At 39.3% G+C, this 288358-nt stretch overlaps 2 protein-coding genes across 3 annotated transcripts; both read right to left on the bottom strand.

The window, feature by feature from the left end:
- Positions 1-64735: 64735 nt before the first annotated feature.
- On the bottom strand, positions 64736-219165 carry ROR2 (receptor tyrosine kinase like orphan receptor 2). Of its 2 annotated transcripts, none has more exons than XM_055791283.1 (9): positions 218924-219165; positions 115504-115581; positions 103859-104146; positions 102756-102786; positions 77356-77483; positions 73645-73959; positions 71682-71927; positions 69785-69987; positions 64736-68127 (listed from the first exon to the last, which is right to left on the bottom strand). In XM_055791283.1, exons 1-9 carry the CDS (start codon positions 219012-219014, stop codon positions 66685-66687), a joined length of 2823 nt encoding a protein of 940 aa, XP_055647258.1. In that variant the 5' UTR covers positions 219015-219165; the 3' UTR covers positions 64736-66684. The 2 variants fall into 2 exon arrangements, with proteins under 2 accessions (XP_055647258.1, XP_055647259.1); XM_055791284.1 differs by lacking the exon at positions 218924-219165 and adding an exon at positions 152249-152332.
- A 22625-nt stretch (positions 219166-241790) lies between these two features.
- SPTLC1 (serine palmitoyltransferase long chain base subunit 1) lies at positions 241791-275990 on the bottom strand. Its single transcript, XM_055791285.1, has 15 exons — positions 275880-275990; positions 273968-274075; positions 265253-265347; positions 261168-261261; positions 260623-260695; positions 255955-256087; positions 254132-254261; positions 252269-252358; positions 251461-251568; positions 249937-250032; positions 249550-249646; positions 248254-248308; positions 244636-244753; positions 243698-243771; positions 241791-243215 (listed from the first exon to the last, which is right to left on the bottom strand). The coding sequence occupies exons 1-15, from the start codon at positions 275940-275942 to the stop codon at positions 243122-243124; spliced, it is 1428 nt and encodes a 475-aa protein (XP_055647260.1). The 5' UTR covers positions 275943-275990; the 3' UTR covers positions 241791-243121.
- Between the last annotated feature and the right edge of the window lie 12368 nt (positions 275991-288358).

The following is a 288358-nucleotide window of genomic DNA, read 5'->3' as shown; positions in this document are numbered from 1 at the left end:
TCATGAAGCTACATGTAGCTTCAAGGGAAGAGCCTGTAGCCCATCAGGCTGCAGACAGAAAGGGTAAGAGCAGCTGCTTGGGGAGGAGGGGGGCTAGAGGGGCACACATGCTTGGCAGCATGCTTTGGGAAGTTGCATTTGATCTTCCTTCTGGGTCCTGTTGGGAAAGGAAGCCCAGCCAAAAGGAACCAGGACCTTCCTCCATAACCTGGCAGTCAGGGGAGTCCTTGGCTGAAGCGGACCCCATTCCCCTATGTGTTGCTCTGCCCCTTCTCTCTGAGTTCAGACTGGCAATTTTTTCTCCCTTAACAACTAAGCCCCAGCAATGTGAGCTGAGGTTATGCTGTTGGCCCTAGAACTGTATTTCCTTTGTTTGCATCCATTTAAGCAAATTCCTCTCAATCACTTAATGTAATTTAAACATATAGTTGTGGGCCACAGGGATGTAAACAGGCAGGTACAGCCCCAGAAGCGTTTGTGGAACTGCCTTTGCTTACGCTGAAGACTGAATTTGGTCCAGTATTTTTGCACAGAAAGGCAATGTGTGATGTTACTGCAACACATTTTCTGTGGCACTGTCTCACTGCTGCTGGCACAGACACAACTCTTTGATATTGAGTAGGTGAGTGATTTCTCCTGCCAGCTTTCTATCTGTAACTTTGACTCCCAGTAATATTTGCTAGCTGCCATCAGTATGGCAGCTTTTAAGTTTAATTGCAGTCGTAGGCCAGCCGTTAAAACAAAGCTAGAGGCAGTGCCTGTCCTGACAAGTCATGATATTCTGTGGTGATGCATTTCTGTGTCATCTTACCATGACAATATGTGCCATGAGGAAGAAAAGGAGGAGGGAACAGGCTTACAATTTAGCAGAAAGCACAAATAACATTTCTGTCTCTATTCCTGTGAGCAAAATCCATCCACAGCTCTTGAGAAAGAACAGACTGCAACATTGTAAAGCAGTCAATAACATTAGTTGAGGGAGGCTGGTTTTTGGGATGGGAAAGGAAAAAGGTGATCTGTGATGAAATAACAGATTTCACCTCCTACATCTTAAAAATTTTAAGACATTAAAGGAGGGTAGTTTCATACCGACAGCTACCCAATAAGCCACAGGAACTAACTTGCGCTTTAACTGCAGCTTGTCAACTGCAAGGTATTTTCTATCAAAACATCAACAAATGTGATTCAGCCTGTCAGGCTAGCTGTACAAATCCTATGTAATTTTTGCCTCCCTTCTCTATGCTGACGTATTAGTCTACATATGTGCAATACGGTACTGCAAATCACATTGGATAAGGCACTCCTTAAGTGCCTAATAATAGAAATAATATTCTAATAGTATTCAAAAGAAAATTTTAATCAAAACATGGGAGCTGAATTAGAAAGGTGCAGTATTCCCCACCTATGGGGAAGAATGTGCCTCACCAATGGAAACGGTTGCTGCAGGAGAAACAGGGAGGATATTTGGCTCCACATATACACATGCCTTGCTTGACATGCGGTTTCACACCATAGCTAGCTGAATGCAACGGGAAGATTTGTTCAAAGGATGTCCTGCTCCTTGTCCTCCCTCCCCTGTTTGTTCACTTTCTCCTGTGCACATCCCGTCTTAATCTCAGGAGTTGCAGGGCTGGCCAGTGATCAGCTCGGACAGATGGTGGATTAGCCCCTGTGTTGGTTCAGTGAACTGATCCAATGCACCGTTTGGCAGAAAGATCACTGGATCTGATGTACTTCTTATGCCTGTGTGTGTGCCAGAGCTGCAGCCATCTCTGGCTCCACATCAGGGACGTGACAGATGAAGCGCCTTGCAATACTGTTCCACCCCAGGCAGCCGCATGGCTTAGCTGGCTCCTTACAAAGTGCTTTGAAGATACGTGGAGAAACAGAAATATTAGTAAGTGTTGCGAGTATGAAATATAACTTTCATCTTCTCCAAAGTAGCACAAAGGGACCTAGGCTAACCCACCAGCTAGATGCCAAAGGGGGACAGTGCTGAGCCTAGGCTGAAAGGCAGTGGCAGGGCATGCTGAGGAGCCATGGGACAGCTGCAGTTACCCTGAACATCACCTAAAGCCAAAGAGCTGACTTGCATCTGTGGGGTTGACAATCAAGCAGCAATTCCCAGCCCCTGCTAAATTAAGTTAAACAAAGACAGCTAATTTTGTAATTTAAAGTGACGGTGTTGATGTTACACCCAGTGCGGCTTTTCTTTGAATGCTGCCCGTCAGCCTGCCCTACTTTATGAAAGTTGTGAGGATGCTGTAATGAAAGGGATGCAAATGTGTCATAATACTAGCACATCTTCATAAAGGCACTATTTCTGAAAATTGCCGATCATCACTTGGGGCCTGTTATTGTGAGCAGTGCTCAGGGCTGGCAGCCCAAGGAATGTCACTGCTGCTGCTTCTCCTTCACACGACTTGTTTGTCGTGTATGCCCCACGTCCAGAACGTTCTTTGCAGGTCAGATTGTAATCTCAGGTGAATTGAAAGCAGCACCATATACCTGGAAACGTCTGCAGAGATACATGATTATGCATGCTGTGTGCCCAAGATTAGAGCCTGGCGTGGCACCAGGAGTTAGGAAACCAGACCCTACCCAGGGGTGAAGAAACTCGCTTACATTTGTTGTGTACTATTTTAAACATAAGAACAAAGAGGAAAACACTCTGCACTGATCCTTGCTGATGTGGAAAGTCAGACTAAGACACCTATTTATGTTTCACAATGTTGAGGAATATCTATTACTTCAGGATGACAGCCGCACTAAACCTGTTGTGCAATAGGGATTTACAAGAACTTCTGCAAACTTACCCTCTTAGGTACTAAATGAACTTAAGCCTCCCCATGTTTACTACACAAAGTTCATTTTAGCACTAAAATAGTTCATGGCACTGTTTGTCCCATACTTGCTTCACACCCTTCAGCAAGGGGCACGCCAGGCAGAGCTGGAGACTGATCCATGCTGATACAAAGGGGATGGTCTTAGAGCCAAAAGCAGGGTCTCTTTCCGTAGGATTTTTCCACTTTGAAACCCCACCCCACTGCTCCCGCCTTCCCATAGGGAACAGAATAAAGCCAATACAGCCTCAGGGTCTCCAGGAATACTGTTTAAATGGGACGAACACTCTCAAGCTTTCCCTGTCTCACATCAGAGGCTCAGGGGGGCTCTGGGGGTGGTGCCCAGTGGTCCCAGGTCACTCAGAGGCAGCTAATGGGGTCCAGGGAGGGAACTGGGAGCCTGGGAGCAGGCAGCCCTCAGTGCAGCCACCACAGCCTGGCAGAGCCACTGCCTCCGAATCACCAAAAGCAGCTGCACACTGGCAGCCCCAGCTCAGGTGCCTGGCTGAGATGCTTGATGAAGGTAGACAAGGTGAACCCCAGCCTGCCAGAGATAGTTTCCCAGGATGCAAACAGCAGCCAGGGCCTCCACTCGGGTCAGCGGCGAGTGCAAGCCAGATATCCAGCTTTGAAAGGTTTCTGTGCAAAGCGACATTGAGCCCTTGTAAAACTAGGTGCTGAAATTGGGCTCTTACAGCAACAATTAGTTGCTTATATAAGTGACCTGATTTTTCAAATGTGCTGAACATCTGACAGTTCCCATGGACTCCAATTAGGGCTGCTGGCTGCTCAGCAGTTTTGGAAATCAGACCATGTCTTTGGATGCCTAAACATGGGCTTGGGGACACTGGCCCTAGCCACTCCAACTTACAGATTCTGGTCATGCTGTTTCTGCAAGAGAGGCAACCCCAAATTAAGGTGAGCCAAGTTAGAAGTCATTTTAGAAAAAGAACCTGACCACACTTAGAAAATCTGTCTGGTCTGCTGATATTATTAAGAAATTAAATAGAAATTCATATATTACTTATTGATAATCATCTATAAGATAAAAGTGCACATGTACTTTATCCTTTGGTATTTGCCATTCTGCTTGCACTTGGAGAGAAACCACAGAACACTAGAAACTGATTTTGGAAAAATGTCCGTTTAGTATACGTTCCAGTTGCCCATCACGGCACACAATGTACTTTACCATGGGGAAAGACTTTGACTTCCTTTCATAACAAAGAAAAGAGAACAGCGATAAATAAAAGGACTAGCAGGCAGTGGTCAGTGTTGAAAGTTGTTCTCAGGTTGTTCTGCAAGACTTCCTTCCCTCTGCCCCCTCCTCCTCGCCCTCCACAGGGAGAAATGCTCAGGGTGACAGAGAGCAAGAGGCTTCAGAAACATTCTGACAGTTATGAAAAATTCTGCGTTCCCCTTCAAACTTCAGCTGATCCAAAGGAAGTTCTTGTTTGTCATCAGTAACATTTAACAGTTATCTGACAGTCAGGTTAGCCAGGAGTGAAAGTATGCAGTGCAATCAGAGTTTACTCAGGTTCCTTGTAGCACTGGTGTGTGTTAAAGCTCTGCTAGATATGTTTGTACCTCTGTCCCTTCAGTAAGCCTTTTCTAAATACCTCTTGACTTCCCAGAAACTCTGCCAGCTCTCTGACCACTGTCTGTTTAATGTGCCTTCATGAAAAGCTGGAAATGTGAAAACGAGGTTATGAGCCAAAGCAAGTTGTCTGAACAGTGATGGAAAAGTGCTCTTGCTAGAGTATTTGGCTTAAGCTTCTGTAATTGGGACCCCAAAATAGGTATGCTTGGAAGGCTTGATGTTAAATGAATTACTAATACTGGCTTTCAGCAAATTTCCTGTAAAGCTTTTACACTGATTTATTCTCCTGGCAAGATTTTTCTAAGTTCTGAACACATATTATCACTAACTTATGTAACACTTACAGACAGTATGGAACAGGAGCTAATTTTCATTTGTATAGCTGATAGAACCACGTAACTATATGTTTGCCCATGGTCTGTTTGCATGCTGATTCCTGTCCCCATAATTTTAATGTAATTATGTAGAACCTTCACGATGACTCACATAGGAAACTTCAAAGACAATGAAGTTCATTCATTTGTGTGCTATGTATTTCTCAAATTTAAACAGGAAAGTTATCATCACAGCATCCCCCAAGGGGAGGCTAAGTGATAACAGTTGCCTTCCCTTTCCCTGTAAGTACTGCTCAGAGTATTAAGTAACTTTCTCATGGACATTCCAGAGAGGGTAATGTATAACCTATGCCTTCACAGAAGGCAGAGAAATCCCTGCTCGCCTGCTACAATGGATCTCTGCTGAATAAAGACAATTGATTCTTAAACATATTTACTTTGAGGTCACAGGGGCATTTCATAGCCTGTAATAGCAGTTTCATACAAATATCTGTTTGCTCAGGAGAGTTTTCCCTGCGATACAGGAGGTAGTGCTGCTTGTAACACTATTTCTCTTTTTCTTCTGTTTTTGTTCCCCTTAAATGTCTAAACACCAATTTCCCACCTTCTGGTGGGTGTTTCTTTTAAATAAATAGAAGAAGAAATAGTACTCTGGGGTTGGCTGGCTTTATGCTGTGCTCTTTGAGAAAACCTCCATCATTCAGGTTTTTGATCCTCTGGATGAACGGCCCTGGGCATACCACAGAAGAATTGGCTGTACAGGCTGCCTAGCAGCTCTGTTGCAAGGGGTTCAAAGGAAACTCTGGCTGTATGCTCTGGAAAAAGGAAAGATTTTTGTTTCAGCACTGAGTGGATCTTACTATTCAGAATCTGTATTTTTTCTCTTTTGGACCCTGTCCCATCAGTGCACCAAGGCGTTACATTTAGAATTTAATTTATTGTTCCTTATTACTGGTGGGAAGGGGAAATTTTATTTTTTAATCAGAAAATAAGAAAGAATGCCCACTTTCACAAGGTAGCAAGAAATTGGGTTGCAGAACCAGATCCCATCAGTGCTACACATATGCCTGTAACTCACCAACAATGTGATGTTCTCAGGTGGCAAACTTTAGAGACTGAGCCGCTGACGCCTGAATTTAAAAGGCACCTTCACTCCCAGAGCTACCTTCACCTCTTTTCGAGTCGGTCCCTGACTCCACCCTAAGCTCGCTGCTGCTCTCTTGGTTCAAAGGAGGCCACAGGTGGTGTAAATTTCCAGTGAGTGGGTAATGGAGGTGCTGGGGGTGAGTATGGACTATGCTTGAGTACAAGAAAAATCTCAGCTTTGATTGGAGGCCTTGAAAACACATCAATGGAAAAATTACTATTTCTTCAACTCCTGTATAGATCAATGTACTTAATTTTAATAAACATATTAATTAAATATAATTCCAGATAGTGTTTAGAAATAACAAGGTCAACCAAACTCATCCTAATAACATTTTTCTGTCAAACATTTAGCATATATTTTGTCTGTAGTTTATACATATATTACTCACAGAAAGCCCACCTTAGTACTGTTCTTCTAAAAGACAACAAAGTTAAGCCTTCAGGATTTAGGAAATCCCAGAACTGGGGCTCCTTGCACAACCTTAATTCAACCTCTGTCATACATCTGTATTGTCATCATGTATGGTGACACAGTCACAGAGAGGTTTTGTCTCTCAAGACCTCTGCCTCATTCAATTGCTTAGGAAGGACAGTGCCTTGTAGATGTTTAATATTTTATTCTTTCCTTGTTCAATACACTGTTGCCTAATGTGTTATTCATTGAACACTATTCAAGCCTGCTCTGAAAAAAGAATATAAAATTTCCTCAAGGACTTCTCTGTGGTGCTTACCATAATAGTGCTGGAGTGATACGCAAATATTAATGAATCATTTCGCAGATTAAGAGGAGAGGCAGAGATATTCAAAGCTGGTAAGCAATTTCAAATGTCTGTAACCTGTTTCTCATTATTATTTAGCATTGTATTTTCAAAGCTCAGCTTCCATGAACTATAGCTGCAGTTGTGAGCATTCAGCATTTCTGCAACATGGTCCTACAGCCTCAAGTCAGAAACCAAGTAAATATGGGAAAATAAAATAGTGGCCAGGCCTGAGCAGTCACCTGGAAGTTGCCTAGTTAGGGATCCCTCATGAAACAAGCCAGGTTTACAAAACTGGTCTGAACCACTGCTAAATTGAGCTTCTTATGATAAAGATTCCAGTCTGGGCTTGAGAAAAGTTTTGTTAAAACTGGAATGTTTACATGAATGCCTTGATTTTGGTAGACTGGCATTTTGTGACAAAAAAAAAAAAAAAAAATTGTATAGAAAAATCCCCAAACAGAGTTAGTTGCAAAGACACACCAGGAAATCAAATTAAGGTTGCCCCAGCAACGTTCATTTTTTGGTATTTCTTAGCTTTTTGATGCTTTAAAGTGCATCCTTAATAATATTTTACCAGTGTGTGCACACAGTCTAGTTCCATATCAGTGATGCAGACAAGTTCATATTTACGTATGCGCATAGACATAGATGTTGTTGGACACAGTACTACATAGACTGTCAGTATTACTTTCATTTGCATACTGTGATTAAGCAAAATAGAAATAGTATATAAACAAGCAGATAATCTGCTACTTCTGACATTACTTTTTTTAAACAATGACATGAAACTGCCTCAAGCTTTAGCTTACACTGGAGGATCTGGTTGTTGTTGATTTTCACAGCTATAAAAGCTATATAAAGACAATAAATAGATTTCCAAAATATTTCTGTCTTCATCGTTGCTGCTGTATTATTTACATCTCTAGACAGGTTTCTAACTCATTCAGGAAGGATATTATGAGGGGGGGTAGGAGGTGGAGAGGACTTTGTAATGGGAATAGGCTATACTTTTACCATAGATGTTATTCAGAAAGAATTTTAATAAAACCACCAATTGTATTACATCAGTGCATCCTCTTAAATCCCATGGAGATTTTCCTAAACAGAGCTAAGCCATTTGCCTCAAACGTCTTATCTATTTCTGTCACTACACAAATCCCCTAAATATTTCAGTCACTGCAAGGCCAAGTGAAACGGTAAATTACCTCGTATACTAAAGGGAAAACTGTTGAATAGTGCTAGGTTTGGATCCTGCTAAAAATGAGGCTGCTGGGATTGAAGACAACTGCAGGAAAATCAGAATTACAAGCAGTATCATCCCCATCCAACAATTACACTATTGCCTATTAGTAACATTTCTTTATACTTCTCTTTGCTTTTCTTTTGTCTGGTGAGACATTCTGCTATTTTCCTAAGCACATGTTGAAAGAGAACTGACAAAGGATGGCCTCACCTATTATTCTTTGTAATGGAAGTGTTTGCAGACAGGTCACCAGAGGCTACTGCAGCTTTTGGAAAAGCTGACGGTAATATAATGAAAGCATTTCTAAACCTAAGGCTGCCACTACTGTACTTTTACTTCTCCATTTTACAGTGCCAAATGCTTTTCTTAGTGCCCCTTAGGTAATTCTGGAAGCAGGGACTTTTATTAGGTGGATGGTTTAACCTGGGAATAAAGCTAGTGGCACCAGGGGGCAAACCCAAGTGTCTCAGATAAGGTTCAAATTAATTTACAAATTTATTCATAAAATTCTACAATGAAGGACAAATCCAAACAACAATTAGATTCTGCCACCCATGAATTATCTTTCTAACCAAACCACCAGAGCGTTAGCTGTGATCCCAGGAACTGACAATTTATAATGATGACATCAGCCTACAAAGGGAAAGCAGAAAGAAATGCATAGAAAGTATTATTATCCTCCCTTATTCTGTAGGATTATTATTTGTGGTTTGCAGTACCATCATGCTTGTGACAGACATTCAGTTGTAAGCTTTACCACTGGCTTTTTTTTAGGATGTCCTTATTGGGAAGAGACATAAGGATTCTATTTTCAGCAAAAATCCTGCATTTTGTAGTTTTTCCACAACCTTTATAGGGAACTCTGAAATTTAAGGGCAAGTTGGGAAGAAAATGACATCTTTACTGACAGAGAGCACACACCAGAATGCATACCTGTAATTCTCATGTACTTTTAAAGCACCTATGGTTGCATATTATTAAATACAGAAAGGACAATTCAGTCACAGAAAGCTGATTGATCTTTCCAGTTTTACCTTATTTACACTAGTAAACGGCATGCTGGCAACTCTAGTGTAAAGCGGCCTCTGCTCTTAAGTCACGTAGGACACTTTCAGGCAAAGGCTGGGCGTGCACCTTGCAGTACGCCAGCAGGTGTACATTATTAGTGCAGCCCTACCCCAAGGCCTTGGAGGAGGTCCCAATGCTCTGGAATCTTCAGAAATCAAAACTACATTGACACCACACTAGTTCTGGCACGGACATCCCTTGCCCCTGACCACTTTGAGGACAACTCTAAGTCACAGTGGAACCTCTATCATGCTCCCCTTCCATTCCTTTACCCCACCCCTTGCCCCACCAGCACTGGCCCCTGCACTGCCCTGCTCCTGAATAACTCTGGGAATTTGGAGTCTTCCTGTTATGCCTGGGAGGTATCTTCTCCTGACCCAAACAGCTCCGCATCAGCTTGCTGCAGTGCCCTTCCTCAGGACAAATGCATGCCTCGGGGCTGCTCGCCTCACTAGTCTTAATACAAAATTGCTCACTGTTTGCCAGGGACTGGCCTTGAGAGCTTGGAGTTTTGCCATCCTGCTGTCAAACACCCCCCACTGCCACCCCTGTCTTTGTTTTCATTGATGTCTAGTACTTTAAAGCATTAAGTCTGCCCAGATATGATCGGATGTCAAGTGGGATGACGGTGTGGCAGCGCTGTCACAGAGAAACATTAACAGCATATTTCTGTTTTGGCAGAGCCTGGTTTCTCATCTGGGACCGGAATCTCACTGGGTTGTGGCTTGTGCTGTTTGCACCTTAAGCAGGCAGCACAAACAAGATGCCTGGTTAAACACACATGTCTGCTTAGCATCTAGATTTTAAGATGCAGCTACAACTGCACTGGCAGAAATGCATATTTTCCTGTGAACTGACTGTGGTGCATGGATTCAGAAAATTCCCTGCTGGGCTTTTTAAAGAGGCTGTCATATTTACATGCCTCCAAGAAGGAAGTTCAAAAAATTAAAAATAGCTCTCTCTCATACAATGATGACATGATAATATCAGTTTTTTTCCTGTTCTGGATAGAAACTTGTGCTTAGGAGGAAGGGGAAGGGAGCCTTCATCTCTCTTTTTTTGGAACTCTGTTGAAGGCTGACACCAAAATGTAGTTATATGGGTTGGGCACATTTTTTTCCTGAAAGAGGTCATAGGGTTGAAATCCCAATTTCCTCTGCCTTCCCTGTGGAAAGAGGCCACAGCATATTTCTGCTGAGCAGTACTCTGAATGTTTATACTTTTCTTGGGAAATGTCTTTCTTCTTTAAACAATTTATGACATTTTCTGGAAAGCAGGGGCAGCAGCAGTATGTTCAGACCAACTTAAAAAGCCAGAGGTTCACACACACCTCTGGACAACAGTTCTCCAATTTGCCGTTTTGAGCCAAAGTCAAAGAGGGAGGTCTAACCCCAGGTTTGGGTTTTTTTGGTTTATAATTGTTTGGAAAGCAGTGGCAGACTCTCCTCAAGTGAAACCTGAGTAGAAGATGAAGATAAGAAAGGACATAATTTTCATATGATCTGTGTGCACCTGGATGCATGCACACGCACACTGTGTTTTACAGATATGTGGTTCCAACTGCAGCATACCAGGTACAGCACCCGAGGACTGCTCCTGGTCTGTGCAGGCCAAGAGGAGGAAAGAGGCAGGTTTGGTGTTGCAATGAGCACACACTCTCCTAGCTGGCAAGGGCTGCCCCATGACCTCTCTTCTCCTTCTGGCATGACTGGACTCCAGTCTTCCTGCTGTGGGGCTCTTTCTCAATACTGTAGCCGAGCCTCAAGCCTGGAAAGCGATGCTGTGACTATTAGAAAAAGCAAGGGTGTTGTTGCCAGGTACTGCTCAAATCAACTGCAGAAAACATTGATGTTTGTTTGAATGAAAAAGCACACTGTACCTGTATGTAAAAACTAATTGAAGTCAGCAATAAAAGAAGGATTAGCTGATCTGTGAAGTATTTACTGCACTCCCCCAGCTGCAGTGTATAGTTTCCTTGAATTTAGGATCTTCATTGCACCCACAGTTTTTTTGGGCACAAAAAGAGAATGCAAGACTACTGTATACCCTGGTGCACAGACTGCTGTCAGCTGCCATCTCTTCATTTAACCCTCATAGTACACAGCAGTTCTTAGATATGGGAGAAATTTAGAAAGAATTGATTAATACTTGAAGCTGTTCACTAGTTTCCGTCCTCCTGGCAGAGGCTGTAGCAGCAATGATCAGATCAGTGCCAATCTTCCTATGTTGTGGTTTGCGCAATCAAAATCGCCAGAGGTTTGGTGCAATCTGCAAAAATCCTGGAAGGCTGAATTTGAACCATTGGTTTCTGATGTTGCCCATTTCTGATATTGCCGTTGGCTAATCTGTTTATAAATGAAAGCATTCACTTTGGGTTTTGTTTTCAACAGGATCATTAGGAGTTAATTTCTCTCAGTGCAGGCTGTGCAAACACTAGAACCAAAACTCAGCCCAAATAGTTATCATTCTAGTGCCACCTTCTAGTCAAAGATTTCAAACCACTTTGCAAAACACTAGTGAAATAGCCAATACTCACAAGACTCCTTTGAGCTCAACATATTCACTCTTACTTTTTCTGGTGCTTCCTTCCCTCATGAAGAAGACACACCACACATAAGTAATTTGCCCAGATTTTGCAGCTTAGGACAGTGGAATGTTGTCTGTGAAGAAACATTGCCTAAAATGGCAATAGAGCCCTATGCTCCAGATACCATAGCTCATGCTCACTTGTCCATGCATTAATTTTAACTTATTCCTGATAATTATTACTTGCACACAGGTTCTAAACTACAGACCTATAGAACTAGATATGACTCCATCTCAGTTTATTCATGCTGGGTTCCTCTCTACTTCAGAATAAAGTCCATGTTGTTATTTTTAGACACCCAGCAACAACGTGCTTCAAGTATTCTATCACCACCCAGATGTCATTAAAAATGGCTCTTCAACTATTTCATTAGTGACTGATGAGTCTTAAAAAAACCAACCAAACCTCAAAACCAAAAGCAGGGCAAAACTGTTCAGCAATGTCAAAAAAAGACAGCAAGTCTCTCACCCAATTCAAAGAGGGAGATTTCTATGGAAAAATAATAAAGCAGACTTAAAAGCAGACTTGACAGTTTAGAAAGAAACAATTGCAGTTAGGAATTCTGAAATACAACAAAGAAAATACAGCACAAGAACCAATTCAGCTAACGGGCTATCAGACTAAACCTACATGTTGCACAAAACCTGTATTTTTTCCACTGAGACAAATACATCCCTGCATCATTTTTGATGGGGAAAATCCCTCCCAAGTTAGATGTAGCAGCATAAACAGGAGGCAGAAATTCTGTATCAGGAAATTAGCCAGATAATTAAGTATTTGTCAACAGGAAAAAAGCCACAGGCACAGATGGATTCCCAACTGAGATTTTTAAGCTTTTGGAAGTAATATCTTCTCCTAAGCTGTTTAGAATCTTCAATGATGTTTTTAAGTCAAGGGCAGTTAAAACTGAATGATTCTCATGGAAATATTGTCACCTTTAATGAAGACAAACCAGTAGGTCTGTTGCCATTTGCCATGCCATTTCAGTATCAAAACTACCTTCAAATAATTTGGCAAACAGATTGGAAAGCTGCATAAAGCTTTGATTAGCAGAGATCAGGTTGGTTTCAGTACTGGCAGGTGGATAACATCTGGCAGCTTGTGGATTGAGTCATTAAAGGAATGAAAGTGACATCATTAAATGCCATAAAAGTTTTTGTTACAGTCAATTGGGATAATTATTATAAGCATGACAGAAAATGGAGGAGGAGCAGACCTGAACAGCTAAAGCAGTGAGATCAGGCCAACCATTCTGCATGACGGAAGAATTTGTGCACTTTGGAAGAAATGTGTAAGCAACAGTGACCTCTCCCTTACACCTCTGCTGTTCAACCTGTTAGGAGAGGACAAGTATAGCAGATCCAGATAGTGATAAATGAGGAAACAGCAATAATTAGCTAAGCCAGAGGAATGGCTAACTGCATCAATGCAGGCATTATAGGTAGGTTAAATTAAAGTTTTGAAGAATCTACAGACAGATACCTACTAATAGCTGACAGGAAGGTTAACACTGAGGAGTAAGCAAGCTGCCTTTTCTAGAGTACTAGCAAAGGACATGAGTGTGTCCACAGCCCTAACACCTGACATGGCCAAACTGCTCCAAATTGTTTTAGGCTGATGTTATCCAAGATACAAAACCACACTGGTGACTAACTTACTGACTATCTGGCAAGTACATCTTGGCTGGATGCAGCAAATATTGTCTCCATGACCATATATTTTGCCTACTCATATTCCCAAATATTTTTAAGAGACAAAAATAATTTTTAGAAGTGCAGAAGTGGTGAAAGAAAATACCAAACGTTTGCTAAGACACCAAGGACTCTTCAATCACCTTGCTTTAACAAGCAGGAGAATCCACTTGTGGGGTTTTCAGGATGTCTCCAGAATCTGTCAGAGGGAGCCATGTGGGCAATAATGCTGAGATACCAACTTCTACTTACCTCAAACATCTCTGCAGGTGACATGAGTGATACAATTCACCACCGAGATTACACAACACATACCATTACAGAGACCTCAACTTCAGTTCTTCTGAACTCCTACCAAGTCAGATACAGACAGTGCACCTCTGCTATTCGGGTACAGAAAGTCCTAAAATATTTCATGTAGAACAGATGATATTAACGAGCATTTTCTGAGGAGCCCAATGGAGTTAAGTGCCCAGATCCTACGAACATTTCTGCCTAACTGCAATAAGCTCTAAAATTCCAGCCATTTTTGCAGACAGATGAAAATGACTGTTTTCCTAGCTTCATTTAAAATTACATTGCATTTCAAACCCTTCAGCTGAAGTTCCCCTCAAAGTTGAAGAACTTTACAGTCATTCATTCAGCATTCAATTTTCAACAAGATTTAATGTTAAAACACTAACATTACATTAGCTACAGTTCAGTTCTTTCCTGAATAAATTATCAGCACCAATATAATGAGGATATCCAGGATTTTTTATCAAGAACAGTGAAAGAAAATCCTTAGAGTAAAATCTTTTATCTTGGGGTTTTTTTTTTTTTGGGGGGGGGGGGGTTGAGTTTGTTTTTGTTGTTGTTGGTTTTGGTTTTTTGTGGCTTGGGTGTTTTTGTGGTTTGGGGGTTTTTTTTAATACTTTTTGGGGATTCAGATGTATGAAACAACCACAGAAGGACTGTAATCCCAACTCTTCCTTTTTACCTTGACTACAGGGTGCAACAACCTCTTCGGCAACTCCCAGTTCCCAAATTATACTGGGCATTCTTTTTGTCTGTAAATGGAAAAAAAGCAGGCCTCCAGAGCACAAGAGAATTAACTGAAGGAAGGAAAGTCACTGGACTTTGAGATATTACAAAAGCATTCATATAAATTTAATTTGAAAGAGTTATTTCAAACCTCTGAGAAAGGGTAGAATTTGCAGACCACATGCAGCGGCAAAGAGGTGATAATGGATTCTATGAAAGGTCTAAGGGCACAATTTCAAAACACAGCAGTGAACTTAATAAGCCTGATACAGAAGATAAGAGTTAATTATATGAGTAAGCAGGGGAAAGGCTTTTGATAAAGAAATTCCTATTGTGTTTTGGTCACCTAAATTGAAGCATGGTGGCTTTCTCTTCAAGACATTTTGCTAGCAGTAAAAGAAAATCATTAGAAGTTATTAATTCAGAAGTACTGCAACAATTTCTTCTTTCAAGATAACTTACAGAGATGTATCACTGGCCACTGCAGAGAGCATCGGCTCAAAGGTAGCTTCATGCAGATATGGTAAACTCAACCAGAACATATGGACATTAATCAGATGTTTAAAATGATGTAATACTGGGTAAAAGGTGAAATTACCACTTCCTGAGTTAGTACTATAACAAGACTCATGAGTATATGCCATAAAAAGAAATGCCTTTAGCACCAAAATGTGAGTAATAAGCCTAATTTTATTAATTCTGGTCATTTATCATGCATGTTTAAAAGCAGTATACACAGATGGCAACTTCAAAGCTTTCTCTCACAGAAGAAAAAAGATTAGAGCCATACAGACTTCCTCCAATATTTTGCTGAGACAGTAGCAAGTGGAGTTTTGTTGTGGACAGTTTGGATTAACACAAGAAATATATCCAGTATGCTGAGAAGTGATTTATCCTGCCGCTGGAAGAGCAGTGCATGTAAACACATGGAGTATCATAGTGACATCCACACCACCCAAACCTCTAAGCAAATATGAAGACATAGACTGAGCTGACTCAGAAAGAGTAGAGCAAATATAGTAAACTAGGACTATGTTGGAGTATCCTAAACTAGATTGAAAATGGGCTGCCAAGAAGTCACCAAACACCCAAGTAAAATATTAGGATTTGATATATAACAAAAAATCTTTTTTTCTTTTTTTTAAACAGCACAAGCAGTAACATTTTGTTTTGCTTCTTTCTTACGATTTTATTAAAGAAAGTTGAAGATATAAGGAAGATGCAGGAAACAGAAATAAAGAGGTCAAATACTGAACAGACATCCATTTAAAACAATCCTTGGTCTTTTTTCCTCTGTGATATGCAGCTTTGTATTCCAAATAAGATTATTTGTATTTGTTTCCCTTCTGGCTGCCAGTTCTAGAGTGCACTCAAAGAATTCCAGCACATTCATCAGCCATAATGTTTATTTCAGGCTTCTCTATAGCTCGTAATTTCTCCACTGAAATATCTCTAAGTGTTCATAAACCTGGTCTCATTCAATAATTTCACCCTCTTCAGCTCAAAAAATATTTAAAAATGTGGTAGAAGGCAACATGAAAAGCAGAAGCAGATCAGAAGGAATTTTCCTGTCAAAGTCATTCTGTCAACCATGCAGCCTAGTGTGTTACCAAAGGAAGCTCAGAAATGGAGTAAATTGCTAGTAAACGTCCCTGTGATTCACAGATCAAGATTTTCATTTAACTGTTGATTAAACCAGGATTCACAAGCCTCCTTTTGCACAGATCACACTTGAGAGTGATGTACAGGATTTTTTTATATCTTTTTCTTATTTGCAGGATTCATTAGGAAGAGCGGATTGAAAAAACAGGAGCATAACAGGCACAGCTGCTTCAGCCATGCAGGTTCCCTGCCTGTATGCCAGAAATGCTCACGACCAGACATAAACTTTACAGACCACAACACAAACCACGCCAGCTACTTTTTAAAGCTTTTAAATAAGCACTGAGATTCTTTGCCACTGTAGCCCTTGGAGCACAACAAGAGGCCCTGGGACTATTCACTAAGCACCCTCACTATCTTAATTCAGCCCTCCCCTTAAATTTTCCCTTTTCTGTGCTAACACTGCTCAGCTTGTAACAGTAAATACCCCATATCATGCTGCTCAGTGCTACCTTGCACCTCCTTGAGCCCCAGCCCCAAACCACTGCACACCCCTGCAGGCTCCAGCTGCTTTTGGAATCTCAGGTTCAGTTTCAACAGGTCATTCCCAATGGTTAGGGTGACTCCTTCAGCTTGTGGCTGACCCTACAGACCGAGGCTATTTGGCACATTTTATTTTCTCTGGCTTGCTACCAGTTTGTCTAAGAAGCTCCAACAAATGTAGGCACATGTGACAGTGGCCTTGTCTTATGAAGAAAGCTGGCACACAAGGTTGCTTTTCTTCAGCTGATGTATACTGTTTATAGATTAGAAAAGTTTTTGAAGAAGCCACTTTGCCACTTCTTTCTTTCTTTCTCTCTCCCTCTCCTTTCTCTTTCTCCAGTGGATTCCATCCTGGTGGGCACTGCCTTCTTGCTCTCCATAACTTCCAGCAGAAATATGCGAAACAATGTCTTAGTCTTCCAAAGGTAAGTTGCTTCTCCTGTCTCTAAGAGCACTGCCTGACAAATAAGCTTATAAATAACAAAAATCAAGCCGTTTGCCCTGGAAGGATCTGAAGGCCAAGCAGATCTTTCTCTAGGATTCCTGTCTCTTCCCAAACTGCTGAAATCAGTCCTGACAATAGGCACAGGCATGGGGACTTTGTATTTTTCCAGGCCAGAAACATCCCAAGGAAGATCTGAATCTGGAGAGATGCTTCCAGCAGGTGATTTGAGCTCCACAGTTTCTCTGCGTGATCATAAGTGCCAGAAGGGTATTGGCTCACATGCTGGAGGTCAACACATCTTTCCTAATCTTTCCAGCACATGAAGGATGCTGACAGTCAGGGCAACCTGCAAAGACTATCCCCTCCCATCCCCAATTCCTGAACTTGAATGGCAGCTGAGCAGGGAGGAGATACATGTCCAGACAGATGATGAAGCCCCCACAGCATGCAGTCCACATTTAGGCTCTTCACCAAAAAGAGAACCTCACACAGAAAAGATGGAGATGTACCCGGAAAAACAAGCAAGGACCCTAAAAGAAAATCTCATTTCACATAATGCTTAGGTTTTTTCCAACTCCTTTTGTTTCTTTACAGTCTCCGACACATAAACACACAGCATCTGGGATGTGAACAAACTTGGACCTAAATTTGAGGTACTTGTGGAGTGCCTTCACTGTCAAGGTTGTAAAGAAATTCAGTGGGCAGACAGTAACTACCCTTGAAGAGAATTTCTTCTTAACCTCTATGTTATTCACCACTTTTCATATTTGCTTGTAATACCCCAGAATCTATCACTAGTTGTCATAGCTACCAAAGGGGCAGATTTTCAAAGTTAAGTGCATGCCAACATCCATCTAACAGAAAGACAAAGTAGGTCTTAAATCAGTAGTTCTTTCCACCAGGAGTTAATGATGCAGCCAATTTGGGCATCAGAAGCCACACAAACATTTAAAATATAATGATTTAAAAAAAATAAGTTAAGACAAAGCAATTTTTAAAATGTGCTTACAATCACCAATCCAACCCAAAGCAAACAAAACCAATCATTTCACAAAACTGAAGTGTGTACCACAAGAATGTACTGCTGGCTGATGTTTTCAAAAAAATTCTATTGTTCAAAGTAGCTGACACTGCCAAAAGATACAATAATTTTATTACATCGGCTTAATGAACAGTAAACTTCTCTGTGTACCATAAAATGGACAAAAAACTGCAGGATTTTGAAAAGAAGCAAAATCTGCAAACCGAAGCATCTCAGCTGCATGCCTTGGCCATGAATCAGTCCAGAGGAAATATTATATATAGAAATAAACTACCTGAATTTTACCAAATGCCCAACACCTAGCTGTTTGTTTCTACAATTAATTAGCTATAGACAGCTATAACAGCAGAAGTTTGGAGGTATGTGCTTAAGGTAATTGCAAAAGGCATGTAAATTTAGACAGCTAGTCAGTGGAAAAAAGGAAGATGTGATTAATCAACAGGATTAGATAGAAAATTTCTTTACATATAATTGTAAGGAGCAACTGTGCTTTAATTGTAGCATTGAGAGAATATGTCTTTCAAATGCTAAATTATTCATCATGTCAGATACTTGAATGATCTTTTCTTAAATCTTCATGTAGGAGGTAAAAATTCTACAGACAATACTGGAGGGAAACACAGGGAAGATACTGGAGGAAAATTTATATGAAAAATGTAAAAGTCTCTTATTTGCCTAGACTGATAAATAGTAAATATCAAAAGGGGAAAGAGATGAAAAGAAGGAGAAAAAAACCCCCCACAACTAAGGGAGAGCCATCATTTGAGAAGCTTGTTTCTTAGAACAACAAATAGTGAGTCATCATAATAGAGAAAGAATTACTCATTCTTTGCAATGCTACAGTACATCCTCTGCATTAGTTATGCAGAAGATATGCAGAATATGGACTAGACTCTAAATCAGGACATAAATGGCTGATTTTTAACAAAGGTTCAGAGAACAATCAACCAGAGGCTGAAATCCCATGCATTATAGCATTCTGTATACTGCAGCATCAAGCCATCAACAGAATACAAACTGGATTTAGGCAGTAGCTCAGAGATGCAGTTAATTGCAGAGCCTGATCCTTATATCTCACAAAGGCCAAGTTACCCTGGATTATGCCAAGAAATTTTGCCAGAATGAGGATGAGAAGAACAGGATTAGGCATTCCTTGCAGAAACCAGTCGATGAACAGTTGGCAGACATCACATATTAGGATTATACCAGTTATCTGGCTTCCTGACACAACTTTTGTAGGCAAATGGGGCAAGACTGGGCCAAATCATCAACTCTTTTTTTATGTGGGAAGTAGTCCAGATTAAAATACATAAACCAGAATATTTTATTCCACACCAGACTATCATCACACTTGAACTTATGCAATTATCTTTACTTTGGGAATAAATACTCCAGATTTATTCTTCAATTACTTAATATAGAACACTTACCAGTGAAAGAAGACATTTTTTAAAGTCCACTTTTAAAGGCAAGTAAATTAAACTTGAATGAGACATTATTGGGTTTTTTTCTTGCATAAATGCTTAAAATATATTTTATTTTTATTTTAAATTTAAATTTTATTTGAATCTTATATAACTTTCAATGTAATTAGAAATCATGTATTTTTACTTTTTAGCTTAACCTGCTTCTAAAGGAAACTGAATTTTAAAAAAATTTAACAGAGGATATATATGTATTTATAGAATTACATGGAACAGTTACGAGGGAGTATATCATCACATTAATATATTTCTTAATTCCCACATGCAGACAAGACTTTGGTATCTGGAGACTGACAATGCTACCTACATTAGTTCTGTTAATAAGGACACTTGTAATCATTTGTAATAACAGTATCATAAAAGTATGCCAACAAAACACAGGATCAAACGAAAAATAAAACATATTCAAAAGACGGAATGAGAGAAGCAATTCACTGCTCTGTGAGTTAACAAAAACAGGTTTGTCTGGCTGTGGAACACATGTTACATCTTGCATTGCAAGCATGAGCTCAGTAAAATACAATTAAAGAATTAGAAAACGGTTGTGGATCCATAATGAACAAAGTACACCCCAGAGACCCCAGTGTTCTCAGAGGAAGAAAGACGGTTGTCTTGTAGGAACGTATTGAAAGCCTCTTGCCTTACTGCACTTCTACTGCCTCTGAAAGGCCCAGATTATTTCCTCTCATCAGTCTCTGTTAACATGCCAGTGTTTTCTGTTTGTTTCAACTAGAACTGACACAGTCAACAAACGAAAATGCAGCTGACTCAGTCTGACCAGGAGTGCTTTTTCTAAATTACGTTTATATTTATGGCATGCTCAGGTTTATGCTGTGCTCAGTATCTGTTCCAAAACATTTCAGTCATTAAAGAGCCAAGTTAGCCAAAAGAACAGTTTATCTACATAAAGAAGTGATACCTAGAAATCCTGCCAAGTGAGAAAAAGGTCAGCTATTTAAGCAAGCAGTGAATTTAACACGTAGCCTCCCCTCCCCCAAGCCTGTCCAGATCTATCACGTGTGAACTGTAAGTCTGAAGAGCAACAAACTGGCATTACCCTTGTCTTGTTAACCTGACCGCTTCACAGCTGACTTTTTTCTGTTTTCTTTTAAATGAGGGCTCTTTGTATGGTGGGCACATTTTATTCTTACTTCCTGACGTGTTTCATATGCTAACTTAGCTTTTTCTACAAGCAAGATGGTTTGAATCCAAGACGGGATGAAATGCCCCTTCTTTAAAAAATGTGTTTACTTGAATGAATTTATAATCACACAATTTTTAAGAAGAGTTACAGCTAGGTCCATCAGAGAACTGCTGCAGGATTTAGGCAGAACACCTGAGACACTGCTGTTTAGGTTTAGGACTTCACAGTTTTGGATGTCCCAAGGTCAGGTGCCAGCAAAGCCTAGAGCTGCCCAGTGCTTCATCTGATTCACACATTCCCAGGTGCCTACGGCAGCAGCTGTAGATGGTCAGAACCACCCATCTTTTTGGTGCCAAATTTAGCTGCTGAACAAGGTAACAAGGATTCAAGAACAAGCTGTGTCTCTCCTCGAGCCCCCTGGGAGATGCACATTACAGTAGGCACTCTTACAGCTCACCTAACCTTTGGCGACAAGTCACACTAAAGAATTCTCTTTATTTCTCTTGTTCCCGACACTTCTTGTATTTCCTGTTTTGCAGGAGAAAACCTTGCACGGGAAGGGTAGAGATTGCCTCCATCCAGCTTCACAGCTAGCCTGGTGCTGACAGTGCTTTCCTAGGATGGAGAGATGATATGTTTTTTGACAGCCTCAGGCTGAGAAGGGCAAATAATTCCTCTCTCCTGCTTCCCAGGTGAACACTCCAACCACTCAGCTGTTTTACTTAAGGCAAGCTCAGCCACCACCTTCCTCCTCCAGCCCAGCTCTGAAGTCTCTCAGCTCTGGGGACAGCCCCAAAATGTGAAGCTGTGTGGAAGAGAAGAGCTAGGTTCTTGAATAGCCTTAGCTCCATACCTGGGCAGTATCTCCAGCATCTTGCCTTTTGCAAACCTTCCTAATAGTCCTAGGAAGTGACTTGCTCAGCAGGAAGCCTGTGATTTTCTCCATGTGGCTTTTCCAAATGCTTGCTTCTCAGCACGCATCCCATGGAGAGCTCATAAGCGTTACCTAAGGCACTGGGTTGTTTTTCCCAGGCCAGCCAAGCTCTGCTGCTGGGTGGATATGGAGGTCACCATCCTGTGCCTATTCCCTCTCCACCCATTTGCCTGGCTGCTACTGTGCATTTTTCCAAACCATGCCATGCAATTGCAGTTGTGCATCTTTCTCCATTGGAACTGCAGTTGTGTCAACCTCGAAGTTGCTCAGCTAATATGAGGGGTGATACAGAAGCTATCAAGGTATTTGTGGTCTTTTCTTGGATCTCATGATTAGGAAAGTTCAAAATACAATCCTGAATTCAAAGCCAAAAATTACACACATAAATAATCCTTTAAATATTAAGCTTCTCAGCTTGAATTTGACATAGCATGCAGCTAAAACCACCACCCCCAAAACAGCGATTAGGCCAAATTACTGTGACTTGATGGACTTCAGTGGACTCAATACTGGAAAATACTGGTTCAGGTTTTCCCCTAGACAGCATGAAAATATTAGTCAGAGCACTTTGTTGTAAACAGATAAACTTTTTGTGTGTATGCATGAAATAGGAAACATTAATAAGATTTTGAGATCTTGGAGAATTAGATTAAATTAAATCCCTCATAAAAATGTTAGTGCCTGCTATGGTCAGGGTTGTGCTCCAGATTCAGTGTCAAATTCAGTACTACATACTCACTCCCAAAATATGATGGCTGATAACTGAAATCAAAGTAATAATAAAGGAGCTATTCACTTGCTGTCATGATTGGGACTCCAAATTCTCATCAAATCAGGAGAAAATACAAAAACTGATTCTGATCACTTCTATTTTAGGGTGGTTTGTTTTTTGATTTGTATTCAACATGCAGATATGGAAAGATGTTTTCTTTTTAAAAAACATGACTCGATTTTGTTGATTGTTGAAAATTAGCTTCATGAATATTTCAGCAAGGAAAAAGCATTTCATCAAGTATTCACCGACTTCACACAGCTAGTACACAATTGACTTAAAATAAACTATGTTTACAAGACTGTATTACATGGAAAAAGAGCAACTTGGTTGGTCCAAAGCTGGGTATTATTTATCCCAGTTATCAAAGGAAAAGACCTCTGAGCCTTTTGGAGGCAGTGCGTGTGAAAAATATTGCAAAGGACATTCCTTACCAGGCTATGTATTTTTAAGAGTAATGGGTCTGGGTCAGGTCCAGAACTTCTGTACTTAGTGCGTTTATTTTGCCTCCTGAATCCATTTCAGCATTTCAGTGGACGAACCAGACAAATTCAGATAAAATGCTGAGAATTTTTACAAGTTTAACAATATTGAAAATCAAATTCAAATTAGTATTTCTGATGATGCACAGCCTGTATCAAGATTCCCTGGGAAATCACAACTGTGTGACTGAGAACCAGAACAAATTTGGCTACCAGCTATGATAAGTAAGTACAAACATTCCTGCTTGATAAACTGGCTGGAAGCCCTTTTACTGAAAACTGTCACCATCTTTGTGTTGATTCACTGAACACAAGGTTACAAAAATTCTGTTGGGTGGGTTTGAGTTCATAAATCAAACCTAAAAGGCATACAGATTTCAAATACAAAGTGCTGTTGTCATGTATGTACTGCTATTTGAAGACACTTTTAATAAAAATCATCCATAACATATGTTTGCCAGGCTTTCTACAAAAGCAAGACACCATCAAATCTACTGGTGCATTCATGCTATAATGGGATTGCTTTGAACCTTGTTAGAAAAGGTAAGATTCAAAAAAATTAACTTAATCCTATGTATAGTTTCTTAATAACAAATAAAATCTGATGTTCCTTATCTGTACTCTGCATTTTCTGAGTGTTAATAAACAACACAGTTTCTATGAACATCAACAATCGTGTTTTTATCTGCTATGCTTACGGGTTTAACATTTTGGCTTGTTACCTCTTAGATTTGATAGAAGAGAGGATGTTCAAGAAACATTTTGTTTATATACAACACACCATGCAAAGCCAGAGCAAACTCAAGACATCTGAAGAATTAGTGTAGAGTTTTTTCGGTTTGTGGTTTTGGAATTACACTGCTGAAACTAAATGTAAATATACATAATTACATTTTTATCATGTAAATCATATTACCCGAATGTGTGGCCATCTTAGAAAACCAGCTGATCTTACAATTTTTTCCCACCTTTTAAAAAAGATCTGTCTAGAAAGATATTCCACTGCTCTGGGTAAATACAAGTATGCTGGTTCTCACCAGAATCTGCACTAACTTGAGTGGACATTAAAAAACCAATAATCTCCTGTTGGAGTTACAACCCAAACTCTCTGGAGAAGCAAATTCAGCTCAAAACCCAGAATTATATTAATTCTAAGACACTAGTTCTAAGATAACCTTAAGCTACAGATAAATGTAAGTTCTGAATTAGAAGGTTATACTAATATCTATATTGTGTGTCACATTTGTATGATACTTACAAAAACAGTCATGAAGGGCAACTGATCAATTACTAATGTCTCATATAGTGTTTCTGCAATGCTACATTTACCCAGGGGAGTCTGATTCTGCAACTTTTTTTGTGAAGAGTATATCCTGCAGACATTTACACACACTTCTAAGCAAACATGTTACCCCAGTTTATTTCATCTGCTGAGGTTTCAAATGCTTTCCATACTGAAGCCCTGCAAAGGCCTAGTGATTGATTATTGTTGGCATGGCTGCCAATTAATACATTTAAAATCTTACATTTCTGAGACTGTATTGTGTCAAAATTTTTCAGTTTTCATCTTTGACTAAAGTAGATTATTTTTTCTTTTTATAATTGAATTTGAGAGCGATTTTTGAGAAATATCATTATTCCCAGCACGTATTTGGCAGAATGACAAACAAAAACAATACAGTGCTCAAATATACTTCATAACTGGTATTAAATTGTGTAATGTGAGCTCAGATGGACTGCATAACAGAGACAAGTAATTATCTCCCTTCTTGTCCCACTACTCCCCCAAAATGAGGGAAAGTTCACGCAGTCAGCAGTGACGATGTACAACTGAGTGCCAGGTATAAACGCACTCTACCTGAGAAGATCAGACTGCTGCTTTGTGTCAGCATAGATTTGTAATTAATGCTAATGTGAAGGGGTTTTGTACCAAAAGAATGCAATTAAATGCTGAAATAGTGCTGATTTGAGATACCATTGACTAGTTTGTGTCAAAGAACTCCTTAATGAAAATCAGTTTCTTTCATAGCAAGCCCTAAATGTTATCAATCAAAGCCCAGTTCCCTATGGATGTGGACACCCTTTGAAATAATATGCTATCAGGATAAATAAGGACACTTCAATTTCTCAGCGTCAATGGAAAAGTGCTCAAAGCTTTTGGCTGCCTGTTTATGAATTTTAATGAGGCCTGGATTTGTCTCAGAAGGAGGCAGCCTTAGTTTTCAAAGTGATTCAGACAAGTCAGTACAATATTAGAAAACAGTACAAAAGCATGAGCGATAATATAATAAAGCACTTTGATGAAGCTATGTTGAGGAGGGGAAGCCAGCTTATATAAAATCACCCCCGCTGTTTCTCCTCCTAAACTACAAAATTACCAACTTTGGATCTCAGTTTCAAATGTCATTTTCACCTTTGTTGATAAATAGTTTGTGGTGTCGAATGAACAGTAAAAATAGAGGCTTATTGTTACATTTTAGTGTCAGACAGAGTCTGATTTGACACTTCTCAGCCATCAGACAATTACGGGACACATTCAAGTTAATTTTGGCTTTAGAAAATGTTTGCTTACCTGAATTACTTTAGCAGGGTGTTTAAACGCAGAATATTGCTTATCTTTAGCAGAACCTAATCCCTTAACAAGGCCTTTGAGGTTCCCAGTCTAACCTCTCCTATTCAAGTCTCCCAAGATATGCGTGCACGTCCAAGTACTGCAGCAGCCCTTTGATGCCTTTGTCCGGTCTACAGCCATGAATGGAGGGAAAAACTGCCCTGGATGGGCCCAGGATACTATTCCATCCTCTTTCCTCACTGTATTTCTTACATTTCCTATATTTCCTAGCTGAGGGCAGGCCTGTGCATTGTTTTCTTATCTGCAAAATGGACAACATCACTGCCCACTTGAGGCTTGTTTCTGCAGCATCCTTGATTTCTTCCATGAGCCAGCCCTCAAGGCTCTGTGAAAACCTGGGCACTGCTGGCATGGGCTCAAGAAGAAACAACAGGTGAAAAAAAAGTCAGTATTTGCCAAACAGAAAAGGCCAGCTCCTGCATGTTTCCATGGCCTAGTGAGTCATGTGGAGTAAGAAAAGTCATGAACACTGTATTCATTAAAATCTGGTTGCTTCAGGTGAATGCCGTGGAGCCTACAGAAGACCAATGCTTCAAGCAAAAAGCCACCTCCCAGGTGGGCACTTTCTGAGTACTGGATGAGCTACAAAAAGAACAGGAGCTGGGAGGAGGAGGGGTATTTCTCCAGTTGCTGTAAGAAAAAAGGCAGCCCAGGACACCCCAAGTCAGGAGAACAAAACGATTTCTCCCACTTCCCCAGTTCTATCACCTCATCTCTCAGCACGAGTGGCTCCTCTCCATGCTGCCATGTCCCTGTCTCTCCTACTGGAAAATCATGGGGTGGAAGGGTCCCTCATTCAGCCTCCCTTCATTCTTCCTGCTGGAAAAATGACACTTCTGTAAGATCTAGTAGGTGAGCAGAAATGAAATGACATAACAAATCCTGTCTTGATGATAGGGAGAAGAGTATGAGGTTGTTAAAAATCTCTCAGGGAAGACCTTCATTTGCTGTCTTACCTGAGAGTATTTGCTGTACTTACCTTCAGGATCTCCACATTACATTCTGAAGGTAGACCCTTAAATACGACAGCAGATGGAAATCCCAGGCTTGTTGGGAGCCTATGTGAGTTTTCACATGTTCGAACAAAACTCTCTCAGTTCCTCCTTTGACCTTACTGTCAGGAACTTCTAAAACCACTCAGCATTCTGCAGAAATGAATTAGAATTACGTAAACTCGGTGCTGCTGTTCTTCTCATCTCCATGTTGCTGTAATAATTTCCTTCCACCTCCTTGTTTTATTCTCCTCCTTGCTTACTGGATTGGTTTTTTCCTCCAATCTTATTCCACATTCTCATGTTCCTTGGTCATGCCTCTTTCTTATGCAGCTGTTCAAAAACATATCTGTTCTTCTAATTTCTTCTACCTTTCATGTTGATTCTGCTCCCTCTTCCTTCAAACTGCTTACTTATACTGAAGTCCAGCTTTCACATTCTTTTTAATGCCCCTGCATTCATGCTTAGTGCCACATCCCCAGATGATCTTTTTCATCTTTGTTGCGTTTCCCTCATCTCTCCCACACTTTTGCTTGTTGTGAAAGAAAGAGGAGACAGTATTCTCAGCATGACAAAGATAAACACAACTGCACATTTGAATAAATCAGTTCTTTACAACCCAAGAAGACAGACTTTAAGCCGAGTTAAATACTGTCTTAGTATCCTTTAGAAAAGATTGGGAGTAGGTGGGAAAAATGCGGTTCACTCTTAAACTCAGCACTGGTTACTACTGTATGAAAGCACATGATATATTCATCATACTCAGTTAATGATATAAAGCACATTTAGGAAGTGGTAAATTCATGCAACATATAAAATGCTTTATTCTGGCATTTAAACACTGCCACACCCAGAGTAAAAGGTTTTCTGCCTTTCAATACATTAACCATTAGCCCAAGATCAGAGTAGCTGTTAGCTGACTCTGTTTATTGTCTGGGCAGGTGATAACCACACCTATCCATGAGGAAAGTCATCAACATTTTCCTGGAAGGGGCATAAAATAGTTTGGAAGTCTCGAACTTTTACCCAGTTAAGGGCTAGAGCATTGTTACAGGCGCATAGCATACTTTTGGATCATTACCAAAAAAGAGTGATATCCAAAATCCTTTGTACCATCTGTAAATGGAAAATAGATATATAAGGACTAACACCAGAACCAGTCATGCAGGTGTGAAGCATCGTAACCAGCTATGAGCAGGACAACGTCAAGAAAAAGACACTTTGGGAGCTAATCTAGTAGGTAGGTAGATTTTACTCCCTTTTTATTCCTGGTCACTTGTTTCTGTAACCATTGGCACCTCATGACCTGCATTTGGATTGTCTAGAAATTATTTTATATTCTTTTAACTTAGCTTTTCTTAAAGCCATTATAGGGTAACTGGAAAGCATGAAGGCCTTTGTAGGCTTTGCAATGGTAAGTCTTTAAACACATTTTAGTGCACCAGTTTTTCAGACCACAACCCTAGCACATTGCTTCGGGAGATCCAAAGACTAAACCTGAATTTCTTGAATTTGCAGTGTACAGACTATAGCTAATAGCCGCATCTCTTCCACGTTCTTAGTTTCCACTTTTACATTGTCCTCATGCCTAGGAGTCACAGTCATGGATTTGGTTCCCCTGTGTGCTGGCTTGGGAAGCACCCTGCATGATAACCATGATCAGTGCCTCTGTAACCCAAGTATAAGGAAATGTGTTCTGACCCCAGCCTCCCAGTGACACTTTTTGATGTCCAGGAATGTATACTACAAAGCCTCATCTGCCAACAAGAGTATTTATGTTAGGTTAGAAGATCCCCTCCCTAAATGGGTCAGACTGTGGAAATCACCCAGCTGAGCCACATGAAAAGGCTGCAAGATGGTCCAGGGGATAATTAAGAGAATTTCTGTTTATATGAGAGCCTTTTGCTCAGGATTACCAATCTTCTGACAAAAGGGCTGCTTAAGAATGCAGTAAAGATTACAAAACCAGATAAAAGCACACAAAGACTTTAAACAGGGTTGTAAAGATAGCAGTAGTTATTGAGAACCACATCCTCTAGCATCTCAGGGCATCCCATCCAAGGAGAACAACCAAAACATTTAACAAATGTGTGAATGTGGAGCTTGGGTGCACCCAGCAGTCTGGTGCTACATCAACGTAGAAGTAACATTTATTGCCTAGTAGATGAACTAAAAATTTTATATTCAAAATAGCAAATCAGTTCATTGGAATGCTCATGAGCTGCAATGGCTGTTTTGCAAAGAAGGAAACAGAGCGTGTAGAATTTATGTAATGACATAACCTTCCATGCCCACGTCATGGATAGCATTTGTGGTACCTGGGATTAAATGTTATGCATTTCTGGGTCCTGGTCCCATTGCAAGATTTGGAAATTTATTCCCACTCACTGTAGAGTAAGCAGTGACACTAAGCCTTTGCCAGAAAAAAAAGTGCTTGAATATCAAAACAATTGTCAAGCCTTAACCTCATCAGGTGGGAATGAACTTCAAAACAAGAAAGCATAAAGCAGTACAAGTCCTAAAGCCACATTCTGTGTCTTAAGATGGAAGTTATGAACCACAGAAATCCTGCATCAGCAGATCTCAGATCATGGCAGACATGCAGGGAATAAAAAGATTATCAAAACTGGGATGAGCTAAGCCCATGACGTACAATCCTGCATATGATCTGCTATTCAACAGATGCCAGCACAGAGCTTTCAACACTGGGGACAGATGTTTAAAATACTTAATGGAAGCAAGAAACCCTGCCTCTGCATGTTGAACCTGTTCCTGGAGTGTCCACAAATGCTTGGCCAGGCAAGTACGGCAGCAGTTTAATTTTCTGCTCCAGAATTATGGCTTCCTGCACAGGCTGTTAGAGACCCTGTTGCTGATCTTGGTGAAATGCTCAGGGTTTATGTTTTGAAATGAGCAGGTCTCTGGCAACTTCATGAGATTTGTTTGTTTTTCATACACACAAACACAGTCATTCTAAGCATTGCAGCTAAAAGTGAACATGAATATTTGTTACAGAGAATGTGAATTCACAGACTACTAGGTACCCATAAATCCAGTCTTATAGTATATTAGAAGAAAATAATGTGTTTAGTCAAGTGATCTATATCTTAATAAAAATACAGTGATTCATATTTCCAGCCACTGCAAACAAATAATCTTAAAAACATCCTCCTCTTAGGTACTGGAGAATGGTACTCTTTTCATCATCCCATTTTACTGATGAGAAAATCAAGACCACAGCTTCTGGCAAGAGGAATTTGTCATAATTTACATCTGATTGCTGGCACTGAGATGAATCGTATAGAGCCCCTTTCCAGCGTAACTTGAATTAGCTTTACTCCTGCTTTGTGTGCCCATGATTCTTTCACGACTTCAAAATGGGAGCAGGACTATTTGAGCTAAGGCTCAAATGTGATCAAGTAGCATAAATAGGCATACCTTCCTCTGACTAGAACGATGAAAATACAAGCAATTATATGATCCTCCTTTTTTATTTTATGGGAATCTGAAAGTATTAAGCATTTCAGACCTCCCTTTCTTAATAGTTATCATTAGGAGAACTTGTTTAAATGGATAACAACATCAAAACAGTAAACTTAACTTTACTGGCCTATAAAGTCTGTCTTTATTGCCAACTGATACGTTTTTCTTCGTTATATCCATTGCTGAGATATTTTTTTTTTAGGATTAATATTTCTTCAAATGCATATAATTATTCTAGATAAACTCTGGGTTGAGGTTTTATTCTTTGCCTCATAAGTTCTGACCCCACAGATTTTTTCTTTTAATTTGGAAAGGCTTATAGCCTACAATTGGAAATGCAAAGACTGTACAAGCATTGCCCTTCTCTCTAGCTTAGATATTGAGCTGCTTGTTTAGCTGCCCTTGGACACTTTAGTTTATGGTACAGATGCTTGTAGGAGAACAGAGAAACCAGGAAAGATATTCCCCTTTTCAGAAGATTTGTACTCTGTAGTTATGAAAGCTAAACTTACCATGAAAGGAATCTTTGATCACCTTTTCCCCATCATGATGAGTCAGTTCCAGATGAAAATGGCGTAGCATGAAAGAAAAATGAACAGGTTGATATTCTCCATACCTGTATGCTGAACTTCACCTACAGAAAGGCTGTATCAGTGGTTAGGAAGAGAGAACACTATTCCATCTTTTGGGGATTAGCCTCCAAAAAAGATGGGCTGAACTTTGAGAAGTGCTGGATTTTTTCCTACGGAACTTTCTATGGCCTGTCTAGTTTAAAATGTCACAGACTGCCTTAGATATTCATAGAAAAGTCCAAAAAGCCCCCCTCTGGATATTTGAATAGAGGTGCCTGGAGAACTAGGAATTTGTTTAGAGACGATAATATCTGCACAATGAAATAATTTTTCAAGCTCTGAAAGGTTTTTCCTAGTTTTCCACATTTCTCCAGACTTGTGATTTCAAAGTATGGTCATCATTCTTTCTCCACCCCTTAAAAACTAATGTATTAGGCTGCCTCACATTCTTTATTCTCCATTACAGAAAAAATCAACTACAATTGTTCCTGCCTGAAATTTTCATTTTCCCAGTAAGCCACTCTTCTCCCCTGTCCAACAGTTCAATATTTAAATCTGATAAACACGGTGACGAATCTTAGATTTTGTGGGATCCCAAGGCATTAGGGAATTAGCAAATGTTATTTCACAGCAGTGCTAATAAAATACATAATTGCCAGAGATATTTTTTCCTTCTTTGTAATCAAAGGCAATTGAACATTATTTACTATGTGGTCAGTATGAGCCTGAATAATGTGAATTATAATCACAAAAGAGCTTTTAGGTGAGTGGGAAATAACATCCAGGTTCTCCCCTCCCCCCTTAAGAAAAACCAACCACCAAGCCCAGGAACACAATAAACACAATATTATTTTAGTGCATTTCTGGGAATACTATGCAGTACAAGTCAATATTAAAGCTCCATAACAAATTTATACCTTTTAAAAATTCACTGGGATTAAAATCTAAACAATGGCTGCTAAGTGACAGAGAAATAATAGAATTACTGCTGTATGCTAGGAGTGGCTATAACAAATAATCACACGATTCTACGTCACCAGTTCCACAGAGGCCCCAGTAGAAATGATGTCTTTTGTGCTCCAAAAGAGAAAAAAAAATAATAATAATAAATAAAAAAATAAATATATATATTTATTCTCAAACCTGTTCCTTCTGTACAGGTGTTACATACTTCCTAAAGGAAGTGATGGTCAGACAATTAAGAAACACATATCCCATACTGCAAAAGATCAGTGCTTAGAACTAATTTCTCAGATTAGTGATGCTGGCATTACTGTATGAGCAAAGAACCAAAAGTAGGGATAGCAGCAATTCTTGGAGTTCAGATCTGACCTTTTTAAAATTCCATCTGTTTATTTCCTTTGGTCTTATGTTTTTTAGATCTGATGACAATACAGGGTCATGAGAGAGAACTTATGAAAGTCACTGTTGGTATGCCTCATGCTGTAGCAAGTACACTGAGCGTGGTACTTGCATAGTTCTTCCACAGTGACTGGGTGAACAAAGACATGACATACAGTCTATTTTTATAAATGTAACATAACCAAAAATTTTGTTCAAGAAGTTACATGGTGGAAGCATGAAACAGTTTTAATATAAAAGAAAAAACATGACTTTGATTAGTACTTAGAAGTGAAATGTATCCCTAGGCCACCTCTTTGACATGCAGGCATCGGGAGAGCAGAACAGCAGCTTGTTAGTGGAAGACTAGGCAATGAAGGTGCTAAATGAGAAAAAGGATCTTTACAGACCCTTAGTATCTACCGCCTACTAGAAACCCGGTAATTGTCTCATTCAGCATACCTCCATGGACAAACAGTATTTCATAGTCCAATGTTAATTATCCCTTTCTTTATATTACATTCTACCTCAGTGACCTTGCTGCTCTTCAAAGGAAATGTGAATAAGAAAATGTTTTGCATTCCTGCTAGCATTCATATTTCATACACACACTGAAGTCTGAACACAGTTTTAAATATTCAAGTATAACTAAGATGTAGCAAAGCAGATCATACATATTAAAGTGCACTATGGATTGCATATACTGAAGTCCCTGTACCTATCTAGGCACATAGCTAGAAACCAGCCTCTTGTCAGAGATGCTTCAACTAACCACATGCATCCAAGGTGTTTTAATATTTCGTGGTATAGGTTTTCACTCTTTAGGTTTTGGTGTGTGAATTTCATTTTTGAAATAAATGTTTGTGGATTAGTTTTGGTCTGCAGACTACAATTTAGTGCATGGATGAAAATGAGATAGACTCAAATCTAATTCACAGTATAAAATGCAGCTGGATGTATTGAAGTACAGCTGGGATGCACAGGCATGGAGTTCATTGATGGTTACAAATATTCTGAACTATATGAGTATTTCCAAAAGGAGGGAATATAACACATATTAACTTTTCCTTTATGAAATCACATTTTATTTTTTTCAATGTTCCATGTTGAAGAATGAAAGCTAGAAAAATCTTTTTTTAAAATGTAGTTTGTTTTGCCTTGCCCAACAAAACATTTCTTCCCTTTTCTAAACAATTCATGTTGAAAAGAAATGATCAACCTGATTGGATTTACTTTTTTATACACAGCATATATCAAGGCAATCCTGAGCTGAATTTTATGTTCCATAATCCTGTCCAGAAATGTTTTTATCATGAAATAATAATCACCCCTTGAAATTTAAATACATAATTGACACATTAACTCTAGAATGGAAAGAGGATATGTGGAACTATTTTCAGCTGCTATCAATTGTACATGGCTGTGCTTCTGAAGCACTTAGCACACAGGGATTGCTGATACATTTTCTGAAGGGGGTAGGCTTTGTAGAATGATTATTTCTGTAAAGAGATATATCGTAGGTTTTTGCCTTCACTTTCCATAATGCACACAGTAATATCTGGGAAAGTTAAATGCATTGTAAAGAAAGCAGACCATATAAAATAAATTGAAACTGTATTTTAATCCCATTTTACACCAGCAGTGACATTGCTTTATATATCAAGAACATAGGATGCACAAATATTTTCTCATTTGGCTCCTGAGTTGAAGATGACATGACGGGAAAAAATTGCTTATACAACTAAAATTTCATCTGAATAGTTGTGCGTGTGATTCATGCCATTCTATTCGAAGTATAATTTTAGTCTACTTTCATTTGCCCTTGAAAAGCTTTTCAAGAGAATCTTGAGAAAGTCTAAAAGGAAGGGAAAAGATAGGAGGTAGAAAAATACGATCATTTCTGTCCTCACTGTATTTGAAGAGGCACCAAAATAGCTTATTGATGTTGCAGGCCATATCCAGTAAGTGATGGGCTACAATGGAATTTAGCAAGAAATTAGGTGTCTAAATTTTGACCTGAGAGCCTTTGCTATCAAAATCTGTTATGCCTTCCTTAACAACTCTGAGGGTACATCTGCAAAACACTGAGCTCGTTGCTACAGTGGGCAACAGTGCCCTGGCACAGGGTGTGACCTGGCCATGGCAGCAGAGGACATCCTTAGAGTGGCACCAGGCTTGGCAGCTCTTCTCCCAGCAGTAGGCAGCCCTTTTCCACTTGTGGCACCACCAGGCTGTGCAGCCCTGGCCTGAGCTTGAGCGAGGCCCCGAAAGGCCCCTAAAAGGAGACCAAGGCTCAATTTTCTCACAGATGTAAATAGTGGATGTACCCTCAAAAGAATATTCTAAAAGACAAAGAGTCAGCCAGCCCCAGAGCACGGTCACTCAAGGAAGGGAGTTTTCATGGTACGGTGAGAAATAGCCCCATATTTCAGTACAGCTATGCCATGTCTTCTCCGAGGCATATACCTGACACTGCCAGTCCAAAGGCCAAGGAGGTGTCCCATCATGTCACTGGCTCATCAAATTCCCTTGCACACATATGCACACCTCTCATCAGTTGAGCCAGTGACCATTTCAACACATTTCCTTGTCATCTTGATTTATTAAGGAAGGAGAAGTTGGGTATTTCCACCTTCTTTTATGTCAGAAAATAGGGCCTAATCCTAAACAGTGTAAACTTATCACCTGGTCATCCATATGCTCAAAGAATCACTGTGTAAACTTGTGGTGAGCTGTACCCACACTCTGGGTGAGAGCCTGCCTACCTTTCACACAGCACCAGTCCACTCTTCAAGGAAAGGAGTCATTGGTGTTCTGGATAGTATATCTACATTAAAACAGATCTTTCACTAGCAAAAGATGTTTTGAGGGCTATTACTCTGCAAAGTTTGTATTAAAGATTCCATATTCATTCAGCATACTGTTGCAGGTCAGTTTTGTGAGCTTACTTTGTTGAGCAACTGAAATCTGTGTCATGTGGTTTGATGTTTAGAAATCTCACACCTTTGATTTTGTAAAAATACAAAGTCTGTAGCACAGGCACATAGAGCATATGGAACCCAAAACACTCCCGTTATCTTCCCTAAAGCATTTCTGTTGAGATGTTCCACCAGAACTCTCCTGCAGGCTTTCCTTTTCTGACATATGTCTTTTGAGCCTTGGCTCCTCCGCTGATGCTCCTTAAGCGGAAACATAGATATGCTGTTAACATTAATGGCAGATTTGCGTAGTGACCTTTCTTGTGTGTAGTAGGGTAGGACTGGCTGATCCGCTCTAAGCCTGCTCTGCTGATATCTTTAGCAGAGGTTTATTATCTTTTACGTACAATGGTAGGTACCTTGTTGCCTGTGCCATGGGATCCCATTCATAAATGGGTTGGAAACAGACTTTTCAAAATATGACATGTTTTCAAATCCTGGATACTTAAAATATTTGCAATATGAGAAGAAGTTACATCATATAACTAAATCTGCTTTTTCAAAGTCCATTCTGAATAAACCAAGCTTTACTAGAGCATGTAGATGACCAGCATGTGACCTTGGGCTTCCAGTTCCTCTTCAGATACATCCACAGCTATGGAAAAATGCTCCCAAAATCATAAAAGTAAGTATAGGAAGTAGAAAGTACCAGTTCCAAGATGTTCTATAGATTGAAAGAGGTCCATTTAGAAAGAAAATGGCTTCTCATCCATGCAGAAATTAATCTTCTGTGAATATCCCTATATCAAAAGAATGCTAGGTTCATCATTTTAGGAGTTCATTTGAAATCCCACTTATTAGTAGCTTCAGAATATTTTTTGCTTTGATGTTTATTTTGCATTTCTTCTCACTTAGTCTTCTTTCCATGTCTCACCATGATTTTTAGACCATCAGGTAAGACCATTTGGCCATTAAGCTCTTTAAGCAATAGAAGAAACAAAGTCCAGGTTGCCGTGACCAGCTAAACTTTGTACCTATTACAGACTCTCCTTCTACATTGTTTTCTTGAGTCTTCTAACAGGCCAGCGACAGGGTATATCATAACTGCTCATCTGGAGCTAAGTGTATGCTTTTGGTACCAGCCAGTCTACACCTGCACATTGATGGACTGGATGACTTCTCCCAGACACACTGTGTCTTTGCAGAGAGAACTTACCTGTTACAGTAATGCAAGTCTCTCTTTCTTCCCACCCTCCCTCTTTCTTGTTTGTACACTGATTTCAACAGTCTTTCAAAGAAAACGTCTTTGACCTATTCTATTCCTCCAAAGCTGGTGAAAATTGGCCAACAGATTCAAAGTTCTTAAGCAAAAAGGAAGACAGAGAGACAAGTAAAGATTGCATAATCATAATTTCCTCAGGAAATCATGTTAAAAACAGATTCCTGAACCCTTAGATGTAATAATTACAGTAATTACCACATAATATACATTTCCATTAGCATTAACTCACTGAATACAGATAACCTTTGGAATTCAAAGTGGATAACGCCCTTTTTTGGTCATTTAAAGAAGAATAAAATCTGAGGCAATTAAGAGTCATTACAGTAAATGATTCATGGAGACCCAGTTTTCAAATCTGAATGCCTAAGCTAGCAAGATTTCTACATTTAGGTGTTGAACCAATATGCTATGTTATATTTTCACATACCTAAGTATTTTGCTGGAAATTTCAAAAGCCAGGTAAAGTCTTGGTCTCCTTACTTTACACAAAAAAAGTTTGAATAGCAAACTTATAACACATCTGTATTGTTTTTTCTTACTATACAGATTCTCAGCTTGAGGGTCTTGTATTTGTCCAGGTAGGACTAACTACACTGTCTGCTTATGATGAGGCACATAAACAGATCAGACAGGGCAGAATTTTTATATGATTGCAAGCAATGGAGATGTATTGAATAATTATTCCCTGTTCAAAACCTGATGAACTACACATGAAGCTAGTAGGCAGCAATTTCAAAGCAAATAGGAGAAGATACTTCATATAACATGTACAAGCTCAGCTGTTGAATTTCTTGCCACAGGTGGTTAAATATGCTAACAGACAAACTGACAAAGGGACAAAAAACACCAGTGATCTGCAAACCACAAATTACTGGAAACCAAAGGATTATCCTGGAAAAGTAACCCTTTATACCTTGGGCATCTGCTGCTGGCCACCATTTCTTCTGTTTCTTTGTTCTGTGAAGAAACAAGGTTTTATTCAGGGAAGTACTTGTACAGTGACATCTATCTGTCAAGCATCCTGAACCCCTACACACAGCAGCAAAGTCCCCTCTGTGCTGTCATACCCTATGGCTGAGGACCAGGAGATTGCACCCAGGTAGTTACTTACCATTACAGTATGGAAAACATCCACACCATTGCTGTTGTCCAAATGTCAAATTTTAACAAGCAAGCAGAGCTGGGTAAAAAGTGATTTTTAGTCTCAAAAACAATTCTTAGTTGTCAGTCTATGGAAGGCAGGCTCCAGTTTTCCTGCCACACTGGGATCTTGTACATAAAATACTGAGAACAAACCACAGTATGTTTCAACATCACTTTTAGTTAGTTGTTTTATAAGAAAGGAATATTTTGTACTCTTACTTGTTTTTATACTACTTGTTTTTGTATAATTTCTGCTGTTTTCCAAAAGTCTTGCCTCTTAAGATAGTATGTATATTTTCTTTTACAAATTAGCACTTTTATAATTGTCAAAACCACAGCGGTCAGAAGGCATCAAAAGCATTTTTTCATCAGAACATATTTCATTCCTTAAACACGGCTTCACATAGCCTTTTCATACTAATGCTTTATAAATTAATCATTGGAAACAGATGCCAAGTACGTTATACATTTTCTTGGTGAAGGGGAAATGCAAAACGCCAACCTTATATTTGCTGTAAAACAGTGGCCTCCTGTTTCTATCTTGTTGCCTATTTAATAGAAAACCTCACATTTTCAGGAAAGTTCCTATTCTGCTCCTATGTACCTAATATGAGACACTTTCCCAAATTAAATACGCTTACACTGACCTTGTTTTGAAGCCTGTTAGTTAAGAGTGCTTTTACAAATATGAAGAACATCCTATGATGACAGTTTGTTTGCACCAAGTAAATTATATTCAGGCAAACCAAGGTAGCATAATACAATACACTTCACAGGAAGGACCAAGGAACATTCTTCACATGAACTGCACTGAAAAATGCCATTTACATTGATATTGAGTGTGCAAATGTCCTCAAGCATAAGAAAACCCAAATATAACAGATTTTGAAAATTGTAAAGTGAATGAAATTTTTGTGTTTTATCTTGAAATAAAGCTTTTATAATTTCATTTTATTTAGTTTTATACAGAAATTCTTGTCAAAGACATTTCAGTTGAGTAAGAATTAAATTTATTTTATTGTCCAGACACAAAATTCGAACATTCCTTATCTGCAGATCTCTGCTTGTGGGTAAAATCAAAAGGCAATATTGGCCTAAAATTACATAAAACTTACTTCATTAAAACCTGAATATTAGAAAGATAAACTTCTCAGTCCACACTGTCATTAAAATACTTAGAATTCACTTGCGTAAAAGCCTAAATCCTAAAAGTTGGCCTACATGATAAGTACACCCAGGGAAGGTACTTATGTTTGTCAAAATATGTATGCAAATTCATGATTTCATAGACTCATGTAATCATAGAATCATAGAACGATTTGGGTTGGAAGGGACCTTTCCTCACGTCTCTAATTTTGGTTATTTACGCGTGCATGAGATTCGGGGCATATGAAATAATTTTAAGCTCCATCCAATAAAAATGACTCTTAAGTCTAAACCAGACCAAACACAATTAATTTCTTGCATCTCTACATTCAGAAAGGCAGGTTTTATACATTACAAAATCAAAACAATATCAAAAGAACATGAGAACTGTGAGGAGAACACAAAGCCTCTAAGATCACTAAAATCCCTTTTTTGAGGAAGGAACAATACCTATTTGCTGCCAAAGTTTGAAAGACCAAATTGTGGAACCAGGCAGCTCCCCTGATCAGACTGGGATGGTGAGAAACTCTTCTGCCAATACAGAGAAAACACTTTCTTCAGTTTACTCTTCAATCCAATGCATGAAACTACTGATAACCTGAAGGAGCTATGAAAAACCCCTCCCAAAACAACAAATAAACACCACCAAATCCTATAACGTCTTCTGCTCCTATGAAACTAGACTGAGGAGCCCAAGATCTACCAGCAGTAGACAGACTTGGTGCCTAGAAACAATCCTTTCATTTCCTTCTCTGTAGGTAATGCTTTCTTGCTTGACTAGATACATTAATTTAGTGTCTAAAACCTATTTTGACTTTAGAAAATTGATTACATAGCTAACACACTTATGATAGTGCTACTGGTTAATAGAAATATTTTTTAAATACCATTTTCATTTTAATTGAATTCCAGCTCTATTTGAAAGCAATTTGACATCAACTGTAAAGAAAAGAATAATCACAGAGTAACTTAGAATTGCACCATTGACCATTTTTAACATAATAAGCTACAAACTGTTTAAATAAACATGCACAGGTATATTGTAAGTTCTTTGTTAGCCTTACATATAAATCTTAAGGCTAAGTTTATTAATTTGTTAATTAAAATGTTTTGCTTCTTGCCAAACAACAGTCTAATGCTTTTTAAGAAACTAAAATTACTATTACAAACAAATAAAACCATTTATATCAAGTCTGCTTGCTTGTTGATGTAAATCAATCTACTGGAGGGGGGGGGGAGCGGGGAATGCCTTGGACTACCTTAAAGCCTTGTGAGATGATTTTTTTCTTTCTGCAAAGGAAGATACTAATTTTCAGAGAAGCCAGGACCACGCAGATTTGTTGTTCTGTAGATGCAACAAAATTATGTTGAATCTCCTGTGTCTTAGACTGGTCTAAAATAGAGCTGTTATTTGGTAGGTTTTCCGATAACTGACTCTTTATAGATGAATCATAACATGATGCTGGAAACTTGGCAATTACATCAATGACTCTGCACCATGCATTGTACATGACCTGCATACTAAGAGAGAAGAGTACCAGTAGAAAGGAATGCCTTTTGCAGTTGCTGAAACTCACCTCATCTCATTATATCCATTGTGTGCACATACTGACTCACTTAGAAGACAGATGTAAAACCAGCAGTGCCCTGCAAACCACAGTTTACTTGCTGTTACTGCTTGAGTTCCCATGAAATGCTAAAATAACTAAATATCCTGAGATCTGCAGCTGAAAAAAAAAAAAATCCAGAAAAAAATATTCTAAGACAGATTCAGATGTGTAGCAGTGTTCACAAGATATTTAAAATATTCCAGCCAAAGTTTCAATGGTGTGAAAAAATGCAAGTGAAGTACCTAAGCAAAATTGGCCTGATTTTCAGAGACACTCAGCACTTTGAGCTCCCATTTAGTTCACCTCTAAGATTACACAAAATAGTCTGTTTGTATAATCTACAGCCTTGAAAGAAAGGTCTCCTGTGATCTCTCATAAAAGTCTTGGCAGATAAATGTGCGTAACACAAAAGACATTGTCTTTCTTTCCTGAAAGTAAGTGCCATAAGCTCAATAGGTTTTCCAAACACATTGTTATAACCACTTTGTTCTAAGTGAAAGAAACTTTCTGCAAGACTTTTAATTTTCTTTTTTCCTTAAAGCATTTTTCTATTTGGTGGCTTTCATCCAAGTCATTCCAAATTGCTTTCTGAAGTGATGAGGAATACTTGATGGAAATAGCAAATACTACACAGAAAAGGCAACGGTCTCTGGGAACAGAGAAAAGAAGTCCAATCTGTTTCAAAGTGGAATTTGGTTTTCTTTCTAGCTCTAGAGAGAAATGTCCTGCTTCAACATGCTTTGCCTAAGAAGGACCCAGCATTTCTAGGTGTGCAATTATCTGCCTGAAACACACACTATAGAAGTGCATATATATACACATAATATATAAAAAAACCCAAATGCATACATTTCAACATGCACACACACACGTACACTGTATTAGTGTGTATATATCTTGTGTGTGTATATATCTATATCTATATCTATATATATCTATATGTATATATACTCACTTCCCACTGAATGTAATTTATGGTTTACTGCTTCAAAATTTTTTATCTTCACTCTTACTTTGACATTGTAACTTTACAAACGGAAGTCACAGTCTTTGCAGCACAGAGTCTGTTGCAGACCCTAAAACTCAAGAGGGTGTTTCCTCTTGCCATCATTAAAAGACTTGTCATTCATTAAAGGGCTAGAAAATTATGACAATGTCTGCTGGCTACACAGACACAACACAGACTCTAGATACGAGTTCGTTTCTCCACCTTCAAACGCTCTCCCCTTGAACTCTTTCCTGTAAAGGGGAACTGCAAATTGGAAATGGAAGTGTGCAGTGTCTCACCTAGGGAAAACCACGTGTAAATACAAGAGAAGGAGCTTGGGAGGGAGAGACATTACTTATTGTTCCCTCCCACCCCGGCACCGTAGACTCTGCAGGGCTTGTGTAGGGGCAGAGGAGCTGTGGCTGGCTGCTAGAGATCATAGGCTGATGCGTCTGTAATCCACACAATGCTTGGGGCTACGGGTTTACCTCCATCTTCCGATGTGACACAGAGATTAAAGACAGAGGGTGTTAGAGAGTCATCTGGACAGAAATCAGGTCACCTCACAACTTGCCACCACCACAATTAAGGTTCCCTTTTCATAGGATGGGCTAACACTCAAACTGGAGCTCTTCCCAAAGATCTAATCTACCTTTTACCAGTTGATAAAATTAAAAGAGAAGTGTTAAGTAACTTGCCTAACAGTTCTTGAATGTGCTTTAACACAAAGAGCCCATGAATTCTTAACTATTGATTGCTACCTTCCCTGCAGCAGCTGGGGAAAGAAATCGGTTCAGACTAGACGGTGGTTTAGAGTTTCCCACTGGGCTGGGAGAGACACATGTCAGCCTCTGGCTCACAACAGGCCAGAGAGGAACTTGATCCCGGGTGAAGCAGGTCTCAGTACTGCTGTCCTTTATAGTGGAAAGGGAAAGAGCACAACAGAATTCAGTTGTGTTGCGATGCAGGGGGATATAGGCCTGTGGACAACAAACCCGTGCTTCCCTCTGCCCTGGCAAGGACATTCTCATCACTGCAAGCACTACCACCCAGCACCTCCTCCTTGCCAGCTCTGCTCTCACACCTTGGAATGTAATAGTTGTAACTGATTTCAAATTAATCCATACTGGAACACAGTAGAATGTTATGGTCTTATTTACTTTCTGTAAACCCTTAATAAGGGCAGACAGAGAGACTGGATGACAGGTTAATGTTCAGAACTGCCTTGAGCCTGGGATATTCTGCACCCAGCCAAAACAACACCCAGCTTGCATGATCTGCAGCTGTGAAATACAGATGGAATTAATACAGCTAGTATGTTCTTATTCATATAGTCACTTCAGAAGAAAATACTTCTAATGGAATGAATCCCGAGTACTAGATAAGACGAATAAGATTTCCCCAATGACTACTTTCAATCTTTGTTTACAACATCAAAAAAAATCTGAGACTCAATTATTTATCTACCCATTATTTATTCATTCACCTAGTAGTATCTCAGTAAACTAGCATGTGGTTTGGCTGCTCAGTTTTCCCCTAAGGATTCTGGCCAAACACTCCTGCACAAAGGAAAGCTGGAGAGTATTTTCATTTGAAAAAACAAAGAAAGCAGCCATATCTTTTCAAATCTCTTTCATTATGGCTTTAACTGGTGATGGACATATTCCAGACAGTCTAGTTCAAGCTTGGTTAAAGTCTTCAAATGTTTGGAGACTTCTGAAGTACCGTAGTGCTTTATTGTGCCCCTGAAAGTGGCTCCCAGAAAACCTTCTTATCTCTGGAATACACTGAGAAGGTGGATTTGATTACACATTCCAAATACAGAGGAAAAGGAATGAATGTGGGCTTACACACACACACACATACACACACACACAGACACAGACAAAAAACCCCTGCCACTATAAACTGAACTAGTTTATTTGAGGATATTGTTATTCTCAGAAAGTGTAACTCGCAACTCCAGCAGGCTTGTTTGGTCCCACTCTGAGTTCCCCTTTCTTGCGTTTTGCCTGAGAGTCACAGCTCCTACCCTAACTATGCAAAACCTGCTGCTTTCACTTCACATCATTTCCCTGAAATTCATTCCTCTCTATCACTTGGGGGTTTTTTTTGAGTGAAGGAAAAAAAAATATGATCATCCACAACAAACAAAGTGTCAGGTTTTGTCTCTCATCATTATTAAAAAAGGCAAAATCTGTGGGGAAGTAAGGAATTGAACAAAATTTGGTCAGGCTGGTAAAGAAAAGTATTCAGAATGTGATAAAATCCTTCCATAAACCTGGGTCAATCTTCACCATTAAAGTATCTCACATCTCTAGTCTTGACCTACCACCTTGTAAACCATTTATAGCCAGAGTTCAGCATGAATGCACCAAAGCTCAGCCAACAGTGACTACCTATTAAAGTAAACAAAGAGGGGAAAAACAAACAACCCCAGCTCTCAGTGTAATAAACATAGCAGGGAGGGTCTGAGGGGCAGTGACATACCTTCCTTACTAAAGAAGAGAGATGCTAAGAGGTAGGAAAATCTGAATGAACTGAGGTAGCATAGCAAAAAAACCTATTTGGTGAAAGAATGAGATTTGGGGCAGAACTGAGCCATATTCAACCATTCAGGTAATCCATATTTTAAACACAGTTGGTATATTCTGAGAAAAACTATGGGTCACTAAGACTATATTATCTGGATATCTAGAAGCTCTGAAGTGCTAGAAAACCACATCAGTCACTGTAGTCTGTAATAAATTCTATATGTGAAATGGGATATAAAAATCATGATGAAAAGGTTATAAACTGGATTTAGAAATGGAAGTCTTCACAATACTGACATATAAAGCAAGACAGCATACTCTATGATAAAGCAGTTTAACTATGACTGTAGTGTATGGCTAAAAAAATATCTTTTTTTTTTTCAAGTCATCATCTTCTCAAGAGGAGAGAATAAATATTGTGGAAGGTGCACAGAGAAGGTTGTTTTCATTTATAGCAAGACAAATTAATCCATTTGTTATGACCACTGACACTTTATTTCCAGGTCCCAAGGATTATTTGTAAAGTGATCTGAGATCCCAGGAGGTAGGGTAAAGCACCGAGTCCAAAATACTACAGTATTATAACACTGCATTGAGAATTAATTTCATCCTGACTATCATTTAAATCAAAATGAAGGACTAAGTGTTGTTCTTGTGGCAAGAAGATTTTGCCTTGTCTTTGTGTTCAATTGAAATTTACTCTATTGTATATTTATTATAATATGCAATTATAAAGGAGTATGGTTAAAGAATTCAAATAATTACAGTTTTTGTAAGAAAGCAAAACCTCTCTAATGACTCTGTAGTTAATGTACTGTAATTCAGGAATCCAAAAGATCTAGAGATTTCAATAAACTGAAATATTTAATTGCATTTGCTTTGTTTCAGGCATGTCCTGCATTTACTTTCTCAGCAATCCTCTTTAGACAGTCAGTTTACCTAAAACTAACATAATTGAGCATATTTTTAATAATGTATGTTGTGACGTGTCTGACCAGAATGGTTGTATATAACTTAAATTTTCTCATGTCAAAAAAAAAGGACAATAAATGAATTAATGGTACTTCAGGATTCTAGGCCTTTATGTCATATTCATCCACTTCACAGTATGACATCCACCTCACAGTATTATGTCACAGTGGTCAAACATAAGCCATGACAAAATTAATACCTAGAGAGAGACACACACTTTCGCTGAGCTGACTTACTTCCCTAAGAACCCTTGTAAGTCCTGGTAGTATCAATGATGTCAATGACACTTAGAGGGCTCAGTATGCACAACACTTTTAAAACTGGAATATCTGGCTTCTGGAAAAACAAAAACTCTTATGACTCCCAGCTCACATACTTTCTTGTGCTTGCACTACGCTTAGCTGTGCAAAGCAAGCTGATAAAAGCCTCTGTCGTGCCATTGCCCAGTCTTGCTACAGTTGCTCTGGAATGGAACTAAACAAACCACCATAAAGCCTAAGAGCTCTAAATCACAAACCATGAACAACATCCTAAGGGCTCGTGTCCCATTCAAGCTCTGCAATCAAACTAGCAATACCAGCAGGACTGGGAAACAAATAAATAACTTGCTACTGGATCTCATCTAGGCATAGGACAAAAGGGAGGTCGATTTCCTCCACTGCCAGTGTGCCGTTTTAAATAGGAAGAGTAACTGCAATAAAAATATTCATGCTTTGATGTTTTCTGTAAAAGAAGAAAGTCCTCTCACAATCTGGAAAGCTCAGAGGTGGACACCAACATACCAGGTACTGACAGCTGCACGTAGCCTAGTAATGATACATCCCTAAAGACAAGGCTTAAACTGGCTGCTTCACTTCAGAAAGACTGGAGAAAGCTTGATCAAAACCCATTGTTAGTTCTCAGGGATGCCTTTTATGCCATGCTTACATGTTTACTTGTAAACTCTTTACATGTACTCTTGTAAACTGTACTCTTAAATTCTCTACTACTTCTTTGAACAATTCCTTACTGACAAGATAGACAGCGACATTTCATGGTATCCAGTTCTGAAGGTATCTTTCAGTGGAACTTGCAAAAAATTCATTCTGAAACTGCCCCTGCCTATCATCTTCCTTTCCCCACCGCCCCCACACACACCCCCCCCACCCCTGTAAGCTCATTATGCTTAATATTTCAGTGGACTCCACTAGGGATTTATTATAAATTTTTGTATCTTAGCCACATGAAGAGGCATTGGGTTGAGAGGGGGTTTTTAGATGTTGTTTTCCAATTGAGCATTAAGAGCCCATTGTAGCACTAAATCCCTCATGGTGTAACAGATGCCTTTGTAATTTAATTCATGCAAGTTCCATGAATATTTATGTATATTAGTTAAAAACAATTCAGCTACAGTAATACTGTTCTGTGTTCCCTAGTCAACAAATAAGAAGTGCTCCCCTTGCCACATGCTTATCTCTCAGTTATTAATGTACAATAACAAATTCCAAACTCTCAGCTGGAAACATTATATTGTAATTGCTTAGTAGGCTATTAGGGCATACCTGTCTGTCAGAATCAAAAATGTTATGGGAAGAGCATGATTGATTTCTTGTGCCATCTCGTGGAAAAATTACTAATTGCAAGACGATCTCAAACTACTTGATGTTGTTCTGCATAAGCAGAAACGTCAGGAACATGGCTCAAGCCAGCTTTGCTTCCTACGTGAAAAATCTGTTGCCTGTAAAGTAGTAATCAGGTTTGTTAACATTTTGGTCAGTCAACCTAAACTCAGTTGCTTATCTTTCTAGATGACTTGTGGATTGTGCAGTCTCCATCATAAAGCTCTGATTTATTTTCCTTGCTACAAACTATTTTTAGATCTTCCTTCATGTTCAGATTTATACAGAAAGGTAATATGCTGCTTTTAAAATTAATTCCACAACAGAAGTATATATTCTGACCTGGACTGCTGGTTGGAAGCAATTATTTTTTTTTCCCAGTGCTTTCTTGAAAATCACAGACTAATTGTTCTAACAATAAATATTCATTGATTGCTTAATTAAACTTATTAAAATGCAAATTAAAATCCCAAACCAATGACAATAATTAAAAAAGAACACATTATCAAAATGATGAAAGATCAGATTTAACTTTTTCCATTATCCAATATAATGTCAATTAAGTATAATTGGAAAATGAGTGAGCACAAAAGAAGTCTGAAAACAGCTTTTGCCATAGCAACTTAAACAGGACTGTGTTACCTCAACAGAGCTCTGAAGAAGACTACAGAGCACTCTTCTGCAAGGGGTTTAGGTCATCTTTGTGTTCTAGGTCCACTTGCAGTCCATCAAAACTTGAAACGCAAGCTAAATCTTCTGTCTTCCCTCTTCCAGCCATACCGTATTCCATCTGTAGGAAACCTCAACATTTACCTAAATCCTGTATCTTTAATCTATAGACACTTGCTAAACTACATTCACAGAAGAACTTGGATGATAAGCTCTAGGAAACCCCTGCGAGAGTGTGGTGGAATAACAAAAATGCTTGAGGATTTAACCATGCAGCTCTTTTTAGCATTAATGTGAGTCAATAAAGTTAATCTCTATATTCTACTTCAAAACTACATGTGAGAGGGTTTGAATTGTTTCCTTTTATTTACGGTTATCTTTTGATAATGTTTCAGAGTATGGATACTACCAAACAAGATGACAGCAGAACTCAGCACCCTTTGCTCATTGTAAAATGAATTCAGATTGCCCCGGTGCATTTTATTCTGGCAAATATTTCAGGGACTGCTCCATCCCACTTTTTCCTCCCCATATCTCACCTCAGGAGTAACATGCCCTTTTGCCATATTTGTGCTTCTTTGCAGAGCAGATGTTGCGCTTTTATGCTGCACAGACGATGTCAAGATGAACAAACTGAGTGATTATTTAAATAAAAGCCACTTGACATGCCAGGCTATTGTGCTAACATATTGTTGCACTGACCTTCTTCAAATTATACTGTTCAAATTCCTCTGACCTAATAAATGCCTTGAGTGCTTTGCTGTTGCTGCAATACCTTTGTGCTATAAAGCATGCTGGACCTGTCAGAGGGACATCAGTGCTTAGGGGGGAGAGCAGTTATTCTTTTGACCGTGTCAAGATCTCATTACATGGGGGTCGATCACAATATGAAGAAACACAGAAAGCATATACTGTTTGTGGGAAAAAACTATAGCTCCACAGAGCTCATGGCTACAGCTCTGACCCCTGAGTCAGTGGCATAAAGTCTTTGCCTGTCCTTCTTCTTGGCCCCTTTTCTTAACCCACCGCTGTGAGTGGGCTCAGACAAGAAACAAGATGCAGCCCTAGCACCTGTATCACCTTGGTCTCAAGCATGGAGTACACTAGGAAAGAGCACACAGGCTTAAGTTCCAGGCTGGCTGCTCTCAACACCTTTGCTGTGCACCCTTGTTTCCAGCAGCTTTTGCAACCTCAACAGCAAGGCCACAAATAGCAATGTGATGAATTGTGATATCTTTGTACAGGTCTAGTCCAGGTCACACTGATGTGAGAGCTGCCATGAGCTAGTTTTACTCTGACACAAGTAGTTCACTTCTTAACATGGGACACAGCTTATATACCATTCTATGTAACGTAAGCCTATGGAAAGATTTGCTCCAGTACCATCTTTCACATCATTACCAAAACCAGACCTGTGATAGGTAGTTGTTGATGTTTCTTTAATAGGAACAGAAGTGAAGTCACATTTCAGTCACACAGATAATAACAAGACTATAAAATAAAAGCACTGACAAAGTACAAACAATTATGCTCCCTTCCTTTCAGAATGTTTAATGTAGGTTCTTTTGTAACAAGAATTCATGTAGGTTCACTTTCCCACTTGTTTTTTGCTGCTACTGTATACCTGCTGCAAATAACATGGTTTTCTGGTCAAAATCTTCCACTCAGTATTGAATTGTAATAGCATTATTCGATGTCAAAATTTTATCCCTGACACCTCCCCAAGTAACTTTCCTGCCTTGCCTCAGACCTGGTCCCCAGATCTGTATGGGCTGAGGATCCCTCTTCTGCTTCAGTATCACTTCCAGGCCCCAGATCCATTCTCTTGTCCATGTGGATTTGGACAGATTGTAGATGGGTAAGGCAACCGAACATCTGGATTTCTTGTGTTGCCAGCCTTAACATGCAAAAATACTAACTACTGAAAATTACAAGTTCTGAACAAATGAAGTTGAGTCAAAGGAACTTTTCTCTTGTTTTTGAGGCTTCAAAGGCCTGTTGAATCTCATTTTCCAGGTTGTCTTTGAAGGATAAAGTACTGATACAGCTTCCTGCCTCCAGGTGCAGCGTTTCAGGATTCTACCAGATATTATGTGTGAGATTTAGTAATGCTGTAGTTCCTGCAGCCCATTAAAAATTAAATCTAAGTACTCTTGACATAAAGAAGTCAATAAAGATTTCTGAGGTCAGCCCAAGTTGTAGGGCAATTTGGTAACTATGTTAATAGAGCCATATCCAAGGAACCAAAGTACATAATCAGAGTAATAATGATTCTGCAATACAAATTAAATGGTTAATAACATGTAAACAGACCCACAGTTTTCAGATTACATCATCAGTAACAACTGTGCAACTCTGATGCCATCAGAGGGAATGCACATACAGACCTAAATGGAAATTGCCAAACTGTCCTGCTGACAGGGAAGAAAGGGAGGAGAGCTGCATTCACACCCTTCCAGCTGTGTAGCCTCTGCAAGGTTAACAGGAGTGGAAGGTACTACAAACTTAATGTTGCCATTGCAAAACCTGCCAGTTTTCCATGTTCACATTTCACAGTGTTGATAATACTTAACTTTTCTTCTCTACCCTCTTATTTGCTGTCAGGAATTTTCTTTCCAATACATTCCTCCACTGCTTCTTGACATGCTTTGTTTCTGTTATTTAATCTCCTTGTACGTAAAGCAGCAGTGGTGTGCAAAGTGTCATTGCTCGCCTCAGAGAGGACATGGCATGACTTTATAGTTTCCCTAGTCCTACAGGGAACCACAACTCACGTTGGTCCTTTGTATCTAAGCTGTGTGCATAAAGCATAGGGTATGACCACCTATGCCCCATGGGTACAACGTTGGCCACGATGCCCTTATCTTGTATGTTGCAGCTGAAAAGGTGTCAGCTTCAATGTTGAAGACTCTTGTTAATGTAAGTCTATGCAACGTCCGGACAGTGATACGTATTTACAAAGTGTTTTGGTGATTCTTTCTCACACAGTTATAAATTATTTTTTAGATGAGAGCTTTTTACACTTGATGAATAGCAGATGATTGTCACTACTTTACTGTTTAATTTTTAATTTAATTTGAAGTATAATTCTCCATCTATAAAGTGCTCTGAGACTACTAAGAAATTAATCACATTAAATGAACTTCATTATAAATCATCATCTTTACATGACATTCAAAAGTATGCACTGGAAGAAATTAATGCATCAAAGCAGGATTCCTAATGTTTCATTTAAACAGAAAATGTATTTCAGAATTAATTAAAATGAGAAAACACTAACTGAGTTTTGAAATTGTTTGTTTGGAACTCCTGTACCAAAGTTATATAAAAACCAAGCTTATACTTAGTAAGAGTATAAAAATTTGTAAACCCTGTGAAATTTTACACTTACGCATTAGTGTCAACTTCATTCTATTAAAAAACTTGAAAAGGGTTACAAATCTGAGCAGTGACCTGCAGTCTTATACTGCATATGAACTTCCACTAATTACATTAAAGAATATGAAAAGCCAGTAATGCACAATGAAAGCCAACAGAAACTTTGCTTTACACTTTCTACATAAACCCATGACATCTTCATACTGGAAAGAACACCACCAAACAGAGAAAATGTAAATATTAAACATCCTTTTAAATTGCCATTAAACTACACCTCTTGGGGAAAAAGGTAGAAAATTAAAATAAATAGATAAAATATGAAGCATATATTGGAAGCTGCATTTTGTAACCACTGTTTAGTCTCCTGGTAAAATCTAAACCTTTGGAATAAGAAAGGAAAAGAAACAAACTAGCTCTGAACTAATAGGGAAGCTGCCTATTTTCTGTAAACATGGATATTTGCAAGTATTTGGGTGCAGTGAGAGTAACCAAAGGCAATAGGTTGAATATCCAGTCTATTCAGCTGATGCAGCTATGCAGAATATTTGTACTTAAACAGAAACCCACAAATTAAAAAGACATAACTTTTTAGACTAGCCTTCAAATAAAGTTTTAAATTATTTCAAAACAAATCACAGAGTTTGAATTTCAGTAGAAGGCTTCTTGTGTCAGTCTTTCTGCTAAATGGTCAAACATTTAGAGGTACTACATATTTAACTACATTATGTAGCCTACATTAAACTATGGAGGCCACTGTTTTGGTTAGGTTAGGAACAAGAATGAAAAATATAAATCTGAAAGGTTAAGCTTGTCAAAAATTTTCAAAAATCTGTCAAACAACAAATAAGTGCTGAGAATGATATGCTACAGTGAAATGTTGGAAACCAACACAATTTCGATTTTAGACCACTCAGCTCTTCAGAAATATTATAAAGGAAGAGGTATACAAAATACAGATCTAAATCTGTAATTGCAAATACAGTATTAGAGCATTTTTTTACATGGAATTTCAGTGGTTTATTGATAAAAATGTTTGCTAAGGGAAGGGAATTCTACTTTCTGCACATCTACTGAACAAACGGAAGAGAACGCACAATAAAAACTACCTTGAGCCATACTAACTAGATTTAAACTTAATATGCAAGCTAATTCTTAGAATTCAATAAGGTTTTAACAAAAGTTTAAAATTTTCACCCAGCTGTTTTTTGAAATTTTAAGGAAGTCTTAAAATTATCAACAAAGACTTCCTATAATAAAACCAAAGAGCTTTTCTCAGTTGGAGTGGACTCACTTATGTATCCTCATTGTGAAAGGGGAAGAAGGGAGTTTATTTTTCTGCACCCTTATTTTGCTATGCATAGGCAGACATTTCACGGTCAACAACTGAGAGCATGAAATACTAATGTACAGAGTCCAAACAGCACAGACTTAAATGCTTTGTTATTCTTAGCTGGTTTATGCTTACTTGACGAGGCAAAGGTCTACAAAATGAGTATTTTACAACCCTAGACCAAATCCCAAAAAAGGCAACATAGCTGCTCCTGACCCTACACATTAAAAAAAAAAAAAAAAAAGCCGAGTAGAGGGACTGCCTTTATTTTGCTCCAAAATAAATATTTACTTGCTTTTTCAAAAGAGAGAGGGAGGAGGGAAGGAAAACACTGGCTTAATGGAGTGTAAAAGGAAAGAAAGTTTGTAAGTTCCTGCATTTGTCCTTCCCTAGAGATTTATCTCATTTAAATGCAAAACCCAGTCATGGAAAATGGGAAAAATAAAAGCTTTGTGAATGTAGGCATGAAAAATACTTGTAGTAAACAGTGATGAGTCAATATCTACTTATTTGGAAGATTGATTTGGTATAATATAAAACCACAGGGATTTATTCAAGTCTGAATCTCTGGAAGCTGGTAAGCACCGTACCTTTACTGTTCCTCTCCATGATAATCCTCAATGGGAACTTTTCTGTGCAACAGTGAAGTGTCACTAAGGTCATTATGTGGTATTTAATTATTAAGCCAGAAAAATGGAGCATCGCAAACTTATCTCTGATGTAAATGTAGTTCAATAACATGGAGTTATGAGTGACTTTTTCTGAAATTAAAATGATTGTGAGTATATAAGCAGGAGCAGCATATTCTATTTTTGCCCCAGTATTCCAGCAGCAAGGCAGATCTAAACCAAGATTTACAAGTAAATCTGACAATGCTGTTAAGTGTACTACAATTTACACGTAAGAACTACAGACATAGGATGTACGGGCATACAGCTATTGTTTTCTCTGTATATTCCTTTGGATATTGTTTTTATTCTCTTCTAGTTATACTTGCCATCTGTACTGAAACTGCTTAACAGAACAGTCCTTTGTCACTACAGAAAGTATCAGGAAGATGCAGAAACACAAATTATTTACCTAAAAAGAAGTAAATGGTAAACCCAGTATTTTATAAGCAAATCTACTGGAGATACAAGAAAAACTGCAGAAGAAACATCAGGTGTAATAGATTATATGTGGATTATAAAATACATGGATAGGCACAAATGAAATTTATGGGAGTAGGAATGAAAGTGAACATACACCTAAGTGCCACCTGCAATAACAGGAGCACTGTCACCAGCAGGAGAGACAAAGTGCAAAGGTGGAAGCTTGGAAGACTGGTGTCTTGGTAGATGAATATTACTCTCAAATGAATGTATTACCCAAGTAAAGTTTCGATTTAAAGGAAATAAACTAGGCAGGAAATGACCAATTCAATTACCTAATTTTTTATAAGCAACACAAGACGTTTTGTTACATAACAAAGGATTCCAAATAAACTCATAGCTACAGTGCCATCATGGGTAACACATCTTAATACTCTGCTATTGGCAATGCTATGCTCATACAACACTTCAACCAAATCAATAAAAACCTCTGAGGAAGTGTGAAATGAAGCATATGGGCAAATCTGTCTCACTATCACAACTCTCTGGGATATTCCAAAAAGCATCTGCCTCATTCAGTGCCCTTCATTTTATTAAACCATGGAGGTTTTGAATGCCCTTTTTTTAAGATTGTGAAATTAATTGACAACATATAATGATTTTCTTTAACAGCAGTGCCTAGTTTCAGGATTACTGGTAATAGACTCATACTTCTGAGAAAATGCATGAACTTTGGCCTATTAGAAAATTTATTAAGAACCTACTGGTAAATCATATATATATTAGTGATTCTATCCTGTTATGGAGCACAGTACAACACAAGTTTATAAGTTCTCAACTACATGAAAGCATATACACAAACTGAGTTTCAAAAGTACAGCAATGAAACATCTCATTATGTATCTCTTCTGTCCCATCACACACTTGCGGAAAAAGCTGGTATATTTCTTAGAAGTATTTCTGTGATTTATAACTTCTATAAACACATTTTCATTGTTTCTTCAATTACTTAACACTGTCCTATTGCAAGTACAATTGCAGAAATCTACCTGTTACTGACATATAACAATATTCAGAACATCTCTGCATTTCCACAGAAAACAGTTTCAATGAAACTTTTCCCTTGTTCCTCAGCTGAATCTTCACGTTTCAGGAGTAATTATATAAAGACACTCACATATATATCTCACTCGATAGGCAAAATGCCTACCCTCCACCTAGAAATCACAGGTCACAGCTGCACTTATGGCTGGAATACATCTTGTTCACATCCTCTAGTGATTTCAGCAGAAAACCAAAATGTTGTCAGAGGCTGTATACTTCTGTGACCAACGGGCTGTGCTACTATCTATGGCAGGATAAGCAGGGAAGTTCAAGAGAGCATGGCCATTACCTTTAACGAGACATAGTTTCTGCACTGGCAGCAATATTCAGTAATACACATTCAGTAATACTCCAAGGTAATGGAGAAAACTAATTTTTTTTAAAACACGACTCTTAGGACATTGTACTCTGTCATTACAGCTTTCATTTTAGAAGTCTACCTTCGGCATTAGTTGCAATAGCCCTAAGAGTTATATATGTGCCTTATGTTAAAAATATAATTACAAGTTTTATCAGATCTGGACTTACACACAATAGGATAGCAAAGAATAAATGTCAAACATAGAAAGGAATCTCCTTCCATATCCTTTTTCTTGCAAAGTGAGACCTACACGTGGGTTTGGTGGTGCAGCAGGGTTATACTCATTAAACAGAAAACCCTACTCCATTGAAAGAGTATCACATTTATCACATTTCTAGCATTATTTTATTTCTGATATGACAATTCTTTTCCTGTTTAGCATAACTGAAAATCCCTCTTCTGTTACCCAACAAGACTTTTACACAACCTGGACATTTGTAGGCCTGAAATGTAACAAGTCTTAATAATTGTGTTCCCTTAGAAAAGATGTATTTTGAAGTACTACTGTTTAAACCACTTTTTGTTTGTTTTTATAATGATAAGTGATAGTTAAGACAAAGAAGAGACCAAGGTCAGAAACCAAGAGCAAGCCACTTTTACACTGACTTTTATTTGATTTTCACTGCTAGCTGGAACTTGAATTGCAATAAAGTGAATCAGCCTAGTTTCCATCTATTATGTTCTATTCTAAAGGAAATTCTGCTTTCAAAAGTGGAATCTATACCTAGATTGACCAGAAATGCTAAGCCTTCTGACAGCCAAGATTCACTCCAAAGAACTGGTGATATGGCATCCTTCTGAGTTCAGCAAAACCAGCACAGGTATGGCAGAGCTTATCAGTTTGTTCACTGCTGCTTCTCACTTGCTCTTTTGAATGTGGCTGTGGGAATGGGACCATGGCATAAGCAGAACAACATAATAGAAACGAAAAATGTTCTTGAGGTTGGTTCTTAACTGAGCTGGGTGAATTTGTACCTTCTAATCAACATCAGTGCAGAAAAGTACACTGGAGAGAGAGGTTGTTATTTAAAAGCAAAAGATGAAGTTTGTCATTTACAATTTCCTTCATCTACAAGAATTTATAATGCTAGGTGAAATGTCAACCTGCTACTCAAAACACAAGAAATTATTTGCCAGTAGCTTGCTGGCTTCCATCCTTGAAACACTGGGACTTACTGCTCATTCTCTTTTCCTTGACCCTTTTCCTGGGATATTGTTTTATTTTAAAACAAATTTTTGAAAGCATTATTTTAAAAATCCCTTTTAAAAAGGGCTGGAAGTACACCCTTTGCCAAAACAGCATTATATTTGACTGTGTTATGTGAGAAGGAGATTCAGTTTGTTGAATCCAGCTTCTGAAACACTAGGAAATATTGACCAGTTTTGCAAGTGTGTATTCATTCAATAGTCTGCTCAGTTTCTGTGAAAGTATGAAGGTATGCACATGTATGTGTGTACAGCAGGAATATAAACAAATACGAATTTAAAGTACATGCAGTTACCTTCAAGGTCAAGTTTAAAATTATTCTGCCTTCAGTAGAATTTCTGTGAAAACCTCTTGAAGAATCAGGTCTAACATTTCCTTAGAGCAATGCAGACTAAGGACTTTCTTAGGAATATATCACACCTTAATTATGTTGACATGACATTGCAATGTTTAGCAGAAGTATAAAATCTTGACTTGCAACCCAGTATTCACAGAAAAATCTCTCAAAGATAAAAACTAGGTAAAAGTATGTACACAAGAGGACGCACTGATAACAGTGTCATCTCTAAGCATGTGGAGGAAAAGATAGTTATCAGGAGTAGTTGAAATGGATACACCAAGGGGAAATCACGCCTGACCAATCTAACAGCCTTCTATGATGGAATGACTGGCTGGGTAGGTGAGGGGAGAATGGTGGATGCTGTCTACCTTGCCCTCAGCAAGGCTTTTGACACTCCCACAACATACTCCTAGGTAAGCTCAGGCCGTGTGGGTTGGATGAGCGGACAGTGAGGTGGATTCAGAGCTGGCTGGATGGCAGAGCTCAGAGGGCTGTGACCAGCAGCACAGTCCAGCTGGAGGCCTGTAGCTGTGGTGTTCCACAGGGGTCAGTGCTGGCTCCAGTCCTGTTCAACTGACTCATCATTTACCGGGATGAAGGGACAGAGCGCACCCTCAGCAAGCTGCTGATGATACAAAACTGGGAGGAGCAGCTGATTCACCAGCAGGCTGCACTGCCATTCAGCAAGACCTGGGCATGCTGGAGAGTTGGGTGGAGAGGGACCTAGTGAAGTTCAGCAGAGGCAAGTGTAATGTCCTGCACCTGGGGAGGAACAACCCCATGCACCAGTACAGGCTGGGTTGACCAGATACAAGGCAGCTCTGCAGAGAAGGACCTGGAAGTTCTGGTGGACAACAAGCTGACCATGAGCCAGCAGTGTGCTCTTGTGGGCAAGAAGGACAATGAGATCCTGGGGCGAATCAGGAGAAGCATGGCTAGCAGATCCAGGGAGGTGATCCTCCCCCTCTACTCTGCCCTGGTGAGGCCACATGTGGAGTGCTGTGACCAGTGCTGGGCTCCCCAGTTCAAGAGAGACAGGGAGCTACTGGAGCAGAGAGTTTCAAAGATGATTAGGGAACTGCAGCATCTCCCTGATGAGGAAAGGCTGAGAGACTGGGCCTGTTTAGCCTCAAGACTAAGAGGGGATCTTATCAGTGTCTACAAATATCTAAAGGGCAGGTGTCAAGAGGACAGGGCCAGGCTCTTTTCAGCAGTGCCCAGCGACCGGCACGGCAACACAGGCAGTTCCACCTCAATGTGAGGAATAACTGGTTTACCTTGAAGGTGATAGAAAACGGGACCAGGCTGCCCAGAGAGGCTGTGAATTCTCCTTCCCTGGAGATACTCAAAACCTGCCTGGATGTGATCCTGTGCAACCTGCTCTAGATGAACCTGATTTAGTGAAGGGATTGAACTAAATAATCTCCAGAGGTCCCTTTCAACCCCAACCATCCTGTGGTTCTGTGATGTCTTGAAAAACTGCAAGTGAAATCAAAGCAATTAGATAAATGTGAAAGTTACATTATTACAAAACTGGTTACATTAAGGACTAGTTTAATAAATCTTCTGTATTAAATCTACATGTAAATTGATTTTTATAAAAAAATTGATTAATCTAAAACCTGCACTGGACTTAAATGAAATGCCTTTTGGGATTCCAAAAACCTTCTCACCTCACTATGGTGCATCTCCCTGCTTTCAGAAGCCAGTCAGAAGCAGAAGTCCTGGAGTAGCAGGAGAAGGTCTGTAGGGCTGTGCTTCTGTCCTGGAGAAAGCAAGCGCTAATAACCCTGAATGAAAGCCTGTTTTCATTAACTTGCTGAGAGTAGATCCCCGACAAGCTGAAGGTGAGAGCTTTACTGTTGGTGCTTTTGGGCCAGATGAAATCTCACCAGCCTTCAAGATGGGGCCTGTACCCCCCGCTCCCCATGACAGCTCACTGAGGTCCTGGACAGCTGTGAGTGTCCACCACTGCCTTCCCTACAGCCATGTGGAGTTGCCACACTAGCTTTGCTGAACTTAGTGCCCTGGGACAGACCACAAGTATGAACACCCTGGAGGAAGGGAAGAAAGACCCCAGAGCCAGATGCCAACAGGGAAGAGACCAGACTGGCCAAGGGGCACTCAACTGGGATGTGAACCCAGCCTTGTGCCCAAACTCACTGACCCTCCAACTCCCACTGCAATGTTGACATTTTCAATAAATGCCACCATGGGACAGATGAAAATCTTGCTCTGATCCCACTCTCTCCCTTGCTCAGGCACCCACCACAGGTCAGATCTGTGCCTTGGGCTGGAGGTGGACCCCTTCCAAAGCGGTGAGATCCCAACTCTCCATCCCACTTCTTGCAAAAGCTCCTCATATGTTAGCACGCTTAAAAATGAATTAACAAAGTAGGTATACTGACTCCCACTTATTAAAATCAGATTATTGCAAGTATGTACACTGACTTCCAAGCAAAGCCACAAAGGAAAAAAGGAAGTTTTCATGCCCTTCATTTTGGCAAGTATTTTTGCCAAGGGCTAGTGAACAAAATGATACAAGAAATTACAGCATGTACCAAGAGTATTTTTGGTATGCACAGAACAGTTTAAGGTGTTATAATGTTACACCGCCGTATTAAAAAAAAAAAAAAAAAGGAAAGAAAGAAAACATTCACAGGCTTTTTAAGTTATTCAGAAAATAATGTAATGTTCGCTCTGTGTTATAAAAGCTATTAAAGAAAAAAATATTTTCAAACCATGCTTTAATAACACTGTGACTACAAGTTGGGGAGTACTTATCTAAAAGAGCAAGATGAATGTTTCTTAGGCCTTAATTCAAAAGCCTTTGAAGCTGAAGATTTTTTCCCAGTGACTTCAATGGGCTTTCCTTCAGGCCTGAGGGCAATTGTCATTATAAAATGTACCTACTCATTTTAGACCAATGTCCCCCACAGATGTGCTACATCTGCACACAGTGTCTATGGTCAGATAGCCTGCACCAAGCCCAGAGGCCACACAGCCAGTTAATACAACCATCTTATGGGGAGCAGAAGATGCATTTTTTGCGATGCCCTTATGTCCTATCTATCATGAAGTGTAATCTATCACCAAGCTGCTAAGCTTGTCTGTGGTACGTGTTTCCTTGTACCTCATGAGTACACAATACCTGTGTGAAACACTGGCAGTTCTGTTTACAGGAGAAACAACAGAAACCTAAATAACTTATACAGGGTCCCACATGGTGCCAGTGACAGAGGTAGGCACTCAGTCTGGAATTAACTTCACTCCTCAGATGAACACCGTTAGGAAAAATGCTCAGCCTAATTAAGCCCATAGATTTGAGTCTACGTAGGGCAGTTTAGAAGACGACAACCTTCACCAGTTCAGTGCCAGCCTTCAGCATAAGGCCTCTGCCCAGTAAGGGATGCCAGTCCCCTGACCTCCTCTAGCGCTAAGTCACTGCTTAGCACCTCCAGCTCGGAGTCAGCCAGTGACGAGCCACAGAGCTGGGGCAGGTAAGGAGGACTCGCACCGTTCCCTGCGGTGGCCTTCGGCAGCTGTCCCAGAGCTAGGATGAGGCCTGACCTTAGAGCACCCTACCTGTTTTGGGAGTGAATTCTGCATTGGTTTGGGTGGATCTGCTTCTTTTAACATGGAGTAGCTCTTCCCACTAAAGCAGCCTTAACAGGCACCAACAGCAGTGGACTGTTCAGAATTGAACTTCTTACCTCTACTACCTGCATAACACAACAGGTGAATAAATGACAAAAATATTCATAAACCAAGACATTGCAAAATGCTGATGAAAAGCCAGTGCTTAGGTTTTATAGGATGCAAAAGTGCAGGCTACAGCAAAGTTATCACCAAACCTGCACCAAAACCCAAAGACCCTGCTTCCATACACCCTTCAGTTTGGGAATGTTTGGGTTTGCAAGTTAGTGAACAACAAGATCCTCACGGTTTTACAGCTGTGTGCTTTCCCACACATTAAGGCTGAATTTGTTCATAAACATATCTATTTATAAGTATATAGACCTTATCTTTTACTCTGCTTTTAAAGAACAGTATGTTAAGTACAGAAAATACATTAGTGAATGCTCTTGTTGTCCTCTGAGAAATACCTAATGGAGGGCAAGGGCAAGGAATGTATTAAAGGAACAAGGAACAGAGGAAGCAAAGCCAGTAGGAAATACCTTCACTTCATAAAGAAACAGATTCTTTATTCCCAGTTCTCACAGTGTTAACGGTGTATAATTCAAAATGCTTCCTCCGTAATTTGTACTGAAATGATCACATAACTGAGCTGGAAACAGAAAGATACACTGAGGAGACACGCACTTTGTGCGGAACCAAGACAGTGGGAAGAACTGGAACACAATATCCGCTCCCTGGTATGAAAACCACGTGGCTATTAGCTCTTCTACAAGATATTTCTCCCAACATTTCAGGTTACATCTCAGATATGTATTTAATTTAAATCTGATATGAAAGTAATTAAATGGCAAACCACATCAAGTTATGAAAAAACATACTCATAGGATTAACAGTAGAGCAAGACAAAGATCTTTACCATAGCTGTAAAACCTCAGACTACATTTGGGAATAATCAGTCTCAGCTGAAATCAAATTACATCTAAATTAAATTAATGCTATGCACCTGAAATGTTCCTGTTTTTAAATTACTTAGAGACAGTCCCTCTGTGGTCAATTACTTCTTTAGTTTGCTGCCTATTTTCCTACCCACTATTGCATCTGTTAATTACAGCATCTTTTGTGGTTCTGAAAAAACTCCTTTCATTTGTTAATGGTAGTGTATATCAAATAGTTACCTCTAAAGCAGTCTAAGAATTGGAGTTGGATTTCTTCATAAGATCGTTGAAACTGATTGTTATGAATCAAAATTACAGCAGCTCCCAACATCTCCGGTGACTACTTCAGCAGTTTGAAAAAAAAATTGTAAGAAGTCTATGTGAACGGTGGCTCCTACAAAAAATATCTTCTTCAGCAATAAGTATAGAATATGTGGCAACAGGAACACTTTCTATACACCTCTGTGATGGTAATTTATTAGATGTTGTATAAAAACAAACATTAAATTAAATTAATACAGTAATTTAAATCTAATTTTTTTCCTCCTAATTCCATCACTTCTAGAGTTAACAAAAGAACCTACTGAACAGATGGGTTGTTTCCAGTTTTAGACATAGGTCTTAAAAAGGACAGTTAAACCATCAGGTACACTGTAATTGAGATAAAGTAAAGTTCCTCTTTCAGATCAATGGAAATGAGAAGTAGCAACATCAGATTCTGCATTCCCTCAGTATCGTATTATTTTAAATTCCGACTCTCCTGGAGGTTTACGGCCCTGTGAAACCCATACTATTTCCACCTCCTGCCATAACCTCAGTTGCATTACTTCCCCTTGCTCATGCAAACTTGCAGTATTCAGATATGATTTAGCACGTTTTTTCATTTAAAGCAACTGGACAGGGTCAGGGATAGTGCCAAGACCCTCAGCGAGGGTGTTGGAGGGAGAGTGGGAGCACAACTGTGACAATGACAGTCAATGACAATGACAACCCCTTCTGCAAGTCCTAGACGTGGGTGCTGCTGTAAGACTCCTTATGTCAGGCTCACCTCTAAGTCTTCTCCTGGCACAGCCCCGAGTACTGTGATGAAGGATTTCACTTTGCACTAGAAGGAACTGGGTTTGGATTCAGAGCTGCAAAAGACCTTACACAACCCTGAAACATCTGCACATTGAAAAGAAAGCAAAGGAAGAAACAGTCCCTAATGAACTGCAGTTATCTGAGTATGCATTGCTCCTTGCTGTTTTGTGCCTGTACACACGTGTTGTGTGTACATGCATATGTGTGCACGTATGTGTGTATGTGCATGCACACGCACACATTTCATTTGACCCTGAACACAGACCTATTGTCTTATATTCCAGAATATATTTTCTTCCAAAACCAAGCATGCATACGTGCATGCACACACAGAAGTTGCCTTCTATTTGAGGTCACAAAGCAAGCCAGGGGGGCCAGTCTTCTGCAGTGGGAACCGAGTGTTATGAACACCACCATGCCTTTATCTATCAAGGAGGAGCAGTGGTTACAGAGTCCAGATGCTACAAATCTTCAACATCAAACATAGGGCAAGAAAGGAATATTAAGTGAAAAATATTTTCACAGCATTTTTCTGGGAAGGAAACCTTCCCTACAGTGCATTTTGGTCTAGAGAAATATCTGCCTGACCAGGATATGGACTTGGTTTACCTTGCCAACTGAGCAATTTAGTATTGATAGTCCCTGGGTTGCTCAGACCTCATATTGCTGATTGAAGGAGTCAACAACTTGTCTGCAAGCTGGGCAAAGCTGAAAGGTTATACGAGGTCACTTTTAAAAAAATGAAAACAAAATTCAGTTTTCTAGTAAGATGGAACTAAACCTCATTCACTGAGCCATGTCCTTGTTCATGCTGTATGCTACTACTCTTCTAATCTTCTAATAATGCTTTCCCAGTGTCTGAGAAAATCCCTAAAATTTGATTCCTGACATTCCACTAACATTTCATAGATTTATTTATAGAACAGGAACATACATTGTTCCTTACAATAAGAATTTAATCCCTTTCCTCTAACAGAGGATGAATTTGCTAGTGGAGTTTTTCCTTCATATTTTGGGTAACTGAAACGCTGGTTTTGAGAACAGTATGCGGTAAGAGTTTGCCTGTCTAGAAGGAGAGAGTTACTGTCTATGCAGAGTTAAACTATGACACATAAACATTCAAGTGTGGCTTTATTTGAAGATACTTGTAGCTGGGTATTTCATCCTTACTTTTTTTTTGGCAAACACCTCAAGGTCTCAAGGTCTGACATCTTTTGAGAGTGCTCCACCTCAACAAGTGTCCCTGAGCTCTCTCCCAGGAAGCATCAGACATCTTCCCTTCATTCCCGCATGGCCAAAGTGAGACAATTTCTCTGAACACAGAAGCTAGTGACATCTAATGAACTCCTTAGATAATAAGTAAGAAAAATATTCAAATTCATATCTAATAAAAGTTTGAGGTACTGTTACTGTGAAGTATTTTCCCTTTGACTTATTGTGATGTTTGCAGCCATGACAGATACAGGAAGCAAAGGATTCATATCTCCACAGGGAGCATGTCCTTCTGGATCAGCCTCTAGGGAAATCATTAGATAAAAATGAGAGTAGTGATACCGAGATGAAGAGGAAGGAATGAAGCTGCCTATCAAAGCTTGTAATAATAAGGCCTGTTTGTACTCATAACTTTGCACTGTGGATGAATCCTCTGTTCCTATGCAGCTGTTTATACTGCATTGTTTATAGTTTTGTCTTCCCTATAGTCCCAACATATAAAACAGATGAAAAAACCCTTGCAATAACCCAGATCCTGAACAATATCAGAACAGGATTCAGACTGGTGTTCCTGCAAGGCTGCACTAGTGTGGTGGAGGTGTGCACATCTACAGCAACTTAAGTTTCCCTGCTCAGACTATGAACCACCCCTCATCAACCCTGCCCTGTGATTGCAAATTCATTCCCCATCTACCCCATATGCTTTTGCGAACCACACATGTTTTCAGGTACAGTCAGATGCCCAGTTGACCAAGGCACCGTTGGATCCTATAGATGTTTGGTTCTTTATGCTCTGGGACTCATGAACCCAAGAAAGTCCTGTCATGGGTCAAGACTTTGCCATGGCACTTGTGATTGTGCTGCTCCCAAAGCCCTCCTGCCTTGGGTTCTGGCTTCTCCCCTCCTGCCTCTTCCTCACCAGGACTCATGAATTCATGAATACAGGCAGTGCAGACCTTCAGGCTTGTTGTTGTTGGTCTCATCTCCAGCTCTGACAGGGACCTGTTCAGCACAGGGATGTTTTGCCCTCCCCTGAGGTGAGTCTCAGGACCATTTTTGTGCTATGCAGGCATAAGTTGCACATAAGAGAAAGGGCTGATGCCACCACGGCTCCTTCCACCTTTTTCTCCAACAGCTCTTTCTTCATAACAGTCTGAGCCAAGATCAGACACCTGCACCATACTAGGAGCTGGGTTTGAGTGAGGACAGTTAACCAGGTGATATGAGCAGTGGAGAATGTAATGCACCAGGTCCAGTGTCACATACCACTGGAGATGGGGAAAAGGCAGTCTCTGTCAGCCACAGCCTCCTGCTTTATCAGTGGGCTGCTGTGGACACTACCAGTGCTCTATCTACTTTTCCCAAGGTCAGTCCCTGTCTTGGGCAATGTCATCATATTGCCTGAAGCAGAATACAGAACTAGCATGAGGCAAGAGCAAACTTTCAAAACATCCCCCAGTCTTCTCAAAAGCACCTTGCCCTGTCCTGGCCATGCATACATATATTTGTTGCCTAGAAAAGTTGTTCTGCCAGGACAAACCCTAGCTTTCCTAGCCCTGGCAGGAACTCTGCATGCCCTAGTGAGCAGCATGGTGCTGGCTTTGCTGGTCCCCAGCCCTCAACCCTTCCCCCACCTATTTTTATCTTGCCACCTTGTGGCATCCACTTACCACCACATCCCTTCCCTGCTCTTCTTTGGCCTAGCTTCCAAATCTTGAGGAGGAAAGGCAGATCCTGACTACGGCTGGGTCTTTACAACAGACATCACAGGAGGGTAGCCTGGAGAGTTGCAGAGCAACAAGTTAGTGCCAATATATGACTTGCAATAGCCACTAATGTGTTGGTAGTGGTACCCACTTGTGCAGAGGTACTCACCTGAGCCACAGAAGAGGTGTTTGCATGCTGTCATGGCTCTGATCGTGGCAGCTCAGAGAAGTGCATCCACATCAACAGAAGTGAGAAAACCCCTTTGCAGTACTGTATCACCAATGCTGGCCTAGAGAATTGTATACCATTCCTCTACCACCACTTTGAGAGGTCATCCGCATCTTAGCAGGGATGGGAAAGTCAGTATAGGAATCTGTCTCATTTTTTCTGACTATAGTGATTTATAGGCTTGAATTTATGAGGCTTGAAGAAGGGAATTAAGAGTTTCCCAGATGGAACCCAAAACACCCAAAGTTGTAATGCTCTTTGAGCTTAATGAGAAATGGGCTGAACCTCAGACAGTGCTGTACAGAAGCTTCCCTTGACTGCCACTCATTATTTTATTATAATCTCTTCTCTCACTGACACATCTGTGGTGCAACTGGACCACTTACTCTCCATTTTTCAGGCAGCAAGTTAGGAAAGGAAGCCAATGTAGTTGATTAATGAAAGTCATTAATCTGAGAATGTGAAACCTAGAAGAAAAAAAGACCTTAAAGTAAATAAACTTAACATTTTTTATTTATTTATCTATACTTTATTTAGTAATAGCACCCAAAGCTGCATTATTTTAACACAAGTAATAAAGCTTTCATATTTTATTCCTACCAGTGCATTTCCAAATCCAGGTGAAATGCTGGAAATAAGTAATGCTGAAACATACCATGAACACAGGGTGTAGATCACAAAGATACACAACTTACAAGTGAATCCCAATGCAATAAAATAAAAAGTTGTAGTTTAGGTATGAAACCTGTAACCTAAAGAACTGTGGTCTTTTCTATTTCCACAAAGTACCCTAACAAAGCAGCGGCTGTAGGAACTGTAAAGATAACATACTTAATGATACTTTTTGCATCACTTTATTGAATAATCCATGTTGGATGTACAACTTATAGCTATAGTGTGTGTTGGCTACAATGCTACAATGAGAATGTGTAATGCTTGTATTACAGAAAGGGTCATGAAATGTATGGACCTGTCTGCGTATTTAACAAAATGAAACAGCAATACAATAAAACTGCACCACATGTGAATATTGTAAATGGTTAAGTTATAAAGTCATTCATTAAAAAAAATTCAAATAGTTCAACAAAAAAAGTATATAAAATGTAGTAAAACATAAATTACGTTTAAAGGTCTGTACATGATTCATCCTGCAAATAGAAGCACAAAACCAGCACTTTGTACAGTATTGCTTATTTTGGTCTTCTAAAATTCAAAGATTCATTTTCACTACAGAGGCAGGAAAAAACATGGTTTCACACGCAATCCAGCAGTAATTGTGGTAAATCAAGTAAGTCTATAACCCCGCACAAAACCCAACATTTTTACAATGCAGGAACATACATGTGGAGTCCTTTTCTATACTTGATAACCAATATGCAATTAAAGTTGGATTGTTAAGTTAGTGCACACCTACAATATCCCCTACAATATCCCCATTTTTGGTTAACAGTGTATTAAGGCTGCTTGCTGCTGAAAATATACAGCAGAGAAGGAATACTTTCATCCACAAATGCAGTCAGATGATCTCATTTGGAAGCTTCCGTCACGGTCATTCATTGGGAATGATGAAAGAAAGCCATCCTCTCTCCTCTCATGTTATTCCACAAGTCGTTGTGGATGCTGTAAGTTTATGTGTGTTCAAAATCATTTGGATAAATTCATGGTAGAAAATTCCATTGAGGGCTATTAAACAGAAAAAGAATCCACTTCTGGCTCAGGAAGTCCCTAAGCCACAAATTGCTGGATACTGGGGAAATACCCTAGGGAAATTCTACAAGGGAAATTGCCCTTGCAGTCTTCCCTGGGCAGACATTACCGATGGCCTTTTGCGCCATGCTACTGGGCTGGACAGACCCGTGGTCTGACTCAGCACAGTCAATTTTATATTCAGTTTCCCTACTTCTCTGGTTGTCGTAATACAAACACAAATCAGTATTCTCAATTTGTTATTTTTTCAGACTCAAAAAGCAAACAACAATCTCGTGTCCATTATGTCAAAGAGATAAATACTATAAACTAAGCTGTCCATCACATCCAGGGCACTTCTTTACACTCAGAGCAATTCTGCAACCATAGTTGGATTCCTTTTTGTGTTACTGGTTTAAGCATAATTCACTAACATTACACTCACGTATCATGATATACATGATGTGCAATGCTACTCTGCAATATGTTGCACAGCAACAGTACATAACTGAAAAGCAGCTTCCCTCAAGAACTGTAGGACAGTAAAAAAGATTAAACCCAGAAATTCTATACCATCATATTTGGAAAATCTGATGGTGGCAATGGTCAATAAACCCGGTATATCGTTAATGTTGCACTTTAAATGGGTGTAGTTTTGTTTCTTCTAGTCAGATCAAAATCACTGCTATTAAGCCTAAGGATCTACAGTCTCCATGCATGGAAGTGATGTGAAATTCTTAGTAATGAGGCCGAATTCCTTAGGCTTCTGATTGAATTTCTGCTTCGTCCATCTGAAGTGTGTCATTATCACCCAGCAATTCTGTTTCAGGCACAGAGCCCTCCTCTTCCTCTTCCTCCTGGACAGGATTCTGTGCGATGTCTTCTGTTCCATTGTGTGTGTCATCCGTGCCCTCCGAGAGCAGAGCAGCCCTGTCAGCCACTGATGCATTGGAAGGTGCTGTCGTTACGTAGCCTGTGCTGGTGGATCCACTCCCACTGTGGTGGGAGCCTGGTTTGGGAATGATCTGTGGAGGCATTTGCTGAGGAGCCATTTGCATTGGAATTTGGACAGGATAAAAATTTGGTAAGTAAGCGCCATAGGCAGGCATTGGCTGGTAACCATTGACTGGAATGTAGAGCTGGGGAGGTGGAACCATTGGTCTCATCTGCCCTTTCATTTGTATGAACTGCGGTTGAGGGAAAGCTGGAGTTTTCTGCTTTGGTCCAATGTACCTAGCATTGCTGACGTTGCTAACAGGGCTTGTGCTGAGAGAACTTGTTTGCGTGGTGTTGCTTGCCCCAGAGGTTTGCGCTGAGCTGTTGTAATTAGAAAGGTTTCCCCATGTTCGTAGTCTGTTGTGTATATCTTTAAATCTTGGTCTTCTGTTGGGAAATTCATTCCAACACTCCAACATCAAAGTGTATATCCATGTGGGACAGTCGTCAGGACATGGCAAAACCTGTCGGTTCCTGATCATCTCAATGACATCCTGGTTAGAATAACCACAGTAAGGTTGCAGGCCGTAACTGAAAACTTCCCACAACACAACTCCATATGACCATATATCTGAATCAATAGAAAACTTGCCATACATAATAGCCTCAGGGGACATCCATCTGATAGGAAAAAGGGAATTTCCCATCAGTTTGTAGTAATCAGCAGCGTAAACCTCCCTGAAAAGGCCTAAATCAGATATTTTCACATTCAGTTTATCGAACACCAGTATATTTCTAGTGGCCAAGTCCTTGTGGACAACATGGTGGCTTGAAAGGTATTCCATTCCTGCAGCTATCTGAGTCACAATGTGGAAAAAGTCTGCTGGTTCCAGAGTGGATTTTACTGTCTTGTCATCATCAGTGCTGCCAACATCTGAATGGGGAGATCGCATCACCAAGAACTCATGCAGGTCACTGTGGGAACAGTAGCTAAATATCATGCTTATGGGCTGTTCCTTTGTCACTATTCCCAGCAGACAAACAATGTTTGGGTGCTGTAATCGTGATCTCATCATTGCCTCATGCTTGAATTCTTCTCGAAGAGCCAGTTCTGCTTTGTCTTTAAGCGTCTTGATAGCGACAGCTTGAGTCTGTTCACCTGGCGCTGTACCAAAAAGATGCCCCTTGTAGACTTTGCCAAATCTCTCCTCTCCTAGTTCCTCCATAAACCGCACAGTGGACAGATTGATTTCTTTAAGTTTAGCCTGAAACAGGGTAAAGAAAGTAAGTCAGCAAAAAATCACAGTGTTTCCTAAACTACAGATTTTCCTATAAAAAAAAAAGCTTCTACTGGTTAGATGCTCCAAATGGAAGACAAATTGGGTCACAATTACTTCAGCTTTTTGTATATTCACATCAGCACACTGATTTTACAGTTAACCTTGAAAAGAGTTATACTATTATCAGAAGTTTAAATTGAATTATGCTGCAAGATGATGACTATAATTATTTTTCAAAGGAGTGACCATATTCCCCACAAGCTAAACAAATAATCCGTTCAGAGTAAATCTGGTAAATGGTGATGTCTATTAACTGCAGCAGCGCTTGCCCTTCACAGTAACCCAGAGGTGCTCACTGGAGATCTGTCAGAAAAGCCGTGGCCACTGGCTGAGGAGGTGGCAGCCTAGGGGTAAACTGACATATCCCTTCCAGCAGAAGGAGGAACAAAACCTCACTCCTTCAGCCCTGCAGTAGCAGATAGGCCTTTCTCCCCTGTTGCACTACAGGAACAGCTGTACCCCTGCTGAGAAACCTCATCCTAGCTCTGATGGAGAGGGGTGGAAGAGGACCAGAAGAAAGAAGGAATTTCTCTCTGGTACATGAAGGAAAAGGTGGCAAACCCAAGAGCGATAAACTTCAAGAGCCTCCCTCCTGCAGCTGACAAGGAAAGCATGGAAGTTTGTGACAGTGATCTAATGGGTCTGTCCTGATGGGCTGAAGGAGTTCCAGACCAAGCCGAAGGCAGCTGGCACAGCTCTACACACAGGACACCGCAGCAGGAGGGAGCAGGGCAGGCTGGAAAGATGCTTTAACAGTTAATTTGGGAGCAATCTCTGATTTTAATGGTCATAAGACTGTGAACTGAACTAAGTATTTTCCAGCACAGCCCAGACTCAGCCATTAAGCCTCCCCCTTAACACACAAAATCAATGCACTTTGTTACAACTGGTAATATCTTGCAAATATTCTATGGCTTCCTGAACAGATGTTGCCAATTGTTCCAAACTGAGCATTGGTTTTTTGAGCTTGCATCTTGTAATGCTGTTATTAAAAATGCAACATTAGCTCTGAACAGGTTTTTAATGCAGAGATCAGTTAGTTGACCCAGAAAATCATACGCAGGAACTAAGATCCGTAGACAGGAGTTCAAAGCCATTTTCATTTCACCGTCCCTTGTGATACACAGCCTTAGAAACATGTTGCACCCCAGCTCAGCTCCTTTCTCAGTGGTAGTTCAGAATACCAGTGGACTGAGCCAACAGATTAGACAAGAAACCTCACCGTGCATCCTGCTTTAAACAAGCAAACCAACTGTGGCATTACCAGGAGCGAAAATGAGCTGCAGGCTGAAGACTGGATCAGAAATAACATTTCCAGTCACTGAGACAATAGGCAGAAGGGGACTGACAGGTAAAAACAAATGTCATAAAATACTTTGTCCTGAAAGCTGTTGCCTAAGGCCAGGGTTTCTAGATACAGCTAGTGAGTGCAAGATGTGCTTTTCACTGAAGTAGATGAGCAGCACAGTATGGAAATCAAGTCACTTACAACTTGGCTCAATTTGAAGACCGAGAACCCGAGGCACTGAAAGCCACGACACTTTGGAAATATGTGGCCTAAGGAAACCCTGGAAAAAAATACCTGTTTGTGTTGATTAATGAGTGGCATTTCCATGTCCTGGCTAGGAGATGCCATCAGCTGGCGGCGCTGTGGTGTAGCAGCAGATGTCTTCTGCTTGTTTCTGCACATACAGACCAGGAAGAAAAGGCAGGCAATAACCAGAGGGATGGCTATGCTGGGAACCAGGATGTAGAGGATTCCCATTTTACTGTTGTCATGTGGACCTGTCAGGCACAGAGATGTTCATTGTTTAAGGTAAGTATTTTTAAAGCATTCTATAGAAAAGAAAGAAAAAAACCCACAAATGAAACAAAAAACCCCAAACCAAACCTACAGTATGACTGTTAATACTGTATTTTAAACAAAAAGTACGCTCCTACAGCTTGAAAACCGAAGTCACATTACCCTCTCCGACACAACTTCTCATTAATTATCTCAAAGAAGTTTGAATGGACATAGCAACTTGCAGTATGAAGATAAACCACGAGCCCCACATTTAATGTGTTAGCTGTAACAGCATGGCATGTGGTTTATTTCACATTATTTTTGAGGCTTCTGGTTGTGGAAACTGCAGAACATAGACCAGAGTATCATTGCATTATCTCGTTCAAGGGATAAAACTCAAGAGAGCAGCCTTCATCACAGTATATAAAGCAGTGAATTCAATGTGATAAACCATAGCAGAACATTGCAGTCTGGCCTTCTTGCCCAACTACAGCCATTTCATCAGCTCTCTGCTCACTTTTTACCTCCACTGGTACTACTTCTGCCCAGAATAAAATAAATCTCACTTCTCACTGGCAGAGGTATTATTTGTTCTGTACTTGGTACAATAAAAGTGCTTTTATGTTACAGTGAGATAGACATGAAACAGCCACCAATATACCCTCAGAAGACTTTTCTGGAACCTTCCTGAAATGCTTTCTTTTTTGATACTTAGAGATTCTAGGAAAGCATAGTGATGTCCAAAATATTCATTGGAACTGCCTGGGATGTTTTCTGCAATGTGTGGTTTTGCTATTTGTGGCTACTGCTTTCACCACAACCACATCCAAGTGTTATCTTTGCACCATGTTACATGAAATGTAGAAATTTATTATAAATGTCAAATCGTATTACTGTAAAAAAATGAAGTAACTAAGAAATTTTGTATCAGTTTTGAGCTCTTAAATATCCAGGCAATCCATGGCTTCCAAGATACATCTGTTTTTGCAGGAAACACACTTTTCTTTCTAATGAAGCACAGCATGAAGTTGTTTTGCTGCGGCCAAAGACTGTTACAACCGTAACAGCTCTAGAGTGAAGGCTGTCCCAGTACAGGGAGGTGAGTGGGACAGTATTAAGCTGTGAGAGATGAACTTTTTATTTTTGCCATTAGTCGTGCAGTACAGAGCCACTAGCAGGTAGCGTAGGTCTTTTCTGACAAGATCGTCTGTTTTGTGACATCTCTGCTTCTGCACCTCACACAGGCTCCTTCCCGCCAAGCATGGTGCTGCATCTCCCTCTACAGGATCTGAAGATCATTGCTGCCTACAAGATGCCACACAGAGTGAAAGCAATATGCCATTGAGCAGTGTGAGCAAACCAAACACATGCAGGTGGCAAGTATGTCAAGTCTGGCATTTGGCATGTTAGAACACAAACCGCAACCTTATCATTAATTATTATCTCATCTTAACACCCAACACATAATGAAAGCAATATATAATCATAAATAGTAATAGATGATTAAAACGTGTCACAATATCTCAGTTATAAGCTATGAACTCCAGAAAATATTAAACACAAAACAAGGGTCCCACATTACAGCAAGTGAAACGTTTGAAACACTCTTAAGTGAACTGTACTTGTAAAAATAGGGAACATTACATACACAGGACTTAGGAAAATAGTAGGGGGAAAACAAGAGAATACATACTACAGGAAGGTATGTCACACAGCTCCATGCGTATGTTTTTATTCTTTGTAAAACACCAGGGCCCATCCATCTGACCTCCAGGATTTCGGCAATATGCATGTCCTCCACCTAGCTCTGGAAACTGTGTGCTTGTCAGATCATGGTTGTGGGGACTCTGAGAGTCCCAGAGTTGGCAAGTGTGGCCAGACTTCGTAACGCTGACCATTCCTCTGTAGTCTGCTCCAGAACCATTGTAGCACTGATGATCTGCAACATAAGATTTGACAAGAAGTTGCAAATAACAAAATAGTCAAGGCCAGGAAGACCATAAGAGTTGAAATGCAGAGACCATGTATGCAAAAAGTACTTGATTTTAGGTACTTCAGGGTTTAAATGAAAGTTGTGAGGTTTGAGATTTCAGTTCTGGGGGTATCTGTACTCTTACACCCAGTTATTTCTGGATTCCGCCTTGGAGTGTCCCAGCTCTATGGCTATACACAGCAATATTTGGTAACTCTGAATGCAAGTTGATACTAAAGAGTAAGTATGGACCTTTAGATAGAAGACAAGATAAGTTAAAGTAAATTAGAGATATGAGTTTCACTTCAGGAGAAGTCTTCATATGCCAACAGCATAAACTTCCCACCACTTTCATTTCTTGTAATCTTCCCATCTTCCTCACACTACTCACTTCCTAGAGAAATTAGTGCTGCGTTTTCTAATGCCTTTCTTCTAAAGCCTTTCTTCTCTTTAGATACACCACTTTCATATCGTTGAACTCCTATCTTTAATCTCTGTTTTGCTGCTATCCTCCCTTTATACATATATACATATATATATATATTTGACTGCTTGTCTCCCATATATATCAACTGCACTGATTCATGCATTTTTCTGCATGTTTGCAACATTACATTAGCCATTTTTCCAAGTCCACCTGCCCAGCCCCCAGGAATCCAGCTCTCAAAGCCCTTCTTCCAAACTCCCAGGATAATCAGGTCGCAACTTTCCCACCAAAGAGAGCACTTCTGGCTCTGAGGATCAGGGATTACTTTTGCCAGACTTTTTATTGTTTTTATTCTCATTCCTTTTGCTTGATACCTCTTCCCTGGATGATTTGCCTCTGTCATAGTTTTCTCAGTTATTTCTGCTTCTCAGCTGCATTACATAGCACACAGCTAGTTTTCCATGTCCACCATTATGCCATGACCCCTGCTCTTAACTGTGGGTGCACCAACGATACTCAGAAAAATCTTATCACACTTTGAACTTTAAGCATCCTTAGTCTCTTGGAGCTTCCTTGTTGAATATTGTTGAGGGAGGTGATTAATTGCTAGGAAACAAAGTAGGGAAAAAAACTGTCAGCACATAATTACTGACAACAGGAAAGTCCTTCTACTCCTGGATGCAAATACAAATCCATGGAAGCAAGATCAATGTTTTCACCCATCCTGTGTGGGTGAAGAAAGACAAAACACTCCATGCTCAATTTACAGGATTAATATTCTTGTGGGTTTCATTATAGAAAGAATGAATATTAAATGTTTAATTTCTTAGCAGATTTTTCTAGTGAAGCTTCCACAGCCTATTTGAGGTTTATTCATATGTAAGGAAAACTCCCAAATAGCAGTATGGGGGGACTCATCCAGAAAAGCAAGGACTGAGCCAGAGCTGGGAGCAGGCATGTGGGGAGGGAAGCCTGTGACACGCTGCTTCCCCTTGCAAATCTGAGTCAAATCAGTCGTTTTGTAGACCAGGGTGGTTGATATAAGCCTTTTGAGTACTAAGCAGCATCCTTTAAACTTCCTTGCCATCCTTACAACAGTGCAACTAAGGTCAGTATTAACATGATAAAAAGTTGCGGCATCCAGTATAGCAGTACTTTCTTTACAAAAAGAATAGCTGATAAAATATCACCTCTCAGACCCAACATGAGGAAGCCACAAGCCTTACTTTTTCCCACTGATGAAATACCCAGACTTACATCGGCTGAGTCTCTCCACAGGAATCCCAATCCTTATGCAGTTGGCAGCTTCCAAGGTGTCAGGTCGTGGGAGATCCTCACACTTAGGCAACTGTAACTGCATCAAGATGAGGGGATTTGACCTAGCGATGTTGTACTCCTGCCTACAGAGATCATTTTCCAGAACTTCACATTCATCCCGGCACAGCTCCCGCGGCTTAGGGGTCCGAGAGCGCTCATCACACAGGGGAAACACAAAGTGGCAGAAGGATGGTATAGCAAACTGTGAGCACTGATCAGACAAATGTGTGGAAGTGCCAATCATGGTAAATGCAGCTGGAAAGGAACAAAAGTACTGCTTAAGTATTAAGTTATGAAAAGCATAAGAAACAACATATTTTCATTACATTTGCCTTTTACAATGTCCATGTTTTCTTGAGGGTCTAACAGCCCACTGAGCAGCAGGGAAATTAGGTCATTTCTGCTGTAAAGGAGAGCTGACAAATGCAGAAAGCAAACCCAGCATCCCAGTGACCCTCTGACATCTGCACAGAGCTTGTAGATCTTAGTTCTTAGGAAGTTACCCAAGTGACTAGCATTGAGCAAACTGTTGGTGCTTGACTAATTTTAACTTCAAAGAATAAACAGTGCAGGCAAGAGATCTGCCAGGATACTGACATGTATTTCCAAAGTTCCTAATTAGGTAAAATCTGAATGAGGGTCACCTAGCTTCTTCCTCCTGCAGACGTTTTGATTAATAAAGATGAGTTTTTTAAGCCTTGACAGGCAAAAGAAAGTATGCCTTTGGTATTTGGGAAGATACTGCTATTAATAGACATGAAAAGCCTATCAGGCAGCAGTTTTGGGGAAAATGAATGTCATCAATCTCAGCATACTGCTAACATTAATATGATGTCATAATGAATTAGGAACTTAATCGTCCCCTTTAGCTCTCAGCATTGACACAGTAACATTTATCTGAGAGTTTTCTTGCACATTGCAAAGAAAAGACAAATGCGTGTGTGCATTGTATTTGGGGATGAATCAAACTTTAAATGTAGGAACATGCATTCCCACACTGGAAAACATTTGTGAGTAAGGCTTGCTAGACTGCATGTTCCACCAACACACACTGTACAAAGAGAGGGAATGAGCAGTTCAAGTTATTCGGCAGCCTATTTACAACCTACAAATCAACTTTTCCCCTACTGCTCAGCTCTGTCCTTTCAACCCTCTACTTTCTGCTGCCACCTGCTATCAGAGAGTCTCCTGTCTCTTCTTAAACGCCACACATACAGCAAGCAGTCCCAGTCCCAGTCTTTTGTACTGTTTATACCTTTGCTTATTTTAATGCAGGAATATCAACACAGGAATATAACCCCTTATCAGTCATGTAGGGAACACTGCATGCAGGCATGATATCAGGCGTGAAATGACAGCTGTGACATGTGCTTGTCCTGAAGGCTAACAAGGAAAAAAATAAACCTGGAGGAGTGAAGCAGTCACTGTTGGCTATTTGAAACTCCACACTAATTTTTGTGAAGATGTTACAGAATTTAAATCAGCATGAGCAAAGACTGCACAAGTCACAGTCATGTCCTTATTTTGATGGGAGGTGCAAAAGCCAGCAGGACTGTGTGGTAGCATCTAAGGGGTTTATTTACTTAGTTATTAAACAGACACTAAACAGCACAGCAAAGACATCGCTAGCCACACATGTCCACAGGTCAGGGATCAGGTCCGTCCACTCTTTATTGTTGGCCTTCCAGTCTCTCAAGTCATGTCTCAAGATTTTCTCCAGAAACGTCCTTCTTTTTTAATAGAAGGATGCAATTCTCATGTAACCACATGTGCAGGATGGAACAGCACTAGGGGCTGTAGAGGCAAAGGGGATGTATTTCATACATCAGCCCAGCAGAGAAGGTAAAAATCCAGGATAAAAATTCCCTATAGGTGTCACCTGTAACCTTGTTAAATGTTCTTGGCATCGGGCAGTAGGTGTCACCGTTTCCCACGCACAGCCTCCCCTGAGCGCCCCATGGGAGGTCTGACCACTAACAGCTTCCACCAAAAAATGGGCAAAAGTACAAGCAAAATCTCAACAGCATTTATACAGCAGATTTTTTTTTTTATCTATGAAGTTCGAAACTTCAGAAATACCTTGTCATTTGGACAGAGAACGTTCAGTGTTGCAGTACTTGCTTTTACACATAAGAAGACTTGTAAGAACCAAGCATGCTGTGAAATTCTCAGGGTTATTTTGCATAAGGCATTTGGTATGTCCTTCAGATGTGTATCGTTTGAAAATGCCATATTATTGATGGATAATCATTACTGCTTAGCTAGGCACTGAGCAGCTCTACATGGTGATCCCCAGAATTTTCCTAAGAAAGAACAGTTCTGGCAAAAATTATTCTCAACTCCAGCCCCCAGCTTCCAAAATATAACCAATGATCAGATCCAGCAGCCAGTTCACGAATGTCCATGTGGTGTATTCCAGAAATAAGTATAACTTGACCAACAAACATTTTCTGGAAGATATCACAGGTTTGGGGTTGGATTTTGTGTGCTTGTTTGTTTTGTTTGGGTTTTTTTTTAGGACATTATGAACCTAATTTGCAGAGTTACAGATTTAATCATTTCAGGTAGCTGAAAATTTCCGTATTACTGGAATACATCCAAACAGGTAGAGTTTATGTCATAGAAAAAAATTTTATCAACAGTAATGATCAATAATTAATGACATAACGGTAAAAAAGGCTGGTGTTAAAACAGTAAAGAGGTAGAAGAGGGGAATGAGTTGTAATAGTACAAAGAAAGGTCAGCACCTGAATTTTGCAAGTCCCAGAATCTAATCACTATCTGAAGAACAGAAAAAACCCTGACCTGGATACCTGGCTTTACAATGAGCCTTTAAGGCATTATCTTTAAGGTGACAGAGCTGACAAGTGAAGTCAAACTCTTTTTGGTGACTAGCTACGTTAAAATTGCAGATTCAATTAGTAAGCCATATCTGGCCAGATGCAAATAAGCTCATGCTGGACTGAGTTAATTGGTCATACATTATGACAAACAGTTTGCTCTGTTTCACAGATTCATTTGCTTGCTCAACTTGTGTACATCAGAGTCACAGCTAATGTTAGCTAACTGAGGTCCAGTGAAGAAAACCCATGTTGATGTACAGCCCACAAAAAGCCATTAAGGTTTTGGTTGTGACTGTACTGAAACAACAATCAGAGGAGGGATCCGCAGGGACAGAGCACAGGAAGGTTGACTCTTATTTTATATAAACCAATGTGAAATCCAGACTATGCTGGAATTATGCAACAGGGGAGGAAACCCAAAGAAAAAGCCACTATACATTTTTCAAGAAAATAAAAGTTTTTTATTACTTCACAGATTGTTTTCTTTTTCAAATATACTATTTGAATCCATCACGCAAAAAGCTTCAGTATAAACTAAAAGCTGTTAAAAAGTCAATGCTCTGACATTTTACTAAAGGACACAGAAGAAGCTTCTACACATGACAGCAGATAGACATCTTCCTTGCTCCAAATTTTGCTAACTGCACAAGTGTGAAACCAGCTCACCCCCTCGAAACCTTAATGTAAGGATTTATTAGTCATTGACCAATAAAACTGAATAATAAAACCGGATGATAGCACTATTTATACCTGAATTGGATATTTTCATGGATGTTTTTTACCCTGCTACAGAGATGTATAAGCTTACCAGTAATACGGTTTTCAATTTCCCCTTGCATCTGGAGGGAGTCCACATAAATGGTCCTATTTCCAATGATCCGTGCACACGCAATTCCCCTGTATGGCTGACAGAACCCATCTTCATGGTAATCTTCTCTGCGAAAGACAGGTTAGGATTTTATAAGCAGATGTCTAGCTGACCCCCATGAAATTTTACAAAATATATTCTTATAAAAGGAGAAATTCCCAAAAGACTGTAAATCTGAAATTGCTCCATTCCCCAGGTGCAACTTTCTCCTCCAATTCTTTCTATACTACCTTAGAAGTATTAATGAGGCACCCTGTAAATAGCTCATTAGAGAAAGAAGTAAACCAAAACCCAAGATTAATTTTAAAATAATATACAAACAGTAATGGGATTTGGCAGATGAATCTATTAAAAAGCCTGTAGAATGAAACCGCAACATAAATCTTGTTACATGCCCCCATGCATTTTCGGGCATCTAGTTGTACCCAGTACAACTAGGCAAACAGTTGATTCTCCTCTCCCACCTCTCTCTCTTTCTTATTTCCTCTACTGAACAGCAGAAGAGATCTTGCTGAGCTTTAATTAAAAGGTGGAATAATCTTGAACTCTGAATTACGTAAACAGAATAAAAAGTAAGGTTTTAACCTCTTTTCCTCTTCGCTCTAGTCAGTCAATGTCAAATTCCTCTTCCAACATATATTTTAATACACTTTTCAATTCAGTGAGGCTTTGGGCCAAATTTTACTCCCTTAAGTCAACATAAATATTTTGGCATAAAAGCACTAGCCTAAAGGCTCAGTGGTTCAATGCATCATCTTCAAAGCCCCAGTAAATAATACAGAGATGATCTGTAGGTCATAACTGCCTGAGCATCAAAAAGGGGCTTCAGAGTGAGAGTAAGAGCACTCTCAGAGTTAATATCCAGTATGCCATGTTATTCTTCTGGCACGGCACTGCACAGCCTGTGTGCTAGGATCACTAGCCTGGTGGATTCACATCATGTCATTCACTGCATGGTAGACCAAAAAAGGCATAAACCATGATCTAGAAAACCATGACTCTAGAGTAATCCTAGGACACCCAAAAGCTTAATCAGCGTTTGTAACAAAATGGTCAGTTCAGAAGTCTGAGGTACCTTCCAACACCAGTGATTTTTGAACTATTACTTCAGTACTCTTCTGCACTTTGTACTTCATTATCTTTGGATATCAATACCTGTTCTGGTTTCTCTCACAAATACTTCCACCCTTCCTTAGGGTGCCACATGAGCAGGACAAAACCGTCAGTGATTACGTGTACAGCCACGTAACTTCAGCTGGGCCAACACAGCACAAAAACCTGTTGCCTGACAAGAGCTACCCATGATGAGCACATCAGCCAACGCCTGCGCAGTGCCGAGTGCAGCCCTTATTTCCAATATCTTATTCTGTCTTAGGAACCTCTTTTTGTTTTTCCTCTGCTGTGTCTCCCTGATAAAGCTCATTTCTCCAGGGAAATGTTGCCACTATTTCTTAAAGTATAAACTCTTTGGCAGTGGAAGGTTGGGCAGGACTGTTCGTATGGTGTGGCCAAAAGCTGGAACCATCCATCACCACTCAAGCAGCATTTCTCCCTTTCCTCCCAGAAAGACAATGATTTAACAGAACCCGATCCATCATACAGCTGCTAGATGAAGCAGAGTGATATGAAGTGTCTCATGCAGTTGTCCAGATCTGGCCTTTATTTCCTACCAGTCTGATTGTTAAATATTCATAATGCAACATTTTGTTTACAAACTCTGAATCAAGTTCTGCTTCCACAAAGATAGGAGTTTTCGATTATGATGGATGAAGCAAAGGAGGACTCATTCGGGAGCAATTAATTCCTGCAGTGAAATTCTTTCACTCTCATAACAAAAACTCTTAAATTTGCAACAATTGCATCATGCCTGAAGGGATAAAAATATCAAAGTATTTTGTCCATGCCTGTTTTATGATCCTTGACCACCTCAGTAGGGAGTCAGCAATTCTCATAAGGAGATGAATGGATATGAAACCTCTGTTTGACCTCTTTCTCAAGAGTAAATTCATGCCCCTATCCTGCAGAACAAAGTCTGCAATATGTCTAGCTGAAACTGTACCTCACACTTCGACACTCAGTGCAGGGCTGTCTTGGCAGCGCACACACACAAAAAAAAGCCTATAAAAAACAGCACTCCAAACAGTATGGGTTTGGTGGCAAAAGCAGTGTGATCTCTTACTTATCTCAGCTTATTTATTTCTGTCAAGAACTTCTAAATACAGCTTAGATACTATATATACACATATATGCTCCCCTCTCCCATGTTATAGTCAAGTGCTGATTGAACTGAACTGGATATGACCATTACCATGGATGCAAGCAAAAGTAAACAGTAACCTGGTGTCAGATACTCTGACAGAAGCTGGGCTGTTATTCTGCATGCATCTTTGTCAGGTCAGAAAACTCAGTGAATACAGTTTGACTAGTACTAATATTGAGGGGGCAAAATTACATCAGACTTCTTAGAAAAACAGTTGATTTCAACAAAGCTGCAGAAGCGGCAGGACTACGAATCTCCTTACAGATTACTCTTTCCTTCAGCTGCATGTTCACTTAGCACATGGCAAAACATCCACAGCAAAAAGCAACCGGAGGGGAATCTGATAATGCAAAAGCAGTGTCATGCTCAGTTTAAACAGGAGTCTTTGGAATCACATGCGGCTTTGATTCATGCTCCAAACCATATGCCAGCAATCCAGTTGCTGATCAGAGCAAGAGTTAACAGCTGCTGAAAATAGGCAGAATCATAGAATCATTTAGATTGCAGAAGATCTTTAAGATCATTGAGTCCAACAGTAAACCTAACACTGCCAAGTCTACCACCACACCATGCCTCCAACTGCCACATCTACACATCTTTTCAATACCTCCAGAGATGGTAACTCCACCACTTCTCTAGGAAGTCTGTTCCAATGCTTTATAACCCTTTCACTGAATAAATTTTTCCTAATAAATTTTGCTGGAGCATGTCCTAAGAACAACAAAGCTGGTGAAGTGTCTAGAGAATGAGTCTTATGAATACAGACTCTTCAATTTCCTGCTGCTCTGATCAAAAACCTTGGGAAAAGCAGAAATCTGACTCCACAAGAGGAATCCAAAACAGTACAATTTGTTCCAGTTGCAGAAATCTTACAAGCCAACCATGATAGGTACTTTTTTACCTTTGTTATTGTTTCTTCCTGAATGTTTCAGGATGGCATTACCTTTTCTCATTACTGATTTTCTTCCATTTTAAAATAACTTCCCCCCCCCCCCAAAAAAAAAAAACTAAACCAAAAAACAAACAAACAAACAAAAAAAAACCCAAACAAAAAATCAGAGTCAGGAACATCCTAAGTGTTGACCTTTTTTCACTTTTGCTGGAGGGCAGTCTCAAAGACACTGCACCTGGAACATGAATTCTCTCAGCACTCAGTAGAAGTAGGATACATTCTCCTACAGAGAGAACTCTCCTCCTAACTACTTGTCAGGTGTTTCACCAGAGTTTGAATTTAAAAATAAAATCATAAAGAATCTGATTAAACAGAGTCTGTATTCCTAAAGCCCCACTGCCATTTATTAGGATAAATGCTATTAGTTTTTCTGACTCACAAGGTGATCTTCTGCTAGAACAACAAAGTTAAGAACTAGCCTTTCTAGTATAAACCTAAAGCAGGAGAACCTTTCATTTCAGGCAGGCACAAGCAAAGCCAAAACACTCATACTACTTTTATGTACAACATGGGTTGTCTCTAAGATTGATCAGTCTTACCACACCTGGAAACATCTTGAAGAACCAAGCACTAAGACATTTATACATTCCTTATCACACGTGCACTGCACTGCCTGAATAAACACAATCTGCCTTCAGGTTGGTGGGCATTAAAAGTCTGTATGAAGTGGACAGTTAACCAAGTTCAGTGGTATAGTGCTGGTTCAATCTCCTCCCACTGACAGAAATCATAACTTCCAGGGATATCTGGGTCTATAGAGGAAGCACTGGAAGAATCAGGTGCCTCTGAACAGGAATAAAACCCAGCATGCATGAACAGGAATCCCGCTAGCTAGAGGTAATGCAAGACTTCCATAAAGTAGATATCTGCTCTGGAAGTAGATGGAGAGATTTCCAGGTGTACTGCACGTGCTGCAAAAATATACTGAACATCACCACCCCTACCCTTGCATTAAGCATTACTTTAATTTCACCTGTGACACAAAAAGAACACTTAACAAAAGACTACAAAAGAAAATACCTAGGTAGCAAAGAGGCCTTTCTTAACAGAAAACCTGAAATGCTGAAAGTGTACATGTGGGCACAATGCACTACGTGATATATGTGTAATACAATCTATTGTATGTAACTGTCGCAGCTGAACAGTCCAGAGGGCACATGAAGCAAAAAAGTCCCTGTAAATAAAAGGCAACCATGAAAACTGTTCAGTATTAATATCACCTTGTGAAACACGTAAGTCTAATAAGAGCTTTCAGTATGTATTTGGTGGCCCTGAAAACACAGTGAGTGCAGACCTGGTGGTTTTGCTGAAAAACTGAAAAAACACATGAAGGTGTAACAAGCTTCAGCAAGGGTTCACAGAGGGAATTCTGAAAGCAGAGTTGAGAGGTACTAGATATTAATTGCCAGTAAGATATCTTCTTTTCTGATTGCATCCCACAAACTTAAGTTACAAAGAAAACAGAAACTTGTAAGCTGAATGTATTTTTCTGAAAACAGAAAAGACACAACATTGTGCATCAGCCATAAAAAGAAACTCAGAAATCCTCCAGAAAATTCACAAAGAAAACTTTTTAAATTTAATATGTAAAAAAACCCCTATTAACTTAATAATACCCTACCAACCTACTCTTGTAATAAAATGGACAAAAACATTCTTTAAAAACATAATTTGAGAACAATTTATTTTAAGATATTCAGATAATAAATTTAGAAGTTATTTGGAGAGATGCATTCTCAGCTTACACTTTACCGAAGTAAACAGAACTAAGGCAATTCATGGAATATAACAGGATACTCCAAAGGTTAGTTTTTTAAAGGATAGTAGAAACTGTTACAGCAGTTTCCCACAAGCAAATTAAGTGCAGTTAAAATTTCCTATAATTTTCCCAAGGCAAATAAGCAACCTGAAATTTTGAACCTCTTTCATATTGTCCAGGGATTAAACAGCTTTTGATTAAAAACTGTTAAATACTAGAAGACAATAATAGGACCCGCCTCATATTCCATTGCAAGTGGAGTAGCAATGCAAGGACAAATGCACAGAAGACCATGGTTAGACAGTGACGGACAAAGGAAAGGAGAAATTATTTATGTCATCCTATTTGCTATGGGTAGAAAAATACAGTATTGGGTATACAGTCATTCATCTTGTGGGAAACCTACAGCTTGAAAAGTGATGGCAGAAGCTCTGTAAAGAGGACACCTATAATTGAGAATAAGATCAGAAGGAAAAGGACAGGCATCGTATTTCCAACTATGAGTATACTTAGCCCGATGTGTGCCTACTCCATAAAGTACACAAGTTAAATGACCTGCAATACAAAGAATTAAAGGAATAAAACGTTCATGTTAATCAAAGAGAGGCAAATCACTCTGACTTGTGAGAAGGGCAGTATAAAGGGCTGGTAAAGACACGGGATTTTCTGGTTTTAATATACGTATCTGTTCACAGTTTGTTTATACTGTATCTCAAAATCAGGACCTTTTATAATCTGACACTACAGCCCTTGTAATTTGTTACCCTTACTCTTGACATATATCATAGTGCCAGGGAGGGAACTCAACTCACAAGGGGATCACTTTTCAATGCCTAAAACGGGTTCACGTCTCCAAATATTCAGGCCCTCCCACTGAAAGAGGTCACAGTGAAGATCTAAGAGAAACATACTACCCTTGTCATATGCAATATCACATCTATAAAATTTGCCTCCTGTCAAAAAGATAGTGAATTTATATTAATGTTACTATAAAAAAAATACTTGGTACTTTCCAGTCAGGCTTGTATATTTACCTTTCATGGAAAATATAAAGTAAAACATTAGATTTCTTGTTTTCCATGAATTAAAATTCGTCAAGAGTGTTGCCTTTTAAAATAATAGTTAGAATGGGCTATAAAATTGCTCCTTCTCATAGGCCTCCTGTTGTGCACAGACCAATGGAAATTTTACTGCTGATATTCAAGGCAACAGACTGGGGTATAAATATTTGATGGAGGAAAAGAATGAGATTTTTCAAAACTGCTATTGTATGAACGATTCATATTCATCCATTGAGAAGGGATGGGCTAATGCCAGAGCTCCTGACGTTACCCATAACTTCTGTGCATACAGGGCAGAAATCCAGTAACAGGCACAAAGGGGTTGGAGGTTGTAGTGGAGTTTCCAAAACCCATGTGTACAGGAAAACCTTAAAAGAAAAAAAAAAAAAAGGGGGTGGGGGGGGGAAGAAAAAGAAACAAAACCAAATAAAACTCAAAACAAAACACCACAACCAAACCAAAAAATCACAAACCATAAAATACCAAAAAACCCACACCTGCACATCTGTGTCCAGCCAGCTAAAGCCAAGAAGCAGAAGGGATGACAGGGACAACTTCGCTGCCTGCATCAAGCCCCTGCCTGGATGGAGTCACCCTGCCTCAACGACATGGGAGAAGGGCACAGGCTTCCTGCCCTACCTGTACCCATGCTCTGAAGAAACAGTTTCATTCTTTGACCAAAGGACTGTCTGCTAATAACCCACCTTTCCGGCACATAAAATCATTGTTTGCACATCTTCACCCGTGTCTAAAGATCAGTGCTCCTGGGATATCAGAAAATACCCATCAAAGTAGTTAACACCTTAAAGGGAGACTTTACTGAAACACCAGAGGGATGTAAACTTTCCCCATATGCTAAAGGAATGTAATAAATAGCATCAGAAAAGAAGGGGACCGTAGTGTTAAAAAGTTGAAAACTAACAGGGAGGGGAATTTGTATAAATAGTCATAGCTCAGTTGAAGTCAATGGACCTGTGACAATTTATACTCACCAGGGATATGGCCCATGACTTTTGCTACCAGATGCTCACTGAGTGTAACAACAGACCCCAAAAGCAAGATTCCCTTACGCCTAGCATACAACCTGGACAAATATTAACAAACAGAATTTATTTTTGTGCTTTTTATCTAAGAAGTAGTACATAACAGAATCCCTAGAAAAGTACTTAGTCACACTTCCCGAACAGAGCAACTGTGCTGCATTTGATTTGAATATTTATCTGCTAGTTCCTAAAAAAGTATATTGTGACCTGAAGCTTCAGATTCAATGTCTAAGATCAGTAAAAAATAACAGTTAACCTTTACTCTTCTGATTCTACTACATGATTAATTTGTTAATATTAATCATAGGATCTGAGATACCATGTTAAGCCGGGTAATAGAGCAATTAATTGAAATATCATTGGTAAAAACACAGCAGCTGCGAATGGCCTTAGTGTTTGTGACAAACTAGAGAAAAGTAAGTTGCTTATCAAACTGCAACTTCTAAACAACCTTATTTTTAGCTTATTGCAATTATTGCCACAAAGGATTATGGAAGTATCTTTAAACACAAAACTCAGGCCTCCAAGTCTGTCTCTAAAACACAGTCCAAATAATGTTTTAAACACATATTCTGATGTTACCATGAAAGGAGGTATTTAAATGCTAGGTATTAAAACGGTATTTAAATGCAAGAAGGGGGGAGGGCATCAACAGGCATACACCTTCATTGAATCATGAACCATATTGTTCTCCTCACTAGGCATTGCCTTAAGAGGGTGTCAACATTCCTAGCTGAACTGTGTCCGTTCTAAGAGATACCATGTTCAATTATTCAAGTAGATAAAACCAATGGAAAATGGCATTGCCTTCCTTTCTTTCACAGAACCATCGTCCATCACTCCAGTAACAAGAACACACAGCCCTCACCACCAAAGACCTAGGAAAGAACCGAATATATAAAACTGTGACAGGACGTTCAGTAGATAATATTACATGCTGCTGTGGTTTGATGGTATCACAGGCATTCATGTATTTATTATTGCTTTACATATTTAGAAAAGGTTTCAGCCTACCAAAAATTGTTGCTGTTCCCAAGCACAGTAATCACATACAGAAATATAGACATGGGCCGCAGGATGGCTCTCACTACAGTCACCTGGGTGAAATGGTCAGAGAAACAAATCTAAACAAAGATGCCTGCACCCTGAACTTCTGCAAGGAAATATTCTAGAGGTACAACCAGCCATAGCCCTCTGATTACCACATGTACCTTTACACAGATGAGCTAATATTACTTGTACCTGCAAACTCTTTCAATTTACTCAAATGACATTTTTTTTAAAATTCTCCCTCTGCTTACATAGGTGTCAGTATGTTGGGATGAAATCTTGAACTCAGACGAGTCATCCGGCAGTCCAAGGAAGGCTGCAGGTCTGTTCTGCTGATTTTTTTAACTGATGGTTTTAACACAAACATCTCTGTTGCAACCGGGGTTACTGAAGAATTGGGGCAAAAAAAACCTTTGGAAAAATAATTACAATATACGGGAACACAGACTTGGCCATGCAGTGTTCCAGCTTCTTGCTTACTGAAGAAATCATTTTGAGTCTCCCTCCCCACTCCTTTTTTTAAGGCAAGGTATCCCTCTCCGTGTATGACTGTCTAATAAATTATCTCCTCCTGACATCTCCAAGGAAAAACAGCAGGGCCAACAAACCGTTTGAAGAGCCTCTAACAAGTGGCTCCTTATTCCTCCCACTGCCAGAGAAATGCAAAATTCTTCATCACTTTTATCCTCCCTCCTCCTGCCATGCCACCCTGAGTAAGTACACACAGGTCAGCTCCAAAAACGTCTTGGAAGAATCTACCAGCTGAAAAAGCCATTGTAATGACTGCTGCATCCAGGCAGCGACAAAACTGGTAGGGGCCGTTCCAGGTGGCACAGAGGGAGCGCCAGCAATGGGGATGCGGGTGCCTCGGGTCCAGCGCGGGGGCAGAGGGCTGCACCCGGGGCTGCTGTGCGACACCGAAGGAGGGATGCAGCTGTGAGCGCAGAGCTGATGCTACCTCAGCTGCTGGGGGGATGGGGAAAGCCGTCGAGGAGGAGCGAAGGCAGTTTCGATGCGGTGCCACCGGAGGGAGGAGGGAGGGAGTGATACCGGGCCTCACCAAGGGGACTGGTTTGAGGACAGGAGTCTCTTCTCACCCCTGGAAGCGGGTGAGAGAAGGGCAGCCCACCGCCTGCTGGGTTGCTCTGACCTCGGCTAGTGCAACCCTCAATCCACTCCTCAAGCCACCGGGGATAAGCATGATATAATAAATCCCTTGGGGGGTGGGGGAGGTGTAATCCTTGAAGTTTTCAGGTATTTATTCATGCATTGTGATTTACCTACACAGGAAGATTTTATTCATAAATGGAAATTTCATGTTACTGTTCAGTTCATTAAAATCTGCTGATGGGATTTTACATGTATGCCAGCAAGACAGGTAGGAGGTAGAAAGTCTTCAGAGAAAAGACAACTAAGAAATCATGGTCAAAAATAGCCAGTTATATAAATTCAAAGAGAAGAGGAGGTTATAAGGGAGACAAAGGAACAATTTAAAACTATAAAAGTAAACCCATGAAAATGCCTCAAACTTTCCATTTTGGGTTTTTTTCTTGAATGATGAGAAATACACTTTTTCTGCAAAGTGCTTCCTAGCTTTTTAGTAGAAGTTAAAAGGTTAAGACATTTTTGTAAAAAATAATAGTTAAAAGCCATTATTAATTAAAAAAGATTTCAGAATTAAAAATGTTTTAACTGACCATGCCATTAAATATGTGATCACTTATGAAAGTATCTGAGCAAAAGAAAAAATGAAAATAACTGTACTGATATAATTTTTTTTCTTTTTTTTTAAACATAACAAAGGTGGCTTTTCAGTTTCAGCTAACACAGATATTACACATCTGATAGCAGAGAGGTTTGTAAACCAGCCAGAAATTATCTTAGCATCAGCTATAAAGTGGTTACATAATTACATGTACATGCAATTCTTCATCTTCAAAGTCTTTCACAAAACATTTTTATTAAAATTACAGAAACATCAACTATTTGTAATGATATAATACTGATGTCAGTTTCACAATAATTTTTCCAGTCTTAGGGAAAAATTAGCATATCACATTTATCAGAAAATATCAATGAAATTACTTCCTTACAAAAAAATCTAAGCAACAATATGAAATATTTGTTAGTTTCTCTGTTGCTTTTTATGGGTACAATGTGAACCACTTATTGTAGGCAATGTTGCAGAAAGTTCTAGCTTGTGAATACTTCCCAATGTTAGAGGTTGTTTTCATAGCTGCTCTTAACTTTGTAGAATTTATTTGAGCTTTCCAATGGCTTTCCAATCTAAAGCCATTTTTTTTCTTTTTTCTTTTTTAACTTCAAAAGAAATGTTTAAGGTGTTTCATAAAATAAGGCCAGAGAAAATTACCATTTTTCTCTTTAGAAAAAAGAACAAAACCCAAAACAAACCCACTACCAAGAAAAGGAGCAGCCATTTGTGATGTTACCTTGCTATTGAGCAGACACCTGAGACTTGCTAGAACGTACCTTTTGCTGTTGCCACGAATAACTACCCAAATTTGTTCAGCCTTTGTCATTTCCACCTCCATGTGCTCAGCCCAGCCTACAAGAGGGTAGCTGATACACATTACCCAAATACCCCATCTATAGCAAGCTTTACAGATATGTGTGTGAAAATAAAACTGCTTGGCATCCTCGCTAGGGCTAGTGCCTAAGGTTAACTGAGGCAATGGTATGAGGAGTTTGCTGAGGGCCTAGAAGAACTGGGGCTACGGAAGTGGAAGAGGCACGTCAGCAATGTATAAAGGGGACTACCACCAGAAGACCACATGGTCCTTCAAAATCAGGAGCAAAACATAACGTTTTTTGTGTCTCAGCATTTTTTCTGGCAATAGGTAAGTATGTGTGTCCTCTTCCATCTGGTCTGTACTGAAGACAGCAGCCTATTATTAGCACCATCCACTATTCAGCTGGCCCCAGAAACTGAGGTTTACATCATATGGCTAACGAATCCAGAACTCATTAAATAATTCTGGTGTGTCATCATAATTCCACATAATAGGATTGGTTGTTTTTTGGTTTGGTTTTGTTGGTTTTGGTTTGTTTTTTTTTTTTTTCAAAAATAGGAAAATTAGCTTTTTCTGCACAGGAAATTCTATGCCAGTTTCAATCAAAGCCTCTGCAGTTCTCAGGAATTAAAAGTAAACAGACAGTCTTCTACTTCAGCCACTAAAGAGGGTAGAAATGAATAACCTTTGGCTCTGCAGCTACACTTTGATGGAGCTGGGGGCATAGCACCCTGAATGACCCAAAACTGCTGAGATGCCTGGGTATCCATCCAGCTCTCATGTAATCTGCAAATGATAATTTACCCTTATTTTTCTTCCTTTGGACTTAAAAGCACTTACTGAATGTTTATCAGACCTTATTTCCAAAGACTGCTCTCCTATTTTTTTTTTCCCAGTGTATAACCAATTAATGCCTGAATGTCATATTTTTTCATTTAAGTCTTCCCATAATACAACAGTGGATTGTATCTCAGGCAGAGCAGTATAGTTCACATTCCAAAGTAAGAGCTATAATTTATTTTCAGATGCCACTCAGATGATGCTGTGCAAACATTATTAGCTTGACAGGCTTATGACTAGCAATTCTACCAGCACCACAGCTCTGTAAATTAATCTAATCAGGGTTAACATTAATAAACTCTTCATTAATCAAAACTCAATCAGGAAATCAAATGCTTCTCCAGGTTCATCCTTTCAGCATTTAGTTCTTAATGCCTGAAAACTAAGATCCTGTATGTACTGATATATCTGTCAGTAGGAATGCCATAGAATTTAAAGCTGTACTTTTAAATCACCCATTGCACATTTTTGCTGGAGTGCTTGAGTCTTGGAACTATTGATTTTGTAACACATTCTTGCTTTTCTCCCTTATCCTCAACCTAATTTTGGGAGGAAAAGAAAAAAAAAAAGAACCAAAAAACAAACCAGCTAAACTTTTTTACCCACTTCGTTACTCACTAAGGTTGTCTCTTTCACGTTAATTACCAAACACAGTATCAACACGCTGCCTTAGGCACCAACAATAAATAAGGAGTGTCACCACAGCAGCTCAGACTCAAAAGGCAGCTAGTTTTAGCTTTGTTAACAGAACATACCTACAAGCATGCCTTTGTTGGAAGTTTCAGATTCCTGGGTAGTTTAGAAGATCTTAAGAATATATTTTTATATAATACATAATATTTTATGGTTGGACTCAACGATCTTAAGGGTCTTTTCCCACTTAAATGATTCTACGATTTTATGAAATAAACTATAATCCATTACAGAAGATAGTAAGAAGACAGTCTGCACTCCTTCTGTTGAAAGCATAGAAGATCTGTTCCTGTGTGAAACGCTATTTTCTTACACTGCTTGCTGCTGAGACAGACTCTTTCTTATTTTGGAGAAAAGACGTAACATTGCATCTATTCCTTAGGGAGGTATATTTTGCACTGGGTAAAGAACAGGCTGAACAGCAGGACTGAAGGGCCTATACGGAATGGGGCTACATCTGGCTGGGGGCTAGTCACCAACACTGTTCCTCAGGGTTCACTTCTAGGGCCAGTCCTGTTCAATATTTTTACCAGTGATCTGGAGACACGGGTTGAATGCCCAGTAAGCTTGCTGATGATCCTAAAATGAGAGGTGCTGCTGACTCTCCCGAGGCAGAAAAGGCCTTGCAGAGGGAGGTAGACTTGAAGTATTGGGCAAACCTCAGTGGTGTGAAATCTAAAATAAACGAATGATGGCTTCTGAACCTGGGACACAGGAACGCCAGACAGGAGTAGAAGTGGGAGTGGCTGGAAAGTAGTCCTGCAGAAAGGGGTTTGGGAGTGCTGGCTGACACTAAGCTCAACATGCGTTAGCAGTGTGCCCTGGCAGCCAAGAGGGCAAACTGCATCCTGGGGAGCATCAAAAATACAGTACAACTATGTGGTCAAAAGAGGTGATTGTCCCGCTGTATTCAGCACTGGTTCACTATCACCTCAAGTGTGCAGTTCTGAGTGCCACAATTTAAAAAGGGAAGTTAAGGAATTTGGATGCATCCAGAAGAAGGCAACAAAGCTGGTGGAAGGGCTGGAAGGCATGTCCTGTGAGGAGCGGCCGAGGACTCCAGATTTCTCTAGGTTGGAGAGAAAGGGGCTGAAGGGTGACCTCATCACTCTCCACAGATTCCTGAGGAGGGGAAGTGGAGAGGGAGGTGCTGACTTCTCTCTGGAATCCAGCGATAGAAGTCATGCGAATGGTTCAATGGTGCATCAGAGGAGATTCAGACTATTAGGAATCATTTCTTTGCAAAAAGGGTGGTCAAATACCTCTAGGCTCCCTAGAGAGGTAGTCAATGCCCTGGGCCTGTCAGGGCCTTAAAAAGAGGCATTTGGACACTGACCTTCATATGGGCTTTAACTTTTGGTCAGTCCTGGAATGATAAGGAAATTGCAATAGATTATTGTTGTAGGTCCCTGCCAGCTGTAACTATTCCATTCTGTTCTATTCCATCCTACCCTACCCTACCCTGTTGCACCTTTGGAAACCTTCGCTGTATTTCCCACTGGCAATGCTTTCTCTTTCAAGACTTGAGTGAGCATCCCTTCCCAGGCTTGTGACAGCTGTGCTCTGGGTTGAGGCCACCCGGGTCTTGAAGATGTCCAGGCTCAGGGATCCCACAGCCTCTCCAGGCAGCCCCCTCCAGTGCTTCATGATCCTCAGAAGCATTTTGGGGTTTCTTCCTTAGCTCCAGCCTGAAGCTCCCTAGTCTCAGGAGACACCACTGCCTCTCACCCTCCCTCCAGGCAGTGCTGGGAAGAGCCTGTCCCATCCCCTTGATGCCTTCCCCATGGGCACAGGGCTGTGCTGTGAGGTGCCCCGGCGCCTTCCCTGCTCCATGCTGAGCCAGCCCCAGCGCCACAGACCCTCCTTGGCTCCCTGGAGCCCCTCCGGTTTGCCTGCCTGTCTCGGGGACCCCAAAGGGGACGCAGCGCCCAGATGAGGCCTGGTGGGTGCTGAGCAGCGGGGATCACCCTTGCACCTTCTGGCTAGGGCAGAAAGATGGCAGAAGAGCCCTATGGCCGGAGCCAGCCAAGCGCGGCCTTTGCTGCCTTTGATCCACCTGCGGGAGGAACCGGGGGAGCCCAGAGGGCTGGCCAGCGGTGCTGGCGTATGGGGACAGCCGGTGGGGCTTTGTCCTGCAGCCTCCGAGGGATGCACAAGGTGTTACTGAGAGAACCCTCTTGCCATATGAGCCTGCAGACGTCTGCCATGGCCAGAGTGACCGGACGGGGCCCTGGGAAGACACAGCCATGGCCTCGGTGACTGGTGTGAAACACCGACGCCGAGCACAAGACGGGAGATGGGGGACTGAGTGCCGCAGGCACGTGTGCTGGGGCTGCAGCGATGCGAGTGCTGGGGGCGAGGATGGCCTGCTGCCACCGCCCTGAGCAACGGGTTCTGATGTCACCTGGCGATGGAATGAGATGTCCCCGAGCGATGGATTGTGACCTGGCATCCCTGGCAGCTTATAAGCAGGTGCCGAGTGTCACCCAGCTGGTTCTTGCCCAGACTCCAGCTGAGCAGCCTGCGAGGTTGGGAGGGCAGAGCGAGGCCTTGGTGCTGGTGTCGTGCTCAGGGAGCTGTTCCGTGCAGCTCTCGGTGCCCGACCCAGAGCCATCGGAGGGTTTCCCCCGGCCCTGCCAGGTTCAGGCAGCCGGGGCACCCAGGAGGGGCGCTCGCAGCAGCAGAGGTGAGCTGGCAGGGGACACCTCGCCCTGGGGAGCGGGGAGGCTTTCCTTCTGGGGGGGCCTGGGCATGTCTTCCACCCCTCCCCGGGCCAGCCAGTGACCGTGGCCTCTCTTCCCTTTCTAGCGTGACACCCGCTGCTGCAGCGCCAGTGAGAGGGAGCTGCTCACCATCCCCGGCTCCCCCCAGCCCACCGCAGCACGTGGAGAGCATGGCCGCGGAGCTGGAGGAGCGCTGTCCCATCTGCCTGGACAGCTGCAAGGAACCCAGCTTCGTGATGACATGCCTCCACCGCTTCTGCTACCCGTGCATCCTGCGGTGGGCTCAGAGCAAGCCCGAGTGCCCCCTCTGCAAGAGGAGGGTCCTCTCCATCGCGCACTCGGTGCGGGCGGACGATGACTACAAGGAGCATGCCATCACACCACCTGTCATCGCCTGCCAGGCAGGAGGAGCTCCCAGACACCCACCCGCCCGCGACCTCCATCACCCTGGGGCACCCCAGTGGTGGGCTGCAGAAGGGGTGCTCAGGCGTCCTGTGGGCAGCCTCCAACCCCCAATCTGGTTGAATTCTTTCCGGCAGCAGCCAGGGCTCTTCCAGATCCTGCAGTCCTGGGTCCGTCAGGAGCTGGAGGAGACCTTTGGCAGCAGGGTGCAGGAGAGGGCTGCGGTGGAGGACGGGGCCATGGGCTGGCTGCCTGGGGGCTCCCTGCAAAACCGCCCAGCGATGTTCATGCAACAGCGTGCACGTGTCGCTGCGCGGCGGCGCAGGGGGGAGGCCCGCAGACCACTGGGCTGGCAGGACGCCAGTCCTACTGGGGGGCAGGAGGGCAGCCCCGCAGGTGTCCCCCAGCCTGCTGCCTCCCGAGGGGGGGCTCCTGCCCCTGGCCCAGCCCCCTCCAGCAGCCCTGGGAGACCCAGCTTAGATGAGCTCCCTGGCACCTCATCTGCTGCTGTTGGTGGGAGCCCCCCTGCTGCCCCTGTCACCACCCTCGCAGGGCAAGAAGAGCCCCAGGAGGAGCCAGGGGAGGCTGTGCCCAGGACGTCCACCTCTGGCCGGGGCAGTGAACACTCCCCTGGGGGGCCACGGCGACCCCCAAAGAGGAGGGCTGGCAGCTCCAAGGCCTCGCCAGCCAACAAGAGGGCAGCACAGCGTCGGTGACTCTGGAGGGATGGCCAAAGCAGGACCATGCCATCAGCTGGAGCATCCACCAACCCACAAGAGCTCCCAGCACCCCAAATCCAACTATCTAAATAAAATAAAAGCACGGAAACTCCAGAAAATCTCCTGGTGTTACTAATAGTGCAGGTGGTGTTGCTGTCCTTGCCCTTTATTGCTTTTTTCCTGGGAGGGGTGGGATGCTAGCTAAAGCTGAGGGGTCCTCCTATGTGTGCCAGCTACTATTTCACTCCTCCCCCCAAAGGCAAGTGCTGCCCACCTCCAGGCCTCCATCTCTGCAGCTGGTGCCGGGGCAGATGTTTCCAGCCGGGGGCTCTCCAGGGCCACCCTGTGCCCCATCATCGCTCACCACCCCAGGCCCGTCGTCCTCCTCACCGCAGACGCTGCCCCCACGTCCCGCGGCTCTGCTCCCCTACCAGCCCGCACTGCTGGCTGCAGCCTGGCCACGGCGGTGCCCAGATCCCTCCTCCTGCACGGAGTCTCCACTTGGTGCTGCCTTCTGCGTCAGCCCGGGCTCCCAAGAACCTCAGCAAGGGGAAGCGCCAAGTCCTGCGCCTGGGGAGGGACAACGCCAGGCACCGGCACATGTGGCGGGCTGTCCCACTGGAGAGCAGCCCTGGAGAGGTGACCATGCTGCTGCCCTCCAGCACAGGCTTTCTTCCCGCTCGGCCAGATCAAGTCTTGGTGCTGGAGCTGCTTCTCCTCTGCTCGCAAAGGACCCCTCTTTGGCAGACGCTCAGCAGATGGATGCCAAGCGGCTGAGGACACTGGGTTCATCCAGTCTGGTGAAAAGGGGGCTGAGGGGCGACCACATTGCTCTCCACAGCTTCCTGAGGAGGGGAAGTGGAGAGGGCGGTGCTGATCTCTTCTCGCTGGACTCCAGCAACAGGACGTGTGGAACGGTCCAAAGCCGTGGCAGAAGAAACCTTCCTTTACTGCGAGGGTGGTCAGACGCTGCGACAGGCGCCCAAGAGAGGTGCTCGATGCGCCGTGCCTCTCAGAGCCTTAAGCAGAGTCATTTGCACAATGCCCCTCATAATGGGCTCTAACTTTTGGTCAGCCCTGGAGCGATCAGGCAGTTCAACTAGAGGATGCTTGTAGGTCCACGCCAAGTATTGTATTCTATTCTGTTCTATTATATTCTTTTATTGTATTGTATTCTATTCTATACTATTCCTTTACTACTCTATTCATTGTTTTGCATTCTTGAAACTACTTTATTGGCATTAGACAGGTGAATAAATGAAGTGTTTGCAAGGCAATTTTGCCAAACTGAGTCAGATGAAAGTAACGGGATTTCTATATGCAGGTCAGCTGGCTGACAGTGACCCACAGAACTAAACAAACTGATTTCCAAGCCTGAAGGAAAGTATGGTGAAGCAGGGGTAAACAACCTTTCTGGCCTGCAATCTGAACTGTTAGAAAAACTTGCTGGGTGTGGGGGATGCAAATTATTCATATGCGGGTGCATACATATGTATGAAGAAAATTTCCTGTGACATCAAATATTGTTTTGTCCCACCCAAAGTAATCCTTGCCTCTTCTGTGTTATTATCAGATTGAACAAAATGAGAAATGGGACACTTATAATTGACCTTTTTGAGGAGCATCAGAGAGACTGCTGATGAGACATGCTTTTTGCAACCTTATTTTTAGAGTAGTATTACTTCAGATACTCCAGATTTTAGACAGAGAGCAGCACCAATTTAAAAGAGCAGATTTCCTTACTGCATTTTCATTCTTTCATTCCATTTTTTAAAAAAGACAATGCCTTCTATTACTCTTAATGTTTTTAGTTTTGGATGGAAATATTCAAATTTAATCAGGTTTTACCATGTTTCACCTTCTTTCAAGTACACTAAATCAGTTGCATGACTCGTTTGTTTTGCTCTTTCAAATGGAAATGATTAACAAAATAACACAAAAGTAGGGGAAAATTAACCATAAAGCCATAAAAATTGAAAGTATTATTTATGGTGCGGTACTACAACTTTATCTCATTTTGTTAAATTACCTACTTCTCATTAGAATAGTGTTCCTTTATCTTTATGCCTGACTACAATGTTCACCCTTTCCTTGTATGCACTTAGAAACTATTCAGCATCCTAAGGAACTGTAATTAAACTCAATGTGGCATCAAATGCTGAAAGGAAGTCTCAGGGACCATGTAACTGTCCTTTTGTAGAACGTGCAATAAACACTTTGAAAGCCATTTAAGCTACTGAACGAAGGAGTGAAGGGGAAGTAGAGAGGCAGGAAGTAAAATCTAAATAAACTCAAGATTGCTGGTTATATCAGAGATGTCCAACAGCTGCACCAGATACTTGCCAAAAGCCCAAGGCCATTACTACTTTGAATATCAATTTACGTATATCCTTAAATGTCTAAAAGATTAACAAATGTCTTATTTAGTTTGCAACTTCTTTGGCAGTTTAATACAAATCGTTTCTCTGAGCAGCCCAAACCTAAACACCTGCTGCTGATCTGGAACCTTCTGGAAGAGGGCATGTTGGGGTCACATATTTACAAAGTCAGAGCTGTATTTGGCTCTTCGCTGTACATTGCACATCTTAAGAGTTGCACCTTGCAGCTTGCCTGATATGATAGCCTGCTGGCTATCAAAAACCTAACCACTGCTCTGCAGAGTAAGAAGCAGGCTCTCCCAGTGCACAGGCTGTGGGTAATTTCTTCCTTGCAGAAGCCATCAGCTTCCTTTAATATCCACTGACAAGCTAAATTTCTGAATTTTAGAAAATGGAGCTCTTAGGAAATAAAGTGTTTCTGTGTTTTGGTGTACTGGATGCTGTAGCCCCCATATAATATATATGTAGCCCCACATAAATGCAAAGTGGTAAGCATTACATTTATTGCCCTGCTTGATCCAATTAATTTGAAAGTATCTTAACAGTACTGCTAATCACAAGTGGGAAGGTGCTTTCTCACGTTTAACCCTAAGTTAGCTCTAATCGTATGAGTAGACAGAAGTGTCACTAATAGCTTCTTCTTCCTAAGGTATTTGGTAATCTTGCCCAACAGCAGGCAAATCCCATAGGGCCACTTTCTTGGCTTTGCAACCAGGCTCTCTCAGTAAAGCAGTGCAATGTAGCTGCATTACACTGTATGTTTCAAGGGCATTTGATTTATACAGTAGCACAAAGAAGGTAAAGCTTTCCTGGAGATCGATACTTAATCACCTTTGCATATGCTTGGCTTCCCTTTGGTTTTGGGGGGTTTCTGAACAGTATGGATTGGTGAGCACAACAATTTTTTTTCCTTTTTTTCTACTGCCTACAAGCTTCTTTCCTTTGTTCTTCCCTTCCATCTACAACAGTTTCCCCAGATGACAAGTTGCAGGAATATGGACACTTGTGTCTAGTTCAAGCTGTTAGGCATATTAGTTTAAATACACATTTGGCTTTTAAAATTAGTCAATTGTATAAGCACACCAAATTTCTGCTTCTATCAGTAAATAATATAAACTGTATTAGATATTTCATCATCTAATTACTGGTGATTAGGAAAGATTTAAGTGGAAGACTAAAGCTGAAGAAATAGCACAGTGTGGAAAGAAGCTGGGAACTAGTGCGCTAGAAAGCAACCCAAACCAGTACTTCCACTGCTCTCATAACTCTACCTTGAATTATGTATATTCTGGGTTTTGCATGAGAAAAAAAATGTATTTTTTGAAACAAAAAAATAAAATTAGGATAAAAAATTCAGAGGGTCAGCTTCTTTTGACTGTATTCTACAGCTCCAGCCAGACCAGGGTATAATTTTCAGTTATCTATTTTTTGTGACACAGTATACTTATGAACTGTACTAGGTTGTATCCCCGATAGCTAGAGTAAAAACAATCACTCTACCAAAAAATTACACTCTAAAACAGATAAGAGAGAAAAGAGTATGTAAAATGGCTTAGTGCAGCCTTGGTTTCAGTTCCTTCCTTCCTCTACAAATTTCCTGTCTAGGCCTGAGCAATTGTCAAAGGCCATTTGAACCAACAGACCCAGAAGCCCATTAAGGTTGTGGATCAAAATTTCCTGAAAGGAGCCCCAACTTCACACCAGGGTGGAATACAGCTTCTCCCCGAACCTTGAAAGAAAAATGGAAACTGACACACAGGGGCTAGGAGGGAATTGCAGCATGTTCCAGCCAGATCCCCAAATTGGACTGTCATGGAGCCAGGAAATCTGCCAAGGCAAATGCATGCTGTTTAATGCAGACCAGCCCGAGATAACCTGCGCCTCAGATCCTCATTTGTAAAACAGGAATAACTATCCCATGCTTTATGGGAAGAGAACATAACCTAAACATTTTGAAATAATCTGATCCCATAACAGAGGAAGACAAAAATTCCGAAGATTGACCATCTCCATTTGCTGTAGAAAACATGAAGAGACAAAGGTTAAACAAGTTGTGGCAATCACACATGGAGACAGGAGCACAGCTGGAAATTAAATCCAGACCTCTAAAATTATAGTCCAGTGTTTTTATCACAAAATCTTTCTTCTTCGTTCTTGATTAAAACAGGAAACCAGTACACAAAATATGTGCTTACTCTGTAACTTCAGCATGTTACCACAAATGTCTTAGAAAAATATATATGCGCTTCAAATATGGTCATCTCAGCCAAGTGTATATTTTGATGAAACAAAAAGCATGCATATCATTCTGGAGGAGGCCCATCATCAAACACCTGGTCCTCAGGGGCCTGAACAAACACTGTAACTTCTAAGTTGAGACAACCTTGTATTGGTTATAAAAACATCTGTTTATGTGAATTTTAAGATAATTTTGTGTAAACTGCAAGATTTAAAATGTTGTTGTCAGTGGCTGAACCACACTGAGACTAAAGAGTATTTGCAATGCAACCCAAGGAAAGGAGGAAGAGACAAGTGCTGCTGCTGTTTGATGATAAGGAAAGTATTCTTACTTTTTAACATGATGTTGAGTGCCTTTCATTTGCCAGACAGATCCAGTTTACAAAATTGTTTGCCCCCACAGCTACTGTCTTTTACCTGGAAGACCCCCGCCACGGGCAGGGAGGTGGCCTCAGGGTGAAGTGCTCTGATGACCTACTCCTTTGCACCCTCTTTCCCAGGGCCTCATATTCCCTTTCCCTTCTTATAATTAAGCAATTTTTCACATGATTAAAACATACTTCCCCCACCATAAAACTGTATGAGTGCCTGTCACATCATCCAGGGGGCTCCCTTTGAGGTCACAGAAGAGATGCACTTCATCTATGTGATAAAAAGTATGGGATATGCAGATCACAGAGAATAAATTGCACACCCCAGCCTCACGGTTCCTCACCAGAGTTTTAATTCAGATGTGTTACTAGTTTTTAAAGACATTTTTTTTTTTTACATTGTTTGAAAGAGCTGGGTTTTTTTCTCAACTACAATTGTTTCATCACTTGCCTTCAATGGACTGAATCTTAAAATTTTTACTGTTGTCCCGAACAACCTGAAGAAAATAAGGCATGAGAACATGCAAATTTATTCTGAATTATTAACATCTCAAAATTCCTCCCCAGAGTAATGACGATTTCTGCTTGATGATGGTGTTTCTTCCCACCTATTTCTCCTCCTAAGGATCCAGCATACAGGCATCAGTGGCTGTAAACTCAGAACTGATGTTAGTCAGTTTGATGAAACAGGGACTTCTCAAAGTTTCTTAGAAAGCCCAGTCCCCCTGCACAGGGCTCTGGAATGAGGTGTTCACCTCCCAGCATCCTGAGCAGATTGCAGAAAGGTCATGTGGGGAAAAGTGCAGCACTGGCAACAGAGCCAGGTCTGTTCACCTACACTTGGCAAGGAATGAGTTTATAGCTACTTCTTTCTGCCTGTACTTTGTTGTACCTTCCTCACTTCTGCTAAAGGCTCATCAGATTTTCCAGAAGCCCTTAGATCCAACAAACGGTCAGATATCTTCCATCCCAAGTTCCTTCCGAGGTGGCACCACTATAGTCACACTCTTGAGAGTCACAAAATAGAGAAATCTAAACAGCTTCAAAACAGAAATTTGCCCAATAGGTAAAATTGAATCTGAACATTCAAGAGAAGACATTAGAGAACATATTGTCTCTTAGAATAAAATTGTCTTGTAAGAGCAACACATCTAGAAGGGAAGGCAAGTGTTTCCACCCTCCTACTCTTTGACACCAAGGATTAACATCCATTGCTTAAACCACGCTAAAAAAAACCATTCTCCAGTATTTGTTACCCATTTATTTTATTTCCACACACTCGTACCTTCCTGAACAGGCAAGATGTCTCTCTTCAGAAAGGCAAAAGCTAATAATGTTAATGATACAACTACATTACACAGTGAGAGAAAGGATTCGACCTGCTAGCTTGTGCTCTAGCGAAACAGTCCTCTAGTTGCGCAGTCCTTTGACAGCAGTCTGGTCAGAAACTAGTTTTCTGACTGTGTTTTGATTTTATTTCCTTTGTAGATTAGTTTGTACTAGCTATTAATGCTTTCAACAATTTTAATACTTTTGCTAAATAATTTTGATAGATTTTACTTTTTCTTTTCTACAGAAAAATCCCTAGAAATTTTCACAGATACAAACTTTCACAGCAAATAAAGACCTCTCCACCTTCTCAACAGTCCACACCAGTTTAAGACTTTGCATTTGGTTGGAAACTTTTACTTTTAGATTTTTTATGGAAATCTCTCAACTTCAGTGCCTGAAGGTCAGGGCCCTTTTTTGTGCTGGCAAGTCTGAGTGCATAATGCACATCTGATCTCTGGCAATCTTTAATTGTAGATAATTTCTAGAAATCTACAGCAGAACACACGGACTTCATAAAAATACCTTGTTAGATGGTATCAACACAGGTAATGCTTTTCATCCCTTAATAATTCATTAGGTATAGTTTTAGACCAAGTTACAATGGTTTTAGGTTTCAGCGCTTCCACTGAAGCGTGTCTTTTTGGAAGCGTTAATGCCAGGAGAAATGGCTCTCAGGTGGCTCAACACAAGATTGTGCTGTGCAGCCAGCAAACAGAAAGAGCCTTTTGTTCTGTGTGGGCTCCTTCCAAGCAGTTAGGTATTTCTTTCACCTTTTTGCCGTTTCCTTTTTTCTGGCTTACAAAGCGATATGCATGATTTTATATAAAACATTCAGTAAAAAAAAAACCCAAAAACTTAATCGGTTTCTGAAAAGAAAAATGTAATACTGCAAATGATGGCATTTTATTTGAAGGACTAGATCTGCATGGAGCAGAGGAACATGGGAGCAAATGTGAAGCATAAGAAAAGAAAAAAAAAAGGACAGTATCAAAAGGAAGGACAGGAACATTGAAAAAGTAGGCAAAACCTAGTAAAGTAGAAAAGAGAAAACTGAAACAGGAATAGGCATGCAATGAGGCAAAGATCTGTAATCCCTGAAAGCTCCTGGTCCTCATATGGTTAGTTCCTCATGATTTCTCACTAGACCTTTGACCTGACCTTGTTTTTCTCAAGTTTCAGCTTTTTCTTCAATCTAGTGAATATAAAATAATCACCACCAAAATCTACAAGCAACGTATTCTTCACCTTTTAATGGCAGGGCCAAAACTGTAACGGCATACTACTGTTTCCAGGTCTACCACTGACACCATTGGTACAAGACTGATTTAGAGGTGTCATGATTCAAATGAGAGGGTTTGGGTGGGGTGGTTTTTTTTCATATTCTTTGCTTTATTCTAACTTACAGTTCAAAACCAGCAAAGTTTGAGTAGTCAAGCATTCAAAACCTAGGCAAAACCAAAATGAAAGACAGCTCAGGAAGCTTAATTCACTTCCACTTGGGGTGGGGGTGGTGTAATTCAGAAATATGTGTCACATAGTAATTGGGTTTTTCACTTTATCAACTGGAATTGTTTTTTTTTTGATTTATGTTGATATTTGTAAAATATTAGTAAGTTATCACTCTAGTACAGGAGAAGGGTTTGGGAAAACCTAGGCAAACCAAAATAAATAAGATTAATTGTTTGCTCAATAACAAAAGGGGAATCAACCTACAGCTTGGTTCCTAGATTTTCGTCTTATGCTTGGAAACTGCTACTCTTCAGTTGCATTTGAGAAGTGTTCCTTGAACAGTTCAGTGCTTCACTATACATAATTCAGTTTGCTGTCTCGTGTACCAGTCTCTGCCTTCTGATATCATAAAAGTTCAGACAACTTCCTGGTATCTCACTATTTTGCTTTGTAGAACAGGTACGTAACAGTTTTCTCAAGTGTTTTCAGTGGTTACAAAAATGATTACTTTTTTTGTACTGGCATGGACAGCTAATCTTCAATAGCAATAAATTTTAAGGAAAATATGACAACTTGTTAAATCCCTATACTGGTGAAACCTTTAAGTTAATGTACGTTTTCTGTGCCTATAAAATGCAAGAATGTGTACCACGTGGTATTATTCTTATATATGGAAGATGACTAAGTGAGTATATGCAAGATGGATGGATTAGTGGTCAGCCCACTGCAGTTGTTTAAAGTGTTTCCACTTAAGCCATTGGGAGTTCAGAGATCACAAACACTGATTAATAGTGTACTTCTGAAAAGCATCCACATCTTTACAAATCTGCGTTTACTCTTTGTTTCAAGTAGTCCATCACCAACACTAATTTTATGGCCTCAGACTGTACTCCTCACTCCATTATTTGATCAACAGCAGAACCTACTTCAAGAAATTATACAATATGCAACATTTCAATTAAAACAAACACATGAAGCAATGATGGTGAAAAAGAGTTAATCTATTTTCATCATTATGACTGGATCAGCAAGTAAGCCCAGGCAGCTAACAAAAATCACCAAATTACTACTGAAGTCCAAATGACATTAACAAACAGGTTTTACCTAGCTACTCAAAGACAGGATTCTAGTCCTGTTTTATCTGACCTTTCAAGCTATAATAATATAACATGGGTCAATTTATAACCACAGCAACCTAAGCATTTTGTCCGTTCATTTTTAACCACTCTTCCACCCCCTACTTGCCCTGTAAACAGGTACTGTTAAAACATCATGCCTTTGTGGTATTTTGCTTGTCTAAAATACAAAATAAGAAAGCAGAAGTTGCTCAAGAAAATTTGATCAAACCAAAAGCCACTGTAACAGAGTGTTATCCCCATCTGCAAAAAGCTTCATCCAGTCTGTGAGTTTTCAATCAAATTAGATATTTTTTAGCAAGCACACTGTGGTTTCAGGCAGTGTTCACTGAGCTTATGAACTAAATTCTTACAGAACAAAGCTGGTCAGAGTGCATTAAGTAATTTTCCAAAAAGTACTTACTGAAGATTGTGATTCGGGCTGTTTGTTGGACCTGTAAACATAAACCAAACAAACATTACTGGCAAGTTTGGCTCAAGGACAACAGCATAAGAAAAGTCAATAGCAATCTAAAAGAAACCAACTCTTTAAGGAAGGTTTGTCTCAAGATTCAAACAAAACCCTCTGCATTCCTGCACATAATCATATATTGCTATTTTCAAAGCCACAAATAAAAATCACATGAATCTTCTGCCTGGTCAGGCAGCAACTTGAGTGGACTTAACTTTTGTTATTAAATATGTCCCACCATAAAAACACAGGCTGTTAAAAAGACAATGTGTTATCTTCACACATCAATTACCTCTTAATAAGCCCCACCTGAGAGCCTTACTATCAGTTTATGGTATGACACAGGCATGCTCTCAACCTTTGTCACAGCAGGGACAAGGTCCAATACCCAGCACTTAATGAATCACTTACAAACTAAACTGTGGAGTTAGCTATTTTCATTATAAAATCAGAAGAAATTTTAGGAAAATGTCTCTACAATTTTCTTCCCCATTGCTTCAGAAGCAAACTAAATAAAAGCTTGCCTTCCAGGCTGGACGATTAAGTCTCCAAAATGCAATATAAGTGCTTCTTGAAAGGTGCGGTGTACCTTCATCTGTCAAAGGACAGAATTTGAGGCCAAGCTTCACTTAACAGTACAGATGTGATATTTCACAAGGATGGGGCCAGCACTATGAATATCACGTAGAAAACTGCTTCTCATTGTTTCCTTTAGGTTTCTTTACGGACTGAGTTGAGCAGTACAGTGAAAACTCCAGGCAATGAAATGTTACCTTTTCGTACTTTATACTGGCACTTCTTTAAAATTTTTTCTTCACTACGTATTTACAGACCTTTCCATCTGTATTTACTTTCTTTTATTACCAGTAAATGAGTATTGAGTTCAACCGAGAAGTTCTGCACTGGGGGAGAGGCCCCAGGCAATGGCTTTATTTATTTCCTTTTGTGTTGAGAATTCTTCTTAAAACATCAAATTCATTTCTCATTATGCTACTGTGAAAACTAATACCTAGTCTATAAAGCAGTCTGAGTAATTATAAAAACCAGGAACTCACCAAGCCTTACGAACAACACTCCTGTTGCAGTTATTGTCTTCATCCCATTTGAAGCCACGCACTGGTAGTATCCTGTGTCCGTGGTATCCAGATCCTGGATTCTCAGACGTGAACCATAATCTGTTTTTCTGATGATGATCCGTCTTGGTTCCTGAACCACTGGAGCATCATTTTTTAGCCATCTCACATTTGGAGATGGATTTCCTGCTACCTTGCAGTGCAGGATTGCTGTTTGCCCCTGGACTACAGTGATATTGTTTACTGGTTCCAAAAAGGTCAGAAAGTAACCTAAGAAGGTAAAAGGTCAGAAAAGATCAGACTTCACTTTGCTTGTGATAAAAGGCTGCTCAAATGCACATTTTTGAGAGAGGGTCTTGTAAATGGTTTCAGTTTTCTTTCAAGCATATACTAAAAAAAAAATGTGCAATTCTCTGTCCTAGGGACACCATAACATTACAGTCTGGTTTGTCTTTCATGATTGGCTTCATGTTTGTCTGCAAGTAGATATGCAGTTTAGAAGGTCAAGCATGAATTAATACCATTACAATCCTAACTCCCTTTGTGGACACCTATTCTGAAAGCAATAATGATTTTTTCTGCTCCATTTCTATGTCTCTTGCGAAACAGTTAGTTCTGTAACAAAAAAATACACCCCTATTCCATAAAAAAGTAATCCCAGTTGCAGCCATATTAGAATATCATTATAATTTTACCACTTAATCTTCTTACATGGTCATATATTTGTCTTTAAAAATAAGTAAAACTGGAAAAGTTACTTTTAGGTATTAATTTGACTTGCCAGATACTCAACTGACAAGAAATCTTAAGATGAACCTGATTCAGATAGGTTTTCCTTACAATCAAACTTCAAAGATGGCAAGTCTCACATTCAATTTAAAGAAAGTATGCCTCAACTGTAGAAGTAACCTGTGATACAGAGGGCACTTTTAAATTGATTATAGACTGCCATTTTTCATGTCAAATCTTAAAGTAGTGCTAAATTGGACGAAGAAAGGTCTGTATGGACATCATCGGTTTCATGGGTTTAGTTTTATAAATGGAATCTAAAAGCACTAATTTGTGGTTTGTTAAAAGCAAAGGGCTTGTCAAGAAGCATGTATGCTGTATTGGTGATCTCAAGTGATAAAAAGATTAAAAAAAATAATTGATGGAAGACTATTGTAAAAAATTGACAATCAAATCTTCAGTCTTATTGTTTTAAATTTAATTTGGTGTTAGGAGTCTTGCAACTGACATACATCACACATTGAAAGCTTGGAAGCATGTAATTCCATTGAAATAATAATGCAATTGTCAAAACAAGTAAGAAAAATATCTAGCTGTCATACTCATATGTTTGCTTTGATGAATTTATACCATTGAGACATAGAGCATCAGGAATACTTCATATTACGTTACATTTTTATGTCATCTAGATCCAAATATCAAATAACTGATGGATGTCTACATGTGCCATTTCCTATCAGCTAGATTATTTTACAGTTGTTTAATGAGGAAATAGCATATTACTGTGCAGGAATCTAACACCAGCAATGCAATGGTAACATTTGCAGTCTAATTGCTGAAGTACTTAAAAAAAAATGATGCGCTGCTTTGATTTACTTTTGACATGATCATGAAAATCAGTTACTCTGTAATGGCTAGGCATAGCAACGGAGAGGAAAACACTAGAAAAATCGTAATATAAAGAGTTCGCAAAGCCAGATTTTGCTGGAAAACTGGGTTTTCTTGAATATTATGTTGTTCCCTACCATTGAACTTCCAAAAGAAATGCTGCTTTAATGAATAACATGAAAATACAATGTAGATAAGCGTGAATTTAGTATGTCACTAAACAGAAAATGAAGTAAATCCCTGCCCATGGCAGGGAGGTTAGAACTAAATTATTTTTAAGGTCCCTTCCAATCCAAATCATTCTATGATTCTATGAGTCAAATACATATAACCTCCACATGACATTGGAAACTTAAAGGAAAATTATTTGTCATCCTTTTTCCACATAAAATAATGAAGTAGTCTGCAAGTAATTTTACATTAGTTTTCCCTATTGTTAGTCTACAAATCTTTAGCTGACTTTAGAACATTTTGACAGAAAACAAATACTTTTTTCAAATGTCTGATAAGAAAGGAAGAAGAAGCCTTCTGCAATGTCATGCCACAACAGTGTCATTTGTTGTGGTTTCCAGTTACGTTTCAGAATTAGAATTGCTAGGGTAACATTCTGGCAGGGAACAGAAAACCAGCAAATTATCTTGTTGATACAGGGAATAGAAGCAATTGATTAAAACTATTACTTAAGCCAACATTTTTACATATGTAAGTATTTGTAGCAGCAAGAAAGAAAGTATGATCAATCCTGCCACATGTTAGAAAAGGAATTTCCATGGCTATTTCACTCTTAGCTCATTATTTTGCCACTTTTTCTTAATCTGTATGGAGTTTATTCTCATCAGCATGATTAAAGCAGAGTATACAGTCAGGAGGAGAAGTAAGTTTGCATTTATTTGAAATATGTTCAAAAGAGTTCTCATACTCAATAATACTGCTTGAGTCAGAATTAATTTATGAAAAGGGGTGGAAAAGCTGGAAAATTCTTCAAATTTTAGCAAAACAACTGGAGCATTGAGGAAGTCAAGGACATCTAGTCATGGTAATGGCTTTGAGATGTTGGGTGGAAGAGGAGTGGAGCCCCAGTGTGGGACCATGAAAGCACCAACTCAAGCAACAGTGGCAAATTGGATGTACAGTCTGCAAAATGGGTGGGAAATTGGCTCACAGGCCACGCTCAGAGGGTGATGATCAATGTTTTTTACTCAGGCTGGCAGACTGTCGCAAGCAAGGTCCTTCAGGGATCAATACGGGGCCCCACACTGTTCAACATCTTCATAGATGTCTTGGAAGATGAGATTGAAAGCAGCCTGTTTGCTGATGAGGCTAAACTGGGTGGTGATGTGGGCAGAAGGAAGAGCCATCTTAGAGACCTGGACAGGCTGAAAGAAGGGCAAGCAAGAACTGCATAGAGTTTCAAAGACGCATCCGAAGTCCTGCACCTGCACCAGGATAACCAAAGAGCCCAGTACAGGCTTAGGATCTGTGTGGCTGAGGAGTAGCCTTGCTGAAAGGGAGCTGGGCGTCCTGGTGGACAACAAGCTCAACATGAGTCCGAAAAGAGCTGCTGCGGCAACAAAGGCAAACCAGATCCCGGGCTGTGTCCACAAGGGCATTGCTAGCTAGCAGACATAGAGACATGATCATCGCAGTGTACTCAGTGCTTGTCCGGCCACACTTGGAGTCCAATTCTAGTTCCCAAAATTCAAAAATGACACAGAAAGTCTGGAGAGTGTCCAAAGGAGGGCCATGAAGATGACTGAAAATCTGGAGAGCCTGCCTTATGAGGGAAGACTTGAAGGAGTTAGGTCTTTTCTCCCTGAAGAATAGAAGGTTCGGGGGGGGGGGGATGGGGTGGGGTGGGGGGTGGGGGGGAGCTCAAGAAGCCACATGGAGAAGACACAAGAGGCAATGGCTACAAGCTGCATCAAGAGAGGTTTCATCTCAATAGAACTAAATTTTTTGCAGTGAAAACAACCGTTCACTGGAAAATGACCTCTCCAGAGATGCAGATGAGTCCTCGTTACTGGAGGTTTTCAAGGTGCGATCAGACAGGGTGTTAGATGATCTTGTCTAGGCTCCCTTTCCCTAAAAAAGTTCGGCCAGATGATCTTTTAAGGTCCTTCCCAACCTGGGCTGTTCTGTGGTTCCATGGGTCTGTGATTCAGCAATCATGGGGGCAGCCTGAATGTGCTCACATAAGAAAAGCAAAAGAGTTGGTTTAAGGTATTTTTTGAGAAGTTAGACCACTTCCAGCACGGAGCCAGCACAGAGGTACAAACACCAGCTCGGAGATGCTCCTGACTCCTAAGTGAAAGAAGCAGAGAAGATGCTTTCTATAAAGGTGGGGTCAACCCAAACGCTGTAAGTTGACAGTCAGGTAGTGTGGTGGTTCTACCTCCGATATACTTTTTGTTCTTAACACAGAAGTATAGGAAAGGTCTACGTTGTTCTTGTGCTACTTACTGGTCAGGTTTTGTGCCATTGGTCAGCTTACAGCTTGCTCAAACACCGGTATTTCACTTTTCCTAATGAGCCAGGTTAGTTATGGATATTACATTCAAGTAAATTTGGATGAAAACAGATACTAAATTTACTTACTAGGACCAACAGATGTTATTAACTCAAGATTAAATTCATGTTAGGACTTTCTGGTTTACGAATTAAACCAGAGGTACCATAGGAAGTAATTTGGTCAATAGCTTTTAAGCAATTCAAAGTATTTTGTGTGAATTTATGAATCAGATCCTATTAATAACTAGAACAAAACTATTACTACCAAAAGCAATGCCAAAGATTTATGGATGAATTCAGACCCAGTGTGATTAGATACAGTTCCCCTGAAGTCAGTGTAACTGAATTCATTTCCTGCAGGTTAGAATTTGGCTTTAGTTCATTATTTCTCCTGCCAATTTTATAGGCATTTTCTGCAGTGTTTTACATTACCCTGTTATTACAAATCAAGTAATAAATACTTTAACCTACTGAACTTTGAAGCACTTGTGTTTTCTTCAAAGTTTTGCAGAGCAGCTCAGGAACAGTAGGGCAACTCACTGCCTATCCACTGCCTCTGTCTGTACCCGGAGGTGTACAGTCTTTATTTCCTATTTTCGCCTCCTCTTTGAGAAATGATTCTGAAGTCTGACATTTATATACTTACTGAATCTGAAGTGATTGTATGACAGTGGGCAGCCATTTGTTGTGCTGCTCTGTTATTTGGTGTCCACTTTAGAGAACCCATAATTGCAAATCTTTCAAACAAAGCGGAAAATTTAACCAACCAACCATGCTCTTAAGAATGCTTTTTGTACTTAATTTCTGCAGTGGTAATCAGCAGTTACTTTTTGTGATGTACCTCACACCACAAATGCTGTGTGGATGCCAGTTCGATGCACTGGTTTGGAGGAAAAAACGAACTGTTTCCCAAGATAAACTGGGACCTCAACAATGTGCAAAACAAATTTTTTCCAACGTAGTTTCCTTTCTCTCTTAACATTCATTTGGACAGGGAGGAAAATGAATGTGAACGCACTAGAACTTGTATTTAACTTGTGTCCTATTTTGTTAAGCATCAGTCAACTAGAATTTTTAAAACTTGAATAGATTTGATCTCTTTTAATAATGACACACCTTTGAAACAAAGCATAAATATAAAATATTTTGGGCTTTCTAAGTATAAACAGCATTACTAAACTTTTAAATGTCATACTATAAACAATTATATTTCATTGGGGACACAGATATCAAATACAATTTTTTAACAATCCGAGTATAATGGCCAGCAACTTTCTGTGTTACACAGATGCTACCGTTATATACTATTTTCTATACTCTGGCTTGGTTCCAAGAGTCACTGAAATGAAGGACAATGCTTCCTTTGCCTTTAGTGGTCTTTGGCTTGGCTTAAAGTACTTCAAAGGGACAAGCTATCTCATGGATATTTCTACATTTGCTGTAGGCAAATATGCTTTAAATTAAGCTTCTCTTTTGTTATGTTTTCTGACATAGTGTACAACCAATACTAATATTTATTTTGCTTGAACAAAGTAAAAACTGTTCTGTCAAGAACCTATGAGAGGATAATGCAGCTTAATCTATATATTGTATTATACGATCATAGTCTGTGTATCCTATGAGTAAAGCAGCTTAGGGAAATGACTGACATGAATTCTGGCAAAACTCCTTCATATTTTGAAATGCCTTTGTTAGGTTGCCAGTACTTCATATTTTTAAATTGAATAAATTTCATCTAAATATATCAAACAGTATCCCACAGCAAATCAAAATGAAGATGACAGGTCTATTTTGCGTGTTTTGGCAAGAATATAAAAATAAACTTCTCCTGCATGTGTCAAATCATTATCAAGATAGGCACTAGAATATACACTAAGATAAAAACACAAAGGGTACAACTATCACTGAGACCTCACATGCATATTATGTTTCTTAGTTTTACTTATATTATTCTGGCACCTAGATGTCCAAGTTATTGGCTTAAACCATATGTGCTATTCTTGGCATGAACACAATATAAAATGATTGCTCTGCTTCTGTTATTTTAAGATCTTAGCTGTGATTTTGAAGTTCATTCTAAAAAATATTTTAAACCTCTTCAGTTACTTTAGATCATGTTAATTTTAGCTTAGCTGTTTTCAATTCCAGATTTATTTTCTATTCTTTTGTTGTTGCTCCTCTTTCCCTATATGATTTTTAAAATAATTATGCATTGACAATTTTCAAACCAGCTTCTTGATGGCCTCCATAAATAGCAATTATTAAAAATTTTCAACTTCTAATCTCAGAACTTCTAAATAGTTTATGAATATTGAAGTCTCATAAGACAGGACGGTAACATCAACCTTATTTTCCAAATGTGGAAACTAAAGCAAGGGTTGTTTAAGTGACTTCCAAAATTTACAGGTGGACTGTTAAAATATGTATGATACACTGAGTTTCACATCTTTCTGTGTTCCTGAGATAATAAGGATATGAGATAATGTAATAATAATCCATTTTTTATTCCTTTTTATTTCTGCATTGCACACAGGAAACAAACACTGAATATCCAGTTTCTGAGAAAAAGAATGGAAAATTTGAGTCATAAATTGATAGGTACCTGAAGATAGAACAATCTCTTCAGAACAAGTCATAATAATAATTACATATATGTTTTATCACTTTTTAGATTTGTATTATGTATTTCAATAACTTTATCCAACAGTCAGAAAAGCCCATAAAACCATGTTCAGAACACATCAAAACTTACGGCAGTGTTGGCTTTAGATACTCAAAATTTAAAGTCAGCTGTTGAAAAAGAAAAAGGAAACACTTCCTGCCTGCATAACTGCATACAATTTAGAGCATTTTCAGATTAATGGCATAAGACTTTCCAATGTTCAAAACCACTAAAAATATGTGTATTATGATTTTTTTTTTCCCCCAAGCCCCTTGCTTTTTTATTCCTCCTTCCCAAGCCTTTTTGATTTTTTTTCCTTTAAATAACTCTTTGTTCATTTTGTTAGATACATATAAAAGAACATGGTCTTTCTCACCAGAACTCTTTCAAAAGACAACTTTCTGCTATGGCACTTTAAGACTAATATAATCTTACATGCAATACAAGAGATTTTTTGGGAAATTTTGAGTAATTAATAATTCCATAAGAAACAAATTAATTATTTCCTATAATAAGACATAATTTTTCACCTAGGAAACGTACTTTAGCTTATGGAATGGTTGATTATTAACAAGAAATGACTTGAGGAAGACAACACTTCCCAAATATACTGTGATATGATTACCGTAATAAGTATAAAGTCTTCCCAGAACTGACAGGTAATCTATAAAGAATATCAAAGGGTTGCAGATTGTTCCGGGCTTATAAAAGAATTGAACACCATTGTAAGCAAAAACAAACATAAAAGTTACTGGAATTCAAAGTATTCCTTTCTAGAGGTGTGTATAGCAACAATGCTGCAAGTACAAGAGCTTAGGGGATCTGAATCACACCATCACATCTTAGCAAGTTGTAAGAGTCCAGTAAAGCGACTCTTTCCACACGTAAATCAGGACTGGAAATACACGGAGAAAAAACATCCTAATAAGGAGCAGAGATAGAAGTCTAAGTCTCATGATTTCTTGCACAGACCATTTTCCTAAATGTGAAGCAGTCTTCCCAGTTCTTCACCTCTCTGCTTTATTTAACCACAATACGAAGATGAGCAACCCACAACACATTGTAGCCAAAATACACATGAGCAGTTAAGGGAACTACACTGTTATATACTGCCACATAGTATTTCCAGATAAATTGATACCTTTACAGCCTAATTTAATCCCATTATGCGCACTCCATCTTCCATACTATTTGTGTTCTCAATGTACAAAACTGCAAGCCAGAAGCATGTAAAATGAAGTGACTTGGATCACATGCACTTCAAATGTACTTCAGAAGAAATTACAGCACATTCAGGAATGAAGCAGAATTAGCACTGAAATACTGCCACAATGTGCACATTGTTCCCCACACCGAAAACAGTGGGCTTAAGCTCTCTTATTAGCAGAAGAAACCTGATTTTTAAGCAGCATTTTCTCATACTTGAAGGACTGAAGATCTTATCTAGCCTGGGAATCCAATTCTGTGGGGTGCAATTGTTTTCTTGTTTTGTGAACTTCCAGGTGAGACTGTGAAGGAGCACCTGTCCTAGGTTAGTGCCCTTTTAGAAGCAGATCTTAGTGGGGGCACAACAGTGCAGTTAGGATGTGGACTGATCTTTCGATCACCAGTCCTGTAGATAAAAAGCCACCACTTTTAGAATACATGATTCCTGGCAAGTTACCTTATGTCAAGTCAAAGCAACCAGGATAGCCTAGTCATATAGATTTATCATATAGATACCTCTTGAACCAGAGTAAGTTCCCAGACCGACTTCTGCAGAAACCACAGTTAAGGTCAGGGGCTTGAGGCATCATGTCGCCTTGAGCAACCCAACTCACTCAATATCTCAGCTACTGCAAGTTGCCCTTAATCATGCATTTAACTATTGAAGTATATTGCTCTAACATTGCCACCACCAGATATTATTTATACTATGAGATTTTAGTGGAGCTCATTTAGGCGTGAAGAGTTCATTACCCTTTAATACTTTCCCCAAGTTTGTTTTAAGAGTACAAGATTGCAAGCAGTGAGCCCCTCCATGATGATGCACCAACAGTGCTCATCACAAAAGAAAAGCTTGGTTTCGGTTTGTGCCACAACTCTCATCTTTTTTGTGAATAACAGGTACGTTCTTTTTCTCCTCTGGGCTTCTGAAAGGAAATATCCCTGTTGGCCTTGTCCTGGCCCTCTGCTGCAGTGAGAGAAAGAGAGAGGAAACTTTGCTCCTTCCCCAGCATCACTGACAGGAAAAGTTGGTCGACTGCAGGAAGGTGGGCAGAGAGCAGTGCCAGACCCAAGCAGGCAGTGAGCCCCAGTGTTTCCAGAGCAGAGCACAGAGCTGACATAATTTTGTTTCTTAAGCCGGGGAAAGGGACTTTTTAGGAACCAGAGAAAGTTTGTTAAGAGTGTTGGTTGCAAAACAGAAAAGATATCAAGACACACTAGATTGAAATCAAGATTGGGAAAAGGATAATTTTTGCAAAGGCTCACTGGACTGGGAGGACATTTGTGCTCGAATCTTTTATTTTTATTCCAAAGCAGATCCAAGTTCTTCTACACCAAATTCACAGTGCTCCCCTCTGCTTTCCTGGTGGTTCAGGAGATCAGTTCAATGAAACAGGAAGATAAATTTTCCTCAAAGCCCTAGCCAAGTCATGGTCCTATCGATCAGCTATCAGAAAGCTAGCTTCACTTTTAAGAAGAGACTTGCAACTTTTTCAGAGTGCCTACTATTAATAATACCTTGCTTAACCTGGTTACTTCTTTGGAGACAGAAGCATATTTCAGGACTTCTGGAGGATTTACAGAGTGTGATCAATACGTTTGGGCATTATTAAAGCCCATTTACTATTATTTTCAGGTCTGTCTTGGGTCTATTCTACACTAGAAAAAGATACAAGTCATAAACAAATCAGAATAACTAAACATTTTTTAAGGAAGGGAAGAAGATCAATGTGGTGGAAGGAGCTGAAGGCCTCTTTCTAATGGTACCAATAGTATGCACAACCTCTGAAGTAGAACTATCCAAAGATTTTTTGAAACGAGACCTGCTACCTCACTATGATACAGAAACACATGGATTAACATTCCAACCAAAGAAACAAAAACGTTCAGCCAAGGGATTTTTGCTTACTTGGAGAATTCCGTAGCCACAAAAATAAAAGGGTAGCAAAATGAGGCCATTTCCAGACCAGGCATGCTGGAAACCAGCAACTGATTCTACACCAATGAGTCATATAAGAACAAGGGTCTCTTTTTTTTTTTCTGAAGGAAATACAAAATCCTTATGATGTAGAAATGTTTGAGATGTGATTAATTACTTCCTTAGACAGGTATTGCCTGTGGCCCTGCAAAAAAAGGAAATAACTGCAACTCCTTTCTCAGTAAGAATTTAACCAAGTAATGTCACATGAAAAAAGACATTTTCTTTTATGTCTGTACTTAAAAGCTCAGACATAACAAAAAAGTAAATAAAGTGGGACCAACTTGCCAAGTAAGCAAGCCTGTCAATGCAGTTAAAGATTAAACATGGACCTTTTTCCATCAAAAGTAGTGGGTATGGGAGTGTGGAGTAAATAAAAAACTCTAGTATACTGTGCTGCTGACAGGAATGTCTATTAATGAAATTTGTTCCCGATAATGGAGGACAAAATTTAATCCCCAAATCATTTGGGAGCTTCAGGAAGTGGAAGAGGGTTGAGGAGTACACAAGAAGTCTTCCTCCCAAACCGGAAGGATACAGTCACACAATGATGATCAGTAGCAACGTGGTTAGAGATACGCAAACATAAACATGTCTTTATTCAACTAAGGATAGAAATCAGTGGAAAATTCTGAAGAAAAGCTTCTAACAAGCATAGTCAATGTAACAAATCTAACCAGCATTCAAGTGAAACACAATAAGGATTACATGACATTGGATATTTATGAGAACAGAAATTACATTCCAAGGTAGCCTCAAAATTTATGTTCCTGTGAAAGAGAGGCTCTGAAAAATCTAACCAGCACCTCACAGTGTCTTAGGCTTCAATATGTACTCATCTTGCTGAGAATGCTAATGATAATGCAGAAAGTAGGCTGAGCTCTTCATGCGAACAGATTATATGACCTTTTTTCTAAGTGTAAGGGTTGACTTTGTATAGCAGTGCTTCTATACAAAGAAAAAAATCTGTACTACAACTGAGAGAACATGTTTCTACAGATAGAACACTGAAAATGTCCTGCTTTAGGAAGTTGAACCAAACTGAACTGGAATTCCATTTTGCAGTAAACACGTGCATTTTCAGAGCCGAGAATAGCATTTAGATCTATAGTTTAAGTGATAAAGTATTATAAAAATATATGCTAACTAACAAGTTACTAGAAATTCTGCAATTACAGTCTGTTCTTTAGAAAAAAAATCACTAATGCTCAGAGCTACTTAAAAAGAAAAGTATTCTTGTGTTGCCATGGACTGGGTTTAATTATCTCAAACGAAAGTTATTTACAGATAACAATACTTAAGATTTACCTATAGATGCCAAGTGTGGCACTGTACAAAATTAAATCATTTTCATGGCACCAACATGACAGAAAATATGCTAGGAAGGCAATAATAGCCCTCTATGTTTGGGTCAAACATTTAATTCCTAAGTGTGAGGGGACTGAACATGCTTAAAAATTAATTTTTATGTACTCCAGTAACCTTGCTATTTCCTCTTAGAATCAGAAGTATTAAGTCATACAAGGCTGCCTTTCTTACAGACTTTCATTCACAGGTAAATCAAGTGAACATATAATAAGAGGATTTTGCTAGTCCTTTCTAAATTATACTTATATTTGGGTGGGGGGAAGAAAAAGTAACTACAGTTAATTTTACCTTTTGGTGTTGGAACTGGTCTTTCAAGTCCATCCACGTGACCTAAGGGGTCATTTGTATCTGGAATTTCCATTTCACCTAGGAAGAAAAAAATATTTTGTCAAAAATTTTGTCAAATCTGAGTTGATCTTTCTCTTTAACAGCATTATGATAATAAGTTCAGCAAACTCATTCAGCCCAGATCCTGGTTCCAGAGCACACAGGAGACAGCTACTAACAAGGTCAGGATTTATCTATCACACATTAGAAAACTTTGTAATAATTTACCTTGTGCTTGGCAAATATAGGCAGCATTAAAAACTACTTCCCAGTGCTTACTAGAATAAAATTCACACAGTTTTACAAAGAACGCAAACATTTCCTGAAAACAGTGCTGGGCTAGCAAATTAAGCAGTACCTGAGCTTCATTGACAATCTCAGTTACAAAATGGCATAAATCTGCTTTTGAAGTTATGTTGCAGTAATTCAGATTCTATTTCCAGAGGTCTGGCTCATCACCTCTGCTGACTTTCTTAGCCTATTCTCAGCCAAGTTGCTAGAAGATATCTCCAAAGAATTAAAATACAGTAACTATCAATGAAATATTCCAGGGGGTGATGAAATAGACAGGCATCTTTCTGTGTGCCCTCCTTTTTTGTGTCTAACATATATCAGAACAAGCTAGAACAAATGTTTAGCCAGCAGCTGCTGCAGATAGCAGACAATACTTCATGATCCTTTACTTTTCTGCAGGTCTTACAAAACCCTGACCATTATAAAACAGGGGTTCATTTGTTTGCTCTTGCTTTTGAAAATTTGATGCTGAGAAGCAGAGCTGAACTTACAAATTAGAAAAAGCTATAGCGGTGCTTTTGCTAAGGCAACTTCTTAAATTACATCTCCTGTATTTTTGTATTTCCTAATTTACATTCAGTCATCCAAATTCCTTACCACCTTGGCGTATCACCAAGAGACCATGTAATCTAAGGTCATCAGGATCTAAAGTGAAAGATCTGGGTTGTGTTGTAGATTTGCTAGGGGTGTACATGGTAATGTTTTGGGCAAAATGAAACTAGGGAAAAGGCTCTCCCTCTTCCTTTTGTCCCCATTCCCTTCCTTCACACTAAACCCTGCAACATTACTTTGACTGCAAGTCACAGCGACGAAACACAAAAAACTCCATCCCTATCTTGCAGCACATTATGAAAGAAGAAAATTGAGACTATGATTATTTTTTATTTTCCTTTTACGCTTTTACCCATTGAGGACAGAAGATTTAGCTAAATTGCCCTTAAACTTACCAGGTGAAACAGAAATCAGAGACATCTTCAACCTCAGGCTGGATCTAAAAGTATTTATTTTGTCACAGTACTGCCACCTTGTCACTACTTCAGTCTCTCCCTTCATCTCCCACTGGTTGAGGTTCCTAGCCTCAGAGTAATACTGATTCCACTAGAGTTGTGTGCTCATTCCCAGTCAAGCCAATTAGAGTGATGGTGAAGAGAGCACTGTAACCCTTGGCTTGGCAGCCCACCTCTTTCAAGCCGGAACAGCTAAGGCTTGGGTAGACATAATCTGCCACTTCTAGCAATGGCCAACAGAAGTGATAGATAGTTTTCATCTGCAGACTAGTGGGAAAAGTGGAAATGGGTGGCCAAGGTGGCAGCACTTTAAATTGCCATTGCAAATCCTGCCTCAGTGTGTCTTCACACTCCTGAGGGCATGGTGCAGACTCAGTGCCTGACTTTTTATTGTACAGAGGTTTTGCTGATTTGTTTGTTTGAGTGTGAACTGATGAATTTGTAATAGGGATATTTCTGTCAAATTTCAGCAGAGACACATCACATCTCATGTTTACCAAGAGGCAGCAAGGCAAGCTCACCTCTATTCCCTTGCTTTTGCTTGACCTCCTCTATGCCACATAAGTTGTTTAGAACAGGGCAGCAACATTTACTGACCACAAGGAATATAAATCCAAGATGAGACATTGGAGTAAAAAGAAAGAGTAGAAAAAGAAACTATTCTTTCAGTCCATGAGCACCTGCACTTGGCTTGTTCTGGTGATCATAATCCAGTAGTATTCATAGCATAAAACATTATTTGTAGAATCCCATTATTAGGCACAATTGGTTGCTTAACACTCAGACCTCCAAACTCCAAACTGCCAAAGATCTGAGTGGTACTTTTGGTTTAATACCATGTGTGCAACTTTAAAATAGTTGTTTCCATTTCTTCAGTCATTCAGGGGGATTCACAACAGAAAAAACATTGGATGCTCATATAAATAAGAACAGAAATTCCTTCCTCTCTCTTCCCTTCTTCCCAGACCCATAGGCTTTAATTTTTTTAAAGCCTTTCAAAACAAAGATGGAAAGAAATAAAAGCATTTTGTGATTTGAAAACATTTCAATAATAATTCTGTATGATTCACTCTTGTGCTTGATATGTTTTATGTCTGGAAAAAACATTAATCTCCAGATGTGCTTTACCAGAGAACAATTAAAAACCATAGACACCACCTACCAGCAAAGTCTCCATAACTGAGGCAAGTTAAAATTGGAAACCCTTTGTATACTTTGTAAATTATAAACACAAAACAGATTTGTCACTTAAACTTGCTTTTACAAAAGAAATACGTATATTTTCTGTAATCTGCAAAATCCCACTTCAGCCACATTTATTATGAGTTCCAAACTCTAACCATGAAGTTTCTGTACCACAACTTCAAACACCAAAAGGTTACTAACAATATGAAATATTAAGTTTTTTACACCATAAATGCTTCTGGATCAGGTGACCCACAGGTCACTACAACTAAATAAAACCTTTTCCTCTTGAATTAAACTGAGTGAAAAAATCCTGCAATCAAGAACTTTGAGGAAAAAGCTGTTTATTCCTGTTGAATATTATTTTCAGTGCTTTCTGATTTTACATTAATAACACAGTACATTTTTCCTGCTAGGATTAAATCCATAGTGTATTCCTCAACAGATAACAGTTCTTCCTGTTATTTTTTCTTCAATTCCCTTCACTGCAGTGCAGATGCACTCCTGATCACATGCTATCACCAACTCTCTGCGGTCTTCTTGTTTGAAGACCCCTACACAACTGTGCTCCTGTCCAGACCTGATTTTTAACTTGTGTCCCTTTTCCCACTTTGTGTATTCAGTGTTTCAGTAAGGGTATCCCGTTTTGCTTTTCTTTTTCCCACATTGCATCTTTTCCTGGCAGCATTTTCTATGTGTTGTTCCACTGCCTGAAGGGGGCAAAAAATCCACGAAGTAATTTTATGTGTCCATCACTGTCTTGATCAGTAAACAGTTACTGCTAGAGAAGATACTATTGTTCATTAAACTGATTTTAGATTCAAGAAAGAGATTAAATAGTCACATTTGTTTTCATATCTATTGCAAATATGGCATTGTCATACAATGCTAAGAAAAAAAGGTACACTTGCTAAACACAAGACCGGCAGAAGCAAAAGCAACCCACGAAACAGTTGTTAATAAAAACTGTTAAGAAGATTACATGTGATATTACCAACCCACGCTGGCAAGAAGTATGCTCTCATACATTGAACGTTGTGTTCTGTTGAGGTCCTCTCATCTAAAAAGGGTATGGAAGAGTTGGAAGACTTTCAGAGAAAAGCGGTGAGGATAATTAAAGTTATAAACCAGGGTGTGTACAGCTGCTAGATTTGTCACTCTGGGAAGGAGATGGCTGAAGTCAATGACAGTAAAGGTCTGTGGAGTCATGACAGTCTTTGAGAGGATGGACCAATCTCTCAGTAAAAGAAGTAACCGTGTGAGGGAAAAACAGCAAAAGCAATTTCAAAAAGAGCTAAAACAAGGTAAAGTTTTCTCAAGCAAGATGTAGTTAAGCTGTGGACAGAGTTCACAGGGGCTACAGGTGAAACTGGGCAAGTTCATGGAGAAAAATTTTCATGCCTAACTCACTCATAGAAATCTCATGCAGGAAAGGAAGTCCCTGAGCTCACAATGGCTGGAGGTTAGGTAAACACCCAGCTTAAAGCAGTGCTATGTATGACAGACCTCTTACACTTTTACTTCAGCATCTCCTTTTCGCTGCCATCAGAGTCAAGAGAGGGTTACACAGATCTCTTACCTGCTCCAGTATGGCTACTCTCATATTTTTCACTTGTCCTCTGCTCAGATACAAAATGTATCATGGCTTAGTTCTGTCAATTTACATTTGCAGAGATAGTATCAGATAGAAAAAATCACCAGTGTCTGCCCACCTTGAACACTGCATGACCAAAGAAGACTCCATCATAGCCAGAACTGAGCCTGAATGCCACTTGCCAGTATGAGACAATGTATGTGCCAGATGTGCCACGTCAGATCCCCGAAATACCCCTTTTTTCAGGGACCACGCAGTCAAATAAAATGCAGATGCTGTAAATAGTACCTCTCTTAAACTGTTCACCCACACAAAAAAGATTTCTTAACTTCTCAGGGCAATTAAGGAAGTTATTTGAATTTAAGGAATATCCCGACTCCAAAAGAGAAACCATATTTGAAGTCAGTATGCCACATTTCTGATGTATAAAATACATTCTGTTCCTTTGACTTACTGTAGCAAACTGCAGCAATAAAACAAGCAATTTGGAAAATCCAAACTGAATATAAACGACTATCATTTCTTTTATCAATTCCCTTCTGAAAATATAGGGAAGATTTTCTTACTGCCAAGGTCCAGCACAGGTAGCCCCACTGCTCAATTTTAAACACCAATGACCAACAAAACACACAAACAAGCACCCTATATTATTGAGACAGGAATGCCCTTTCACACATTTGAAAACTGAGTTACCCAACTGATCACAATGCCAGCTCACAGGGCATACATCATTCATCACACAAGAGCTAAACTTTTCCCCTGAAATGGTTATGAGTTCACAGATCATTCGTTACTGGAGAGCTAATTGCAATAAACAGATTTCAAAATGCTCATGGCCACAAGCAGACATCAAAACAATGCATTAGTCTTCATCAAAAAGCCAGTCACAAGGAGGCAGTTATCATAATTGATACCAGGGACAAACCAAGACGTCAGCCGCACACAGGAAAAGGATAACGAAGTCAGGTATGTTCAGCCAGAGTGGGCCCAGTTAATTCAGAGCAGTTAAGGGCTGGCTGATGCAACACTCTTTCAGTTCTCGCAGAGCACAGATGAGATCTTCAAGGACGGGAATTTACACAAATATTTCCTATTACCTATTAAAAAAGAGTAAAAAGGAATGCCAGAGAATTATAGACCCATCAACTTAACTTTAATTCCTTGAAAAATAATGGAACAAAGAGGTTATTTTGAAGCATTTAAAATAAAGCAGAGAAATGAGTAGCAACCAACACAGAAGCCAACATTGACTTGGCTTACATGGATTAGACCTAAACATAAATCAACTATTGCAAGCTATTGCAAAGAAGGCAAACATCATACTGGGACACATAAACAGTACTAATCCTTCCACTCTGCTCAACACTTGTAAGGTCCTGGAGTGCTTTCTCCAGTTTTTTGTATTCCATTTCAAGACGGATGTGGGTAAAACTGAAATACTACAGCTAGTGACATCAGGGTGTTCTCCAAGACATGACCAACAGAAAGACAAAATGAATTACTATTATGCCTGCTTAGTATGAAAGAGATTAGGCATGGACTGAAAGCTAGCATTCCTTAAACACGCAGGTCTCTGTGAATGAAATTTTCCAGAGTGGTAGACTGGGCAAGCACCTACTGCATATGATACTGCTAATACAGCTAATGCTTCTTCCAAGGTGAAACAGGACCTCTTAAGATCTTTTCCAGTCTCATGATTCTATGAGGAGAACAACCATTCTTCTACCGTCGTATGTTAAATCCCAAAGCTTACAAATAAATCCTTCAACACTAATAATTGCACACAGCTACAGTTAGGGAAACTGCTGATTTTTGTTCAGCCATTCCTTCCACTCACCAATAATCCTCTTTCTGGGGCTAAAACTATTTTCAGATTTAAACAGCAATATGTAACCTTTGCTTCCTACGGCTGTAACCTTTGACTCAGGTTCTAACTTTCTTCCAATAACATAAAAAACCCAAGCTCTCTCTCTTCAGCCTAATACCCTCTAATATTCTGTTCTTTTCTTCATAAAACTTTGTTGAGCTTCTGTCAATTACTAACCTCTGGAACTCCCAAACAAAGGGCCCACTGTACCCTTTGATTCAGCTGCCAATCTGATTACTTTGGCTGGGAGGCAGGCTGCGCGAGTCGCTGAATCAGGGCCTTTCATTGAAATTTCTCGTTTCCAACATCTGCAGCCCCTGGCAACCAATTGCAGAGTGGGCTTGGCAGACCTGTAAAGGGTGGTGAATAGTCTACAAAAGATGCAGTCTGTAGTATAAAATCAGTGCGCCCCTTTCATAGTGATGGTAGATTAGAACCTCCACAGCACACGTTACTTAACTGCTGCAGCTTCACATAAAAATAGCTGAAGGTGGGCAAAATAACCTGCACTTCTTGTTGCAGTTGCTCTACTCAGACAACTGTGAAGTCTGAAAAACAGGAACTTCTTAGGTTGCTATCAGCTCGCAAAGCCTATAATTCACAGGATAGTATGTTAACTAGTTAATTTGAATTTATTCTTCAGCCATCCAAAATTCCTTAAAATTACTGTCAGCTAAATTCATAGTAATAAAAAGGTCTAACTATGAGACCATTAGAAAGCCAGTAAGCTTTTCTAAGCCTGCTCTGTTATAACATCAAAATATCATTAACTAAGTATACTTAAAATAAAACCACCAGCAGCTTGTAAGTCACAGAACCTTCAGAAAGCTGGTAGAAAATACAGACAAGAAACATTTTACAAGAGCCAGGGTTGAGTTATACAGAATAAATTCCCACAATTTATAAGCATTCCTTATTGAAGGAAATCTCTTGTTCCATTAGTGTGAATTTTCCCCTCTCTGTATTTTTTTCTATTTTACCTAATAGCTATGTTGAAATGGCTTCATCTCAGTATCACGAAAAACACTCTATTGCAAAATGTGGGAACTACACTAGGGGAAAAAAGGCAGATCTAAGGTTTATGATCTGTAGCAATGAAAAGGGCTTTATTACTTATTTTGGACAGAAAATCCATCATTGATTTAAAATAAAATTCCAAAGAAACACAAATGTTAAACAACCTTCATTCTGCACAGTGACACTTCATTTCTCAAACACATCTTAACAGAGGTTCAAAATCCTATACTTTGACATCCTTTTGTCAGTTAAATGTATAAAGAGGGAATCTGCATATTGCATTAGTCTCTATTACTGCAAATGTTTGTGTTCACAGAGTGATCCAAGATAGACTACTTGTCTGTTTTGGAAAACTAGTAAAGTGCATGATGAAAAAGCTGCTTTACAAATTTCACAAGGTTCTTACAGGGATCTCCTCATTTAATAAAACAATCCTTATTAACCTAACATCAAACCACTCTAAAACACAGTAAAAGAAATCAGCTGGTCATCACCACAAAATGCAGAGAAGGAATGCTCTTGATTTCCACACAAAGCTGCAATGAATCTCCAGACCAGTAAAAACTACGCTGAAGATTCAGTTTATCTTCTTAGTCATCAGCCAGGTGCCTCACCAAGTACTATGAAGTCAGTGTGAAAAGAATGAAATCAGAGAAGTAATTTAAAATATTATTACCAGGGATTCAAGCACAGACTTCAATGAATACAATGACTTATTTTAATGCCTTATACTGTTAATGCATATTTTACATTAACCACACAGCTGCGTTTTCAATAGTACCGTCAATCTTTACCCTTTCATTATACAACCCTCAACATTTAGATTAGCTACTAAATAACCCAGATTTTTCCTCCTGCATCTCATATTTGCCATTTAAAATGAAAGTTTAGAAATGTTAGTAAGACAAATCAAAGATACAGATTTATTCAGATTTTGTTCACAAAGGAACCCTTGTTAACAGCTGTTGAAACATTACAGTAAAACACCATCCATGGAAAAGAAGATACGCATTTTAAGTCATCATTTTCAATGCAAAACTAAGTTCTGAAGACAATAACCTCTGGATTGCAAATTATTCTGTTATTTGACACCCAAAACACTCTTTTGATAAAGTCACACTGAAGTCCAGCTCCTCTTATTTTACAACACAGAACGGAGATCATTAAACAGGAACCTTGCCTGCATGAAGGACTATCCAAACCCTATTTTCAATTCTTAGGATTTCCTGCAGGGTCCTGGCCAAGTCACCTTAGCCAGACTGCTAAAAGCATTTGATGCAAAAGATGCAGACAGATGTCCACCAGGATTTTCAAAAGCATGTGGGCACCCAAAGCTCATGTCTGCAGTAAATATCCCTTAATCTTTTGTACCTCAGTTGCCCAGGGGCTGAGAGGGGGAAAGGTTAGCTGCCTGATGTGGTTCCTAGTGCAGCTGCATGAGTGAGTGAGTCAGCACAAGGAAGGGAGCAGCATGAAAGCAAGAAGCTGGGGCAGAGAAAAGGCGGGAAGGAGTTTTTTATTGATTGTGGTGATTTATGCCACTTTCAACTGATCATGGAATTCCAGACGTAAAGCTTATTCCTGCACACTGCGGCACAGAAACTCTACAGCCGCTGCAGAGGTCTAGCTTTGCTCCTAGTAAAGAAAGGCAAAACTTAAAGCAGTATTTGGAAACAAATTAAGATGTAATTATGATAATAAAACTGTTCTGAATGTTCAATAAATAAGAATGAACTCCATGGTATTTACAGCATAAAATATTTGAGGCTTTTTAAACCACAAATGTATTTCAATGCCATTTCTGATTTAGTAACAGTGGAACTAAGTCTACTAGCTATCACAAAATTAGCTTTTCTGTGCAACTGTATGTTGAATAGTCCAAGCCAATATACCAAGGAGCATATAAAAGCCTTGAACCATGGCAAAAACACAAATCATTCTGGATTTCATAACAAATGACCTTTGCTGGCAATGTGTTACGCTAAAAAACAAATAAATAAATAAATAAATAGATGAAGTAAAGCAATTGTGGGTACATTCCAAAGTTCTTCACCACCTCAGCTGTAAAATCACAGTTTACACACAACCAATGGAGGCTCTGAACACACCTGCAGTAGCTCAAAGAACACCAAGCAACATGATAATTATCCATGGCATTATTACATGATTGATTATTTTACTGCTTCTGGCTGTGAAAACAAAATAGTCTCAACAAAAAAGTTGAAAATAATCATGATTTATGAGTATAACACTCCATCAACTGGGATAAACAACAATTTTCACAGTGGTCTTTTTTTCTGAAAAATAATTTAGGATCCAAAAACACCAGTCCTGTTTGCAGCCTTAGGCTGAAATCTTTATGTCTCCAATTCACAAAATCACTCCTAGTCCAATAGACATTTGAAAATGGGCTTATTTCTAAGCACACACTTAAATACTTTCCTACATTTGAAACAAAACAATGATCTCCCTCAGTCTAGGTGGCAATATAAAACCAGCACAGATCACAACTGAGCGCAACAAAATATAGTAGAGGCTGTTATTACCTATCCTAATGGTTAATCTGATTGGGTTGACAACTACAGGCTGAGTAACTACTGCAAGTGTAAAAAATCCTTCCTACAGTTTGTTTATTTTCACTCTCCAATTGTATCTCAAAAGCGGGATTTGCAGCACCACTCTTCGAAGATAGGGTGGCTACAGCCAGCCACTCTGCTCTCTGCAAAACAGTGAGAGTAACTAGCAAATTTGTATTAAAAAAATAGAGCAATTTTTGAATGATAAAAGTACTTATGGGTAAGTATTATAACCATCTCCCTGACAGAAAGATATAGTGGAGACCAATGGACAATTAATCCTCAAACGCCATTACTAGACACTAATTTGAGAAACATGGCCACCCCAACAGGAGGTCTAGGTCATCAATATTCTAAGAAATCAAGGCTGGCAAATGGCCTACTGATAGGGAAATATTCATCCTTAAATCAAATCATTAAGTAAATGCTCATGTTCTTTCTGATCACCAAGCATCATAGTTTTTTAAAAGACCCAAAAAAATAGAAAAGTACGCTCTACCTATCTTGGGATTTGTCTCCACTAAGTCACATTAGAACATGATTTTACAAAGTTACACTGCTAATATGTAACACCAAATACTATGTTCAAAGAGAAGCAGCTGCTGAATAGTCAAGATTTTTACTGTAGGCTTTGCTTATGACCAGTTTGCATAAAGTTAAATATACCAGATTCCATTCTTAGAGAGGACAAATTTCTTTTTAATGCAAAGTTATCTTGGTTTCTAGATCAAATACTTAACATTCTTCATTTTCTGCTGAAGTCTCTTTATAATGACTAATTTCTTATGGTCTATATACACAAAAGAAGAGTAATTCCTCTTCCACACTAACAGTTCAGCTCGTACTGACAGTCACGGAGCAAGTATGGAGAGAGCAAGTCAGCGTGCAGGTGTTGTGGCCAGGCAAATCCCACGTGAGCATGCCCAGCATTTCAGACTGGATCAAATACTGTTGGTGGCTAAACATCACTGTATGAGCGTGTGCGTGCATCTGTGCACATTCTTCTGTATGTAGAAAACGGAGGACAAAGGTAAGAAAGGATGCCAGGATATAAAGGAAATCAACATCTGAACTGTATTTTAGCCATTTGTAAAATGCAAACCAGTTATTGTGATTGAGTGTTTAAAAGATGTATTATTGATTTGTTTTAGCAGACTTTTCTACATTTCACAGTATGGAGTTACTTATTTAAATAACATTAATAATAAAGTTTAAATAGTATTTACATTTCTTCATTTGAGAGTAACTAACTAGATGATATTACTTCTGCTAATGAGCTGCTTGTCCAGTCTAGATAAGAAAAAACTTTTTTATTCCCAGTGCAGACTCTGTTTGACTTCATTTACAAATGAATGGATACAGTGAAGTCATAATGGTTGTCTGCTCTGAAAAACTCCCATTTCTCTTTCCCCTGTTGTTTAAACTACCTTTGCTGTTGGCCGGGTGAATAGCTCAGATGTACAACTGGATTTTGGTACAGTTGCTCTTTGTTATTTGCCTTTAATTAACAGAGCCAAGCAACACTTTTCTGCATGAAAAGAGATGGGATATTATTTGCTTATGCTCTTCTCAAGTATAATAATAATGATTAAAAAATATAAAAAAAAAGTAAAGCCCTGAGGTGGAAAACAGAGTGAGCAGAGTGCTTCCAGATGTGAATACCTGCCATTTTCAGTGGGTGGATAGTGAAAGAACTACATGAAAACCCAGTCACAGTCCCACTGACACTAGCCAACGCGGCCATTTCCAAATGAGCCCCTTTCTGCCCTGCCTGCCTGACTGCAGAGCAAGGAGCAGCTCCCAAACCCATCGGTGCAGGGGAGAGCCAGGGCATGACCCACCAGCAGGTATGCTCAAAGCATCCAACTGCTACATACTTCCACAAGCCAGGCAGGAGTTTCCTGAGCTCCCACTATCATTCCTCATTACCCAGTTTAATGATTGTAACTGATGCTAATCACAAGATCAGCCTCAACTATTTCACTACAATTTTATTTCAGCTGCAGCATTCAAGGCTGCCAAACAGCCATTTTAATGAGTCCTGAAAGCAACACTTCTGTGAAGTTCAGAGCACTTTCAAAGTTGCATCTTCCCACCAAAGAGCCCTAAATCTTGCGTGTATAAACTCCTGTTTTGCAAACTACAAACTTTCCCACCTTTTTGATGCTGACATGGCAAGACTGACATGTTTTTTTTGTTCATAACATGGGTCGGTTTTGCTTCTACATCATCAAAAATACTGTAGTTGTAGAACACCTGTTTACATGACATGTAAATGAGAAACAATATACACAACCTAATTTTATAGTGCAAGGTTAACTCATGGCACTGACCGTGACCTCAAATTGTTACTTATATATTGAACAAACCTTGTCTGAAAGTCACATACAAACAAGCTGACAGCACTCACTTGAAGCAATAGTCTCTTATTTTTGACAAATGCAACAAAAAGCTCACAACCATGAGTAAACTATTGCAGTCACAATCCTAGATGGGAACCAGCAACATTTACTACTGGAAAATTGGTTGGTTCCACCCCTGAAGTGTGAGGCACACAAAAGCCGACAGCTACTCCAAGCAACTGCCAGACATGCTGGTCTTCACTCCTAACACTTCTAAGCCATAATGTGGATCCCGGAGCTCTGGGATTGGAAAAGACTGTGTTTTAATGAAGAGGAATATTCTTCACAGTGAGAATTAAAATTGGGACATACCTCTATTAAGTTTTGATGCATTTTACTATGTTTCAACATTCCAAAATAGACATAGCAGGTATTCTGCTCAGATCCAAATGTTACTTTGATACATTCCCTTGTAACCACTGTTTACTTAATCAAAGTGGACAGCTGTGGTTTTCATTATCCTTAAGCAAATATTTGCACAGGTATTACTTACTTGTCTTATACATTACCAGAAAGTTTTGCAAGCAAAAGCCAACCTAAATGTCCTCACATTTAAATTTTTTGTAACTAGTGTGAGCAATTGCCAAATAAATTGTTCCAAGCGTATAAGCAGTTGTCTTCCTTTATGTTCATTATGGACAGCTTTAAAACTGCATTAGCTCCAAAGTATAGAAAAAGACTGCTAACTCTAACAAGCAGGAGAGAATGCTAGAACTTGAATACAGCTGTATACACCACAATCAAAGCAGCCATTATGGCAGAGAATAATATTAAGAAATGGCATGATCATAGGTATTTGTCAGAATCTAAGACTTTTGTGGATAATGATGCTTCAGTGAAGTGTCCCGTGTTGAGTGATGTACATGGAAGCAACGTATGCATAGCTGGCACTTATGTGCAAAGGAAACACAGAAAACTGCTAAGCTTAACAGGCAACTTTTTAACTACAAATGTTCTTGTTTATTCTCAATACTGGGTATATTCTAAAATACTATCTAGGCTTCCTCTGGTATTAAAAAAGAAGTAGAATCAAATCTTTCCATCTTTGCTTGCACATGTAGTCAAACCGCTTTCACTGCACTATGTGGATTTCCCAGGTCTGGCTGGGACAGAGCCCATCAGATAATCACCAGCTCGCTCTGCGCTACTGCGCAGGCTGTGATCTGCGGTATTTGGCACAGCAGCTGATTCAGAGAGGGAATTGCCAGAAATGGAGAAGACCGCAGTCTGAGCTCAGCACAGGCAGATCAAGGGCTCAGTCAAGATGGGAAGGAGCCAAGCGGTAGGAGTGACAGCAGCATGCCCAGTCAAGCAGGGTGTAAGAGGGAAACTCCTAGCAGTCCAGGACAGTTGGCTGGCAAGGTGACGTTAAAGCAGAGTGTGTTTCTTCTCACTCATCTGACCATTTTGCTGCCCACACTAGTCAACATTAATACAAGGCCAGCATTTTGTTTCTCATCAAAATCATATATTGTCTGTTATGAAGAAAGCCCAGTTGCTTTAGTTTAACCTGACAAAGTTTCACAGCAATAGAAAAAGTTAACAGTTGCCAGGGGGCATAGCCTCATTTATAGTAAATAACATTTACATGACAAAAGACTAACATAAAAATTAGCAACCACTAGCTATCTTTGCTAGCAGCCACTGAGATGCCATCATTGAATTGGTCAGAGGTGACCTATTGTGGTACCGAAGACCAGGAAAGTTTATTTTATCTGCCACCAGTTACATGAAAACAGAGCTTTTTCTTTTCAAGAACTATCAGGCATTAATTTCTCAGCACTTACCTTTTTAAAATATTTGAGTATTTGTTATTTGTTTTTTTTTTTTTGTTATCTTCCCATAACAAAATTCAACTACAGCCAGATTTTTAATCTTGGCAGAGTACATGCGTAAGGAAGCAGTTACTGTATTACTAAAGGTATGAAAGGTTATTTTTCCTGGTATGTATGCATGTTCCCATGCTTTAGGAAAACACTTAAGAAATTCTGTTCAAAGCACCAAGTGAGATGTTAACCACAACCTAACCATTAGCTGTCTGCTGTGGCACTGAAGAAATGCATCTTTGAAAAGATCGGAGTGGTCATTTCCATGTGCTGTACTTTCTACCACTAGACATGAAATTAAGAATACACTGGGAAGAAGCTTCTCTGCATCTTCCACTACACCCACTACTTACAACCTTTTAGGTTTTCTACAAAGCAGCCAACATGAAAGAGACTTGGTGATTTACAGTCCGGCTCTGTGGATGTAGATAAGATCTGGTCAAAGATCTAAAACAAAACAAAGAACTCTGTATTGCTCTTGGAATGGCTTCTCAAATATTTAAAACTACTATGACCCAGAAAGCCAACCGATTGATGTATTGCCTTCGACCTTGTCATGCTTGGCTGGTCTGTTTTGCTCTGCTCTCTCTCTGTACTCTGTCTTGTATATATTAATTTGAAATACCTGACCTCACTCATATGATAAAGTAAGCACTGTACAGATAATAGATTATTAAGTTCTCTGCTCAGTTACTTAGCTGTCTGTGAACATCTGCTGCTATGCAATACGGCAGAGACACTGTTTTTGCTTTTCAGAAGAAAAATACCATTAGAAAAGCCTATTAAGATGCCTCCCAGGATAATGAAAGTCATACCTGAAACATATTATATGAATATTTTTTTTTCATTTTTATTTATTAAATGAAATTATATATTATTTGAATTTTCCCCCAATGGAAAAAAAAATGAAAAGTAGATTATTCCTTAAAAAAGAACATTCTCTGTATATTTATAAACATGCCTACCTCCAATAAAACTGAAAGCCAGCCAAACTGCTAATGCAGGAAATCTTACTGATAACACAAGGTAAACGAACTTCATTTCGTCCTTCTACTTGTCTCACTAACACAACATATACCAGTGTTCATAACAAGAGAAGCAGCAATAAACTTGAACACACAAACATGACACATCACTCTAAATATAATAAATGAACGGGAAAAAAAATTCTTGTTCATGTAGAGGAAACAAAACAGGCTTCACTACATATATATATTTCTCCCTCCTATTTTTCTCCTCTTCTGCACAAACATAAGTGCACAAAAAAATCCATGCCCTCCCTCCAAAACCTGAAAAAGAATCTGAATTTCACAGCTCATGCAGAAACTGAAAAAGAAGTCAGAACTGAGTATCTGGCACTGCAATTCTTGCATGCTTGCAGCTGCTAATAGGAGTTTGAGAAAAGAACAATAGCAGATGGAGTCCTCAATTGGCATAAAACCCTTTCCAGGAAAAGGTCTATAAAACGGAAAAACTAAAATTAAATTACAGTGGTAAAGAAGGAGATTCACAGACTGCAAAAGTCAGTTTTGAAGAGCACATACTTTTGCCACAGCACAGCAACCCAGCTTTTAGTAGTCACATCAGGACTGAATTCCCTTACCATAATCCACCTTTCTAGCCACCACTTCCCATGAGATAAAGGCTACAGTAGACTTCAGTCGCTTGGTTTGGCAGGACTTTATGAAACTACTTCATAAACAAAAAAGGCAACACATACCCTGTATTATGTTACTGTAACAAGGCTTTTAAGCAGATTTGGAGATTATTGGCCTGAGTCATAAAACAGTAATTCTTAGTGGACTCACAATTTATGGTAAAATTTTACTTGAGCAAGAGCTCCTTGCTGCTTTAGTTCGTACAAAAGGCTATATTTCATTCTAATTTACTGCATGCTGATTGCTATGCTTTTGATTTCTTTTTAAAAAGATTTATAACAGTGCTATCACTAGAGCTCCAGTACAATGACATCCAAGTCAATAAACGAACACTTTCACATGAATTTTTCTTTTCAAGTAAAGAATCTAACATTCAACACCAACCTCATGTGTTAGCATACCAACTACAACTACTGTATCAGCTAGGTTAATATAAGATCCAGTTATATCAGTTCACTGCAAAAGTGTGCCTAATGAGGCATATTGAGCAAAATCATTTATTACAGGATAAAAGTATGATCAAATTTCTGTAGTTCTCCCACATTCCAGTCAGTAAGCATTCAAAAGAAGCTACTTTGGTATAGTAAGGCTTAACACAGAATAATAAAGCAAGATGAAGCCTTTATGTTACACTGACAATTTCCTCCACAGACTTTCTAGGTAAGGTTTGTAAGAGAAAGAGCTCAAGGAGACTCAGCACAGGTTGGCAAAGCGCAGTGGGAGCAAAGGCTGTAATTACCACTCATCCCACTTCAGTCAACTAGAGTATAAAAAAGGCTGACCAAAATTTAGACTTGCTTGGAGAACATCTGGAGACTAAACTATAATTCAGAATGGATGGGAATGAAATTATTCAATTCAGCATTACCTCAGCCTTTTTCATAGTATTAGACACTGCAATTTTCTGAGTTTGTGATATTTTAGTTGTGGGAATTTTTTTCAAGAGTAAAAGTTATGAATAACTAATTTGAAGATGATTACAGGACTCAAGGATAGCAACAAACAGGCCTGTGTCAAAAACTCATGTTAATTCTTTGCTATATCCTGTGAAACAGGCCTACAGAAGCATGTCTTTAGGATGGGAAAATAAAGTGGTTTGTTAGTTGTAACAGTTTAAAATTTCACATCCACCTAGAAAATTCACATCCACCTCCGGGAAAAAAAGTTTCTCTCAGATTTCAAAGTTTGCAAAAATATGACAACTTAAGTAAAGCACTTATATTTATACTGACTCAAATACCATAGGCCAGAAGCAATTAAGACATAAATGTTTACAGATCCCAAGCATTTGAAAATGTGGGGTTTATTAGATTAGCAGAAAGCAGTTGCTACACCTCAGTACGTGTTCAGGGTTTGTTAGTAAATGTTTTATTCTTTTCTTCATGGAGAGAATGGGGGCATTAATAAGAGTCCATCTATTCACCTTAAGCTGCAGTTTGCCAGGAAACCTGCTGTAGCATTTCTTGTCTCCACCATTCTTTCACCTTTAAGTCTTGATTTCAATCCAGATAAACAGAGAAAAAAAATCTTTATCTCCTGTTCATACCTATGATCCCCTATCTATGGTCCAGGTCATTAGACATGATTTTAATTACGCATGGAAACAATTAAGGGATTTTCATAGTAAACATAATTCCCCAGATCAGCTCATTAGAAGGTGCCATACAAACACACATGTTGGGTAACTTTTTTGAGTAAGCTGGGGCAGTGCATGAGCCACAATGTACAATGCAAAAAACCCCACAGCCTTTGCAACCTGAGTTTTAAGCGCAGCCTGAATCCCAAAGGCAGTAGAGAAGCAAGCCTGAAGTGACAGAGCCGCTGCCCTTTTCTGCATGAACTTTGGCAGGGCAACAATACTGCAGACACACCTCTTGCCACCTTCCGCCCCTGCTGCCTGGAGCTGCAATTCCCCCAGGCAGTCTGCAGAAAGCTTCCCAATGGCAGATTTAAGGGAAATAAACTGTATCAGCCAGCTTTGTCTCTTTGGTGTGTACAGTTAAGGCTTGCTGCTGTTGGAAGTGAAGAACCAAGGAGTGTATCACCATCACATTGGCCACTGCTTACGCAAAGGACCTCTAAGGTCGCAATTACCTTTCAGAAGCTCTTTCAAAATCACTGATACAACTAGAATTAATAGAGCTATTAATAAACTAATTAACTTTTTTTCTATCCACTTGCATTTGCCCACTTAGCTGTTCTTTCCCTAGAAGGGTGAATGCTTAGGTGGCAATACCCTGACAAACATGGGTGGACAGCCTATTCAGAAACAGCAGAGCTGCTTGCTGTGTGACATGGCAGTGTTGTACTGCAATAACTAAAGTGAAGGTTCAGCAGCAGGTAGTTTAAAAAAAAAAAAAAAAAAAAAAAAAAAAGGCAAAGCACATTTATGAAGAAAAAACACACTTTTTGAACAGAGATTGTCACTGTGAGTGTTTCATAACAAGCACCTAAGAAGAGCACCCTGGTTTAATTCTGTACCTTCACTCAGTAACATAGCACAGCACCTGGGCAGTTTACGATTGCTTGTGTAGTCGTATTCTTAGACTAACTGACAGTATAAACTACAGTGTTTCTGTAAATACTCTGGGCAACAACCATAAAATATGAACCATTTTCTGTTCTTTAAAAAATTTCCCAGGACCAAGGACACATTTCATCTTGGTGTGCTCATGGTCAGTCTGCCTTCTTTCCCTTTACATCCATCTTTCCTTCTTTTCCTCCCTCCCTCCCCCTCTCTACTTCTCCCCCAACCCAAGGAAAGGTCTTAACTTTCCGCATGTTTTCACTTTACCAATTTAAGCCAAAGGACTTGCACTAACACTAGTGAAAATATTCAAATTTTCTGGCTTAAAGTTAGATCTTAAATTGTTATGTTCTCACCAAAACTGACCAAACTTCTGAGGTGTTGATTAAGCCATTTTACACTGTGGTTCACTGAAGTTACAGGTATGTGGTTACTTTAGAGTAGAGGGGAGAACTGAGCTGCTTCATATACATCCTTAGACATGTGGACTTAAAGCCTCAAAACATCAACCAGCTAAGCATAAGAAAGAACAAACTTTTTAGATTATGATCTAATTAGAAGCACACTTCTGACTCAATTAGCTTTTACTATTAAATTAACTTTAAATCTTAACATATGAAGAAATAGATTTCAATTAATACTTTTTTTCTCTCCTATTATTCTTCTTTCTTAGTTTTATTGAGGGAAAAGATGTTTATGACCAGACTTCTCTAAAATGTTGACTCATCACTCATCATGCAGTACAGCACTGTGCTCTGTTTACAGTACTGCAAACCTTAAGGCATTTTGTGGATTTTTTTCTGCCAGTTGTTGCCCTATTCTAAATCTGTACACAGCAAAAGAAACGTAACAGTGAAGTCCTGCCTTTTGGCAAAATGACAAAATAGACATACATTAAATGTCAGCTTTCTAGAGTTTACATCACTCACACCCCTCAGTCTACAAGGACCTACAAATTACAGCTGTCGAAGTTTCTGCATAACCTAAACTCTCAGCTCTAGAGAACCCTTACTTGTCTACATTTATTTATATTATTGGTAATGGAGTGGTTCATTATTTATACTAGCTGTTTAAACAGTAACTGGTTTGTTTTAGGAATTGTGCATTTGTGCAGAGATGGGCTATGCATTTTATGTATCTGAAGAAAATCAAGATTCATTGACAAAAGTTGACTTAAATTTGTAAAATCGTAACATATTTTTCCCTAAAATCTTTTGCATCAAGTTTTTGCAAGAAACAATGTAAATTAAATTACTTCTCACGTGTACTACTCATGTAGGTTGACTGTTAGGATTTAACGTTGTTAAAACTATAAACAGACATTGCTACATTTTCAAGTCTGCTTTCATTTTTACAAATGTGTAACTTTACTTATGTGTAAACAACAGCTCTGGAGACATGTGTTATGGAGGAGTTATTACCTACCTACTAAACAGGCTCCTAGCTGAACTCAAAACTGACACTGGCGTGCTGCAGACCTTAAAAAATTGAAATGGGTGAACCTTTTCAAATAGGGAGCACTTTGATCTTGGAGATTCACAGTGTCACAGAAGTAGCAGAAACTCTTTCATCTCTGATCTCCAGCATTTTGAATGCATGTTTCCTTTCAAAATTGACTGCATCAACAGAACTGATTGGAAACCTGCACTGTGTATGAATGACAGTCTGTATTACACAGCAGAGGGAGTGTTAACATAGGTAGGAGTATTCTAAAGTAAATATTGATTTGGATTTTTGTCTCTCTCTAGTCCCATTCCTCCAGTATCTTTTAAGCATGTACCTTTTAAGAGATATTCAACAATGTAGAAAATGAAGTAATTTTCTGAAAACTGGTTCAAGAAGTTAATAAAACAACTTTCCGGATCCCACATTTCAGACTGTACAAGCCACTTAAGAAAGAAGTTAAGGGTTTCATGCTAAAGCACTGGTAGTGACCAGGGTACCCAGCACAAAGGTGAGTGTTTATGACCTCAGTGAGATGGGATTTCCATTTCTTTTAATGAGCCAGGACATCAGACCCACACTCTTAACTCACACTTACACAGAACCAGCCCCTGGGAAAATACGTCTGTATCCATGGAAGCCAGGGAAAGTAGGTGTGGAGAAAGGGCAGGGGGAGATGGGAACAGGGACTTGGAGAGACACCTGAGAAACTACACCAAGATAGTGATGGTATCCGTGGTGTGGCCAATCTTTGGGCCAGAAAAGAGAAGAAAAAAGCCCAAAGTGAAGTTTTGCATTGGGAATTGCTGGTGACTCCCATACCCTCCAGCTCTGGGTAGCACTGTGTGTAGTTTTGTACCAAAGACTAAGCTTGTCAACAACTCTGGTCACCACAAAATTCTGATTTCCAATTTGCCATCTCCGGAACAATGGGCTTGGTTCACAGAGCGCTCTGTATTTTTCAGAGCTGTTTGGATTTTGAGTTTGATGGGATGGCAGGAATGTGTTACCCCACCTTCCCTGTCATAACATTTAATACTGGCAAAGGCGGTAAAACCAAGGTACCAGCTACACCAGAAATTATACAGAGTATTCAAAGGCATCTTGTTTACTCTTATCATTCACTGTTTCTTTGATGAGTAAACAGACACATCTCAGACCTGCAACGCATGTGGGCCACAAAGTTAAAACTTTGCCTTACCACAACTGAGAGGCAGGCTGTGGTGTTTAGCTGAAGGCTCTCAAAGCATGCAGGTCTCCTGACTGGATAGTGCAGACTGGCTGGTGAGTGAGGAAGGACATCTTTGCCAGCTGTAAGGTCCACATCTGGCTAACCAGCCATGCCCCTTGCCAAGCAACATATACTGCAACTTTGCTCTGGCAAACCAAACAACAAAGAGGATAATTTCTATATGGAGATGAATAAAAGGAAAGGCAGGAAGACAAAGGGGAGGCAGGGGACCTGGGGAAGTCTGGAGAAGTCTTCAGAAGGGAATGGGGAACTCAGTTATGGAGGGACTGCAGGACTCCGGGAGAAAAGCTTAGACGTAGTGGTACATGTGCTGTGGGGAAAAGAGGTCTCAGTGTGGAAAAACAGGAAGCCAGCTGAAGTTCTCAGCAGAACACCTACCCACACGTCTAGTATAACGAAAACATCCTTTAATCATATCTCCTAAGCATCCAGTTTTGGCCTGTGTAGCCTCAACTACCCTCAGTCTCATGGATTAGAGCAGTGAAGGTTAAAAGTAACCCAAGTCTTGGAAAGGTCTTTAGAAGATCTATGAAAAAAAGGGGGAAATAATCCATAGCATTTAAAATACAACCTTCTGGTCCTGATTAGAAAGCCCTTGATGGTTAATATGTACAACATTAAGTGCACAACTACTTTGCTCAAGGACATTCATACATTGAATTGGTACCTTGTTTTATTTTTAATCCCAGGCTGAAAAGATAGAGTCTGCATGAGCACTAGCATTGAGTTTATTTTTAGAAGAATACACTATTAGCTTAATTTACAGGCAAGAATGAGAGATGTTTGGGTAAAATACTTTATAACTACGAGAATGATTAAACATTGGATAGCTAATCCTCTTCCTGGAGCTTTTCAATTTCTTAATTAATATCTGGGGAAAGCTATTAGCCACAATGCATTTGTTGCAGCTGTAAAGTGCTGCAAAGTGCCAGACTCAGTCATTTCATTAACTACTGTTTTTGAAAGAACAGCTTGCTATCTAATTCTATTAAGTCATCCAACCTCCTGGTAGCACATGTAAGGAAACATAAGCCAACCCAAAGCTTCCCCAGTCACTGTTTCTGAGAGCAGACTGACAGCAACAGAACCAAAAACAGGGAAGGGGAAAAGCATACAAGTTTATATCTGATGTCTTTGGCATAACAAAATGTAATTTGCACACACAACAAAATATGCTCTAGTCAGTACGTCTGTGTAGCTGTCTGCCTCAGCTTCAAACAGGGTTTTGGCTCAATCTACAAGATCATAAGACCTATACAACCCGGTCATTCCACAATCAGAATAGTGGAGCTATGCTGTTATGGAAAATGAAAACATAACCAGATGAAACAGCCATACAGGTAGCCATTATTGTTTATCATCTTGCTTACACCATGCAACAAAGTGCCAGCAAAGAGTAAGGAGAGCCAAAAGGATTTTAAGGAAGCAGATATTTTAACGTCTCTGATTCTTAGCAGCCTATATGACTTCAGATGCTCAGATATCAAGTAGATGCAGGGGTTGTGACTGATGTAAGAAACAGGATTTTAAATAAAGGTATTTACTCTTCTTAAATCAACCAGTCCACATCTCCAATGACAGACGTGCTAGTGTATGTGTGAAAAAGTACCACAGAGCCTCGTCATACATTATAATAACCATACAGTCCAAACAGTTATTTTCTTTTGATAAACAGCTTTATAATAAGTAAGTAGTAGATTTTAACCTCACAGCAACATGCCTCAAAGCATCTTCTTTCATTAATATGGTTTGTCATTTTGCAAAAATATATACTAAGGTTATTTGTATTCTGCACAAAGCTAGAATGTCAGACTTGAAACAGAACACTTGACATCTAAGATAAAATATGTACATTTCAATTCTGAATAAGGTACTAAATCAGCCAAAACTTGTTTCTGACAGACTAGTGATGAATTATAGGATTTTCTGTAATCCTCCAATAAACAAAGTGAACACTGTTCTTCATGCAGAAACTGCTGCTTAAATCACACACAACATAGATCTGGTATTCTTGCTGGAAAACATGACATTACCTTGATTGTCAGGCAGCCTTCTAGAAACACTCAATTTTCCAGCTTGCACTTACATACGCACACAGTTTAAAAGAAAAATTATGTGACAGAGGTCATAAACATAGAAAAATCCTACCTAGCAACGTAGATCTCAAAAGTTTTCTATGCTCCAGATCAAGGGAGAAAAATACTTTTGAAAATATACTGTGAAGGGAGGAAGAAGGATTACATGAGGCTGGAATTATTTTGCAGAACAAAATGAAGCCTGTCATCCCTCTCCAACAGACTTTAAAGATGCCTGACATTAAAATCGGTTTGTCACCTGTAAGAGGCAGAGTTCTGCATGGTATTTGGAACAAGACCTGCCTTGCAATGGTAGGCTCCCTATGTGTTTGGCAGGCAAACAGTACCACCTGTACTATACGGCAAAACCTGTTTATTTGTGTACAAGGCCAAGATCACATACTCCTTCATGAAATACATCGGTTTCAAACAACCTTGTGGAGAAGAATGCAATGTATGTACCACTCCGTGCTTTAAAGTGAAAGTTTGCAATGGCAGAGAACATTCACAGAATAATTTCAACTAAAACATCTATTCTAACTCTTGGACAAAACAATTAACTTCTATAAATGGCACATGATGAGAATGAAATTACACCACAATCACCCCCATTGCTGGCTTTTGAAGTGATGAGCATAACTATGTTTAGTGAAGTGGGAAGACTTAGCAACCCTATCTATAAAATTTCCTTTCTTCAGAGAGCCAGCTTCTCAGATCTCCATAGGGATCTAGGCACAGTAGATAAAAATGAAAGAATTTTTAAATACCTAACTTTTGGATCTTGTTTTACGTAAAGACATTTTTCTTTTCAAATTCCCCATTTATATTTAAATATGAAAATATTATATCCTGTGCATAGTAGTAATCTAGTAAACAACATTAATTTAAGCTACAAAATATTCAGTAGTATTTAAAGTGTTCAAGAAAAATCAAAACTCTGAAGAAGTAGAAGCCAAAGACAAAGCAACTGGAGCTAGAAGAAGCTGAAACATTAAACCAGCTTTTGACAGAAACAAGACCATTCAGAATATTTGCCTCATTCTAAATTTCAACTACTTCATTCAAAGCTGAAAAACCAACTGGGATTTTAAAGGCCAGGAAACCTTATTTTCCTCTTACAATCCATGAATAAAAATTAGGTGAGAGGCTGAGATCCAGTTTTAAAATCTTGAAGCCCATGGTAATGAGAAACAATCACTTCAACTCACTACTAAAGATAAAATTGTATTTACTAAGTCAATATGTTTCAAATTAAAAACATATTTTTGGAAAGCTATTTTCTCTTCCATGTACATGTTAAAGAGATTTTATTTTACTATTTTCTTGCATGGCTTGTTTTATGCACAAACAGCACAACCACAGGTAATAAATGCTTACGTTAACATCATTTAAATTTTTTCAAAATTAGAAAAAATAATAAATGTATATTAAACTACACTACTGCTAAAGTGCATTGCCCCATTAGAAAAGAGATACCTGTAACATATTTATGAACCTTTGAACTGTTTTAATTATCGAAGACAACCAATATTTCCCTAACAGAATAAAACAATAACAACAAAAAAAGAAGATTGAAAGCAACATTTTTCCTATTTTTCAGTTTAAATTATGGTCAGAAGCATTTAAGTTACTTTAGTTTTTTCTACCCTGCTCTTCTTTGCCGAGAACCTGGAGGAAAACGGAGATCAGTTACAGCCCTTGGAAACAACTTAGCCCCTCTGTTAAACACATTTCAGGTTTCTTCCACAGCATTAGGAAAGAGTCCTGATGCAGAACTCAGATTACTTCTGTTGAGAAAGAGCACAAAATTTCATTTTCTTCTTTTGATAAAATCAAAGTGCTGAAAATAGAAGCTTAAAAATATGGTGGTATGGAGCAGACAGTGGGATTTGCTGGTTGGCACTACCCCTCCCCATTATCTGAACTTTGAAACCAAACAAGAAGAGCTCCTTTCTGTTTTAAGAAAAATTTCCATCCTTTCTCATGGCATAGAAGCAGTATTTTCCCTCTGCCTTTAAACAGCAAGGCATGGTCTCTGTGGGGGAGGACACAGGGAACTCCACCAAAATTGAAATACACCCATAGAAAGGACAAGGGACATGTAGCCCATCGGAGGCCACGGAACGCCATTGCTTTAAAGTCTCGGGGTGGGAGCATAACAACCACTCTGATATACAAGAACACCTCCATAATTACTGAGATTGTACAGTGAAAAGACTTCATCAGGTTGCTTTCAATTAAGTCATTTGATGTTATAAATTTATCTTTAGTTTCCTGTCAGAGAGAAATGAGCAGGGAGTTGAAAGGGCCTGTGTAGGCTACAAGGAGGCGTTTTCTGCAGCAGGCAAGTTGCACAGATGAGATCAGTCTGCTTCAAATCCCTAGTATGGGCCAGGTGCCTAGTACAGCTGGCACTCACATTCGAAGAGTCTGATATTAAAAAATGTTAATAAACATGTTGGGGAATTTTTTTTTTTTTTTTTTTTGGGGGGGGGGGGGGGGAAGACATAAACCAATGCTATCTGGGTTTTTTTTCCATTTCAAAACCTAACAAACTGCTATGGTTGTGTTTACCAACAGAAGCAGAATTAGCTTAGCCAGCTTTGCAATTACCTAAAAACATGTACAACTGGCTCAGTTAATTTGATGCATCCCTGATCCCAGCCCGAAGGTCTGTATTCTAACCAGGCAGTTCCATTACTTAAGCAAAATATAAATTGTTTAAGCATGGAAATAGCAGGTTGTGATACAACTTAGGTGTTCTGGAGCAAAACCACAGAACTAAGGTACTATTTTTCCCCTGTTCCTTTGCTAATACTGGTTGGCATAAAATTCAAACCTATTTTTCTGTCGTCCTGTTTTTTGGCATATATTCACAAGAGGTTTTCCTCACACTTTTGATCTTAGCACTGCAAATAGCATGTGTAGTTTATTTAAAGTCTCCTCAGTTCCACTGAACACCTTCAACATCTTTTATTGCTAGTCAAATGAAGAAAATCCATTCAGACAGCTACCTGGAACTGCAGAGGAATAAACACTAAGTTTTTTACTTCAGATGTACCATATTAAAGTATAAATATTGTTGAACCATATGTATAGATATATACCATATAAAACTGCTTTTGACAATCATATATGCATAAGTTTTAACAACTGTTTAATTTTTCAGAGAAAAGCAAACATCTTATAAAACTTAATTTGCTCACAGATGAAAGTGAGTTACCTGAAAGGTATGAAGTTGACCCAGTTTAACTACACTGATGTAACTCTTAAGTTGCCTGAGGTCTGATACCAGTTTAAGCAATAAAAATGCTACAAAATGGATAAAACTCTACTATTATAAAGATGTTTGTATCCATGACCTCCTCAGGTATGGGTGGCCCCAAAGACATTCTGGTTGTCATCGGGCAGTTACCTCTGTGCTCCAACTATTTGGCCACAGGATCAGCAAAAGAGGAAAATAAGGACATAGGAAACTGTATTGAAGGCAAATGCAGTATGACAGAAGTAAAAATTCATTCTTTTGAGTAGCATTTCAGCTTTCCAAGACATTTCCTCCCAGCACCAGCATGAGACTCAAGCACACACTGAAAGCAGCTTTGACTGCTCCCAGCATCAGGCGTTTTGCAAACACTGCACAGCATCAGGCATTAACTTCCACTGTGGTAGGAGATAAGTCAGTGGTACAAGTTATACTGTGAGCATAGAATGAAGAAATGAAAGAACATAGCAAAGACGTGAGTGATGTTCTCTTGGGACTCTGCCTGCTCATCTGCTCCCTCTGACCTTGCTTTCCACCCAGAAACATCCTTCCCTTCATCTTCCTTTACAGGGTCCTGATGGTCTATGCATTGGCCCTCCACAGGCTCAAGGCTGAGCAGACAGAATCTCTGAGTCAGAAAACTCTAGCTTATTAGATTTCATAAAAAGAACTTCAGGCAATACAAGAGCCTCACTCTCACATTCACCTTCAGTACCATGCAAGGTGGCTACCTGCACCATGGGGTTTCAGAGCTTGGCAGGAATGTGTTAAAGTGAGTTGGAAACCTAGTCAGCGTTGCTGCAAAAGTAGGTTGTCCAATCTTTCCTGGGAACACCTCAGTGGTCAGTGCTATGTGAAATAACATCTGACCTAGAACTGCTTCACAGAACATGGCTACAACTGGCTGGAGTACTGGCATGTGCAAATGAACTAACAGAAATTTTCTTTCCTGGTATCCAGAGAAATATGTTTTTTCTCCAGTACCCAGCAGAGAACAACAGAAATGATTTTCATTTAGACCATAAAAATGAGACAAGGAGCAGAAGTACCTGGCAACATGGATCCTGCAACATCTGAAAGCAGATGGGAAGGGCAGAGTCATCTCCAGCTGGGTACAAATGAAATAAGCGCTACACACTCAGTTCAGCAATAGCTAAATGTTAAACAAAAACCAGAAGTAACAGCAATATTGGCCTGATCCCAGAACCTATGTAGCTCAGCTACAGCAGCTAAAGCCAGCTTACGATGGTTATGTGGCCTGCATGAGGCAATAAGCATTCTTCCATTGTCCCCAGACAAAAAAAAATCAGGCTACTCTTGAGCTGAAATAAAAACATCTGTGACATCTTCTACCAATTAATATGTTTAATCATAACTTTTTTTACACGTGTTACTTTCTTGCACAGTCAGCACTACACACGGCTTAAAATGACAGTTGTGGACAGCGTCCATAACCGATATCACACTGGTCTAACAGTGGGTGAACCATCACGGTTCAATCTTCAGTATTTCCCAAGAATGTATGTACTAAGCATATAAACTCTGCAGCACTGTAATTATGCAGTAACAACAATATAATTATAATTGTATTGACCAAATAGGCACAGTTCTGGGGAAGAAAAGGAATGGCAAAGAAACATCAGTAAGTAATAAAATAGTAAATACAGGATTTGGCAACTTAAGTGCAGCACACAGTATCTACCTTGTTCTCTCATTCAAGCAGAACGTGGAATAGCAATCCAGAAGACTTCACTAGAACTGATTTTAAATACCCTTAGTAGAATGTATTTAATATGTATTCCAGAGTATCTGATTAAGTGGAAGTATCTTCTCTTTCTCTGTATGAAAAAGAATAATCTTAAGAGACAGAAATGAAAGCTTAACCCTTCGTAAATACTGTAAAAGGTAAAGGCTGGATTTTCAAAGTAAGTCAGCACCCCTAAACTCTCATTCACAGAACATTCTTTTCACAGTTGCTGACCATTGGTTATATGGGAATCTTACCATAAGGCCTTGATTTCCAATTGTAAAATTATGTGTGTGTGTCTCCCTCTCTCTGTATAATGCAACAATTATAAAAGCAAAGCAAAAACTTTAGGGAATTAGTTCAATCAAATTCTTACAAGAGATTATTTACTAAGGGTACAATTTAAGTTCATAGTGCCTACATGTAACAAGCCTGCTGTGAAGTAATTAATTTTCTAAAACAAATACAAATTTTATACTGCCTGTGTAGGTTAGATAGTCCAAGTTAAGAATTCATGTACTGCTTCTGCTTCTCCTTCTGCATTCATGGATGAGAGCCAGTGGATCTAATGATGCTGTGTAATATGGATATATTGGGTCAGACTGAGTCAGAGTGATGCTAGACCAAGTTTCTTAGCGATTTCATAGCCAGCCACTGGTCTCTCTCTCATTTATACTTTTAATTTATGTTTCTATAGTTTGAAAAAAGCTTTGCCTACATTATTGAACCCTTTCTCTTTAGCATAAATATCTGCTGGTTACAAGCTTTGTAACCTTTAACACTTACTGCCTCAAGAAATCTCCATCAACAGAGAAAAGTCTTAATAGTTAAAATGTGTTTTCACTGATTTCAACAGGCTTAGAAGATTTATTAGTTTAATAGATAAATATATTCTACAAACTATCAATCTAACTAAATAAGAATGCAATTATTAAATGTTTATTCTGTAATTTTATATTTTTAATGAGAGTTTTGAGCACATTTTTGCTCATCTGTTTTTTAAAGACCAAACAAAACATTACGAATCTTGTGGTACACTACCACTGTGAGCTGAAGGCAAACAAATCAGCTACCTCTCATGCTCCCAAGCAAACATTTCCAGAGACCTCCTGTCAAGCATGCATTAGAAATGTTCTTCAGAAGACAAAGGCAGGTCCCCAGAGTCACATGAGGAAAGACAGACTTGCCATGCCATTAATCCAGTTCTTTCTCCTTACCTCATTAGTTATGTCTCAGAAACAGTTATTTAATTAAATTTGCAGCACCCATCAACAAAATTATGGATGCATATAATAATAAATATAGGTGCAAAAGGGACCTTGAGTTAAAGAAAAATGAATTAAAAGCATGTATCTTCATATTGGCAACTTTCAGTTCTGGTCCCTGATCCTGTTAGCAGAATTAACCTGAAACAAACAAAATCTAGGGCACTATACAGCAAATAGGTGATGAATCTAGATGAGTCAAGTGAATAAAGAGACAGTGCTTTAAGAAAAGCTTTCTGGAAAGGAGGGGTTTTTAGCTCAGCTGGTGACCCAGGAGCCAGAGCAACACCTACTGCTGACCCTGCATTCAGACACGGGATATTTGATAAGAGGAGCTCAGTTCTTGCCGTGCAGAGAAGAGCGGCATTCATTTGCCAGCATTTGCAGGGACCACAAAGAAATCCTTGTGGGTGAACCAGTGAGGCCATGGACACCCCAGGCTTACCCGCCTCTTAGCAGCAGCAGGAGACATGTTATGGACTCCCAGCAAAAGGTAGCCAGGCCCCAGGCATCAGAAATAAGAGATACAGGAGTCAGCTCTTGGACAAAGAGCCATGGTTAAAGACAAACATGCAACCTGGAATACTTATGCAAAGGCTGAGAAGACACCGGGCTTAAGAAAACAGAACAGGCTGCAGGTCCAGAAGATCATCTATGTTATTTGTGAATCCCCAGCTGGCAGGTTACAGGGATGCCTCACGCTTATCCACTGGATAGGCTCTGCTCTTAAAATATGTCCACATACAAAGTTGCAGCCTCATTTCTCAGTCTCCTGTCAAGTGTCTCCACCTTTACACAACTACTGAAATCCAGAACATGTTTGCACTGCAGGCACAAGGCACCTCTTCACAAAGTGTCACTCAGAGATGCAGAAAAGTTCTTTTAGACCTTTACAGCCAAAACAAAGACAGTAAAGGAAAGGCGCTCCGTAATGCACCTATTTCTCACTAGCTTTATTACGGTTTGTTGTTTCCCCTAAAGCAGTGAAAAACTGTGCAATGTATGCTGCTCTTCTCTCATTTCTCTTGTTTCCCATATTAAATGAAAATAAAAAAAATAAATGAAGGTGGTGAGAGAAAGGCAGAAAGAGGTAAAAGCAGTTAAAGGTCCCCAAAACACAGTAGTCCTCCAAGAAAATAACCATCTCACAATAAACCTGGACATCTATCAGCTGAAGGGTTAACAGACTTGTTTCTAGCCTTTTTTCAAACAGATGTTCCACACAACATTAAATAGGGGCTAGAAAGAGGGAGGAGGCAGAGAATGAACTTTGTTGCAATATGGAATTTTTAAAGGCATTTCCTTCTCCCCAAGAGCCAAAAGCTGTGATCACTTAAGTCTTTGCTTTTTTAAATACATGTTCATTTTGTAGCTATTGCCAAACTAAATGAATCCAGTCTTTGAAAACCCTTTCTTAAAAAAAAAATCATAATTTTCCCCGTCATACTTGAAGTCTGACTTTTTTCCAAGAATGTCAACAAAAACGTATACGAATTTCAACCTTTACAATGAATTCTTCTAACTGTTCAGATGTGTGCCACAACAGTAAGTTAGTGTTACCGATCTTAAACTTTCACATCTAAACAAACTCATTTTACTCAATAATTAGGAAAACAAGAACTCATTTATTCCAGAATGGTATTTCTGTATTCTTTATTCAACAGTGGGGGGTTTTGTTGTTGTTTTGGATTGTTGTGGGGTGTTGGGGTTTTTTGGGATTGGGGCTCTTGGGTGGGGGGAAGGGAGCGAGGTGCTGGTTGGTTGGTTGGTTTTTCATTTGCTAAAGATAATATCAAATAATGAAAATACAGCTGTTGACTCTGAAATTCACATACGGCTTAGCAGTATAGAATAATATTTCAAATTTTATAAAATACTTTCTAAAACTGCATTTAGGAATGTTTTTCTTAATGAATAGCTTAAACTCAGTAATGCTTCCAAAGAACATTCCTATTTTCTGACTACACAGATGTTTGGTACACCTCACTCTTCCTTGATGTGAAGACCCGAAAGGCAGCATAAATTATTCAGGAATATGGGCTCCCAAATAAAATACTTCTTTCTCTCTTGAAGAGCTGTAAAATATTTTTAAAACTCAGATTGCATTAAAAATGTTTTTAAAAAGTCAAATATGTTAAAAATGTTAAAAAATCAGAATGTAGTTACTTCCCAGATGACAGTGGAGCTCAGAAGGCCTTGCTCTAGGAAAGGGAGAATTTTCTCATCTGCTGCAATAGAGATATACAATTGCTAAACTATATGAGCTACAAAAGTTAGAAGCAAAAAGTAATTTCATAAAAAATGCAAAAGCTGTTTTTGTTTCTAAGGGTCCAGACTAATCTATTTCTGATCTTTCTGTGTTCTACACATGGACATTACACATTGATAGCACTTTTCCACTCTGCTTTCTCACATCCAGCTTTATGCCTCTTACATTTAAGAAAAACAACTCTGAAAAACATTAGTCACCTTTAACAGGTGTAAAGGTAGACAGGTGGGAAATGAAAACAACAGAAGAATACTGATAAATTATGAATTATGTGATTAAAAATTCTTGCTGGTTAGGACCCCATGTTTATGTGTGTGTTGACAAGTGTTCATTGTAGAAATGACTTCTAGTAAACTATTCACAGTAGTCAACTGGACTGGAATGTGGAAAACACCAGCTACATCAACTAAATACTCTGAAGAAGAAGAAAACCTTAGATGCTTAAAGCAACCAAAATTAAAGTAACAACAGATAATTCCCATTCAGTATTGGCCATGATCCTCACATAGGTGAGGATTCCTGAGGCAGAGGCCACTTAGCAGAAGAGGAAGAAACAGGCACAACGCTCTGTGGCTCTAACATAGGAAAGGTATGCATCCTGGAGGACAAATGGGTATTTCCCTTTTGCGTAATTTTGTGTAATGCCACACTCAATCTTCTCCCGACAGTTTTTTTCATTCATTTCAATTCCAAAACATTAATGGAATGAAAAATATTTTTATTATTTTCTCTTATTCATTTGGCTAGAAATTACGCTTTTAACTGCTTTAACCAGTATTTGCTGTGTGTTAAGAAATTAATTTGTGTCCCAAGCTTCTGTTCCAACAAATGCAGTATTTTGTCTCTTTCACAAGCTTACATGGTAAGGATCATTTGTTTCTCTTTCTCTGCTATATGCCTAATTTTAGTCACTGTATATCCAAAAGCAGAAGTCTACATAAACAGAAAGAAAACTTATGCGATTCTCAGTAAATTGAGAGTCATCATGTCTTTTTCAAGGCTACACAGTCCAGCACACCAATAAAAGCTCTGAAGATCGGTTACACTACAACAACTTCCAGCATTTTTTTAATGCAAACTTTTATCAGAAGCAAAGGCACTGAAGTCAGTGAGAAACTTACTGGTAATAAACATTAAATCATTCTAATAATTAACAATATTAATGATTAACAACAACAATAATAATATACATTTAAATAATCACTACTGATGCAGCAGTATATGGGACACTTGAATTCCTGACACTGTAGCACTACTTCAAACACTACAAGAACTGTAAGTACAATGCACAGATTAGGCATATAATGAACAAATCAGACTCTAACCTCAGATATTTATATGCATTAGAATTATGTGCTTTCCAGAGTTTTTGAAACATAAGCAATAATTCAGAGCATACCCTGCAAACAGATGCCATCTGTATAAGTACCAAGCCTGAAGTTATGACAGAACTCAACCCATACACACAGCAGGGAAACTTTAACATCCAGGTCTTCGGAAAGCTGGCAGTACAAAGCCAGAACATCTGGGAGCTATCATAAGAGCTATAGAGACAGTTGTGTTCTCTTCTTTTCAAGCTCTTGCATGCCATTTTTCTGTCACTACCTCAGACCTGCAGGAAATGTGGCCTCCACTGCATCATGTGCGTCACACACATTATGAAAAATAACAGCAAGAAGAGCAGAAGAAGCAAAACACAAGCTGTTTCATAGCCCACTTATATTTCTGACTGAAAGCATACACTCACATCTTCAGCAAGAAAGGAGACATGCTACTTGCCTTTTAACTGTAAGGAAATTCAGTTACAGCACAAATAGTCCAGATTTTTCAGCAGGGGTAAAATAAAATGGCCCTCACTAAAACAACAGCTTGAATCTCTCTCTCAAAACCTTCTTTGCTGTCAAGTATGTGAAAGTAACTTTGTACTTTCGGGTGATGACAGAGGTAGCTGAACAAATGCCAAATACCATTAAGAGTTGTTTGCAGTCCTCCTGAGATTTCAGAAGTAGTTCTGTAGACACCAAAAGACATTATGGAACCAGAGTGATGTTCATGACAGCACCCTAAATTCTGGGCACCTGCTTAAAAAACCCTCATCTGTAATAATCTATGATATTTTCCCTAAAATGAATGAAAATCGTCCCCAGAACGTACTGAACATCGCTAAAAATGGAAGTCATGTTCACTGTTCAACAGTGATGTTGCAGAGGAATTGTAATTACACATCTTTATTGTACTCATGACTTTACATTAAAAACAACAACAAAAAAAATGTCACAGCCCTTGCACAGTGTACTCATGTAAACAATAGTTTCTTAACTATTATTTACATGAAAATAACTAGAAACTTGACAATCTTTTTTTATTCTTCTCATTCTTCCATGTTCTGTTTATACTTACATGACCCTTCCAGAGGAGAATGGTTCATAAGGGAAGAGAAAATGGCTTTAAGGCTGTGATGTCAGGACCCTGCAGTGCAGAGGCCAACCTCTGTATTACAGCCATTACTTATTCTTGATAAGCATCAGGTAAAACTGGGAAAGGTAACAGAACTCCAGAAGATTTGCAAATTCTCCTCAAGTTTCCAAACACAGTGGAGTAATAGATGACAGAAACTAAACTGTCCTTTTGAATTCTTAGCAAGGTAACTTTTTCCAAAATCTGTTCCCATAGCGTAAGCTATTTTCACTGAAATAATCTGGGGTGCCTACTGCCTGCAGAGCAGCTGTACTTTGTCACAGTTTGATGAAGCAGACCTGCTTTGACAGGGAACAGGGTTACTAAGGGCTGTCATTCATATATGCTGAACCAGAGCAGGAGATCAGTTGTTTTTTGAGCCCATGCCCTGCTCTTTATAAATATTTCCATGTGTTTGTAATTAGTGGGCTATTCTGGCAGCAAAGGTTATTGAAGGCTGTTTTCCAGACATTGGTTTTGGGTTTTTTTCCTCTCTACACAAGACTCAATCTTAGCATGTTTAATAACAACACAGCCAAACAGTAGGCTCCTGTATCTACATATATCAAAAAAACACCTTAAATGGAAGAGTTTACCTGCCTTCCCTTGCAAAAATTGCATGTGCTTTAGATACAGAGGGCCACAGAATGCAATTGAATAGCTTTTAGCAACGTAGCAACAGAAACCTTGCAAAGCACGGAAGATTTCTGAAATCTGGTTTTAGCTGCTGTAGTGTTCAGAGTGCCCTGAATAAGGGGAAGGATTCAATCCCTGCTGATCTGAAATTTCATTGTGCTAATTGTTTAATTAAGAAATTAAGTTAGTTAAGTATTCCCTTCCAATATCTGTAAGTACCTGCCCAATTAATATAGTATCAGTTGTATCTCAAGAAATACATTCATTTGTACACAAGAGGGGCAACCTACACTTTACAGGAGTAAATCATCATGGTCTTCAGAAACATGTGGCACAACATACCACACATACATCAAAATACCACATTTTTGTTTGTTCTTTTACATCAGACAGTAACTTAGGTATCAGCCTAACTGCTTCTATCTCATGATTACAAGTAGCTTACAAATAGTGGAATAATTGTACATAGCAAATATCCTGAACCAGATACAGCAATGAGGACTATTAATAATACACTGCTACAACACTAGGGAATACGCTGAATTCAGAACTAGCTGAATAAAGAAATATAACATGATTAAGTAACTTTGTAAACAATGCCTGCATTTCAGCTCAGCGAAATTAAAACTGTAGTGCTTAGTTTAAAATCCTTGGATACAAAAGGTAAAAATAAACCAAGCACAGAGTAAAGTGCTAGAGTCTAAAAGAAAAGTCTAATTTACTAGCCAAACCACTCTTTATGGTTTATGTGGCTCATGAAATTAAAGTAAGCTTTGAAGTTGTGGCATCAAATGTGGGTTCTGCAAGCTAATCTGACCAGGTGACTCTGATATCCTCCTAACGCCGTCTGTTCTGCGATGGCCAAGAGTTTCTGAAAGGAACAAGAATAAACCTAACTTAACCTACTGCTAACACAAGCTACTGTTTCTTGTTCAAGCCATACTATTGTTATGGTCTGACTGGTCACTGCATTACAGAGAAAGGCAACTGAGTCAATATGCACAATCAATACTAGCAGCAGTTAACTTACACAATTTTCTTTGTTACAAGAACCATTTAAATACACAATAAAACCTGCCATTTTAATTTGTTATGGGAATTGGAGGGAATTTAAAATATACCAACATAGGAATACCTGTGCTGGTAGAGCTATCAAAGTCAGGACAAGCCCAACATATTTCACCTTTCATCCTTCTACATACAAACTAGACCAGTAACACGTAATCATAAAGAGGATAAAATGGATATTATTTATTACATATCCATTTTAAAGAAGACTATCAGGAGAAAATACAGTCAAGAGCTGACTCTGCAAAGGGCCTTCACATTGAGTTACAATCAATAGAATTATTCACGTAACTAAATGCAACTCAAGTTATGAATTGGTCTTTAAATTAAGAAAATGTCAGGATTAGCTAACACACAAAAAGAATGAGAAACAGGGGGGATGAAAGTGAGGAATCTAAAATTATGCAGTCTTCAAGGAAGGCAGTAAACCATGCTGGTACTTCAGAAAGTCTGTTTAAAGGGAAAATTATTAGACGAGTCTCAAATTCCATAGCTACACATAAAACATAACCAATTACATTCAAACCATATCTCCATATTGTATATTTAACACAGATGGGTTAAAAAGCAAGCCTAACATCTAGTCCTCTTTAGTGCCTTGAAGAAAATTAGAGTTTGATACAAAAAACAAATGCAACCTAATTTTTCCAGTACTGAGTCAAAAGCAGACATAACCTTACAAGGTAATTTGATTTCATGATACTTTGACCATTTGGGAATGGAATGGTCTAATAGCAGCTTCCAGGAATTCAGCATAATTAAAGCCAGGCACGATCAGAACCAGGATATGGGCATAAGCCCAAACTGTAGGTGAAATTTCATTCAGATTTGCCCTTCAATTTCATTGTCATTATTTGTACTATTAAATACACAAGAGCAACAGACCTGAATAGAAACATAAGGACATGAAGTGGAAGAGTACTTTTTAACAGTATTTACTGTTGCAAACAAAAAACTAAAATAAATTATGAGATACTCATGCACACTGCTTGAAAAGATCAAAGTCTATCAGTTATTTACAGTACTAGAGTACCAAGACTGACAAGTACCTGTACTCTAGAGAGGGCTGAAAATCTGTACAGATGGTTCCGTACAGGATTACACTTTCCTGTGTCTGCTCTATTATGAACAACAGAAAGGCTACAAACCACTCCACCATTGTTCAGGAAACTAGCTGAAAACTTCTGCCTCCAAATTTTCCAATCAGCAGCATCTCTGTTTACACAAGGATGTTCCTGTTATAAGCAGATAGTGTAGTTAAATGTTATAACACACTGACCTCCAATGTCAGTTGCTTTCCAGAGTTTACAAGCCTCAAGCCTCACTGGAATCCAGCACAGTATCTCATTCACAGTTGACCATAGTGAAGGAATGCTTGCACTATGAAGGAACAAACAGGCAGATAAAATGTAGTAGGCATGGCCAATAATATAACTGCACAGCATGCTCTGCATTTACTTTGAATTTCCCATCTGAAATTCCTCTGTGGTCTTCAACAGCACTTGCTAGCTACAATTCACAGTTGCTAAGAAATGTAAATATGTAACAGTCATTCACACCTCTGCCAATGAAGAATTTCTGCATATACTATGTTTTCTAGTATTTATTCAGCTCAGTTTTATGAGTTCCAAGAAATGGGACCTCCCTTGAGAAACTGTTCCTGACGGTGACAGAGATCTTCTGATGGTACAATGCATTACATTGATACATTGACAGTTAAAAAAAAAAAAAAAAAAAAAAAAAAAAAAGGTTTACTGTCATGCTTCATTATTTTACCATACCCCTTACTAACAGTGATGCTTACACCACAGAAGTATTTCTGAGCTTGCACCTTCCTATGCCATATGCCATCACAGCTTCCTCAAAATGCTCACATCTAACCAATCCTCCTCATGCATTTGTACACATATACACAGGGTCTGATTATTTGTGTTGTTTTTCTCTGAGCCCCCTTCAATCCATTCGTATCTATTAATGGCACATACACATCCGTAACAACCTAGCAAAATATTTTCCCAAATCACAGAAAAGACTGTTCTACATGAAAGTGTTTCTATGTAGTCTGATTGCCAGCCCAGCCCTTCTCGAGCATGTTCAGAGACCTTTGCTTCAGAGGCCACACTGTCTCAAACAGTTTTTACCTCCCCTGTCCTGACCCTTTTTTTCTCAGTATGTCTATGGTAGCAGTGTAACTGTCTATCCAGCCACACTGTGATTTGAATTAAGCAACTAACCAGGTTAAAAATAACCCAGAAAAGGAGGGGGGGTGGGGGGAGCAGGGAGGAAGGTTATTTTTAATATAAATCACTCTTCCAACCCAGTTCACTGCACAGGTGCACATGGGATCTCCAGAGATCGGAATAAGCAGCAATGGCTGCAGTGCAGAATAGCACTGCCAGAAAAGGATATGGCCACAAAACTATACAGTCTTCCCATGAAGAATGTCTTGCCAGAGAGAGTACTGTACTTCATCGCCTGCCCAGGGCGCCCTGGGCTGTGATGAAGTACACAGAAACACTCACTGGTCTGAGATACAGGTGAAATCAGGTGAGAGGGTCTATTTTTATTCTGTGTTCCAAGTAAAGCAATGTATATATTTAAAAGTAGAATAAGGCAGAATATTTTCACCCCCAGTGAAGTTAGCATAAGAATTTCGATCCTTCCTCTCCACAGAACATTCTTCTGTCACTTCAGCTACACTCATGCATGCGGGGATCACTGATATGATGGCTTAGAAACATCCCACCTTTAGAAAAGAGGCTCTTCATTTAAAATCTCATCTTTTAGTAACTATGATCTTCAAAATAAAACAAAAAACCTTGAGAAAAAAAATAAAATATTTCCATGGATTCATTAAAATAAGTATGTATTTATGTTAGTTTGGTTCCAGGTGTCTATGGACTGTGTTGGATACAGCAAACCTCTTACAAAGATTAACTTTTCCAGTGACAGGGCACCAAAACTATAATAAATCACACTGTTTTTTTTAACTTCTTGTTTAAAAATGGAACTTGAGCTGAGAAAGGCCAGAGAACCTACAGCTCTTCACTTTTCATCACTGTAAGGTTAAAAATGTAAGCTGAAGAAACACAAAACGCAAATTTACTGTCAGAAGGAAATGTCATTTACCTATGTTCTCATTTAGGATGTGAAAGGTTGCTGTTACCCCCTCTACCTCATGCCCTCCTCTGATGGGGAGGCAGCTAAACCTATTCACACTGTCCACCACAGTCTCTCGTTCCTTGTTTTGGACTCCTCTCTTCCCTTTCACAGCTCCCTATCCACTATATTCTCCCTTTAGGTCACTCTTTTTTGGTTGCTTTCTGCATTGCTGTCACTCTGTGCAACACACTGTTCTGGATTCTCATAGACTCTCTGCAACAGTGCCCTAATGAGAGTTCCTCCTCACCATCTGTGGCCCTTTCTCCACAGCCTTCTAAAGGAAAGTCAAAGATCAGAGGCTACTTAACCACCCTAATACACATGGTAATTGAACACAGACTGTCCTTCACACTTCTCCCAGAAAACAGAAACATGATATTAAGTATCATCTTTATGTAGAAAGCTGAATATTATTTACTCCATAATAAGCAAGTTAACAATGCTATTGGTAAGAGAATTTTACTGGTGAGCATTCTTTCACCTACTGACAATTTCCTCTTCCCACTTCAGACCCTCAAAAAGTAGTGATTGATTTTTACTTTTGCTGCCATAAGTATTTATATCAATTCCATTGCTGTGACACCTCATTTCACTTTCTGCAGATGAGAACAGTACCAAACCTCCACTGTGATTCAGGGAAATTTATTAAATATTCACACTAGAATACCTAACTTCCTTAACAGGGTCATCGAAAATATATACTACCCAGGAAGAGAACTGCAAGCAATTTCAAAGTAGGTGATCAACAGTAAATTTGATCAAACATTGATTTAAAACTTACAGTGGTATCAAAAGCCTTGCTTTAACTAGGCATCTAATCCAGCGATATCCAAAGCAGAGATACAATAAATATTCAAAGATGCCAACACTACAAGAACCGACCGCCTATAGAAAAAAATAGAGGATCAGCTAGATGAAATACATATGAAAGATTGATGAGAAGTCCATAACTAAAGAACTACATGTTGCACCAACTGCAACAATCTTCTGCTTTGATCCAAGCATGGCACATAGCAATAGCTTACTCTCCAGGTAATAAAGGCAGGAAATATATCCTCACCCACCCAAAGATGAAAGAATATTATGGAAAGAGCTTTGTAATTATTCAGTAAGAAGTAGACTATATCATAAAAATAAGCCTGCATCTGCTGCGAAACTTTTTCTGTGCTATATGGAAGGCAAACACTTATGAACTTAATGCTGTGCAGATAAATCATCCAGTAAAGATCTAGTACAGGGGTCCTCAAACTTTTTAACCAGGGGGCCGGCACGGATGCAGTGGCAGGCAGCCATCTGCGGCTGCTTGGTTTCCCCCCCCAGCCCCCGGCAGGGGGGGGCGGGGGGGGGCGGGGGGGTCTGTAAATACCAGGGGCCAGATTGAGGACCCTGGGGGGGCGTATCCAGCCCGCGGGCCGTAGTTTGAGGGCCCCTGATCTAGTATATCATACTGCTGACAATTCTGGATAAAAAAGACTGCAAAGGCTTCACTGCTGGTCCTTCAGAGGTAGCTTCACCACTTTCTTTGTGCTCCTTGATCCACGTTTTGGCAATGTTCTTAAGAAAACTTAAATATCTCACTGTATGTAGCTCCTTACCTGTGCATCACACTTCAGCTCAGCCTCCTCTAAGATAATACTTGCCTTAACACAGTAACTGAAAATTGACTTTGCAGTTTTGGCAGAGTTACCTACACTCTAGGCACCTTCCTTCCTTTCTCTAAAGGACACGGGGAAAGGAAAACAGCAATTCATGAAACAGCAGAGTCACGGAAGCACTGTCTCAAAAGACCAAACAAAGGCAGTGCCACAGCACAACAAAACCCTTACATGATTAAATTTATTTTGACAATCATTACTGCTCCCCTTCCTTTTCTGAAGGGGAGGGACAACAGAGAGGCCTTGCAATTACCCTTGCTATAAAGACTTGGATAGTACAGGAAGGAAAGTAGCATTTCTTCTGTGAATTGGATTTACCTTTGTGTTTTCAGGAAACCAGCCATGAAAAGCTAGGTGCAATGTAAAGACAAGCAGAACAAGCAGCTCAGCTCTGCTCAAAAACCTGGGGAAACAATTTTCTCTGAGTAAGGCTGGTGTGACTGATGAGTCAGGCTGACTGAGCAATGAGGAAAAGGCTGAGATGCATCTGTAATTTCTACACCTAATGCACAAAGGAAGGTAAATCAGGCATATAAGTGTACAGCAACAGGTAAATAAAAATCCATAAGCAGAGGATGGAAATCAAGGGGAAAGTCCTAATATGAATGAGAAAACCAATCAGATATGCAAAAGATGTAATTGACAGGACTGTGCCTTATACAGCTAGGATTCAGAGTGTAATCAGAGGGAACCAAAATGTAATTCTGGCATTTCCAGGTCAGGACTTCTTTAATGGGCAAGGCTTTGGAACAGATTTTTAAGGGAAGAATACTTGTATGCAGATAAATTGCAAACTAAATTAATTACACCATAGGATCTATAATAATTCTACCAGTTTTGCCCAATATCCTTCTCTAATAACAACACTGATTTTATAAACAATGTGTTCTAGTTTAGCTTAACTAAAGCATTTGATATATGGAAATTTACACAGTGTCAGATGAACAATGAGGCACTACAATAACAAGCTGAAAAAGAGATGGCATTAAGTACAGGCAAAATGACTTTAAGACTGGCAGGAGAACATTAGGGAGATCCCACACAGACTGGTGCTTGGACCAATCTTGCTTAATATTTTCACTAGTAAAGCTGGAACAAATGTCAGAAGTTTGATGCTGAAATCACATAACCACAATGCACATTGACGGCACTGTAAAATGCCCAAGAAGAATGACCTTGAGGTCTGGATCAGAAAAATAGAATGAATCAATATCAAAATTAAGAGATCACGGAGTTAGGACTAACATAAAATTCCATACTATACTGAGGAATCATAATTTAATTAAGGTGAAGGTGAACCTGAATGCACTAGTAAAACACAGATGTGAAATAGGAAACTAAAAACCTTAAACATATCAGGTGCAACACTGCAACACTGCAGAGCAAATAGTGATGTTGTGTACCTTACATAGAACCTTGAATTAATATCACATACATTAAAGAATGAAACAGAAAATAAAAAAGATGCAGGAAAAGGAAATGAGAGACAGTACTTATGGAATACATGGAAGTAAGATTTGCTTGTTTCCAGTCAAAACAAAATCGAAGAGAATTCATGTCTGCTGGAAAGTTGAAGGAAAGTAAGCCCAGGATGAGAAGTAACTGCTTGCACAAAAATGAATAGACACAAACAAGCAATGGATAAACTTACGCTCAAAACTGAAGATTCCTACCTGTTAAAGCAATCAAGTGCTGGAACAGCCTTTCCAATGTGAGTAACAGAGGCAAGAAAATATTAGCTGTTCTTCATAAAGACTTAGATAAGTTTAAGAAAGGGACTATATGGCACAGTGCCTTCAACAGCAGAAAACCGCTCAGAGATGCAGGAGGTTCCGTACAGTCCTAGGAAACCTGCTTTTTTCCCCTTGGGTTCAACAGCTCATAAAGAATTTGGACTTCCACTCTTTCCCTTCCAGCTGATCCCTGTTACAACTTATTGGCTGTGAAAACGGAGTCCCTGAGACAGTACAGAATATGACCACCAAGAGCCATAGTGGTTAACGCCAGAAGTAGGAGGAAATAAGAAGCCAGCAATGTGCTTCACACTTCATCCTGCAGATGTGAACTGACCCAAGCAGGATATACCCCAGATGGGTCTTGCCTGACCAAGAAGGTGACAGGCATGTCACCTCAGCCACAGGGTCCTGGTTTGTCTGTTTCACATGAAATTCTGGAAAAAATGCTGATCCAGAAACACACCAGAGGAGAACAGCTGGGGACAGAGGGGAATGTGATGGCCCCTTTTAGCAGCAGCAACATTACACCAGCTTAACTCCAACATCAAATGTATCCATGTGCTGGACGTGGGCTAATTCAGTGCAAGACCAGCTTGGGTGGCTCTGCTCATGCTTACAGCACCGGAGCTCTGGGGCATGTTACCTGGAGACATCCAAACACTGCTCTGAAAAGACCAGATTAGCTGATCCCAGCACCTCTGGTGAAGACTTAGCTGCAGTGAAGACACACCTGAAGATGACAATCTTTGGCTGATTGATGGCTTAGTGATGACTTAGGCACAGGAATGAAGAGGCTAAAGGTGAAGAATCTTTAGATTTAGATCTTTAGATAGACCTGGTGAATCTCAGCCACCACTCTTTTTCTCAGCTAGGCCACAGCAACATACAACCTTTGCTCTACAGCACGTAGTTCATAGCTTTTAGGGTTGTAATAAAACCTGTATACAGCCCCTTTTTCTTTCTGAAAGCATGCAGCTTACCTTTCAGACACATGCATAACCTAATTCTTAAGCCCATCTACCAAAGCAGCAGTGGGCTTCTGAAATAGAATTACTCTTCCTTTTTTCTACATTTTTAACACATTGTTTTGACAAGAGGCACTTTCGGAATTGAAAAGAAAGTAATTTCAAAATTAAATAAAACATTTCTCCCCAGTCCCATATATCATAAAGGCACAAACCTTTAGATGCAGCACAAGGGTTTAACCTAAAATTTCCATTTCTCTTTACTCCCACAAGGCCCAAGATAAACAGTACCCTAATAAAAGTTGATAGCATGGGCTCTGTTCAAGTGAAACCACTTTATAACTTGATCAAGTGTGTTCTCTGCCAGGAAATGATTGCTTTTCCAGTTCAACCCAAGAATGTTGCTCTGCCTTATGTCTGCCGGCAACAACTTCTCTGTTTATGGGTGGGCTAAGAAAGGAATACTCAAAGGCTAAATTTAGGCCTCAGATAATGGTGCTAGGATTAAGATTTGGTGCGAGATTTTACTATACATATCATATGGGTCTGTGAGGTTGAGCAGACAAACAAGGAAGGTACTATAACATATTACATGGTTTATTAACCTCCTGTTTTTCTTCTCCCTATACTTATTCTCTGCATCTCCATTCAAATCAAAATTAGGTCTACAAGAATGAAAACACAGGCGTGTATGATTTTTTAATTTCCTACACTGTGTTAACACTATCGCATACTCTCCTGTCAAAGTCACTACACCCTCAAAGACTTCTTGTAAGAATAATCCTTGTACCTTAATGCAGAAGACACTTCCTGATCAATGCAATTGAACCAGCACTGTAATGGGTAAATGTCTTGCAATGTACCACAGTACTACCCTTTAATGAAGAGAAGGAAATTGGTTCCTCCCCAAAGAGAAAGGCATTCAAGCTACTTAAGAGGTACTGCTGCAGGACACCACAGAGTTCTCTCGCCAGGGACGCTTGTGGTGAAACACGCTGCCAGTATTCCCTGTATCACTACCACAGTGAAAACTAAAATTAAAGTAGTGCCTGCACCCAAAAGCAAAGCACTTAATCATTAAGCTACATACTTTAAATGCCTTCACAGCAATTTCCCAGGCTTGAAGAATTATGAAGAAAACCTAGCATAGGTCAGAGTGTTAAACAGTTACACACCACTGCCTGAAACTTTTTTTAATCATCAAACAGGCTAGAATACAAAGTGAATTGTGCTACACAGTCTCACTCCATTTATTTTTCTACCCGTACTTTGACTTCTTCACTTGGAGAAAAACTGTATTTATTTTTTTTTCAGAATAAAATCCTGTTGTAGGCAAAACTGGAATTGGGAAATTTTACTTCAGTTAGTTTCTGCCGTGCAACACAAACTTCTGATAACTGATTTAAGCATTGAGAAAAAGGATGTACAGAAACTCTTAAACAAACACTTACTTCAAATATAAATATATATATATTTTAAATATATATAAAAAATATAAAGAAATATCGTTGTCCTTTCCCAGTCTCAGTTTGCCTAATACTCGCCACAGATTAAACTCAATCCATTCACACGGCTCTGGCAAGGCGAAAAGCAGTATAGGAAGTTGACAGGGTGCGCGTAATGGTTTTTGTCTGCTATCCTGTTTTCTGCTGCCATATGCTTAATAGTTTGTTGCAGCTTAACATGATGGTTTCTGCCCTTCTGTTCCTTGATGCCCCTGCCCCAGCGTGGGCCACCTCTGGGTTCCAGTCTTTCAGAGTTGTTTCTGACCTGGCCTGGGCTGCCCATGGGCTGTGGTCTTTTGGGGGCATCCAGTTCTGTTGTGGTCCACTGATGGACCCCCCAGGAATGGTCTTGCACCACTGCTACCTCCTCCTACCTACAGCCTATAATATACATGTGTTCAATCTACTACCCCTACCCCTGCAAAGCACATCTTTAACACTAGGTTACAGGAGTTAACTTCATAATAGTTTGGAAATATTTTCATCAGAGACCTTTCAAAGCAGAATAATTTCAGGAGGAAATGCCAGAACAGCTGCAAAACCAGTAATGGATGAAAGAAAGAGCCATCAACAATGCAGCTATGGAAAATTTAGATGGCTATGTCTAAGCAAGAAGGGGAGGAGGGAAACAGCTTAAATGAACTTCTACAATGAAAAGCAAGATGTGAACATCTGAACTGAAATACCCTTTTTACCAGGCTATCAGAAAAACAATTTTATCACTGATCCTTTTATATACAAGGCTCAGTTGTTAAAATAATTCCATGGTAGCAAGGCTTACCTTCATAGCCTGAGAAAAAAACCCAAGCACAATTACAGGCCTTTCAACAGTTTCCAATAGTTTCAGCAGGGAAATCAGTACAGAATGAGATTGGCAGCCCCGTAACTCTTCAGGTCACACTTCTGACCACTCACAGTTGAAGCAGATGTGCAAGTCTAACCCTGGAAAGCAACACTTCCTACACATTAACTCAGCTGCAGAAAGGTATATGAAACCACGTCTCATTAACAATTTATCCAGAACTGAGAACACTATTACCAGTAGTCCAGAGTTGTATTAAATCAAAAGGACCAAAATACCATTATGCCAAATCTGTACCAAGTTACAGAATTAACTTGATTTGTTACAACTGTATATAAAATGGTGCAGCACCAGAGAAAAAAACCTAGAATCTTGAAGTATTAACACAAAGAACACAAGACATTTGGGAGATGAACATCTAACACAAACGAACACCAGCCTCTTAAATTGATAACTTGGAGGCTTTCATTTAGCTTAAACATTTTTCTTTCAAGTCCTTCTGCATTACTCAACTTGGTAATGCAGAGTACACCAAGGAAGTCATCCTCATATAAGCTTAGAAGAAGGATTGTTTTTAAGTGGAACTCTTCTTGGACACAGTTCTGCCACTATCTTGTCTCAGTTGTCACTAGAATTTTCTATTTGTTTGCAACACAAAGCTTTTTATTGCAAAGGAAGAAGAGGGGAAAACTAACTTTGGGTAAAAAAACCTATTTGTAGAACGAAGAAATATTACAGTCTTAACCTAAGAAGCTCAGAATTTAATACCAGACAATAGACAGACTACACAAATATCTTCAGAGAAAGGAAGATGTGAAGACCTAAAGGAAGCACAACTGTCAGAGGAATTACTACATAACTGTATTTTTCTAGAGGGCTTTACACACAGAGTAACTAGGCAAAATGAACTGGGACAAAAATGTTACAGAAAGCATACTTCAGGGGGAAAGAAAAACAGCAGAGTGGTAATATAATACATCTTAAAGACACAGATAAAGGCAGAAGAAATCGTATCTCTGGTGTACAAAGGGGTTTTAAGGTAAAGAGAATATTCAATGTATTTTTTTAAAAAGCCACTTACTGGACTCAGGAGAAGGTGGTAACTACATAATCTTACAATTCAACATCTTGTAAAGAGACAACATAGCAGGATCTCTGGAATGTGATGCAGAGGAGGACCAGGAAAGATTTAAAGCCAAAACTGAAGAGAGGGGGAACCGAAGGGGAACAGAAAGAGCGCTCTGAAGAGAAATTACAAGGATTTAAGAAAGTAAAATGAAGTCTTATTATAGACAGTTGAAAAGGGCAGCAGGTTAGCCGTAAAAGATGTCAGAAACTGCTCTGGAAACAGAAGTGATCTGATCTGATGACCATACCAATACCAGAAAATAGAAATATTTAGAAAACAGGTGCATTTCTTAACCAGAAAAATAAGCAAATGTTTTAAGAGTATTTAAACAGAGCCTTGGAAAACATGAGGATTTATAATTTTTTTAAAAAAAAAAAGCTATTCACATTAATGTGACTAAGTTAATTGTTGAAAAATTGCATATTACTGATCCAGATCTGCTCAAAGTGAGTCACAGGCAATTTCAGTAAAGTCAGTGTACATACAAGAACCTGTGGTTATAAACATCCCATATTTTAAATCCCAGCTTCTTTCTGACACATTGTTACAGCCTGCTGGTTGTTACAGTCAAGCACTGCATGCCCATTTGTACAGCTCTGATTGATATATATCAAGTATATATCCGTATAAGGACTTTGCTGCCTGTACACACAAAAGACTTCTCAAAAGTGGATGGAACAACAATTTCTGGAAGAAAATGAACTCCTCTAACAGCATATATACATATATACACTGTATTAATGCTTATATAGCACATGGGAGTCATTATGTTCATGTATTCCTCCCAGCTGAAGGATGCTCAGCTTCCTCAGGTGCATCATTCTATGAAAGCAGATTATTATTTCTCTGGTTAATGGGTATAAAAATATTCCCAATGTAAGAATCTGTGCTTGGTGCCTGCAGTATCCTGGTGATGATGCTCAGGACTAAATTTCAGCCACCAGCACAGTATCTGCTATAAACAGTCTATGTCACAGAGGCCATAAACATTAGCCTAACAGCAGTTACTCAAAGCCCGGGAAGGAAAGCAGAAAAAAACTGCTCGGAAGAAGAAAACATCCAATAAATTTGCTAAGGTATTGCTTGTGCATTTGAGAGGTGCTGGAGTGTGTCCAAAAAGCAACAAAGCTGGTGAAGGGTCTAGAGAAAGTCTTAGGAGGAGCAGCTGAGGGAACTGGGGTTGTTTAGGCTGGAGAGGAGACGGCTCAGGGGGGACCTTACTGCTCTCTACAGCTCCCTGACAGGAGGCTGTGGGCAGGTGGGGGTCGGTCTCTTCTCCCAGATAACAGGCTACAGGACAAGAGAAAATGGCCTCAAGTTGCAGAAGGGGATGTTTAGATTGGATATAAGGAAAAACTTCTTCACCAAAAGGGTTCTCAAGCACTGGAACAGGCTGCCCAGGGAAGTGGTTGAGTCACCATCCCTGGAGGTATTTAAAAGATGTGTAGATGTAGGGCTTAGAGACCTGGTTTAGTAGTGGACTTGACAGTGTTAGGTTTACAGTGGGACTCCGTCTTAAGGGTCTTTTCCAACGTAAATGATTCTACGATTAAGCTCTTAAGTCCTGCTATACAACACACACATTCCAGATTTCACAAAGAACAAAGGTACATTTTTTATTCCTTTTCTGCTAGAAAATGAAAAATATCCATTGCTCTGAAATGAAGAGACTATCCTTTAAATCAATGTATTTTTCATTTCTAGAATGGATTATTTAATTCTGCTTATCTCAGCATAAATGCCAGTTTCACCAGGGATCTGAAACTCTTGAGCCATATTCACAAACCAGGAAAGACAGTTATGAATGTGTAAGACCAATGTCCTTTGAGCTTCATGTGCTGCTTATTCATTTCAGGATGAATTTATAGTTCTTATACTGCTCTCAATTGTTGAGTGAGTGTTTAACACAAAGAAAAATCATAAGCTCATTTGTCAAATATTAAATACTACTTCTAATACTACATCACAGGAGAACATGTAGTTATATCATATTCAGATCTCAACACACCTTTTGATAAAAATTTGCCTTATAATGGCATCTACACATAAAGAAGGAAAGTCCAGAGAAAACAGTAAGAAGGAAGGAGGCAGCAAAGAAATAGGACAGAAGGATCATACACACCACTTGACATGATTCGTAGTAACTTCAGCTGTGGGACTACGGTTAGACACAAAGATGCTGGGCACCTTTTGGGCATATAATACGTTGACAATGCCAGCTGGCTGTTTTGTAAGCTGAAATGCATTTGTATCAGTGAGCTTATTTGGGAAGCATATGATACAGGGATGCATTCCATGTTTTCCAGTTAGCATATATGACACGTGCCTACTGACTTCAGCAAGGCTTTACGCCAGTCATACAGCCTATGGATCTCTTCAGGTACTTCTCAATAATCTCTCCAGTCATAGTCTCACTGTTAAGGTTTGAGACTGGGAGATGTCCAAGACATGTTCACAGCAGATGGAACCACAGATGAAGCCTTGAACCATATGAACACCATAAAGAAATGAAAAGACAAGATGACCTTTGCTTTTCTTATAGAACCAGATTTCTTAAATCCTGGGTAGCATAACTGATACTTCTTCATGTAAAAAAAGAGCAGAACAAAAACAGACCAGGATTCCCATCCCACCAAGCCCTCTGCAGTTTATCTTCCTACACAAGAGTACTGTTTTTACTACAGTAGCTGAATTCTTTCTGCAGAGTTTCATGGCAAATCTAAGTCTTTGCATGCTGATGCCTAGAAGAGGAAACATAAAACTCTCCATGAGACTGATGTTTGTATGGGATACCATTTCAAAAATTTAAAATGAGAACTGGTGCAAGGGTAGTTTGCAACAATGTTAAATTTAAATTGACCAACACTGCATTTATAAGTCTTTGAACAACATTTTAACTATTTCAAGACACACAATCTCACAGGAAAAATGTAAGACTGAAATATGGAATTTTTTTTTATTTGAATTATTTAGCTTTCTCCCAATGTCTGCTCACTGGTATGTCCTGGTTACTGAGACAAATATTCCATACATAATGAGGTTTCCAAAAAACAAAGCCAAAAATTTAGCAAGAAGTCCTTGTAAACCTATATTCTTAGTTTCAAAACTAGAGTGGAAAAGAATACAACTACTCTTTCCTAATCTCACTTTTTTTTTTTCTTTGCAAAAACTTCATAATCTGGGACCAAGAAAATTATTTCTTGAAATAAAAGCATGGGACTCAGATTAAGATTTCAGTCACTCTATAGTTTCAGGAAAAAAAGAAGTATTCATAAGATTTTTTTTCTTTCTATTGTGGTGACATGACATGACAGGAACTGAAGGAGAGAATTATTTTTAAAACTTGACTTACTATAAATAGCTTATTATAACTTCTAGTGCATAATCCATAATGAGGTCTTTCTCCTGCAGTATCTGTTCATTGTTCAAAGCTAATAAAAGCAATCCTTTGCAGGACTGGGATGCAAATTCTTGCAGTAATTTTTTTGCACTGCTAGTTACGTTCATGTGTACATCCTTATACCATAAAGGTGTTCAGAACCTAGTAGTAAGAAAACAACAGTAAAAAAGAAAGAACGCACACAAAACGATCGTTTATGCACACTGTAACAACAGCCACTAAATTTAACTGCATATTGAAAATTACCACCTGTACCACTGAAGATTAAAAACACAAGCAATCCAGAGTGAAGTAACTGCATCTCTGGTAAAAGTGTCAAGCCACCCATAACAAAGCAGAAAGTATTCAAGAAGGGTTGCCTTTTGAATTAAATCAATTTCTTAAAAAACAGCTTTTTGGTTGAAGAAAGAAGTAGAATTCTTAATAGAAATCCCTTTCATCCTCCTCCCATCCATGCTCATTATGTGAGCAAACCTTGGATATTTTTAAAGCACCTCTTCATTTTACGTCTTCTTACTAACTGAAGTTGGCAAACACATATTCTAAACCTAAGATAGAAGCTGCTACCACATTTCTGTCATTTGCTTGTCATCAGTCTGTGACTCCCAGGTTTTGCACAGGTTCAGTAACGGTGCAGAGCTGTACAGCAGGAATAAGAGGCTCCTGCCACAGTAATAGACCACATTTGATGCACAGCCTACAGTGAGTTACGGTCTTCTCTCCTTTGAGAGGCAATTATAATCTGTAAATCACCAAAAAGAACTGAAGAAACATTGATTGCCCTCTCTCTATAGGAAGTTGCTGCACTACACCAGGAGAATGAAGAAACAGCATTCAGGATCTTCAGGATACAGGGACTCATTCTTCTACTTAGCTTGCAAAGAATGCAAGAAAAGGTAAGAATCACTGCTCTTCACTCTTCATTTGCACCTGCGAAGGAGCAGGAAACATTTCTGGACTTGCATTCAAGATATAAACATTTCATAAACATTAGATTGCACAGACCTCTGGAAAGGCAAAATACATTTTTCTGCAGCACAAGAAAAATTAAGTTATTTCACTGTAACTGGTAAAATTTTACAGTGGAATCCCCTTGGCTAACACAGTTAATTTCACTGTAGTCTGGGGGTTTTTCAATGTAAATTGTGAAACTGTTGTCTGAATCTTTTTGTATGGTGATGAACGCTCTTGATTGCAGTCTGTCAGCAAGGATTTAAGTATGTCTCTGTTCTAAAACTTAACAGGAAAATGCCTGTGATTTTCCCCACAGCTCGGGGGACATTTTAATTCAATGGTTTAGTTCTTAGGTTGATCAAAGACATGCCTATGAAACAACACAGAGCAGTAATGTGGATAAAAATCACACAAGCCGGCAAGCACCGCTCATGCTGGTGGTGGGGGAAAGCAGCTGGAAGATTTCCACTGCCCACAGCCATCAGGGCTGCCTGGCATGTTTCTGTATGGCATCATGTAAGGTTGCGCTTTGCAGGCATGTAATCACAGCCTTGTCCACTCACACTGGTGAAAAACATAAAAACTCCTGTTTTGAGCTCAAGCTATCCCCAAAAGCCAAGCCAGAAGATGGATTTCTCTCCTTAATGCCCACCAAACATTTATTGACTACCTGGAAATAAAATAATTAAAAATATATAAATTATAAACATTTCAAATATAAAATACTAAAATCTAAAATTTTTAAATATAAATATTAAAAATATATCAAATAAATAAAAGCTGGATCAAATTTTAAAGGCAGTGTGGTTACTCAGATGTAGTTGTAGCATAATACACCATCCTCAATGGCACATGAATTGTAAAGCCTATTCTTAGATTTAAAACCAGGCCTAACTTACAGAGCTGGTAGATATTTGTGTGTACATGCATGTGTGCGCACACATGCATGTATGGTGGGGTGCACATGTGTTTCGGTGTTTGTGTTTCTGAATGGGTGTTGGTGTGCATGTAGGGCAGGTGTGTACATAGCAGGGTATGTGCACAGGGGTAGAAATGAGTGGTCACTTGCAGATGTGTGTGCAAGGATGTGTAAGTATAGGGGCACATGGGTATAGGGGTGCACGTTGAACTGTGTGCAGGTGCATGCATGTGTGGAAAGATGTATAGGTGCATGTGTGAGAGGTATATATGTTTGAAAGTATGTGCAGGTTTGTGTGAGTGTGCGATGGGGTTTGTGTACAGCTGTGCATGTATGCATAGGAGTATGTGTAGATGCATGTGTCTGGAGTATGTAGGGAGTGTGTGCAGAGGTCTGTGTTTCTGTGTCTGACTAGGGGTGTGCAGTGCAGTACATAGTAAATATGTGTCTGTATAGGTGAGGGGCATCATAGGGAGGTGTAAAGATGTGTGTGCAGGTGGTGAAGTATGAGCGGTATTTCTTTGCGCTGATTGGTGTCTATAGGTAAGTGCAGGGGCATGTATGATGAGCATATGTATGTATGCATGTAGATGCATACAACATAATCCAAGCATATGTAACATAGTATGTAACAGAATACATATTTTCAATGCAGAAGGCCATTTTCATACAAGCACTTTTGACAGAATTTAATACTAACTTAAAGTTAATGTAGAGTTTGCTGTGAATTCTGTGACTTTTATTTTGATACAATCTGGAGAATTAAGTATGCATTTGGAGGAGCAATGAGTATACAGGCTGAGTATTCACAGACTATCCATTGACATTGATTTGTTTCATTTCACAAGGAAACTGTGAGAAGCAAATTTCTTTGAGAGACTTCACAGACCAGGTGTCTCTAGTTTAGCGTCCTGCATTAGCCTTGGATTTATTCATAGAGGGGATCCTTTACATTTTCTAGCACCAATGTAATTTTATAACTCAGCATTTTATATTACCATATTCAAGGGAGAACTGTCTTCTGAGAAGCTGTTACGTTGCGCCTTTTTACCTGAATTTATTAAGACTGCCACCTATCATGTAACTGAGACCTTACCATAAGATACACAAAGCTGAAACTTTCATAAGTATTCTCTTTAGAATACAGTAAAAGAAACATCTGGATTTTAATTCACTTGATGCTACAATTAAACCTCATTTCTAGGATTTAAACATATATTGACAAAAAATCACACATCCAAAGCCTTCTCTGTTCAGGAAGAAACTGCAATATTTTAGCACAGAAGGGAAACAAGAATATGGAAGTCAGACTTTTAGCTAAAGAGGTTATCTGTGCACTTAGGAAAGAAAGACAACATTGAAGGCAGCCCTGCTCCCAGGGTGAGTATTTTTCAAGGGGAAGAAAACCAGAGCATCCGAAATTGGAGATGCATTTTTCTAAAAATATGGCTGTAAGACCCTCACCATGGTGCAAGAGGTAAACATAGGAATTATGCTGTAACCCTCAGCAGCTACCTCTACTTGGATCACTTTGGAAGCTATCAAAATATACATATATATCTTAACCAAAAAGAGCAAGGAATCATTGAGAAGAATGACAATGTTGAAAATCTACCCTATGTTACTTTATCCCCTAAATGTTTTCAGTTGTCAGGCAGTTCGTGTTAAGCGGTAAGGACAAGGACAGGATGTTTACCACAGAAGACTTGTAGCCATTTCAGCTTGGGTTACTTCATAGCAGTAACTCAAGAAGACCCAGGTGTAAAAAGATCTACTCTGACAGAAACCATGCTATGAAACTTCCACACTATGCAAGCTCCAACAGCTTTCTAATACAGACACAGGAATGAGACACTCTTTTATACATGTCCTGTCGAGACACAAGAGATAATAACTAGCCAGTCTTTTCCTTCGGTGGCCTGATTTTCTCAATACTGAGCAGTGGCAAGTAATGCAAAGTAAATACTGCCCACATATTGCATTTTGTCTTATATTGAGGATCATGGATCTGATATCCTGACTTCAAGCAAAGGCTCAAAGGTTATTTTCCTTAACTGGCACTCAACATTCACAAGGGTTTGTTTGACAATGCAATGTCAATGCAATGACAATGCATTGACAAAGCAATGAAACGCTTTGTCATAATGCAGTTTTTCCCCACCAAAACATAATGCAGTTTTGGTGGGGAAAAAAAAAGACAGACAGACTGATAAGAAGGTAAGAGCATTCCTAACCTTCTTAATCAGTAATAAACAAGGAAAGGGCAAATAAGCATCACTTCTCCCTTTCAAAAATGTAATGTTTCCCTAGACAAACACTGTTTGTAAGGTGGTCCCCAAGTCTGAGGGGAAAAAAGCGGTAAATTAGGAATACAAAGAACCACTCTTTCTTCTTGCCAGAATGCTCTTCTCCCTCAGCCTGTGATGAACATTTATGATCAGTGTTAACAAAGCAGTAATTTACAATGAAGAGTAACAGATTTACCACTACAAAAAGAATACCACCAGATAAAGCTGCAGCTTCTTCACATGGAAGGCAGGTAGTAACTGCATACCCACAGAATTGTTTTCAGCAGAGAGTGAAATTAAGGGTCAAGTTAGACATGTAAGACATAAATTTTTAAATGACAACATAAACTACTGCCTTTCTGAAAGCACTTATTCCATCAAATTTTACATCCAGACATTGCTAAGAAGAATTCTCTCTTTTTCTCATCACTCTGGTACACACCATGCAGCTCCCGACACACTTTATCTTTGTTGTGGAAGAACCCGAAATGTTAGATACTTTTCAGTCACAAAGACAAACTACAAATTCTTGTCCTGGGGACTACAACTAAGACTTAAGGCTGAACCCACCTGAAATCCATGCAATTATCACCACAGAGGCACTGCTGCTCAGTACATTTTAATAGGAAAGGTCAGGCTGTGTCAAACCAAGGATCCACCTCCTTGAGTACCCTTGAAACTACATTTTGGTAACCAACATCCCCATTACCCCTTGGCAGCTGGTTCCACACTTCTACTGCCAGATGGAATGAAACATACTACTTCATATGTTTCTTTAAAAAGTGAAATGTGGACACACAGAATATCTTTCAGGCAGAAAAATGAAAATAAACCAAGTGGATATGTGGTCAATGCCATTTTGATACTATAATTACAGAAGCCATACCTGCAAGGTTTTTTTGTCAGATGAAATAGTCACAAATGTCATGTTCTCAAACAAAAGAGGTGGATAAAAGAACAACATATTGCTGCCTTTGCTACGTGCTCTACAACAGCACTTCACTAAAACTTGAGGGATGGTGAGGTCTCTTTGTGTGCTCTGAAGTGAAAACTAGATTAACTTGTCTCTCAGCAGAGAGAAAAACTTAATAACTAAACCCTGGGCAGAGGGTCAAAAAATACATTAAAATACAGATACAGAAAACACACACTGCACAGGATCCTGATGATATCCATACTTCACAAGAACAAGGTATACCTCAAAGCCCATAATGATTCAAATATGGAACAACAGCACTTAAAATGTTAACATAATAAAATATCAAATAAATTTTAGGGGGGGGGAAAAGGAAATAAATCTCCCCCCCGCCCCCCGCCTTTGGACCAACTCCTGGTGCCACTGGTTGAGCAAGGAACCACAAGCATAGCGTATTTACAGCAAGCTTTCCATATTGTGCTGTAAGAGCCAAGAACTTTTTCTGTAAACTGAGGCCTCAATCCACCCCACAACTTCACGTTGCAGCTACGTGCATTTAATAGAGCTTCACATTCACATTTTTATTTTTCTCGTTACATTGTTTATATTACTCTGCATTAATTTCCTCTTTGTGAAGTCCCTTAAACTGCTCATAAAACTGCCTTAAAAAGAAGTAAAATGATCCAATTTGGAGATCAAGGGAGAGAAATGGGGCAAATTTTCATTAGAGATGTAAAGAACAGAAAAGAAAAATATTGTATCACTGATTGCTGTACAAGGCCTGCCAGCAGATACAATTGTGGACTCTTGCATCCCAGGATTTGTCCCAAAATGGTACAGGATGGTTTTTGAGAGAAGGCACCTACAGTCATATTTTAAAAGGTATTTCTGAGCATAGAAACCCAGGTATGCATGATCCTCATGAAAGTTTAATGAGAACAGGGAAAACATATACAACCAAATGCTGATAAACCTCACAGGCTTGAAAATCAAGACAGACATCCTGTAGCTACATAGCAGACATTGGTAGCTATGAAGATGTATGCCTATGCAACCTGACACAAAGCCAGAATCACTCACATGAAAATGAAGTAAGGGGCAAATAAGTAATGTGAAAAAATAACTGCCACTATCCAAAATCAAGAGGAAAAATCATAAAACTTACATTTATCATGAAGGAATATACAGGCAACAGAGATGACTATGTTCACACAGCTATTCCATATAGAGATTTATCCTTAAATCCTTATTTTCATAAATCTTCTCCAGTTTATAAAGAAAAAGAAAGGGAAAAAAAAGTTTAAGTTGATGACAAGCCTACTTGGCATAAGCTGCTATAAATATTTCAAAGTTTCCATTTCTTTCTCTTTAAAAAAAAGCACAAATAGTCCTTTTATGTTCCCATTTAAGTAATCACTTCCAGGTTCCATACAGACCCATCCCCATGAGTAATACTTAAAGTCTGCTATTACAAGCAGAATGGATAAAAATGCCCTTTGGCAGAAGTATTATTTTTGTGTAGTTAGACATTTGTATTTCTACCACTTCCCTTGTTTGCTTCCATTCTTCCACCCATCCCTACTTGCATACATATCAGACCTTTAACTTGTGCTGCCAAACAACCTCCCTCCAAAGAGTACATCAGGGGAGAGAAAAAAGAGCAGGGAAAAAAATAAATCAATTTTGCTTTTCAGTGTTGTGTAACAAACAAGCCACAAAAGGACTTTGAGTCAGCAGAAAACAGTAGGCAAATTACTGTTTATCCCCTGGAAACGTTCTGTCTTCTGCCTGGAAGGGAAGCTAGGACACCCACTGAGCCCTACCTACTCTGTTCCAGCTTTGCTGATTCTCCTTGGTTGGCAGGTCACCATATGCATTTCATGGGAACATTTAAAATCATATGCCAGAAAACAGTTAATCAGAATATGGTTATTGAAAACTTGTCACAGAACACAAATCATTCCATCTGAACCACAGCAGATATTCAAAAGCCAATAACCACTGAAATCAATTACTATTAAACCTGCTTTAGCTTTTGTTTCCATGCTGACTCACACTAAACTGCTGTTGTATTCTTTAACCATAATTGTGTTGCAGGAAACTAAGACAGCATTAAGAAAAATTTACTGGAGTTCACTCTAGATTTGTAGCTGGTAGTTTCAAAACTAATAATACTGCACACCTCTACTACTGAACAATCAGTGGGACATGCTTTAAGGAGGCCTAAGTTCTGGCAGACAGCATCCAGCAACTTCATGGAATGGGGTTCCCTTGAAGACCCCCTAGCTGAGTGTCGAAAATAACTAGATTTTTCAGTCTAAAAAATTTATGAGGGTCATAGGAGAGACAACAGGGACAATAATAGGGCAACAGGCCAAACATCTAAGATGTATATACAGAAATGTCAGAATCAACAGGAAGAACTTTCAAGTCTTCAGAATCAACCGAAATTACCACTGAATCCACCTCACAAAGACTGGGGATAAATCAGAGGGCTGGAATTGGTGTGGAGGGGTGCAAAGAACCTGCTGATTAAATGTAGGGTGAAAAAAAGAGAGAAGGTCTTACACTGTAAATTAAGAATGCATACACTTGCTCTGAAGCTCAGGAAGAGTTGAGAAGCAGACTTTAAAATATCTCTGAGAAAATATAAAATGTTAAAAGAGCCAGGACAATCATGTCTTGTTGCAGAGCTGCTATAGATCACTCAATCAGAGGGAGAAATGCATGACATTTTTCCCTTAAGTAACTAGCAGAGGCATCCAGACTAAAAGAGTTGATAGTAATGAGGACTTCACCAAGAATCCATGGCTGAAGAGGAGAAAAGACAAAAAAGAATATACAAGTCAGTCCAACAAGTTTTTTGAGATGATTTCTTAGGTGAGGTTGATTTATATTTAACTCTAAGCAAAGGAGAGATGAGTCAAGAAACAGAAGCCAAACTAGCAGTCACAAAATGACAAATTCTTTATTCTGTGGAAAAAAAGAAACAACATTGACAAATAAAAAAAAAAAAAACACTCTGATACAGTAAGGTATGTTGTATTCAGAAAGGGATACAATAACAAACAGGATACCGGTAAGCAGAGTGCCTGGGGATTAAAATCTTGAGTAAAAGAAGTTAAAGAGAGAATTTGTCTTCAAACAGAAGAAACAAGAAGCACAGCAAAGGAACCAAGGCAGCTGGGTAAGAGCTTCTTTATAATTACAAAATATAAAAGGAATTTTTACAATAAATTTAGAAATAGGAACATGTGATGTATGATTTTTCATAGTACAGAGGAATTACAGAAACACATATGGGTAAAATCAGAAAGGTTAAAGCATGCAATGAGTTATAGTCAGCAGCACGGATACATAAGATAGCAAAAATATGTTCTCTATAAGCTGTCTTGTTAAAGAAAATATCAAAAGTAAGGTTCATACTTAACTGGGAATGAAAACAAACAAAAGAAGAAAGAGGTAGAAGTTGTTTCCTGAAACATGTTTTTAAAAACTGATTAGTTGTGACTTGTGTTTTTTAATAAAGGAGTATGATCATACGCTTGAATAGAGGTAGAATGGGCAAATGTTATATAAATCGAGTTATTGTTCAGGTCATCATCAGGGACTGATCTGTCATCCTCTGTCCCACAAAATTCCTCCCAGCAGGCTCTTTCTCAAGGGCCCATCAGATATAGGCAGTGTCTCCAAGTTCTCACCGCGTATGATGGGTATGTCATCCAAAGGTAGGACCACATGTGGGCATACAAGGTTAGATTACCAGCAGCTGGTATGTTTGCATGGTTGTGCAACTGTCAGAACTGGGGAGGCATGTCTGAATGGCAGTCATGCAGTTTATCTCGACTAGCTTGCTTCTGACCTCTTCAAAATAGAGAACTGGGACATAGGCAAAAAGATTGGTTAGGTGGACTCACCATTGAAAAACTGCCTGCCCGCAGAGTAATTATCCACTGTTAAATAGGAACAGAAGCTCCAGTAGGATTTCACAGATTTACCGTATTGAATTTTACTCTATAAAATTTAATTAGTAACCTGAATGGTAGACTAGAGTCTGAGTATCAAACCTGTGAGCAACTCCCATGCAGGAGGCATCATAAGCATCCTGAGGAACAGGTTCAGAGTCTGTTGACAAAAAATGACATTTACAAACAGGAGGAAGGGCCTAACATCAAAAAAGATGAACTTCAAAAGCATCTGACATATGCAAAATTTAGTAACATTTAAAAACTGCAGCAATAAAAAATACGGAAAAACTACTCAGGTTGTAATAATGCAGAAAAACTTCTGGATGCTGCAGGCAATAAAAAAGTAGACCACAGATCCTTAAGGCTTAAAACCTAAAGAAATCGTACTAGAGCTATCACACTGAGATGCCAGGGAGGATTATTTTGGTCTACTAGATCTTGATGAGAACTGGAAATAATTATTTTGCTGATGAAGTGGTAAGGTCCTTGTCTAACTTTGGGCACCACTGAAAAAACTATAATCAACAGACAGCTCCAAAAGCAACAGGAAACATGAGTCATAAAGAAAAATTGCATAACCAGGATTACGCATAAAAAGACATAGGTAAGCATTTGTCCAATGTATAAAAGATTGTTATAAAAAGGACAGAGAGCATCTGTTTTAATTTCTACTACAAGATGAAGGAGGAGAAATTAGCCTAATTTGTAGCCCAGAGTCTTTGGGTTGGAAACCAGGAGAGCGTATCTTATTTTGAGGATGGGTAAGCAAAGGAAACACAATATATTCACTGGAGATTTAAGGAGCAAGATAAACATCTGTCAGGACTGGTTTGAAGTACATATAGCCTGCTTTAGAACATGAGCTTGAACAACACCACCTTTTATTTTAAACTTTATTTTTTTTCCCTCAACTTTTATGTATTTCATTGTGGGTTTTGTCCTACAACTGAAATATCTGCAAGGAACTGGCTTTTCTTTTTTCTTTTCTATTTTTTTTCCCCCTCATTTTAAAAGAAGGTGTTTAATTTCTAATATATTTAAAGGTCCTTCCTAGAAAATCCCTAGATAGTCATTATACCAACCTCCTCTTCCCAGATACAAGCTTGATAGAAATGAAATAGCTACCAACATTTGGCTGGGAATTGGTGGAAGAGGTGGAAGACTTGCTGGACACAAAGTAGACACCTCATGGGCAAAGAAAAAGACAAAATGAAGATAATGGACAGAGTAAGGGTGTACTATGGCTAATTTGAGGGACCCACAGTACTGGCAGGTCTGAGGTACAATTCCCCAGTTCCTGGAGGAAACACTCGTATACATGAAGCCTTCATTCGAAGGACACAAGCAAAGCAACGAGTAAGATCTTATTTGTCTGGCCTAAGCAGACATGAAGCACTTTAAAACAACAGAACAAGTAAGAAGAACCTGCAACTCATCTTTTTAATGTTTGAAGCCAACAGCCCTCTTCTAAAGCCCCTCCTGGTTTAACATGCTTGAATTTGTCTTTAATAGCTGTTAAAGAGGTGCTGTCAAGCGGTGTCTTTTCCAATAAGCAAAACCATTTTCCAATAAGCAATACCAAGAGCAAAACTAATACGCAGTTGTCACTCCTAGACAGCCACTGAGCCTAGATTAGGCCTGAAGTCATGCCGGCCGGAGATGAAAGTGAATTCTGATCACAGTCCAGAGGCTAATTTAATCTGGGAGAGGCAGAGGAGGGAAGAGGGCGTGTTAATTCCTGAACTTAGTTTTTTCCATTCACCTTCACACGGGGAAAAGAGGTGAAGCTGGAAATCTTTTAATGATGGGTGGATATACCGCAGACCGGGTTTAAGTGCATGAGCCAACTTTTAGAAAAAGTATTCAGTCTTAAACTAGAGAAAAGTGAAAACACCACTAAATCTCTTCTTAACAGAAAAGAGTCGAATATTAGTGTCTCTAATACTTTGCAGAAGAATTTTTCCTCTAACAAACACAAATGATTGACCAAGATAATGCAACTAACAGTAGTGAAACAGAAATATAATAGTATGTGTTTCTTCTAAATAAGTGGTTATAAATTTACAACATTAAACAACTTACATAATTAAATAAACAAACATTAACATCTAAAGATACTTAACCTGCACCTACATTAATAACCTCGGATGTTTTGGTTCCCTCACAAAAAAAACATTAAATAACCTGAATAAATTAACTTCAACTATAGCAAAAATTTTGTGTGTCATTTTTTTGACACACATTAAAAAAATAAATTTGTCATTACACAGGCACTATCGTCAAAAAAATGTTACACCTGAGTCTGTTTCAATTCTGTCCTATCATCCTGTTATCAGAAGTGATCTTTCTCCAGTATTGTTCTATCAAAACTATGTGTTTTGTAGATCAGATTCCTCCATGATGTAGTTTAATATTTTGGTATTTTCCATACTAAGACCAAAATACATCATCAATTGCCAAAAAAACCCCAAAAAAAACCCCAAAGAAAATCATAAAAAAGCCCCAGAAGATAAATCAGTTCATTTCAGTGTTTCTGCACTGAAACTAGCTTCAGGTGATTTCCAATAGAATTATTAAACTCATCTAAACCTTCATTAAAAATCTGCTGTGCTGCTACTTAACCTTAGGAAGCTTCTTCTAAGTGGTGCAACCATAAAGAAATCCACACAGTATGCTCCCACAGCATGCTTTCTGTACATCTAATAGGTCGTTGGGTAGTCTAGCTACATGATAGCATATTCCACAACTGTCTGCTGGACAGCCAGAATGGGGAGGATGTGACCTGACCCCCTACCATTCACTATTATTTATACACTTTCTTTCCCTCAGTTGCTGACACACATTTTGTAATGTTTTCCAATAGTTTTCTTTGGCAACAACTGAAGTTTCTAAAGAGGGCATAGATGTCAATTTGAAAGTACTTCATGGAAGCATATCTATTTCTGAGAAACACAGATTGAAACACAAACTGCATGAATCTGAAGACAGGAAACTCCTTTTCCTCCCAAACCCTTTTTATTATTTTCATATGATGAGCTACCCACCCTTCATCCACTTCAAATTTAATTCCAGTAGGAGAATTTCAGTACAGAACTCATTTATCACGAAGAAAAAGTTCAGAAGGAAATTTATACTGTTCACTGGGGGATGGGTGTGACTGTGCATGTGTGCATGTGTGTGCGTGTGTGTGTGGGATGGGGTGTTACATGGAAATAATCATTATGTTTTGCTTTGTTTCAGATTACTGGCTGTTAGCCCAAATTTCCTCCCCACCTAATTTGTCAAAATGGGTAACAATCTCACTGCCATGAGTACTTAATAAACATTGGAATAATTACTTTCTGCAGTGTGGGTAACCCTGAAATGATGACACACTCTCTTCCCTCCCCCAAGATTAATCCGTTACTTATCTGGTCATTTTGTCTGCTTATAGCTGATAGCCTTATGCAGTTCCAGTTCCAAACCAGACAGTCCCTGCTAGACAGTGTGTTAGCGTAATCCTCTTCTTGGTAAAGAAGTTAACTCTACAGACCAGTTATACATTGCAAAAAAGCAGAACAAGTTGGGCTTTTTTTTAAAAGTTGTCTCTACATTCACTACCCATACGTTTTTAGCTTTCTCATCTTCTGGTGTTGTGAAGATTACTAAGCATTTCCACTGCAGTAGTTATAATGCCAATATAAGAACATAAACAAGAAATCCAACTTTAAAAACCCACATTCTTCAGCCAAATTCTTCCTAATCCCAGAACAGTGTACAACCACATTACTGCTGTTGTTGGGCAGCAGCTCTGCTGCACACCGTCACCACTGAAGCTGTGCCTCACCACTACCACTCAGGCTTGTCTTGCCTTGGCTTCTGTTGCGCCTCCAAGATGGGTAGGGGCTGAAGCCACCTATGTCTCACAAGAAGTCACTCTCCTCTCTGCAGCAAAAAGTCAGAGAAATGAAGATGTCGGGCAGGTTTTCCACTCCAGGTGGTGAACTGGGTTTATGCTGAACTGGGGAATCCCACAGCCCATGGGAGAACAAGCACATCCCAAAGACTCTACCAGAACATCTAGGGGATGGAGACAACTTTCTCCCCTTTGTTTACAAGGGAATCAGTCTGCTCGGGAACAGGAGCCAGTGAACAAGAGACAGGGGAGGAGGAAAAGAGGGAGTAAGACTTATTTTCCTATCCACTTTCTTCCAGAAACTCATTCACCTCTGGCAAAAATGTTTAATAGGATAGAAATTTTTTTCATGCATGTTATGCAAAGTCCAAATGGGATTTCCAATTACCAATTTTGTAATAATTTCCATGTCAATTAATCCTGAACTGTAGGGGAAAGAAGCCAGTTACCTTCCTGCCCACCGCAGAACAGAACCAAGTTCCCTCTTTCTTCTTCTTTTTCTTTTTTTTAGGACATTTCTGTGTTTAAACACACAGATGAGCCAAAGATAAGCCATACGAGGTTTTTTACTCCTTAACTTGACTTATTTTATTGTATCTGATCATGACAGTCACTGAGAAAACACGTTCAAAAAGAAACTCTGAACCCTTAATTCAAACATGTAAAGACAAACATCACCAGCAGGATATTATCTTTCATTGCCGGAAAACTACTACCAGTTATATCCCAATATGACCAGAGTAGACCTCTACATTTCAGAGTTCCTTTGATGTCAATGGAAACCTGCTTTTCAATTAATTCATAAGAAGGGAAGCATACGTATTTCCATTGCAACTCCTAAGCTAAAATCTCACAATAGTACATAAACTCCCTGTTAAATGCAGAACAGATGAGCTTTAAGAAAAAGGTTTCTGCATCATAGAATCTTTCAGTCAAACTGGGAACTAATGTTGATTTATCATCTGTCACTCTCCATTAATACTTCAGTATGAATATTAAAATTGTGTGCATGCTGGGAGGGAAAAAAAAAGAAAAGTATTCTTTAATCCTAGAACTCTTACAAAAATCTAATGACACTTCTGATCCATAAATTTTGAAAGACCAAACTAACAAGAACAACAACATATTGATGGACCAACTTATAAAAAAAAAAAAGTTTGAACTTAAGAACAGGTTTGCTTAAGTCTTTCCATTTTTGTACTAATTATGGTTCCACTCTGAGCAGTTTTGTAAGAAACATCACAGCATTCCTGGGTTATTGCCTCAATGATTTCCAAAGCAGTGTGCTCAGTTTACTTTCCAGTTCTGCAAATCTGACTTGGAAGCCCATTGTCAAGCTGAGGTACACCCTCCTGATAAAAATCAAGAATAAAGATGAGCAAAAGTCTGCTATATGCGACACTTCAGGAAATCTATCATCTCCATCAGCATGGCAGAGATTACATTGCTGCCTTGTCAGTAAACCAGGTGAAAGATGAACCATAAGGGAGGAAGATAAAATCAGCTCTCATGGATGACAAAATTACAAGTTTAGCATGCAATTGCTATAATTGTCTATGTTTCAGCTGAAACATCACCATCTCCATGCATTTCTTCACTGACGCTCACCTGTGTAAGTCTCATATTTCATAGCTCAACTGGAGCCACTGACGTGATTAGATTGCTTGCAGGACACTGTACAAAGCTAGACAGGTTTGCTCAAACCGATTTCACTAGGAATAAATGCTAAACTTGCTGACAAAACAGAATTTTTTTAAGTTCCCTGAACTTCCCTGGCAGAAGGTGGCTGCAGATAGACTTTATGGTGCAGATACATAAATTCTTTCTTATGTGAAATATATAATAAACACTGTGTTTAATGAAGAAAATTTCCACCTCCCTAGTTGCCATATACAATTAAAAAAAAATATGTATCCACACCTATGAGATTTCTACATTTTATACTATTTCAAGTTGATGGCTTGGAAACTTGTGTGCAACATTTTTTTGGCAATCAGCATAAATACCAAACAAACTCGGCCAACTGAAAAAAAAATTTGCTTTTTTCCAAGTGTCATTTTCCTGCCCTGATAACATTTCTATATGAGTGAGAACAAGAAGAAACACTAAATAAAATATATCACTTTTTAAAATTATTATTAGCCAGCAGATTTTTCCCAGTCTAGTATGCTAGCAGTTGTCAATGTTGCACCTTTTTTTTCTCTAGCTAACCAGATGGCTAAACACAGAGATCTCTGCCTAGGCAATGACACAGTTTAGAGCTTGCCTAACACATGAAAGATAAGAAGGTGAGTCTGCCCCCTTCCATGGTCAGAAGAATTGGTTGTCTCTCCCTTGAGCATCTCTGATGTTAGATTACTGAGAGATGAGATGGCAGAAGTTAAATTGTTGCATGTACAATGAGATCCGTCCATTTCCTCCAAACAAGACTCAGCCATATAATTTCTCAGGAACAATTTAAAATACTAATAATCTGCTACTGTTGTTACCTGAAGAAAAGGCCAGACGTATCAAGAGCCTTTCCTCTGAAGCTGAAGACAAAACTTCAGAAATGTTGAGAAAATACTATATAATGTGTCTCACCCATGCTTTTTGGACAAACTTTTCTTATCTGGTCATGAATTATGAACTGCAATGGCCCACTGTTACAGGTGTACCAAACATCTATGACAGAGTACGAAGTTGTACTTTCCTTCGATTGTTCCCCTTTGTACTCTGTTGTCACAGTTGACTTGTAGTACTTATACTTCAAACACCTGAAAATTAAAGCTTACATCACAATCCAGACTGGCATATTCATGACTAGAAACACAGCTTACAATTTCTTAAAGGAATTTAAAAGTAATGTTTACAATATGCTCTTGCACTCAATCTGTAATCTCTGATGATAAATTAGCTAATATTATGTGGAGAAACATTGTGCAGTTGCCATCACAGCATTAGAAGATAAAGCCCTGATACGAACAACCAATGCACTGTGGCCTGGGCCAGAATGCTGTCTCTAACACTGGACGTAAATATACATAAAGAGAGAAAATGTATATCAGATATATTTAATTTTGTTTATATTTCCATGTACTATATGTACAAAGAATGCAGCCAAATCTGCATACAAATAGACTTCAGAATCGGTAATTCATTCAGACCTTCTCTGACTTGATACTTGGAAACTGTTTTTCTGGGGTATAACTAGATACTTATTTCAAACTTTAAAGAACAGCACAACACAAGATCTTTTTAAGTTACCGTAAAAAATTACGATCAACCACAAAAGTTCTATTACAGTTTGTCAGAGTAAAAGTGAATATACTGTTTTGCCAGAAAGACTGAATCCAACAGTGATTGGCTTACATTTTCTTTTTACTTTTTAATGTTCTCTTATAAATTTCTATCTGGTGTGTTACTGCCTGAAAGTAATTTCAAATAGGTGAAAGCTGATAGCAACAGTGACGTTTTCTCTGCCAGAAGTAGACATGTAAAAAAAAAAAAAAAAAAAAAAAAAAGACTTTGCAAGCATGTTATGCCATTTAAAATGAGACTCTAAGGCACCACAAGGAGAAACCCTTAATAAATCAATGGCACACTGTATACAGTAATTCACCTACAGTACTGAAGAGAGATGTTGTTAAAATCTACTAATCCATTTTTGGCATGAACTGCAAACAGGCGAGATAGTTTACAAACACAGGTCATAAGCACTGTTGCTAGAGCTGCCATTCCTGTGATCTCAGGCAAACTCTGAAGCATGTTGCTTCCTTTCCGAAAAGCTTAAATATGTTTCCTCCCCCCTCACACCCTTAGCTCTGGACAGTTGAATCATTCTCACAGCAGATAAATCTTTCTGACCGCTGATTATTCTGATGGGGAGAAAAAAGGCACTGTGCGTGACAGGGACCCTTTTGTTTCATTACAGGCACAACAATCTGTTTTCCATTGAACAGAGTTTTTAGTTCTCCCTCCGCAACATTTTTCTTTAATTATGATAAAAGACAGTAACTTAATCAGGCATAAATCCTGTTCAAGCGAACATAATAAAGGGGTTAACTTTAGAGGCAAAAAGTGAGACATGTGACCTCTCAATTACTGCTCTGGATAATGCACCACTAAAACACTGACAAGTGAAAAATTGTTTGTTCCTCAAACTGGCACTGGTATCACCAGAAAAAACAATTAAAGAAACCCACAATTGTATTTATTTTGATTAACATGCTTTGCCTAGAATGTAACTATTCAAGTTATATAATTATTTTGACTTCTCCAATAGCACAGCCATAGGCACAGCTACTCCTAGAGAAAAACATTTTGTCATATACTATTTATTTCAGAAACTCTGTAGAATAGCATCTCAATTTGTCAAATAAGCTGAAAAGATTAAGAGGTTTGGACTGATACCAGGTGATAAAGATACTACTACCTTCATAGCTAGGCTAGCTGATGGCATAGTACAGGCAAGATGTATATGAACACCAGGATCTGCCTCCTCAGAGTACAATCAGAATTCTCACTCGTTGCCAAGTCCAAGAACTGGCATGAAACTGCAGTTTTAACTTGGTTTAGTTGTTGGAACCAAAACTCAGCCTGACCAGCTAAACTGCAGAACTGGCCATAATCACACAGAAACAGTCATCGGTTTCTTGTTAAGCTGTGAATAGGCTGCCTGTATTTCACCCACTCCAATGTAGCAGGACACCACCTCCACCATCTTCTCAAGGAACCGAGTATGACAATATCCCAAATGACTTGCCTCGTAAAAACTGGAAACAATGGTAAAAGAGGGAGAACACGGTCTCAGAGGAGCAAAGTGAGAGGGTGTACCAGCAGACTTATGTGCAAGGTAGCCTAGAAAGTAGGGACGGGTGAGCAGGAGTTATGAGAAAAACATGAAGAGATCCCAAGACGATAGACCAGGGAGTTAAGATATCTTTGGGATAGAGGCATGAGCTGTTGTTAGACATGGAGGGGAGACAGCAAGGGAAAGAAATTTGAGGGCTAAAATTTGGAAGTCACTGGAAACTTGTATAGGGAGTGCAGAATGTATTCTAATTGAACAGGTATTGAATCTTACCGAGCAGAAGAGGCCACAGGCAGTTCATTGGCCCTGAAGACAAGCAAGACAGCATGGGTCATGCCCACATACCTGCAAACTTTCACTGCCAGGAGGATGGAAACGTCAAATCTAACCCTGGGAACACACCTTGCCACGTGCTCCTCCCCCACATTGTACTCCTGCACTGCCAAGAGTTAGACCTACAGGCTAAAACCATGGCAGAGAGCATACTCCTCCATAAACCACAGCCAGCTGCAGGCTGGCGTCCAAGCATCAACCTAGATCCTGTTTTGTTCATGGTAAGGTCATAGCCCAAGCTCCTGGCCTGAAAAGATGGTGGACACTGGGGAAAGACAACAGGGAGAAAAATTCACCATTAAAGACTACCTAGGGGAGTCATAAGGAGTCCCCTAATTATGGAGGAATAGGAAAATCAGACAGAAAGACCTTGGTGGGCAGAATAAGTGGATTGCATTGGTTTAGTGCAACAAGGGCAGCGTGCAGACCTGGCAAAGTACACAAGTGCTCCACTCCTCCCTTAAGCAGCAGTAGCTGCCATCTCCATTGACAAGGTACATCAATCATCCCAGTGAGGTTCCCCACAGCGTCTCTCAGTCATGTCTGCTTTGTAGTTAATACCTTCTTTGCATAACTAGCGCCAAGATAGTAGTTTGTAAGACTCTGATTCTAAATGAAATGTAGAATTGAATGAAAAATATAGGTTTGGTTAATTGGTTAAAGATATTTCTTTGGTTGCTTAAATTAAAGACATTTCTTAAAGCTGAACAAAATATCAAACTTTCAAACTATAGATGTCAAAAGGAGGAGAAATTGCTTGGGTTTGGGTCGTTTGGGTTTTTTTGCTGGGGCTTTCTTTTGGGGGGGGGGCGGGCGCAGGGGGGTTGGGTTGGGGGGTTTTTTGGTGGTTGGTTGTTTTTTTTTTGCCAGTCTGGAGTGCATTATTTCAGGCAGCATGGAACTGCCTGTGGCTATAGTTACAGAGCAGACTTTAAATGAAAACTGGTGTTGGTCTGCATAATATTTTGTGCACCTGGGGAAAATATTTATCTAAGCAAGAGCCAGATCTGTGGCCACCAAACACGTTGAGGACTCATGTGCATTATGTTCAATGGAATCTTTGAAAGTACCAGCAGACATTTATTTTATTTAAGATAACTTCTCTTTAAGATTTTTGAACAAAACTTAGCAAAAGAAATACCATACTGAAGTAGAAACTATGATATTCACACAATGTGGCCAAATTTGCTACACAGTTACTCTCATAGCACGTATTTTCAATGTGATTTTTACAATGACAATTTAGGTTTACATAAATCACACTTGTAATTATTTTCCCCCTATTAGGCATTTAATAACTTTAAAACGTAAACATATACTTAGAGATTTAGTATCTTGAATATCAAACTACCCTTTTTAAAAGTCGTATGCAGATTTACTCATGCACACAAGTGGTTTTTTTGCAGAAAAAACATTCATGATCTGCCATACTAGCTTTGCAGTAATTCAACATCCAAATGCCTGACTTTTAGGGTGTGTGATGCTGTACAGAACTGAAAGTGGAACCAGAAATGCTTCCTTATCAGGAAAGCAGACATTTTAAAGTACCGGTATTCTTTGTTTATATAGAAAGCTTAATACATAAACACACATTCCTATGCTGCCACGCAGTCCCAACATCTCCCTGTTCATATTAGTGTGCTCCTGCATCTAACTACTAAATTAGTTGAGACACAGGGGAAGTTTTAGTTAACGTAAACTAAATTTGAACCATTTAAAGTATAGATCACTGTCTATTTTTCTTTCCCAGAATAAAATAAAATATGACAACCAATTCAAATACATCCAGAGCAAAAGTACAGTTTATGCTATCCCTCCCCCCACATGTTAAAAGAGCTTATTTTCTAAGAGAACTCTATACTAAAGATCGTCCCTGTTACAGAACTGCATTTAAGTACCTTCCTAATCCTGAAATAATTAAAATCTCTAAGGTAGTAAGGTACTAAGTCTGTAAAGAGTTTATTGAAGAAATGTTCTCTGCATCCCCAATGGCAACTACAAAGTTTCCACTGACATACACAGGCATTTTTCCTAACCAAGTAGAAGTATTCCTTCTCAACTAAAAGCGGAATTGTTGATGGAACCACAATTTATGCGCTGGAGCACAGCTGCCTCAAGCCACGTCAAGAAGCATCCTCAGCACATCATCAGCACTGCCCTGCTCTTTAGCCACATGTTCCTTGGAGTAATTGGTTTTTGAAAGAGCTCAGACTGTAAATTACCTCTGACAAATTGACTTTCATTTTGTCTTCTAATGTAAGAAGACCAGAGATGCCACTTAAAATTATATTAAAAAGATTATTTCTTGTCCCCAGTGACCATATTGCCTGGACTATGCCAAATACAGTATACAAGCCATCCTTTACTACCTCTGACCTGCAATTTATTTTATATCCATAGGTAACCCAAGCTGAGGCAGAGGAAAATTAAAATGGCCAGCTGGAAAGGGGGGCAAACAACAATTTTGCTGCAAAAATCATCACAGAAGTCCATGAAAAACATGCTAAGATTGCTGGGGAAAAATCTGAAAATAAAAATCCTAATTGTTTCTAAGGAAACGATGCAGAAGTGGGTCTATTCTGAGATCATCTTAGTGGGAATGTAATTTTTCCGGAACATGTAATAAAAAGGAATAAAATACTTTGTAACTTTACTACCTTTATAACAAGTTTACACTCTGTTAACTGAAACATATCTTTAGTCCCAGAAATTACACTGGATAATGAGAATATACAATTCTAAGCAAGTACATTTCTTGCAAATTTCAGTTCTAATTTACAATAATTTGTAAGCACTATTAAATCTGTAAAATCCATTCACACCAACGCATCTCAAAGTATTTTATCCATTTATATACAGCCATAGCTAGATTTAGAAGCCCAAACTAAGTCAAGTGAGGAAACCTAAATCTTGGTTTATTTTTTTTAGGTGACTTTGTTTGACTATGTTTCACCAATTAGTATTTTTCAAGATGAGGGAGATGCAAGGCTAGACATCACAGTTGGAAATAAAATTGGTTTTCACACCTCCATGCAGTGAATTTGCATTACTGGATCACAAGCATAGCAGGTTAAGTGAAATCTGATAGGCAAAGGAAATATTAGTGGTTGTCCCCACACTTGATTTTCCAAATAATGGGATAAAGATCACATAGTTACTTCTACTGCTAAGCAGGATTCCTTGGGTCTTTTTCTTTGTTTATTATGTAATAGAACACACTGTATTCAGGGCATGCTCAGTACAAATTAAAAAGCACCAACACTTAGAAATTACCCCTGCTCTTAATCTCTCTTGAATTTCAGAGCCTGTCAGTATAGGGGGAGGAAGAAGGGGGAAAAAAAAAAAAAAAAAAGAGTAGGTTTCTTTTTTTTTTTTACTGCCTTAACAATCCATTTGTCAGAAGAAAGAGACTTTGATTGTTGGCAGTGAGCAAAACACTCAGAAATCTGTGGTTGGACCAAAAAAGTCACTTCTACTGCAATAATGGAAAACATAAACCCATCATTCAAAAAAATAAAAAAAAAAAAAAAAAGAAAAACAGGCTTAGCTTTCTTAAAACAGTGATTCACATATAAGTTTTGTCCTGGAAATTCTTTACATCATCTAAAAAATGAAGGCTTACCAACATCCCATCTAAGCCTGGAAAATGTAGGGGTTTGGGTATTTCTTTTTTTCCTTAAAGCTGTATGTCTTCATTTTAAAGCGCACTGTTTGTTCCTTCTCCCTCCATTTTATGCTTGCAAAACAACACCCTTATGGCTACACAGATAATATTCCAAAAAACAATGCAATGTTTTCATCCCAAATTCACAACTAGGTTAATACAGTGTTAGGACTCTTGAGTAAATTTACAACTGCTGTCTGCATCCCCACAGGCAGTAAAACTATCAAGAAGCACATCAATTTCCCATAGCTTATAAAAGCTCCAAAGAAGTGTGAAATTAGGAGTTCACGTTATTATCTAAGGAGAAACACCCAAGAGATACAGGCTGGGAGTAGCAGGGTCTTCCTGTGCTATCTCATCAATACCCTGCATGAGCCAGCTGCACGCTGGGAGCCGCACAACCTCCTGCTCAACCAGATGGGTACCCAGTTTCTCCCCCAAACCTGCAGCCAGTAGTGTTTCCAGTTTTGCTAGCAAACGAACATCCAACACAAGCACCCACGCTCATGTAATGAGGCTGATGAGAGAAGAACAGAGGAAGTCACTGTCCCTTCACAACCAACCTCCAGAAATGTTTTCTATACCTTCAGACACATAAGGGTAATTCCTGATCAAACTCAACCCATTCAGCTTTACACAACTGCAATTCAAGGTTTCTCTCAAACTGCATGAACTTCAAATCCATTTTCTTTATGTACTGTATGTTCCAGCTCTTAGGAGCCCTTAGCAAGGCTGAGCTGCACTTCGGGGGAGGGGGAGGGGAAGCAGAGTAGGGGAGCCAACACCCACAAACCACACCACACACAGGAACAATCAACTCTATGGCAATCAAATCAAACACACAAGATTTTGGTATTTATAGTTCACAGTCCACAGGTGTTCAGAAAGAAATGTTCATGTACAAATGAAGGGGGGGGGGGGGGGGGGGCGGGCGGAGGGGCGGCAGCGTAATTAAAGAAATAATACCCCGGTGTAAGAACTGGAAGCCAACTAATCTGACCTGGTGCTATCTTCAAAAACTCATTCATTCATATTGAGGTATAAATTTATTAATTTTTTCGTAAGTAAAGTATCACATACGCATCTTTACACATGAAGTTTCATCCTCTGTTATGAAAGCAGACCCCACGTACCATAAATTCAGCATGCTTAAAAGGAATGTGCATCAGGTGAACAAAATAAAGAACTGAAAAGAAAGCTTTGGTATAAAACATTATTTTAAACATATGTTCAAGGTGTTACTTAAAAAGTGACAGAATCACAAGAACCTAACTGTTCTTTCAACTGACTTCACGCAACTGTTTCTAAAACACTGTCTGTTGATTTCTTCTGTACTACTTCTGCTTGGCCTCCCAGCTTCAGCCGTCAGACTGAATTAGGCGGTCATTATAGCGTGTTTCTATTCAGCGTTAAAAGCCAGTGCTAGGATCTTTATTAACATTTTTAGTTTTTCTGTGTGCAGGCGTGTCACTAAGTGAGTTTAACTTTTTTTTTTTGAATGGCATTGTGTTTTTCTATCGTACTCATGTGATGTTGGTTTTTCTTTCCCCCCACTTGCCTGTGTAATTTATTTTACCTGGAAGTGTTGCAATATCTGTCATTTACCATGTGATGTTTTGGTCTTGTAACCTTTATACTCTTTTTTTAATCTTCCAATTTGAAGTGGTTTATTACATACTGGACTATATTTGTATCATGTTGGCCCATCTTCCTAAATACGAACACTGTGGAGGTAAAAATGTGCTTATGACTTTTCATGTGTACACGGAAAAATGTGACAGGTATACATGGTTAGATGAAAACAGTATGAGATTTTGAAAACTGGAATCTTCAAAATAATGGAAAATAAAAACATTCCAAAACTACATATACTCTCTCTGGTAAAACCTTATGGAAGCTTTTACAACAACAAAATTCCTACTTAAAAAAAAAAGTACTTAGAACTTCATGAAAATCTGAAACTGCTGTAAAGTACTTAAAATCAACAGAACTAGTTAGTCTCACACCACTGAAAATTGAATATAGCAAAGACTATATGAAAAAACAGCACATACTGTTGTCCTAAAATGTGTTCAAACCCAGGCTGGTAGTTTTATTTTAGAAAAGATCTTAATATATCATGATTTGTGCATCATGATTTCTGTGAGTTCATAGGATGTCAGTGTAAAAAAAAAAGAAATATTTTAAACACCTTTTAAAAATATTGTACACATGGAACATAAGTACATTTTTACCTCCACCTCAGACTATGTTTAAAACAAAACACAACATTACAAACACTTGCATACTATCAAGTTTCCAGATCAGATTCCAGATCAGATTTCAACTCCTGTATCCCAAGAATACCCGAGCTGTTCACTTTTCAGTTGACACTGGTAATTGCATGCAAACTGCAGGAGGTTTATAAATCCATTTTCCCAGACCCAGTTAACTTTCTGAAATAGCCTGCAAACTGTAATAGAGCTTTCCAGGAATGCACTTTCTAACTCCATTTCCTGTTGTATTTAAAATCCTGCCAAAGGAACATTTCAAAGCAGAACGCAGGATGTGAGTGTATGATGTAAAGTTCATTGAAGGCTTCCAAAATCACAGAAGTAGACATACTAATTTAAAAATGAGATGTGAAATTTTTTATTGAATAAATATGGACTATGGCATTCAAGCGGTTCTAAAAAATAGTGCTAACAGTGCTGCAAGTCCCTGAAGATTTGCTTTTTATTTTACATAAAAGTTTGTTATTGAAGTAAGGCAAAACTCCTCCTGGAATTGTCTTCCTATCACTTTGTTCCCTGTAATATTTGGAGTAAAACAGGTTTTGAAGAAAATGCCTTTAAATGACAAAGGCAGGGACTGGCACAATGAGGAACCACCCACTGTACAAGATCAGGTTTGAGACCATCTAAGGAACCTGAAGGTGCACAATTCCATGAAACTGGATGAGACTTGTCCACAGGTCCTGTGGAAACTGGTGGATGAAGTGGCCAAGCCACTCTGCATCGTATCTGAGAAGTCATGGCAGTTCAGCGAAGATCCCACGGACTGGAAAAGAGGCTGAGCTAGCCTCTTCCAGGTCTAGCACACGGCAGGCACCTCAGGAGCTGTGCCCTTTAGCTGGCCCCGTTACTCACTTCCCACGAACTCCAGCAACAGCACTGCAGCTGCCCGTCCTTCGGTTCGTTCAGTAAGTAACTCAGACAACAAATAAAAACTCTGTGGTTTTAGTGGCATTGCTTGACAAATAATCTAAAAAAGGTATCTGAGGAGCCTACCAGGCTTTTGCAGGGAGGTGTTAGCAGTTCTCCTCCAACAGCAGTCGCGATGCTTGGAAATGCCATTATCATTATACATGAAGAGAGAACAACAGCCACCCACCGGTGGGCAATAGAGGCACCTGGTGCACAGCTTGCCAGCAACAGCTTCTGAAACTGACAGCATCTTCTCTCAATGTGGCAATGTAGATGCAAAGCTCAAAATGAATGACAATGCAATCTTGTGACATGCCAGAGACTCCCTCCCTCATAAAATGAATAAACAAGCATTTATACAACTAGGAAAGTAAAATCCTGCCTATCTCTTGCTTTACCAATACCATTTCCTTCTGAAACCTGCACACTGGCAAGGAGAAGCTGCATAAATGGGTTGTATTTGGACAACTGCGTTTTTTCCCCCAAGTGACTGAGCAGAAAGTTGCAACTGGATGTTGGACTCACTGAGCAACTTCTGGAAGGAAAAACTGGTATGCAGCGAATTTGTGAATGGAAGAAGCTGTTCTGCTACAGAGGCATAGGTGCAGAGCAAACAGTCTTCAAAGTACACAGAAACGGAAGGAAAAAGAGCATGGGCTGACACGAACATATGACTAACTTCTGCAAGCACCAGACTTGACAGAACTGGGCGTATCGGCCAAGCTAGCCACCAAGATAATGTTCAAAACACATTTAACAGGCACTGAGCTTTCTTTTTTCTGTTTTGCTGTTTTCCGTAGTATTCTTTTTTGCTCAGAAATACATGGTTTTCCTAGGACTTTTAACTGTGCTTCCCTATTTGGCAAAAGAGGCCTGTAGAGACCTAAAGGTCTGCTTCTGTGCTTAGGGTCAAGTTTTGCTGTAACCCTTCTGAATTACTGCCACCAAATGTGACCTTTTTCGTAGTGAATAATAATGCTTCAACATTTTGTGGGTGTTTTGTGTGGTTTGTTTGTCTTTTTTTTTCAGGGGAGGGGGGTTATTGGTGTGTGGTTTTTTTTATGTAAGCCATCACCTGTGTTTAACAAAACAATTTTAAAAGAACAAATCTTCTGGGAAAAAAATCTGCAGGATGCTTAAGGAATTTAATGCAGATGTCCAATCAAAGGTAACATTTCTATTGTAATCACAGGTCAGTGCTAGTTCTCCTATTTTCCTACAAAAAGTATGTTTTGAATAATGCTACTCATGACTCCTTTTAAAAGATTTATTTCTGAGAGCAGCTTTCATTTTACATACAGAATTAAAGTCTGTGATTACTACTGAGAACATATAATTACAAAAAAATTTAACACCTATTTTCAGATGGTCCCCAGATTTCCCCCACCCATCCCCACCATCCCACTACCATGTTATTTTCATGTAAGAAGCAAAGAAATACTACACCATATTATTTTAAGGTAGTTTGAGTTTAAATTATACTAGCTTGAAAGCATATCTCATTTTTTAAAAATGTTATTTTAATCCCTCTGCAACTCTATTTTTCTTCAGACTTAGAATTGATTAAAACAAAACAATGCTTTGTCCAAACCTGCATTCTTTTCATGATTTTCGCATCCTTCCATTATCATCCTAAAATACTGTACTCTTACAATATGGAACTCTCTAATCAGTCCTGACATGCATCTACTTTTTACTTGGCCCAGCACCAGCAAACACAGTCGTGCTCTACTACACATCATTTCTCTCCATAACCTCTCTTTTCCTTTGGGTAACATACTTCATTTCAAAACATATTTTCCACTATAAAGTAAGACTACAGGCTTCTGTAAGGGTTAAATTAGAGGCTGAATAATTGATGCACAAGCAGAATTCTGGTTTAGTTCACAAATACTGCTTTCATTCAATCTGAATTTTGGCCAAACCAGCTGCAAAACTAAGCTTTAGTCTGCCTCATCAATTGCCATAGCCTGTTATTGAAATCTTCATTGTTTTATAAAAGAGCTAAACTTGAGAGTATGTTCCAGGATCAATGATTCTTCAGGTTTATCAACTTCTGTGATATTTAACAAAAATCATTAAAAAATAGGTAAAACATAAAGTCTAAATATTATTTCTGTTACAACTGTCACCATTTCAGAACGCAGCCCAACACTACCAGTATGGTGCTAGAGAACAGAGACATAATTTTCCAGTACCACACCACTGGAAAAGCAAAAGATACACATGTATTTTTCTAATAATGCTAATAATAGTGTGCAGAGGCACAGCCTTTCAGATGGCAAGGCTTCTGCCACCAGACCAAAAAAAAAAAATTTAAAATCCCTATTACAGAGAATAGGAACACTGAAAACTATGTATAGCTTTCCTTGGCCAATGGGTTTGATCCAAAATCCATCAAAAAGAGTTACCCTGCCTCTTATTTTAGATGAGGTGCCAGTAGCCTTAGCAACATACTAAATTATGTGCAATTTTTGGGCTCTGGTTTTCATCCACCACGCTGAAACCCTAAAGATGAAACTTTAACTTCATGTTACAGATCTCTCTTCTTGACAAGAATATTGACTATACATCTGTTTTGTATACAGATTTCTAATAAGTAACAGAAATGTCTCCTTCACCCATCTTCTCCTCTCTTGCAAAAGAAAGCAAGCTGTTCCACTCCGCAAGAGACAGCATCCACTAGTTGTAATTTAATCATATTGTGTCATTTCACACTCAGTTTAGACACAGTCGTGCTGGTAAACTTACATCATGGTAGACAGAATCTTCCTCTAATTATTCTAAGGAAAATGTTTTGGAAATACCTGATTAAAAAAAAAAAAAAACCAAGAACAACCACACCCAAAAAAACCCAAATAAAAAACAACAACAACAACGGAATTAAGCTTATCACTTCTTTATGAACTTATATAGGAACAGAATATGACATGATCCTGGGTGTTATTCCACAAAAGCACTCCAGTTTGGAGGACATCAACAATGCATACCTTCAGCATGTCACATGCTGGTGGTTCAAGAAGAAAAGAACTGGTTGCAGGATCACTTGGGACTGAAGTTCTTTTACAGAGCATTGTAAAATGCAGTGGATGTTCCCAGAAGTGAATACAAAATGTGCTATTAATCCTTTTTCTAGACCAGAATGTCTTTATGTTTATACTGGGCATCAAATTTACATGGGAGTTCTGATTTTTACAAACAATGCATCCATAATTATATTACTGCATGACAATAACTAAAGATATGTATTTGAGATATCTATAAGGTCTTAATCCACCTGGGAAGTGATGCTCATGAAACAGTTTTGTGTTTACAAAAAAAAGCGGCATCAAAGAGTCTGCTTACACTAACACATGTACTTTCTTCCTATGATGCTGAGCCGGGGGAAGAAATTTAATAATTCCATTAAGAATTCATAAACATAATGAATTAATGTCTTTTCTAAAACTGTGTTTTGAGTTCTGTTTTTCCAACAAAAAAAATGTGAATAGCAAAAGAAAAGTAACCTTTTCCCAAGGCTTCAGAGCCCTGAGTCCTTAGAGCACGTGGCTAGGATGTTTAAGACTGTGTATTGTTACTGCAGCAAACAGTAACATGCATTAGCCACAGAAACAAGCATGTACATTTTATGAATAATGCAACAGACAGGTAAAACTGACACCACAAGCTGTTGACAGGTGAGGCAGAAACTCCCTCCAGGCAACAGGGACTGAAACCAGGAAATCATATTTTTGAGCTGCATGCATCCTTTCCACAGGGCTCCATCGAGACAGGCTGGCAGCCACACACATCTTGTAAAGTTGGTACTTCATTTGCACATTAGGCACAGCAGCTAGCTGAACAAACAAAGCATGTTGAGTCAGCAGACAGCCTGGTCAGACTAGGGCACATTCATTGCTTTGCGTCTGTTTTTTAACCAAAAAAGATTTGCACAAAAATAGAAGACAGGGGTCACCATTTTTTACAAGTGCAGCATTACTTGTAACATTTTCCAAGATGAAATAACTTTGGCTTGCCAAATATCGAACTTTAGTCTGGTGCCTAACGGAAATCTCTTTTGATCACAGCCTCTCCGCCAGTGACTGACACATTACAGGTTCTCGTTAAGAAACTGAAAAGAATGATAAGTGCTTTTTGCCTTGAGAAGTCCATAAAAACAACTTTTTTGTCAATATTGTTAAACAACATTAAATACTTAGGAACCTAAGAAAAAAGGGATTTTTTTTTTTTCATTCAATTATGTAAACAGATCAAGAGACACTTCAGTTCTTTTGTTTAGGAAAATCTTTAATACTTTGTTTGCTTTGTTGTCAGAGATAACATTTTTTCACTCAGGTTAAAGATAGACCTTATGGCACTTGCTCAGATAAATTATCGAAATTCCAAGCCTGATGTTTGACCTTAATCAGTAGGACCAACCAAAGGACTTAGATATATCATTTTCTTGTGCCAATTTATGTTAACTTTTGCTACAGGGTGTATATAAAATTAAACGTCAGTAAAGGCAAGAATAAAAGCTTCATTATATTTGCTCTGAACTACATGAAACTCACTAAAAATTCTGATTAAAACTCCCTCAAAGCAGAACAAGAAAACTTTCAATGCATCAAAATGTAAAACGTAGAAGAAACTTGAGTTTACAACACAGTAGACTGTTATCATGGATAAAAACACAGAAAAGCTACTTATGTTACAAGTTTTCCTGTTCTGTTAAACACCTTTTGTGCCATGGTCAGCAATGCAATAAGCAGGTTATGCACCTAAGCAGGTCTTCCCTGTAACATATTTAAATCCCAGCAGGCAAGTCTGGCCTCTGGCAGTCAGTGTGAATCATCACTGACTCCAAACATCTCTCTTGCAGATAAAACTTCGCTTACATATTTTGACAGCAAGCTTTTTCTTTGCTTTGTAGCAACCACAACTGAAATAAAAAGAAGACTCAAACAAGCTTATACTATCTTTAAATGAGTGTGCACCTGATAAATTAATGACAACACTGGTTATTCTAGATGGAATGGTACAATGACAGCCACAAAGATCTTCCACATTTCAATTTCCTTTCCCCTTAAGAAGGAAAATACATTCACACTGCAGTACTATTTTCAAACACTGCCAAGTCACACTGTGGGTATTACTGTGGTTGGAGGGTGTGGTGGGGTGGGGTTTTTTGTATTTTTTTTTAAATAAACCAACGTTTTTTAGTATGAAATGTCAATTTTGTAGTTAACATTCAGCAAAATGTATTGGTCTGTGTTTGGAAATTGAAATGGCTAGCAAGCTCACAAACTGGCAGTAGTTCATCTCTTACACAAATACACACATTTGCCACAACAAATGTGAACTTTTCCATGTTCTGACCCTAAGCCCATTTATACTTCTGTCACAGAATGGTGAAGGCTGAATCCCCATGTGGCTGTGGCCACACACACCCTTTGGGCAAGAGGTTTCCCTCCTAATTGTGCACAGACACTGTGGTCAGACACCAGACATGGCAGTACATAACGTAGTACCAAACTGCATCGCAGTACATAACTGCGGGGACAAACCACGAGGTGCTCAGCTTCAAAAGTGAAGGTTTTGAAAGCAAAATGATGCCCATTCACCTGAAGGTTTAGGTAGAAATCTTCAGAAGATCCCAGATACGTCCCATGGCACATCTGTGCATTAAGCTGAATTGCCAAATGGCCACCTACATTCTCTTTTTCCCTTTCCAAGTGATTACCAGGAAAAAAAAAGGCTTCTTTTAGGTCTAATCTTAAAGAAACACTAATCCATTTCATTCCCTCATGACCATATCAGCACCTGTGCTGCCTCGTTAACCTCACCAACAACATTCTAGCCAAGAATCTCATGCTTCAAAAGCATCTAGCTCCATGTATGTACTACTTAAACTGAAATAATATTCATGGCAACAGTAAAACAAAAGTCTGATAAAAATCTGATAGCTGAGATCCCAGAAGGCAAGCAGTGCTAGATGTCTTCCTCAGGCTTTTTTTAGAAGACAAAATACTGAGCTGTCACATCTACACCTAAACACTCTCACGCTCCCAAACTTTAACAACAAAACTAATAACTTACCAATAACAATTAAAAAAAAAAAAAAAAAATCAGTCTCCAGATCACAGGTGATCTCAGCAGAGCAACAGCTATCTCAATCCAAGTAGAACTCAGCCTGAAAACCATTCAGGTGGTGCCCCAGTAATGTGAGAACTCCACAGAATGCCAGGGTTATCAGGCCACCACCTTCTCAGTAACATTTCCCCAAATTAGAAACTGGATACGCTAGGTCACTAGTTGGCAAAACTCCCAGCCTCAAATGATGGCCTGTCAGACAAGAGAGAAGTTCTTTCTTCCACCTCCTGCACTACAAACAGGAGGGACTGACGGTCTCTGGAGAGCGGAATTGGCACTTCAGCAAAGAAAAATGGCAGGGACATACTTTTATTTTCTGTAGAGCACTGCATTCCGCAGCAAACCAATTTCTTCAGAATTCATGAAATGAGTCTTCTCTTCAAAATACTCCACTTCATCTATAGCTATGTAATGTACTTCACTGGAATTATGAATTGCAACAGGAATTCATTAGGAATGGTGCAACCTGATTATTGAGGTGATAAAAACCTCACAGTTAACTCTGTTGCTAAGTATCTTTTAAGTGTTGATCTCTTCATAATAATTGGGTTGGGATGGGGGAAGGTGGTAGAAGATGGAGCATTAATAAATGGTCAATAGAGCTTTTTCTAATAGACTTTCATGGAATAAAAACAGCCATTTCTAAATCGGGTTACAATGTCAAGAATTTCTTTGCTCACTTACTTCCCTTTGCTTCCCAACCTTACAGATGGCCCACTGCTACAAGAGCTCCATTCACACATACCATGATAAACATAGTGCCATGGCCAAACATGATCATCCTATGTATCTTTATTTTACCCAGTCTCTTATTTTAGCCAGATCCTAAAATGCTTATGTGGCTCCCAGTGGTAACGTAAATGCCCAAACCCCTGTAAGGAGGCTGATTCACAGGAGGGAGATGTGATCTCTCCTTTGCATCATGGGGGATGAATGCCCTGCAGAACATCTTGTGGCTGTAAGCACCCTGAGACTCCAGAGTACAGAACCTGATGTACATCTTCACTTTTCCGTCATGACAGCCTAAGTATATTTCCAAGAAGAAACAACTATGTAGGACCAGCCTCACCGTAACATGGACTCAAAACACCCTGGGATGCCCATCAGAGACCAGAATGAGCAGGTGCATCCTGAAATGCATCTGTGCAATGTACAACAGATCACCATCAAAGACAACAATGCAAAAGAAAACGGCATCAAAGTAATTGACACTGCTTAAAATTCAGATAACCTTAACTAGGCTACGGTCCATTTTTACTTACAGAAACTGGGGTGTCAAATTTAACTTAAGATGAGGCTATAAAGCCTTTTGGAACAGAGATTCTCCTGAAATGCCATTTTATAGAGGCACACTGTGCCAGTATACTTCAAGTTAAACATTTACTAGACACTTGAGAGAAACAGAACACCAATATAACTAGGGGAAAAGAATCTCTTAGATTCTATACAGAGGTCACATATATGGAATAAAAGTCAATCAGGCTATTGTTCTGAAAAGCAGAAGTATCAAAATCACCCAAAAGAAAAAAGAGAAAAAAGAGCAAGATGCTGACTCACTTTTCAAAATCAAAAAACCTACAAACAAACAAACAAACAGCCAAAACTAAGCCAACCCACTCATATTCTTAAAGAAGCACTGCTTGTTAAAATCTATTAGGGTGAATCAACTTGATTTGGGACGATTTACTAGGATTTTTTTCCCCAACAGAGCTGAAATTATCACCCTTGGTACAGCAGGAAACAGTAGAAAATAATGCTTAGTACAAATATGTTTAATTCCATTAGCTATGTAGGGGTTTTTTTGCTTTTGGGTAAAAGCATGGTAGCTACTAGAGACTGCACATAAAACAGAATTCGTAAAATTACAGGATAGGTTAATGTGAAAGCATGCACAGTTAATTCTTTTTAATGTTACTAACATGGCAAAACCTCATGAATTATACAAAAAGTAAAATAAAATAGTTATTTATTGAAATGGCAAAATAATTTGTACTAGGTCCCAGAGAAATTTACAGGAATGGCACATACTCAGGTATAGTTTTTGGCATCTATAGATCTGTGTTTTCAGATAAACTTCACTGAAGTAGAACTGGAAACCAAGCCTTTATCTTAAACAAGCTTGTTGAGGAGACTGGACTACTAGTCTAGTAAACTTGAAAGCTGGCTTGTGATGAGGGAAACCAGGATGCTGGATGAGTGGGACAGGGGGAAAGTAGACGGTACTACATCAAAGTGTCATCAGACTGACCAATTCTGCTAGGCAAAATGGAGACTGTGCGTATACATTGACTTTCTGCCTTAAGATCACCGATCTGTCATTGTAAGACAGCCATGGGGCAAGGAAATACATCTTCCTGTCTAAATCTCAAACATGTACAGCACCAGAAATTGTTATCAGGGAAGAAAATACTCAGCCACACTTGAGAATTCGGCTTATGAATATTGGGATATCTGACAAGGTTTGGGGGGCATCTGACTGTGAAACAGCCAGCTCCTCCTCCATAGCAGAGGAGCAAGGTTTGCAAGGACAAAATAAGAGCTTGTGTCACAGTGTTGAAACGTGGACTTGAAGATGAGGTAAGGGGATGTCTAGAAGGCACCAGGCCAACAGGTTGGTGAAATCCTTGATGCAGCAGAAGCCAATGCCTCACAGGCCACCTGGACACCACACAGCTCACCTCTCCCACCAGGGGAATCGGCCACCTGTACAGCCACGGACCAAGCAGACACGGTCACCTGCAGGTCTGTGCACACCACCCCCACCCTGCACCACACAGGAGCCAGACATCACCATTGCCTTGTCGAGGAAAGGTGCAATTTGGACTGAAGGTGATGAGGAATTGCTGTGAGGACAGCAAGCCAAGCCCAGCTAAAACTGGGATGGACACCTTCAGCTCTCCCTTCTCTCTTCGCCTGACAGCTTGCTGGTGGTGGTGCAGGGCCACCTACTACCACAGTAGGTGCAATTCACCTGCTGTTTCCCCAGCACTCCTGAGCAACACTCACAGCATGGGGCAGAATAAAGTCATCTCACAACCTACCACTTCAACCCTTCTGTTTACATAAAGCAGACACCAGCCCAGGAAAAAGCAGGCATAAATCAGAAATAACCTGACTGCCAGCTACAGCAATGTATTTGAAGCATACATAAAGACTAAAGGGCAAGCACCCAAGTTATGCAGGAAAATGATCCTCCAAAATTTGAAACAAGGTTGTCAAGAATTTGCACCTTCACACAACATGAACAAACTTTCCACATAGCGTTTCCCAAACGTCATGACAAACAGAGCTAAACTCAAGCAGCATCACTCTAGGTTATCATTAGTAAATGAAGTATAAATAAAGCCACTTAACAGACCACAAGCTTCATCGCGGCACTTAGCTTCCATTTCAGAAAAGGCTGAGCAGTTTTGGATTTCTCCAATAATTGAATGTGTTTTGGAGGCCAGCAGAGAAACACAGCCAAATCAGGAGACCTCAGAGCCATTAAATAATTTCACTTTTGAAATGCGCTTAAATAATATTTCAGTGTGAAGAAACAGACATCTTTACTGTGCACCACATTCCTGCCATTCCAACCTGTCCACAGGTTCCTGTTCATGTTCTTTTTCCTCTGTATACAGAAAGCCTTCTTTCTCAAAAGGCACATTGCACAGGGAAATTTCAAAGCAAGTTACATTTTCAGGTGACGTGCTTGAAAGTTTAAATTGTTGAAAATACACTATCCTTTAAGAAAGAAAAAAAGAGCAGCAGAAAGACATAGACCAGATGGCGTGGGAGGCAAAACAAAACAGCACAAGGGTTATTAAATTGCATCCTCTCGGAACTATCAACTGGCCAAGAATCAGCAACAGGTTTCCAAGTGAGTCTGAATATTCAGGGCTAAAATCCTGGCCCTAAAACCAGCTGCAAAATCACTATCAAAAGAGTGACATTGTAAATATAGGGGAGGGGTGGGGTGGGGTGGAAGATAATTTATTTAGTGCTTGCCACAGTTACAACAGTATATTGGAATCCTGCCATCTTTCTGACAGGAGAATATGAATGCTGACTTCTATGCAGACTAGACTCCCCTACCAAAAATATTCTTGTACATGGAGTGTCACAATAGAGAAAAATCCGTAAAGAACACTTAAAAATTTCAAAAGCATATGCTTTTTCCAATGAAAGCTGCAGATGCTCTGTAATTCTACAGTCACTTAAATTTAACAATCAGTTTAAAACATTCAAGTTAGAAAATTTTGGCAAAACTGCACATCATACAGGTGTAAATGTTTCCCAAATTTGCAAAATGCAACATGAATTACACCACTTCATATTTACTGGAATGTAAAGAACGAGTTTCTCCCTTTTGCTTTTAGACTCTGAACTGCACAACTTGCTGTTTGCTGGTAACAGAGAAAGGTGAGAAAACTTATGAAAGGTTGAGGACTAGAGTAATAAACCTGAAACCATTATAAAATTTGTCAACTTTTCAAATAAATAGATGGGCTAGGAGGACATTGGACTTAACTATATTAGGTAAATATAATGGCAGCTCAGATCTTGCAAGGCTAGGGCAATTAGGAAGAGGAGTGGTTTAAATAGAACAAGAGCTCTTGAGGCTAGACAACACTTCAACAGCTCTTGCTGAAATGTAGTTAAAGTATACAATGCAAATAAAAGAAATCACAAAAGGATACACTGCCTGTAAAGGGAAAGGGCTTAGGTCAGGTATTATCAGTAATTACAGCTATATAACCTCATCTTCAAAGCATTAAACAATAAGGATGCTCAGCTTCCCACTGACTCCAAAGTATTGTTCCCATTATGCATACAGAGAAATGAAAAGTTTGGGTGGAAACCTCAGGCTGTCAAGTCAGTCCACATGAAATCAAGCATTACAGGCAGAAGTTTGACTCATACTTTTTTGAATTCAAAATTATGATTCTTGAAAGTTCAGAAAAAAGGAAAGATGAAAGACATTGTAAAGCAGAACTGCCAAAAGAAACAAACAAGACTTCAGTGAAATCTGGTCTTCCTTTGGGTGTTTAATTTATAAGGTAAAGGAATCATAGGTGAGTAAGTCCAAGGCTGAAAGGAAAGTGTACTATCCCAGGGCCCTAAAAACAAAAGACGTGTGGGAAAAGATGTTTATTTTCAGCATGTCAGTTATTTTCTTTTAAAAATCCAAGAAGCTATGGGAAAAGGTAAGGTTAATGGACCATCTTGGAATTCAGGCTTTCTTTAAGCCACCAGGAATCAGAAGTTATTTCTGCTGTCAGTCTGGATGGGTACTCAGAAAGGAAAGTTTGGGAAAGGGTATCTCTGAAATAAAGCTCAAAAGAATTCAACACTTAATATTGTTAGCCCTTCTTGAGTGGGGCCTGGACCCTGTGAGGAACTGAAGCCCCTTCCAATCCTAATCATCCCTGATGGCACATATTTCTATTTCATTTGTCTGTTCAGTGTCTAGCCTAACTAATGCTCTACTGACTTTTTGTCATTCCTCACACTATTACATTTGGTCATCAGTTCATCTCCCAGCTGAACATCTGCCCCTTCAGTTGGCCACCGCTGTAAATCCAGCCCGTTGAGAACAACCCCACACACGGTCATCAGCAGGGCTCTGTGTCTGAGTGTTCCAGTGCTCTCCAAAATACTTCCCTCAGTAAAAACACAGAGATAAACCTGATCATAAGCAAACTGCTGTAAATCAAAGCAGACTGAAGACAGAAATTTCCTGTGATACTTTCTCCAGTAAGATAAAAAGCAAAACCAAGATCTAGTTTTAAATTTTGTCTCTACTAGCCTCACATGGGTAAGTGAACTTAGGAGTAAGTGGTAGAGGACAATACACTACTGAACTAAGCCAGAAAAACAGCCATTTAGGCAAATGAAAACAATCGCACTTCAGAGGAGCCAGTGCATTAAGCCATGCACTTAATTCTACGCATGCGAAAATCTACACATTCATTAGCATATCTACCACAACAGCATGAATTTGTGGCACAACACCAAATTTTTAAATTACCTTTCATTTTAATCAGTTTACCTTTAGCATCAAAAAAGAATTTCCATCCTGCTAGCAATCTAAAATACCCCACCTTTCTGATTTACACTTAGAAAAAACCAAAGGAAATAATGAACAGTTATAAATTGTAATCAACTAATCCAAACAAGAGCATTCAGGCATCCCTTAACTAAATGTTAATAAAAAGTCAAAAACATAGATATTTTCCAGTCCAGTAATAAGCAACTCCAAAGACATACAACAGTCCAAGATTAAATCAGTTCCTGTATCTTGATCAGTGGCCAGAGGAAAGTTGTTATTTACATCTGTATTTCTTCAACAGGAGGCCAGTTCGCCTGAACACAGACTTTCTAATCTAAAACATCTTCAGGAACTAGAAACATCATCTGTCAAGTCAAGAGACTCTAAATTTAATCTTTGTTTGATTGTTAATGAAAATCCTTAGTGTGACTTCATTGACTGTAAAAGAATCATGCCAACTTGCAACAGCTAAAGACAGGCATCACAATTTTTTTAGTATTACCCTGCAGCCAGCATCAGCCTCTACATTCTGTAATCATATAAACAGAATAAAGGATGAGAGGAAAAAAAGAACTGCAGAACAAGATGCGTTGTCAGTGTATGGCACTCCTGTAGTCATAGTATGCATAATCTCCCTTAGAGAAAAGGAACTGTCCTATCACTGCCTTTAAAGATGTGCATGTTTCTTGGTATGTGCTTCTTCCTGTAAATTAAAAAAAAATTGCATGTGCTTATTGTGATCAAGCTCCTTCTCCAAGGCAAGCCAAGATATTCACAAACACCCTACACACCTATGAAAACTACTCCTCTGAACTCCTGGTGCAGATGCTGCTTCCTTTCGACAGCAGCAGGATGAGTGCCTGGATGACATTTTAGATTTCTGGTCACAGCAAAACTCTCCACCACTCAGTCTCCTCTTTCAGACTAAACCCCTGCTCCTACACCCATAAAAATTTTAACTTCTTTCCAAGCCTGAAAGTCTGTCCTCCATGGAAGAACTTTAAAAGCTTGCTATTTACTGAGTGAATGATGGCTTAGGGAAATAATGATCAATCAATGGGAATCAAGTAGGTCAAGTACTTTAACTTCATCTTTGTAACGATGGAAGCTGGAAATGCTATTTTTTAAAAAAAATGCCCTGTGAAATCTGCTTTTTTCTGTTCCTCAAATTATTTCAAGCAATTATCTCAAGAACTTTCTAATCACTAGATATATTGATCAAAAATATACTCATTTTCTCTAAACGTATACCGCAAGTATATGTAAGTTTTATATAAATTACAATGGTTCCATGATTCAATTATTCTCCAACTGCACATGTACATTTTCCTATTTTTAATAAATCCATTTTAGCAAGAGAAGGTCTTAGACTCAGTCAGAACAACTGTTAAGTTTCCAGCTATGACATGCCTATTTCTCTCCTATGCTTTCTGTTTCAACCTGCAAGCAGACTTTTATATGTCACTTTACAATTCTGGTTGGTATTAACTTGTTCATCAGACTGCTCTAGAAACACTGTAAGATTTATGCTGTATTGTCTGTCCCCATTTTTTAACCGTAATCATTACGAATGAATCACGGCAGTAGACCAAAGCTACTCAAATGCAGTAAGGTACATATACGCCAAGATATTTAAATGCAGTAAGAAGAACTTAAATTTCATATTTCCTTGGATAAAAATGTAAGCAAACTAGTTACTTTACTTCTACTTGAATCCAAATCAACAACAGAAATTTCTGATGCAGTGTTTTATTTCACCATTTTGACTCATTATTTTTAATTCTTAGAATTTTACCAAGTTCTCCATTAAACATCATAGTACATACATGCACAATCATACCTGGTGCCACATGTTCATGGACACACCGTACATAAACTCTTGCTCACACAAAAACATCTCTGCTCTCGGCACACTTCATTACCTTCCATCTGTCTGTTTTCTTATTTATAAGATAAACAAGACCACATCACTTTTTGTGCCATTTGAAAATTAAGTAATAGTTATAAAATTCCTTCACTTTGCAACAGGAGTTTCAGGAGGTGTTACTGACTCCACAAAACAAGATATCACTGTCACCTACAACTACGTCAGTATGTTGCAGCTCCCTGCTCTGTTTTAGATTTTGAACACTAATGGTTGTGGAAGTAACACAGAAATTCATATCTGACAAGTAAAATACTTCTCAGTTCCAATTTCATAAAGTCATACTTTAATCATGTAGGTCTGACTTTTTTTTTTTTTAATATATCTTATTTGCAGGTAAAAAAAATATTGTATGTTTAGTGAAAAAATCTGGTTTCCTACAAAGTTAAAAACTAATTACCACCTTGAAAGAAGTATAAATACTAACTGAATTCATAAACTTTCACTCCCCACCTTATACAAGAGGTACAGACTGCCTCCAGAACACCACACTGCTCCTCATGTGATTTGGAATGCCATTACATGAGAGACAGACAAATGTCTGTCCTCACCTACAGCAGTCTTACACAGCATTGCTTTATTAATTGCCAGACTCCTACACAGAGGCCTCTAATTTGTCATACAATCTGCATGTGTGCATGAACTTTGCAAGCCACTAGCAAAACTGTTTTATTTGCAGCACTAATTATGAGAGATACATTTAGAAGAGTGTTAACTATATAAGATAACCGGTTTACAAGCAAAATAAAATGCAAAATGTGTTTATGAAACTAGTTCTTTTAAAGTTCATGTCAGCAGATGGCTACCAGGGGGGAAATGGCAGAACAGTCTGTAGATTTTTACAAAAATAAGTTTTGTAGGGTCTTAGTTCTGAACAACTCATGGTTCAGGTACCTTTATCATCTGGTCACAGGCAAGGTTGACTTTAGATGGTTAGGGTTCACTCATACTGTTTGCCAGGTCAATAAAACCATACAGTGAATTAGAAACCATCTTATTGCAAAAACACACACTAGAGTCAGGAAAACAAGTCTTCCTGAAGATTTCTTTTCAGTCAGAGCTATGGTCATACGAGTGAAAACATAAAATAAGAACGGAGACCAAAGCAGCTGTTGGGCACTACACAACCAACTGCCCGACTACACCAAGACAGAAATCGGGACTTTGCAAAAATGGCTGTTCAGGTAACTGAAGTTTAAGTAAAATGAAGCCTCTCAGAATCCAGCAAAAAGTGATTTCTGTAAAGCTGAGCTGAGCTGGCGCTCCAGACCTAATTAAACATGGCCAATGAATGTTACACATATTAAACACAGCCACAGACAACACACTCCAGAGCGACTCCCACAGATGCCAGCTCCAAATACTAACAAGGATTTAGCACAGTATTTGATAAGACGCTACTGAAAAAATTAGCTCAGGAACAGGTTCTTAGTCTTCAGCTACATTTTACAGCCTGCATATAGAATAAAAATATGAATTCAAACTTGGTTTCTAAATGTAAAATTTTCCTCCCTCTGATACATACTTGCAGTATTAATCTAGCCAAAATGCTTTTCCTACAGTAGAGGTCAAATTACATAAGTTTTGAGCAGTTCCAGGTACTCCAGTTATTTAGGGGGTTACTAAAAGATAAAAATGGTTGCATTTAACTTTGACATATAATTTGAAGCTGAACTACTTCATTTGCTAGTTAAATAGCATTTTGCCCCAGTAGAGACTAAATTCACTACAGAGCAGAGAATTCTTACCACTTCATAAATATCTTGTTAACAGCTAAACTATGACCTAGGTAAGACACTTCATCACAAAACAGAACATTAAATCAACTAAACTCATTTTTGTTAAAGCAGCAAAACAAACTGTAGCCTTTACAGAAGGGAGGAGAACCCTGATGGTGGAGAGAATGATGACTAATAGTATAAATGGAAGTATTGGCTTTTTCCTCTCGGGACTCAGGAAGGATCCTTTCGAAATTGTGGTTTTAAATTAAAGACATCTGGAGGTCTCAAGTCTTGGTCCCTTTTGGACATTCATCCAAATCCCTAAACCACCACATATTTTAGAAGAACTTGGCAGCCTTTGCACAGAAAAGCCCAGGACTGACCTAACTGACTCAGAACTACCAAAGAGAGTGGTTTCACTAGTTCAAGGGGGGAAGGGGGGGGGGGGGGGCGGGGGGGGGAGAGAAAAGGAAAAGAAAAAAAGAAAATAGAAAAAAGAAGAAGGAAGAAAAACAACAGACAGACACGGAAGGAAAAACGCCACATAGAAAAAAGGAAATAAACCCCACAAAGGGTTTGCATACATCAGACACGTACAAAGATAAAGAAAGTCATAATTTTCATAACTGTGATTCTGACCTGAAGCAAAAAAAGCACATCTATTTTCCTAAATGAGCAGAGTCCGTTATTGTTTCTACGCTATTATAACCCTCAAAGTGACAGGACCCGTAGATGGTAAAACTGGCAGTCACTCCCTTCATGTCTCTATCCGCTTTCAGTGTTTCAAATTAGGCAAGGTATCTGACGTTATCCAACCATCACAGCAGACACAACTTTACCTCCCTTCTTTTTCCTGAGCAAAACTTGCCACACAACCCACGGTGAAAGACACGGCCGTTGCTTACATCACACGTCCCGAAGAAGAAAAAAGTAACCACGGTACAGGGCAGGACTTTACCACACACAGCGTGGTGCTATGCTCGGTACCCTTGCCACCAGTTGTCGGCAGGGCAGCAGCAGGCATTTCTAATTCTCTGCCAGTCCACACTGATGAGTGCATTATACTTATACTTACTATCACACGCCCTCACGTAACCCCTAACTCCATTTCCACACCCTACCGGCAATTATGTTCCTCATAAACTGGGTCACAGTCCAGTATCTCTGCTCAGACAAGCCCATCCACCCAGCCCACTCCCACCTCATCGGAGCTGTGGCCCCCATCTCACCCTTTCCTGGCTTTACTTTTCCATTCCACATAAAAGTATAGATGATGATACCAGAAGTTTCTCAGGCAACATCAGTTCCAAAGGAGCGTGCTAATGGCTCAGTCACAGAAAACCATCTGTTTGGAGGTACTTCTCCCACCTGTTGTTCAGGCATAGTTTTTTTTCCAGACAGCTAGAAACAGCCACTATGGATCCCTTTGATCCACTTCCTACCATTGGTAGGCAACCACAGCATACCTGTGAATTCCTAAGATCTAAAGTGCTAGGTAACGGGCAAAGAATTAGTCATAAAGAAAGAAACAGAAAAGAAAAAAAAAAAAGTGAAAAAACAAGTACCAGAATGAAATACGCTGTAGAGAAAAAAAGAAAATCATAGGAACAGAAAAGTAAAATGAAGGAAAAAGACAGGATGATAGGAGTTACAGAAACTGAGGACAGCCCTGCAGAGACAATGACAAGTGCACATATTTGATCCTATATTATTTCTACAATCCTAAGCCTGTAATTTATTTCAGGTTAATATTAATGCTTAACACAGAAATTATATTGTACACTCCCAAATGTATAGTAGTTTTAGCTGCCTTTGTTTTGCAACACGCAACTACTCACACAATATAGGATTTTAAAGAGCAAAAGTAGCAGGAGTGAGTATGTATGAGTTTAAAGGATACAGTTTTAATCCATTAAATTGATGCAGACATGATATTAAGAGAGAAAGAGAAACTGTCATTTGCAAAAAGTTTTCTACAGACTGTCCGAACTCGCGGCTGGGGGCAGGGAGAAGGGGAACACAAATGAGTCTTTGAAAATAGTCAGGTCTGAACTCTGTCTTTCAAAGTGATGAATCTCTTCTCTGTTACAGCAGGACAACAAATCTTAGCGCAGTTACAGAAAGTCAGAGAAAGGCAAGTTGTTTAAGAAGAAACCACAGAAGCAGAGACTCAGACATGTCACAACGGTTTCTGCTGAGGGAAGTTTAGCTCCCAAGGACCGTAACCTGACAACTCCTATCTTGCACTGAATGATAGCATGAAGCTAAGGCACCAGTAGGAAATGGAGGTGGTAATTAGTTGGTGGGGAACTGTCATTCTCAGAGGGGAAATATCAAAAAATTACATGATTTGACAATGCCAACTCATTGGAAAACCATAATGACGGTTAACTCCCAGTGGTTAACTTACATGAGGGAGTTTCACAAGTTTCAGTGTTATGGATATCTCCCTTACTGAACTCCACAGGCAACACCAAGGTATAAGGTGTGGCCAATACTCTAATCTTGGCAAACAAAATAAAATGTCAGAAAAAAATTATATGGAGCAGCTGGGAATAAAGATGCGTAACTCAGTGAAGACAGGCAGAAGGGTTTATATTTAAACCATTGCACTGGTACCAAACGGGGACTTGACAACAATCCTGCATGAAAGATCTGGAGTAAATCAGAACTTGAGCAATGCCATCCTGCCACAAAGCATCATTCTGCGAAATAAAAACAACGTCATCTGGTAAATAGAGGAAATAATCCTCTTCCTTTAGCCAGCACTTGTGCAGCCTAAGCTGGAATATGCCAGTTTTGGTTAGCACACTTCAATAAAGATGTTTTGGAGCAAGTCCAGTGGGGAGGAATGAGCATGACCATGAGATTCAGAAAGCATGATGTAAGAGGAAGGGCTGAGAAAACGGGAGGGGAAAGAGGTGACCAAGGAGATATGTCTACAAGGAAAAAAGTTAATTTTTGAAAACCGTTTCAAAGTTTGAGGAACTTTTTCAGAAGTCACAAAAAAAAAAAACAAAAACCACAACAACAAACCCGAACAATTACAAGGGGTAGAGGAATAAACTGTAAGAGGAAACAATGCACTTAAATTACAACCTAGCATAAGCAAGCACTAAGCCTGCATGCTTGTCTGAGGAAGTCACTGAGTCTCTGTTCCTGTCACCTCTTCAGAACAAGTTGTGCCAGCTAAAGGTGATTCCGCCATGAAAAACAGATAATACACCCTCTCAGAGTCCTTTCTGATCCTTTTTTGCCCAGCCATACTGTGGTTACAGAAGATCCTGATCTTCCTAGAAAATATATATAAAGACTCTTGAAGAATTTCTACAGAGCCTAACACCACAGTACTGAGGTTTGATTTTCTGTTTATTTCTAGAAACAGTAAATCATGTGCCAATGGCCAGCACAAACAAAGATGACATCTCAAGTATTTCACTGATTGCTGAAGACTTGCCTGCAGGAAGAAGTTGCTATACATCTAGTTTATTCTGTGGTTTCACACTGAACTAGTACTTTCTCATAACCACCTCTGCGGACACAGTAAGTGTTCAGTAAAGGTGAGGTAACATTTTCCACTTTTGTAATTTTGAAAATGCAGTGTAAATCGACACCTTTGCTTTCTGCAGCCCTTTCCTGTGTAAACACATCCTCCCCAAGTTCCAGAATCAAAACTACTCCTAGCTTTAAATTTGGGTTTTGGATTACAAACCAGAGTAACTTGCAAAATCTGCCCTTCCTAAATCTACATGCTCCCATCTTTGATATAACGTCTTCATGAAAAAGCATGATGTCTTCAAAGCTTTTTCTATATTTGATATGTTCATAAATGATACATTGACAAAGATAGTATTTTTCTCAAGAGCAACATTATCCAAAAGCTCTCTAGACAAAATTTGAAAGAAATATGGGGTGAATTTTTTTTCTTGTTGCTCTGAAAAACGACAGTATCATGAACTTTGTAGCAGATTCTCTATTACTTCCTTTAAGAAATGGATTTTTGAATCCTACTTCTACACTGACACAGAGAGAACAAGATAAATGCGAGACCAGCTTTAGAAAAACAGGTTGAATTACTATCTACAATTTCAGGTATTAATATCCAAATTCACTGAGTTTGCAAAACCAAGCATAAAGAATAGACTTGCCCTCACAAGATATTTATTAACTACTGCTTCTGGTCTGGCTGGAAATACTTTAAAAAAAAAAATAATAATCAATCTGTTGCATTAAATTGCTTCCAGGCAGAGCTAGGAAGCCCAGTTATTTTTAAAGCTAAAACAACAGCAGACACATTTTCCTTATGTAGGTTTGGTTCAGATCCCGTTCAAGCTTGTAATTTTATCTACATAATACCACTTTCTCCTTTGTAAGGGATTCTGGTCTATCATGAAAGGAGTCATCATTAACCACCACTGTAACTACAATTTTTTAAATACTTTTTTAAGTTTAAGCTCATCCTTCAGCTACTGAGTTCCTAGGGTCCCACAAACGATTTTTATTTCCCATTCCCCAGAAAAGGAATTCCTTATGTAAACATAATTCTCTCTTGTTTCTCTGTCATAGACTCCTCCCCTTTTTTCTTTTCAACTTATGAAAAAAATGTTTCATGTCTCTTCTAAAGAAGCAGGATTTGTATTTGTCAACAGAGTTGTAAAATTTAAAAAGTGTAATTACAGCTAGATGCTACAAGACCCTTGTTATTTTCAACTTAGAATATTCATATAGCACACTGAAAGCCCCATAGACCTTTAGAACCTTCACAGAACTCTCCTTTTGTCCATTTCATTGTTTATTGTACCAAAAAATCTCCGTTGTATTATTACCACATTTAATTTCAAAAGATCATCCATTCTTACCTAGTACAATGCAATACAAAACACGATGGAATCCTAAAATTCAGCTTAAGCAACAACTGTTCAAACACAAAGAGAAATGACAAATACTGTATGTGGTGAGAATAACCACCACCTGACAACTAATTAAACACTTGTTTGCAGGCTAGACTTTCAAGGCAAGTGAGATTTTTCTTCATTAAACGGCACAGGTTCAGCTCAGCTCTGCAGAATCCAAATCTTAGACAGCCATCAGTTACAACTGTATTGTGGAAGTGTCTCTAAAATTTCTAGCCCACACAATTAAGTTATGTTGTTTCTGCATATCACGTTTACTATCTCCAGGAGTATAGTCCCACAGCAATTTAAACCACTTTGTGCTGGGGCTGCCATGTCCTCTCCCTCCCAGCCTTCCAGCCACCCAGTCTGGCCCCTTCCCTGTGCCAGCACCGGTGGTCCTGGGGACAGGAGGTAAGCCAGTTCAGGCAGCCTGGCCAGCAATGGGTTGGATTTTGCAGGGTTAATTTTAGTCCCGTCAGCTCTCTGATATGCAGTTTGGGTAGTTTTGCATTACTTGACAGTTACATCTCAGGGTAAGGACACCTCAATTTATGAACAAAAACGCTTCTCTAACACATTGGCAAAATGTGAAAAGCAATGCACACGTAGAATCAGAAACAAATTGTTGCTCCCTGAAATAACAGAGTATACGATATTATATTTGGGTTATCTATTTAAAATCCGTTGGCATAATCTTCATTTGCCTTTTTATGCTTTTGTTTTTTCAAGAAGAGATAAAAGTTTACTATATGCAGAAGCATTGCTGCCATGTCATTAACTTTAGTGTTGTTGGGTTTTTTCTATAGCACAATTCTGCCATGTCATTTTTCTAAACTAGAAACAAGCACAGTAAAACCATTTGTTAACTTATCTCCCAGAACACACACTCTCATTTTAACACCATAAAATCTCAGCATTCTCTTTACATTGTATAACTTCTTGCTAGAACTTCACTCTCATCAAATATGCAGAAAATTTTATAGTTCACTAGGCCTTCTGCAATTTTCAAGCAGTTTTGTTTGTTATTGGTTCATACAAGAGATTCACAGAACCTATTTTAAAGTGACTCAGCTGCTATAGTCCTGGGCTGTCAAGTAATACCATTCTTCCCCCCAACCCCCGTTCCCTCATTTTCTCATCTTGATCTATTCAGAAAAACTTTTGATACACTCATAAGAGTAATGTACCAGGCAAGAGTGACGAATGAATGTTTCTAGAACTGTCTTTGGCTTTTTCCCTTCAGAGATGCCTTTTCTTCCAGTATGAGACCTTTACACTGTATCCAAAAGAACAAACCAGTGAGGTCCCACACCACCTTCATCTGATCTAAGGTGGCACTGCTGTGACACAGACCTCCTGTCCCTCAGTGTGCAGCCCCTTCTGCCAGCACTAGTGATCACACAGACAACTAGTTTTATCATAGCACCCTCACATGGGTTTACTGTACCAGTATTTTATTTATTTATATAACTGTACCCTACTGGAAACGCAGGAATTGACCAGGGTTAGTCAAGGATATATTAAAAGGTATTAAACAGCTTGCAATATGAGACAAAGGTTAGTAGTATGAGATCTATTTATTCTGATGGAGCCAGGGAGGAAAGACAGCTCCTCTGCTTGTGCAGAAGCCTGCTGGTCTCATTAGTTTGCGTTGTTCTGTGATTCCTCTTTTAGACTCACGTACTATTAAATAATTTTTGTTTACAGTTCATATGATATAGAAGAGAGTGTTTCTGACTAGTAGCAGTAACAATTACTGTTTACAACCACAGTTTATATACTTTTATTTTTTCCTAAAGAAACAGGGACAAAATTCTTCCTGTATTTTGCTGCATGTTATCTGTCCTCTAACTACTCTATAGTTGAATACGTGACTGCCTTATTACTTTGGTAAGAAATCAGTCCACTGATAAGTTTGATTTATGGTTCAACTAGACAGTTGTGTATGGTTTTTTGAAAAGTATTACTTCACGACTTTAGGAGAACTGCAACAGAATTTATCCTCTCTTATTACAACCTGTCAAGTAATTCTACTTACTTGCACATACCATGAAAAAAATAATATGAAGGCATTAGACTACCAAAAGCAAAGGAAATAATTTATAGAAGCCACTTCATCTCAAAATAATACTTACCAGATGAACTGTTAAATGAACAGCCTAGAGGAGTGTTGATGAGGACAAGGGTCAATAAATGGAGTTACGGAATTAAATGTTTATGCTGTTCATATAAAACAAGTGTCCAAACAGTGCAACTAGAAGACAGGAATCAAAGTTCAGTAGAGGTTTCATAGATATAACAATATACACATGGGGATTTTTCATTCAAGAACGAGTATCAAATGTGTATTTGTTGTTTCTCTTTCCAAGTTCACATCACCTGAAGTGGAAGTATCAAATCTAAAAGGTATTTAGAGCATGTCTCCCATTTGAAATCGATGAGAAGTTCAGTGACAAAATACCTGTGGGGACCCAATCCAATTTCCTGATGGGACTACTCACGCTTTAAAACTAGACACTGGCCAAACTGGGGCCTGGAACAGTTTCCACTTTGCTGCTCCTTCAAGCAGTACCCTCATAAAACATCTTGCTGTTGCTCCACCAGAATCTATACAGTGGAAAAAGAAAACATCTTGTATCTTTATATCATACTACTTCTCTGTTGCCCTCTGCCCACATAGTCCTTCACTTCTGCAGAATCCTTTTTTCCCTTTCCAGCAATGTCAGGTTGCTGAAACTGCACCTTCATAACCACACAACCTTTAGGGGATGTCATTCAGCTCTGCTCTGGACTCAGAGGAAACAGGTACATAATACTATGCTCATTCTTCAAATACCTTCTACTGAAAAAGTAATATAGTGATATCCTTCCTCTTCCATCAGCTATTGTAGGCCACACTTCATCATCACAGACGAACACGTGCTGGATGTTTATAAAGCAAAACCAGAAAGCATCAATATAAACAAAGACTAATTCAATCAGCAGGCAGCAGTATAGCCCCTTTGTTTTGTGAAGCAGTGCACGCTGTCAGTACAACACTTGTGCACAACCACTCATGCAGATACACACAAGCTAATTTTAAACCAGCTTAGAAGCCTGGAACTGTCTATAGCATACTCATACTGCTTCATCAACAGGCTTTGCAAACTGCTCAACGCCAGTGCTACCACACACTGTGAGCTAGATAAGCCTAAGGTAGGTGTAATACATCTACTTACCACCACCATAATAGTGTACCATTAGTGGTACACTGTGATTTCTTGTTTTCACGGAAATTACCAGGCAGATTTGTTTGTGTTCTTAAATGAAACCTTTTGTCCACTGCCAGTTAAAAGGCAAACTCATACTCTATAGCTAAGGGATCACCCTGACTTTCTCAAAAGTGTCTTTTACTGCCACCAGAAAAATCACATACAGCCGTTCTCAGTTTCAATAAAAATCACCAGCCAACACCACTTGGAAAAGATAGTGGAAGTCTTTTCCCAGACTAGCTGAGGAGGACAAACAGATGTAAAGAGAAAAATGTTGGTCGTCAGTCAAGTCTGTGAAGAACATCCGAAAAACTAACAGGATGTCTGCAGATGAACACTGGTGCATGGCAAAAGCTTGGGAAAAGTAAATGCAAAAAGCTAGTAAGGGACATTTCGAATTACTTACACGTTTAGGCAAAACCAAGAGGAAAGACAATCACTTAATTTGTTGGTTGTCCCACTAGCAATGCTGCAGCAGTCTGCACTATGAGCAACAATTAAAAGCAGGATTAACAAACAACGCATCTTCTTTCAGTGCTGCAAAATCCTGTCGTTCCTTTTCTTTGAAGCTTTAACTACTTTATAGTCACTGGATTAGAAGACTTGAGGACATGCATACTTTCCAGACATGCTGAGCCTAATGACAACTTCCTTTTCAAAGCAACAGCCTCACAATGAATAAACAAACTTAAATAGCAAGCCATCCTTTGCACAGAGAACATTGTGACAGATGCTGTAAATTAGATGATGGAATACTCTAAGCAGCATTTCTTCCCTCTGAGCAACCACACAACGCAACACAGAACATCTAAGGAAAGATTTATGTATAAAAACCAAAGGAAGTTTGCTTTATGTTTTTACTCTGACTGCAATGTTCAAAATAACACAAAGAGGGTTTTTAAAATAAATTATCTGAATCAAAGGTATGATTAAAAACTTCAGACGCTGACTGCTTCTAGCTGACATTTTTATTAACTATAACACGTGAATTTAAGATTCTGAAGATAAGCCACAAAGAGGCCTCTTCAAGTCTTCTACACGGAAGATTCTTGTAGGTATCAAATAAGCAATAGTATTCATTGCCTTTCTTTCCTTTTACATTTAATTCTCTTTGACTAGCTCATTTCTTTGACTAGTGGCCTAAGACTGTCATTTTTCTAATTAGTGGTCAAATATATTTCCATGCCAATGACAGTTCTAAAAGCTTATTCACACCTTACACAAAGTGCAGTGAGTTTAGAAAAAAGATCAGCTTTCCTGCAAACAACTGGAAGCTCACTAAATAGGATTAATTTGCCTCATCTGTCAGCTGGTCCTTTTCTTCCTGCAACTTGCATTTCTATGCTGTTTACAGCAGAAAAGAGATAAAGGAGAAAATCGCAATTCCAATACAAATGCTTAACATAATCAAGAAACTCAAGGGGAAAAAAACAAACCCAACGGTAACCCTTGACCCAAGGATAAACTTCACCACTAAACTACTTAACGATTCAATTAATGCTGGCAAAGGTTTGACCTAAAAATATTTAATGTAATCAATGTCATTTATTAAATGCTATGTGAAGACTTCTTGTATTCAAAGCTGTATCGACTTTTACCAGGTGACTTATGTACAATTTCCAGAGCTGAATCTCATTTATTATAGTCAGGAGGGAGCTATAGCTAAATCTCAAGCAACTTTATAGATTCAAGCATTTTACAACTTTTTGTACTTAGGCATTTAAAGGCATTCAGAAATAATCCATACTTGCATTCATTTCTCCACTAACATTGTACTCTAAGAAATCAGGGGGGGTTCTTTATAAAACTCAGTAGAAGTTTACAAACTTCAGGGCCTGCAAAATCATAGCACAGAATTACCATTATGTATGTTTTCATCTCCAGACATTCTGTTGACAGAATTCTAATATTTTTTTTTAGACACAATGCTCTGCATACTTTGCAAATCATGTGAATATTAACTTCAGTTTGATTAAACGTTTTTTGGTTTTTTTGTACTTAATGTTAAGAGGCCAAAAGCCTGTAAGCCAAGTAAGTACATTGTGCAAACGACCATCCCAGTTTCTGTTGTCTCTTACTTGGTCATATTGTAAAGTGAACACTGAAAAGGCTGAAAGGACATTTTGAAAAATAAACCTTTAAATAAAACATAGATTAACAATGGCTGTTTACCACTACACAAATCTAATTAAACAGAAGAATACCGCTTAACAATGGAAGTACACAAGTATTTATTGCTGTGATTATGGGCTCTCAACCACCGTGCTGCACATTCAGTGAAGAAAATGGAGTCCCCAATCCGTGCCTACCGAGGTATAGCGCAACCACGCTGTCCACAGGTGGTCGCAATGATTATCACAAGCACGTTTACGGGGTAGCTATATATATATATATATATATATACACACACACCCAAATCCGCTTTTAACGCCAGTTTGTGGTTTTATTACTGCCTCCGCGAAGGCTGAAACACTCACCCCATCAGAAGCGTCCCCTGACGACCTGGGCAGGCAGCGCGCAGCCCCCCGGCCCGCAGCCCCCCCGGCCCGCAGCCCCCCCGGCCCGCAGCCCCCCCGGCCCGCAGCCCCGGCCCCGGCGGCAAAGCCCGCACCCCCGGGGGCGGCGGGCAGGCTCTGAGACGGCAGAAAGGGGCTAGCAGTGGCAGAAGCATAAGCCTCGGTGTTCACGGGCTGCAGGGGGCCAAGGGGAGGAAGGAAAGCGACTCCCGGGACACCGTGCGCACCTCCCTCCCGCTGCGTCCGAAAGACAGATCCAGCTGCTCGGGGAAAAGGGAGGGAAGTGGGGACAGGGACAGAAAGCCGGGCATCTCCTTCCACGTCTCGCAAACGACGACCGTCATCCTCCCTCCGGCCCCGAGAGGAGGCGCTGCCTTCGACCGAGGCCCCCCAGCCTCCCCCCAGCCTCCCCCCGGCCGGCCGGGAGATCCCCCGGGGGCAGGGCGGCGGGGCAGGCGCTTCAAAAGGGAGCGATAAAGGCACTAGGAAAAATAAACGCGACGGGAACTGACCCCAGATCCGCGGGCTGTAACACACGCTCGCCTCCTGCTCTCCCCCCGTAAACGCCCCAGACCTCCAGCTTTCTGCTGACCCACTCCCTTCACGGTAATGTAACAAATGGCAAGACCTCGGACCCCGGAGCTGAATAACAGGAAATATAGGCATCTGTCACCTCCCGGGGAGAGGTAAACGGATTAGCGAAAGCAACAAAGGGAAGAAAAGCCCTTTCAAACGTGCAATTGATTAACAAGTCCCCTCTTATCTGCAGTATCACTGTTTTTCCTTAAAGACATCATCGGTCTCCTCCTGCACTTCGGTGCAATTAAGCCACAGCCAGGAAAGGCGGAGGAGGGAGAAGCTGCCCGCCCGGAGCGCTCCCGCACTGCCCGGCGGAGACAGCACGGGAAGGGTTACAAACCTGGCATGAAAATGCTGCCGCCTGTCACCTCCTCCCTCAGTCCCTGGGCAAACTGCCCCGGGAAGGAGTTTGCGAGCAAGGTTTATCGGCTGCAGAGGGTGAGAGAGCAATTTTCCAGAGAACGGTTTCAAAAAAGATCAAAGACCTGAATCCGGCAGCTCCTATCTCGCCGTTGGGTTTCACATCCCACATCACCTCCCTCCCCTTTTCTCCTCTGAGAGCACCGCGTCTTAGGCGTGCGCGGGAGGGCAGAAAGGAAAAAAGGAATAAAACGTTTGTGCGGCTTCTTTTACGGGAACTCTAACTCTTACACCATCGCGTCTCTCCAACGCCACACGCTTCCCAAAGTCCCTGTAAATCACGGCGCTCGCCTCGGAGATGCCGGACAAACTGGCAAATGCTCAGCAGACGCGCTGGCTACCACGGCACGAGGTCAGATGTTAGTAAGGGCAGTTTATTCAGCCCCAAAAACAATCGCGGCGCTCGCTGAACCGAGTCCTAGCGTTTGCTGAGCCCAAAGGCTGACCTCCTCACTCCCCGAGGGTCGGCCAGGTACACAGGGGAAACAGGACCCTCTAAAGCACAGAAACACACAGAAAGAGACCCCGCCGAGCCTCCATCAGCTGCAAACACGGCGGCTGCCCTCTCGCCCACTCGGCTGTAATTCCCCCCCCCCGCTCCTGGTTCCCGCTGAGATTCTGGCAACACTCAACCGCCCAAATAATAACACATTATTATAACCACTCCGAGGGGAGGGTTGGAGGGCGGGCGCAGCGAGGGAGGAGGCTCCACACTTTGCTATCCACCCTCGGCAACAACAAAACCCGAACTTTTCCTTTGTTTTCCCCCAGTCTTTCTTACCCCCGCCCCCCAGTCGCCACCGACCAGCCTCGGTGCGCTGGAAGCGGTCGAGGAGAGGCACGAAGCGCCCGCCGCCCGAGCGGGGCAGCGGCGCCGGGATGCGCTAGAGAAAAAGTTTTAGCGAACCGTCCTCAGCGCAGCCACCGCTGCCCTCGCCTCCTGCCAACACCCGTCCCCTTAGAAGAAATCGCAACATCAGGTTTGCATTTAGAAAGAAGAAGCAGAAGAAAAAAAAAATAAAGAAAGAAAGAGAGGAAGAAAGACAGCCAGAGTAACCATCATCAGCCACCCCTTGGGGATGCTGGCGGCTCCGCCGGTCCCAAATAGATACGCGCAACTCCCCCCGAAACAGAGCCCGCTCTCCCTGCCCGCCCCGTCCCGCACAGCCCGCCCCGCCGGGCAGCGCACCCGCCCCGCGGGGCCCGCTCCTTACCTGCCGCGCGGAGGCGGAGGAGCGCGGCGGCCGCCAGCAGGGCCAGAAGGCGGCCCGCCGCCCCCCGCCGCCCCGCCGCCCCGGGGACCATGCTGCCCGCCCGGTAACAGCGCCTGCGGGCGGAGCGGGCTCCGCTGTCGGTGCCGCTGCGGGGGTGGGGGGGGAGCTCGGCGCCGCCGCGAAGTTCTCTTCGGCACCGCCGCTCCAGCCCTGCGCTCTCGCTAACGGACTGTCCCCGACTGGGGGCGGAGGAAGCCGCGCTCCTTTCCCCTCCTCCTCCCTCTCCTCCTCCTTCCCCAGCATCCCAACGTCACCCGGGAGAAGCCCGACGGAGGGGAGGGGAGGGGAGAGGCGCCGAGGGGCGGACAGGATGGGGACAGTCCCTGCGCTCCGGCACCCTCTGCCGGGGGCCGCGCCCCCGCCTTTCCCTCCGCGCGGGGGTGGGGGCGCCGCGGTGGGACCCCCAGGGTGGCAGGGCTTCCTCAGAAAAGCCTCCAACAAAACACAAATGAGCGGGCGGGGGCCACGTGGACCAAGCCCACCACCGCCTCTGGCCTTTGCCTCCCTCCCCGCTGCTGAACTGACGCCTTTCTGAACCCACGAGCACAAAGTGACCCGAAACAGTTACTCCTGCCCCCAGACGCCCCGCAGCAGCGCCCCGCAAGGCAGGGACAAGCACGGCTGGGATCTTGCTCCGTGCGCCCTACCCCTGCTCCCCTGCTAGCGCGGCAGAAGTAAATTCTGCTTTCTGTCTCCCAACAGGCGGAAAATGCTGCTGCTCCCTGTAAAGTTCTAAAACATTTCAAAGTTATTTACACCAGAAGTACGAGCACTCTGAACACAATTTAAACATACTTTTCAAAATCCTTATTTTATTTTTTTTTTTTGCAGTTCAAAGAAATCGGTACTTTCAGGTAATGCAGACCTGCGAGCAGGCATCTGTTAATTATGTCATAAACTCCAAGAACACAGTAAGACCTGAATATTTGCCATATTTTAAGCTTAATTTTAACAACAAATTTAATCAGATGTGTCTCTATAAATGTAACATGCCTATTGTTTTAGCCTTTATTTTCTAAAGATTTGATGGGGAGTAGTGCTGAATACATACAAATCCCTTTAAGTTCTTCCCCAAATCAAGCTCTAAACTCACAATTGTTTCAGTGAAATTAATTTCCCACTAAATTTACTTCTCATTGCAAACAAAGGCAAACATTACAACATGTTCTTTCTTCCTGCTTTTGCACCCTGTTTCTTTCCTCTCAGGTCTCCAGCTCCATCTTGAAAAATCTTCTGGCACTTAAGGATGACATAGGGACGTCCCAATCCCTCTTTGGCAGGAATGTAGGACTGACTGAATTCAGTCCTTTACATCACAACAACACATTTTATAATCACTTTCATAAACATATGAAACCTAATGAAAATGCAGCGAGGATGTTTTTTAAAAGCTTCACTCTTTAGATTAAAGGCTGCTCCAGACCTTGCCTTTTTGGTGGTTAGAAACCTACTACTAATTTTTAGCTGATATGTATTCATGACCAGTTTATACTCCTTATCTCTTGTGCCACGATTATGCTTCCACATAAATAGCTTCCCACTTCTCTTCTCTGTGGTATAAAATGGCCAGAATCACATCTCAACCTTCATTGTGTTACACTAAAAAAAGACTGAATTTTTAAATTTCCTCTGACATTATCAGTTCTGCATTCCCTGATCACCCTAATCCTTTTTCCTGCTGCCCCGTCTACCCTCCCCCCACCTGTGTATTTGGAAGTCTTACTCAACCTTTCTGAAGGTGGGTGGGTCAAGCTGGGCAATAGTATTGGAGATGCTTTCTCTACCAGAGCAATGCTAATTTCCTTTCTGTGCTGAAAAGACTGATACATCCTGATGATTACAGCACTATTCCACTTAAAGAAATTCTGTGATGTGTTAGAAGACCCTATATCCTCTCTTTCCTTATAATTTCCAGTGTATATCTAACAGGAAAGAACTGGATCAAAATTCTATGTGCCTCGCAAATCCTCACGCCCCCATGCTTTTTTTTATCTCAAGTCATTAAGACCAGTTCTTTCTGTAAGGTATTCTGCACCATCTTTTATCAAGAATGTCTCTTGGCTTTGCATCTGCAAAAACTTTTGATTGCACATTTTTAATGTGCCCTAAAGCTTTCGTGAAGACATTAGATCTATATTAAATATTAGAGATCAATAGTGAAGAACATCCCTCCACCTAATGGTTTGCAATTCAAGTTTTCTTACATTCCTCTCAGCTCATCACCCACCTTACACTTTTACCAAGGAAGCCCTATGAACTCCATCTTAACCCATAACTTCCCATATGGAGGTATATAAAATGTTGTCCAGATGAATGAATTGTTATAGGATCATAGAGGGGTTTGGGTTGGAAGGGACCTTAAAGATCATCTAGTTCCAATCCCCCTGCCATGCCTAGGGACATCTTCCACCAGACCAGGGTGCTCAAAGCCCCATCCAGCCTGACCTTCAACACTTCCAGGGACGGAGCATCCACAACTTCCCTGGGCAACCTGATCCAGATCTAGTATGTCCTTTGTTTTGAAAAATCACTGAAAGGAAGCTGTTAAGGTTCCCTGACACAATACTTCTTCAGTAAATATGTTAACTTCCATGATGATGTGTTTTCTCCCAAATCCTGTCCCAGAGCTTTGTAGCTTCCTGAGGTCAAACTAAAAGATCTGTAGGTACTGGGTGACTTTTTCCTCATTCTTCAGAAAGACCATCTACAAGAGTTGAACAAAGCCTTGATCTCTGGGGAAAAGGGTAAGAAGGTGTAGCCATATAATGTGATACAGGAAGCATATGCAGCACACAACCTGCGAGTAACAAAAAGGCTATATACTCTTCTGCTCCTTTCCAAAATAAAGCTGCTACTTGTCACTGGCTAGAAGAGTGAGCTTGTTACTTCCCAGTTACATGATACTGCACCTCCTTCAGTAGATTACATGGGAGGGGTGGGGAAAGGAAAGAAAAGGGGGGGGAAGTAACTAGGCCTGCAGTTGAATGTATTCTTTGTCCTTTCCCCCATTTTTACTTTCATTCCCCAGTCTAGGCAGTATCTGCTGTTTAGTTGTGATAAGCACATTTTTTGTTACAGGTTGGGATTATCGTTCTATTGCAGGGAACAAATGAACTCACTCAGTGACAAGAAGTGTGCCCAAGAAACTAAAGCAGAGAAAGTGCTGTGACTTTCTAATCAATAAAACTTTTTTGTAAACCTGTAGCAATTACCTGCCTAAAACCTTACAAACTCTATGTTCCTCTGGAGCTTATGATTGTTCAGTTGAGTTTCTTACCTTCCAAATATAACATGGGATAAAACTGCTTGCATAAATTAGTCTACATTTTGCATAATCCTACCAAGAAATAATAATTTGGGGTTTTTTTTCTCTGATGCTTTCAAAAAAATCTCACAAAATAACTAGGATATGGATCCAAACAATTTTTGCATTTGGGAATAAATAAGCATTTGATAGAAATTTCAGTTGTGAATTCTTTTTCTGACTTAGCAAGGGAAACTGGTTACATTATGAAGGCTAGATGACTAGACCAAGTTAGCTACTGAGAATTTAAGTCACCTTCATAGCCGCAAGTGATTTTGTCAGTGACCACAAAAACGGCCATTTCATATTTCAGGGAGAATCACTTGGCAGGACTGAGGTGAAGTCACTGCAGTGAAGAAACCTCAGTACAAATTCTTGCTCTGTATTGTAGAAAAAATACGTACAGCAGGCAAAGAAGCACGGACAACTGCACATTTCTTCTGAGTTAGTTCACCCTACTCATGTAAGTCATTAGAGTGCTCACTTGTGTTCTGCAGCATATGGTCCCAAACTGTTTTGTCACTGCTTGACAAAGCAAAAGCTGTGCATGTATTTGTTTGCATGGCCATATGGTATGTGCTTGATAGGAGTAGTTGAGAGCAGTGGGCAAAGCTGGAATTCAGCCTAAACTTGCTTGGAAATCCCTGTCAGAATTTGAATGGATTTGCTGTGTGTGTCTGCTTTCATAATAAATACAACAAAAGAAACATTAAAGAAAATGTAAGATTAGATGTGGTTCAAACTTCAAGGTCTCAGTGTTCCTATAATAATTCTACAAGCATAGGTAAGTTTTAATTGGTGCACTTTGTATTAAAAAAATTTATTCCGCATCTAATCTTTCTATTCCTTTAATGAAAGCAGTGCAGAAAATATTATTGTGGACGTTACCTACATGCTTCACATTTTCAGGATAAACTTTTGGGCTTTCTTCCACAATGGTAATGTACGCACAGAATTCTGCTATGGGCCAAAAGTGAGAAAAGGATGTAGGCGTCTAAAACAGGATCCAGACAGGCTTCAGACACCCAAGTCCAAATCTGTAACCTCAAAATGTACCTGTTTAATCCCGAACACCTCAATAGCTGTCTCCCATTTGGTGTAAACATTCCTTGCACACCCAGACATTTATACATTGCCAGAACTGCCCTGTCCATAGCAACCGAACATCCAGTTCCACTGAGGTCCAGAAACTTCCCCAGCACAATGCTTGAGGCTGTTGACAGCCCATGTCTGATTCTGACCACCCAAACAGTTTTAGCTGCTGTCTTCTGAAACTGCACAGCTTGAAGGAAACCATGGTGATGCATGCACTGGTCCAGCCCATACCAGCCTGTAGTACGAAGAGCTGGGCTCTTGACCCTTCTCAGCACCTAGGCCCTCAGGGAGTGCCTTGGCCACAAGACGCTATGCAGAAGAGTGGGACACTCCCTACCCCTCTTACTGAAGCTGTGCCATTGTATATAAACACATGGGAGAGTCTTGGGATGGAAGTGAGAAAGCACAAGAGGAGGCCCAGCTGTGTGTCTTGGGCACTGAACAAGGTATAGGGCATCTATGAGACTGGTCACCTTGAGAAACATTACAGTTAGCAAATCGCTGAATAAAACCAATTATAACTTTGGAGCAGCCACTCAAAGAATTGCATGTTCACAGTCTATCTGCACATTTCCAATCTTTTTATTTTTAATGCAACTTGTAACTATCAAAATAAAAAAAAAGTTAAAAACACTCATCAGACAACCTCTTCCTCTGCTGGAAGCAAGATAGTGTCAGTTTTTGATCCACACTTTTATACCATTATTTATCATGCTTTATACATGATATTGAGATACATGTGTGTATATTAAAATAGCTACAACAAATATTTTGAAGGAAGTATTTTACCTCAGGAAGGTAAAAGCCCATTTCTAAATGGGCTCAGGAGTCATCTCCCTTCTTGCTTTTCTTTCCAGCTCTGCACATACAAACATATCAAGCAGTATTGCCACAGAAGCTGGCCCACCACAGAACAAACAGATCTGGCAAGTATTCACATCATCTACACTCCTTCAAAAAGAAGAGCACCAAGGGTATTTCTCACGCCTAGAACAACAGGAAACAATAATCAAAGCTTTTCATGTATTTCTAAAGTTTGGATGCAGACAATGCTCAGAAAAAGAAAGCTGACACCAAGTTTTAAAACATACTCACCTGATGGCCTGAACAACAGGCAGCATCTTCAGACTGATGCCGTCTCAATCCTCTTAGTCATAAAAGATGAATCAGAATCTGAATAGAGAATGGGGTTTAGTTTTCCATTATAAAAATCAAACAAGAACATAAATATCTGAATTAATATAATTTAGAGCTCAACTAATCTTTGAAATTATTATGATTACACTGAAGAGTGAGGTTGGCATTTAGTCTCTCATATTCCAAAAAAACCCCCTAAGGTTCTTTTTTCATGGAATTTTCATTGTTGTTTGTCATTAGCTGTATTGAAATACTTAATATGAACTTATTTTAGTTGTTTATATCAGCCATCACCATGGCACTAGAATGCTACAGTTTTGTAAATAACATACAAACAATTAAAATTGTAACTATTTAACTTATGTCAATTGCAAAACAAGCTCTAGCTGTCAAGCTGGAACACCAACATTCACACATTTGATGGATTTCAAAGTTTCAAAAAAGGGTGTCTATGTGCCCTTAACACCCTAAGGTAGCTGCTGAGTTCATACAGAACTATAAATCCATTACTCAAGCTCTCGGTACTAGGATGCTATGTTAAGTAGTGCAGTTTACAAGGCAATACCAAAAGTACAACATTCTTTCAGTGAGGGAGACAGAATAATGTGAGTGGATCCAGACAGCAGAGCATGGCACACTATGCAGGATAAAAATACTGATTAATTTCAAGATACATCAGATCTTCACAAGTCACCACAAAACTATATACTGTTTTATTCTGAAAGGTCATCATCTGAACGTGAAGGTGTCAAGGAAACACTGAACTGAACCAAGTATTTAAAAGTCAGGACCGAAGGGGTATTGACTACAGATAATACTCTCTGGAGATCCTCGATGTGCAAGCCTGTGCCTAAAGAATAGTTGTGGGGGAAGCCGGGAAAGGGGAAGGAAGAGAAGGTGAGAACTTTTTTGGTTTGGGTTGGGGTTCTTTGTTTTGGGCTGGTATTTTGGTGGGGTTTTGTTTTCTACAGCTAGCCGTAGCTAGAGAACAGTCAGTCTTCAACATTGGCATATGGGTGTTCATGACCACAGACAGGAATCAGAAGTCGCATACTCTTGTTGCCAAGAGCACTTAAGAGTACTCCAGATGGAAGAAATATCATTACAAGATTTCCAAAAGTGCATCAAGGAATGTCTTGGATTTAGAGGGGGGGGGGGGGGGGAAAGATGGATATACTTGAGAAAGAGGTAAAATCTGAGAGAAAACTAAAAGCAGTCAGCACAAGCTCCTATTTCTTATAACACAGACATGATGTTTCTTGCAACTCCTCTGCAAGCAGCCCCCAAATGGACCACAAACTCGGTCTAGCGGAAGCAGGCTTAACACACCACAATCCTGCACTAGGGATCAGTCACGTGGTAAAGTGAAATTCCTCTCCTTCCCTCTTCTCTCCCCAAACTTGGGGACACCTATGGCATACACACATAAGGGAGCAAGACTGACCATGGGAAGAACTTCAAACACAACACACAAACAGTAATGGGAAGATGAATACAACTACAGTCCATCAGGTGCTGCTGTGTCCATGGCATGGAGCAGGTGAGTGCAGTCGGCTCTCAGTATATGCTCCCCAGTGTTCTCGCTTTCCTCTACAACCCTGAGGAAGTTTGCCACATTTTTCCCTTCTCTCACCCACAGTCTGAACTTTAAGTCTTATGAAAAGAAAATTCGGCATACTGATGAATATTAAAATATTTAGGATACCATAAGTTAATAAGGTATTCTAAAATATTCACAGATCATTGTCTGTATCTCATGAATGGGAACCTGAAAGTGTGACATGGAGTTGAATAAGATGTACAGGCATGAATAAAACTGTTTAACACACACGCAACTAGTCAACAGTATAGATAACAGGCTTCACACTGAAGTCCACCAAAGAAGATGCGATTACACTGAATTTACTTTTGAAACATTTTAAAGATTGCATAAAACCTTTTCTCCTCAGAGAGATTTGCAAAGTAATCAGCTGGAAAGAAAACAACTGGGTCTCTGACTCCCATGTGGATTCTTGAGGTACTCTATGAAAAGCAGCATAGTGCTAACAAGTAAAGATATTTTAAAATAAGACTTTTTTGTTCTATACAGATACAAGGCTGCACTATGTCTGAATCAGCTATCAAATGGTTTTGATGTTGCTGTGCTGCTACTTGCTATATATGTATGTATATGGTATTTTTTCCTCCGTTGTTTCACCTTCTCTGTGTACCAGTCCCATAAATACATACTTCACAAAAACCAGAAAAGTGAGCTACTTCTGTTCACTTAAAGATGCTCTCTACCTTTTCTCATTCCTTTTACTGGAATACAAACAATCAACAGTTACTCACTACACAACTACAAAAAAACCAGTCTGTGCCTTTTTTGTCCCTCTTCTAGAACTTTGTTTTTATTAAAGTGGATTTTAAGATACTTAGTTATACCAACTTTTCTATGCAGTTATATTCTCTAAATTCTACAAGCAGAAACAACCTTACTGAAAGCAGCAAGAATTAGAAAAATTATTCATGTTTTGTCTTAGATTTAAATTGCAAGCTCAGTCTGGTCTGTCAAGGAAGATAAGCAATTGCTGGGGGCAGATTAGATAACTCTCTTGAATGAAAAGGTCTTACCTCCATACACAACAGAGGGAGAAGAAAAGGGACTGAAGGCAAGTAAACTGTTTTTATTAGGGAATCAATGTATTTGTACCTGGTCAGCTACTTTGGTCACACCTTGTCCTGTTTCACTTCAGGAATCTGAGAATATACTTCCTGGTTTGAGTCTCATTTATCCAATTAAATTTGCCTAATCTGAGGCTTTGCTTACAGGGATCAGTACCTCTCCTCTGGCATCAGTCAGCATTCCCCACTTTAGGCAAACAGGTAAGGATGGATTATCAGATCAGTCACCACCGTTGTCCCCTAACAGCTGTAATTTGACCAAGATCAAACAAAAGAGAACAACTTATGTTGGTTCCTGTGTTGTTCAGAAATTGCTGAGACACACATTTTGACGGAGGTTTACCTCACTTGCATAACATCAGCCGCTGCACTGCACAAGTGTCTACCTGCCTTATGTGAAAGCTTCTTAAATGAACGCTCCTTGATATCTATCTTTCCTAACCAACCATAGCAGCAGTCAACTTCTTACAACAAATCTGTAATTAAATTAAATAGCACAGTTAAATTAGACTCAGAAGCTCTGAGCTATTGCACAGACATGATGATATCTCTGAGACACCACTGTTGTTTTTGTGGAGAAGAGTTCATCTAAGCAGGCCCAGCATGTGCCAGTTGCTGCCTTGTGCAACAGCTATAACGTTACGCAATGCTGGCCCAGCAAAACCCAGACCCTGAGCACAACCGTCCTCCGTCAGAGCCTCAGCAACTACAGAGCTGCATCAGAATCAACCCAGCTAAGACAAGTAGGAAGCAGAGTAACAGAACAGCTTGTTTCCAGCTCCGAGCTGAAGCCCTCTGGGAACGTGATGGACAAATGGAGAAAGTCTAAACAGCACTTTTTCTCCTGCTTGTAAGTTGTGGATAATAGGGAAAGCAAAGACAATGGGAGATAGTATTATTTTTTTGTGTGGTTGGTTCTAAAGTACTCTATATATAATAGCAGTTGAGTCAGACAAGAAAGCATAGACTGATTTGTTAAAAAAGCTACTGTTTAGTCTGTAACATTAAATATACAGAAGTGCTCTATTTAAACTTTGCTTTTCTAAACTTGTACAGCTTTTAACTCATCAGGAGAGGGGGACAGACAGCAGAGGTACTTGTACTTTTGAAAGGGTAGGAAAGGAATTAGGAGACTTGTGTTATATAGTGACTTACAGTGTACAGGGTTGCTCACACTGAAATGAATCTGAATGGAGCAGATTGCCACTGAGCCACACATGGCACTAGAAGTAAGAACAACTAAATAAATACATCTGGGTAGAACCAACCATGAGAAATCATTTTTTCCACTGTAAAATGTGGGGGAAAACTGGAGTATTTTTTTAGCAGAACTGTTGCCAGTGGGGCTGAATGTGAAGCCTAGAGCTTGCCATGGATGCTAACCTCACTGAGGAAGTTTCTTTGTCAACAGGAGCCTGAGCTCCTAGCACACGGAGACTGTATACTGGGTATCTACGTATTTTATTAATGATGTACCACAGACATAGTTTTATCCTGATGTGTGCATATTATCGAAATAAAGACTCTTACAAGATCTTCTAATGCAACCAACCACCAGTACCCCAAACCCACAATGTTTTTCTTTTTGTTTGAATTCTTTGGAAACCATTTCATTAAAGTAAAATGAAGAAGACAGAATTAACAGTGCAATAAGGATAAGATAACTTAAACCAGAGTTCTATATATACATTCTACTTTCAGTTTGTTTATATTCGTAATTTCATAAAATTATCTGCTATTATATTCTCAGGCAAGAAAATTCCAACAAAAAATCACCCATAACACAAATACATTCCTCATCTACAACATGACTGAGTTAATACTAAGGCTACTCTTGGAAATTTAACTTTTGCTGTTTACTTTCCGTTTACATCTTCAACATTTTAAATAGCAGAAATGAAGCAACTGTTACTATGCATTCCAGCCCAAAGCCTAATCAAAAAAATCTTGTCTTTAGCATTGATAACCATGCCAAAGGACTGTGATGTTTAAGACCTTTAAAGTTAGCCTTCCTATTACCTACAATAAACTTCAGGGGGTTCATTTTGTTTATTTAGTGGAGTATAAGGTCGAGGTGACTTCTAGGACTACTTGAAGCTATAGCTTTTTTAACTTCCATTAGCATTAGTGGGAATCACATGCATGCATCGGTGGCAGGATACACTCTAAAAGAATCCATTTTTCAATCAAAAAGTAGATTTAAAGACCGATTTCTATCAGTGTGCTTTACATGAGTATGCAAGGATTTTGATTTGATCTATGCTCAGCAGGGGTGCCTGTTATTCAAACCATGTGGTATCCCCTTGGTATGTAGGGTATAATACTGCTGCTGTCAGCATTTGCTTTAAAATCTGATGCAACATGTTACAAAGAAGATTTGAACAATCATAACTAAAATTTGTTGGGAAGACTTGAAACAAAGGATTGAATGAAGTTGAAAACTTATGGAAACAATAAAATCTGAAATGCTATAAAAAGAAACTTAGTATCCACATGGGAACTATTCTGCAACTTTCTTGGCAAATTTTAATCAGACATGCCTAACAAAAGTAATATAACTAAACTCTATATAAACAAAAACATGCATACCTTCCAACAAAGGTATTAAACATTACAGTTAACCTTTTTTTAGGACTACCATATATAGGAATACTTAGCACAATCTGATGGCACTGAACTTAGAGAAAAATGCATAGCTAATTAGCAAAACAATTTCCGATACATACCTGTTTATCAGGTCATCTTTCACTATTTCCCACCCTACAGCCTGTATTTACATTAACATTTATATCCAATGTAACTCTACTAGTTTTATTCCATCTAGCTTTATTTGGTCTTATTAAACCTTAGGAGAGACTTTTCTGTCCAAAACACATAGACTGATTAACCATAACCTTCCCAGCCTGCTGTACTTAAAATTAAATACTATCAGTGTTGCTACAATTTGGTATTCAGACAGGCCTGTCAGAAAAAATGAAGGAGTACAGATCAAACAGTTGTTTCCCAAAGAGATCGAAAGCTTTACTGTGAATTACACCGCACAGAGGCAGAAGACATAAGACTTGGAAACAGAGATTTACCTCGTAATACTTTGTACTATACAACTTACTGGTTCAGAGGTTTTCAAAGTCTTATGGAACAGTGAATAAGCAACCCAAAGTTAAAGAAGCTGTGTAAACAACTTTCTAGAGGTGAAGAAACTAAAACCATGGAGAGATTGACCAAAATTTTATAGAAATCACGACAGTATGAGAAATAAAACCTGCATATATTAAAACTTGTACCCCTTTGACTTTCAGTCTGTGCTTCAGAAGACTAGCCTTTATCTACACATAAATCTCCTCCTCTACTCAAACAGTGAAGTCTTCTCTGCCAGGCTTTGCTTGCATTACTTCTAACACCTTGAGAGCTCAAAAGTGATGTGGAAGCATAAGAGCACACCTTAATGTACAGCATACAATGTTTCCAAACATGGAAAAAACTACAAAAAGGATAGTTCAGGACAGTAAAATGTATTTTTCATTGTTTACAGTGACATTAAGTAGAGGAAATGAGACCAGCACTACAGGATTTTACTGTTAAAGTTGTCTGGTGTTGAGCCCTTTTGCACATTTAAGATCATCAAGATCTTAAGAAAGAGAAACAATACTCTTAAATGAGGTAAAACCATCTTTTACAGGCATTTTCTAGTCTGCTGTAGGCGTCGATCTGGTAACAAGTTGCTGGGTCCAGTATGGTTAGTCTTATAACTGTGTTCAGTGGAAGCTTTCTTGTGTCAGTAAGACTAGACTCCACCACTATTGATACGCATTTGATTCTGCTTCAGAACAGATCACAGGGCATCTTGAGATCCTTTCCATTTTTTAACTTTTTTTAAATAACAAGATGGGTATTATTGTTAATACATAAAGTGTTAAAGCCTGTAATCACAATGAAATGTCAAATTCTACCACGACAGACAACTGTTTTCATGAACATGAACAAACACTGATGTATCAAAACTAGTTCATGGAGATGGAAACAACAAAGTTGAAACTGAACAGAGTATTTTTAACAGCAAAAAAATTATGCCGGCATTTTTAAGTTATAGTCAGTATTACTTTTCAGAGTATAGATTCTATCACAAATAATGAAAATCACTTTGAGGGACATGTTGGTATTATCCAAGGATAAAAGTTCTGGTGACAGTATGCTTAATTTTCCACTGGCGAAAGAAAAGTACATCTGAACTGTGCTTTTGTCATGTTATCCTACTGATTGGCATGTGCTTACGTATTTCTTCTTCTTTTTGACCTCATCATAGCCACTTGTACTTGCCAACTCCATGTTATAACCCTGTGGAGATGGACACAAAAGCAATACATCCAAATAGAAAACTTAAATATTTTCCTCAGTTTAACCAATGACAAAGATTCTATAGAAACTTTTCAGTTTCTATTTTCAACTACTTCCCTTCAATTTGTATGGATTATTTATTATTTTTAAGAAAAAGGTGGTTTATTAAAAAGTAATGATGGACCAACAATAAGAAAACAACAATGTATTAATTGTGTTTTATTCAGTGTTTCATTCTCAGCTTAGGAAGCCAGCTTCCAAAGTGCAAAAGAATCACTAACATGTGGGGATGTTTGACTTTCTCTTAAGAAATATTTCCTCCACCTACTGTATATCTACTGCATATATAGTAATATAATACTGTATATTACTTACGTAATATAGCAGACATTTATTTTTGTGTTAGACAGATAAACGATGGTATTAGAGTGCAAGGTTTCTTAAAAAGTAGTGTTGCAGGGACTTTATTGATCATGAAGCACAGAACCAACCATCAGACATGGTACAAGAACACATAGGTCATGCATGTTTCTAGCCTTTTTGACTACTGATCCACTTACCTCCCATACAGTAAGAAAGGTGTCCAAACTGTTCCTGCTGTAAGACATTATGTGCAAAAGCGGTCACTGAATTTAATGATACAGCTTCCATAAGCAGCCATTACTATCTAGAAATACAATCCAGTCAAAAACTACGAATAATTTTTTTCTTATATCAACAGAATATTTCTAAAAGATATAAAACCTACCTCAGCTTCAGTTCTCCGTTTTGCACCAGTAACACACTTTTTCTCATTTCCTTGCTGATGTATTCCTATGCTATCAGTTTTATCCCTAATACATGACACCTCGTATTTCAGTACATCATTCCTTATATCCTAGCCCTCAGTACTTCATTGTCATTTCTGAGTACCACAATAAATCACCTAGGGATAACTGTTGTACCCATAGGAGGACAAAAACTGTGATCCAACCTCAAAGTCTGTTAAGTATTTCAGAATACCAGTTTGATGAGCCTGAGCAGGGAGTTCAAACAGGAGAGACCTATATCCAGAGGGATTTTGAAGGTACGTGCAGTGGACTGGTTGCATCTCCAGCTTAACAACTCTCCACACTCAGACAGGTACTGTACATTCCAAACACTACCACCAAACACAAATCCCTAAATAAGTGTAAAAGTTAGTATTTGGCACACCTTGCCTACTAATGTGATCTGTGTATACCTCAACGCTACAATAATTTAATTTATAACATTACAGATCTTCTTTCAGTTCAGGAACCTCAGAAGCTGGGGTGGTGGTGGTTGAAGTTGTTCTTCAGATTTTTTAAAATCAAGCACTGGGGGAAAAAGTACAATTGAAGCCATGGTTTGGGTATAAATACTGAGTCAGACAACTGTTTTTTATTTTCATTTTTGTTTTCATTGACTGAGAATGTAAATTGAACTTTAGTGCTATTGTGCTTTGTTCTCTCTCTCTGTGAAAATGTGTTCTGCATTAAATTGCATGGATAAACTAGAACAGCTCCAAATATCACCCTTCAGCTTTTGTATAACACAAGAGCCAAGAAAAGATAGAGAATGTGGTTTTATGACCAACAGATGGTGTAATTGGTATCATAGATGTTTTTATGTCAGGGGGTCGTACGTTCAGCCTCCATCTGGAACATTCTCAGATCTGCTGTGTAGCTAAATGATTAAAGAAGCTATATCGGGTCAAAAACACAACCACCTGCCTGAGGGTAAAAGTATTGCTTTCTTCATCGAGCTGTTATGCTACAGTTGCCTCCCGTAGTACAGTTCTCAAGCCAACCAATGCAGCAATTAGTACCAACAGGATTCAATAAAACATTCAACACCAATTTGCTCATATCCTTCAAGATTCTCAGTAACTTTTGATAAAACCTATAAAAGTCTAGTTTGCTTACTTGAGTGAGAAGCTGTTCTAACTCAGGCTGATACATAATTTCAACAGGCCAAAATCCAAGGAAAAGGAAACAAGTATGCTGGGCAGACCTTTAGAGATTCAGCACTGGTCAGTTGGCCAAGACGGCTCACATCTCCCCACCAGAATTAGATACATTTGTATTCTGTTGGTAAAAAGCAACATTAACACTCAGCACAATTGCTCCTAGCAACACTTCCTGGATTAGGATCAGAATACCCACAAAAATGCTCTTAATTCTACAGTATTGGGATTATATAGGGTAAGTATTAGCAGTCACTATGCCCAAAGTCAGTGACACCGTGACTTCAGTGGAAGCAAATACACTCACTTCCATGAGGCAGGGATTCTGCTGTTAGTATCACCGTCACATGGTGCACCAAACTTGCCTGGGATACCTCATGATTTAAGTGCTCTCTATGGTACTGATCAGCTTACCTGGCAAACACTGGGAACAAGTAAAATGTTTGTCTAACAAAAAACCTCATGCATATTAGCACAGTTTCAAGCAGTTCTGCCACAGAGCATCCCATTACTCTTCACTAACTGTATAGCAGTACTCCTAAGACAGACAGAAATAGTGGTCCAGAATCTGAATTTTAAAGATAATGCCACCAGGATCAGTCAAATGCTTTCCATTACTGCATTTCATGTGCTCATACATAACGGAAGGGTCAAACTTTCTTTCAAAATGTCAGAGGGCTCCCTTACATTACATTTCAAGGATTCTCCCATGCTAATGAAAAACCTGGTATTTATTAGTACTTAAAAATAAGCTTTAACACAAATTAAAAGCTAATGTTAAATAGACTGGTTTATTTCCAGAATTTAAAAACAAACCCTGTAAGTGAACATAAACACAAAGAAAAAGACATGTGATCTCATTACTAGCTTTAAAAGTTTGTTTCCCTATATGACTGAACTGACAGCCTGCTACATCTCTGCAGTCACATGCTGAAGATTACTCTGACAAACCTACCTGTGGCCAAGCTTGAAAAGCAGAAATTTCAGCTGTTCATGTGCAAAATTATGTGCTGCTTTTTGCAGATCCCTTAACAAAATATACATAAACATATGTCTTCTGAAAGCAGTTACTTATTAATGGCAGGTGAAGTTTTAATTGCACTTTTTTCAATGCTAAACATGCTTTTGCATAAGAGGTCATTCATAATGTGTTTACTAGTATAAGAAAAACTAGGTATCTGGGGGTGGGGGGGAGAAAGGCATATTTTCTCCCTCATATACACAGAAAAAAATACACATTTCTAGTTTTACTTACCAGAAGCAATGAAGTATTTTCCTTTAACAAAGGAAACATGTTCTCTCTGCTGCTGAGCACCTTTTCTTATCGCCTCTACTATGGGAAGGATAACAAACATCACATTAATGTAATAACATATATTTCCATTCCAGTCATCTCTGACTAGCTGAGACATTTCAAGTGGATGTAGGATTTATGAAAATAAATAATTTTAGCTGACCACATTGAAATATTTATATTAGCTGCCAAGCATATTGCTTAGACATTTAAGTGCCTCCAAGTGGGAAACATCATCAACATAGCTATTCAGCAGCCAAGAAAGTAAGTTTGTTGATTTAAGTACTCCTATGTGAATTCATGTAGCCTGCCCTCATGGGTATATTGTGTCCCTAGATTACTGCTCAGGAACATCCCACAGTTTCACATCGTTCTTGGAAAAAATCCATATTGGAAACACTTTACAAAATAAACAGGCAGAGGACTGCAAGTAGTAAGGAGGTCATACATCCTGAGACTGCTGGAAACACAGCATGATACCCCTATGCTGAGAAACCTAGTTTGCTCTTGCATGAACTTCAAGATTGATTTCATGTCAAGTGGATAATTTCACAGGAAAAGTGATAATGAGAAGACCCACACCTGGATCTTCCAAGAAAACCTTAACATTAACCTCCTTTCACCTCTAGGTTCTTTGAGTAAACACATGAGCACTTAAAGTTACCCATTGGTCTAGAAGTTGCTGTTCCAGTGTCATCCGTAACAGAGAAGTTTCAGACTTCTTTTTTTTGCCATTAATGTCTGGCAAAAGCAATACTGGGATGTCTGTGAAAAGTAAAACAGCAGGATTAATCAGTGGCCTTGGGGCTAAGTTCTATTGAATAGAGACACAGCAGCTGGAACAGTCTGCTTCCACAGCGAGATGCTCTTCCTCCACTTGTCTCCCCAAACGCATCAACACTACCTACAGGGACAATACTTCAACAGACAGAAGCGTGTACTAACAGCCCAAGAGTCTACTCCTGTTTTCTGGAATTAAACGGCTATGTCAGTCCTTTCAGTCACCAAATAAGATACTCAAATGATAAACAGATCGCGGGCATTATGCAAGTTTCATGCTGTCCATCAACAGTTCCACAGTAAACTACCCCAAAGGCAAGTACTGCTGCCATTTTTCGACCTGTGACAACAAGGACTCCTTCACCCACGAGTTACCTTACTACACCTTCCTTCTGGCTGCACAAAGAAACCCTTTGGCCAAAGCAGTACGCATATACTGAATTTTTTTTTTTTTTTTTTTTAATTTTAAGGGTTGAAGTAGGTAGAACATGTTCAAAACTTACCGTTTGATACCATCTCTTCCCTCTGCTCAATACTGTTAAAAGGTTGGGGGTTTTTTTGACCTAGCTGTTCTCAACTCTTTCCTTAGCCCAGCACAACAAAGGTATTTCTAGAAATATGTGTGGATACATAGTAAATTCCCTTTGGTATCGCATGTTGAATTCTTCCCCCAGGTTGCAAAAGGTACACATAACTTCATTCCTTTGCCTTTGCTAGTATCTGTATGATTTCATTTGCATCTGATTTTGCTAGGAGATGAGTCACTATCACTATTTTTTCTTGCAAACACAGTTTCTGATATGCAACAATTTCCAGTACACAGAACCTCACCATTCTCCAATGTACAGTCACTCTCTAGACTTGGGTGGACCAGCAATGAGTGAGCAACAGTTCTGGTGACAAATAACTTCCTCAGCCTAGTCTCATGACTAATGACAGCCAAGATCCTGCTGTCCCATCTTCTCCTTTGCAGCTCTCCCGCAGCACTTTGTATTCTCATACCTTATTACTCTTAGCCAGCACTTCATGAGCACTGTTTTGTGTTCAAACCCAGGGCCACACAAATACTACCACATTCCACCTTTGTAAAAAACATCACTATCTTGCTGTCTTCACCATAACATTGAAAAACTGTTTCCATTTTTAACCTGTGACTCCAGCATGTCTTGATACTGCAGCTGTGATACCTTACCCACACTTAATTCTATGGTTTCAAAGAGCTACTGGTAAAGTAAAAAGTTACTAAAATAGCAAAACTGGCCTTGGTACTTAGGGGTGATTATTGACACTTGTGTCATCATGCATTTCTACAGATTTCAAATTACACTTCAAACCTCAAACATGTGTGTACTGTGAATTGTACAGCATTCATCAGCACTATGCACCAAGGAGCAGACGAGCACTGCAACCAGAATGAAACCGACTCATTACATTTTCAATGGAATCACCACCTAATAAATCTAATTCATTTCTACTATCATATTAAACCACCAATTTAATGGAACTTTCTGCATATCCCTTGTCTCCCACCAGTCACACAACAGCAACATGACTGCACTTAGGAAATTCAGACATAAACATTAAAACAAGGTCTACTGTTAACCAAACACTGTCATTGCTTAAGTAATTTTTAAGCAACTTAGCAATGCATTTAGTTTTGGTGGCTATCCTGGAAAATTAAGGAAAAAAAGCAGGAAGATTAATGGAAAACAAAGGTACAGGAAATAGCAAAAGCTTCAAGAAGCAAGAGAGACTTAAAAAAGTTCAAATCTTTTCAAATATAAACATTTCAAAAATTATTATTCTCAAGACAGCAATTTAGGTATAAACAAATAAAATGTTAAGAATTTACTTATTAACAAAGTTTGAAAATCAGCACATTTCAGTAAAATAATCTGTATACTATCACACCTATGGCTTAACTTCTTCCATGTAGTTCATGGAAAAAGTCAGGAAATTCATTATTGCAAATATTGATTGCTGATCACTAGCAATTCTTTGTAGCTTGACCATGGAAATCTAAGGATGGATCAAAATTAGATCTATAGCATATTTTATCGGTGAAAAACTATCTGAACAGTCATAAATAGGAATTTTGTTACCATCAAGTATTCCATAATATCAGCTACTTTAAAGACCACTTAAGTACTCCCAGATTTTAAACCTCAAGGCTGCATACAAAAGGTAAGGGGTATCATAGTCTGTTTAGAATCTGTAATTTAAGTCCACATTCAACACTGACACCAAGGCAAAACTTTATTCAGTACAGACATGATAAACACAACTGAAGCTAGCTTATAAAAAAGTTATCCTAGCCAAAGTTAAACCAAAAAAGCTTAGTATTTGATCTTTGAGCAACTGACTGTGCAGAAAGGGCATTTCATTATCTTATGTGTAAAACGGAAAAAGTCCAGATTACCGAAAAATTATCATCAGAAGTCAAAACCACCTCTCAGATAATCACAAAGTGCTGGTGTTGTCACCTTTTTTATCCTCTCTCATCAGTCTACTGTGTAGTTATTGTAATGCAGCAAGTTTTTTATTCTCTCTCATCAGTCTACTGTGTAGTTATTGTAATGCAGCAAGTTTAAATTCTTTCTCTGGCATATCTCCCAACACCTACTGTGATTAACTTTAGTAATCAACAAAGGGCTTGCTCCAAAAGACACCCGATTTTGAATAGTGCAATCATAAAAAATTATTGCCACTTCCTTTCCCAAGTTATGATCATACAACTACAGAATCACAGAACAGCCCAGGTTGGAAGGAATCTTGAAAGATCATCTGGTCCAACCTCTTCTGGGGAAGGAAGACTCGATCAGGTTACCCAGCACCATGTCCAGCTGCATCTTGAAAACCTCCTGCGACAGGGACTCCGTATCTCTGGGAAGGTTGTTTTCTAGTCATTGACTGTTGTTCTTGCTGTAAAAAACTTATGTCAAGATGAAACCTTTCCTGGTGGCAACTTGTACCTATTGCCCTTTCTCTTCTCCATGTGGCTCCTTCTGAGGGGAAAGCTTCTGCCCTCTTTGTAGATGCCCTTTAAGTACTGGAAAACTATGATGAGGTCTCCCCCGAGCCCTCCCTTCTCCAGGGAGAAGAGACCAAATTCTTCACTCTTTCCTCACAGGGTAGGTTCTCCAACCCTTTGGTCATCTTTGTGGCCCTCCTTTGGACTTTCTCTGGTCTGTCCTTGTCTTTCGTGAATTGTGGGGATGAGAACTGGACACAGTACTACAATGCTTACAAGCATTGAGTAGAGTGGCATGATTAAGCATCTATCTCTGTTAGTAATGCCCCAAAATGTTCACATTTTTGCCCTGCATCAAATATAAGTTAACCAGTGAATTAGACATCTTCGATTCTAGCTAAGTTTTTCCTCTGACTTCAGAACTTACTGGTTTTTGCAGACATGCAAAATCAGATGGTAACACCTTTAATAGCAGGGGGAAACAGAGAAATCTTACCCACATAACATAGCAGGCAAAACTGCAGTATTTTCTTCCACAATGGTCTTTCAAAGACGGGGCATATTTCATCTGGACTCAGAGTTTGTTGATACATCAGAAATTCTATACAGTTTTGCTGTGGCTCAGTATCTGGCCCACTATCTACAGTTTCCAACAGCAGTTTTCTGTAAGTATCTGCTACTGAAATATTAGAAACTGGTCAAGTAGAAAACTGTCCTTCCCTGACAGATACTTCCAGCAATCTGCAGCTCAGATGATTTACTAGTTTATGTGACTTTTATTACATGTATTTTGCAATGACCTAGAACACAGCAGACAGGAAACTAAGATCTGAAAAATCCATCACAGCAAGACAGAGTAAGTAGATTACCTTATTAGCATGAAACCTGCCAGAGAACATAAAAACACAAGAAGAAACATTATCCAGACACATCCTTATATTAGGACACTGAAACAGTTTAATATACAAATGCTTTGTGTTAGTTCTAAATATTTCCTCTGTTTAAGCAGCATTTACAGCTTATGTATATTTCTCAAGTCATCTTAAGATGCAAGACACTTTTGCAGTAGCAACTTCATAGATCAGTGAATGCCAACACTCCACAACCCTGTTTAAAATAATGAAGTCCAGATGGAGTGACAGAAAGGAGACAGTACACCATTCTGTGCAGTGACTAGGATCGTATTTCAAAACTGAAAAAAAAGTAATATCAAAGTTATTCAGCCATACCTCGCTCTTTTTTAATACTCTCCTTATGCATTTCACCTCCTATCCAAAAATAGTAATTACTATAATAAACAGAAAAAGGTATCTGTACGTTTTCCTATAAAAACAATGATCCTAAAAATAACAATCAATTATTTTTAAATATTCAAGGAAAATAGATCTCTTTGTTTAAAAAAAAAGAATATATATGTATTTATGAATAGACATACATCATATAGACAAGTTTCTTCAAGTCAAAATACCTTCAAAGTTTAAATTCTTTCCAGGCCACCCTAGTCCCCACATATTGCAAACAATTGCTTTCATCAGGACAATTTCAATAAATGGCCAGTTTATTACAGTTAAAACGCATTCCTTCTCAACTACCAGATACTAATCTTCAGTAAAAAAAAAAAAAAATTAACAACATTTATTTTTGATCACTATTTAAGATCCTGATGCTTCCACTTAGCTGAAACTCTGTTCCAAATACTTGGCAGGGAAAAATACATAAATTAGTTGAATTACAATTAAGAATCCAGACATTTATTTTCAATAGAAACTTTGAAGTTCAGGATAAGGTCCTTATGTGTTTGATTCACCTCACAGTATTCTGCTGAATAGCTTTCCTTTTATTTTCTAAGACCGCAGCCTTGCTCCCACATCTGAAGAAATGGATAAAAAAGTCCCGCTTCATCAAGCAAACTACAAAGCAACTATACCAGGCTTGTTCATATATTTATCAGCTTAGAGCACTGAGAACTTAAGCACCTTAACAGGCTTCTGAGTTTTTAATATCAAAAGTTTAACTAGAATCACCTGCTGTCTCCCTAACCCCAACCAACTTTTTTCCCCAGAGCTATCCTTCTCTTCATCTGCTTGCCATGTCAGAGACTTTTATCAAAAAAGCCAAAACGAGGAGGGCCAGACATGATTTAACTGACCAGGGATATCTCCCTCCACCAATTACATCTTACAAGCATCCTAATTTCTCACAGAAACCATGTATATAACCTGACAGTAAAACAGACATTAACAGTACTTCAACTGCTGTCAACCATAAGGTATCTGCTTTAGTGTGAACCAAGTGCCTCTTTTCTATACACTTGTAATCAACCAAAATGGACAATGTTTTAATTTACCAGTGTTTTAATGGTAGGTATCTTTGAAATTGCCAGAAATTGCACTCTGCTTCTTGCCAATTTAGGTGTTATCGCATCATTTTAAAGCAAAACCCAAAACCAACAAAAAACCCCCATATATCTATAGACTGCTGCTGGTTCTCTAAAGTGCAACAAAAAAATACTGGCCGCCACCCCCCAACCCCCACCCACACCCCACACCCACACCCCACACACCCCACACACCCCCACACCCCTGTCTGCAGACAACTGAAAACAAAATGCAAGAAGTGAATACAGGTTCTGTAACCTAGTATTTCAATGCTAATTGATGATTTGCTTAACCTTCATAGGTTTACCCTGAACTCCAAACCCACTTATTATGCTGCATTGGAATCCAAGTACCTCATTTGTTTCCAACTAACACAACAAAGGCTTGAGTTTACTTGAATATTCATGTTTCAAATGGCTCACAAGCTCCAAGTATAGTGATAAGTTTTAATTTCCATTTCTCACAGTCTCCGAGGGCCTTGAGAAGGCTGATTGTTCTGCACTTTGGTTCCAGTCTGTAAAACGGGAATCAGCTTCCTTCCCCACATTTTTGCTCTTTTTAAATTGTTGGCTTCTCACAGGCTTTCAGAGTTAGAGAAAAATATGTCAGTGAAATAGGAATAGTCCTCCACATTGGGACGAAAGTGTCTGTACATTGCACAGATGATTTGACTATTTCAAAGTCAAGCAACAACCACAAGTTGCCCCAACACAACTTTAGCTGTTTTATCTGAATGTATGCAGCTGAGAAGTTGTGAAAGACAGCACAGAGATAGCCACTATGAACTGAAGCACATAGACTGTGCTTATGTGATGCAGAGTATTCAAGAAAGTATGGTTGATCATGCTACAAAACCTTATTAAATAAGTAAAAATCAGAATCATACGTTATTGACTTTTTATTTGAACGATAACGTTTCTCAAAAATAGTCTGTAGTCCTTGTAGCTGCAACCAAAAAGGCACATAAATACAAAACAACCCAGAATACATATCAGGCAGAATATAACATTTTTAAACAGGCATTCTTAAAGCAAAATCCTGAAATACACCGCTATAGTTTTAATTTATAAAAAGCTACAGCCTACTGTCACAATTCCTTAGTAGCTTCCTCTGATTCGTGTAATGTGTCCATCAGTGTAATGGTCACTGAAAATCCTGATAGCAAAACCTCCAATATTACTATCCAATTACATGGAGATTTTATGTACACATATTGAGTTGTGTTTCACTAGTGTTTCTACCATCTAAACTCTTTATTAGCTATCTGTGGCTCCTCCTCTCCAAGGCATAGCTATTTCGTGATAAAACTCAGCACACACACCATTTTAGTGCTTCAAAGTAGTTTGACTAAGCTAGTATTTAGTTGCTGTTTCAAAACCTTGGTTTGTTCTTCACGTTCCTTATCACTCCCCCTCAAGACTGGTGCAAAAGATCCCCTGAGACTGAACATACTATAATGTAATTACACCAGTTTCACAATTCAGAAGTTTAAGTTTAGAAGCTTTAAAGTCAATAATATGAAAACCCTCACCCATAATATCAAACATGCATATAATCACATATGAAATGCCAGAAGCGAAGAGTATTTAATATGAATTTACCATTTAGGTAATGGAATTATCTGGCCAGGCATTCTTAAAAACTGGCTTCCAAAAATCATTAGAGAAAGATATAAACAAAAAAGAATTAAAGTTCGTATAATTCAATATTAAACGATGCAATACAGCATAAAATTATGTCTTAATGGTTTTTTTTCTTCCTTTTGGCCATATTAGGAACAGGCCATCCTCATTTGGGCCGGAATAATTCCTTGAAATTTATTTGAAGCTCCCACATTCTGAGAATATGCAAAAAGATTTACACCTTTTAGATGCATTTTTTTTGGAAAATTGAATATTCATATAAATATTTGAAAATGTTTAAGGGTTTGAAGAAATAAACTTAAAACTTTTTAAGATACAACTTATGAAAGAGTCCTGTATGCAACAGTGATATCCCATTTAAGGAATGCTAGTAAATGGTAGTTTGAATTGCAAGTCCACTGCATCATTCACCAATTTCAAAATTCAGTATTCTTCCTCTCACTGTTTGCACCCTTCCAGAACAATCTTGTTAGTCAGGTTTCAATGCCATCAGTGGAAGAACTTGGAAGTCACTATACAGTGTAAAACACTTATCCTGCTAATCTGGAGAAAGAGGATTCCAAACAGCAATCTAATTCAATACAGACTGTGCAGCTTCCTTAAGAAGTGATGCAGCTTTGTCCAGTTCTTGTTCTGTTTGTTCCACTGTTATCACTACTCGAATACTAGAAAAAGAAAACCAGAACATACACAAGTAAACTTTACTCCTTGCCTTCAGCTTCAGAGTTTTCTTGTACTAATTTTAACACTTTAAGATGACTCTCTCTAGGGAAGTTATTATGAATTCAAATTCAACCAGAAGCAAGCCATACGACTAAACAGAAATGGTCGAGCAACTTTTCCCTCCCATGCACACCACAGAAATTTCATTATCATCTATTTTGACCTGCACATGTGCAGCTCATTGAAATGTGCCTGGTAACAGGCAACACACTGATCACTGAGATTTGGGTAGTTTTGATACAGTTATGTCAGGGTATTAGCATCCTGTAATAGTCACTGAAAATACACCTCAAAATGGAGCCTTTCCCATTTTTTTACAGGACCAACTATTCAATCTTGTATGCTGAACAAAACACCATCATTGTATGAAGAGAGATAGAGCTATATCCAATAAAATGAAGTAATGCATTGACTTTATACTAACCTTGGTGGAGGAAGACATTTTTCTTCCTTCTCCAGATAGCGGGCCTGAGTTAATGCAATACCACTATTCATGCACTAAAAGTAAAGGAAATACAGCAGCTGTCAATCTGGGAACTTCTGATGGCATATAATTTTGATCACCAAATACACATAACTATGAGTGTGGTGTCAGGATAACTAAGTTCTTTCCCAAATGAAGGTTTTGAAGGTTGTGCAAATTCATGTCTAATTTTAATAGCATAAACACATAAAACAGGTGAGGGTGTAGCTTCTTTAACTTGGAGATTAAAGTAAACAGATAAAAATGCTGTATTACATAGACTATTAAATCATATCTAAGCATATTTTCAAGGAAATCAACTTCAGAGTTTCTTTTTGTTGTGTAGTCTTGTTTAGCTGCCACCTGAAATATAAAACTTCCTCATCAACCTTCATCTGGGAAACAGAGAATCAATGTGTATTGAAGATGGAAAAAATACTACACACAAAACGTAATTCTTCACACAAAAGCAAGTTTGTGGACTCAAACAAAGCAAAATTACAGAAAGCTACACCTCAAATGGTTAAAATACACCACCAGAACTCTGTTTAAACTATAGCCTTTATTCTTATAAGCATCATAAAGTTTTCTAAGCAACAGTTTTACATGCAAATTTAACTTGAATTTTGAAGTACATAAGAGGAAATCACTATTTTCTGAAATAAAAGTTCCAATATACATTTTTATCCAGTGCTACAGACCTAAACATCTGCAGCAACAAATGCTTGGAAGATGGTCTTTAGTACAGCCCTACAGTCAGCAAAGACACTGAGTTTCTTGCAGCATTCCTGCAAGACATTTCAACAAGTTACCCAGCAAGCCTCCCTACCCAAAGGTACTTCATTCATTATTCATGTTCAAGGGCAATGACATATTTTAATTGCTATGGGGACACTTACATAGTCCACAACTCTTTTAAGTAGCTTCACATCATTTTCTCGAGACCCACTGCTCTCTTCCAACTGTAGGTGCAACGCTGGAGAAAAAGATTCTCCCACCACTTTTAAGCCAGAAATCCTAAAGAAATAACAAGCCTTTAATGCACATCCCACTTGAACAAACATGTTAAAATCCTGCACAGTGCTTCCCCTTTCTAGGTGGCAAGTGAGAAGACGGGTATTTCACTCTACTACTACTAATGCAGACAAAATATACGTGCATTTCAGCCTGCAATAGGTAACAAAACTTACCAAGTGAATGTCTTTCCTAAGGAGTTTGCTAAATGCACTTTCAGTGAGTTTGTGTAACAACAGTGACTCCTTTTGCAAAAAGGATTAATGATTCATAAATTTGAAAGGAACCTTACAAAGATGAAGGATAAATGTTTGTGTTAGGAGTCTGTATATAGAAAATAAATGATAAGTCTTTTTACCCACTTATGTGGTAAGAAGAAACAAGGTTTATTTTTTTGGCAAGACTTCTAATTTTGAATTACTTCCTGTAGAAAATCTTTACAACATCACCTGTCAATTAGTCAGAAGCTCCTCTAAAACTAGTTACATTATTAGAATTGCTCCCACATCTGTATGTAGGGACAGCTGGCAATTAGTTTCCTAGAATCTGATTGAATGATTGACATTAGATTGTCACTGAGTTAGTCCCCTCTAAAAAAAGTGGTATCCAATACCCAAGCAAGACTTCTGGTCTCCAAAATTAATAGGTCCCATAAATGTCCATCTATGATGAGCCATAATTTTGATTTCCTGACTCTGATGAGCTTGCCTCACACACATGGTATGTTTACACCCCCATTTTCAAATAAGTTTTCTATTTTTACAAAGCTCAAGACTGAGTCAGAGCAGAAGAGATGTTAAATCCATAAACTCCAGAAGCAGAGCTTAGAGGAAAGAGAACTGGCACTACAAGCACACTGAATCAATTATAAACTTGAAAAAATAAAATTATACTCTAGCATGGAAAGCATCTTGCATTGTTTCTACAATGCTATTTCAATGCACAGTCCATTCCAGAAAGACAAATCAAACTGATATTTTTCTTTAGCCACAAAACTGCAAACGTTCTGGTGTAATTCCCCCACACTTGCAAAGTAACCAAACACAAGCGACTTCTTTAATACCCAAGTGCACACACTGCATTTGTCTCACTACTGTACACATATCTAGGGACCAGGGATACAACATTAGGTAATATAAAGACGACAAAAAGCAGCCCAAGGTTCAGCTACAAGGCAAGAAAGACAATACACAGTACAGCCATATAACATTGTTTCTTAGTTAGATTCACTAGGAGAATGTTCTAAGAAGTAGCATTCTACAAGTAGGGAGGTGAGAGTAGAAGCCAGACGTAGTTTCACTGTAATTTAAACCTATTTGCTGGAAAACAAGAGTTTAAGACAACCTACTAAAACAATAAGATTTTGTTTAGAGAAACGCAGTATTAGCTTATAGTTATAAAATAGTAATAATACTTTAATTGAAATAGATAATCATAAACTGACCCCTTTCAAAATGTAACTGAGAAAAGATGAGTAAGAAGTAAGCTTCTTACAGCTTCTATTCAGACTGAATCTTTGCCTGAACAACATGCTTTGTATTTGCTACACACTTATCCATTGAGGCTGCTTACAAGTTTCAAACTTGACTTTAATCTTAAAACTTTTTCTGTCAGTCACAGCTGCAGTAAGCTGAACTACATAACACATCTTACCCTACTATTTGAAGAAACCCAGGAGCTTAACATGAGGTCTTCTGACGGCAATACTTTAACTTTGATGTTTAGTACTATGTTTTTCTGAGCATCCGCCAAATTAAGATTCAAGAAGTATTTGATAATCCAATGCATGCAATAGTAATTTGCCTGAAATCAGAATTTTTTCCTAAGAAATTCTGGGAAAGTTTCATTTTCAATCCAAAATGTACAGCTTCCACACAAAACCCAGGAAAGTCTGAAAGACCTGATTTTGAAGTAGCAAAGGAACAATACTAGGCTCCTGAACTCCAACAGTCCTTTTAAGGCTAGTTCTGTATTAGTAAATTAAATACGACTTGGACCATTTTCTGGCCCTGTGGTGAATGGGTATAGAATGACTCACACCCATACGTCTAAAATCAGAGTCTCCATGTCGGGGTGGCCACATCCAAATTGACTACTGGGAACAGCTCCTGGCTCATACCAACTCTTGAACCATGTCCAGGAGTCCTTTCAAAGAGCACTGCTTGGCCCGGGCCAAACTCAACCCACAGATCACTCAAACAATTCGGCAGAGTAGACAATTGAGATCCAGTGCCTAGGAATGGTTCCTGATGTTAGTGTATCAGTGTGGATGTAGCCTCGGGGAGCTCCCTCCTCACAGCCCTCTGCACTCCAGCTACAAGGCTGGGCTGCAGAACTGAGTGGCAAGACCAGGCTCTTGGCAGTAGGGAACGCTCTTTAGCTGGGCTGTCCTGAATACCATAAAAATTCGTATCAGTTTTGCTAATAGAAAACTAGAATAAGGTCTCATTGAAAAAACATCATTTCTCTGGAAATGAAAAATCTTCTAAAAATAAATCTGTTTTTTCCTAAAGAAAGCTTGCTTTATTGGAAAATTCTCAGCCAGGTGTAGGCTATACAACAATTAATGAACTGTTTAAGGGATACTAACTACTACTGGCACGCCTTTTAAAAAACCCACAAAATTCTATCCCGTCCATCCTGTCTCCCTGCAGCACAGCTTCTTCGCTTCTATTTACTAAGACACTAGATATTTTCAAATACAAAACAGAAATCTACTTTATCTAAGTAAATTAGAATGTTAAGAAAGTTAAGAATATTCTTAATTTGTGTTAACCATCCCATGCCTTACTGCATTTTCTTATGCTTTATAAACTGCCATCGACAATAAGAAAGTAGTTCTTTTAAATCCTGGATAGAATTCTTCCATTTCTTCCAGAAACCAGCTTGTATCCAAAACAGGAATAAACAGTCATTCCTCTAGCTTACAACACCATGGTTTCATCCCCCACCATAGTCCATATAAAGACCAACACCTTTTTGGAATGCTAATCATGCACCGGTCCTTATATACAAAGCTCTAAATTTCCTAATTTAGTTACACTTCAGCTAAAAGAAAGATTTCCTTCACTTTTAATTTATTCCTCTCACTGCATTTGTTCTATTATAAGAAAGGAGAAAAGCTGTGTATGCTTTCCCGCTTTATTTGTAGTGTACAGTTTCATCACCATTTCATGCTTTTTTAAACCAACAGTAGTTCCACTCTATCGTAGTGAGAACACCATAAAGAACTGGAGTCAAGCAGCAGCCGTGGTTAGGCAGAGAAAATGACTGAGACTCTAAAGGGATTTTAAAAACCTGGACTCTCTTTAGTAGCATAACAGAGACAGCTGAAAAATTATTATATTCTTCCTTTAATACATAAACAATTTAGTGCACATATCCCACCGAAGCATCTGTTTAACCAGAAATAGTTTTGGTCAAGGAGAATTCTTAAAAGCTGGCATTATAAAGGTGTGGTCAAATCAACAGCAGCCAAAGAAAACCCCCAAAAACACACTTACCCCTGTAAAGCTTTGTGAATTCGTTCGCATTTAGCCCGAAGAGTCTGAAAAATGTCTACACACCAAATTAAAAAAAAAAAAAAAAAAGGAAAAAGAAAAAAAAAAAAAGGTTAGATATCCTGTTTCCATTTCACATTTTCTGTAACTATAAATTTTCAAAAGCCCCAAGATATACATATGTGTTGAAGTACTAAGTCTCTCCACCACTCTTCATCTTGCCCCTGATTCCCATTTCTGCCAGGAAATGATGACAGGCTTTTCCCTTTATCTCGTAACTCAGCTGCATTGGTTCATGATCGTATGGAAGGGATGACACAGACACTTGGTAATGGGATTGAAATACCAGGTCCAACTTATTTATATCTATAACATATCTACAGCCATGCAGTCTCTGCTCCTTGATCCTTCACCAACTCACTGCAGATTCTTAAACAGGAAACTGACTCCTGGACCTGGCAAGACTTGGTTCTTTTCCTTGGTAAATGTTGACCCTTCAATACAGCTAACAGTCCCATAACTTACTCTTTCTTTTTTTGTTTAATTTCTGAGGACTAGGCATGGGCTACCCAGCAGGTAGTTTTTATTTATTTGTGACAAATTAAATACTGCATCTCTCTGGAAATGCCCTCCAATCTGTTGATGGTAATGGAAGTTAAAAACAAAACCTCACAAATTTGGCCAGTTTTGTCCTCCTCATATGCCTCTCACTCCCTCCACCCCCTGCAAAAAAACCTTTCTTAGGTTCTAGCAACCAGGACAATTCTCTGACTCCTAGAGCAAAGACTCCTGCCTGCTAACTTTATCCAAATGCCCTGTACCTGGTCCTGCCAAAATTGCAGGTGATTGCACCACGATAATTCCCGAGACCCTTGCCTGGATTCTTGGAGATGGGGGGGGGTGGAGCAAAGTAGTGCAAGTGGAAAGGAAAGAGTTATTCAGTCTTGAGGAAATACATTCCCATTTATTTCTCTTCAACCTTCCATTCCTCCATTTGTCCTGAAGAAATTTGTCTTCAAGGAAGAAGTGTATCACTAGTCTATAAAGTGGAATAGTAATTCCTTATTTGCTTAGTGAAAACCATCTGTGTCCCTCCTACCCTCAACTAACTCACTTATTTTCAGATGGAACAAGGAAAAGGGAGGAAACATTGAAGAAAAGCAGGATGTGAAGTTAAAATTAATTAGCTGAAAAAGAGAGAAGACTTAAAAGAGTAAGAGGGCAAGGGATCCAAATAGGAAGAATTATTAGTTTTGGGTGAAGAAAGACTGAACAGTAAGATTTTCTTGAATTAAGTACCTGGATTATCTTCCATAATATTCAGAGCCTCAATAGCAGCAGCAGCTAACAAAGGAGGCAGGGATGCAGAAAAGCAGTAGCCTTGACCAGATAATCGCTGTGGGGGAAAAAGAAAAAAATTAACTTGTTTATAGCAGTATAGACAATGTTTTAAAAGTTTATTCATATAAACAACCTCTCCTCCACTCCTACAGGTTTATGGACAGATTTAAAAGTAGGTCTCCAACTTATCTACAATATTTCATAGAACCAGACAGTTTCTGTACTGAACTAAAATATGCATAATAATTTACATCACAGTACTCCTTGCACATTGATATTAGTAACTGACTCTCATTTCTAAGTAACCAATCCTGCCACATCACATAAAAATGACAGCTGGCTTACCTGATGGTCAATAATAAAAGATCTTCCACAGCAAAATCCTCCAATAGAAGCCAGTGAATTTTCCATGTTTGCACTAATAAGATCTATATCATCAATCTGCCAGTTAAATTAACAAGTTATTAAAAGATGATTTTGATGATCAAGTCTTTCTAAGACAAATCTATTAAAGATGCATCTTGTTTCACATTATTATGAATACAGAAAAACTACATATGATTATAAAAGATATGAATCCACAAAACTATTTCAAATGAAGCTGCAATTGAAGTAACAATTTTAAGCAATGTAAAATAAGATTGAGATCTATGGCTCTGCAGATAATTTGCATAGGATCACCCTTTTCCAGGCACTGCAATGTGAAGAACACAAACAGAAGAAATAGATTATACAGATACTGCTGACAATTTCCCAAAGTACTTTGTGTGACAGTGTCCTTTAGGAATGTAAGTAGTCCCGCTGCAGTCAGCAGGAGTTCGGAGTGTGTGGGATCAAAATTAAGCATAAGCCTAGTTAAATCAGTCTGAACCTTAGAGACACAACTGTCTTGTTTCACCTGTTAGTTGCAAACATTTTTTTTGCCAGGCTCTGTAATGCACACTGATGACCACTAATGCAGATTCCCATTCCAAGCAGACAAAACGGAAAGATTATGTTTGTAAAATAATTTAATATAGAAGCAAATTAATCAGATGGTACTTGGTGAGCATCACAGTAGCACCATTTGTTTCCTTTTTTAAAGCTGTTCAACATTCATTTTGTCTTTTCCACATTTGGTATTAAAGACACTTAAAAGTGAAAACAATAGGAGAAAGGGGAAGACAGAATGAATTCTCAGTATTTGACATTTCACCTCCAAGCTGAAATCAAGACACTGTCAGAATGTATTGAGAGATGCTCCACACTAAGACACTGGCAAGCAAAAAAGCACTTCTTCATTCCACAGCTCAGGTGGCTGTGGTAGCCAACAACCATCAGCAGACCATTTTGGATTTCCAGATTACTCCTCAACTGAATAAATACCACAAACGTAAACTGCTGGAAAAATAGTTTCACTTAATCTGCCAGTAAAGTAGTAAGACAATATCTTTGAAAGGACCGTCAAAATCTTTATCTTATTTTTCCTCACTGGACTATAAGGCAATAGGGCAAAGGAGGCTGGTTATCCCTGAGAAGATTTTTCTCACTTACCTCTAGCCCTCAAATATTTATGTGCAAGCAGACACTTACAAGACTGGAAAATACTGCAATGTTCACCTCACTGAGTGTCCAAAAAAGGGATAAAATCATGCACTGTAAAAGTTCTTTTATTTTCCTCACTAAAGGTAAGTAAAATTACTTCAACTAAGCACGTGAAAGAGAAGTGCCAAGACCTGACTGCTTTAAGACTGATAAAGAAAAGTATGTTTAAATTTCTATTGTATACTACTAAACATTGTTAATGCCACATGTATAAGAAATCAATTGCACAATTTGCTTCTGTACAAGTCTCTTGTTCACAACAAGACTCACAAAAAAGGCACTTACGTTTATTCCAAAATGTTCAGTAATTCCTCTTCCATGTTCTCCAAGGACTCCAAAGGAAAGGCTCTCCTCCAAAAATATTCTAACTTTGTATTTATACTTCAATTTTATCTAAAACACAGCAAATGACATAAAATACAAGTCAAGCCCACCAGAATCTGGTAACAAAATGGGTGGGGGAGATAAGGTAAATACAGACAAGTACAGTATCCTGAATACTGCAAAAAATGTCAACCCTAGAGTTGTGTTCTGTCATTAAGAAACTTTAAAAGCCTTCAAAATTCTTCCACATAGATGTTCATATATATATATATATATATATATATAAATTTATTTTAATTTTGAATAGGCTATCAACTACATTCAAGATGATTCATTTTCACAGCATTTCTTTCATTATTTATGCTGAATAGCAAATGTTTTCCGTGGAGTCACTGTTTATGACAGCTGTGTGAAGGTTTCTTTGAAACTTTCTTTTTTAAATATAACTTAGTTTCATGATTTAGTATCATACAGCATAGCTGAAAATACAGTATTTTCCGGGTTATAGAACAGGACCATAACTACATAACTACATATTCATGTGCAAGTCTCATTACATATAGCTTCAGAATCCTAATTCTGATCAGAATTTTCAAAACAACGTTAAGATATGGGATCGTTATTTCATGAAGGTTTGAGAAAGCAAGAAGGTAAACAAAAAAACTGCCTGCAGAGCTCTTCTATGTAGGCTGAACTATATGATACTGCTGTTTCCTTAGCCACATATTTTCACATGCAGAGCTTAAAAGGGAAACTGAAATCCACTTACCAGTTCTGGAAGAGGGCAAATATCTCCTGTGTTCATATACAATCCTTCCACTACCATAAATCTTCGAGTGACACGGGCCTTGCGAGGATTCTTCAGAGAAAGACATGGTTTCAGTTCATATCAATTGTTACTAACAAGCAAAGTTCTGAAAATTCTTTGACAGGGAAGGACAGTAATGGGAAGGGAAGGAAGATGTCATCTCTTTTTCAAGTAAGCTTTTACTTTAGTTTAAACGTTATATTTATAATTTGTAACAAAAGTTGAAATGCTTCATTGGACTAGTTTTTCTTTATTTTGTAATAATTTTAAAGCTTTTGACACAAGATTTAAGATGCCTTGTTTTGCATAACCAATCCATTTGAACCTTATGAATAAAATACAAACAATATAACTACAGAATAAATACTACAAATCTTGGTCTCTATTATATTCATCATTAGTCTGAGCATTTAAAAGGGTTTTCAACAAGTGGCTGGTGCACCAGGATTCTCAGTGCAGCACAAACCTCCCTCAAGTAGTGTCTTCATAAAACACAACCCAAAAGTATTTGTAACATTCAAGTTACAACCTCCTTGTCTGATCTCTGGGCAATACAGGCCATAAGAATATCCTGCACTGGTTTCTGTTTAAATTTCAGTGTTATGATTTGAGTTTTGTTGTTTTAAAATGTTGTTCCCCTGGTATTTACTTGAAACCTTATTGGTATCTTCCAATCAAGGACATTAAGTCATGCTTCTTACCTTTCTCAGTTCTTGTAAAAAGATTCAGAGAACATCTATTTCACTTTTCTGAGTGGTAGGCACCAAAATTAGGCACAGTCTACTCCACAAGTTGGACCAACTCTAATGGTAAGATCTACCTCTTCCTAGTCAGTGTGTCTTAGTCATACACACATGGTCTATATTAAGCTCTTGGCCACCTACTTTATGTTCACATTCAGCTAATTACACTACGAAACTTAAACCATGTAGCTAAATCAAAGCACTCTGCTCTAACAAACCGAATGTTATACAAATTGCATCACTAGTCTGTCAAACACATCTAAGAACTCATGTAAAGACTATCTGACAAAATGTATTATCCATGAAGGTACGTTAACTACTATGTTATCTATAAATCTTCTCTTAATCAGACCAATTACTGATTGGCTTATAATTATGCAGTTAATTTATTTTACTTTTTCTATGTGCTAGCACAAAATCAGCTGCCTTCCATTTGTCTAAAACTTTCCTTCACTCTGTGAACAAGGCATATAATGGCGATAGCTCTTCAGCTAACTCTTTATCTGCCTTTGGACACCCTTTTTTATTACTGTCAAAATGAGAAGCAAGCCATCACACTGATCCAGATTTTTGAGAGAGAGAACATCTTAAGAGTTGAGTGCAAGGTAGGATAAGTGTCTAAGGAGGGAAAAAAAAAAATCATGTTGATTCTGTAAATCAAAGGATTAGAAGAGTAGCCACTTTTGTGTTGATTTTACAGTGTGGCATTCAAACTGATAATTGACTTGCACGATTTACTAGGTAAATGTAGTTACATAAATTTTTAAAAGACCGAAAATCCTCTGTAATAATGTTTTAAAAAAATAAAATGATCTCACACTTGAGTTAACTTCCCATAAAGATATTCACCCACTACCAATGCCTGTAAGCTCACTTCCAGTGTTTACACAAATGCAAATAAATAAATAAACATTTTAAAAAATTATCTTAATTACATAAGTAACATTAACTGCTCAATACAGATTTATAAAAAACAATTAACTGCTTACAATAGTTGCATCCATTCATTTATACAACCCAGTAAAAACGAGTGGGGAAGATGGCACAAAAAAGTACAAATATTTCTTCAAAGGAATGGTACCTTTTGATCTTCAGTCTCCTGTTCTTTCAGCAGTCGTTCAAGGTCAGCCATATCATTATGCTTAAATAACTTGATGTTACTACGAGATGCTTGTAATCCCTTCTGAATAGCAAAGCAGGCAGCTTCATCTCTGTAAATACAGCAAGCCCTTCTAAGTTTGCATTTGGTTCAGCAATTATACAAAGAAAGTTGGCTGTTAGGATTGTCCTGCGTCCTACAGCAGATATCTGTACTTAGCTGTAGTTAAAACCAAGTTTATTAAAGCATCATATATTTTATTTGCAATTTGAAGACTCTTTTCCAAAGCTTCTCAACTTTCCTATGCACTGTAGCCACTAAAAGGCAACAGGTTTTTCTCTTGAAGTGTACGTGGAGGGTTTTTTTTGTTTGTATGTGACAGCAGTTTGAACACAGCATTCCATGGACCGCCTACAATGCCATGGCGATCATCCTGGTAACCTCTCACTCCATTTGCTCTGGGGTCATAGAAAAAAGGTGTAAAGATGTGCCTGTAGCATTTACAGTGGTCCTCCAAGTTCTCAAAACCTGCTTTTTAATATCCATTGGGCATTACTAGCTCAGTGTTCAAAGAACTATCCACCATTTTTAAGTGTTGGAAAAACAAATCTCTGAGCATGATGGGACGCAATATCAAAGATGCTTAAGTTGTATAATCTTTTAAAAGTGGCAACTAAATCAAACCTTCTGCACATGTTAAATTCAGTAATTTCAACCAAGTTGCACCAAAAAGGTGAGATCTTTTGTCAGTGAGAAGCTGAAACTGTACAAGCTAAGTCCAGGATACACAGGCATCCCTGAATGGTATGCACAATCCTGGTCATTTGTCTCAAAAAATCTGATCTGGAAAATGTTCAAAGATGATCAAAAACCATAATCAAAGTTATGAAAGAACTTCTGTAAAAGAAATCAAATAGGCTGCAAGTTACACTTAGAAAAGAGAGCACTGAAGATTTTGGCAGATGAAAACAAAAGTATCAGTGTGTTGTAGCTTAAACCCAGCAGGCAGCTAAGCCCCACACTGCCACTCACTCAATCCCCCCATGGAGAAGACACATCAGTTCACTGTCTAAAAGTCAACAGCATGGACTGAAATTAGTAGGTGTTATATGAAAAAATAAGAAATGCCTGTTTTGAATAAAATGTTAAACTGTGAAAGGATACATCACTGAAGCATTGTGGATATTAAGGATTTACAAAGGTACTAAAAGAATAGGAAGGTTTATGAAAAATGCATCAACTACTACTAAATCCACCCTTCTCTTTGTCTCAGAATGTCTTGACTATTGCTACATTGTTTCTCCTGGGTTTTTTATTATTCCCTAGACAAACTATGACTGGCTATTTCCAGGGACCAGATACCAGGCTTGATGAATCCTTAGTTTGATCCTTCATAGCTGTTCCTTTGTTATTTTAATATGTACCAATATTTATCCAACTAATCCATTGCAAATATGTATGAAGGGAACAACTGTCCTGCAAGAAAGGTGAGAAGCCAGAAGTAAACAGAAAAGCAAACTGATTTTACAGTTTCTTAAGAAGAAAACTAGCTATCAGATTCCTGTTAGTTGTTGCATGTACAAGTTTGTGGGTTTTTTCAGCTGAGTGCCCAAGTCTCCTCTTCTACAATAACATCAGTAACCTATTTGATTTGGAGTATTTGCGCTTTGTACAACAAAATATTTGATCAAAACCAGCATTATTTTTTAAATGGTTAACTTAATATGATTGACAACAATGAAAAAGAAAATTTCAAAGGAACGCTCTTTAACCCGGAACTTCTCAAGCAGAAAAACCATACTTACACAAATACAATGTCCCCTCTTTTCGAATATGCAGGAATAGCACTGGCAATTGTTGCAAATCCATATGAGTATATAATAGCTTCCTCTGTCCTCATGAATTTTGCTAATCGTTCTTCTAATTCTAAGTGCACATCTATTTGAGAGAAAAGATGAGATCTTAAGACAGTTTACTTGTTTTCACATCACAAAGACTATCACTTCTTTTAACAACCATCAATTGAAGCAAACAGAATGTTTATTTGTACAAAAAGTGTTACAAGTAACTTCCAAAAAACAGCTGCAACCAATCTATTCTTAAACTGATAAGTAACCTGATGTTAATCAGAAACTTTAATACATCTAAAAATACTTATGTAATGTGGTTATCTTGTGTTCCTATGCAATGGTAATTAAAATCTACTTGTGATTAGACCACAAGTAAATGATGCAGTGTTCCTGGACTGTGGCTAGGGAGCACAGTCACTATGGTCAGACAACAAATAGCTCCATAATTTATAGCAATAAATGAGGTCCTGTTGGCAGACTCAGTTCTTCCAAGCTGATGCTTCCACTACGTATAGCACTGCTATCACCACAACAGAAAACTGCTCTTGTCAGGCTGCAATCACATACCATCTCCTGAATGCACTAAGGTCACCATCTCCATGCCAGAGATTACTCACCCTTAAGATAAACTAACACAATTATACACACAAATTTGGTCAAAGTGACCCATGTTAGAAACAGAACAACACTAAACCAAAAGATTAAGAAGTGTAATACCACATGGTGAGTAGATTGTTGCTGCAGGAAGGTGACCACGGTATTAAGTATTCTGCCTAAGCAAAATAATCTGCATCAGACAAACTGTTATTTTAATTGTGTAACTTTCTTGCCACTACCTGCTTCCACTAACAAAAGTTAGTCAGAGAATTATGCCTTTAATCAACTGAAAATAAACAAGATTAAAGGGCAAACAGAGGTCCTTAGTGTGACTTGGAAGATCACCAATGGCCAAATGTTGTCTTTCTGCAATTACTGGAAGTTCATTGACACTGAAATCAAATGAACAACATCAGTTAAAAATACAGATTCTTCAATAGCCTATGAGGCACCATTATATCGAAGTTGCTATTTCTAGCCAGGTACAACAGCAAGGGTGTAAGAAGAAAGGGCTCTGCAAAAATCTTAACTTTGCCATACTAAACAAGCACCTAGCATAACCTTTTCTCAGAAAGGCACATCCACCCGATTCATCTATTTATACAATAAAAGCAAAAGGTATGTCTTCAAACAACAGCCTCTCAACCACATTCAAGAGCAATTTTAGCCACTGACTGCAAACTATAAATCTTGAACAATCCTTTCCTAATGTTTACCTGCACACCAAATAATGGAATGGAAAAGAATTATTTTATTTGGTTTTCCACTGATTTTATATGGAAACAAAAATTTTAATCCTTATTATTTTGAAGTTTTATTTTGCTACCTATCACTTTGATCCAGCTGTATTAGATACACCAAATATTCAGAGAAACCTACACTACCCTTTCTTCTCCAAAGTCGTTGGAAGGAAGGACACTGATTGAGGTTATCTAATCTACTTTCTGAGAGAGATTTTTCATAGTCCTTTTTCAGAACCTTTGTATCTTTTTCTTTGTTACATTGACTTCAGGACCTATGAAACAGTCCCCAGTCAGGATTCAAAACAGAATGGATGAACCTTGATTCAATTATTGAACAAAAGCCCAAGAAAGATCTTTTTCTAGCAGCAAGTACCAAAAAGAGGCTGGCCACACACAATATAAACATTCAGCCAAAAATGTTCTTTCCTGAAGCCCTGCCAGCAGAGAATAACAGGGGAAACATGAACTGAACTACTACTATTGAGTGCCCAGCTATTGATATCTAACAGAAAAAACACTTTTGAGTGTAAAAGACCACCTACATCCTTTAACTAAAAAATTAGAAAGATGACACCATTGCTGTTAAAAATGAAAACTTGTCTGCTTCTCAATGAGCTTTACTCAGCAACAACTACCACTACACTGAGCATGGGCTAGGTAAAAAGATTAGATGAAACAAATACTCTCAGCAATAATGAGCTAATGAATATAATCAGATTCATGTTAAGTAAGTAAATTTTACGAGCCTAGTAAGTTTTGCTAAGGGCAAGAACATGTAAGTTCAGAATGACATACAGCATAGAAAAATGTGATACATAAATTACAGAAGGGAAACAGTGATTTGTATAATTGTGAGGCTGAAAAACTTAAGACAGTATTAATAAAGGCTTCACTACCATTCTGCCATGATAAAAACAGAGTACTACCTAACTCTTCTTTATCACAATGACTTGCTTTAGCCTGGTTACATCACTTGGATTAGCCTAGCTTAAGTGAAAGCTGCAAACAGTACCTGGAGTACATTGCTAAGAGGAAGATATGACTGGAATAGCTTTCTATGCTACTATGAAACCTTAATAAAACTATCACTGTCAACAACTGCTATATAGTCCCAGTCTAGTGCCTAGCACATGCTTGCACACAAGTGAAAAGCAGAAGAACTGCAACCAAATCCCACACCACCTTCTATATATTTTATTAGGTGGCCAGTCCTGATCTTCACAGTACAACTGAAATTCTGTCTGCTAGGCAATCAACAATAGCCTTAAAAAATTCCACCACCAGAAAAGTGATACGCCCCTCAGCTGTCATTATGGAGACAACCACCATAAAAGATTCAGTTATGTGTGAATATACTGGTATTTCAAGCTTATCATAGGATAAAGGCATGGATGCATTTTTCAGGGATACAGCACAAAGCAAAAACGTCTTAATAGGGACTCACAAAATCTATGAAATCCCTTCAAACAGGTAGAGATAGAAGAATCAAGTCTCCACTCAAAATAAATTATAACATAATATCTATGTTTCCAAATAAAGAGATCTCTAGTAACGATATGAAATATCAGCCCCTAAAAGGGCATAATTCTGACTGACAACAATTGACAATCACCAGTTAAGTCCTATATAGTTAAGAGGAAACTACGTAGTTCTGGATACAACATAACTCATTTATCAAAGTCACAGCACACAAAAAATTGTCAAAAAAGTTTGAGACATACAAAAGAAGAGTTTATTATCTGACATTCATAATCCTGTAATACTCAAATGTTTGAAGTCAAGGGAAAACGAAAATGGGAAAACAGTTGGGGATCCAACAAGAACAGCAGGTGTTTGTCTGCAATTTGAAACAAATTCTCTGTTACTTTATCTGTAAAAGATGGTATCTCAAATAGGTGACTAACATAATTTCTTTGCTAGTGACATCATCCAGCAATACCACAGATTATATCCCCCGCTTTGTGAAATGGAGCATGTACCCAAAAAATTCAAAGCCAATGAACAGTAACCAAACTAAATGCAAAAACTATAGAGTTTGGATCTTAGGATGAGACCTCCAAAGAGGGCAGGAGAGAGACCAAAGTATCTCACTTAACAGAGAAAAACTTAACCGGTCTGTTTCAAATAATTACTAGAAAGAAGCAAAGTGGAAAATTTCACAAAACTTAACATCAACCTGGACTCAAAAGGCAGGACGCATTAGTCCACAAGTTTCTTTGAGTTTTTCAGTGTTTTGGGGGAAAAACAAAACAAACAAAAAAACCCTGTATGAATTCCAAAAGACCACTGCTGAACAGTGATCAGTGTGGGAATCTACCTTCCTAAAACTCTCTACTAATCAATGTGCTACCATCACCTTCTTTCGAAAATAATTATGATTCTAGGCTAATGAACAACTATGAGACTGACATTTAAGACTCAACTTTGTTCTGATACATAGACCTCTAACAAATCAAAATAGGTACAGTACCTAGCTGATCACTTTAAGGACTAACTTGATTAACTGAGAAAAGTTCAAATTAGTCTTGAATTCAAGTCAAGGCTATAGGAAGCTAACTCTATGAGATCACTGAGTACAAACACACTGTGAATTCCATCACCTCTGGAAAGACACCAGAAAGTTCACAAGACAATGAGTTGATGGTTTTAGCCTGCAACTGTGCAGCTATTCCTGTATTACTGCCTGGTTTCCATGCAGTATTTCAAAATAACAACATCTGTAAAGAACTGTTTCCAGAGCCTGATATTTAACAACTTACTACTTCCTAAAAAGATTGAGAAAACCCTTAGTAACACCTGATCACATCATAAAAATCTCTTAATTACAACATTGAAGTTATCTGTAAAGTAAAACTTCATTTTGACTACAGCATTTGATAAGCTTAACTAATAATCTTTATCACAGAAATCAGACTGCCCTCTTGCGGTCTACTCAGAAACTTATTATTAATTTACACTTTAATTCACAATATATGAATAAATTCCAATGTTTCTTTTCTCTTTCTATTACGGTGACCAGAACTAAAACACATTGTATTTAACTTTGCAACTGTCCCCCAAGACCAGCATTAGAAAGAGTAAGAAAACACATAAAATTAATAAGAAACAAAGCTATAAGCAATAAACACTACCAATCCTTAACAAATACATTTAAAATTGTGTTAGAGGGTGACTGTTCTTCACAGCACCAGAAATAATTTACTACTAAAATACAGGACTGTTTTGGCTGACTTAACAAACCAGTCTGAGCACCTTTAAAGGCAGATCAAAGAAAGTTACTCACCAAAAGTGCCATAGAATCCTCTAGGTCCACAAGTGCCAACACCATATTTCTTCAGAGATGCCTGGGCCGCACTCTTTTAACAGAAAAGAATTACATGAAATATTTGTTCTTACACTAGATCTCTAACTTTTCTATTCGCTTCATATTGGCAATCCTATACCAATGTACATAGGGTAGTTGTTGCATCATGTAACATGACCTGATCTACAGGAAGTATAATAATGTACTGAATTTATTAATTAATTTCACATGAAAACTATTTTAGACAAGTGTTTGAGCATTACTCATCATATTCTAGTGATTAAGGACATTAGATATTAATCTAAATTTGATAATCAGCTAGTACACAGTAAGAACACCGGGTTAAACTTTAGGAAAAAGACAATTCAACAGCACAAAATTACAAGGTTTATAATCTTCCTTGCTGCTTTAGAAGTATACTCCCTTGACCAAGTTTGTGCTTTCCAAAGTAATTCTCAATTTCAAGATAACATACAAAGTAAAAGAGGAATACTTACATAAACACAGTAACTGTAAGAACTCACCTTAACCTTTTCATTATCCAGCAGTCCAAGAAAGTTAAATGATGCAAAGTTTATGCATTCCTTGCCATTAACAGTGATTATATGGGTGGGAGGACTGAAAAAAATTACAGACCTATTGTTATGAATGAACAGTTGCCGTTTTCATAAACAGACAAACAGTATAGGATTTTTGTTTTTCAACACTAAGAAGCACATAGCTTCTCCAAGATTCCTTCTTTCCACTTCTTCCTACGCAGCTGCCATTCAAGTTCAGTGTCAAGTGGCAAATATACTGCTATACTCCACTAAAACTGTATCCCTGTAATTTAGTAAAGAAACCATAAATACCTTCTTGAGATATTTAATGATTCTGTCTTGAAAACTTAATTCATACAAAGATGACTCCTGAAGAAATAAAGTCACTCCTTTAAAGTCAAAGTAATACCTCTTTGGAAGAATACTACAAATAAAAAGTGAATTTCATTGCTACTTGCTTCCATGATACACAAATCTAAAACCAATGTTTTTGTCATAAAGCAGACCCACAATACCAACCTTGTACTGAATCAAGTTCCTGAAATATAGGTACTAGCTGTAAGCAGATAGAAGTACTGTATTGTCTGTCAGCTCAAGTTTCCAACTCTGTTTAATCCATAATGGTTTGAATAACTCATGTAACCAGGAAACACAGAAAATGTGAAAAAACCACAACCAATAGTAACAAAAGAACAAGAGCACAATAAATAATGAAGGACAGTGCAGCAGTGCACAGAAATTTTCTGCCCTAAAAAAATGATGATTTAGATAAGCATTAAAAAATTGAAGATAAAAATAGCCATCACTCCTTTAAATGCAAGTATCACATCTGTGTGTAGTGTTCTAAAAAACCCTGCTTTGGCAATTCTACACTACAATACCACAAAATCAAGTTTCAATTAATCACTCAGGAGTGCCGAGAAGTCTCAAAGTTAAGCTGAACACAAAATCTTATGTGTGTCCATTTCAGTATGCGTACTACAGTTGAGAATCTATACTATTCCTCAAACATAATAGTATCAACAAGCTTTTCCCATGTGGGAACTAGCACTGAACAATTTCCACAATCAAAATTAAACAGGGCTGCTCAAATGTCAAATGCCTATGCACAGCTGCTCCAAATCTGGCTGCTGACAATATTTCAATGGGTATATTTGGCGTGCAAAGCAAATAGACTTCAAGTCCAAGCTATTCACTGCAAGTTAAGAAAAACATTTAACTGCCTGAACTTCACTTAAAAATACTCCATGATTTTGTTTCATATCTGCTCACTTTTAAAAATTAAGCACATTACTTCAACCAAGCAACCGCAAAGTTTACAAAACAACTTTGGAAAGCTTTCTGCTAACACAGTGTATGCACCATGCACCTTCATCACTGTCATTCCAAGACATTAAACCGACAAAAGCTGAACCTGACCCCACAAAAAAGCTGTCCTGCATTACTGCAGTGCATCTTCTGCACAGAAGGAGCATTGCACGAATATGCAGGAAACTGCCTTGGGGAACTTCCTGCTATTAAAAATATACCTGAACCTGTTCCTCTGGCTTGCTCATCAATGAGTTGTACCAAACATCTGAAGTCCTATTAAGTGAAACAACTACTTAGGTTTGCAGATATTCAGATAGAGCAGACCTCTACCTATGGATTTTGGCACTAACACAAGGTTTAGTATATTCCCAGCATACTATTAGACCTGGTAAATGTACAAATAATTGCCCCCACAGCTCTATCTCTCAAATCTAGAAAATACACTAATGTTCACCAAGAACTTACCCCTAACAAAGCTGCAGACCCCATGAAAACATGGCCACGCTTTGCTATCAGAATTTTACCCAACCTTCTAAAGGAATACTCATGGTTAAGCAGAAAACGCTCATGGAAAAACTAATTCCAGTGAATAATTAGATACAAAACATGGCTGCTAGTAGTATCATAAAACTTTCCTTGCAATGACAAAAACAAGAAGTCTTTGCAAAAGGAAAATGGTGAAAGACTTAATTTCTTTACAGTGCCATGTATCTCTCTTCCTCTAGTATAACACAGTTTGTTAGGCATCACGTTTAGGGACAACTGTTATGAGATACTGAGTGATCCAGCTGAAACCATAAATAAAAATATGATTTCAAGCTATATTCAAAGAATCTGCAAGCAAGACCTTCAGAAACTGTGTTTTTTAAGAACCAAAAGCACTACATCCATACGTAGACCTCTCACTTATCTCCTAAGTGTTGCATGTATTGAAAAATCAGTCACAGAAGATGATAAAGTAAAAGCCAGATCTTTAGTACCTTTTCATTTTAAAGCAAAACAAGAATCAGCATGAGAATTTTGCAGACATACTGTTTTAGCAGACAGGTTTACATTTTCTGAATGATGTCTTGTACAACTAAGCTATCTTGCATAAATTATTTCGCAGAAAGGCTACCACAAGAAGTAACTAACTTCTGAACTATGACTGAGCTGTCATGGGTAACTTGGTCACCACTGATTCAAGATTGGTTTGTTTGAAAAAGTCTCTGCATTGTTGGCTTTGCTTATCATATGGCAATGTTACCAGGATTATGCAAGTGTTCAGCAGAAAGTAGCATACTAACGTAAGGCAGAAACCACCTTGCATCCTGAGGGAGGAGGAAGTCTGCCTCCCCCAGGCAGCGTGTCAAAGTTTTTCCTGAAATACTTAATACTTCCCAACTGGTCAGGAGCCTATATAAACCCTATCCACACATTACTGCAAATATGCAATATTAAACCACCACACACTAAGATAATTAAGATTTATGTAAATTGCCATTCATGGTAGACATTAACACATGAAAATCATGGAAAGATGACTACCTCATTAACATCAACAGGGCTCCCCTAAAATACTAATTAAAAAGGGGACAGAAATTCTCTTGAGTTGGAATTAGGATGCAGACACTTTCATTTCTGTATTAATCCTGAAACATGGGTTGAGTTTATAGCCCAAGTTGCAATCTCATAGCTGTTGAGCAACTTAAGGGAATGTAGTTGGCAGTTTAAATTTTAGAAGACAAATGCCAAGTTTTGCCCATAGCCTCTATTAAGTTCAACAGCCACAACATATTAATGTTCTGTCACAACACATTCCCTAGCTGTAAGCACTGGAAAGTTCTAAATAATTTAAACAATTTCTGAATCAATCTGAAAGATATATTTGTTCAGATTTTTTTTAAATGTCCAACGCTTTCTTTGCCACAGTCTTGTTTGTTTCAAAATTCTAAACAATAACAGGATCTTTCACATCACAGTTGATTAAAACAGGCATCACTTTTCTAAAGCAGACTTTTCCATGGTGGCAGAACCATCAAAATGGAGCTCTCTATGACAGCAAATAATTCTGCTTTGTCACTAAAATATTTTAAAATATTGGTGTCACTAGAAGGATATTAAGAATGCTTATATTGTAAAAGTTACCGACATAAATCTGAAGCTTGTGAAAGAAATTTCAATGCAATTTCTGAAACACTGTGACTCTTGCCTAAGTCAGCACACATTCTAAAACCTCCTAACACAGAAGAAAGTAACACTGAGCCATAATTTCCTCATGGAACAACTTCACCATCAAGCATCTCGGTGCACTTCTGACTGTCCAAAGAGGAACAACTTGTCACGAAGTGCCAAGTGGCTAGCCACAAAATCAGTTTCTTCTGAAGCGATTAGTGATGACAGTTTTCCCCCCAAGGCCTACACAGAAAGTGGTAATCACTTCTGGAGGTTTAAGTCTTCATATTCAGAAAAAATGAAACATTACTACCAAACAATACAGATCCCCAATAATGGCAAAGATAAAAATGTCTCTCCCCCCACTGCCAATATTTTTTTAAAAAATTCATAACAACATTTAAAGTAAGAAAGATTTTTCTTGATAATGCTGCAAAACCAAGATATCTCTCCAGCTGCAAATTCAGTCCTGCTATCTAAAAATGGAATTAATTTCTGAAAGGTTTTAAGGATAGTGAAAAGCTTAGTAAGAAATACACTTAAAAATATGGACATTGAGTATTTGAGCTGAAAAAACCTCAGAATTTATTCTGAAATACATTTACCCTGAAACAATGTTGTAGTTGAGAGCTGGGTGATCTTTTGGCACAGGAGGTACAAGAGGCTCTGGCTGCCATTCTTCAATCAACTCTTCCTTTTCCTGGACAGGAGAAAAACAATACAGCTCAAAAAGGATTTGTGCTAGAAAAGACATTATGCATTAAGAAACAGTTGGAAATAGTTGTGTAAGAAATTATGTAGGCTAATATGTGTCACCTGAGACACTTACAATTGACATTATCTCAGTTTGCTCAATTGAGGGCTCTGAATTCTTCAAATGGAAGATGTAAAGAAAGATATCCCAGTTGCTCCTGTGCATTAAAGACATGATAATCAAGAAAAGAGATACTAACTTGGTGTTCCTGCCAAATTTTGATCGATATTGTTTCACTCAATTATGAAAATCCTCCTCTACAGTTTATGTAATTGAATACAAATTACATAATAGTTGAATATAAATTGCCTAACTTTACATTCTCAAGTCTTCAACAGTGGCATTAAAATCTTAGCAAAATAACAGATACATGAGCAGGAAACAATACAGAAAAACTGCCAAATGCTCAAATGGTAGCAACTACTGAACCATGCAGCCCCCCCCCCAACCTAACCACGGAGGAATACTGAATGCACACTCATTTTCAAAGTCCTTTATCTGGAAAACCTAAGTTAGAAGATTTTCTAAAGGACATGCAGTGGACCAGCATAACAGGTGCATTAGACTAATTCCACACCAATTAACCACCACTCAGGCAACTCGCCAAAATCATCCTTCATACCACGAAAGCAGCCCTTCCTGGAGGATTATTTACTAGTACAGCATGACACACCTGATAACTAACTTTGAATGGTATGACTGCAATGGGTTTCTATTTCTCCATTACTTCAAAAAGCAGTAGAATATTTAAGGCTACCAAAATACAAATTCTACAATTCATTTTTTGAAAACACCATAGCAATACCTTTTTCCATTTTTATTTTTTCCAAATGCACTTTTCAAAGCCTTCAAAGTACAAAAACAAAGACATGAAAAAATAAAAAGGAAACTACATGCAACAATATAATTAGTCTCCTGCATTTTTGTCACTTTCCTTTTACTAAACTAATGAATAACTAGGTATTTCCAGAGTATTAATTAATATCCCAGGAGCTCCACAAATGTCTACTTCAAAACACAAATTGAAATTTCAATATCCCTGTATTTCAGAAAAGATCCTTTTTATGTAAGCGTAGTCAGTTGTGTTTCTAGCATCTTGCAGATGTACTTTAAATACATTTTTTTTTAACCTTCTCATGTTAGATTTCTTACTGAAATTTAACCCATGGGACATGTATTTTAAAGGAAATAAAATGCCATTAATATGTGTGACAGAAGTGAATGTATTTAATATTTTGAAGTGGCTGCACTTGTGTTAGAAGAAGTGTTTAGTTTCTTTAGCCACCACAGGACAGCCCCAGCTGGAGCCATGCACTCAGTTATGCATGCATTGAAATGCTGTTCCACATACCATTAAAGTAGGGGGTTAACTTACCCTGCACTAGTGCCATTCATAGCATGTCAAATAACAGATTTTGTTGCTTCAACTAAAAAAAAAAATCTAAACAGATAATGGAGCACCAGAGAACAGAACAATAAAACTGTGTGTAAATACTATTGACTACTATTCATTGCCGTATTCTATTATCAAACCTCATGCTTGACACGACCCAGTAAATACCTCAAGAATGCTATTGGAGATTACCAGGTGATACACCCTACAAAGATTAACATGCAACACAGTTCCAAAATGGTGGAAAAGTAGTACCCAAACCCAGGTTAATCTCAGAGTGGAACCACAACCATAACGCCGTATGCTAAACTCCACTGTTCCAAGTCAGAGTGGCAATTCCATTCTCACCTCAGAGCAGGTACTAATGTGCATCTCTATACGGTATTGCTATTTAAAAAAAATGTCAAAAACATAGTTTAACACTAAATGTGCTGACCCACAGCACTGCAAGCCAGCAGCTGCTACAATACAGTCCCCTCCCAGCCACATTCTTGTTCCTTGTGCTGGCATACGCAGTTAGAGAACCAGACAATAAACTTGTTGAGAAAAATGATCCAGATAAAAACTAACTCAGTAAAAGCAGGATGGAAACATAGCTAAACTAGATCCCACAACACAGAGGTCCCAAACTAGACTGGCTGATGCTACTGGGAAACTGTATCCTGAGTTACAGTTGCCCAGCAGTATCATACCTTTTTCACAAGAGTTCAAAATGACTTCCAAAAAGCAGAAAGCAGGCTGTGTGTGCATGCAACCTTCACTCTGCTCCTACACTTGGTGTCAAAAGTCCCCAAATCCCTGATATGCAGCCTGCAACAACAGTTGTGTCCATTGTAGAGCACTGGACTGGGGGCAGGGCAGGGTCGTGTGTCTGTGTGTTGCTGTTTTTTTGTTTTAACTCTGAAGCAGAATAAATCAGGTGAGCAGTAGTGCAGCCTGTCAGTTATGGAAGGATAAATAAGAAAAGCGTTAGATGGCATCAAATGCCTAAAAGGGAAGGGCTTAAAAAGCATGGTGTTTCTTCTCTGTAAGTTCTGAACACAAAGAACATTTGGACAGATTTTATACAACATAGTTCAAAGCCAGAGCAGGCAACAACATACATTTCCTTCAAATAGGGCAGAATTAAAGCTATGCAAGCATGTACTTAGCTTTTCCACTTAAGTGTAATTTTTTGAACTAAGGCTACAAAGTATCACCATCAGCTTAGCAACTGGTAACACGAATTCGACTAAAATCTTTTTTCCACCCAGTCTAGCAGTAAGAAAAACACTATTTATACCAAGACACTGTAACTACATTATAAATTAGCATACTATAACTACATATATACATATAACTACATAGCATACTATAACTACACTATAAATTAGCATAGTACAATTGTAGTTGAGATCTGTGAACATAAAGATAATGAGCAATTCCTAATTAGCACTTTTCTCCCCCATTCATACCAAATTTTAAGAAGTTTCCATTTTTCCCTTTGAAATGTTTGCAGCACTAACAGCAAGGTGACAAGCCACAGATGAGATGTGGCAATATCCCAATTTTTTTTCTTAACAGAAAATAAAATATATGGAAGACTAATCCTCATTTTAAAAAACATTGTTTCACTAATTCTAGCTCACATTCATTCTACTCATCCATTACAAATCACAAACAATTGCATCTTCACTTCTTACGTCTTCTGTTTTCACATGTACTTAGCACAGGCAATAGTTTACCAAAAGCTTGTGTGACGCAGTTCCTCTATTATGGTAGGGGACTGGAGATACCGGTGATTAAAGTGAGTACCAATCTCAATCTAAAATGGCCATCCGCACTGCAGACGGGACAGTCCATCTCACTTCCCCCTTCCATTCACCAAGTATCTCAGTACACTGACCTATCCTTTCAGGGTAAATATGATCATCTCACTCAGATGAAAGACACAGCAGAAGCAGGGTTTCATACAGTGACCCCACATTCCTAACAGCACTTTTAACTTCTACCTCCTAAACAGACACCGTATTTCAAACTAATATGAAGAATAAAAATGTTAATTTTCAAGCATATAAAGAACCAGATTTTAATTTACAATGTAACATCCTCAATATATAGCTGATTCGCTTATTTCTCCTCAGTTCACTGTATTGAAAATATCCACTTGATGAAAAAAATTAACACTTTCAACTTCCACTCTCCGGCTATAAGTGAACTCAGCTCCTCCTCTTTCCATTTTATAATTGTTTTTAATGTATATAAACAGAAATGTTAAATAAAATATAAATATCAATACCCACAAAAATATGACTGAAATGTTTACAAATATATAAACTGCAATACACAAACTTATTTATACATTTGTGCATATATGTAAACATTTAAAATATATTCATCTAAATACATACACACACATATAAAATAAATAAAATGGGTTTGGGTGGTTGTTATTTTGTTGGTGTGGTTTTTACTTTTTAAATGCTAGATACCTTGGGTAAGAGAAATACTTGGGTGTAAACACAAACTCAATTTTAACGCAAACACAAAAACCGTAATTTAAATAAGTTGCCTTGTTGACCCTGTTTTTTTAAAATTCTGTTCATGAAGACATTTTTGAGCTAGCACTATAGTTATGAAACAGTGTCATACACGCATCTGTGTCAACATCCAGAGATTAACAGTATTTTTTTATTTGCTGGTCCTCAAATAACAGCTCTTTAATTTCACGGTATTTATCGAATCGTATATCAGCATGGCATAAATTGGTAAAAATAATGGCCAAGCTAATTAGAAATTTATTTATTTCAACCTGTGCTAATACTTAAGAGAATCTTTACCTACATAGGGTGTCTTGGTTCAATATGACTGAAAACCTTTACAAGAACAGACTACATCTGCTCTTCCCTGTAGCAACCTCTCAGTGCTGTTCCTGCACAATAAGGCGCTCTTGTGGCCTACAGTACTTCTCAGCCATGCATCAAACATTTGTCTCTGACAGGAACCGCACAGCCTCCTGACTAATACCACTCTAATAAAACAGTTCCATGCTACTACCACAGCAAAAATTCTAAAAACAAGAAAACAACTATGCCTTCCATCCACAAATTAAAAGACATGGCTCCTAGCAGGACTTTTTGAGACAAAAGCTCAGTATCATTTACCACAAAGTGAAAGCCACATACATCTGGACGGGACCTTCCTTTCACACAAATGGCTGCTGGCTGGAGAGTGCGTGTATAGCTCAGTGATGCCATGCAGTCTCCTACAGCTTGCTGCAGTCCTCAGTGGCACTTTGCCACTTCTCCATAGAGTTCATTTTGGGTGAAAAGCCCACAAGAATCTCTACATCTAGCACCTTGTCTGGCCAGTCTTGTTTGTACTTCCCCAAATCCCAAACTATCAGGAACTTAGAGAGAAGTACTCCACTTTTTTAGTTAATGACTTGGGAGATTCCATTATTTTGGAATAGAACCAATAGGAGTACCTACAAACACTGTTTGTTATTAAAGGATGACAAGTTGCAAGCCGATTCCTGCACTGGCTTTCACAGTACTCTTGCTACGTAGTTGACTAAACCCAGAAGCCCCCTTTGGGGTGGATTTCTTCAGTGTTTTGGAAGTGTGACTCCGAAGTGCACCAGGTTGCACCACGTACCATCTATGTCTGGTTCCCCAGCACAGACTGGTCCTGACAGATCACATTAAGATGGCTGTGTAACAGTGCTGTTCTTCAGTAGTATTTATGTGGAGCCTGCTCTGCTCTGGCAGGGTTCCCGACAATAATTCACAGAGAAACTCCAAGTACCACTACATGGGTGGCTGACACAAAGGCAGCCTGAGCTGGCCTATCTCCAATGCCTGTACCTAAGTATTTCTTTCTGGTGTGGTAAAGACTGGACACCAACCACAGCATGAAGAAACCTAGAACAAATCAGAAGGCAAATCAGCAGTCTCCTTGCTGAAAACCTGGCATGTAGCTACACAGAGCTCAACATGCACACAAGCCTGGTTTTTTGTGTGGGATCCCATATTACGTGAAACAGACTGTACTGGGTTTGGTTGTGACGGTGTTAATTTTCTTGATAACAGCTCATACAGCACTGTGGTTTAGATCTGTGACCAGAACAATACTGACAACTCACTCATGTTGCAGCTTTTGCTGAAGAGTGTGTGCACAGTGTGAAGGCTTCTGTTTCCCACTCTGCCCACAGGGTGAACAGATTGGGGGGTGCACAAGAGACTGGGAGGGGAGACAACCTGGCAGATGACCCAAACTAACCTAACAAATATTCCATACCACATAATGTGACACTCGGCAATAAAAAGGAAAGGGGGAAGGTAGGGAAGTTAGCCATCTTTTGCTTGAGAACTGATTGGGATTTGGTCCCTGAGGGATTGCCTTTGCATTACTTTCCTTGTTTCTCTCTTCTTCCCTTTCTTCTTTGCTTATTAAACAATCTTATCATCACTCACAAGTTTTCTTGCTTTTACTTTTTCTTTCCTATTCCCCCATACCAATGGGGGTGGGGGAGAAAGTGTGCGAGCAGCTGTGCTGTGCTTAGCTGCCTGCTGGGACTAACCCACAACACAGACCAGTGTCAACTATCTGTGGATTTGCAGTGAAGGTGGATTTTTTTCTCCCTACAGTTATTCCTCTACACAAAATAAACAAGCTCTTTTCACAGCAATTATCTGCATTATAGAAAAGGAGATGGAATCACTCCACACATCTGATGCACCAGTCTGCTTAAGTCCTCGAACTATAGAAGACTTAGACTTTCACTTTCACTTCACTGCTGTATTTAAGCTTACTTTCAATAAAGTATCTGTAGACAAGATATTCCCTTTGAAATACATTTCTTTGCACGGAAAACACTGCTTCCATCTTCAGAGTTCAATGGTTAAGCCAACTATCTTGTTATATATCAAGATATATAATATATATACCAAGATATAGCAATATATAAATAATATATATCATATATAACAAGATATATCTTGTAATCTCCTTCATCAGCAGCCAACTCAAACATACCATCAGACCAAAAAGCCTTCTCACACTCTATTCTTTTTGCCATCAAGATACAGGTAACAAAAAACTAGAGGTGTTGATGGCTAACATCTCAAGTCAAACCTGTTGCTATAATACAGCTCTTAGCATTCTGCAAATGTTTTTCTTCTGTGTCTTGCAACTATACATCAATACACACACTATGCAATTCTTGATGACTTTGGATTTTTGCAAGTATTCACATTCCTTTCCACTCCTCAAGCTCAGTGAAGTTTGTATATATCTCAACAAAAGTATCTCAGCAATAACATATTTGCAGGCTTATGTTCTTCAAAAAGCAAGTTACTGCTGTCCTGCCAATGAACTGTCATACTGCAAAAGTAGGACTGTTTTTAAGCATGAGTCTTTTCCCTTTCTGACCCCCTTCTAAACCCGTTTCCACTGAGCTGCAGCAGACCAGCTACTCACATGCAATCTCCCAAATGCTCATTGCCCCCCGTTAAGAAGATAAAGAACAGTTCTCTTCCTTGCATAATACCACTGCTCCAGATTTCTCTGAGCGTTTTCTTAAACATCTCAATTTCAGCAAAATGGTCTGTCAGTGAATGAAGGAGATGACCTGCAACTGGACGATAATACTAAAGATGCACATAGACATATCTGACTGTAATCCTTACTTTGTGAGGAAGAGATAGGTTTCAGCTTTTCCAGGTCACCAATCACATAAGAGTAGCCAAGAGCTTTTTCCCCACCATCTACTGCTGAGAATGAATCTTGCAAAAGACAACAGTTATCCTCCAAAATACCAGAGATCAAAAACATCTGATGCAGGAAAGCTCTACTAAATGAACTACCACTGTTTCTGAATGGACAGTCAAGGGCTCCTTTAAAGCTGCAGCATGTCTTCCCAAATGATCTGAACATTCAGCACTTCACCGCACTGGACTTCCCTTTGTGTTCACCCCTCCTCTCTATTCTTATCAAAGGTGGCAAACTTCAAGAATCCCAGGATCATTTCAAACTCATCCAAGTACAAAATTGAACTGGCCTTTCTTGATTCCCATGCAGTTCACTTCTTGCCTCCAATAAATTCATGCCAAAGTTTCAGAATACTCAAAGCTTGTCTAGTAAGTACTCCCCAGAAGAGGACACTTCCTGCAGATGTGCTCACATGCACAGCCTTATGCCTATAGTCCCTGCATGCTGTTCACTGATGCATTACACTGAGCTCAGATGCTTGATGTATCCTTAACAAGAATGACATCAAAAAGCATGCAAGCACATGATATAGATAGGAATGACAAGGTAAAATACCCACAAATCTCCTTCCACAAACCCTCCTCAGTACCATGAAGAAATTCCAGTAGTTTACCTCATTCATAAAGGATACCATTCCTCAAACCCTAGCAAACTAAGCTTGTTTGTTACATAGGACTTCAGACAGTTCAGATCAACCCCTCACATACACAAGCTGGTTGGGATATTGCAATAAATCGCTATAGTTCATCTGTGATTGAGGGAAAAAAAAAAAAAAAAAAGAGTATAACCTTGTTCATCCTTTGAATGTAACCAATGGCACACTCAGACATTAAGCACCAAGAAAAATTAGCCCAGGGACATCTCCAAAACAAGCTCCACCAATTTCTGATAGTCTCCAGCCAGAAGAGAGAAATTCCAGTCTCCACAATTACAGATGCGCCTTTTTTTTTTTTTTTTTTGAGACAACTACATTGCAAAAGAAGAGAACTGCAACTAAACTCCACAAAGTTTTTTGGAACCCACTTAACACTGTAAACTCTCTGAGCTATTACAGACACCACATATACAGACTGATCATTTTCCTACTCTCTACACTCTTATAGTTCATTTTGTTTGGTGGGGTTTTTTTAGTATAGCTTCCATTTCTAAAACAAAACTATTCATTGAGTAGAGCTAATGCCAGGTTTTCATAACTTGGCAATCAGTCACATCAGTTCTTCTATACTTCTTAGACTCTCAAACACGGTGCTACTGTAAAAGCACACTGAAGCGTTTAAGCAATAAGCAGTTTCTTAGTCCAGTGTAAGCCCACCCTCTGAAATCCTAAAAAAACAGCACAATTTGTGACGCAGCAGTGGTTCAACCCTAATATATCAATAGCTATAAATTGTTCCTTTAAAGAAAAATATTCTTCCACCATACCTTAAGTGTTAGATCAGATCGCTCTTGAAGCTTGTATGTCTTGGAGAAAAGAAGTCTAATTATCCACAGAATTAGAATTCCTTCTAAAATGAGATGGTAAGCAGGAGCCTGAAAATAAAAGCACAAAAAAAAGTCTATACAAAATTCTATTTGAATCAGTGTAACACTAGGCAACAGTTTTGTCTCTACTAGTACACTTGCAAAAAAATCCAAAGCTGATCATTAGCTGACATGTATTTCTAAAGCAGCAAAAATTATGATTAGATGAAAGTGGATTGCTTTACAACTACTACTTGTAGCTGTTAACTTGAGTTTGAACAGTTTATTCTCTAGTTATAAACAAGGCACACTCTAAATTGATAAGCGGTTTCAGTTCCACACATGCACATAAATTAAATATTGGGAGCAATGGCAGACAGGGGTTGCACCAGCATCTGTGAAGGCAGATTTCACAAGACAAAGTCTCCTGAGAGCCTGAAGGTCTGTGTCATTTATACACACCCACTTCAATCCTACATTCTTGCATAGTCCACAAGCAGGGACAGCTACTGTTATTCACAAAGTAACCTAATCCTGTCCTCACACATTTTTGTTAGTTTCATAGGCACTTTGAGCAGGTATAACCCAACAGTCACCAGGAACAGTTTTGCCGCTGTGTCATTTACTGTTCTGTGTAGACACAGTATTTAGGAATATTTACAGCAAACCGGGAAAGAGTGTTAATCCAAGATGAAGTTTGCCTCTTTGGGTGCTTGGAGGGAGGAAAATCAGGTTCCTCTGGCAGCACTGCTAGTTTAAAGTAGATGTGGAGTTGTGACATCAGCATTTGACACATAGTTTTAATGACTGGTTTAGTTACTTCACTTCAGAAAGGCTCCCATCTAGACTGTGGACATTCATAATTTGTAAAAGACTCAAATTGCAACATACCAGCATTTTCTGGTGGGATATGACCTGCCAACAAAGGCAGTGGAATGCGCCACACAACCAGAAACTAAAGGAAATTGAATGCAAATATTCAAAACCAGTAAGGAGACCTATGGCATACCAAACTGCAAATAATGAATTAATCATTTGCAGAGTACTTTTCAGTTCACCAAACTTGTTAAGAATACCTATGTACACCACGACATCTAAAGAACACACAGTACAGTAGTAGTAGAGGTCCACAGAAACTACTTCCCTGCGCTTTTCAGTGCCTACGATTATCTGGAATGTAGTGTACTAGGCTGTGCTACCAGCTTCAGCAGCTCAGCACTTCCATATTCGCACTGCAAACCATAGCACAAATCCTTAAAAAGTTATGAACCTTAGCCAAATCCCGAGAGGGGAACAGACTGTTGATACAAGACTGCTGCCTATCATCAGGAAATCCTTTTTAACACCACAAAACAAAGCCTGGATGCAAACATGCCACCCTGACCCCCTCCAGGAGATAACTCAAGCATGAACATTTAAAAGTTGCTTCTTCCTTTGTGAATAACACTTGTAAGTTACAAACCCCGGCCTTCCTTACAATGCGCACTGTGAATGTTATTAAGGTTTAATGCGCCGGTATGGACCTGAAATGCAGCTTCGTAAACTTACACAGAGGGGAACGTGACCGCACACCGACTGCTTTCCACACCCGGCTGCGGCGCACGCACAGGCGGGTACGGCCGGCCCCCGCCGCACCCGCGCTGGCACCGCCACCGGCACCGGCACCGCTACCCGCCCGGCCGCCGCCCTGCCCCGCCGCCCAGCCCCGCGCCGGCCCGCTCCTGCCCTCCCGCTCCCCTGGCCAGCGGCCGCGGGACACGGCGCCCTCACTCCCATCGCCTTGAGGCGGCTCGGCAGCGACTGCCAACCGCCCGCCCCCTCCGCGGCCGCCCCGCGCCAGCGGCCGGACACCAGCCCGCGCCGCAGAGCGCACCTCGTAGAAGGCCTGCACCATCTCCACCAGCACCCACTGCTGCCCCGCGCCCGCCGCCGCCATGGCCGCACCTGCCCACTTCCGCTTCCGCGGCCCGCCCGCGCGCGCGCGTCGGGGGCGGAGGGGCGGGCCCACGGCCGCGAGAGAGCGCCCCCTGCGGCCCGGCGGGGGCAGGGCAGGCCGCGGCGCCGGCACCGCCGGAGGCCGGTGCGGGGTGGCGGGGGCTTCTCCGAGGTTCGGTCACGGCGGGCTGTAAAGAAGCGTCTTGCCCGGCAGCGCTCGTGGGCGCCGCTGCAGCTGCGGCTCCCCGCGGCCGTCACCAACTGCCGTTGTCTCCGGCAGCCCGGATCAGGGAGCCAGGCCGGGCCGGCAAGGTGCGCCCTTCGGCGTTAGGTAGCGGAAACCAGCGATACATCGAGCCTGCGCTAGGCCGGGTGCCTCGGTGTGCGCGCCCTCGCCGCGCCCCAAACCGGGCACCGTGCGCTGAGGGCGCGGGCGACCTCGCGGTGCCGCTCCCCCCGCGCCTGGGCGCCGTCCCGGTGAGCCGTCCCGTGCCCGGCGCCCCCTCCGCTGGGCGCCCCCTCCGCTGGGCGCCCCCTCCGCCGGGCGCCCCCTCAGCCCACGCCGCGCTTGCTGCCTGCGCGCCGGCAGCGGGTGACTTGGCTGCTGCAAGGAGCGGTTGTTCAGACACTCGGCTAATGAATGGCAAAAGCAAAGCCGGAGTGTAGTGGAACTAACGAGTGAATTCGAGTAGGAAGAGAAGCTACAGCTTCAAGAGTGGTGACAAAGTGAACAGCCATAAAAGCTGAACGTTGCTGAGCGGAGAGTAACCTCGTGAAGAGAAGAAGAGAATAGGAAGACCTCTCGTGGGTGCACCGGAGTGCGGGGCGGTGACCCAGGCCCCCTGCACAGCCGAGCAGGGCTTGGGCGACTGCCTAAGGGGCTGTGGAGGGGAGGGGGAGCTGGAGAGAAGTTTGCTTAGGAAGTGAGATAGCACTTGATGGAAGAGAAACAAACGATATTGCCGCTAAAAGAGATGTCTGGGAGCTGCTTTGCTGAAGCTAAACAGCTGTGGAGAGTTTCTGATGGTCTTCTGGGAGAGCACAGCGGAACTGGACCCTTGGGGCTTCACTCACTAGTCTTCACCATGGTTAGGGGAGAGAAACCTGGGGGAGCAGTTGATTAAACAAATGGTAATGAAAGCTTTGGGTCCTGTGGATAACTACAAGCCAAGAGCAAGTTACATTTTTGCTTTGGGGGTGGTCAAAACTGGTGAACCTCACTTCCACACTGACTGAAATGTGTAATAGTTCATCTTCTCCCCAAGTTTCTGAACTTAAGGATGTACTTATCGTATTCCAGGCTTTAAATGGTAAAGAGAAAAAATGTGGTTTGAGGCTATCTCAAAAGTCAAGGCAGAGACAATAAATGTCCCTTTTGTTTTTTAGCTGCATGAAGAATATTCGGTTCACTGTTAAGTACTTCTGCGGCTGTTGCATCATGCTGGAGGAGTCTTGGGCTCTTGGGAGATGGCTGCTACTTCCAGCCTCAAAGAATGTGCCTGGTATGCATCCCAGTCCCAAATGGCTCCCAGAAGAGCATTAGTTGTCTTGGTGGACTGCAGATTAAGTTACACCCCTGCTCCTGACATCAGATTCTGACTTTCAGTGTTTGACATGTAAGTGTATGACTGGGAGACTAAGAAATTGATTTCTGTGAAACATCGGATGAATTGTTTCCAGCTTGAAATGCAGTGAACTTAATAACGTACTAACCAGTAATTCTTCTAGCAGTGAATTTGGAGTTCCTGGTCTAGATTATCATCGGGCTGGGTCTCTTGTAATAATGAGCCTACCCCTATTGTTCAGCAGTTTCATTGTTCCAACACAAGGCAACTGCTGCTAATTGCTTAAGGCTGCTATACTTCTGACAGAAAAAAAGAGGGGGAGGTGAAGGGAGAAGTCCTTTGCAATGGGAGTTTACAGCTGGGAGTAAGGGGGAGAGGAAAAACATCTTGATTCTATCTCTGAATTTAAAACCCTGACAAAAGCTATTGAGACAGTGACCTATGGAAATTCCTGCTTCGGAAATGCCAGCTTTTGCCTTCTTCCCCATATCTTCCAGTTGCACAGTATCCCTAAACTGCTTTTATTCTGGACCTTGCTCACCAACCCACTCATTTCCCACACCCTGCTTTGAATTCCCAGCTCAGTTCTCCCAGGTCAGCACTGGCATGCCAGTTATCTGCAGTTGTTCTCTGGTAACTCTAGAAGGAGAAAAATGGGACTTGGTATGGCTGTCAGGAATCTTATTTTTCCTAAATACCACAGAGGTAGCCAGTGCCAGTTATCTTCGGCTCTCTTGGCTTTATTAGCTCTTCCTCTGGCTTCTTCACTCTCACTCAGTCAAGTATGAGACAGATAGTAGGAGCTGGAAGTGGAGATGAGGGAATGATGTCCACCCTCTTCCCACACTCTTGTGTCTCACCCCTCAGTCCTTTGGACCCAGTACTTTATCAACTAGGAAGCAGAGAGAATGGCAGTAGAAAGAGATGCATAACTGTGAGGGCTGGTGGTGGTTGCTGCCATCCTGCTTGTATTGCTGTGTTGCAGATATGCACATGGAGGGGATGGTGGGAAAAGAAATGTGGGAACTGATGGGAAGAGGCCCTGAGAGTCATTCACTTCACCCCTGCCTCTTCCACCCACACACACAAAAGGGAGAAGATGGCCGAGGAGATCAGGGACATAAGGGAGTTTTTGCAACTTTTCTCACACATTCTGGTTGGTAAAAGCTTAGCTTATATTATTGAGGGTTTAGTGCACCTAGCTGTAACTTACTGGCTCTACGGCTACCCTCAAGAAAGAATTTTAAAAAAATGAATAAAATGTTGGGAATGTAATCTTGTACAGGCAAGGAGAACAGCAAGATAGCGCTAGTTCGTGTTTTTAGTTTTTCCTGTCTTGAAACATGATGCTCAACTAAGATGATGCTGACAGCAATCACAGAAAATGTCCAAAGTCAGTTGGAAGCTTAGTATTAAGCCCCAAAATCATGTCCCAGCTCCTAGTGGGAAGCAGAAAGTTGTTGCAAGAGTACTGTGCAAGTGCCAAGAAGAACTTGAATATCAAGTTCTGTAATTTATCTGATATGCAAAGGAGTAATTGTTCACAAGGCAAGTGGAGCACAGGATAAATTTAGTGTTATCTCAAGCCATGCACCACTGCATCTTAGACATCTGCTTAATCCTAGTTCTATAGTGAAATAGCTCTGGGTTAGCTTCACCAGCAGAAACCTGTTGTAGATCTGCCTGAAAACCACCTGGAGATTGCAACCTTTGACACAAGCTTTGTGTAGGAGTGAAGGCACCTACTGGTCAAAGTAGTGGTGCATTCCAGCTATCCCAAACTGTGCCATGGTACCCTGAATCACTGTAGTGATGAAGTGGCATGAAGTGGAAATGCTGCCATGTTTTCCTGGCATAGAGTGGGGACCAGATTTGACCTGAATTTGGAGTTAATGACTATTGTAACTGTGCTAGAGTGGCCAGAGTCCTCTTTTTAAAGCATGTTCAGCCAAGGGTGAACCTTTGAAACAAAAAGCTAACTTATCACAGAGGTGGATATAGGCACAGCAGTCTGTGTCCTGCTTATGCTTCTTTTCAGTGGCTGTTCCCCAGGTGGACTTGGCAGCATTGGTCTAAGCACCTAAGTTTCTGATACATGGCAGTTTCTAATACAAGGCAACAGATAGGCCCAGTTCTGGGATGACTAAAGAAACCTTTTACTAGAAACTTTTAAGAGCTACTCAGTCACACTGCTGGAACCACTAACAGAAGAGATACTGGGAATGTTTGCATTGCAGAGTATGAGTTACCTATATGCAATGATGCAATATTGCTGTTGCAGAGCTAGAGCTTGTGTCCTGCATAGTTAAACCTGACATATCTGATGGAAGACTTCAGATTTACTCAGGCTGGGCGTTTGCAGCCCAGAACTTTTTATTGGGCTGGTTGCGGATACTGCAGAAGGAAATAGATGGGTGGCTCACCTGTTTCCCTCACCTGCCTCAATATGCAGCTGAACTGACATCCACCTTTTACTTCAAAACCTTAGTCCAACCAGCACACAATTTACTGCAAATCTTGTCAGTTAAAATCTCATTTCTTTTAGAAACACAAGCACTATATTAAATAGGACAACTTGGAATTTGTTCTTCACTTCTTTTTGTCCCACTTTTTGCTCACACAGAATCTACTAATTGCTGTTCCCCACTGCATATTTGGATTGGGAACGGCAGGCACAATGGGCAGATTTGTATCCAGTCTCAGTTTCACCAGCAGTTTCACCGCAATGAAGTTGGGATTGCTTCAGGAAGAGAGCAATTCAGTCAAAATCGATAATGCAGCTATCAGCTCTTCACATGATAATACTATCAGCTCTTCACATGAAAATTGTCCAAACTGACTAGATTCAAATGCATGTGCAAAGTGATATGTCATAAAGGTACATGTCTGCTTCAGACTGACTTTTTCTAGGCAGAAAAGTAAGTTTTAAAAGCTCTTTCTAGAAAGTGGTCTAATGGGCTAACCTGATTTGAATTTTGGTTAACATACATAACATGCACCATATGCAAGGCAGAACTCGTGACCTGCACAATGAGAAAGAAAACCACAATTGGCATAAATTCTAGCCACTGGTAAGGCGGCCAACAGAAGTTCATGAGGTTTGGCTCTGAAGGTTCACATTCCATACCTCCCTTAACTACCACCATTCAAGCTGCCTCTCGTGAGAATGAAATAAGAAGAGAAGCAAAGGGATATTAACCCTGAGTAAATTCAGCTTATTTACCTGAAGTTTTGGGCTCCAGTCTAAAACAAAATGTTTAAGAAGCTTTCTTGTCAGCAGTGTTTTCCATACTTACTATTTTGGGTAGAATTTTTAAAAGAGGACTTCATCCTCTGATATTCTGACTAGGTAAAAGACTGTCCCCCAATGCAGCCCAAAGAGCCCTTTAACCTCTTAGTAGTGATTACATAAATGCCACAGTGGTCCGTACAAACCCACCTACTCTTGGAGTACTGTTATCCACTGGCTGTCTTACTTATCTAATGGGTGCTTTTACAACAATAAACAGTGGAATCTTCATTTGCAGGTTACTCTGAGGCACAGAGCCTTAGACACTGCAGTTCTGCGAAGCACAAAAGTGCGAGGTGTGCAGCCTCCATGTCACATAGCTGCAAATAGATGCCTCAGAAAAGGATCCATTTAAAAAAGTAAATGAGCCTGAAGCTGCCCATTTAAAGTTGTGAAGGTACCAGTATGCTTTGGCTCCCAGATGGAGATGAGAATTTGGTTGTTCTAGTCAGATACTGGAATCTTTTGAAGTCCAATGATTCAGTTCATATTTCGAAAATGGAGCACTGTATACTTTTCATTTGCCTGCAAAGAATAGGCAGATGAGTAGGCAATTACACAATCATGATGTTATAGGTAGGTGGCTACCTCCTACTTCAGTTTCAAAAAAGATGTTACACAGAGTCTGTGAAAGGTTGTATCCGTATCAGAGATAAGCTTTTTCCTGCACTGGACTATGACCATAAGAGTTCCCTGAAATTCTATGTTTAAATGTGTAATCCAGATGCAGCGAACCTTATGTGAACAGTGTGTACTGGATTTAAAGCTGCATTTTTAAGATTAAAATGGTGATTTTGTCCCCTTGATACAGAGAAATGCAATAGACACCTACCTTCCAGCACCAGCCTTAATGAATTGGCTTTGGATCAAGTACCGTGAAACCAGTTCCTAGTCTTAAATTTGAATGGATGTTAATCCATTCAGGTAGCAGATCACATTTAAAGATTAACAGCAGATTCATCCTCCTTATTCTTCCACAGTTAAAGCTTTATGAAGCCTGCAATATTGCAGAATCCAGATCAAAACTGGGATGAAATTGTGCTCTGTGCAGTGGATATTTTTGTTGGCCTTAGGAAGAATGGAATGATGGCAGGTAGTTGCACATTTTGGAGAAAGCAAAAGCGTCTCTTGATCATATGAACACACCTTCATTGTGGTGCACATAGCTCAATTTCTGGTACCTTAGATCTATGTAACACTGTGGGGCATTAAAGTATTTTAGTATCCCATGCTGTCTTAATATCCTCAGGCTGGATGTTTATTTCAAGTTTTAAGCAAGTTGTAAATCTTCACAAAGCATTTCCAGGACCTCTGAGAGCAGGTTGAGCTGTCTATGAGAACATAGTCTGTTTTTCTCCTTAATGACTGGGTTTCTTCACTAAGGTCTCTCAGCAACTCCCTTGTGCTGACTGTAGCAAGCATTCATTACTAATGTGTTCACTGACTCTGTGACACCTTCAACAGATGTTGGTAGGGCTTTATTTGTTTTTCCATCAATTCAGCTCCTTTGCTGTTTAGGCAGTTATGCATTTTAATGGTAACAGCGTAGTCTGCAGTGTGTGATTGTAAAACTCTTACTAGCATACTTGAATTTAGAAACAGGAGTCTTCAGATGGTGTTATCAGAGTAGAGAGTTTGAAAAGTAATGGTAACTTCAGCATTTTAATGCATGGTTTTCACCATGGAGTTTGCTCCCTTGAAGACACATTTGTAAAATTGGATGTCAAAGAAGCAACTGTATTTCAGCCAGAAAAATACAAACTAGTCCTTTGCGAGCTCATCATTCTTGCTAATCTACTGAAGCACAGAAAGGCACTGTGTTGTTTACAGATCTACGTAATGCATACCAGAACACAAGCTGAAATTCTTTGTGGTTATAGGTAAAACGTGTGTGCATGTGTTGGCAGAGCTAGTCAAGTCTGACAGGGAACACCTCGCATATGTTTGCTACTCAGAGAGTTGCAACATAGCTGCTATGAATTCATAACAGATGTGGCTGAAAACATTTTTGAACTGGTAGAGAAATGCTCTTTCAATCTCTGAAATTCTTACCTGGCTTTTAAACCACATGAGTTTACCTGAGTAAGGCCTGAGTAAAACCACAGTTCCCTATGCAAATGCTGTTTCGTAGCCAATTAGTGGAATACAAACTGTGTTCTTATTATATAAGCATCCATATTCATACCAGATGTTTTCACAAAAACTAAGTATTTGTAGGCAGTTGACATCTAAAAGATAAAATACACTTGATAAAATGATAATGGCAGGAAATCAAGTGCCTGAGAACCCATCCACACACTTTTCCCACACAAAGTAATTGTTGAAGTGTATCTTTTGGAGGGACCTGAACAGGGTCAACATGAATGGAGACAACAACACAGTCCTTGTTAATGGGTGAGTGTTGGTGCCTGTGTAAGACAGATTCCGATCTTTCTGACACCTCTGAAAATCTAAGTGAATGTCTGCTGGACTCAAAGAAAAGTGCAACTTGTTATTTGAAGCTTTTCAGAATTTCCCAGTGCATTCCTCAGCGTCATTAAACAGTGTTTCTGTGGCTTTACTTCTGTAAAGTGTTTGCACCAGGAGCCAAGTCTGCTGCACACAATTGTTTACCTCAGCTGCTGAAGCCAGCGTGCAGTCTCAGGTGGAAAAATTGGCACAGCTTAGCTTGTGCTCTGTCTGGATAATCTCCTAATTATTCCTGATTATACTAATAGTTTTTTCCTTTCTTTTGAAGGAAATGCCTGCAACTCTGTGGCTATAATTTTAGGATATTTTAAATATAAATTCCTATTTATACCATTGTTTCACTTTAGAATTCATATTAAAAAAAAGACAGCCAATGTCTTAGAACAGTCTTCTGAGAAATGCAGTGGAGTGGAGCTTGCCTAGCTTGGGCCGTTTTGGTTTAGACAACAAGCAAGCTAGTTTTCAGTTGCCGTTTCTACTTTGTGGCTTTTATTTCTGTACTCCTGGACTATATTTTGACAATATTTAAAGAGATTACACTAGCCTTAATTAACATGTAAGATGATAAAGCAGCCTAAAATCAGTTGCTCTTTACTTAAACATAGTAACAAAATGGAACAAATCTCCAAAATTCTGATTTATTTTTCCAGGAGACAGGAAAGGACAAACATGTTCACTATCTGGGCAGTTACCAAATAGAGAAGCATGTGAGATGAGAGCTTACTTTTTCCAAGCAGTGTCAATAGCAGAGACCACTGATTGATGCAAATACTTGATGCTTTGGGGGAGGGGAAGAAATCTGGAGAAAAGCATGATAAATGCTTTATTCTTGAAAAAGATAATTTTTGCTAAATTTCTGTGCAAAAAAGCTGATGAGCTTTATGAGCTCTGATGGTTGTTACCAAAACCAGGAAGTAAAGTAATCCAAGCACTTTCTATCCAGGTACATTTGCTGTGTTTTTCAGTGATAATACATTTACTTTTCGTCAAAAGCAGAAAACCGCTGAGAACATTTAGAGGTACTTCTAAGCAAATCTTAGTTCCTTCTGTACCTGGGAGGCAAAAAGTCTTGATCTGTCTGCATTTATGCAGAAACAAAAGGAGAGCGTTAGGTAGATTCTATGATATTTTCCTTCAGTAGTTCCTTGAGTTTCTGTGTTCAGTTTAGTGATGCTGTAACATTACCTGTGTTTCCTTCTGCTCCGAGCACAGCTGGTGAAACAAGTCATACATTCTTAAATTGCCCAACAGTCTTATCATGAAACGAGTGGCTTCTGCAACATGAGTTTCTACAGTCAATTCATATTTCAAGACTTTTTGTGTATGGATTTCATCAGGAAGTGAACGAGACAATAAGAATTAGAAGCTGTGGTACCAGCATTCCCAGACGCATTTCTTTATTCCATATGGAGAAACAAATGTGCAAAAAACATTTGCAAAATTGCAGTGTATTTTCCAAATGATTTTTCTGTTAAATATTTTAACCAAAATTGGACATGTGTGGCTAGCTACAGAAACAAGGCCTTTCTTCCCCCTTTAACCACACTTGTATTGCCTCATAGAGAAACCTGTGCAAAATTTCTGTACCAGATTGTTGTTGCTAAGACTGCAAAAGTACATTGGAGAGTTTGAAAGAACGTAATTGTTGACTACATCCTGACACCCCGCCACCAAAACAATTCTTGGTGAGAGGTGTAAATTTGTTTAACTCCACTGAAGTAGCTCTGACAGCCAGCAGTGGCTGTCTGCTGTTGGTTGACTCAAGAGGATTACCCCTGCTCCCACTAACTTAGAAAACCTGTAGTGCTCTAGTATCCAAAGCTGTGAAGTGATGCTTACTTAAGGTAGTGCACACTCAGAAACGAATTCTGCTACCCTCACAAATGTACAGTCAAGTGCAAGACATCAAACCCAAAATTTCCCAATTATTTTACTTGCTTTCCGATTTAGGTCTCTAACATACCAAGCCGGGGATCTGAGAATGAGTATTTAGGTGCCTAATTACAAAAAACCAAGTTCTATGTTAGGAAATGTATTTAAATCCCAACCAGAAAATCCCAGTAGAATGTCTTTTATGGATTAACTCATGATTTGTGTGGTAAACTGACAAAGTTAACTGAGAATAATCATCCTAATTTTCTTTGTTTGAAAGCATAAAGTAAAAACTGAAATGAGATTCACAGAATTTCTAAATTTTCTCTTGATCCTTCAGTCTTGCATTTACGAAAACATAGATGCAACATATTTTGCATATTCCCAGACCTTTGTGGAAATAAGTGAAGCAAAAAAATTTATGCTGTTCAGCAGATGAAAACTGTACATGTAATTTCACAACTGCCAGCCTTTTTTACAAATGTGAAGTGATGGGCGCAAGGGGACATCTGCTGCCAGCGAGAGGCAATGCACTGAAGCCACTTCATGCTGGAGTTCTTGCAATAGTGTTGTAGAAAAGTAAAAATAACAGAGGTCATTATGCTTACCTTTTACATTTATGCCAGACTCCAGGAAAGATCTAAGGATTTTTGTGTATGTGTGCTTGGTTTTATGTGTGTGTTAGGAAAGGGAAGTAACAAGGCAAGGTGGGGTAGTTGGAAAACTGGATCTTATTTCCTGATACATTCACCTCAGAGCTATAAGAAGGGCTTGTTTACTCAGATGCTTCAGCAACTGTTTGAAGTGATGGTTATGTTCTTTGGTATAGCTGTTGCAGTCACTAAAAATTCTGAACACTCTTTCATTCATCCAAGCAAGTTGCAGGTCTAACCCTGGAGGGCTCCTACATAGAACAGTTGTGCATTGCGAGTGAACAGTAGGACCAGGAAGCTATCAATTTTGTTCTGACCTGGTGGTGGCCCTGGTCCCATCACAACTAAATTATTTTTTAAGTATATGCAACTTGCATAGGATTGGTTAGCATTCTTGAACCTAACAAATATATCAATGGGTAAAAGGCAACAGTAATACTGACAAACTTTTATTAAATCTATTCAATGTGGAAAGGGCATTGTTGCAGTGATTGTCAGACAGATTTTAGATTGATACACATGGTATTTCACTGGAAAAATCATGTACTTGCACTTGGTGTATTTGTAGTTATATAACTTTCAGGTGACACGGTTATGTTAGTTTTCTGTTTGGAAAATCTGTACCGCAATGTCTATCATTAGACAGCTGCTGAAACTTATTTCAGACATACATTTCTCTTTTTTTATGGTGTTTACTCCTTGGGGGGGCTAAGAAAGTATGTTTCATACCAGTAAGAATATTCCAATTAGTAAGAGCATTTAACCTAAAAGGCAAGTGACAAGTAAATTACTGTAAAAAGAAAACTAAGACATTAAAAAGAATTATGTGGTTCACATTTGCCATAGGGATTTTTAAAATATCTTTTTCAAATATCTTCTGAATTCCCGGTGTAACACATCATCAGTGTACTCACTATCACAACTGCAACAGCATTTCATGTACTTTACCGATGAAACTATTGTGGCATTCAGGAAATGTTTAAGCTTAGTTAGCTAAAGCAATTTCAGAGAAAGCTAAACAAAATAATCACAGGGATCGGAAAAAATGTGAAAACGATGCAGTGCTCAGAAGTATTTGGGCTGGCTCTGCTGTTTTGGTTTTTTTTAAAAAAAAAAACAAAAAACAAACACAACAAAACCCACAAACCACAAAATAATGTAGGAGAAGGTTCAGGACACCACACCACACCCACACCCCCGGTTAGCTAGACCTTGATCTTGTTAGATGGCAGCTGTGATTAAGCGTATTTCCTGCCTAAGTAAGATGAGTCATTAATGACAGAAAGAAGTTGCATACACCACAAATTTAGGCTACCATAAACACTGTACATAAATCTTAACCTTAGTACTGCTCAGAAATTGAACATGTCACTGCTTGGTGCCTTGTACCAGATACCTGTAACAGTGAGGTAATTGTGTATCTCTGGATTTCCACATGAAACTCAGAGTGTTGGGGTTTGATCCCTGACACTCCTATGGGTGGGGATCAGACTGTCTCGTACGCACAAGGTAATACTGCAGTTGCGCTAAGGAGGCTCTTGAGGTGTGCTCTGCCACCCACAAAGAGAACATTGCTGACTCTGCAATGTTTGTCAGGCTGAGTGTGAATGAATTTCCCTTTTTTGGGGGAGCATAGCTCTGATAAGTTAATTTTCCACATGTGCTACAAAAAAAATAGCTCAACAACAAAAGCAAATCCGCTTGAAAACAGAACTCTGCAGCACGTTTCCTCCCGGGGGGGAGGATGAGAGTACAAAAAACATAAGACAAATGTTAGCCATGCTGTTTTAAGACCCAGCAGGAGCTCAACCACTGTGGGGGTAGGCACTGAGAGACAACACACAAGCAATAGAAAGGTGGTCTTCTCCAGGTGATTTCTGAGGCAGCTGCAAGGTGCTGAAACGGAAGAATGCACCCATGTTGCAGAAAGCATTGATGCTGGGGTTGTACGGAAATAGACTATTGAAGGGGGAGCTGAATGTGAAGAATAATTCACTCATTACCAGCGTTTTATTATTCAAGTCATAGCAGCTGGCCCACAAACAATTATTGGCTGTTTAACACATTCAAATTTAATGTCAACTAAAGGTTTTTCCTGGTTTTCATTGCTGGTTGGTTGCTGGTTTTTGGGGTTGTGGTTTTTTTGGGGGTGGGGGGTAGGGGTGTTTTGTTGTTGTTGGGGTTTTTTTTCCAGAAGTAAAGTTGGCATATTTTTTCCTTTTCACACTGTAGATTCATATTCTAGTCAAGGAATTAGTAAAAATTTTATTTGGATGAGGAAAAGTGTGTGCGTGTGCATGGGTGTGGGGGAATGGCAGCTGCCAAATTTCAGTTTTGGTAATGACTGGGGAACAGAAGGAAAACCAAACTATTACCTAATTCCAGGCCCAGTTTTTGGGGTTAGACAATCAATTCAGTTTTCCATTGTTATGAATAATGTGTTATATTTTCTTATAAGACAATAAACATGAATGTCCTAAAGCAATGAATGCCCCAAAACCACCATCCTTTATATTGGATCAAACTGCCAATTATATCATACTGTCAAGAGCAATTTTCTAATAATAGT

Source organism: Falco peregrinus, chromosome Z, assembly GCF_023634155.1.
Source record: "Falco peregrinus isolate bFalPer1 chromosome Z, bFalPer1.pri, whole genome shotgun sequence".
NCBI lineage: Eukaryota > Metazoa > Chordata > Aves > Falconiformes > Falconidae > Falco > Falco peregrinus.
The sequence above is the reverse complement of the archived record's forward strand: the minus strand, read 5'-3'. Positions and strand labels throughout refer to the sequence as shown.

Coding starts and splice junctions, on each gene's coding strand:
- ROR2 (XM_055791283.1), bottom strand. CDS start 219,014: ATGGTCCCCGGGGCGGCGGGGCGGCGGGGGGCGGCGGGCCGCCTTCTG. Junction 104,147..115,503: donor ACCAGTTCCAACACCAAAAG/GTAAAATTAACT, acceptor TTACCTTCTTAG/GTTACTTTCTGACCTTTTTG. Junction 69,988..71,681: donor GTGTGACATACCTTCCTGTA/GTATGTATTCTC, acceptor TGTGCCTGACAG/GTCCACATGACAACAGTAAA.
- SPTLC1 (XM_055791285.1), bottom strand. CDS start 275,942: ATGGCGGCGGCGGGCGCGGGGCAGCAGTGGGTGCTGGTGGAGATGGTG. Junction 260,696..261,167: donor TGGATAATGAAAAGGTTAAG/GTGAGTTCTTAC, acceptor TTCTGTTAAAAG/AGTGCGGCCCAGGCATCTCT. Junction 248,309..249,549: donor TATTATGGAAGATAATCCAG/GTACTTAATTCA, acceptor TTTGGTGTGTAG/ACATTTTTCAGACTCTTCGG.